General features: G+C 30.9%; 2 protein-coding genes across 2 annotated transcripts; one reads left to right on the top strand and one right to left on the bottom strand.

Annotated features, from left to right (window-relative positions):
- Nucleotides 1-46,761: 46,761 nt before the first annotated feature.
- On the bottom strand, nt 46,762-76,751 carry LOC142319758 (uncharacterized). The gene is made up of 9 exons (XM_075357393.1): nt 76,601-76,751; nt 75,202-75,293; nt 71,668-71,873; nt 70,346-70,441; nt 63,528-63,679; nt 59,094-59,237; nt 54,304-54,530; nt 51,270-51,417; nt 46,762-47,302 (listed from the first exon to the last, which is right to left on the bottom strand). The coding sequence occupies exons 1-9, from the start codon at nt 76,639-76,641 to the stop codon at nt 46,870-46,872; spliced, it is 1,539 nt and encodes a 512-aa protein (XP_075213508.1). The 5' UTR covers nt 76,642-76,751; the 3' UTR covers nt 46,762-46,869.
- A 455-nt stretch (nt 76,752-77,206) lies between these two features.
- Nucleotides 77,207-242,059, top strand: nrv3 (sodium/potassium-transporting ATPase subunit nervana 3). Its single transcript, XM_075357394.1, has 7 exons — nt 77,207-77,406; nt 209,582-209,722; nt 214,470-214,586; nt 217,409-217,584; nt 224,615-224,725; nt 230,043-230,211; nt 237,362-242,059. Exons 1-7 carry the CDS (start codon nt 77,280-77,282, stop codon nt 237,463-237,465), a joined length of 945 nt encoding a protein of 314 aa, XP_075213509.1. The 5' UTR covers nt 77,207-77,279; the 3' UTR covers nt 237,466-242,059.
- Nucleotides 242,060-277,208: the final 35,149 nt, after the last annotated feature.

The following is a 277,208-nucleotide window of genomic DNA, read 5'->3' on the forward strand; positions in this document are numbered from 1 at the left end:
AAATCTGACGGTTAGAATCGCATTGGAGTAATTATATGTTAATGATGATCACCAGCCGATTAGCACTGATTATTTTGTAAACATAACGCGAATTTTCGCCGTATGCGTGTTCGTTCCTGCTTCTAGTTCTAGTAAATCAGCATACATACCGAATGGACCCATTTGTTATGGGCACCATTTTGTCCGGAATGACGGTTGCAAAAAAATAACCTGCGCGTCGTACATTTAAAGTTTCACATTGATTATAATGTAAATAATTTGCCGATCGCCGTGGCGGAGTGGTAGCGTATCGGTCGTTCATCCGGAGGTCCACCAGGTTCGAATCCCTGTCATGTATGGCATTTTTCATAGCTATAAAATTCCATTTCCATATTCCATTTACAAGCTCCAAGCTCATGTGACTATATCATCGAGCCAAAAAAGATTAAAAAAATAAAAAAATTATTTCAATCGAGTTTTTAGAAAGAACATTTTTATTAATAAATATTTTCGAAATTAACAGTACTTAACACAAGTTACATTTTCGCAAGCTTTTAGAAGGAATCGTTTTTTATGTGTCATAAAACTGTTTCTTGAGAAGTTAGATATTTTCTTTCTACAAAGCCTTATTTCTATATAAAGAAGCGATTCTTATAAAAAGAATATTTAATTTTTTAAATATTATTGATTAATTTAATAATCTTTTCACAGATTATGCGTATTTACTAAGCCTTTGATCCAAATCAATTAATACTATTTGGATAATGGATATTAATAAAAATGGTTTCCATAAAAAAATTTTCTTTCCGTTAAAAGAAATACATCTCCATATAAAATCATTAAACTTATATACAGTATACTAATCAGTCCAGCCAGAAATGTTACACAACTTCGTTTTTACGAACCTACATCCAGTGAAATAAAATGATTTATACAAAACAGAACTCTTAGCTATCAGTAATTACCGGTATTAGAAACTTCTCTTTCTTACTGAAATTCAGAGATGGGTGAATGTTGCCTGAAGATTTGTTGAAAAGTGAAAAAAAGTCACATTGAATAAATAAACCGTTTTAAGCCAGAGCAATTTGCGTCTTTAATTGTTAACTGATCCGCATATCTGTAAACATTCAGCATGTATCCTGTCATCATGAAATAAAATGCGATATTCGTTTATAAACTTTATGCATTTACTTAGAAAAGATGTTCAGGTTAACAATTTATAAAAAAATAAATTATAGACGTATTTGTGTTTTTTTATTTTACCCGTTGTTAATAATTAAGCAATAATTAATTCCATTAAACAGTAAAACTGAATTTAAACGATTTAATCTTCTAGTTAATCCAGGTTTCGGTTGACAAGGGTCCAGTTAATAAGATTTTAATGTATTGGATACTTATTATCATGACTGCTAAATAAATAATATTTTGACGTGAAATTATTTAAATTAAAATACGAGTTCTACTTTCCCTTTTAAATTTAAGCTAAGTAGTATTTTATTTATTTATTTTTTTTTGCAATTTTATTGATATTCCATTTATGGATTGGTTTATTACAAGAATTATCTTTAAATTGCACGATGTCAGTCATACTTATTAAGGAACATGACTTCATAATGAAATCCATCTAAATTAAGATTATGTAAATTTCTACAATCAGTTGTGTTTATATTTCGTGCACGATGTCCAGTTAAATAAATCGTATTTTATTTTAATTGGAAAATCATTATATTATTTGACAATAAACCAATTTTGACCTTCATTCAGATGAGACAGTGATATAAATTTTAATTTTTAATGTTTAATTGAAATAAACACTTAATGAATAAATAATTAATATTTATGAAATTATTACGTAAGCATTTTTTGATTAAAAAATTTCTGAATAAAAAAATTGTAATCGGGGAAATGTAATTTTTGTTAACCTCAATCTTCCAAGTATTTGTAGGGTTAAATTAAAAGGATTTGGCACGAATTGTAAGTATAGAATGTGACCTTCCTGACGCCAGTCTACTAAAAGATTTTAACTTTATTTTATGTAAATGAATTAACTATTAATAATATATGATATTAATGTAATTAGTAATTTAATTATTTATTTTACTTTCCCGTCTAGATAGCGCTATAACAAAGCTATAGCTCTAGAAAAGAAAGTAGTGTAATCGGTCCAATTTGGAAGGTTGCGGTTTTTCACCGGATCTTGACGTTTTGACACCTAAGGAACCCAAAAAACCGGACGGGAATTTTCAGGATGGTAATGCTCGTATGTACTTGTCTGTGTTCGGTGTTGGCCTCTAAATCTCCTTATATGTCCAGAACTAGTAAACCTATGTTGACCAAACTTTGTCATATTTCTTCTATGTATGGGACATTGATGACATTAAATTTTCAATTTAAAAGATCAAGGGAATGAGGCTGTAGAGCAATTTTACCCTCAGTATCTCGAAATTTAGCTTAATTAAGATCGTATTTTTCTTAGGCCCATTTTTTAACGATTAAAAAATAGCAATATTTGCAAAAAAATTGACAAAATCGCACCCCCACCCCAAAAAATGTTGTTGAAGTCGTCTGCTATGTTGTGACGTCACATGTAAGCGGTAGACTTAAATAAATAAATAATATTTAAAGTTTAAAAAATTAACGCGGTCTTGCTGGGTCTCCAAATCGATCGCCTGAATGATTCGGTAGCTGGTGCGTTAAACCTCGCGGCTACACCAGCTGCCAAGCGTACAGGCGAAATTTATTTATCTAAGTTGTGAAATTACATTAGTTTAGTTTTTGCCGACTGTTGCCGCTAGTACCGCCACACCCGCGCGAATTAAATATGGTATGCGCGCGGGCATTAGTTAGAATCATTGAATTAAATAAACCAAAGAATATTATATTTAAATAAAATGATAAATATTTTAAACCGAGTTGTGTATGTATATATGTGTGTAAGCCGTGCGTCAGAAACAACCCGCAGTCGTAGGACTTGCCTGTCACACTGCTAAAGCCGCGTTCCTGGAAATTCCTACAACTGTTTGTCAACTGTTTTTTTTTAATTATAGACTAAAAAAAAGACACGGTTCAACATTTGACTCGCATGTATTTGTTTTTTACACGTATATTTAAGCCTTGTTCTTAATCAAATGGATCGATTTTTTTTTAATTTCTTAATGGAGATTTTTCTGGTGATAACAGTCAGCTTTTTTCTGATAACATAAATGGAAAATCTTTTAAACAAAAAAATATGTTATTTATAATTGTTATATTAATGTTATTTGTATAATGTTAATTATTATAAATATAATTATTTTATGTCACAGAGCTGAAAACGTAGCCGCCGGTTCGTGGAATAAATCACAGGCGATGAAGTATTGCTGATTGTTTATTCAGCAATGTAACAACGTTGTCTTTCTTTACAGTAATAAAATGTGAGTAATTTATCAAGATTAATAAACCACAGTCACATTTATCATTACAGATTTATTTACTCAGACAAGAAAGAATATCATATATTACTTATTGCAATTCTTAGTCGATAAATTTAAGTAATAACTTATATAAAACTAAAAATAATGGATCAACGAATAAACCGAGGCATGGAGTCCAAAGGCGAATGATCGTGAGGCCAGCCACTGGGGAAGGGTGGCGGAGGACTCCCCGGAGTCACTGTCCGTCAATCGACCCCAAGAGACGCCACGGGGCCGTTTCGAATCCGATAGAAGAGAGCCCAGGTGATCACGCGGGGGCTGACTAAATGCCATAAGGATTAGGTCCGGTCCCTGCGTGACTGATGGGGAAGGTTTTTAGCGGCTGACAGCCCCGCACTGCCGTCAGAGCGGGCCTGGTGACGGCTGGCAGAGCCAGCCTACCTCTAAGCAAAACAAAAAAAAAAATCACTAAAAATATTATTTTTGATAACGAAAACATGTCACAAAACTAAAATCATACTTAAAAATAAACACTACCGTATATATATTATCACGCGGACGCATGTAATATGCACACCCAGATTTGGAAAATTGAAAAAAGTAAAAAATATTGTTACTTTGTACATTTTGTTAACAAAATCACCGTAGAAGATTAATGAATAATAATGTAGTTGTTTGCATAGTCAGTAAATCAATTTAAACTAAATATTTAATTAAAAGCATAAAAATAATAATAGATAAATAATACCTTTATTCCTATCATCAGTACTCGAGTTTCCGTCATCCGTAAAATTACTACCTTACCTTCGTAATAATTTAACCACCAATAATCATCTCTTCACTTCAATCAAGAACGATCGAAATACAATATTTCTTGTAAGAAATATTAATCAAATCCTCCATTATTTCTGACCAAACTTCAGTAATTCACTCGCAAATTTGTATCAAAGACGTTCTTAATTTTACCATATGATGTGTTGTGTTACGTATACGATTTTTTTTGTATATGTTTACCTTAATTTGGTTTTAAAATGGTCGGTTTACGCAGATCTACAGGTTGAAGAATAGATATCATTCTATCAGGAATAATAATAACCTGATAATACTTTCCAGCAATTAGCCTTTGCTTTAAATCATTGATTCTTAAACTTTTTCGCTAACCGCCTACATTGAGAATCAAAAGTTTTCTAGCGCCCCCCAAAATTTTTAAACTTACCATCTCTTAAAAATAATAATTGCAATTCCTGTTTTTAAGATGCATTCTTAAAAACAGCAATTAAAGGGTTTTGATCTACCTTTAATAACAAATTGTGAGGTATTAATGTAGTTTTTTGATTTTGTTCATTTTGTACAGAGATATTGAAATCTTTAATTATTGAGACTGTAACACGATCTTGGGTTAAGCTGAGAACGGGTGATACATGTTGCAGTCTCAATTTTTAAAGAATTCAGTACCTCGGCACAAAATGAACAAAAGCCAAAAAACTGCAACGTTACATTAAAGACCTCACAATTTGTCATTAAAGCTAGATCAAAACCCTTTAATTTCCATATATATTTATATCACGTTGCTTAGATCGGGAGATATGCAGCATTCATGACAAAAGTGGCATTTTCTATTTAAAGTGAAATATTTAGTTTCAGAAAAATCTTAGTGACAAAAAAAAGAAGAAATTAAAACTAAAGTCTTAAGCTTTTAAACTATGCAGTTTTCTGAAAAAAATTCGTTCCCCCCCCCACCACCACAACGCTTGATCATACACGAAGAAACACTATCAAATTTTTACAATTTTTCTTCTCAATAATTTTTTTAAAATTTTATTATTTTTTAAATCTGAAGTATACTGTCAAAAAGTAGAGTATTCAAGCTTTAATTTTTTTTTATTTGTCTCTCTAAGCCTCTTAGTTGCGAAGTTAAGGTAGTTTGAAAACAATCACTTAAATCACTATATATCACAATCACTATAGTTTATCGTAAAATATAGGTGTCCCTTTAATTTTTTATAATAATGTAGTAGGTATATAATTTTAGTTTGAAATATCAGGAAAATATAATTTTTGCCTTGTGTTTTAATTAGCCGTCGCCTTCATAGACCGCTTGAACGCCCCCAATTTTCTATCGGCCTTCTACCGCCCCCCTGAAAGCCTTCAGCGCCTGGGCGTTGTCGCCCACTTTGAGAACTTTGATTTAAAGCATTCGCTTTAAATCATCAATGATTCCTAAAACTTCAAGAGATTCTCTTAAATTTGGTTCGAAAATCTCCAAAACTATAAGATCAATTTCATTGAAATTTAGGTATGCTGTAGTAGAGTATGTGAAGGTTTGCATGTGAAAATTTGACAAAGATTGGTTGAATCGTTCTTTAGTTATGCTCAATTTGAGATTGAAAACACTTGAGCGAGACAAGTTAGAAGCTTGGTTCGTTATGATGCTGAAGGTTGAGACGTTGACGTTTTTTTATATGTGGAAGCTACTGTTAGCAATATTAAACCAAATTTAAAAAAGGATTACTCATACTAATAGTTTCTGGTTTTTGTATGACCTCTAAAACTATATATTGCATGTGTGGAAGGTTTTTTTTTAATAGAGCGCCTGTGGAAGGTTTTTTTTTAATAGAACAGATGCATTTAATCCGGCCCGTATTAATTTATTGTTCATCAATCATTCCATTTCTTATGCTCTTACGACAATATCGGGTAAATATTTTTCTTTTAAAAATTACATATGCGGGTAATTTTTTCCCCTTCCTAAGGTATTATCAGCGTCACCAACAAATATTGTTTTTCATAACCGGCAGTTCGTATCTAAACACTCTTTACATCTACACTTTCGATGTAAAGTCGAAAATTTTTGTTTTGTCGATGATATTTCGAAAATCATCGGTGTCTGGTCCGCGTTTCCAATTTGATCTAGGGAATAATTGTTCCTTTTTCATAAATTTATGACGTATGTTTGAAACTTTGTTAGTTTATTTTCGTATGCCTGTGGTAGACGCTGGGCTATTGTTCGTTCATCGAACAGGAAACCTATGTCGGAAGAGAAACAAAGAAATTGGCGTACCCAGTAATATCATTAGAAAAGATTATTTTGGTAAAGCAGAAATCTATATATACTAAAACTGGAAGAAAAATGAAAATCGGTAAAAAATTTATTTTTAAATAATATTACATTTTTTATTGTATTATCATAGGTAATTGGAAAATAACTTTACTTTCAAAAAACTATTCACAAAAAATTTTATTTAAAATCTTAATCTAGATGATAGTTTTGATTGTTAAGTAATCATCATCAGTGGGCATTATTAAAAAAAAAAAAAATTAAAAAATAAAATAAGGTAAAAGATATTTAAGTAAAAGAAAAAAAAAATAGTAAATAGTATTAATTAACAATTAGTACTATTGAAATTACAAACAGTAATTTCAAAAAATAATTTTCAGTCGAGATTTTATAATAAAAATAAATAGATAACTGTTGTCCTCTAAGCAATCTTAATTTTTTTTTGTCTTCAATGATTTGACTGGTTTGATGCAGGTCTCCAAGATTCCCTATCTGGTGCTAGTCGTTTCATTTCGGTATACCCCCTACGTCCTACATTCCTAACAATTTGTTTTACATCCTCTTCCCAGCGAACCTCACGAATCCCTACTACATCTACATCTATCCTATTCATCTCCCTCTTTAAATTTTTTAACCTACCAACCTTTTTTAAACTTCTAACATTCCACGCTCCGACTCGTAGAATGTTATTTTTTAATTTTGTGGTGACCCCTTCCTTAGTAGTCCCCACCGGAAGATCCGAACGGGGGACTAGTTTACATCCAGAATATTTTACCAAGGAAGGCGCCTCCATCATTTCTATATGAAAATGCAGAGAGCTACATTTTCTTGGAAAAAAAGCAGCTGTAGTTTTCCATTGCTTTCAGCTGCGCAGTACTCAGAGGACTGAGTGATGTTGATATAGACGTTTAAGCGTCCTGACTTGCGCCCTTAACAACTACTGAAAGAGCTGCTGCCCTCTTTCAGGAATCATTCATTAGTCTGGCTCTCAACAGATACTTCTCCGATATGGTTGCACCTTCGGTCCAGCTGCTCTGTATCGATGAGCACTCAAGCCCCCTCACCAACGGCAAGGTCTCATGATTCATACAGGGAGGGGATCTTAATAGAGAACGTTAATTTAGTTTTTAAATATTTACACCATTTAATCTCCAATCCAGACTGCTTACCTCAACTTAGTGCACGCCTCTTTTATAGTATTAGCAAATAAAACTTATCTGAAGAAAGATAAAGACAGTACGAATCTTAAACCTATCTAAAATGTAGTCCCACCCAGTGAACAAAATTTAAATGATAGAGCAAGGTTGCATTTGTTGTGCCATACAAAAAATGTGCCTAAAATTCTGATGAATGTAAAATTATCTTTGTAGGAAATTTTCACGTAACCGACTAATAGTTGCATAACGATTGTTATAACTATGCTACACAGTTTATATTTATTTACCGACTTTTCAAAGAAAAGTTCTTTACTACTTTCGGTGAAATGGTGGGAACGAGGAATAAAATGAGTTTTCTTTACGTTTTCAGGTATGAGGAACACGAAAATACTATTCACTTAAATTGGGATTTCCTTACATATTTGTAGATCTATGTATTCATTGTTTTTTTGACTGAAAAATTTCCACAACTACAAGATCAATTTTATTGAAATTTAGATTTGCTGTAGTAATTTATCTGAAATTGCGCGTGTGAAAATTTTATGAAAATCGGTCAAGTCGTTCTTCACTTACGCTCAATTTACGGTCAAAAAAATTTGAGCATTGTGTGTTAGAAGCGTGGTTCGCTATGACGCTGCAAATTGGAACGTTGACGTTTCTTTTTTATTTATAGTATCGATTGTTAGCAATATTAAACCAGATTAAAAAGATATTAAAATCAAATTACATTAACGAAAAGTCGGTTAATTTAATTAAAAAACACCAATGTTTTGAAGGATTTGCACATCCATTCATACAAAACCCTAGTTTTGTAGGCATTAATTACCCCAGTCGAGTTAATCTCGATCTTTGAATCGTATAAACATTAACGAAGATATTATTTACAGCAAAAATTTTGTGACTGTGATCACACATCAGATAGAATGTGATGAATCATATTTCTACTTATTTAGATACATGAATAATCAAAACTTCCGATATCGGGAACAAAAGACTAACGATACGGATTAAAAATTACTGCACAGTATATAATTCCCATCTGACGGGCAGTAATGTCAAATCGTTAATGGGAACGCTTTTGACATCACGCCAGAACGCTATCTCCGAGATAGCGTTCAGATAGCGCAGATAATTGACGAGACAATTTTTGTCTCGTCAAATAGACGGGCTGTCAAATAGACAGGGTCTCCACCATTATGTCTGCTTGTCTAATGGCAAGACATGCATTTTCAACAGGGTAGGACAACTAATTACATAAATAAGCGATTACTGAATTCAGACCGCAATATAACCGATTCAACGATACTCCTCGGCCCGCCAGATTAGTGCTCACATCTTGCATTTTTTTTATTGAGAATCTGTTTTAAAAGTACGGTGTTCAATTACCCACTTTCACAACACGTTGAAAACCCCAAAGAAAAAATTATTTTTTGAAGTTACCACAACTTCTTAAGATATTTTATATTTGTGATGGAAAACATAAAATTATAAATGTGTTGAAAAAAAATCTGATGTGGACACCACATAGACCTCCTTTACGTCTATTAAATTACATATACACATTTTATTTTTAAATGATGAGTAAATAAAATTTTATTTCATTAATAACTTCCGTATTTTTTTTATTTTTATTATTGAATTATTATTATCGTAAATTTTTTTTATAATCAAAGGTTAATAATTATTAATAAATCAATACATTTAAACTAAAAAAAAAAAAAAGTTAAAAACAGGGATATAAATTGTGCCTTCCCTTCATAAGATCCAAATATTTCATTACTAAGAATTTTATCTGATTATAACTCTGGAATGAATGAAAATAAGTACCACTTATGATACATAGTTGAAAAGCTCTCGATGAGAGATTACTCGAGTTAAGAAGTCCAAATTCATTCTTTTGGATATTGGGCTTTTTTGGACAATTTTGGATCAATCAATTACAATCAAAAGGGTAGGTGGACAATTAGATGTTACAACGGTCCAAATCCAAAATTTCAACAGCCTACGGCTAATCGTTTTTGAGTTATGCGACATACGTTCGTACATACATACATACGTACAGACGTTACGCCGAAACTAGTCAAAATGGATTCAGGAATGGTCAAAGTGGGTATTTCCATTTCAGATTTCAACGGAAATATCCATTTTGACCATCCCTGAATCCATTTTGACTAGTTTCGGCGTGACATCTGTACGTATGTATGTATGTACGAACGTATGTCGCATAACTCAAAAACGATTAGCCGTAGGATGTTGAAATTTTGCATTTAGGACTGCTTTAACATCTAGTTGTGCACCTCCCTTTTTGATTGCAATCAACTGAACCAAAAGTGTCCAAAAAAGCCCAAAATCCAAACAATTTGGATTTTGAACTTTTTCTTAACTGTAATAAGCCCTGATTGAGAGCTTTTCAACGTTATATCATAAATGGTACTTAGTTTCATTGGTTCCAGAGTTATAGCCAAATGAAATTTTAATTAATGAAATATTTGAATCTTAGAAAGGGAAGACACAACGGTTCAAATCAGACTTCATGTATTTTTTATTTGTTTTTTTTTTTTAATTTAAATATGTTGATTTATTAAAAATTATTAACCTCTGATTGTAAAAATATTTTTATGATAAATAATAATACAATGTAGTAATAAAAAAACAAAAAACAAAAGAAAATTGAAAAAGTATCAGTAGTTATTAATGAAATAAAATTTGATGTACTTTTTATTTAAAAAAAAAAAAAAAGTGTATATAGTCATGTAGCACACATATCAGATTTTTTTAAAATTATATACCCCGGACCTAAGATATAGAAAATTTTTTGAAAATCTTCTTTTTTGCCATTACTGGAGGTGTTTGATTTTGTGAAAACTTTATTAAGCAAATTTGTTAAGTCAACTTATATATGAATATTTTTTAGAAATTTTTTCTTAAAAATTATTCTCAATCTCTAAAATATAAATTATATATTCTGTTTTTTAGTTTTAACTCTTTTATTTTTTATTTTTTTTGTATTTCTCTTCGTCAATTAAAGATCTGTTAAAATTACAGTAGCCTTGGCACATATATTATATTCCGGACCCAAAATGAAAAACAATTTTTTTAATTTTTATACATTATTTTTCAATATTTTTAAACAATTCTCTTTTTATTAGCGATTACTCCTTTAAAAATAAATTTTTCCTCAATTTTCTTCACAGAGTAAGGAAGCCCTTAAAATAAAAAAAAAAACTTTTCCGAAATTTGGGAATTTTGATACTTTTTCTTTAGTTGTATTATTATTATTATTATTATCTCTCTATTATCCTTCTTTAATTTTTAGATATGTATTGAAATTAACGTGTTTTCATTTTTTTAAGTTTATTTTTATCTTTAAATTTATGATTATTTTTTTTTATATATATATTTTTTAAATTTATTTCAATATTCACAATAGTAATAACAAAGAAATTTATCAAAACTAAATAATAATAAATATAATAGAGAGAAAATGTACGAAATTTTTATCTTTTTTTTTTTCTTCCCTGTAATCTTTCTTTATGTTTTACTTCAACCGAATACAGCTATTGAATAAAATAAAAAAAAGTTAATCTCTTTTCAGTACTGTTATTCTATTTTTAAAAAATACAAACGTCATTTGTTTTTTAACTTTCTGACAAACTGTTATCACTTTAGTACCGGTATTTTTTGCAGATTTATTTAATTTATGGGAATTCAGTTTAAAATCGGTTTTATTTCTCCTGTTTTGCTCATGAATTTTTGAAGCTACGATGGAAAATTTATAAAAAAAAAATTTTATTATTATTATTTGCAGCTATATCAATCGATTGTGGATGCAGCCTCTTTCTTTCATTCCGTTAACAATTCTCGAACCCTCCGCTTTCAGTTAATTCCAGAAGTTCCCTTGATTTCCTTAATCCCATTGATCTGCGGGTCTTGCTATCGGGGGAATCGTGTATGTCGAAGACCAGACTAGCACCAAAGCTATTCAGCGGCCATCCTCTCTCCTTGTAACGTGATTTGTTCACTGCTACTTTAGATGTTTTATATATTTCAGCATGTCTGTGTTTTTTTTTAATAAATCTAATAGTAACTGCCGTCTCTCTATCCAGTTAACTAATGCTATTGCTTTTTCCGACGATCATATGCCTTTTTAAAAAGCCCCATCTTCCTATATATACTGCTCGTAAATGAAGAGTTGAAGGAAGAGAAGAAAGAAGCTAGAATATGATTACGGGAAATATTTTAACATCTGAACAAAGAACGGCACTTAAGTCACGTCACGGTAATGAACGAGATAGGAGAGGATGTGACCGAATTAAGGCAGTTTTGCTGTATGATAAAGGTCGGAGCTATGAAGAAATAGCAGAAGCATTGTTGATAAGTGAAGAAGCTATAAAAAAGCATGTAAGAGATTATCAAAAATTTTGTAAATTAGAGACATAGTGCAAGTAAGCTAAGTGAGTTAGGAGAGAAAGAGTTAATAGAGCATTTAGAAGTACGTAATTATGTTTATGCCAAAGATATTAGCAATTAAATAGAAAGAAAATACGGTGTTGCCTATACAATAGCAGGAGTAACAAAGCTATTAAGGAGATTTGGCTTTGTATATAAAAAGCCAAAGATCGTACCCGGCAAGCTTGATGTAGATAAGCAAGAACTATTTAAGCTAGAATATAGTTTGTTAAAAGGTAATCTCAAGGCTAAAGAAGCTATATATTTTATGGATAGCGTTCATTCTCAGTATCAAACAAAAGCCCGTTACGGTCGGATCAGAAAGAATCAAAATAAAACTTTACCGACATTTAGCGGCTGGAAAAGGAAGCATTTAATAGGAGAAATTAATTTATCTGATTTGCAATTAGTTAGCACAGATAATCCCAAAGTAAACGGTGAAATCTCAGCAGACCTCTTTCCGTTCCTCGCTGTTCGGATCTTAATTTTCTCTTTATTGTATTGTTAATGTCCACGTTTGACAGCCATAAGTAAGTACTGACAGGACGCGATGATCAAAAACTTGTTTTTTTAGAGCCACAGTATTCTGAATTTCAACACCGTCGAGTTACGTCCAAATGCTTTTCAGCCAAGCTTTATAAGTCGTAAGACTTCTGGGAGTAGTAAGCTATTCTTGATGAGTTGGCCTACGTAAGCGTATCGTTCAACACTTTTCAATTCATCGTCCTCCATTGTAATTCTTTCATGTGATGCCCATTGAATACACATTATTTTTAAAGAGTTAATCTGGAAACCAGCCTCTTTACAGACTACAACAAGATCGTTTATAAATATTTGCAATTCCGTCAAATCCTCAGCAAACAGAAAAATATCATCGGCGAATTTTAAGTTCGTCAGTTGTTCTCCATTAGTTATGATTCCTGCACCCTTCCCGTCCCAGTTAAGCTTTGTAAATGACATTTCTAGGACCGTTGAAAATATCTTTGTGGATATTAAGTCACATTTTTTCACTCCTCTTACAATCTTAAACTCATCGATATTTTCTTCAACGCTAATGAGTGCTGACGACTGTTTTTATTATTATACAGCGCGTTCGGAAAATCACTGTGCAGTATGTTTTAGAATTATGTGGTGCATTCTATTCTTTCGGCGTTAGATTAGTTGCCCAGTTGCGGGTTCGTTAGGCGTTGCTCAGTAACAAACCGTCAGTTGTTGAACTGTGATTGGACATACTTCGTTTCGTTTCGATTTATTTCTTTTATCGGAATCAATAGTTGCAAGACGTAATGGTTCTTTTGGTAGAGGAACGCATTTTTCTTGCTGAACACGTATTTCGTGAAGGTTTCAGTTCTAAATAATACTCATTAGTGAAGCACAAGCTTTCAGAAAAGTTTTCAAATATTCCTGTTCCTCATCGTAAAACAGTTAGAACTCTGATCGAAAAATTGCTATCAACAGGATTTGTTTAAGACGCTGATCGAAGTGGAAGACCACCTAAACTAAACGAACAGAAGCTGCTTGATAATTCGGATGGTATAGCCGAAAGTCCATCAACGTCAATGCGTAAGTTAGCGTAGCAGCTAGATATCGGACTCTTTATTGTATTGTTAATGTCCACGTTTGACAGCCATAAGTAAATACTGAATGGACGCAATGATCAAAAACTTGTTTCTTTAGAGCCACAATATTCTGAATTTCAAAGCGTTGAGTTACGTCCAAATGTTCTTCATCCCGGCACATAAACCTGCAAGTAAAGAACTGAAACCGGGTGATGATAACCAGAACCAGTTTTGCGTTTTACGTCCAGAAAAAACCAAAAAAAGAAATCTGACGTTAACAGCACATGACTTCCTTGTACGCCTATTAAATTCCATTTACATATTTTTTTTAAATGAAATGTAGCTAAAATTTTATTTCATTAAAAACTTCTGATATTTTCTCTTTTTTTTGTTATCGATTTATTATTCATCGTAAAACATTTTTTACAATCAGAGGTTAATAATTCTTAATAAATCAATATACTCGTATTTAAATTAAAAAAAAAGGAGATGAAGTCTAATTCGAACCGATATGCCTTCCCCTAAGATCCAAATATTTCATTACCAAAAACTTTTATTTGGCTGTAACTGTGTAACGAATGAAAATAAGTACCGCTTATGATACATCGTTGAAAAGCTCTCAATGAGGACTTATTACTGCAGTTAAGAAAAAGTCCAAAATCCAATTTATTTTTTATTTTAGGCTTTTTTGGACACTTTTGGTTCAGTTAATTGCAATGAAAAAGGGAGGTGCACAACTGGATGTTAAAGCAGTCCTAAGTGCAAAATTTCAACATTCTACGGCTAACCGTTTTTGAGTTATGCGAGATACATACATACGATGGTCAAAGTGTATATTTCGGTTTTCAGATTTTTAATGGAAATATTCACTTTGACCACTCCTGAATCCATTTTGACTAGTTTCGGCGTGACGTTTGTACGTACATATGTATCTTGAATAACTCAAAAATGATTAGCCGTAGGATGTTGATATTTTGGATTAGGACTGTTGTAACATCTAGTTGTTCATCTCCTCTTTTGATTGTAATCGATTGATCCAAAAGTGTCCAGAAAAGCCCAATATCAAAAAAAAAAAAAAATGGATTTTGTTGCAGTTAAGAAAAAGTCCAGAATCCTATTTTTTTGGATATTGGACTTTTTTTTGGACACTTTTGGTTCAGTCGATTGCAATCAAAAGAAGAAGTGCACATCTAGATGTTACAATAGTCCTAAATCCAAAATTTGAACATCATACGGCTAATCGTTTTTGAGTTATGCGAGATACATACATACGCACAGACGTCACGCCGAGACTAATAAAAATGGTTTCAGGGATGGTCAAAATGGATATTTCCGTTGAAATTTAGAAACCGAAATTTTTCGCGATCACAATACTTCCTTTACTTCGTATAAGGAAGTAAGATCTGAAACCTACAGATCATTCCAAAATACTAAATTATTGTCGACGGTTTAAGCGTTTTATTGACCAAAATTCCTTAGGTATCGTCGACATTAAGTTTTTTACAGATTTAAACTGTGGTCGACAACTAACTCCCCATGAATTTCTCGAACCGAAAATTGGAATCTCGGTCGGTGAGAATAAATAGCGTGAGTCCAAGCTTTTTGAAAACGGTTTATATTGATCGTAATTGTATTGTTTTAACAAACATCATTAATCGGTTAACAGAAGCGGAAATCAATCAAGATTTGCTTCTAACAAGATGGCGCCACAGCGCACAAAGCTAACAGGTAAATGATTTTTTTACGAAATGTCTTTGGTGAAAGAGTCATTTCGAAGTGTTTGTGGCCTTCAGGATCTGACTCCACCAGATTACTTTCGATAGGGGGTAGCGAAACAAGCAGTGTATGGCAACAGATTAGTACAATTAATAAATTAAAATTGCAATAACGGCATACGTGCAAGACATTCGAGTACATCAGTTGGTTAAAGTGTTTTAAAATAGATTGAAACGTGTGCAGTGTTGTATTGATGTTAGAGGAAGTAATTTTTAACACCTTCTATAAACAATTCCAGTTATTGCAATGTCCGTTTCTATAAATAAAAATGCAAAGTAATAATTAAGAAAGTTTCGTCATTACACTTCCATAATTCCAGTGCACAGCAACTTTCCAAACGTACTGTGTTATTAGTATATTATTATGTGATTAATCAAATTGATTCCTTTTTTTTAAATAAAGGACATTAACCACGTATCGTTTGCATTAGAATCACTAAGAGCTTAACGCACATTCATTTATATCATATTAAACTGTTTATGATTAATAATACATGGCAGAATCGTTTTTAAAATTTTAATAAAAATTATTTTATAAGCTTTTAAATATTAATATAATATAATAATAATAATTATAATTTGTGATTTTAAATAATTTCTAACAGATGATATATGTACAGAGAAAGTTTAGCCCTGTAACCAAGCACTGATAAATAATATGTATGCTGTCCTATTTTTTTTTAAAATGAGTATAGAATTAAAATTTTTCTTTAAATAAATATACAGCAAAATTCATTAATTACATAGATAATAATATTCAATGGCCTTATAATTTTAACAGACGGAAGAACTGGGTAATTCTAAAATAAATATTTATTTCTCAATAAATATCTTAAAGAATAACCAACACATATATATATATATATATATATATATATATATATATATATATATATGTTGGTTATTCTTGTTGTGTTGGTATATATATATATATATATATATATATATATATATAGCGTGTATATACAGGCTCATGCGCATACACACACACAGAGGCAATGTTTATAAAACTACTATCAAAAATTAATTAAAACGAAACGTTTTAAGGTCATGCCGTGTAAGGTATTTCGTTTTTATATTATTTTGCTGCAGGACATCTTAGCGAACAAGGTTATTTAGCATCTTCATATGTTTATGCGTAAAGTCTCATGATATACGTACAAAGGTCGTCGACACATTCTGTAGGCTGCAACCTTTTATTACTTATAGTAAAAGTTGTTATAATAGCTCATTATAAAATGTCCTTTCTTCTTACATGGAATAATTGTTTTAAACAATAAATCACACTAAAAACAAAGGAATATCATACAGAGAAATCAGACATTTATATAGAATATTATAGGTAAAAATTATTTTTACTCTTTACCTATTGTTAATTAAAAGATTATATTAAAAGCTATTACGATATATTAAAAGCTATTAGAATAGAAGTACTCTCTCTCTCTCTCTCTCTCTCTCTTCTTCTAAATTATACACACTATCTCTTAATTACACGCGCGCACACACACACACACACACACACGGGGAGAAAGAGTGAGAGAGCGGTAGTGAGAGAGGGAGAGTGTGTGTGTGTATGTGTGTGTGTGTGTGTGTGTGTGTGTGTGTGTGTGTTGTAATTAATATATAATATTTATAATTAGAATTTAGTTTATCCTCCTCCTTGAAACCATATTGAAAATATTGAAATCTGAAAAAATATTTCTTCGAAAATTTCTCAAGGTGTTTTAATCGGATTTTTAAACTCCTCTATAAAAAAGGGCTTATGTCATGTTTTCACTTAGTTATTCTAATACATAGAAAAAGCTCCAAAGTATTAAATCACTTTCCCGGCTATCAGTAAGAATTAGAGCCAAAAAACAAAAATAGAAAATACATTTTTTTTTGAGGTGAGGAATAAATTTTAAGAAAAAAAAATTTATTTTAAATATTCATATAAAGGTTAAACTTAACAAAATTGCATAATTCGATTTCTCTGAATTTAACACAATTTTCAATAGAGGCTAAAATAAGGAAAAGAAAAAAATGGAAAAACCTTTTCTGCATTTTAGGTCCGGATTCATTTTGTCCGGATCTTCATAGCTCTATGTATGAAGTATTAACTTAAATTTTTTTTGAAAAATATTTAAACCGAAGGATATAGAACAAAAAACACGTATTTAAATTTTAAGAAATTATTTTTTGAAAAAACTTTATTTATTTATTTATTATACTTTGTAGATAAATTTTTTTTAATATTAATTAAAAATTATTTTTTTTATAATAAGCTATTCTAGGTACGTTTGCTGACATAGTAAAAATCATAATTTAATTGAAAATATAGCTGACATTTTTTAACCCCAAGTACGCAAGTCCGTTTAAGTAAAACAATTTAACAATTATAATCAAAAAAATACATGAAAAATATTATAATTATATTCTTTTTTTGTCGTTTTAAATAAAATAAAATTTTCTGTAAGTAGGTTAGTGTGCTTTTTCTGATAAAGATGAATATAAGCATTTTGTAATAAAGTATTGGAATCCTTAAATACTCGTAATTTTTCAACCGTTCAACATAGTAATCTGAAATTAGCAGATGGTTCGACTTCAAAACGGTCTATTTCACTAAATTATCTCATTACTTTCACAAAATGTTGATTTAAAATAAAATGTTGATCAAAGAAAAGATTATTTTCCAAGTTGCCATCATTTTTATTGATATTTTACTTTTGCCAAGGAAAACATGAAAACTAAGAATACTTGTGAATCAAAATGGCGGTAAACTTTAGAATATAGTAAATATTATAGTAGAATATAGTTCCTTCAGAACTAGGAATACTTTAAGGTAAAATATACAATTACAATTAAATGTCATTAAAGTTGTCAATTTGTAGTAAACTTTATTTTACTTTATCAGTTACATAGGTTATACTACCAGTTACCAGTATAGCAGCTATAAAATACACCGGGTGTTTCAAAAAGGACTACAAAATTTTAAAAGCATATAGAAATTTATTGAAATAATTTACAGATTCTGTTGAGGTCTTATTTCATAGAAAAACACATAACATTTGTCAATCAACATTCACTTTGGTTCGATATGGCTTCCATTTGTAATACGATATATATTCCACCTGAAGTCGGTTTCATTCCAGATTGTAGCCTGTAAGTCGGGTATTACCTCTGCAGTTGTGACGTTAATTCGAAGTCTTTTTCTTTTCTTTTTTTTATAAGAGGTGGAGGAACCCCATTTACAGACGCCGAAGCAGTATCGGACTCGCTAACAGGTTCCGCAAGATAGTAAAAAAAGGCGTATGTATTCCTGCGAACTACCGACTAAACCTCCACCCCTGGCGACCCATTCCTCCTGGGAATAGCTGGTAAAGCATTACCAGCTGAAGTGAGGATAAGCGACCACACACGCATTCAGACAACAAAGCAAATAGCAAGGTACATACACAAACAAAAACAGATCCACACATAACTAAAAAAAAACAGCACAAAACAACACCAAACGCACTTGAACCAAACATACAAACATGTATATACCATCCGCACACAGACAACGCACACCAACAACTCTCGAAATACTCATACTTACCAAACACACACTTATGTGCCATCAGCTTTAGCTTAGAAATGGGGGAAGTCCCCGGGACCTTAGCCGGTGGAGAGACCGCGGCTTTATTGACCACCAACAAGATCGGGGGACCCTCTAGACACTCGCCCGAAATTCGAAGTCTTAGCGCAAGATCAGCAGGCAAAGGTGTTACATAAACCAGATCTTTATGAAACCCCACAAGAAAAAATCTAGCGGGGTCAAATCTGAGGAGCGAGGTGGCCATGCGATTGAACTTTCACGACCAATCTACCAACCTGGAAATCGAGTATCAAGAAAATCTCGGACTTCTAGGCGATAGTAAGGTGGTGCCCCGTGTTGCTGTTAATAGTGGTGTCTATCTAGGTCATCAACTGAGGAATTAGAAAATCTTGAAGCATGTCCAGTTAGACGACACCATCTCCGGTTGCTTCCTGGAAGAAGAACTGACCGTACAGTTTTTGTTTGCTTAGGGCACAAAAAACATTGACCTTAACAATACTACAAATGTGCCGCAAAGTTTCATGAGCGTTTTCACTACACCATGTTTGACAGTTATAGGTGTTCACCTTGCCAAGGATATGAAACGTTGACACACCACGAAAAATTACATCGACTAAAATTGTATCGTTGTCTCCAATTCTATCCATCATTTCCACACAAAACTGCAGCCGAACCAATTTGTCGTCATCTGTAATGTGTTAAACAGCGGTTAATTTGTATGGCTTCAAGTGCAGTCGTTTGTGTAATAAGCGCCAAATAGTGGTTTATGAAACGTCAGTCTCACGTGACACAAGTCGAGTTGATTTCTTCGGACTACGTGCAGAGCTTTCACAGAGTTGCTGTACAGCAGCTTCAGGGATCGTGGGCGTCCTGGTGATTTTGTATGTTTAACAGAACAACCTGTCTCAACGAAGGTTTGGTGCCAAAAGTAAACTGTATGCTTACTAGGAGGCTTCCTACCGTACTTTCTACGAAAATTACGTAGTTGCAGACTCCAAATCGTGAATCCTATACACAAGCGAGCACGTCTCGTACTAGTAAATGTATCCATTTTTAATAATACTGCTGTCACCGCTGGTGGCCAAATTCGGTACTAATGAACTACGAGAGTCAAAACTTGATGTGTTTTGCTATGAAATGAGACCTCGACCGAATCTGTAAGTTATCTAAAAAATCTGATGTAGACACCACACGACATCCTTTTTTTCTGTTTAACCTCCGCAACTACCGTAAGGTATTACTTCAGAGGATGATATGTATGAATGTAAATGAAGTGTAGTCTTGTACAATCTCAGGTCGATCGTTCCTGAGATGCGTGTGGTTAATTGAAACCCAACAACCATAGAACATCGGTATCCACTTTCTAGTATTCAAATACGAATAAAAGTAACTGCCTTTACTAGAATTTGTACTTTAGATCTCTCGAATTCGAAATCAGCTGATTTACAATGACGAGTTTAACCACTAGACCAACCAGGTGGGTTACATGACATCTTTGCACGCCTATTAAATTATATAATCAAATCAAATTTTAATTAACGAAATATTTGGATCTTAGGGGAAGGTACATTTGGTCGAATCAGACTTCATCTCCTTTTTTTAACTTTTTTTTTTATTTAAATATATGATTTATTAATAATTTATTAACCTGTTATTGTAAAAAAAATTTACGATGAATAATAATTCAATAATAACAACAAAAAAAAAAATATGGAAAAAAATATGTAATAAAAAATTTAAATATATAAAAAATATACGTAATTTAAATAGGCGTACAAGGAAGCTATGTGGTGTACACCTCAGATTTTTTTTAAATTGGAAGATGGTTATGTGATATATGATTTTAATATAATCTTTTATGGAAAAAACGATTGTCGAATTATAAGCAATCAAATTTGTAAAAACGCAAAGAATGCGGTAGTAATAAAACATGTTAAAACTTTTTTATTTAATAATGTAAATCAATAACGTCCATTGATTTAACGTAATAGAAATTACATTGTTGTAAAGTAGCAACTGATTTACTAGAATTTTTTTAAATTTTGACGTGAAACGTCTTTAAAAATACACTGAAACATACGGATATCAGAACAGAAACTTGTAGCGTAACGAAAAGATCTATATCTTCCTGCCTTAATAACTCCCTAACTACTAGTCTCAAAGATATAACTGCGGAGTCATTTTATAACTTACGTGGTCGGTTCGGAGATACGACTTTGAGTTTTCGTCATTGATGAGTGTGTTGTGGGGAGGAAGTACAGCGCAGATCGGCCGAAATTGGCGCTCTCGCTCGTTTCCATTCAGTGTAGCTCATAACTTAGATGTGATAGCGCGGTGATTCGTGTATTTGTTTTTAGACTTTGTCGAGATAGATCGATTTAAGTACTAATGAGTATATTTTTGACAATATATATGTGTAAAAAATTAAAGTAAACATGTAAAAAAGTAGAAAAATTCAATATGTCAGCCTCAGCCCGCGCAAAAGCCAGCCGGAAATATAAATTACGCATATCGTTGAAAAGGGGAGGTTATGCCACGCACAGGTACCCCAATATTCGGTGCCGAGCGAGCGAAACTGTCTCGGGACAGTTAAATAAATTTATTAAATTTTTCGTAAAGTCTACGTAATTTTTTAAATGAGGACGACCACCGAGTTTGAAAATTTACACGAAATTGTCTTTGTGTAAACATCACGCTTTGAATTTCATTAAAAAACAACACAGTCTTTACGCGCTGTTCAACGGTCAATCTTCCTTTGTCAGTCGCCTTGAAACGGTACATAAGCAGCGCACTCGAAAAGAGAAGAAACTAATGTTCATGAACTGCTGTCGCTTCTACCAACATAAAACGCAAATTATTAACCTAAACAATTATTGCCAAAACAAATGTTGAATCATTTCGTGCGCCATTCTGTACGTTATTAACTTTTATAAATATATTATTTACAAAAATTAATTTGTCCATCTTTGGTTTGTTTTTTTCTCTAAACTTAACACCTTTGTAGAGATCTAAGCATTATCGAGCCCATCGTCCATAGACCGAGGTCCTAGCCTCTTTTGAGGTGAAGTAGTCAAATAAAAATATTCATTAAAGAAAAAAAAATTATCTTTTTACTTCGTTGTTATATTTGTGACACAAAGGCAATAGAAAGAAGTTGTGAAGTTTTCCTCGTCAAAGATCTGTTTACTTTAGTTACCATAATACTTGTAATTTATTTTCTTTTTCAGGTTTCTATAAAGCCTGAATACTTTAATTGTTATTTATCACTATTATTTAAACCGCCATCAGGGTAACGAATATTACGGGGGTCCAGGAGGCGGAGCCCTCCTGGACCCTCATAAAAAATAGATACTCATACATTTTTTGATGCTTTGCAGTACCCGTTAATTTTCAGTAAAGGTGAGCCGGGATATCGTTTCAATATTCCAGTCATTAATCCAATAACAAGACAGCCAGTTCCCGATAAAATAGTTTCCTGCATGGATTTTTACGCGTATCACATGATGCTTCGAGAGCAGTTCAATCTCCGTTCGCGGTCAAGGCAACTCTTTCATCAATTCTTGGTAGATATGTTTTTTAAAGTGGAGAGCGAACGCCTTCGTTACATTTCTATAAACCAGACGAAATTACGAGCTGAAAATTACATTCATCTACAAGATGCGATTAGCGCAGATGGTAATATTAGACCTAACGACGTAGGCAAGATGGTTATTCTGCCTTCTACTTTTATGAACAGTCCCCGTTATCTGCGTGAATACACTCAAGACGCTTTCGCTTATGTACGAACTTACGGCAGGCCTGACGTTTTTGTAACTTTTACCTGTAATTCTTCGTGACAGGATGTAACTAAAGAGCTAATGCCCGGGCAAAAAGCCACTGATCGATATTACATAGTTGCTCGCGTATTTCGTTTAAAGGTTCACCGCGAGCGAAGCTCGGGTAAAAGCTAGTATATTTATATATTCTGTTTTTTAGTTTTAACTCTTAATTTTTTTTTTTTTTTTTATTTCTCTTCATCAATTAAAGATCTGTTAAAATTACAGTAGCTTTGGCACATATATTATTTTCCCGACCCAAAATGAGAAACAATTTTTTTAATTACTTTCATAAATGTTTTCAATATTATTAAAAAATTCTCTTTTTTGTTACTGATTACTCCTTTAAAAATAAATTTTTCCTAAATTTCCCTTACAGAGTAAGGAAGCCCTTAAAATAAAAAAAGCTTTCCCGAAATTTGGGAATTTTGTTACTTTTTCTTTAGTTGTATTATTATTTCTCTATTATCCGTTTCCTTAATTTTTAGATATGTATTGAAATTAACATGTTTTCATTTTTTAAGTTTATTTTTATCTTGAAATTTATGATTATTTTTATTTATATATATTTTTTTTAAATTTATTTCAATATTCACAATAGTAATAACAAAGAAATTTATCAAAACAAAATAATAATAATAAATATAATAGAGAGAAAATGTACTAAATTTTTATCTTTCTTTTCTTCCCTGTAATCTTTATTTATGTTTTACTTGAACCGAATACAGCTATTGAATAAAATAAAAAAAAACGTTAATCTCTTTTCAGTACTGTTATTCTACAGTCCAGTAGTATCAGTCTGGGAAGGCAGAGCCCTCTGCCTAGACTAGTATATTTCAAAATCTAAATTTGAATCATTTAAATTAAATATATTATTTTTCTAATCCAATCATAATTATTGTCCAAGTAATATTTTTTTATTAATTATAATCTATTATTGTCTTTTTTTACTTATTATTTCTCGAGGCGTTTATAGACCTAGAAAAGACTTTCGATAACGAAGACTGGAATAAAATGTTCAGCATTTTAAAAAAGTTAGGGTTCAAATACAGAGATAGCAGAACAATTGCTAACATGTACAGGAACCAAACAGCAACAATAACAATTGAAGAACATAAGAAAGAAGCCCTAATAAGAAAGGGAGTCCGACAAGGATGTTCCCTATCTCCGTTACTTTTTAATCTTTACGTGGATCTAGCAGTTAATGATGTTAAAGAACAATTTAGATTCGGAGTAACAGTACAAGGTGAAAAGATAAAGATGCTACGATTTGCTGATGATATAGTAATTCTAGCCGAGAGTAAAAAGGATTTAGAAGAAACAATGAACGGCATAGATGAAATCCTACGCAAGAACTATCGCGTGAAAATAAACAAGAACAAAACAAAAGTAATGAAATGTAGTAGAAATAACAAAGATGGACCACTGAATGTGAAAATAGGAGGAGAAAAGATTACGGAGGTAGAAGAATTTTGTTATTTGGGAAGTAGAATTACTAAAGATGGACGAAGCAAGAGCGATATAAAATGCCGAATAGCACAAGCGAAACGAGCCTTCAGTAAGAAATATAATATGTTTACATCAAAAATTAATTTAAACGTCAGGAAAAGATTTTTGAAAGTATATGTTTGGAGTGTCGCTTTAGATGGAAGTGAAACTCGGACGATCGGAGTATCTGAGAAGAAAAGATTAGAAGCTTTTGAAATGCGGTGCTATAGGAGAATGTTAAAAATCAGACGGGTGGAATGTGACAAATGAATAGGTATTGCGACAAACAGATGAAGAAAGAAGCATTTGGAAAAATATAGTTAAAAGAAGAGACAGACTTATAGGCCACATACTAAGGCATCATGGAATAGTCGCTTTAATATTGGAAGGACAGGTAGAAGGAAAAAATTGTGTAGGCAGGCCACGTTTGGAATATGTAAAACAAATTGTTAGGGATGTAGGATGTAGAGGGTATACTGAAATGAAACGACTAGCACTAGATAGGGAATCTTGGAGAGCTGCATCAAACCAGTCAAATGACTGAAGACAAAAAAAAAAAAATTTCTCGAGATTTAGGAATTAATTTTTTTTATTTATTTATAAAATATTTGCATGTTTTGCTTATTCTTGAAAATATACGATTAATTACGATGATTAAAAGAAAAAAAGTAATAAGTACTAACTCTTTATTAATAATAACGAGTAATATAAGGGTCATTTTAAAAGTAGATTTACATACATTAAAAAACAAGTTGATGCTTTAGATTATAACTAGTCGGAAACTTGTTACCTGCCTGCAACAATTTCAGTTAGCTTTTAGTTGTTGAGTGCATTAGACGTTATTTTTCAATAGAATTTTATTAACCAGTTTTACTGTTAATCTTGCCAGTTGCGAGCTGTGATTGATTTAATTTTTAAATAAATAAAAACTTATAAATATTAGTTGCGGTATTTGGAGAAGATGTAGTAAACGTGAGGAAATGGTATCGGTTAAGAAGCATGTCAGTTATTCAACGTATGAGATGAAATAAGATCTGGACGCCCATCTATCATTACCAACAGATTTTTGGACTGAAAAGGTACTCTTTTGATCGATTATCTACAGGAAATAGAGAAGAAACCATTAATTTTGGATAAAATTGTTACAACATAATACGTTACGCTATACTTAACCTTCGGTTTACCGTGCTCATTAAGTGATTGTTTCTGCTTTATTATAACGCGAGTCTTCATGTTGTTCAAACCGCAACAGAACAGTTGTAAAACAAGTGTGTATACGCTTTATATTTGTAAGTCAAGCGTAAAAAATTTTGTTTTGCGACACCAGTTTTTTTAATTTATATTCTATAATAATTTTATCAAAACTTTATAGAATTCTGAGACTTCTAAGTTTTTCAAATCAAAAACCGTAAAATTTACTCCTTAAATTTAAAGTTTCAAGAATTTCAGTACGGTCTTATTTTACCCTTGCGGCAGAACACAGAACGAATTTTTTCGCAAGGTATAATTTGAAAACGAAACGTTTCCGGACCTATGCATTTTAAAAACCTTTTTTCTTTATTTTCACTTGTAGAATATGTTCTGAAATTCTATTTGTTTCTTCGTGAGGTACTCCGTATAGTTAAAAAAAATTACAAATTAAAACAATTAAGATAGTTATTATATAGTCAAATTACGAAGTTCATGGTTTCAATACAACTAGCTGCAGGGTGTGATTACGGCACGGCTCTGCAGCTACGCCTTCCGGGCAGGCAGCGACTCAGAATGGTATTTATTAGGTATCCAAAACTGATTACCTCTTGTGTAAAAATATTTTTCTTTGAATGATGATACGAAAAACGATTTGATATAACGAAAGTTAAATAAGAAATTTATCTGTAGAAAATGATACTAAGGAATCGGGATTTTCCGCTAGTAATCGGTACATTCCGGTGCCTACTTTTTAGTAACAGTTCATTATTTTAAGAAGAAAAACAATCGCATAAATAAATAAAAAATATGTAAAAAAATTTTAAAACACCATTCTTAAATTAAACGCAATAAAATGTAAAACATTATTTTAGGATAGTATCTCTGAATGGATTTGACAACAAGGTTTGTCGGTGACATGTGAAAGTGACATGTGACATATGTGAAAGTCATAGCTTCAAATTAAAAATTTGATGTTTTTGCCAGCTTTTTCAAACGCGTTATGAAAAGCCTAAAGACTGGGGTGCCGCTGCACCCCACTCTTTAAGCCATATGAAAAAATTGCCAAAAACATCAAATTTTTAATTTAAAACTATGACTTTCCCATAGTTTTAGATATCACCAACAAAGCTTGTTGTAAAATCCGTTCTGAGATAGCGTTCTAAAATTATTTTTTACATTTTATTGCGTTTAATTTAAGTGTGGTGTTTTAAAATCTTTTTTTACATATTTTTACTTTTTAGTAGATTTAATATAAGAGTGGTTTTTAAAACTTTTTTTTTTTATATATTTTTTTATTTTATACTTTTTAGTGTTCATAAGTTTATACTTTACAGCTGCGCTAGCGCACAGGTTTTAGTGTATTTAGCGAAATATTGGATCAATACGTTTTACGGTGGGTAAATGCAATCAAAACATAGGGCTAAACGATTTAATTTCCGGAAAACCAAGATCTGGTCGATCAAGAGTATACCCGATGCGTTTAACAGTTAGCGCTTAACCTTGTGATACATAGACCGTTTGAATCGTGAAAATCTGACGAGGATTGCCGAGATATTACGATGGCACCCCATCTCACGCCCTACCCTAATTTCCGAACGACGCCCCGGGGGCACTTGAAAATATATCATCCGACGGGTACCACTGTAGTCTAGGAGAATCTAAAAAAATTTTCAGAACGCTAGGACCGACAGTTTTTGAGATATTTGCGATTTTCGTCGTCGAAAATTCGGATCGGTTAAAAAGTACTAAATTTTCCCAAAACGTCAGTGTATATATATATATATATATATATATATATATATATATATATATATATATACACCGTTATCATAAAAGAATGGTGTGCATTTTTGAACATGGTTTAAATTAAAACAGAATTACTTACAGTTTATGTTTTTTATTTTTCAAATTTGTCGTCTCAAACATTTTTTTACATAATTAATAAATTTCAATATGTGCGCCCTTATTCGCTCGACAAATGTCCAAACGATATTCAACTTTCTCCAAACATTACTTAACATTTCTTCGTTAGCGGTTGTCATCGCTTCATTAATCCTGTTTTTTTAAGCGGTTTAGGTCGCGAATTTTTTGTGTATAAACCAAAAATCTTTTGATGTACCCTCACAAGAAAAAATCGCAAGGTTTCAGGTCTGGACTCCTTGGAGGTCAAAGTACGGGTCCTTGCCGGCCTATCCATCGATCTCCAAATTTTTCGTTCAAAGCGTCCGTGACCGATGCATTGAAGTGCGGGGGAGCACTATCTTGTTGGAAATGAAGTCGATGTATGTTTTCGAGTTCATCCGGCTGAGGAAAGCAATAATCGGTTAACATGTCAAGATACACAACTCCATTAGTTGTTTTTTCAGCGAAGAAGAAAGGCCCTATTACACGATTTTTAATCGCACCACACCAAACATTAACTTTAGGCGAATCGCGTTGTTTCTCGATAATTGCGTGTGGGTTTTCAGAGCCCCATATTGGTGAATTGTGTCTGTTAACACATCCATTCACATGGAATGTAGCTTCGTCTGTAAAAATTATATCATCTAAAAACGATTGGTTTTCACTTATTCTGTCCGACATTTCAATAGCGAAATTGTAACGTTTTACACCACCATCGGGTTTCAATTCCTGCAGTATCTGAATTTTATAAGCGTGTAATTTCAGTTTTTTATGTAAAATTTTGTGGACTGTTGATTTTGGAATACCTAATTCGACGCTTCGACGGGGGATGGACTTCCCAGGACTTCTAATTGCCGATTGTCTAATTAGTTCAACCGTTTCGTCTGATGCACTTGGTCTGCCGGTTGATTTTTGTTTCTTAACCGATCCGGTTTCTTCGAATCGTTTGAACCGACGTGTTATGTTATTTTTGTGTGGCGGATCTCTTCCGAATTCACGTCGAAACGCACGTTGAACTAAAATTACGGATTTTAATTCGGCCATCAATAAAACACACTTTGCTTTGTCTTTATCCGAGAACATAGTAACTCACTAAACTCACCGCAACAACAATACAAGAACTGACGTTGTGGTTACAACTTCTGGATAAACAAATTTTTGGGTTGGAGGCTTTCAGGGATACCAATATAACATCTAGAAATTTCCCTACAATCTTCCTATGAATTACTGGAACCGCACTAGTCTTTTATGATAATCCTATATATATATATATATATATATATATATACACACGGTATATCGATATATAATAATATAAAAAGTATACATACACCTGACCACCACGATAAATGTACTAACGAATCGGGATTTTCCGCTAATGATCGGTACATTCCGGTGCTAAGTAAATGAGGACAGACCCACAGACAAATGCCGTTTAGTAGGGTAGGATTAGAAGCAGTCTCATCTTATGTAATTATTCATAGTTTTTATGTGAAGGAACTACTTTTAAATAGCATTTAGTTTTAAGCATATTGTATGTAAATTTAATTAATATAGATAATGTGTGTGAAATAGATAATTATACTCGTACCTAATACTGTAACGTAATAATTGCATCTACCGTCTAACAACGACGATAGTATCCTAACACTCTATATAAGAGCTTTCTCCTCCATTAATCAAATTAACGAATAAATCGGCATACCTCCTTATTTTACAAGTAATAATTAGGATCTCATATCAATAAATCGTGCGAACTTATGACATTTTTAACACACTTTAAAAGAGGAAAAGGTTCTAAACTGGATTCTTATACAATTTTTTAAATATGTTCAAATCTTAACTCGTCATCACATGAACCTATATATATTATTCTTCTTTTATTTATAAAGGAGATTCTCTTTTAATATAATTTTTTCCCTGAGAAGATTTTATTTGACGAAAAATGACATTGTTCAGACAATAGAAGATTTTCCTTATTGTCATCGTCCCTACTGCCTAATACTTAATTATTTTAAAGTTATAATAGATACCCCGTTAAACCGATAAAACTGATATCATTCTAATATTCATTCGGGCCAAAATTTAACAAAAGTTATTTGGCAAGTAAAGGGTAAAAATGTATTAAGTCTATTCGTCAGCAGTATACGACTTTCCAGTGAGACTGGAAGCTTGGTTTCACAAACTAGAAATCATCTAAAGATTTATTTTAGCGACGAGACTCTGGAACGTGTATGCGACGCAGTCACTGCCAGTCCAGGAAAGTCAATTAGGTGAGCTAGTTACGAACTGAAAATTCCTCATTCCTGAGTTCACGATATTATTCAGAAGCGGCTCCGTTAGCGAATGTAACTTACACAACTCCTTTATCTATCACATTCAGGGCCAGCACTAGCGTTTTTGCCGCTGTAGGAAAACCCAAAAAATTTCGCCCCCATGCTTCAAAAAACTTTAAAATTTAAAAAAATCCAGAATTACAAAAGAACCAAGTTAAATAAATAAAAAAAAAACGTATAATTGAATTAAGGCAATAATATTAATAGAGACTGACGGAAAATTGTTTTGTTGAAAAACAAATTAAAATTTTTAACGAGCTCAGGACTACGTACTTACATACTAAAACTACTACCTACTATTTTCAGAGATAATTTAAATATACCATTAAAACAATAAACAAAACTAGTACGATAATAATATTATTGTACTAATAAATAGTAAATAATATTATTTTCTAGATTTAAGTAATCGAAATATATTTTTGTGGGTTGTGTTAATTTTTTTTGCGCTCTAGTTCAGGTGGTTTTACTGCTCCTAAATTTTGCCGCCGTAGGCAGTTGCCTACCTTGCCTACCACCTAGGACCGGCCCTGTCACATTAAACCAAATGATCGCCGCCGATCATTTATCAGTTTTGTTGCAGAGTACCGTGTCGAAAACAATCCTGATTATCTTGATACGTTATTATTTAGTGATGAGGCAACCTTTCGTACGCGGTGGAAAGTTAACAGACACAATTGTCGAATTTGGGGTACTGAAAACCCCCATAAAATAATCGAAAATGAAAGGGACACACCAAAAATCAATGTCTGGTTAAGACCGCATAAAATTGGCGACATCGGTTTATTTTTTTTTCATGGAGACACTGTAACAGAACACACGTACTTCAACATGCTTAAGAACTTTGTTGTTCCTTTAATTCCTGCAGACTTCAGTTTCTAGCAATGTGGTACTCCATCACACTTTCATAGAAATGTTACCATTTTCTTGAACAACATTTTCCCCGGATGTTGGATCGGACGAGGAAGTCCAACTGTACGGCCACCTAGATTTCCAGATATCATTCCTTTGGACGTTTTTGCTTGGGATTTTATTAAAAAATTGTATGTACCAAAAAAATGTTCCGAGATTTGAACGATCTAAAACAGATAATTGTTGAAGCTGTTGGTCTAAAATCGTCAAAGATGCTCCTAAACACCTGGTAAGAGTTAGATTATGTCTAGGCGTCTGTCGAGCTACATAAGCTCTGTCGAGCATTGAATTTGATTAACCTACATTAAAACTTGGTGAGTTGTTCTGTTTATTAAAAAAAAATTCTAATTATATTATGTGGTTTTGTTAATATAAGCTGTTAATTTTGGATACCTTTAACCCGGACACGTTATTGCCCTGGCAAATTAATTAATTTTTAGTTCATTAATAACATTATCCAAATGCGCTTAGCCATTAATCACATTGTCCGGGCATTATTCGTAATGCCCAATTTATTACGTTGCCCGTGTCATATAAATACAGAGGGTTTGTAAAATGGTGAACTGGCCATACTTTTTCGGATTCTACTTGTAAAACTAAACAAAAAATATCTTTAGGAAAAATGACAATTTCTCCTTCGTTCTTCCCCTGCCCGCCATTTTGTTATTTTTATATACAAATTTATATCTCAAGTTCGGATAGAGGAATCACATTAATATTTGGTAAGCGTCTTGATAATAAAGTTTTAAAGTTTTGATAAATTAGCAAAAAATCAGGACTTAAATACCTTCGCAAGTTACAAAATGGCGGCCATGTTTATTTTTCAATCCGTTATTGCTCCATAAATATTAGTTTTATCAAAATTTATGTTATTTGCTAAAATATTAAGCCTTTTATTTTGAGCAAAATGACATTTTATATTTTTTAAATCGGTTAAAAAATATACCTGTTATGAGAGAAAATTGATGTTGTAATTTTGAGTCATAATTATTATATCTATTATTGTGAGAAAATTATTACTTAATTTGATACTAATTTACAATACTAGAATTAACAGTAAATAAAAACAATTAATATTTAATCGAATTGAACGTAAAGTGGAGGACAAGAAAACAGACACAAAATTACATCAATTTTTGGAGACCTAGGACAGTTTCAACGTCACAGGTAAAAGGTTTTTAAACAAGTTTGCGCAGAATCTAGAATTATCGTACAGAAGAGTTGCTATTCATGAAAACATATCCCGTAGTACAGTATGGAATATTTCACACTCGCAATTATTATATCCGTACCATCTGCAACCGGTACAAGCTCTTCTACCAGGAGATAACCAATGAAGGATTGCATTCAGTTGACGATTAATTAACAACTATGCCCGTAACCCGCAGTGGTATCTAACATTCTTTTTACAGACCAGGCGTCTTTCACTAAGGATGGTATAACAACTTCCACAACAGACGTATTTGGTGTGAGGAAAATCCTCATATAGTATTTCAAGCAGAAAGTCAACACAGGTTTTCTCTGAATTTTTGGGTAGTAATCAACGTGAAGAAACAATAGAAGATTGAAACAATAAATGAAATATAGAAGAAACAATGAACGGCATAGATGAAGTCCTACGCAAGAACTATCGCATGAAAATAAACAAGAACAAAACAAAAGTAATGAAATGTAGTAGAAATAACAAAGATGGACCACCGAATGTGAAAATAGGAGGAGAAAAGATTATGGAGGTAGAAGAATTTTGTTATTTGGGAAGTAGAATTACTGAAGATGGACGAAGCAGGAGCGATATAAAATGCCGAATAGCACAAGCTAAACGAGCCTTCAGTAAGAAATATAAGTTGTTTACATCAAAAATTAATTTAAATGTCAGGAAAAGATTTTTGAAAGTGTATGTTTGGAGTGTCGCTTTATATGGAAGTAAAACTTGGACGATCGGAGTATCTGAGAAGAAAAGATTAGAAGCTTTTGAAATGCGGTGCTATAGGAGAATGTTAAAAATCAGACGGGTGGATAAAGTGACAAATGAAGAGGTATTGCGGCAAATAGATGAAGAAAGAGCGTTTGGAAAAATGTAGTTAAAAGAAGAGACGGACTTATAGGCCACATACTAAAGCATCCTGGAATAGTCGCTTTAATATTGGAAGGACAGGTAGAAGGGAAAAATTGTGTAGGCAGGCCACGTTTGGAATATGTAAAACAAATTGTTAGGAATGTAGGATGTAGAGGATATACTGAAATGAAACGACTAGCAGTAGATAGGGTATCTTGGAGAGCTGCATCAAACCAGTCAAATGACTGAAGACAAAAAAAAAATCAACGTGAATAGGCTAAGCGGGCCTTTCTTTTTGCCACATAGATGACTCTTATTTGGAATTCATAACAAATAATCTACCTGAACTTCTAGAGGGCGTTCCTTTGCAAAGCACAACGAACATGTGGTTCATGCATGATAGTATGCAGTTGGTATCAGAGAAAAATTAACTGATCGTTTTCAAGGAAGGTAGATTAGTCGTAGGGGTCCCATTCTTTGGCCTGCATTCTACACAGATCTGAACCCATTAGACTATAATCTACGGGGACATGTAAAGTCTCTTGTTTATTTAAGACCAATTATCGATGTCCATCAGTTGGATAGAATTGTCCGTTTTTTTCAAACATTCAGAGAGCAACCAGGAATTTTTGAGCATGTACGTCAGTCACTAAAAGTGTGGATTGTTGTGTTGAATGGAGGTCACATTGAACATTTCTTGTGATTATCATCAGAAAACAAACAAAATTTCACATGCTCTTACAATAATAATTATTATTAAATAATCATAATATTGGATTTTCAGTAATTTTAATCAAAATATTTTAATTAGATATCAAGTTAGACACGAAAATAAAAAATCAACATGGCCGCCATATCGGTTGAAACCTACTTTTTGCAATAACTTTGTTATTTGTCGTCGGATTTTTACGACTAAGGTGTCGTTTTTTTCACAAAAAAATGCTTCATAATTTTTATAATACGACAAAATTATAATTTGATAAATCTAATAATTCCTAAGATATTTAAAATTGAAAAATGTAAACGACCGCCATTTTAAAATTTATTAACAAAGAGTATCGTTTTTTTCCTATTAAGAATATTAGTTTAAAGTTCAAAATTTTATTACGTTATCTCCAGCCGTTCTTGAAAATAATGTTTTTCTTAAAAACCACAAAATGGACAGACAGAAAAATATCCGTTTTCGGGCCTATATTCACAGGACATTTTTTCTTCAGTATGTTAAGTATAATCACTTCCTAGTGTTTGGCCTTACCTTTTCAGGACGCTCTGTACATCCATGATACTTTTATTCATTAGAAACAAAGTAGTTAAAAATTAATTATACCTACAATAGTTGCTTTTTTATCGGCTTTTTATTATTTTAGTTCATTCAATTATAATACAAATTAACAAGTCGACCTTTTTAAAAAATAAAAAAATGCACATAAAACCATTATAATTAAAAATTAAAACTATTAAATTTAAAAAAAAAAATCCCTTAAAAAATGTTCCATCATGTATTTTTAATACGTTCATATTTGTTACTTTCAAACAATATTATTCATGGAATACAGCTTTTAATAAAAAGGCCATTTAAGAAGGATTAAATAGGTATGTAATAAAAAGAAGCGTGATCATTCCGGCAGTTATCTAGTCTGTTACAAAAAGACCTTGAGCCAAAAGACTATAATTTTAGACCGTATAAGAGGTTTTCATTTTCTATTAAAAGATGAGATAAATTCAGAGAGTAATTCTTTATCTATCTTATTGGTTTACGTGAGTGTAAAGTATACAAAACTGAAATAAACAGTTCACTTACAACTTTCGATTACACACAACACACACACAAAAGGTCAAGATAATACACTTTTAAACATCACAGTTTTTTTTTTTTTTTTAATTTTAGTAATCATTTAAATATTATATTAATAATGTATATTTTATTAAAAATTTAAATTGAGATTTAATTTTTTATCCGTGATAATACAGATATGATTCAAGGTTATAATGAAGAAATTTACCTTACTTTTACTTTAAAATAACAGTATTTTTTCTACAATCTAATCTTTCATAAATTATTGACTAATACACTTTTAGCGGGCATGTGATTTAATTTTAATACATACTGGAGAGTACTGCAGTAAAATTCTCTATCAGTTTATCTTCTACATTTTATTTGCTCGATTATGAAATTATACTACAATATTTATGTTGTATATATATATATAAAACCATCAACTTTACTTCTTAATTTGGGTCCAAAAAATTTCAGTAGGATTTATTTTTATTAGAACTGAAATTCACGTGAAATCTTTCGCTAGAGCCGTAACTCGAAAACAAAGCGATTCTAGACCTATGTTTATATGAACTTTTTTCATTATTTTTACCAGTAAATCATGTCCTGAACGTTTCTTCGAGGGACATTCTGTATACAGAGTGTTCCGGGACGTATTAGCCGAACTTCAGCAACTGATTCAGGACACCAAAATGAGAAAAAAAGTTCATATCGACATAAGTCCTATTTTTCTTTGTTTTCCTTCTGGACGCCATTTTGTGATTTTCAACAAAAACGTTATTTCTCAGGAACGGGTAAACCTACTTTAATTAAATTTGGAAAATCTAAGGCTAGTGTCTTCTTCTACAAAATAAAAAAATTTGAAAACGTCACTTTAAAAAATTTCAAAATGGTAACCATCTTAATTTTTTAATCTTCATTATCTTTGTAATTATTTGTTTGACCAGATTTTTACTTATTACAAAATTTATTAAGTATTCTCTTTTGAACTAAATGACACTTCATTTGTAAAAATCGTTGGCAAAAAAATCAAGTTATTGTAGAAAATTAATCCTTTCTTTTTCTTGTTTTAGCCTCCGGTAACTACCGTTCAGATAATACTTCAGAGGATGATATGTATGAGTGTAAATGAAGTATAGTCTTGTACAGTCTCAGTTCGACCGTTCCTGAGATGTGTGGTTAATTGAAACCCGACCGTCAAAGAACACCGGTATCCACGATCTAGTATTCAAATCCGTGTAAAAATAACTGGCTTTACTGGGACTTGAACGCTGGAACTCTCGACTTCCAAATCAGCTGAATTTGGGAAGACGCGTTCACCACTAGATCAACCCGGTGGGTAGAAAATTAATCCGGCAGTACGCTTGCGCACCGTAATGCAAGCTGATAATTTTTATTAATTTACTATTATTATTTATTATTAATAATTTTTTATTACAATTAGTGGTGGAAATAAAAACAGGCAAAAAATTATCAGCTTCCATTAAGATACGCAAGCGTACTGCCAGGTTAATTGTCTGTCATAACTCGATTGTTTGTCAATGGATTTTTACAAATGGGATGTCATTTTGTTCGTAATAAAATGCTTAATAAATTTTGTAAAAGTAATAATTTGATAAATAAATAATTACAAAGATATTACAGATTATGAAATTAAGATAGTCGCCATTTTGAAATCTTTGAAGGTGATGTTTTCAAAATTTTTTATTTTTTAGAACAAAACACTATTCTTAGATTTGCCAGATTTAATTAAAGTTGATTAACCTGTTCCTGAGAAATATATTTTTTTGTTGAAAATCACAAAATGGCATCTAGAAGGAAAACAAAGCAAAAGAGGACTTATGTCGATTTGATTTTTTTTGCTTATTTTAGTGTCCTGAATCGGTTGCTGAAGTTCAGCTAATAACATCCCAGAACACTCTGTATAAGAAAAAGTAGATGCTAATCAGGTCAAATTTCTGCAATTCATGCAACTTTGTCCATGATGTTTGATTATATGAGAATACATGTTAATTACTCACCTTCAGAAAACAAAAAACAGATAACTGCTAGCTGCTCCAACTAATTCACGTACTTCATGAGGATTCACCATCATAAAATGAGATTTTAAGGTTATAGACAAAACAATTTTACTGTAACAGGGGATCCAAATTCATTACAGGGTTAGCAACTTATTGTTGTGAAAGTATCATAATCCTCTTGCCAACTGTTTTATCTTCAGCTATTTATCTTAATTATTGAATGACCCTTGTAGAAATGATCTCATAATCATCTGTGTTTACACATAAAACACATGAAACTAAAGAAAGGTATATAAATATGAATATAGAACTGGAAAGTATTATAAAAGAGAAATAATAGAGGGAAATACAAGATGGGGATCTATGATGTCATCCAACTTTGATTATTGAATAACAGAAAGATAAAGATTAAAAACTATCAATGGCATTTTAAAAAATTATATAGAAATTTTAGTTTTTAAAATCTTTTAGGTACAAGTATACAGTTCCTTCTTCAGTGTAGCTTATTAATGTCATTTTATTAACAGAATCCTTCTTAAAGCATGATTAAGGGTTCCATTTGCATTCTTTTTTTTCTGTAAAAAAGACCACTAAAATAACATAATCTCTTATTTTTTTAATATTATCATAGTTTTGGTTTATGTTTTGTAGTAATTATTATATTGGAGAGGAACAGAAGTAAGGATATAGATAATAGATAAACAGACAAAATGTTTTTTTAGATTCATGATTCTGAGCAACTGCCAGATTGTCTAAAGAAAATTTTAGAAAATTCAAAATTCACAACGTTGAAATAAATCTTTGAAAATATGCCATATGATAAATATAATATGCCTTTTACTTTGTCATCTAGATAGCGCTATAGCACTAGAAGGGAAAGTATTGTAATTGGTCATATTTGGGCTTATGTAGTTTTTGTCGATATCTTGATGTTTTGACACCTAATGAACCCAAAAAACCGGATGGAAATTTTTCTGGACGTAAATGTTCATATGTGCACGTGTGTTTGATATTGCCTCTAAATCACCTTATAACTCCAGTTATATTTTTTTAGGTACATTTGTTAACAATTAAAAAATAACAATATTTGCAAAATTGCACCCCATCCAAAAATGCTCTAAATTAGTGTGGCTGAATGGACAAACAGTGTCAATAGTATCCCCTGTCAGCACAAGGAATGCTAGTGTCACGTCCTCCATCTTGGAACTTCCCTTTTTTCCTGTGAGAAATTCCACAGGGTTGCCAACCAAATTATTTGTTACACTTTAAATATTAATTATTTAAGTAGGTAGGTTCCAGCACGTGCTGGAGGCCTTCAGGGGGGGACGGTTGAAGGCCCATAGAAAATTGGGCGCATTCAGGTGGTCTAGGAAGGTAATGGCTGATTAAAAAAAAGGCAAAAATTATGTTTTCCTGATACTTCAAACTAAAATTAAATACCTACTACACAAGTACAAAAAATTAAAGGGACACCTAAATTTTATGTTAAAAAATGATAGTATTCAAACTACTTTACTTTTGCAACCAAAATCTTAGAAAGATATATGTAAAAAAATTAAAGCATGAATACTCTACTTTTTTGACAGTATACTTCAGATTTCAAAAATCATCAAATTAAAAAAAAAAAATCAGTGAGAAATTGATCTCTTTTAAAATGTAAGTTTCAACTCAGAAATACAATATGCCGTATTTAAAACCATAATTGAAAAAGCTGTTTTTAAGAGCATATCTTAAAAATAGTAATTGCAATTATTATTTTTAACAGATGGTAAGTTTAAACATTTTGGGGGCGTTAGAAAATTTTGGATTCTCAATGTGGGCGGTGGGTGAAAAAGTTTGAGAAACAATGCTATAGAGTTATTTATTATACATTCTGATTGATTTACATTTGAGTGACTAATTATGCAAAAAAGAATATTTAAATAACTGTAGAACAGTCTTTACTAATGAATAAATAGTACATGATATCTTCAACAAACTAAGACAGTATACTATTCAATGATTCACTTGAATACGACCTTGTTCAAGAAAGAATATTATCAAATCTTTAATTACTTTGATGTTCCTGACGGGTTAAAAAACATAAAATAAATTCTTATATTACGTTAAACATACATAATTTTTTTTAAATTTATTTATACAATAGAACTTTCTAAATAATTATTAATTCCATGTAAATAATATGCTGAATGATTTTACTCACAAATAAGTTGGCTGCATGCCATATAAATACTACAAATTATTTATTTGCAGAATTTTTAATTAATCATATTAGAGGTTAAAGAGGTTTTTAAAAATCATAGCTATTCAGTTTGCTCATTTACTTGCTATGATTGTACACATCATAATTTATATGCAAATGACATGAAGACACATCATAGAACAATTGCATGTATCTAAAATAAAAAAATTAGTCAAACCTAACACTGGCATGTCCTAAAAAAAAAATATTAATAAATTTTTAAAAAGTCAGATGCAATCAACAAATAATTGCATTATTTATATGACTAATAATTAATAAAAGAAAACTGATTGAAAAATCGGAAGAAACTAAAGATAATAATAAAGTTCAGAATTCAGTTTTAAATTTTAATAATAGAGGCACAGTAAAAACATAAATCATAATAAGATTAAAAATACTATTATGACCTTATAGAACTAATCACCTAGAATAAAAAAAAAATCCAATTAACATTTTTGTGACACTATGAGTAATTGAAGTTTTTGAACAAAATTTTTTAAAGTTAACAACGTGATGATTAATAACCACACTGTATTCAAATTGAGAAACTAATCACCTCCCTTAAGAAAAAAAACTCGAGCAGTTTAAGAAAAATCTAGCAAGATCTTTACTGGTTCTTCAATGAAAAGTCTATAAAATTATTGCTGGGATACAATCTTCATATGATTACAATATGAAGGGAAATGTTGATAAGTACATATGTGATATCATAAAAGATAGTCATAATTTTATTAGTGGCACATACACAGCACCTAAATTGGTCATCTAGTTATCATATTTAGTCAGATTAATAGCAGCTACTTATACAAAACCAGCTATAGTATAATCCTTAAGAGCCAATAATACAAACCCACTCTGTCACACTGAAATAACTCAATGCATTTCTTCCAACTTAATAGCTTGGAACAGATTAGAGACATATTAAAGAAAACCTTTTAAAATGTTCAAGGAACAATTTAACTCACAGCACCACCTTCTTATCCAATAATTACTGGTTGGAATTTTGTTATCTCCTACTCCTTTAAAAATGTCAATAGATATTGAAAATTCTAGAAACTGACTATTTCACTAAACAACTTATTATTTAATAGTATTTTATACATACTTATCAGCTTTTAATAGATAAATTAATTTAGAGAACTGCTACAGTTATTGATTGATTGTGTGACCTTCTACACCTCACAATAATTATGTCAAATAATTAACTACAAGAAAAGAAATAAATAAAAAAATCTGATGTGGACACCACGTGACCTCCTTGTACGCCTATTAAATTATATGCACATTTTTATACTTTAAAATGCGCATATAATTTAATAGGCGTACATTTTATATACTTTTAAATGAAAAGTATATAAAATTTTATTTCATTAACAACTTCTGATATGTTTTCATTTTTTTTTTTTTTTTTAATTGTTATTATTGAATTATTACTTATCGTAATTTTTTTTTACAATAGATGTTAATAATTATTAATAAATGGTTCAGTTGAGTGCAGTAAAATGAGGGAGGTGCTTAACTAAATGCTATAAAAATCCTAAATCCAAAATTTCAACATCCTCTGGCTAATTGTTTTTAAGATATGCAAGATATGCTAACAGCACCTCCTCCTTGATATGACGCCCAGGTCAGCTTGACCCTCCTCCCTACTGGATGGCACTGCTTCCAAACAAATGTTCAAGAATTTGTTATTATCAAAAGAATTGCACACATACCATTCGCCGCGACATGACCTTTATAATGTTCAATTATGTACTGACCTGAATACATTGTTTATTTTTCAGATAAATAATGAAAATAATTTATACAGATTTAAAATTACATTCTTTCAAGGCTTAAAAATATAGGCAAAGAGTTTCCTAACTTTCCTGGCCTAATCCTTAACACATGTTCTATTCAAATAAGCCATACTTTTTTTAAAAATATTAATGACTTAAAATATTATACAGTAGAGTATGATTGCGAAAGAGATCAAAATGTTCAGTAAAACAACTGATTTGAATTTGACTCTATTGATCTAATTATGTTTTTACTTAAAAAGAAGTATAATTAAGTATAACAATTTAAGTATACTGGTTGAGATGATTTCTGTAACATTAATTAAAACACTCTTTTTGTATTTCATTTTACTAGTTATTAAAATATCTATTCACAAAAATGTCCTACCACTCACTCCCATTTCCTTTTATCTTGTTAACCTGTTTTGAATTACCTGAAATTGATTACACTTGGCTTTACTGGGTATTCCCACCACACTCTGCGAGCCTTTAAAGACTGTTAGGTTTCTTTAAAGTTTAGTTTGATTCTGTCATGCACACATCATGTGTCTTTTAGTGATTTTGTTATATTTTATATAAAATTATACTTCTAGCCGATGATGTTGCAAATATCCAGCTGATAAGTTTTGTTATATATGTGAAAGATTGATTTTAAAGTCACAAAATACGAGGGCTGTCTGAAAAGTCTTGAGCCTTAACATGAAGATGGCAGCACTCGTCAACAGAAGTTAGGGAATGTATTTGCACATGCGTTGAAAAGTACTAACTAAAATTTTAGCAAATTTTGGACGCTAAGTTGTTGTTTGATAATCGTTTGAGTCAGTCAGTGTTTCATCTAAATACAGCCTAAAAGCAGTCTTGCTTCATAATCGAAATGAAAAACCTTTAGCGTATGGTCAGCTTAACTCCTTTACTTCATTCAGTGACAATGAAAGAAAACTGCGATAACTTGGCTACCATAAATAAAGTTAAATATGAGTAAATATCACTACTATATTTGTGGAGATTTAAAAGTGATAGATATATTGCAAGGGCTTCAGGGGGTTTTACAAAAGTATTGTTTTTTTATGCCTTTAGAACAGTTGGGCATCACAAGAGCATTTCATTAAGAAAGATCGGCCTCATAGAACTTCTTTTGAACCAAGTACTTCAAATACAAAGAACGGTCCCCTTTTGATCCAAAAAAGTTGCTTCTTCTGCCTTTCCATATTAAGCTTGGACTAATGAAAGACTTTGTTGAAGCTACGGATAAAGAAGGTAATGGTTTCAAGTACTTAAAAGAACTATTTTTTTTCCTAGTTAAGTGATGCAAAACTAAAAGAAGGCATCTTTATTGGACCTCAAATAAAGAATTTTCTAAGTGATCTCCTTTTTAAAGAAAAATTAAATGACAAAGAATTGGCTGCTTGAAACTCCTTTATAAGCATAGTGAAGGGATTTCTGGGTAATGAGAAAGATGAGAACTATAAAATCTTCATAGATGAACTATTAAAAGCATACGAATTACTACAATGTCCCATATCCTTAAAAATGCATTTCTTGGACTCTCATTTGGATTTTATATGAAAAGTTTGGGTGCAGTAAGTGACAAACAAGGAAAGAGATTTCACCAGGACATCAGGGCTATAGAAACACGATAACAGGTATGTTGAGACCCATCTATGATGGGCGACTACTGCTGGTTTTTAAAAAGAGATTTTACGGAACTAAACAGAAAAAAATTGAAATATTTTCTCACTGTATTCTACTTTTTTGCAACATTTTATATTTTTTATTGCATATGGTCCTTAATGTTTAATTAGATTTAACATGTTCTAGATGTAATTTTTTTTTTTTAATTATACATTGCATTGCAAAAATATATCATATTGTCTTCTGTTTTCACGTGACAACGTCTTATAAATCGATGAACGCCGGCAGCATGCACAAAAAATTGTCTCGTTCCGCCTGAACCGAACCGTCGTGCAATGGAATATACTATCATGTCAAGCCGGTTTTGGCGGGCTTTTCAAAAACAGCAATTTCATGAATTTGATTTATGATTTCAATTTCATCGTTTTAAATTGACACTTTATCAACACTGATTTGATTAAAGTTTATTTCTATAACAAATTGTTCATAATTATTTTTGAATAAATCATTCAATTTAAACTTGCAAAAATTATTAATATTAATTATTATTATTATTAAATGAAATGAAAAATGGAATATTAATGTGTTTCATTAGCTAATTAAACAATCACTTCGATTCAATTTGTTTGTTTAAACAAGTAATTTTTTAAAACATCCAAATCATGAATGAATTTAATTAATTGGTATTTTCATCTAGCCCAACGCCAGTTTCTCAAAAAACATGTGCTTACTTCATAAGGATAACGAAGTTTTTTTTTTGCGACATTACAGTTTATAAACAATAAGTAAGAAGAAGCAACACCAGCAAATATGAGAAAAAAGAAAGAACATATTTACATGGTTGAACATACTGCCTGTCAAAAAATCATAAAAGTTTTTCTTAAATATTTATAAACAATAAATAACAACAGTAATAAAATTGCAAAATAAATTAATAAATTTAACTATCGTAATTCATTCATTCAATATCGTAGCAGATCTTAAAACAACTATTCTCGATATAAATAAATCGATACTGAAAATACGATGGATTCACTAATACCCTAATAATAATAAATAAAACACAATAGAAAATAACAAAAGTATAAATAATGAGGGTTAAAATCCTCATTATTTATACTTTTCATTATTCAATTACTTTACTTTTATATTTTTTCATTATTTATTCTTTTGAAGGATAAAAATAATGAGGGCTTGCTTTCATTTAGATTCGTAAACATGATTTTTTTTCGGCCTTGTAATTACAACTAAACATACATATAGGCAAAACACGTGAGTCAAATCAAATGGTAAACAATAAAGGTCAAAATTAGAAGAAACGATAATGGTCAAAATTAGAAGAATTTTGAATCCTATATTTCCTCCTTAGCGATTTATTGATTTTGAATATAACTTCTCTTTTGTTATTGTGTCAAGGAAGGTTAGTTTCATATTACGATAATTTGTTTCGTAAACTGGATATAATATATAACTAATAAATAAATAAATTTAATTTATATTTAAGCTTCCAGCTCTCGTATTGAGTGAATTTACGTATGGATATATAGATCCAAATGAAAATATTGAGTGTGCAATCTTTAAAAGATGCCTAAACCGATCTAAACCAAATTTAATTGGAAAGATTTGCTGCTATTTTTTCACTTTTCCTTGATCAATTTTTCACCCCTGAATTCACTTGTGAATACTAAAAGGAGACAGTGGGAGTCGGTGGTAAAGTTAACTACGTGGATTCTTAAGACAAAATATCAGGATGCAAGGGAGTGGGACGGCATTTGATAGGTAGGGACTTCGAGGGTAGCCTTGCTCGGGAGAAGGCAGCTTTCTGAGGTGGGCCGTCTTTTATGAGCGACCGAGGACCCCCCTTGCTGAGAAACAAAAGACCGTAGTCTTGGCTGGATCCCTCCCTCACGAGAGGGAACCGGTTGTTCAATAACGTCACACTCAAATCTCGTGCGAAACGTAATTCCACACAAACCAATGTTTTTTTTTTTTTAATTAAACCCCAATCCCTGCAACCAAAAAACTGTACATGTTACAGTATTTTGCATATAATTTTCAAATTTAGGTTCACAAAATACTTTAAATACAGCTACTTTTATCAATATTACTTAAGTTTTAATTTATTGACTAGTATGATTGAGAAAAATCAAATCTATTTAATAAAAGATTTTCGGACTTAATTGATTACCTTGATCAAATGATGTTTTTATCATCAATAATTTACTATATTTAGAGAATGCTTGATAAAAACTAAAATTTCTAGTAAAAAAAAAATTGGGTCTCATTTAAAATTATCAGAGATTTTATAAAATTACAAAATTGTTTTAAACCAGATCCAATGGAATCCCTTTTTTTATAAGTTCCCATGTTGCCTACATTAATACTAAATACAATTGGATTTTAATTTTAAAAATCATTGATATTTTAAACATGGGTCCCATTTAGCCCCTGATTTTTTTTAGGCTTAAAAATTTATTGGAGAAATTATTTAATTCCATAAGCTGGCTCAATTTGCTCCATTATTATTTAACAAGATTAACAAAAATTATATTTACTAAAGAAAAACAAACATGACTACTGTCAATACCCCTAGTTCAATGTGGAGAAAAATCAGGCTAAGGATGAGATATATTTTTATACCCAGCCAAATATCAACCTTTTTGGACTACAGGTTTTCAAAATATGAGGCTAAAACTATTTAGAAATAATGTTGAATATAATTATACCATTGAATTAGATTGACCTAAAATGCTGGAATTTTAAATAACTTAATATGTACTTTCTGCGTATCAAAGCTCAATTTCTATTACTACTATATAAAAAGTCAAAAATTAAAAATGGTAGGAATTTTCCCTTCCCCTTTTTTAATTAGGTTGAATGTTTACAGCCCAACACACACATTTGCATGTATATGTACATATATTGCTGTACGATTATGTAATCTGTAGGCAGAAAAAGTACAAATAATTGTTTCATTTTATTTTATACGGCATAAAATGAAAAAAAGAAGCAAGTAAAAATGAAGACTTTTCATTAATCTCAAATCCTACTTAATTGGGTTTAGCAATTTCATAATTCTGAAAAAATTTGTAAATAATGGTATTGGCTAACTGCACATTATGAGTCTCTATTTTTACATCGGTTTTGTTAGATTTCTAACTTCATAAAGACAGTATTTAAAGTATACTTTATTGTTTAATTACACTTTCCAGTTTATTTTTTTAATTTTAGTTTTTTATACTTAAAATTAAAATCTGTTGAGATGCTTTTTAATGAAAAAAAATTTTAACTAATTTATAAAAGCTTTTTATCTTTTCTCATAAACTAACTCCTTTCACAAGAGGTCTATAACATAATAAATTTACTAAAAATAATTACAAAAGAATGTTAATTTCAATTTTATTAAACAAATACCAAGAAGAAAGAAAAATAACACTAAAATTCTCAACGCCCATTAAAAGTACTTTTACACTAACTAAAGGTGAGATATAAAAAAAATTAACATTTTTAAGACAATAATAAATAAATATTTTCTTGAAAACAATATAATCCTTAAGATAAAATTTACGTTTGCTTATTCTATGTTTGTATTTTATTACATTTACATATAACAAGTGAAAGTATCATAATATTTGTTTAGTTAGAAATCTTTTCAATAGAGTTTTTAAACTTGTTAATGAAACAAAACTTGTGCTTGTTAGTAAATAATTCTAGCCACCTCACTCTTTGAACTTCTAGGACATGCTAATTGATCATTATTATTAGGTAACTTACATTCTTTTAAAAAAAAATCTGATGTGGACTCTACATGACTTCCTTATACGCCTATTAAATTACATATACACATTTTTTTAAATTGAAAAGTAAATAAAATTTTATTTCATTAATAACTTCTGATATTTATTCATATTTTTTAATTTTTTTGTTATTATTTAATTATTATTTATCGTGACAATTTTTTTACAATCAGAAGTTAATAATTTATTAATAAATCAATTTATTTATTATTCAAATCAATGTGCCTTCGCCTAAGATTCAAATAGTTCATTAATAAAAAATTTTATTTGCCTATAACTCTCAAACCAATGAAAATCAGTACCACTTATGATACAATAATACATCGTTGAAAAATACTCGCTGAAAATGAGGGCTTACTACTGCAGTTAAGAAAAAGTCCAAAAGCTTTTTTGAACACTTTTGGTCCAGTCGATTGCAATCAAAAGGGGAAGTGCACAATTAGATATTACAACAATCCTCAATCCAAAATTTCAACATCCTATGACTAATTTTTTTTTCAGTTATGCGAGATACATATGCACATATGTACGTACAGACGTCTTGCTGAAACTAGTAAAAATGGATTCAGGGATGGTCAAAATGGATATTACCGTTGAAATCTGAAAACCGAAATTTTTCATGATTACAATACTTCCTTTACTTCATAAGAGGAAATAAAAACATACTCAAGTATATTTTTTCACATAAAAGTATATCTATTTAATCTGAAGTGTTTCTATTAACTATTTGAATTATATTTATTATTAAATGCCAAAGTAAATAAGTCATTTAATTATTAAAGAATTCATCTCAATATTAAACAACATCAGAAGTTTTAAAAAGTAAAAAAAATCATTTATATTTTCATTAAAAAGTCATTTATTTACATATTATACATTCTATTAATAAAGATAAATTTTTAATACTTCAAACACAAAATAGATTCTGAAGGGGAAAAATCTATCACAACAATAGCTAACCACTTTCTGGTGTTCTTTCTTCTTTTTCTGACTTTTTATGAAAAGAAGGAGGAGTGGTCGAACAATTTTTACTATTTTCAGATTCTTTTCTCCTACTACTTTTACTTTCTCGCATTTTCTCACAATAGTTATCTGATTTTGATCTAACGGTAACGTCTGAATGTTTAGACCTCCTTCTCTTATCGATATCATCATGTCGATGTAACCTATGAGATGACTCTGTATCAGCTCTAGTTTTACTTTTTCGTCTTCTTCTTTTCCGTGAAGCTGAATCTCTTTTATTTTCGGCTGAAATATTTCTTTCACGACTTCTTTCTCTATGTCTTCTTTTACTTTTATTCTCTGAACTGCTTTTTGACTGCTTCTTTTCTGACCGTTCACTATCATTTCTCTCAGGTGATTCTGACCATCTCCAATTATCAGGACTCCTGTATAAAAAAAATAAATGCATTACCCTTTTTTAAAAATAAATGTTACAAATAACACATGCTATTAATCTTAAACTGCTTTGTTATTCAGAAATAACTTTTCAGTGTATATACGACTATTTAAAATAATTCTAACAATATTTAATTAAAATATTTTAATGTTTTTTTCTTTAGAAATTTTTAACAAATTTCTATTAAAGTTCAATTAATACTATGTTTAAAAACAAAAATAATCTCAATCTTTACATTTCACATTTATAAATATCAAATTACTTCTAGGTAACATGCTACATTACCAACAGAGATAATATGTTAATAAAAACTACTGCTGGAGATAAGGTACATATAAAGTAACCATTCAGTTTAAAGGGTAGCACTTTATAGTCAGAATTTCTAAACAAAGACAAATAAAAAAAAAAAAATAACAATAACAAACGCTAATAATGAATTATTACAAGCCACTCTCTGCGGTAGATTTGTAGCATCTCAGCCTATCATGCAGAAGATCCTGGGTTCAAATACCAATATAAAATAGTATCTTATGCAGTACAAAATTTCCCATATTAAATTCCTATTACAAGCTATGAGCTTATGTGGTGAATAATTCATAAAAAAAAAAGAAAAGAAAGTAAGGAATAGAATGCAAGGTTAAACTAAATGCAGTTTCAATGTATTTGGTATTAGCATCACTACACTTAGAATAATTTAAATAAATGCAGTGTTTATGTTTAAACCTTGAAAAGCAAAGAACTAAATGTTAGATATTACACTTAAGGCAATCAGAATTTAACTGATCAGGTAATGTAAAAAATAACAAACAGTAAATACAATATAGTAACAGAAAAATCTCATGTAAACAACACATGACATCTTTGTACACCTTTTAAATTACATTTACAGATATTTTTAAAATGAAAAGTACGTGAAATTTTATTTCATTAAAAACTTCTGATATTTTTTCATTTTTTTTTATTATTGAATTATTATTCATCATACATTTTTTTTACAATGAGAAGTTAATAATTATTAATAAACCAAATATATTAAATTAAAAAAAAAAAAAAAGAGATGAAGTCTGTCTGATTCAAACTGATGTGACTTCGCCTAAGATCCAAATTTTTTCAATAATTAAAAATTTATTTGGCTATAACTCTGGAACCAATGAAAGTACCAATAAGTAAACAATAAGTACCACTTATGATATATCATTAAAAAGATCTCAATGAGGACATTAGAACAGATCTATATATTAAAAAATGTATGAGTGTGGTAGCCACAGTAGTGTACACTAGAGTACAGTATTATTAGATTACAAAATAAGTAGAAGGATTTTATATATATAGAAAATTATGTTTATTATAAGAAATTCTTCGTGTTTGAGAATGGAGATTACTAGAATTCATACAAGGTTAGCAGAAGTATCAATAAGATGCAAAGCATTATAATCCTACACTCGCATTCAATATTGCTTGTCATGCAAAGGTTAAAAAAACTGTTTTTAAATAAACTTTATTTTAACCTTATTAAATATATTTTATTTAAAAATAAATAAAATATAATAAAAATAATTTTATTTAACATATTTAATTGTTTTATACTTATGTTTTTACATTGTAAATTAAGTGGCTGAAGCACACAAAATATTTCTACCAAAATGAGATGTGAACAGTACAGATAACAAAGAACATTGTATGTATAAAAATTAATACAAAACAAATATAAAAATGAAAAAATACAGAATATAATTGATATAATTTAATATATCAAAGAAATGAAAACATCTGATAATTTTTCCAGTTTGTTAACAATTTGTCTAACAATCATGCAGCTCAATGTTACTATAATAGCAACTCTACATTTAAATAAACAGACAAAATATTAAAGTTTGTCTACAAACAAAACCCTCTTTTGCATCAAATATCCCAACTTTATATATACTTTACATCTTTTTCTGTTTGCTAGTATATTATTTTCTATCAGCCTTAAGTATGTTGCTTTACAAATCTTTCAAATAATTTGTTTTCTTTATCTCTAATATATTTTATTTATATGCCAGATCTGTTTTAACCAATATCTGACACAATTATTTTTTTTATCTACTTTGACTTTTCTTATTAACGTATGTGTATGTATGTGTGTGTGTATGTATATATATATATATATTATATTATTTTTTGCTTTTCTAAAAAATAAAAATTAAATTTGCTTTTCTGAACTTTAAAAATGAAAAGCAAAAAATAATATTAAATTACTTACATTTACTGATTTGCAATTACAGTGTTTTTGAATAAAGGAATGTTTACATTGTTGCAATACAATTTTAAAGTGTCTGTTCAAATGCTCACCACCAGCCATTATAGAAAGTTCATCACAGTGAATCATGTTCAGAAAAACTTCCTGGAATCCTGGCAATCTCTTGATGTATGTTTTCTTCCAACTCTTCCAACGTCCATGGATAGTTTTTGTAGACTATCCTTTTCAGATAGACCCAGAGGTAATCACATGCCAATAAGTCTGGCAATCAAGGTGGCTACAAGTCCTTACCGATTGCTCTATCCTTCGTGAAATCTTGGTGGATTCGAGTGAGAAACTAATCAGAAGTGTGACAAGTCACTCCATCTTGTTGGACGTATCCATAAGAATATTCTTCTGGTGTCAAGTTATGCATAAATTCTTTGTAAAGTCTTTGGTATTAACAGTCTCCTCAAAGAATATAGGTCAAATGATCCGACTTACAGAAACTGAACACCAAACAATAATTTTTAAATCATGGAGTGGTTTCTGGTTGGTTTCATTTGGTTTCTGTGTAGTCTAGTGCTGCATAGTCAGAATTAATGTAGCCTGATAAATGGAACCGTGCTTTATGTGTTGAAATAGAGAGAAAAGGATCAAGGAATTCTTTACTAATATTCTGTAAGAGCCACTGGCACTAATTTACACATTTACTCTTGTTATTTTAATTCATACACAACACTCACACAATAGGCTTTCAATTGTAAACTGTGAAGTATACGTCAACACAATGTCTAAGAAACTCCTTTTTCTTGGGCTTGACTCAAATATTTTCTTGGACTTGAGTGAGGACTCCTTCAAATATGATTCGCTATATGACAACTTCCGGAGTTCGAACAGTTGATTGTTTCACTCTCTTTGCATTAGTAACACAGAGCCAGTTGTTTGCCACTTTTTCACTATATCTTAAATTTTTGATTTTGCAAGACTTTAGTTCTAGGATAAGTCCCTTGAAACCTTTCACAAACCAAATTTTTTGAATTTGTACAAAAATATTCCTTCACAATAACACGCTGAGCCCAATTGAATACACAATGATGTACAAACACTACAGGAGGGGAAAGCTGAAGGCTTATGAGTGAGTCAATGACCTTCAACTAATACGCATGCTTGATAAACATACCATCTTCTGACATATATATATCAGAAGATAATGTGTCAGACAGCTGAGATTGGTATGGCCCACCCGATGTATATATATAAACATCATGTATATATATTTGAAAATTCAAATAATTCATCAACATATCGTCCACTGTGCTAATTAAATTCAATATTAACTGAAAAAAAACTTCACCAAACACAGTAACAGATAAGTAAAAATAAAAAACTAACTCCAGTAATTGAATTTTGCGGGAACCCGCATCATCATCGTCAGTTGGCACACAATTTTATAATTACATCAATCAATTATTAAAAAACTTAAATTATCACTATTATAATCCTAAAATTTGTTATGAACATATAACTCTACTGACTGGAATCGATTCCAGTAAATTATATGATTTATTTATTGAATACACAATCACAAACATGCTTCTAGAAAGAAATATTATACATAGAAATACATTCAAAGTTATTTATATACTATTCTTTTTTTAAAAAATGATATTTAAACAAGAACACATCAGACTGTAAATAAATAACTGATTTACGTAAAGTAGTACAAATATACCTTAATCGTTTTCTATTTGATGGGCTATCTCTTAAATGCCTTGGAGACCTATCAAAATCTGCATCTCTAAAGGCATTATGAGGATTTTTGAAGACGTGCAAAAAGTTACAAGTCCGTCCCTTAGGACATCGCTGCTTATGAAACAAACCTATAAAAAAAATTCAAATATTTCATAATCATAATATACAACATAAATCCACATAACATATGAAACAATATAATATTATGTAATTTGGACTATAGTGTGAAATAATTGTTTATATTTACATATTTATGTGTATTACATCATAATATTTATTTTGGTGTTCTAATACTTGGATTCAAGTTAAATAGCTACGCTGTCAAATGGAATGAAAGATTTAACTGCAAAGAAAAGATGTTGTTAAATGTTATAAAAATATTAGGTAATTTTTAACATCATGTAAGATTTGTTTAATCTATAAACTGGATGTTTATACATTTTACTATTTACACTATTTTATAATGATTTCAAAAATGAAATATTACAATATTTTTAATGTTCTTTTCCTTTTGCAAAGATATTACAGTTTGCAAACTATATTGTAATTTGAATTGCTGAATTTTAACATTGCAGACTAGATTTGATCATTAGTTTGCATAATTGATGTTTTACTGAATTTAGTTTGAAATTAATTGTTCATAGTATTTAACCATTCTCATAAATTGAATAAAAATTTTTTTATTCTGACTGGTACATTTTAATCATGAAGTTCATTATAATTTCATCGGTAAGAGATGATGAAGTTAACAAACTATGTTTACAGTTCTAAACATGACCTAACCTAACAGTGAAATGAAAATGTGGAAAAATAAATAAGCGTGAAAACATTATATTTCAGTTCAATTAGATTAGTAATAAAGAATACTTTCAAAAAATACCTAGAATTTTGTTAGACAATGTTTATTATTTCCTTTGATGAAACGCGGGAGTCCACTATGCCATTTTATTGATTTTTTTAATGTACCTTTACGAATCACACCGCTAGATAGCAGTACTTGATAGTAATAGGTAGCATACAAAAACTTGAAAATGTATTTGAAATAATAAAATTTAAAAAAAAATATACTACAACTTGTTTTAATAGTAAATGCTGTTATGTAAATGAAAGTACTGAAGATGAAACAATTATTTTAATTCCCATAACTTCTTTAAACAAAAATAAAAGTATTAGTTTACAAGAGATTAAACTAGTTTTATTGAAAAAGGAAAAAATAAAATAGAAATAAATTCGATTAATAAAGTCGAATTACACGAGGGTTAGACTTACAAAGTAATAAGTGGAATATTACATCATGGATTTCCAATTCGTAAAGGTCGAAATATTATACTACTTTTATTAAAAAAAGAAAAATATGGTATGAAGTGAAAAATTTGACTATCATAAAAAAAATTGGCCATAAAATTCAATTTGTTTGTTCTAAGGTAATAAATTTAAATAATAAATCCAAATGATAGCAATCCGTAATTCATAAAAATATAAAAAGTAATCTTAACAAAACGCAGTGATATCCAAAAAAATTATAATGAAATTGCAAACCGTACGGTAAGAATCTCACAGATATCATTTCTTCCGCTCAAAAAACAAAAATTTCTGTAATATAAATACAACTCTTTTTAACAAACTGATATCAAAAAAGGTAAGACAATGCATTTCTATTATCAAAATCTGTTATTAATTTAGAATTTTCTTTTAAAAAAAAATATACATGTTAAATATATCTAATAGACAATAGATATAAAATATATCTAATAGACAATAGATATACAATTACAGATAATAAACAATGTTTAAGCGTTCCATATAAGAAAAAAATAAAAAATTTGTTATAAAACTCTTACTGGCCCGATTTCATTCATTAATAAATAATACTTTAACAGAAATAATACAATTCTTATGATTATTCATTGTTTAATAAATGAAATCGGGCCAGTAAGAGTTTTGTAACAAATTTTTTCTTTTTTTTGCTTATTATATGGAACGCTTAAATATTGTTTGTTATCTATTACTGTATTTCTATTGTCTATTATATATATTTAATATATATTTATTTTTAAAGAAAATTTGGTACTTACGTATTAATGCCACCGCAGCAACAGCTTTATTTAAAAAGAAAGTAGTCAATAAGATTTCGAAGGAAAATGGGGCGATATAGTGTAACAGATTCAAAACAGTCTCTTTATTAATTTTAATAAATGGTTATTTATTTATTTTATAATAATTTAACCAAACTTAACCTACGCTTGCTTCGCTCGCTAACCTTGACTAATTAACAGGAGTGTTTTGATTATTTAAATAATAAATAATTGCAATAATTACTGAATTTATTAAATAAATACTCAAAAGATTACAGTGTTAATTAGTCAAGGTTAACAAGCGAAGCGAGCGTAGGTTAAGTTTGGTTAAATTATATTTATAAAATAAATAAATATAAATAACCATTTATTAAAATTAATAAAGAGACTGTTCATTTTCCACCGAAATCGGATTGATTACTTTGTTTTTAAATAAAGCTGTAGCTGTAGTGGTGTTAATATGGAAGTACCAAAATTCTAAATTAATAACAGATTTTGATAATAGAAATGTAGTAGTCTCTTACCTTTTTTGAAATCAGTATTGTTTTGTTAAAAACAGTTTTATTTATATTACAGAAATGTTTTATTTTTGAGATGAAGAAATGATATCTGCGAGACTCTTACCATGCGGTTTATAATTTCATTGTCAATTTTTTGGATATATTATACAGATCACATCAATATAAGATATATTATAAACATAAAAAAGAACAAACTTTATTCACTAAAAATGGCATAGCAACTACTTTATTAAGATAAAAATTACTCAATATAAATTAATTATTAATTTGTTTTTTTAATTATAAACAGAAAAAAGAAATAAATAGATTCATTTTATCAAATAATTCACAAATATACAAAATAAAAAAAATAAAATACTTTGAAAAATAAATTTAAAAAATTCAATAAAAAAACTAGTTTTAATTTTCATTTACTCACCACATAATGCATTTTTCCAAGACGGAATGTAAGTAAATGATACAGAAAGTTGACGTCCAGCATAATAACGACCTTGAAATAACTGATATGCCTTTAATGCATGTCGTTCGCTAAAAAATTCCACATAAACATTTCCTCTTAGATGAGGTTCATGATTACAACATACTTTAAGTTGTCTAATCGGGCCACATGATTCAAATTCTGGAAGAATATCATTGTAAAATTCCCTAGAAAAATATTCAAAAACAAAAAATTAAATTATTACACAAAACGTAAACATTATATTATACAGCAAACAATAATATTAATTCAAATTTAGCTTCTAAATTAGAACAAGAACTTAACTGCATCAGTATAACTAGAAATTATTATACCTGGTAAATGTTTCACCCATTCTTCCAAACATTTTACTTTATTTTAAACATGGGTGTAAGTCAAATTAATTACTTTTTAATTTATTAGAATATCTATGCCATACTAAGATTTTTTTATTATAAAGTTCTCTACTTTTTTATTTATATATATATATATATATATATATATATATATATAGCATTCTTGAAATTCAAATAATTCATCAGCATACTGACCACTGCATCAATTAAACTCAAAAACAACAACTTAACCACCAAATACAGTAACAGAAAAACCTAAAAAAAACTAATGCCAATAGTGACTTTCACAGGATCCCACATCATCAGTCGGTAGATAATTCTACAACTACATCAACAAAAACAAAAAAGAAAAAAACTTAAAAATGTAGAAAACATACATCTTAATAGCTATAAATTATTCAGTTATTTAGTTTGTATGAATCTACATAGATTATGATATGAAGTCTACAGACATTAGAACTGATTTTAATTGCCTAAAATGCATTTCATTAGTTAGTTAAATTGCATGACGTAGATAAAAGTTACAAATATTTAATTATATGAAGAAAATATGTTTCAAAATGCATTTTAGCAATTGAAACCAGCAAGAATGCCAACAACAGGCATCATATTTAACTTGAAAGTTTTTATAAATTACTGAAGGTATTATTAACTGATTTATAAAGGATAATATTAATATAATATATTCTCAATAACTCTTCTCTAAGCTGAACACTACAATAAATCTAAAAGAAAATTCAGAAATAGATTTTCATTTAAATAATTTAGAGTGACAAAAAAGTCTTATACTAAAATACCAATAATATACAATATCAACCACAGTTATCATCAGTTTCAAAGAGGGTGACGCCTTATGCAAGGGTAAATTTTATGTCATCCTATATGTCAAATGATATTACTTCACTTAAAGTTATCTGCACAAAATAACGTTGTAATTCGGCTTGTGTAATTTCAGTATTCATTTCAATTTCAGTAATTTCAGTATTCAATTTCAGTAATTCATGTGTAATTTTATTGTTGTTTTTCAAGGCTTGTTTTATTATAGGGAACTGATTTTGGAATATGTTGTTCATATGTGTGAAAGATAGATTTTTGTTGAAAATTTACTAGTTGCGGTTTGAAAGAAATCAACAATAACATGAGACTGGGATTGAGATTGTATGTAGTCAAAAAATTACCATTACCTGTAAATGTTTTTGAAAAGGTGACGAGCATTTTATTTCCTCACCTAGAAAAGCTATTAGAAAGTTATTCTCACATACTGGACAATCAAAATTTTCCAAGCTACAGAAACATTAAAAGAACAAGGTTACTGCATCAATACTGTTCATGAATTTAACAAACCAGTGCATTAGAAAAATGTTCAATACATAATTGGTCGTGATTTTTAATAAATCAAAATGGAATTGATATACTGAATTAGGTTTAGATACATGACTTGATTTTACCTGGCAGGCTAAGTGGAAAGTCAAAAAAAGCTGAATATGGAGGAGTGAAATTCCTCAAACATTTTAAAAAGATTATTTTTGAAGTTTTTTGGGACTAAGTTTATTGCTCTTTAAGAAAGAAAAAATGAGAACATTTATGTCAACAAGTGTTGCATCCTATCGTATTGCTAATTAGACAATAATAACTATTTTATAAAAACCAATTGGGCATTTTAAAAGAATTGTGGCCCAAGATCTTACATTACCAAATCATTCATTTCAGGACATTTAAAAATAAAGGTTTTTCAAAGAAATTCTTGCATATATGATAAACTAGAACTAACTTAAAAAATGAGAGTTAATAAAATTATGAGAATTGGTTGCAAATGTTATGAAACAGGAAAGAACTTGCATGAAGGTTGATGAAATTAGCTTTATCATCTATTGTGAAATTAATGGTACGTATGTCCTGAATGTTTTTATGACTTCAGTCTAATGTTGTGAAATACACTGTACCAAAATGCAGGTTGCATTCTTTTTTAAAACAATCTATAAATCAAAAACCCTGAATGTATGTATTTCATCACTTGTGACTGTAATTGTGGCTGAATGGTTTACAGTTGTCGGATACTTCCACAATCTACATTAATCCAGGAATGGATAAGAGTTTTCCTTACTGAAATTTGAATCTAGTTTTGAGTGCCTCTTTATTATATTCAATATAATTTGTTGAGCGTATATTTTTGAGCAGATCAATCCAGATTCATTGATCAGTAATACCGGGTAAAGATACCTCTATCTCTTGGAACTGCTGGTGGTTGACAGGATAAATTTGATGTCTTCTGTCATGATCCTTCCATGGGGAAATTGTTCCTTCTCAATATCAATCGCCAGAGAATTTTCCCTTAATCCATTCCCTGAGTATTTTATGGATTACAGTTAACCACTGAATATATGCTAAGGATGGGAGAACTGTTGCTTTGCTGCAACCTTTATTTGGTTTGGGCAGCTCTGCCAATAGGGACACAACCTATCCAAGAATTCACCTGCTGGCTATCAAGAACTGATCTGTAAATAGGTATATGCTTTTTAAAATTAGAAAAATATGGAACTTCAATATTGTAAAATCCAACCAATTAGCTTTTCAAATTCCATTATTTTTAATTCCATACCAGAGATGAGATTTTAAAACTATAATTTAAATTAACAAACAAATTTACTCAGTAAATACAACATTATAATAGATGTTTTAATAATTTTTTTTTATCCTCTAAGCACTATATAATCACACATATACAAGGTCTGTTCAGAAAATAATTGAACTTTATTTTATTGAAGCAGCTTTATTCATTAATTTTACAGATGTTTGATCCTTGTCCCCTTCAAAGTACTCCCTTCTCCTAATCACACACTTTTTTCAGCAGTGTTTCCACTTCACAAAGCAGTCCTGTATAGTTTCATTTGAAATGGCCTTTAAGATTTGTAATGAATTTGCTTTAATGTTATCAATAGTCTCAAAACACCTTTCAACACAGATTCTAATTTCAGAAATAATAAAAAATCGCAAGGAACCAGGTCTGGCGAGTAGGGAGGCTGAGGATGAAAAGTAATCTGATTTTTGGCACAAAACTGACAAATTGACAAAGCTGAGTGTGCATCGTCATGGTGAAGGAACCATGAGTTATCTCATCACAACTCTGGTCTCTTTAGTGAATTTTTTCACATAACCATTGTAAAACACCTTGATAGTACACATGGTTTACTGTTTTACCTTGAGACAACAAATCAAAATGCAGAATTTCATTAAAATAAAAAAAAATGGAAAGCATTAATTTGAAATTGGATTGAGACTGATGTGCTTTCTTGGGGCATGGAGTTTCTTTGCCAATCCATTGTGATGATTGAACTTTTCCCGATGTTGTAGTCGTAAACCCAGCTTTTATCTCCCATTCTGAGCCTTTGCATGAATGTTTCATCGTCATCAACTTGTTAAAGGAGTTGCTGAAAAATGTCCTCTCGATGTTCTTTCTGCTGTTTAGTCATCAAACGAGGAAAAAACTTTGCTGCAACTCAATGCATGTTTAATTTTTTCAGTCAAAATGTCATGGTATAATCCAATTGAAGTGCTAACCTCTTCTACAAGTTTTATAAGTCAATCAATGATTTGTATGCACCAGATTGTTGATTTTCTGAATGCAGGTGTCATCAGTTGATGTCAAAGGCCTTCCTGGTCAAGGGTCATCTTTAATTGATTGACGAACACTTTTAGGTCAAGAAAACCATTTGTAACATTGCATATGACCCAGAGCATCATCTCTATAAGCTTGTTTTAAAAGTTGAAACATTCCTGTGAAAGTTTTCCCCAGTTTCACACAAAATTTTTTGTTATATCATTGATCCCCAAAAACGCACATTACAAAAATCACTACTAACACTTAAACAAGTTGCACTCAAATATAACAATTACATGAAAACTAAATGAGATATTAACAATCGAAGAATATGTGGTTACAGAGGAAGTTGATGAATAAAACACAGTGGTTGATGGAAGTTACAGAATACAATACTACCAACTGCGCAACACTAAATATCTTCGTGGCGCATAATTACAGATGTTCAGTTATTTTCTGAACAGATATCATATATGTTTAAGGAGATATAATGAGAAAGATCACAAATAAAAATACAATTAATTTAAATTACTGGTAGTAATAAATCACGTTAACAGATCACATTAACAACTGCCAGAATACTTCACCAGTTTATTCTTGTATTTATATCAATAAACAGAAATTCTGAAGCGAATCAAATTTTTAATCCCTACTATTTATTTATAACACACGATGTATTTACTAGATTTTGTTTTTCTATATAACCGATACATGGTTAGAATGGAAAAAAAGGAATCTATCAACATTTTTTAAATTAAATTACATATCAAAACAAAGACTATTAAGAATATACTTACAAAAAGTCATAATATGTTTCAGAATCATCATATTCAAGGCCTACATCCGTATCATATTCATGCTGCAAAGAAGACTGTATACCAAAGTGCTCATAGAAGTTTGAAAACAATAAAACTCTGCTTATACCAGGTCTGATGTGATTTCTAGACAAAGAAAAAAAATTATACACACAATCTTATGTAATTAGTAATTTAATAATATAAATCTATAAAAAAATATACCCTATTAAACAATAAAAAATATTTTACTAAATGTGAAGTAGGAAAAACTATAAATAATTATCATTTCTTTGCAAGTGGATGATTTTTTTATGTAGTAACTACAGTGAATTTCCTCTTAACCAGCCATTGATCTAACCAGCTAATTGTGGCTTCATAAATGTTTTTTTAATTTTGTTGCTATATTGCAGTCTAATCATAAATTTCAATATGTTGTAATGTTATAATTTTGTATAGAAAATAATGTTACAGAAATCGAATTGCTTTATGACAGAAACTCTCTTGAATCACATTCAAAAAACAATTAAAACAAGAATTTTTAACAGATGATTATTTTATAATTTCTTTTACAGAACTTCATAAAATGCTAATTTATTGAGAAAGTTTACTTTTCTTATTTGATTATATTTTGTGCTCAGACGCTAGTCAGTGACATGTTTCTGTTTCTTGAATGACAGTCGTTAGGTTTTTTATTTCTTTAATATTACACTGTTTGACTGTGATTTATTTAGTCAGTTATGCATCTTATACTTTATTATTTCTTATCTTTGTTAAAGTCATTATTATTAAAGTCATATTATTATTGTAAAAGTCACAATATTTCTGAATGTTTACCTTAATACTTTTGATTACCAGTACGACTGATACAAAGCATAACTGTGACATCCTTACCCCGGAACAGGGACTAAAAGAAACTTTGGAACAATATACTGGTATAGGCAAACGAGTAAAATGTGTGGTAATGATTTAGGTGTTGATAGCTCTATAATACATTATAAAGTATAACAACTAAATAAATTATATACTACAGTGTTTTGTTTTATTGGCCATGTTTATTAAATTAATGTTACAAATTAGATAATCTAAAGTCAAAATTTTAAAAGTAGTGCTTATTAAAATTCCCTTTACAATGTCTTATATATTTTATAATGAACTTTCAGATAACCAGCTGAGGGTTTGGTCCTGGGTGGGCTTGTAAGAGGAAGCCCACAGTACTGATTCACCACCATCATCTAGTGTTCTGCATGGCAAAAGATTCCTTATGCCACCGCTTTCTTCATCAATTTTTGTCCCAAGCCTTCTCCTTCATCTCCACATTGATACACAACATATGAAGAATTGCAAAACAGTATGGAGGAAGCCTTTCAAAGTATAATTCCGAAGATGCATTGCAACATGTCACAGAGGATGTAAAGCCACATAACTCTGCGCACACACAATGTGGCCACCATCATACCAAGTGTCATTGCCACATTAGCACAATGGTACACACACAAATCCACTGGGTAAGTTTTTAAGTACATATTTATATAAAGGTTCAAACATGTACTAAGTCCATAACTTATATTTCTTTAAGAATATGGGGACTTCTTGATCATACTGTACTTCACATTTTGTATAAAAAATAAATCTCCCATTTCTGTATAAATCTCTTATTATTAAGTGATAAAGGTAACATAGAACTAAGTTCTTCATTAACTAGAAAACAATAACAAACTGTTTTATCTACATCTTCTTTAAACAACCACTCCAAATAACATAGAGTATCAGGTTCCCCAATACTGTATGCTTTTAAAAGGTTTCACTGTATTTCTTTAAAACTGAAAGTTTCTGCACCTAATGATGAGGATACTATAAATTTCATAGTGTAATTCTCTTTAGAATTAAATTATTTTCCTCCTCATGAGTTATTCTTTAGTTGCAGGCTCTACTATTTAATAACCATACATTATATGTAATAACTATTCGCACATTATTCAAAGCAGAAGGCAAATAGGACTTTTACTTTCCTGGTGAAGGGAAAATATGATGATCATGTCAAAAATGGAGTACAGGGTTTTTTTGCAAATTTTTACATTTTAGGACCCAACTAGTTCATCTAGATCAAAAAACCTGGCATGTATACATATGTGTGTACATATGTATGTATGTGTGTCACAGTGCTTTTGGCATTATTTCAGGATTGACCAAACTGATTTTCTTCAAATTTGGCTCTTTGTACTTCTACTCCCAAATTTTAAAAAAATCTGAAAAAGTTTTTTTTAATTTTTTTCAATCTCAACGTTTATAATACTTAATCTTTTAATTATAGCTTTTTTTTATAAAAAAATCTTTTGCGAAATTGTGCAAGGGCTATTTAGGGCTATTTTATTTTACAATTCCATAGAATTTTTTTACAATTAATTTGTAGAGTTTTATATTTTACAAATGTTGACAATTTTACAATACTACTTTTAAAAGTAGTATTGCTACTTAAAATGCTTAAAATTCATGCAATACTTCATGCCAGCTTTTTTAAAATCTTTTGTAAGTAATAATTTTTATAATGTACACCCAACAATTCTTATTATTTATTAGAAATATTCAATAAATTTACTTTTGTAGTTAAAAATACTAGTAAAAAATTACAAACCATTACAGTTCATGTGTTTTGAAAAAATTCAAAGTCCAGTTTTGAAACTTGATTTTAGAAATATTATATATATTTCTGAAAATACAAACATTTAAAATTACTTTTGTAAACAATAGCAACTATTTATTTTTAGAATTTAAAGTTATCAAGTGATTATCCACACATGGAGCATTTTTAATGCTGATAAAATTACTGGGCAAATACTAAAACTAGATACCAGAATCAAAATTTTTATTGAAATTAATAGACTAAACAATACATTTTTTAATGATTCCACATACACATGATTAGTATTCAAATAAGCAGACATAAGTGATTACAAAATATAAAGCTAAGTAGACTGATAACAACATTCTCTTAAAGTAATTTGGTGCGAATGTCATTACCGTCACCAGTTACCAATATGCATCATTCTCATGACCTCTAATGTATACTTGTACAATTGCAATCAAACACAATTTCCTTTCAGAGGTTAGTGCATAAAAGAATTAAATATATTTCAATTTTTTAAACGGATCTGCAGTAACTCTAAAACTGAAATAAAATCTATATATATTTGTTTTTACCGAGAAAACAAAAAAGGAGAAATCCAGCACTAAATGTTCATATTACAAATACACCATTCACTTTATAATTTCACAATAGTAGTGGGAAATTAATGATTGACTTATTATAACCAATTAACAACCAACCTTACCCAATCTTAATTTTAATCATCTCTGATAAGCATTAGTACACATAAAATTTATATAAATCAAGCACTGCTTAAAAAAATAACACATTTATATAACCTCAACAATGAAGAACTGAAACTTACCTTTGCAGTGTTATTATATTATTTTAAATTCTTAAAAGATAAAAACATAATAGCCCAGTGTAAAGTGAAACTATTTACATTAAAGTTATCAAGTAACTGAAATAAACCAAGAGGAAAATGAGTACATGTTGATATGACATGCACAAGCGTATGGTTATTAAAAGTTCTTGAGTTGTAAAAGTCTAACTCCTAAAATATCCAAATTACTAAAAATTGTAATGCAACATTAAGGCACATACATTAAGAGTCTCGGGAGTATCACAAAATCCTTAATGGGGCTTCACAATCAGAAGGAAGTTTCACCTAGATAAATTTTGAGACAATTTGACAGAAACGAGCACAATTCAATTTAAGTGGACAACTCAAAAGGGGTATGTTCAGTACAGTGGAGTGGTATAATTGAGGACACAGATGAATTGGAAATGTGTAGAGTTTTATCAGAACAATAGGAACAGACACAGATAAGAAAACTTGTAAGTGTTAAGTTTGAGAAAGATTAGTTTCTTTTGTGTTCTTTAAGAATTGGCTGCTATAGACATTGGTCACTGAAAAAATGCCTACAGCATGAAGTGAAAATACATCTAGAGTTCTTGCCAACTGTTCTTGAATTCTTGTCAAATGGAGACTAGTTTATATTAAAATGGCTTCAGCGATTCGCATTTTATTCATAACTTATACCTTTAAATTTCCAGCATGTTACTTCCAGTGACAATCCAGGTATCAGGGAACTATCAGCTTGTAAGAGATTCAATTTATCACTATACCAGGATCAAGATATAAGGAACTATGATAAATGGCATATCTTATATCAGCAATTGCTGTAATTCAATACCACAATTAGGTAAAACAATGTTGCCCAAATAACATATGTCAGCATTTATGAATTAGAATAAACCTTCAACAGAGACCAAAGCCATTTTATCTTCTGAATCTAGATTACCTCCATAGTCTAAGGTTTATCAGGACAGGGCAAAAATTATTTTACCTCGAACAATTATCTCTAAATCTGCAGGCACCAGTCTTGGAGAAAAATGGGCATTCAGGATGTCCTGGTTGTGTCTCAGTATTTATAATTGTAGATGCAGGCAGATCAGCTTTCCCTGATATAAATGCATCAATCTGTGCCAACAATTCTTCCTAAATATAAACAAAATAATAATAGTAAAAATAAAAAATTACAATAAAAATAAAACCAAACCATATTATATTAATTCAAGAACAATAGTAGTTATTCCCAACAACAAATATTGTCTAACTCTTCAAGAAGGGAAATATTCAGAAATAATTTTTTTTCATAGTTTCATTATCATTTTCAGAATTCTTACTTTCATTGAAAATACTATCTGTGATAATAGGCATTTCTGTCAAACCAATAATTTTTTTTATTTATAATTTTGTTGTTAAGCACATTTCAGTTACATAATTACATAATTTTCCTGAAACAAATATTATAGTGTAAGATATTAATTACACTTCTCCACTCCATTTACTATTCCCTGTTTCATCTATACTAAATTTAGATCTGATGAATCGGAAATATCACAGTATGTCTTATTTTGACAAAACATCATTAAATGATATATTCTGAGTGTTGGATTTTGTTCTTATTGTTTTATATTGAAAAATAGCTCGAATTTGAAATTTTTTTAGATCTCACAGTAAATTATCTTCTTGCGTAAATATTTCACAATTTCCTTGTTATTTGAACTAAACAAACATTGGTGTTTTATTTTTAGTTGAACAATGTGGTACAGGATGTCAAGTAATCATGTAGTTTCAACTTATTTTATAAAATCATCAGATTCATTTGATTTTATAAAATCACCAAATTCATTTGATTTTGATAATCTCCACATGAAGTCGCATTCCATAACATTCTATGACCATTTTTATGTTTATATATATTATACTATTTATATATATATATATATATATACATAATTAGTATCTTCCTAAAATTTCTAATCTCTTACTATTTGTGTTCATATTTTATTTTTTAATTTCCAGTATTTTTAGTATTTTTAAATTTGTCCTAATAACAGATATTTATATACGAAATACCACTACATCATTTAAGGCTAGATTCTTGGAACATTTTAGAAATTATAAAAAAGTAAATCGGGTTTCTCTAATATATCTGAAAATCTGATTAAGAATAAAAAAAACAATATCTGATATTAGAGCAAATTTAAAAATACTGGAAATTAAAAAAATATAATATATAAATAGTGAGGGATTAGACATTTTAGAAAGAAACTGTATACATAAAAATAAATTTAATATGATCAACCCTCAGACAGAATATGAGGATGACAGTATTTTAAAAGCTGCAGTAGATGGCACCACTATCTATTTTGATAGTGATAGTACCGCCAACTTTGGTTGGAGGGTACTGGGGAAATAAAACATCCAGAGTGGACAAAAACCAATGAAAATAGCCAACAACCCTGAAGGCGAAGAGGAAGACATCCCAACAGTGGAAGGGGTGGATGAGCATAGGAAGATAACCTGAATAAAATCCAGGCTAGTTAGAGCTCTGTAAGCTACAGAAGAAGCAGTCTATCTGAGAGAAAATCCACTGGTACTTCAGACTGGGAGTTTAACATGATGTCAGCAACTCCACCTTAAAAAATAAAACTGCTACAAAACCAAACGATGAGCCTCGAATCAGGACTGGAATAACGGATAACGAAAATGGATATGTCAAAAACAAATGAGATCGGAAATGGAAACATCTTTAAATATTGCATCACACTATGTGCAAAAAATTCTGAAAAGCAGAGAAAATGATGAAGATAGGTGATGAAATAAAAAAAAATACAATGTTGGTGTATTAGCATTACAAGAGGTTAGATGGAAAGGAACGGGTAGGCTGGATAAAAAAGATTGTAGCCTGTATTACAGTGGAAATGAAGAAAGATCTGGCAGGTATGGAACAGGTTTCATGGTAAATGAAAAGGTAAGAAGATGTCTGTTGGCTTTTAAGCCAGATTGAAAGCGAATGAGTAAAATACAAATTACAGGGAGTTTCAAGAATATAACTAAGATTTATCCTAGGTACCAAAAGAAGAAGAGGAAAAAGGAATCTTCCATGAAAATCTGACCACGGTGTGCAATGAAGCCCCAAAATATGATATGCTACTGTTGTAGGGAAATTTTAATGCAAAAATAGCCTTTCCTAACAGAAGTAGCAGGAAAGCACACACTCCATGAAGAAAGCAATGAGAATGGAAGAATGCTTGCAGAGCTGGCAGAGAAGCAAGCACTGTTATTTGCCAACACAATGTTCGAACATAAAATAATCCACCTGGTTACCTGGAAAATACCAGGATAGGAAATACAGTTAATTAAACTGACCACAGGTATCCAAAATATATTCAAGCTCCATAGAAAATATTAGAAGAGCAGAAAGCCTCAACTGTGACTAATCATTTTATGGTTAGAACTACAATTTTACAAAAGATGTCAATGACTGATAGAGAACCAGCATGAAGAAGACTGAGGTGGGACATAAGAAACTGATGAACAAGGAAGGAGGGAAAAGTATCAGAATGCCCTGAAAAGAAAACTCAAAAAAACCCAGAGATGAATAGAGAGATAACAAGGTGAAGTGACAGGATGTAGGACAAGACGAAACTGGCAGTGTTGGAAGCAGCAGAGGAAACCAATGGAGAGAGAAGAGTGGGAAAGAATGGGGAATGGTTCATAGGAAAATGTAGAGATGGTGTAAAAAAAAATCTGCTTAGAATGACAATGATCAAGAGGAAAACAAGAGAGAGTAAAGAAAAATATAATGAAGCTGGAGCACTTAATAAAGCAATAAGAAGGAAAAGGAGAGAGTACATGAAAAGTAAGCTAGATAGCATAGAAGAGCTCAATAGAGCAAACAATTCAAGAAGTTTCTACGAAGCCATTAGAGTAATTAATACTGGGTGTCGGACTAGTCAGGAAATATAAGGACAAGGAGGGAAACATAATAGAAGAAGAAAGGAAAGTAACGGAAAGATGGGTCAACTTTGAAGAGCTATGCTCCCAGAATGAAAATACCCAGAAAGTAGAAGATTGGTCATCAGAGTACCAGACAACTGAAGAAAAAGTGCTACAGCCTGCCTTCAAAAGGGTTAATGAGGTGGTGAAGAGATTGAAAAACAGGAAGACAGCTACTAAGAATTAAGTGACAGTGGAAATGTGGAATACTTCCAATTGCGGTAAGGTTGACTAATTCTGATGATTTGGAGCTGCCAAAAGAAGATACCAAGAGAATAGAGGTAAGGTTGGTGTACCCTATACATAAGAAAGATGACAAATTGACTTGCAGAAATTACTGTGAGATTATTTTGTTGGATGACTTTGTCCTACAAAGTCTTCTCTGGAGTCCTGACAAATAAATTAAGCACTTTGGTGGGTTAAATTAAAGTATTAAATGCTCTAGAATGTTACGGTAATCCCCAAAAGTTGGTAAAGCTGGTGAGAATGACTATGTCCAATAGCGTAGGTGTGGTTCTTAGCAATGAAAGTAGGAAGTTTAACATAGCAAAGGGAGTCAGGCAGGAGGATGTGACCTCAGCTACACTCTTTATCCTGGCTCTTCAAAAGGCAGTGGAAAACATTGGTATGAGAGGAAGTATCATAAACAGAATGGCACAAGTAAAGGTGTATTTGGATGACACTGTTCTGGTAGCGAGAAACATAGGGGCCTTAAAGGAGTTATTTATACAACTAGAGAAAGACAAAAAAGGTTGGACTGGAAATAAATGAAGGGAAAATCAAATATCTGAAGATGAACAGTACAGGAGCAGGACATAAATGAAATGAAAATTTGCTAAGGTATGTACCTTCAAAAATGTCAGAAATTTCATATTCCTGGGAATGGATGACAATAAAGTGCCCATGAAAATTAAAATAACTATGCTTGACAACTGCACGTACTTCACCTATTCTAAGTTAATAAGATCTAAAATATTATATGAAGTACCAAAATGAAAAGCTAGAAAACATTAATTCGACCAATTGTAACCTATGGATGCGAAGCATGAACCTTAAACATGGGAGAGATGGCTTTCAAGGTGTTGGAACGGAAAATAATGAGAATATATGGATCCATTTTTGAAGAAAGAACATGGAGGATAAGAAGAAATGAGGAAATAGTGCAAGGGCAATAAAGTCATGAAAAATTGGTTGGTCAGATCATATGGAAAGAATGATAGAACAGAGACTGCAACGAAGAATAATAATGCATGGAGAAATAGACAGGACTAGAACAGGAGGCAGGCCAAGAATATTACAAGGTATCTGACAGTGATGGGAGTGAAATGATGGAGGAATGCATAAGAGACGAGAAAGATTGGAGACAAATTGTGGAGGAGGCCAAAGCCCATGCCTGCTGTAGCACCAGGATACATACATACATACACATTGAAAGGACTGAAGCTGCTTGCAGAAGTCTGAATAAAGGTTAAAAAAATATATGAATGTTGGTGAAGAAGAGTTTCTGATTCTGAAAAGATGTAATGGAGAAAAAGTAATAACCTCATTCAATGAATTTGATAAGTGCATAGTAAGAACAGCTAAATGTTTTCATATTAATGCAAAACTCCTACCAATTTATTTGACTTTACATTTTACATTCACATCAAAACTAATTTATCCTGTGACTAAAATCACCTGCTCTCTCTAATAAATACAATTTATTAATTAGTTTATATCCCCTGTTAATTTTTACCAGTATCAACCCATACATATTCATTCTTTTTTCAGCACGTAAAAAAAAAAAAAAATGGCTTAATATCTACTTTAAAATACATCTATATAAACTACAAGGCTCGGCTGATAAATTTTGCACACTAGTCTGCTACACAGAGACAAAAGGTACTATAGAGTTGGGAGTGGCAGCACATGATAGCTAAAATTCCCCTTTACAAACCTGCAATAATATGTTGAAATCCATTTACCGGTTTGTTTTCAGTAGCAGTTAAAGTGGAGTTGAGTATAGTCAATATATCAACACGGTTAAATCTGTGTACAGTGATAAAATTTTTAACAGCAGAAAATGTGAATCCTATGAATATTTTTTATTGTTTAAAAGCGATTTACGGTAGTGAAATTGTTGACATGATTACTGTGAATAGGTGGGCGTTGAAATTTTTTGAATGTGAAGCTGGTAAAGCGACAATTGAGAACACACATCGCAGAGGGCAACCAGTTTCTCTGACTTGACAAGAAACATCAAAAGGAGGTGGACGATTTGCTTGAAAGTGACCGGCGAATAATCCAGCGATGCATTGCTATTCAGTTAGGCATATCTAAAGAACAAGTAGGCCATATTATCAAGCGATTGGGTTACCGTAGAATCTGTGCACAGCGGGTACCAAGCAAACTCTCTGAAATTGGCTCTCCGCAAGCTGAAGTTTGAACCTATTCTGGTTCCGTCATACTTGCTAGATTTGGCTCCGTGTTACTTCCACTTCTTCCCTCATCTCAAAAGGGATCAAAGGTAATCATTACACCACTGACAATGAAGTGAAGGAAGCTGTGGCCACTTGGATCCGAGAAAGACCACCTGAATTTTTCAGTGACAAAATGCAAAAACTTGTCATACGATGGGAAAATTGTATCAGTGTAAAAGGTGATTATATTGAAAAACACTACCGCATTTTGCAGCTAAGATATTGTACTTTTATTCATTTTTGTTATTTCATTCCAATATCTCTTTTCATTCCCATGCTATGTATATATGTGCAAAATTTATCAGCCAAGCCTCATACATACACATAAATTAATATATCTACATAAATAGAGATTTCATTTTTATTTTCTCAGCTACAGCTTTATATGCTGCAGCAGCAGCGACAGCTATAACAGGAATGCATTGAGATCGATAAAATAAATCTAAAAAAAATGATCTTTTAAGTTTTATGCCTTAAGGAAACATTTTTAAAAAAATAGATTTAAATAACTGTAAGTAATCTGCAAGAAAAGGTTTTTATTCTAATGCTCCCATGTCAAAAAAAACTATTTTTTTATATGGATGTTTGTGTGTATGGATGTGCCTATGTATGTTGGACTGTATTTGTTCTTACAACTCTGCCAATTTTCTTTAAACTTGGTAGGCAGGTACTCTATCTTCAGGGTGAAAAAATGTATTAAATTTTTGCAAAAATTTCAAAAAAGTTGAGGCATGTCTTGGCTGAAATAAAATTTTTAACTTTTACTAGGGCATTCAGCCAAAACAAATTTTCTTACAAAAGCTGAAGTTTATTATTTATTAAGATTGCAAATTATCAAAAATTTTTATTTAATACGCCACTCTTCAAAAAATGATGGTTATATATTTTTTCTTTTTTTAGATATATCTTACTACGGAAACTGAGTTTGGGAGTTTTTTGCATCTATATTTGAATATGGGAACCCCCAAATAAAAAAACAAATTCTTTAAGCAATTTACATTTTTAATAGTCAAAACATATTTTGTTAAACAATAAAGTCACAAAAATAACCTAATACCCCTCCAGGAGGAGTAAATTATATATATATTTTTTTTTAATGAAAAAGTAATTTTTTTAAATTATGATTTTACTTTATTTAAAATCAATTTTAGTCAATATTTAATAATTTAAAAAAGCCCCTTGATGCATGAGCCTACAAGTAGATTAAAATGACTGAATTATGCAAGAAAAGTTTTTTTTTAAAAATGAATTGCATAACTTGACCGGTGTAGCTGTGAGAGTTATGGAATTCATTGCTGGCTTTTTATAATTGATTTACAATTCATTACATATAATAAAAACAAATAAGTACAAGTACCTGTCTTTTCCTTTTCTCTTCTTTTTCTTTTTCCTTCTTCTCTAATTCTTCCTTTATTTTCTTTTGTTCTCTTTCCCATTCTTCACGGATCAATAACTGAATTTTAAAAAAACTGTCTTATTATTCACCCATTTGATAATAATAAAAATATGAAATGCACAATACTGCGATACTATAAATGGCAATACAATTAAGACAAAAATAATAAACCAAACAAACATATATTTTATAACTTTATATATAGTATTCAAAATTCTGATTTGTTAAAGATATATTTTGAACAAAAAAAAAATATATGGTAACATTCATATGTAACTTTACATTTCTATGAAATAACTTTATATATGATATGTAACTTTACATACCTAGCAGAAATATAACACAGATTCAAATGTTATAGAGTAGAAAAAACTTAAGGAAGATATTTACGTTAATGATCATCATCATCTACTTCAAGTCTTACTTGGGCCTTTCAACCTGTTACGAATTTAAAGTCATTTTCTTCCCATCTCTTCTTGAGTCTTCCAATATTCCTGTATCCCACCAATCTGTACTGCATTATCTTCTTGGGAAAAAAACAATTACCCATTCGATTCACATTTTCCCCATTATTTCCATATTCTATATAATTATAGAAATTATTTCAATATATAATTTTGTCATTCAAGTTGAAAATATTCAGCTGTTGTCGAATATTCTTATTTTACATAGAACATTATTCTTCAATATACATAGAACATGTTCAATATACATTCTTATTTTATATAGAACATATTTTAGAGGCACCTTAAAATCATAAGCTAATACACAATTAACTGATCATCAGTTGACAAATACTTGAACTTCTTTGTCGAAGTTTACACATATTTGAACTACGTAAATTTATTAATACTTACAAACAGTGTAGCAAACAAGATATGTTCATTCATCAGCTAATTTAAGCAAGATATTCCTTCATACTATGCTTATGAAGCCATTAAATATTTTTTAAATCTATACGCAAAATTATTTCCTATATGTTCTTATCCATTAATTTATTTTTTACTTAAAAAATTTCCATATTCCCTTTTACATTATTTATGATGTATTTGTTGTTTATAAGATTATCAGTTTAAGTACCGTTTTAAAATTTTTATTTAAGTACTATTTTTTTTAATACTAACCATATTTATAGTTTTTCAAGAACCATGTAAGAAAAGGTATGATGAATACACAGAAGCATGGCATGAAATAATTGGAAGTAAAATCAGATTTATTATAATACTATTATGAATATAAATCGACAAAGACATTTTTCTATTTAATCTCTAAATAAACATTACCTCTTGTTTAGCCTTTTCAGCATGTGCTTTTACTAAACGAAGCTGTTGCTCACGCCAGCGTCTCTGTGCAGCAGCTTCTTCTGCTTCCCATAACCTCTGCCTCTCTTCTGCTAATCGCTGCTCTTCTTGTTGAGCAAACACTTCAAGGGCCTCTTGTTCTTTTAACCAAGCGATATGAGTTGGAGACTTTTCTCGTTCTTCTCGTTCTATAATTTTTACAGTAAACAAACTTTTATAATTATTTATAATACCTGCTTATATTTTATTTTGAGGTTATACTGACTCTCAACAGACTGTTAGCCAAATTATAATTTAGCTTTTGGTTTTGACAATCCATAGAATGACTGTTCCAAAAGCAATGTTGTTAATTGAATTTCGGTTATCTAATTATACCAGTAAGATATGAGTGTTCAAATCCAATGAAAAATGAAAGGTTTTCTTAGGTCATTAAAGCACCTGAATTCACCATAGTAAAAAAAAAGCAAAATAAAGGTATATCAAAATCAAACAACATATAAAATACTAAAAATTATCACTAAAATTTAAGATGTTTCTATTATGCACAAGCAGAATTTATTACGCAGCATAATTTTCACTTAGTTCTCAGGTTATTGAAACAAAATAAATTAAAACATATTGTCCAAACTAATAAAATATATACAAAAAATACTTCACACAATTAAATAAAAACATTTATATAAGGAATTTTTACCGAATGTCATAGCAGTCCTCATAAACCTGCTACTGACATTTATTAATGACTACTGACTTTAGACATCAGTTTCAGATAAAAAAAATTACTGATTTACTGAAGCTAAGTAAGTACAGAAAAATTTAATTTCGGTCCTGTTAGAAATTATTATTCTATTTAATTTACATGCTAAAAAAATCATATTTCCACTATATTAGTTCTACTTCTAAGAAAGGAACACTTAGTTAAATCCTCCCCCCCAAAAGCACTGTGTTCGGATTGCTGAAAATTTTATTTCCTTTAAATCTTGATGTCCTGAAATTTTGTACTAAATTACATTAAAAGAATTTTTTTAAATTAAATCAGCTTTAATTTTTCACTAAATGCAGATTACAAAACACAGTTTTTCAAAATGGGAGAACCTGTAATAAATTGAAAACGACATTTTTAGTAAATATTTATTTCAAATTTAATTTGTTTTTTTTTTAAATTCAATCCCATAAACATGAAAATTACAAAAATATTTCACCTAAGTGGAAGAGGATTTCAATTTTTCCCAACTAACTTTTTTTATGAAGTGTTTCTTATGTAAGTAAATGTGAAAAATCTACCTTTCAAAAAGAAAATGATGCACTACAAAATATTTCAAGTGAAGACATAGCAGACGCAACTGTAATTTCAATTATTTAAATTACTTTTATAATATCTGGTTAAATGCATTTATTCTGAAAGTTTTGTAAAAATACATTTGTCGTTTATGCGTAAACATGTAAAGTAGACAAAAATTAAAATAATTGGCTGGCTTTATAGGTTTAAGTTTTACATAAAACACAAATAAAACATTTCACAGACAAAATTTAGTTTTCATAAAGCTAAACAGTGTGATTTTTATAGTTTATAAAATTTGTTATAAAAAATTACATTTCACCTACATAAAAAAATGGTGAAATAATAATACTTTCAATTCAATCTTTCATATGTAAAGAACAGTTTACCGAATTTTTATAAATGAAACGCAAGTACAAAATTCGGTCTATTTCTAAAATTCACTTGTGAAAGCCAAGTCAGCGGCTCACAACATGAAAAAAATACACTACAGTCTCCACATTTAAGCTTTACTGTTCACCCAATGACTGAGCCATTTGGATAAATCTGTACCTAAAGTAGTTTTCAAAGTTCAGTAAAAGAAGTGGCAAAAGAATCATTCAGATTTGGCCAGCAGTTTCTGAGTTTTAAGCAAATATTGGTAACAAGCATACTTTTAAACAAACATACGCATAATTTTAGTGATTTATAAATAAAGGGTGCTACTTTATAAGCGATCTAACATCATCATGAGGTATAAAGTAGCACAATGACCTACTTGGTTAGTGTCCCAGCTAATTCATTTTAAATAGTAAGCTAACAATAATTATATTCAAATTGTATATAATATATTAGTTATAATATAATGAGGTTAGCAAGCAAGCGAGATTAGGTTAAATTTTGGTTGGTAGCATTGTTTTCATGAACTGAATTTCGTATGATACCAACATAACCTAAAAAAACTTAATGCTCGATTCGTTTGTTAACCTAATCTAACTAACATTAAACATACAAATTATATAACAGTAGACTGCATGTATTGTAGTGGCCTCATGATGATGGTAGATTGCATACTAAAATAGCATCAAATAAAGATTATCCTAGTTACATCATAATAATAAACAAATCAGCTTATTAAATATGGCTTTAGCTGCTATTATTTTATCCTGATATCATAAACATCAGTTTCTGTGCGCAGCAGCTTCTTCTGCTTCCCATATCCTCTGCTTACATAAAGTAATAAAAGTGCTTATTTTAAAATTTGGTTTGTATTCAGAAAGTAGCACCTTGAAATATTCTTGAACGATCAGGCTGTAAGGGTTTACAGCATATGGAATGTTTCAAATAATATTATTCAGATAACACAAATCTATGAAGCAAGGAGAAATTGCCAATAGTCAAGCCACATCTATAAACACTAATTTCTATAAATCACTCCAAAGCTAAAAAAATATTAGTTGCTGTTTCCAGCACTTTGACTTTTTTTTATAGCTAATAACCACAGCACCAGTGGTGGCTCGTAACTAAAATTATTGGGGGTGCTGCACCAGAATATTTTTTCTGGGCCTTTTCAAGGCCTTGGTTAAAGTTTTCTGTAAAATAAAAGAACCGAAAAAAATGAACCAAGTAGAATGGCTGGAAGTAGGAGAGTAATCTAATTCTACACTTATCACATTCAAGAATATGGTACATGGTTTTTAGGCATATTGTGCTTAAGATTTGACAATCAAAAAGCCCTTGCTTTCCGCCTCTTCTGATCACTACTGAAAAAACAACTAAACCACTTTCATATTACTTCCAACAACAAAACTAGAAAAGGAAACGAACAAGGAACATTCCGTACACACACGGAGTAAAAAAAAAACTACCTTCTATGCCAGGGTCAGCACTGCGAGAGCAACAGTGTTCTTGCTCTCTCACACTCGTGTGCAGCCTTCCTATGTGCACATACGCACAACAGCCAAACACACGCTGCTGAAACTGTGAGGTGTACAGTTCCACACAAAGATTTTTGTATTTTTTTCATAAACTGGGGTATGGCTACTGACATTAAGCTTAAGGATAATATATTTTATAAGTATAAAGAAAAAAGGGCTTATTATATATGTTAATAAATGTTATCAATAACATCAAGTGGAAATAGGGGACACTGCAGTTTCATAATGCCTATACGCTAGTCACCACTGCACAACAATATACATATTACTTTGTTAATTTTTTTTTAAGTGTATTACCAATAAGAATTTTTTCCAGTTTACCTTTTCTAATGATTTCATTTCTCTGTTCAGCTTTTAAACTTCTTATTCTTTTTCTTCTTAACTTTTTTGCTAATTTTCTCCACTCTTTATGCCTAAAAAAAGATGAAAATTTTACAGAAAAGAAAATCTTGGGGCAGTCATTAACAAGAATATATTTCCACAAAAGTGGAGAAAAAAAGCACAATGTTATCAATATCTTTTATTGCAACAGCTTCATTAAAATAACAAGGACATTCCATATAGAGCAGAAACATTCTAAAACTAAAAATTTGTCTTAAGATCCATATGTTATAAGTTCCACAATTTCTAAGTTCTCACACTTAATGCTAAATTTTATTACTTGCAAAATATTAATACAAATTCTAAATAATCTCACTGATGATCTTAACTAAAACATCAGATATTTATAACTCAATCAAGCATTATAAATACCTAACCTATTATGGATATCTAAACATAAGTCATAAGCTATTTATTTATAAGATTATAGGACAGATAAATCAACTTCATATCAATATCAGACAGGCTATATAAGCTAATGCCTAGTTAAAAAAAATCATTTTTCACATAAAAAATACCTGTCATTAATATCATATTTACTTTATTTTTATTATTTTTTTTTTGTAGGGATTGTTTAAAAAAGTACAATCCTGAAAAAATGGCACATTCTTAAGATGAGTGTAATTTGCAGTATAACTGAGAAAGTGACAGAGACATATTTATAAGAAGATGTAGCAATATTTTTAAGTAATAATATAAATAAATTTTTTCATCGTCATAATCATCTGGTGTTCTGCCATTTGGTAGATCCTTTATGCTACCGATGTCTCCATCAATTTTTGTCTTAAGTCTTCTCCTTCAACCCCTTGTAGTTTTTAATCTTCACATAATCTATTAACTTTACTTTTCTTCTTCCTCATTTCCTTTCTCCTTCTACAAGGTGAATGATTGATGATAATGGAAAAAATACGCAATAACTTTACCAGATTGTATGCCCTACCCATGCCCATGCCTATATTCATGATATACAACACAAAAAATATCTCCTTCTACCCAAACAAAAAATGTTCTGTTATTAATGGATAACATTGTTATACAGTTATACGAATAACCAATATTTTCCTTTAAATAATCTGGTAGATAACAAAAAGCAGAAGATTTGACCAATATAACCTCACTATATACTCACAATATTCAGAATTAACAAAGACGAGCAGTTATAAATAACAGTTGACGTTAAACAAATTTAAAACAAGAGAACAATTATTCTTACAATTTACCGAAATTGACTAACACATCTTATTTAAAGAAAATGCAACTTACATTTATGTAAACATAACCTATAAAACCAGAAATAGAATAATAGCAGAATAATAAAAGGCCACTCATAACAACTCACCAGCCCATTATGTAAGTAAAAGAAAAATTAATATAAGTCATCGCATTTCACTATTGAAAAAAGTTACATTTCGTTATGTACTGCGAATATAAAACACAATCGCTTTAATAAACACTACTTCCTTCTAAACATATTTGAAATGTCTGCCTTCCCAGATGATTTCTTCAGCCATCTTGATTTTTCATCACCATTACTGTTGAGAAGTCATGCCAAGCATTTTTAATTATCGTAAATTAAATGTAATGTCATGAGAAAGAATTAATATAACCTAATCCTTTAATAATTATGGTTTAGTATTTTTCAAGCATCATAAAGCTTGAATTTATATGTTACGAGTACGATATATATATATATATATATATATGACGCTTATGATTTAATATTTTTAGTAATTTCATTTGAATATAAATTCATTTAGAGTTTAATTCTTGGATAATAGAACTGTTATCAATTATTATAATAATAACAGATTAACTATTATAATTATAAAATGTCATATTAAAAGTAGTTTTGTGCTTTTGTTAAATTCCGATAGGTAGCATGGCAAGAAGGAACGAAAACGATCGATGACGTAGACTCGCATCGTCACAGGAGCCCTGGAGGCTCTCCAACCAGCTCAGTCCGCAGCCCCCTTTAGTCCGGCAACCCTCTTTGCAGGAGAGTCTTCACAGGGGTAGGAATGGCGGATAAACCAAAGGAACAATACTACACTCCACCGCCAAAATTAGGCAAATGGGAGGGTTTCAAAATATTTCTTTGGAACTCGGAGACCAACCAGTTCCTTGGCCGAACAGCAGGAAGCTGGGGTAAGTATTTATTTTAAACTTTTTCAGTTAGTTTGCGACTGATAATCGCTGTCATTATTGGCGATGGTAGTAGAAAGATATTACTCTTGCTAATGATTCTAATAATTTTTTTATAACAATATATACATTTAACAAAAAAAAGAATAATTTAGAAAAGCGTTTTTTTTAGTTTTGAGTATTTTAATAGTTTTCAGTGACTTTTTTTCTTTCATTACATTGATATAATATTATATAGAGTAATTGTAATATATTTTAGTTTTATTCATGTAATATTACTAATTATTTATAACTATCATGTCCTGTATTAGCAATCGAACGCACAACTGTGTTCCGCGCGCGTTTATTCGCCTTCTGTAGAAGACAGAAAAAGAAATATAGGAGAGAGTGGGAGAGTGTGTTTTAATAACGATACATTTATGAGATGATTGGTGGTGATTGAGCGGTAATATTTAAATTAAGACCATACTGTTGGAAAACGTAGGTCTTGAAAAACTATTAACTAAATTGTAATTTTTATAATTAATATAAAAATAATGAATACTTCCATCATAAGTTTATTTTATTAAATTTTAATTAATGTTACCAATTATTCATTATAAAGAATACGATAAAATAATTTTGAGTTATTATTTCTGAAAGATTTATATAGTCGAGGAATAGATTATTTATGATGGGGAAAATTTATTTAATGAAATAGTTAAATATATATTACTTTGTAATAATAATTTGCTTATAATAAGACTTGAATTCATAGAGTTCAAAAAATGGTGTATGATTTTTACTCGCTTTAAATAAATGGTCCAATAGTCCTTATCAAATTAATAGTAACATAATAACGTTGTCTTTTTAGCGATAAAAATTTATTAATTTAAAACTAAAAAATTTCTTTTTCAGGCGGATGTTGAGGCTTCATATTTTTTATTTCCTACCGCAAAAAGATTTTTTTTTTATTGAATCATTGCTCTGTAATTAACCATACATTTTTTTTACCACATAATATTATTTTGATTGAGTTATCTATATATAGAATATTAATTATCTTTTAATTATTATTTTCATTGGCGGTTATTGTACGTCAAGTCGAATTACTTTTATGAACTTTTAATATATAATACAATTCACTTCAATTGTAAATCATTCAAAAATAATTTACGTTGAATAGAAAGTTTTTGTTAAATAATAAATTTTTAAGTAGCTATTTTTAGCGTCTTTTTTTTGTGAAAAATAAAGTTATTTTAAAATTTATTATAAGCTTCAAGCTTATGAGGCGATAACATCATTCCCCCCCCAAAAAAAATTATTATCGATTGACGTCTATTCCCGCCTTTCAAACGTCGTTCTACATTGAGATCACCAGGAAACCAGTGGTGAAAAATCATTGATGAAGCTAGAAAAAACATTTTTTTTATAGTTATCCTATCTTATTATTATCAGGATACATTCGTTCATACAACTTCCTAGAAAAAATAAATATAACGTTTATCTGAGCGATTTTTTTTTTCTAGATTTCTTTTCAACACGTTTACATCCGATTAAGATATCTCATAAAACCTTTATTCTCGTATTTAGTTTTTTTTTTTTTTTTAATTTATAAACAAGTTTTTATTTTTAATTATTATATATATTTGTTTAAAAAAGCAGGTCATTTTTTGTGTTTAGTCCACATTATACAAGATAACCCTAATATTTTAAAAGATTAATTTACTGTAGAAAAATATTATTTTATCCAATTACGTACAGAAAATGAAAAAATTGGTAGTAAAATCAAACTTGGAAAAGTACTTTAAAATCAGATAGATTTAGAGTTCTTAATAAAATTAGTTTATTCTAGGAATAATTTTATTTTTAATGTTAAAAAAAATGGGTATTTTAAAAATAGAATTTATTAATAACATTTTATATTTAAATTTCCTTCATTTTTTAAACGGACAGTATTTTTAATTATTATTATTTAAATACGGGTAAATATTCTTAAATAATAATAATGTATACGTACGCCAAGAAATAATTTTATGTAAAAAAAAAGATCAAAGAGTTTACAAATTCCGTTTATTTCTAATACTATTTTTTAAACGCGTTAAATTAGAAGAGTAGATAAAAAAATTGATTTATTGGTATGTAAATCATTACATTGAAATATTCGTTTTTTATCGATACAACAATTTTTGTTATTAAAACTTTAATAAATACAACTTTTTATACGCATTAACCACTTCCGTCATCTTATTAAATTTAGTTCACAACGGCCATAAAAATATGCTTAGTTAAATATCTATAAATAGATGAATTAGTGTCACTCATTTTATATTGTGTGAAAGTTATTTATTACAGTTATTATTAGATAGATAATATTTACGTTAAAGAACTTTCGGATCGTAAAAATATATTCGTCGTATTTTAACCCAGAAGCATTTGTGTAATTCTTATCTATAAATATAATTCAAAAATTAAGAAATTCTTAATAAAATTAAAATAATTTTTTTCTTTTTACAAGTAGTTTACTATTTTACCGAATAAATCATCCGAAAATAAAAGAACAAATAAAACCTTTTTTAAATGAGATTTACGGAAAATATTTAATGAAATTCGACTATTATCTAAACAAGTTTTAATCGATTATTGAATAAATTTGGGCGGAGGCCAATATTATTACAGTTTTATGAACGGAAAATGTAGCAGACGAAGTATTATTTTTTTAAATTAAATATAACATAACAACTTGTCTATAACTTCTGTAATGGAGTGGTAACATTCCATCTTTTATCCGAGTTCCAAGTTCAAATCCCGGTTTGGTGAGAAATTTTTCTTACGATACTGCTTATATCCGTACTTCATTCGTTTTACTAAACTGACTATTAGGAAGGTAATTCTGACAAATCAAAACCATCTAACCTTAGAAAAAATTGAAAAAATGAGCGGAAAAGTTTTCAATAAAATTACAATTATATAATAAATAGAAAGGCAATTTTGAGAAAATTTTTTTTCCACATATTATTAATGAATGAACCGCTGATGAATATTGTATTCATTTACGAATTATTATCCCATCCCCCACAAAAAAAAAAACTTAAACGACAAACCAGAAATTTAAAAAACAAAAATCAAGTTTTTACTGATTAAATGAGGATTTTTTCCCAATATCTATAAATAAATGGAATAAATTATAATTTTTAAACAATATTTTACTACACCGTTTTTCTTTGTCTTGTGTAAATTTCACCTTTCCTTTCTTTTTTTTTAATATCCTTGCCATAATACAGTATATTTTCTACTCGACATAAATTTATTGGCTTATGTATTCTGATTTGATTCTTTCTTTTCTTTTTTTTTGTTACAAAAGAGCAGGCATCCACAGCTGTGAGGTAAATTAAATCGGTAGCATGTGAAAATATGCCATGTCTGACCGGTAGTCGAACCCAGGACCTTCGCAGGAAACCCCAAGACAGCTATTCAAACCCACCGGGTCGGTCTAATGATAAACTCGTCATCGTAAATCACCTGATTTCAAAGTCGAGAGTTGTAAGGTTCAAATCTTAGAACTCTCTAGGTTGTTGGGTTTCAATTAACTACACATCTCAGGAACGGTCGACCTGACGCTATACAAGATTACACTTCATTTACATTCATACATATCATCCTCTGAAGTAATACCTTACGGTGGTTCCGGAGGCTAAACAGAAAAAGAGAGAAATAGCTATCTACTCAGCCACGAAGGTTGGCAATTCTTGATACTTTTTTCTTTTCGATTTTGTTCACTGAAAGACCACATTCCAATTTTCACTATATTATCGCCGTAATTTTTTTTTTTTTTTTTTGATGAGTGAAAATATGAAAATTTATTTTATTAGTTTGAAATCTATAATTCTAAATTTATTTATAATATTTATCCACGTAAACATTTATGTTTATTTAAATTATTTTACAATACAAAGAATTAACTTTAAAAAAAAAGAAAAGAAATAAAGCTCAAAAAATATTAACCAAAAAATTAAAACTAAATGCGTATTTCGATTGTTAGTCATCATCAGTAAAAATTAAAGAATTAGAAAAATGAAAAAAAAATAAATAAAATTGAACTTTTGTTTTTACCTTTTGATTTAAAATGAGCTTTGCTAAAAATAAGATATCATTTTTTACTCGTTGATACTTTTTTCTTTGATTTTGTAATCGATTATATTTTTAAATATTACAATTAATAAAACTTATTATTACATTAATAATCTTCTGGTGAGATATATAAGGCGAATGTATATATAATTCATTGTTTCTCGACAGGGTAGCTTTGTAAAACCGATCTTTATTCTTCATATGTCTTTAACGCATATAAAATATTTGAGACGCAAAAGGATTTAGATTTGCTTTCCGTAGCATTAATGATGTCCGTAAATACAGCTTCTCGTTATATTTTTAACCATAATAAAGTTATAACTTGTAGAACAGATCATTTCCTACCTTTCGCCAAGCGTAGCTTACAGATATGCAATAGTATATTTTGTTCTATGAAGAAGATATTGGGAAACTACTAACTTCTCATTTTCCATCGTAGTCCTGGCATGACGTATTGTTATTTTTGAAAATGGATGTATCATATTCAATCACAACTTATATCCCTTTTCAGACCACATATAAAAATTACAGTTAATATAAATAATATATTAATAGGATTGTAAAACTATATATATATATATATTTACAATCGATTTATTTTCCAGATTTATATTATATCTCTTTAACTTCATGTATTAACAAGAATTCCTTATTTAAGAATTTCATTTATGAATAAAAAGAATAATAAACGAAATGTAGGTCTAATTAAGGGCGGGGCTCGACGATCAATTCAAAATATCTTTCCTTTATTGTTTCTGATTTTTGGAAAATGTTCGTACGTATAACGCAAAGGAATTTTTTTATTAATAATCTTATGTAAATTATATTTTTACTTAAGATTGTGCGTGCTTATTTTTAACTATTGAAACTTTAAGAAAGCTCTTCGTTATCAGTATTTACATGCTTTTGAAAAAGGAGTTAGTTCATTTTTATAACAAATCGGATAAAATTAACAAAAAAAAGAAGAAGTTCTGAATTGTAGTTAATCATTATTAAATTACCTTTGGGGGGGGCTTGATGATATCGCCGCTTAAGTTGAATAGCTTGTGTAGCGTGGGATATGGATGTAAAACGTTTTAGCGCATGAAAAAAAATGCGATACCTGACTAGGACTCGAACTCGGACCTTCAAAATAGCAAGGCCGAAACTCTACCACTCTGCCACGGAAATCTGCTGAAAATAAATCATTACAGTATTAGGAAAGAAAACTATAAGATTCCTGATTATGAGTTTTGTTAGCTTGAAAGTGACTGTAGGACTTCCGAAATACAGAAGTCGATAGTTTTTTAGAAGTTAATTTTTTTCAAATTTGAATGTTCTGAATTTCATTCAAACCTTTGGTACATCTTATTAATGAAAATTCAGATTTCTTTGTGTACGTTATAATTTTAAAGATAAAGATGCTACGATTTGCTGATGATATAGTAATTCTAGCCGAGAGTAAAAAGGATTTAGAAGAAACAATGAACGGCATAGATGAAGTCCTACGCAAGAACTATCGCGTGAAAATAAACAAGAACAAAACAAAAGTAATGAAATGTAGTAGAAATAACAAAGATGGACCGCTGAATGTGAAAACAGGAGGAGAAAAGATTATGGAGGTAGAAGAATTTTGTTATTTGGGAGGTAGAATTACTAAAGATGGACGAAGCAGGAGCGATATAAAATGCCGAATAGCACTAGCTAAACTAGCCTTCAGTAAGAAATATAATTTGTTTACATCAAAAATTAATTTAAACGTCAGGAAAAGATTTGTGAAATTGAATGTTTGGAGTGTCGCTTTTTATGGAAGTGAAACTTGGACGATCGGAGTATCTGAGAAGAAAAGATTAGAAGCTTTTGAAATGCGGTGCTATAGGAGAATGTTAAAAATCAGACGGGTGGATAAAGTGATAAATGAAGAGGTATTGCGGCAAATAGATGAAGAAAGAAGCGTTTGGAAAAATATAGTTAAAAGAAGAGACGGACTTATAGGCCACATACTAAGGCATCCTGGAATAGTCGCTTTAATATTGGAAGGACAGGTAGAAGGGAAAAATTGTGTAGGCAGGCCACGTTTGAAATATGTAAAACAAATTGTTAGGGATGTAGGATGTAGAGGGTATACTGAAATGAAACGACTAGCACTAGATAGGGAATCTTGGAGAGCTGCATCAAACCAGTCAAATGACTGAAGAAAAAAAATAATAATTTTAAAATTCTTTGAATTACGTAAAAATATTTTTTTCGATATTATATATTGATTATTTTATAATCAGCATTCATACCGCTTTTTATTTATTTAATTTAGTACATAATCTTTTTTTTTTTACAGTACCAATGTTAAGGTATTTAGCTGAAGAATTGGAAATTTAAATGATGCCTTTGTCTTATTAATTTTCATTTTACTTTCCCTGCTAGAACAGCTACACTAAATGGGGAAAATATGGTGAACACGTCAAAAACTGGGTAGCGGGTTTTACAAATTTTTACGGATAGTTCATCTAAACAAAAAAAGAACATATGTATCTGTGTGTCACACTGTATTTGATTTTATATCTCAGGATTGACCTAATCGATTTTCTTCTAATTTAGCTCAAATACATATACATAAATATGTGGAGCATTGAACATATTTTTTTCAAAATTCGTTAAGTGGTGAGGGGATATCGCTAAAAAACCAATTTCGTCTTTCTTCAGGGGGATTTTAGAGAAAACTTTATTAAAGTAATTTTGTACCTACAATGGTTATACAGAGTTCCCATGAAAAAAGGAAGAAACTTTCAGAACATGTTCTACTGGTGAAAATAATGAAAAACGTTCATATAAACATCGGTGTGGAAAAGTTTTGTTTTCGAATTACGGCTAGCGAAAGATTTCACCCGGATTTCAGCTCTTCTAATAAAAAGATCTACTGTAATTTTTAAGACCCAAATTAAGGAGTAAAGTTGTAGGTTCCTTATGTAATTTGAGCTGGGAATTAGGATAAAACAGGTCTCAGAAGTGTAACTCTAGTAGTTTTTAAGATATTCGACATAAAATTCAAAATTCGATGTCGAAAATTACGTTTTTTTTTAGGTTTTTAGTACAATAGCTTTGTTAAATGATTAATAAATGCGGAAGATTTAGTAACAAAACTTGTAGAGGATTTAATGCTGAGAAAATTAAATTAAATACAGACAATAAAAAGTAAATTACAACTTTTTTCGGTTATTTATTGAAGCAAAATAGATAGAAAATCGTATTATTCTTTCTGTACCTAATTAACATTCTTAAAATACGAACGAAATATAAAAATTCTTAAAACGAGCAAAGTAATAAAATATATGAAATGATAAATGGTGACAAACTTCAGTTACAGTTCATTCTTTCTTCTCCTTCTGGATCCCTTAAATTGTAAGATTTTCCTAAGCACTCTTCCGTCTTTTAAATCCGTCACTTTTATGTTTGCCCCCCTTAGGTCTCTTTAACTTGGTTGAACCATTAAACGTTCGTCTTGTCACCGTTATACTGTTTAGATCATAATTCTGTTTAGATCCATTCTTGTCAGATGTCCGTAAAATGCCGGTCTTCGCTTACGTATTGCTTCCGTATTTCTATCTAAATCCCGGTAAATTTCCTCATTTTTCCGTAATCTCCAATCACCGTTAGTTTTTCTGGGCCTTAGGTTTTTCCTTAGTACCCATCTTACAGTAAGATCCAGTTTATCTATTCCATCTTGGTTCAGAGCTACGCATTCTGTCACGTATAAAATTCCTGGTCGGATTACCGTTGTATATGCCTGACATTGCCCAATCTTGAAATCCTTTTTTTATTGTACATATCCGTTAGGCCGTAGAATTTTAGAATCTTATTGATCCTGACGCTGTTTACTTCCTTGTCAATTCCATTTGGTTGGATAACTTCATTCAAGTACCCTAAATTTGTTTGTTTTCTTAATTTTAGTTTATTTCATACAAAATAATAATTAAAATAAGTATAGTTTTATTAATCTCAGATTCAAATAAATAGTTGTAGTATAAAATAATCGTAAAGTTAAAAAAAAAAAAATTATTTGTTAAAATTTTGATTTAGATATATTTTTGTTAGGTTATAGGTTATAGGTTATCCACTTATTATGAAACTATTTTTTTTAATTCCAAGAATAGAAACAAAATAATCATTTGTTTACATAATTTCTCTAATGTATATATGTAGAACATATATACATGAACGTACAAGGCCAATATTGCGTTACTATATTTATTGTAATGACTGATGTTTATGCAAACTATATTAAATTGCGGTAAGTATAAAGATAAAATTGTACATATCCTGTTTCTCCATTCCATTGATAAAAATAAAGCCCAGTTATTAAATGTTGTAAATATGTTATAATCTAATAAATATGGTAGTATTTGAAGATATATATAATGGTCCGTTCCCGATATATATATATATATATATATCGGACCGCGTCAGGTTTTCATAATTTATACTATAAAATTATCACGCTAGATTTGTTTTTTATCGCCTGTCGAATATTTTCAGACACTTAATTATAGTTTTTTTTTTAAGGTAAAACCCAGTAGATAAAATTTTTAGAGTTCTAATTCCTAAGTTCTACTTTTATCGATTACTACAGCGTTGGAAAAAAAATGGATGTTTTCACGTAAATGCGTGTAACTGACTAGTAAGATGTGTCTTACAGTATTTTTCCTGCTTATTTCAAATCTGTAAACCAAAATTTAATTTAGGACAGGGTTTTCTAATAAGGAATTTAAAAAAAATAGATTTAAAAAATTTTTTAGTATCTATAGGTATGATATGTTATCTATTATCAGCTTTTCCTTAGTTTTCTCCTGAAATGTTCCTTTATTTATTTATTTTATTTTATTTATTTACAATTTAAAACTTACATGATCATTCGTCAGACCTAAGTCTGTCGACAGATATACTAAAGAATTATTATTACATTATTAAGTGGTTAATGCGATAACCAATTTTATGTAACAACTAAAGATATTATTAGTTTTTCTAATAGTTATAATTGTAGTACAATTATAAAAATTAATTTAACAAAATTAAACTATATATTTAAAAACTAATGAACAAATTATTTCTTTAATATTTGTTATGTATTAGATTCAGTAACTAAAACTATATTCAAGAAACAAAACTATACTTAATTACAACAACGAATTACACAATTAATATCTTGTTGCAACAATTACATAAAGAATATAAATAACTAAGCTTTAACCATTCAAAAATACATTATTTATTGATTTATAATAATTATCATCATTAAAATAATAACTATAATCATGTTATAATTGTCTGGACTGCCGTATAAATCCAACATGAATCCTGTTAGTACCTATTACGTTATAGTTAATGCCCACTCGATGAGAAGTTTTAATAAATCATTTTTTTTTTCATTTTTACCTTATTGAGGTGATTCGGTAAAGAATTAAGTAATGCAGGAACAACATACTTCTTTAATCGTTTACCATTAGCATATTATATTTATCTGTAATAAAGCTAATTGTTCTCAAATTGTATCCACTTTCTACATTTACCCTGTATTCACTGTTGTAAAAGTTCTTAAAAATAATTAAGAATTTAAATAGACCTCTAGCTGACAGAAACCTTGTAAGATTATTTAAATTGGTGTCATAAATGTTATCAGAATCATAACGAGCAATATCTTTGAGGACCCTATTTTGTATTAAATTTATTTTATTTATGAGATAATCTGCGGCTGTACCCATGCTGTCAAGCCGTATCGAAAATAGATTCAAACAAGAATGAATACTTTTCAGTCTTCAGCGGTAATCGGAAATCATTTTCGGGCTCAATTTTTACTGGTATCGTGTTTCTATCGTTGATATATCCTGATGAAAGCGTTCACCGTTTTCCACTTTACATTGTCAAGCTTAAGTGGAAAAAAAAGAGAGTGCATCGCATCCTCCAACTAGGGTCCCATCAGGCACATTCCTGCTAGGCCGAAAGGCAGTAGCACTTCAGTGGACGGACTGCAGAAGAATCCTGACGGAAGAAAGACGAAAATACATTGCTAGTTTCCCAAGGTCTTCCCAAGTAAAGTTTTTAGATTGATATGTAAGGAACGGAACGCGATCCAGAATTCCGTCTATAAATGAAACCAATATATAATCGATACTAAATAAACAAATACCCGCCTGATAAAAGAAAGATCCAATAACAGGGGATTGTTGTCCAGGTTCTGTGACGAATAGGGGATGCATAAATTTCCCATTATCCTTGCGTTCCGTTCCAAATGGAAAAAAGTTTAAATATGAATGCAATATATGTATTTATAGAATCATATTGCATCCCAGTTTTATTTAATATTTTTCAAGAAGTTCACTCTCCAAATTCTATATAGTTCTCAATTTTTTCCCCGAGGAGTGATTTAAAAATATTTTGAAAAGATGTTCCTCTTTCAGATTCATTCAAATTCTTCTCAAAGTCCGAATCCTTCCTTTAGTTACAAATATGTATGTGGTCAAATAAATATTACATCTTTGATTTTTGGCTGACTGACCTGGAAAACTTGCTCTTAAGGTGTAAGAATTCTTATGATCCACTGTTTTAAGCCACCGCATATGTGTCATGAAGACTTTTAATACTCTATCATCGTCAATGAAAATTTAATACTGTCATATATGTCCTTCATTTGTTCTGCATAAATAAGAGAAATTGATGATTTTTCTTTCCCATTATGAAAGAGGACAGCTTTGAAACTAGTTTTAAAGGAATCTATGAACAATATCCATTCTGAAGGATTGCGATGCTTGTCCTAGTAAATCCAATAAAGAATTTATATCATTGCCGTAAAAAAAACTATATTTATATATTTGTAAGGAGAAGAGATGCTGAAATTCTTGTTTCCTAACACAGAAAAAAAGATATTTTTACTTTCAAGTAAGTTCCAGGCTTTTAACTTCGAAACTATTAATTTTGACTTCAATTTAAAAAAATTAAGATCATGAACCAGATTATTAAGTTAAACCAGATTCATTAAGTTTCATTATTAATATAAACATTGACTCACAACAGATCTTTACGATGTTTAGGCTTAATATAGAAAAAAATTCTTTTAACAATTTTCAGTTTAACGCGTGACAATTAAAAAAAAAAATGAAGCCTTCAGTAGAAATTTTAAAGTTACATTTGGATTCCGCGTCAAAAGATACAATAAGCCAAAATGTAACAAAACTTTAGTAGACTAGTATTGTAACTTGGCGAAATACATAACCAGATTATTTCAAACGTTGTATCGATTGTGATCGTATATTTTTTAAAATGATTTCTACCAAATATATAATAATTAAATTTTATACTTACTTTTATCATGTAATAAATTAAAGTTATGATCTGATTTTTTTTTTAATTTTTACTACATTTTCTACCTTTCAGGGATAAAAGTATGTGTTTTTTTATGTGGTACCTTTTTCTGAATTCACAGAAAAATGAAAATATTTACAATCAGCTTCTATATTGAAGCTGTATATAAATCGTATAACCGACTGTCACTTGAAATAAGATCATCCATTGATAATCCTCAATGAGTACAAAAACAATATGAGTAAATACGAGATATATAATTAAATATAAATATTAGTAAGATAGATATATTTAGGTACATCTTAGATATATAGTTAAATATTTGAATGCAGTTAAATATCTTATCATTAATCAAGTCTGATACGTAAATAGAACAGAAATAAATGAACTTTAAGATAACCATAGATAAATAATAAAAGTAAGCATCCATAAATTTCAATAACCGAAAATTAAAAAAAAAAAAATTATAAAGAGAGTTGTCTCCAGCAAACTGGATCATCATAACGGTCACAAACCAGACCAAGCACATGCAGTTTTTTCAGCCTCCTAACGTCATCATTGTTGTCAAGTAAATTCAAAGCTAGACACTTATCTCGAAACTAGGTATTCAACTTCTCGAACGTATGGAATGCCTATGTAATCGTGGATCTCATTATTCCTCGCTGTTACTGGTTGTGCCCTAGAGTTCAATTCCATAAGTCCATACCGGCTCCGAGAAAGCCTTTTAAAGCAAAAACTTGTTGGATAAGAAAATAGAGATTCCTTACTTGATATCCAGTACATTTTTTTAAATTTAACGTCAACCAGCTTGCTTCTCTCCATTACACGATCTCTCCAAGTTAAACGGCGATCCAGGTAAAAGTCCAGTTACCTTACTTTACTGACTTAAGGTATTCTGACGCTGTTTAAATGAACCTCATGGTAATCTTTTCTTCTCATCTTGAAGGTTACGTCGCGGGAGTTTGTCGAATTTACCTTTATTCTACGTTTACGTAGCCAAACGCTGATGGTATCCAGTGCAGATTATAATTTCTCCGAGTCTTTATTCGGGCTATCGTCAACCGCCAAGATTGCCTTGTCATTTGCATATGACGCAACTGTAACAGTGTCTGGATTAGGTAGGTCGCAGTGTAGACCAGTAACAGAACCGGTCCCAGAACTGAGCTCTGAGAATTCCTGAGTTATTGATACTTGACTATGTCATCGTTGAGCTGCTTCCCCATTGTGTCTACTAGATAATAATGAATTTAAAACATTTTAACAAAAACATTTGCTCATCATAACTTTAATAAATTGTTTACATGAAAAAAAAAATAATAATAATATTGTGTGATACCAGTTATAATTACGAAAATATCATGTCTTCGTGAAATGCGTAAAAAATTAAAAAATGTACAATTTAGAATTAATAGATTGATTTAAAACAATATGATGAATAACTTCAATATTTTAAATTATCTGATTACACCTTTTGCAAGTACAATCAGCCAAAGGTCTTTGGAATTAAATCTCGATAATAAGCGCTTTGTTCAGTTTCATTTAAAAAGACCTCTTAAATTAAATATTACAACAAAAAAATATTGTAAGGGTACTTACAAATACAAAACTTTAACTAAAATTTTACGTATAATTTTTGAATCTGACTGTACATTTCAGATATTAATCCTCAGAATGGATTTAATAATAATAGTGTAAGTCGCTAATGACTTGAATTGTTGATGCGACTGTAAATAAAAATGTATTATTAAAATAATAACAACTTTAAAAGTTTAAAATAATATTTAAGCAGAGAAGATAAAAAAAGAAGGAAAAGGAAGGAAACAGGAAAGACAGTAAAGATATTTAACAGAGATACAATTAATTTAGTTTATAATTCGATTTGGAATTATAAATAATTTCTTGTGTAATATTTGCTTATCATTCATTTTTTCCTGACAAAGTTATAAACAATTTTTTTTTATCTTCTCCAAAAAAAATGAATTAACTAGTAGTTTTTTTTATGTATGTTCAGTCTTCAATGAAACAAGCCGATTATGATTATTTTTTTATTTATGTAGAAAGTTTCTTGGAAGTCTCATTGACTACTACAGAAACTTATTTTGGTGTATGTTTTTCGCATATTGATAGGAAATTTTTTAAATGAAATATTATGTAGATTAAAATTACTATTTTCTATATACAGACAGACGAAAAAGACGAAATATTTTTAATATTCGTTCACTGGGTAAAATATTTATACGATATTACTTAGAATATTTTTTTATTCTGTTCATTTGATCAATGAAGTGTGTTTAACATTTGTTCTAATTTATTGTCTCAATTGTTTTTATGAAGCTTAGAATGTATATTCTACTATTTGTAAATCAAAGCATTTTTAAAACTATTTTACGTATGTTTTACGAATAACCTTTAAAGAGTAAATAATTTGTTTCGATTAAAATCATGGTGTGACAGTGTTTTATTTACGTTATTTGTTTTAATAATGTTATATTAAACGCTTTAAAATATGAAGTGATAGCTGTAAAATATTGTTCATTGTTACTGTCGTATTAAAATCTATAAAAAATATTTTAATTGTTTATTTAAGCTATTTTTAAAATTAAAAAGTAATTAATTATTATATAATTTGTCGTCATTCTACTATATAATTTTTTTATTTTATGAAATTGGCCTAAATTCTTAAAAATTTAATGAGTTTTAATTTTTGTCTTCGCATATGAAATAGTTTAAATATAGGAAGATAAATAGTCCTTTTTACGCCGTTTATTTTTAAGCGATTTCAAAAAAGGACGAAATTCTCAAATTTAACTTATATAAATTGTCTTAGATTTGTCTAAAAATTACTCTTAATCAAATGGACCGATTTCAGTAAATCTGTCTTTTCATCAGTATGGAATTTCCATACTGGTCCTTTTTATGAATATTTTTACAGTTTAACTGGAAAGAAATATAGAATGATAATTTAAAATTTTTTTATCGTTATTTACTGCTGAATTATTATATCATAATGATATATATCCCATGATATTATTCAAAACACAGAGGGACCCCTGTTCTATTTACGATTTCAAGAAAATCTGATGTGAACACTACATGACTTCCTTTAACACCTATTAAATTACATATACACATATTTTTTTAAATGAAAAGTACATAAAATTTTATTTCATTAACAGCTTCTGATATTTTTGAAATTTTTTTAATTGTTTTTATTGAAGTATTATCCATCGTAAAAAGTTTTTTTTTTACAATCAGAGGTTAATAATTATTAATAAATCAATATATTTAAATTAAAAAAATGGAGATGAAGTCTGTACGTACGTATGTATGTATCTCGCATAACTCAAAAACGATTAGCCGTAGCATGTTAAAAGTTTGGATTTAGGACTGTTGTAACATCTAGTTATGCACCTCCCCTTTAAATTGTAATCGACTGGACCAAAAAAGTCCAAAATCAACAAAATAAATTGGATTTTGGAATTTTTTTAACTGCAGTAATCAGCCGATTGAGAGCTTTTCAGCGTTATATAATAAGTGGCACTTATAAGTGATTCCAGAGTTATAGCCAAATACAATTTTAATTAATGAAATATTTGGATCTTACAAGAGGAAAGCACATCGGTTCAAGTGCACTTGATTTCCTTTTTTCTTTACTTTTTTAAAATTTAAATATATTGATTGTAAAAAAATTTACAATAATAATAATAATTTAGTAACAATAAAAGAAATTATGGAAAAAAATCACATATTAGTGAAATAAAATTTTATGTATTTATAAAAATATGTATATATAATTTAATAGGCGTACAAGGAAGTCATATGGTATCCACATCAGATTTGGTGAAACATCTGATTATTTTATTTATGGATTTGTTTCAGTCTTTCTTTCTTTTCCTGTTTAGCCTCCGGTAACTACCGTTTAGATAATTCTTCAGAGGATAAATGAGGATGATATGTATGAGTGTACATGAAGTGTAGTCTTGTACATTCTCAGTTCGACCGTTCGTGACATGTGTGGTTAATTGAAAGTATTCAAATCCGTGTAAAACTAACTGGCTTTACTAGGACTTGAACGCTGTAACTCTCGACTTCCAGATCACCTGATTTGGGAAGACACGTTAACCGTTAATTTGTTTCAGTCTACTTGATAATAAATATCGGTATAACATTTTTTAGTAACCTTCTTTTGTTTCGTTTTAGTTTTCATTTTGTTGATGGTTACATCATAATAATTTAAAAAACATAATATTAGATAGATATAAGACATACATTTATTTAAAGACTAATAAAGGAGCTTTTACTGTAACCTAATATTTCAGGTAAGATTGTTGAATTAATAATTGTATAACTATTTGATGCTAATAAAAACTAATATTTTAGCAATTGTGTAAATGTCCACTATCATTAAAGAATTGGAAGATCGTATCTCACTTTCAAATGAAATAAGTTTAAATGAAGTGCAGTAAAAATCTGTCTATGTAATTTAATAGGCAGGCGTACAAGGTAGTCGTGTGGTGTCCACATCACATTGTTTTGATTTATAGCGTCCTGTTTCTGTTATGAATTGAATAAAATTTCTTTTAAATCAACAAAATTTTACCAATCTAAAAAAAAAATTATAAAAATTTTTTTTTCAAATATTTTTCCCCTCAAGTCGTCTTGTTCAAAAGAACAATTTAGATTCGGAGTAACAGTACAAGGTGAAAAGATAAAGATGCTACGATTTGCCGATGATATAGTAATTCTAGCCGAGAGTAAAAAGGATTTAGAAGAAAAAATGAACGGCATAGATGAAGTCCTACGCAAGAACTATCGCATGAAAATAAACAAGAACAAAACAAAAGTAATGAAATGTAGTAGAAATAACAACGATGGACCAATGAATGTGAAAATAGTAGGAGAGAAGATTATGGAGGTAGAAGAATTTTGTTATTTGGGAGGTAGAATTACTAAAGATGGACGAAGCAGGAGCGATATAAAATGCCGAATAGCACAAGCTAAACGAGCCTTCAGTAAGAAATATAATTTGTTTATATCATAAATTAATTTAAATGTCAGGAGAAGATTTTTGAAAGTGTATGTTTGGAGTGTCGCTTTATATGGAAGTGAAACTTGGACGATCGGAGTATCTGTGAAGAAAAGATTAGAAGCTTTTGAAATGCGGTGTTATAGGAGAATGTTAAAAATCAGATGGGTGGATAAAGTGACAAATGAAGAGGTATTGCGGCAAATAGATGAAGTAAGAAGCGTTTGGAAAAATATAGTTAAAAGAAGAGACAAACTTATAGGCCACCTACTAAGGCATCCTGGAATAGTCGCTTTAATATTGGAAGGACAGGTAGAAGGAAAAAATTGTGTAGGCAGGCCACGTTTGGAATATGTAAAACAAATTGTTAGTGATGTAGGATATAGAGGGTACACTGAAATGAAACGACTAGCACTAGATAGGGAATCTTGGAGAGCTGCATCAAACCAGTCAAATGACTGAAGACAAAAAAAACAAGTCGTCTTATCAATTTAACAATAGTATTTGTAAAGTAAAACAAATTGTTAGTGATGTAGGATGTAGAGGGTATACTGAAATGAAACGACTAGCACTAGATAGGGAATCTTGGAGAGCTGCATCAAACCAGTCAAATGACTGAAGACAAAAAAAAACAAGTCGTCTTATCAATTTAACAATAGTATTTGTAAAGTAAAACAAATTGTTAGTGATGTAGGATGTAGAGGGTATACTGAAATGAAACGACTAGCACTAGATAGGGAATCTTGGAGAGCTGCATCAAACCAGTCAAATGACTGAAGACAAAAAAAAAACAAGTCGTCTTATCAATTTAACAATAGTATTTGTAAAGTTCTATTTTATATAATGATTTTATTACAGTAATAATTAAGCGTAACCCTTTTTTATATTGTTGCGTTAATATTTATGACTATTTCTCTGTTTTACAATTATTTTTAAATATAATTTTTCACTGATTTTTTTCTTATTAAATTTTTCTAAGTTCGAAATTTTTTAAAAATTGCATGCATAAAGTTCATTTTTCATGATAAAATAAAATATATGACGGTCTTTATTTTCTTTATTGAAACTAGCATGCAATATTCATTGTCAATAGGTTTATTTTACTTCTTTTCTTATATGTATTCAATTTTTATAGCGTAAAACATCACGTGACATCTGTTACTATTATGTCCTTGCATCTACATACATAAACCACTTTCTTCATTATTATATTCTTAGTCGATATATGATATTTTCCATTTTGTCATCTATATAATCAGAATTTCCTAACTGTTATTTGTTTATTACTCATTGGAAAGTTAAGTATTCAATTTAAAATGTTTGGAATAAATTTATATATATTAAGAATTGTTATCGATTTTTAAATATTACTTTTGATTTTGCATTAATATTTTTATTTTTGATGACCATGTACAGTCCGTCCCACAAGAAATGTTACTGATTTTATATTCGCGTTACTACTAATGCGATTTGTGAACGGATGCGTGAATTAACTAGCGTGGTAATCCGACTATATGCGTTTTAAATTTAACAGCGCCGGCATCACAGACTTCTCGTAATAACGAAAATTTTAACAGTATGTTTTGAACTTCGTGAAAAGAGCGATGGAACAACTTGCAAACATTAAGTTTTGTTTTAAATCGGATAAAAGTGCCACAGACACTTTTAAAATGGCGCAAACTGTTTACGGTAGTGAAACAATGAGTCGTAAAAACGTTTTTAAGTCATGATTTTGTGATGGTAGAGAGAGCAATGAAGATGATCCACGTCTAGGATCATCATTGACAGTTCGAGTAGAAGATTTTTAAAAAATTCTTCGAAATGATCGTTGCGCATCTACCAGGTTAATCGAGGAGATCACCGGAATTCCTAAAACAACTGTGCATCGCATTCTAACTGAAAATTTGGGCAAAAAGAAAATTTATTGTCACTTTGTGTCTCACTCACTCACTGACGATCAAAAAGATTGCAGAGGGAACACTACAGAAGCATTAAAAGATAGGCCGCTAGGGATCCAGACTTCATGTCTTGCATCGTAACAGGTGAAGAAACATGGGGTTTTCATAGTTTCGACACGATTTCGGATATCCAGAGGGTTACGGTCATAGTACCGCAGGTAATTTCAAAGGTTGAGTATCAGAATTGTTTTGAACAACTTTTCCAACGCTTCCAGTATTGCACTGACACTCAGGGAGCCTATTTTGAATAAAAAGTCATATAAACGTCTTGTATTTAATTTCGCATGACTGATCTTTCCTGTGGGACGGACTGTATATGATAGATAGCGAAGTTGTACTGTAAATACCTTTTCTTTTTTTTTTTTTTTTTTTTTTTTTTCTCTCTCAGCTCCCCTGGGCCGGACCGACTTGTTGGTATTACGCCGCCCAGGGGAGTGTCTTTAAACTCAAATAGCCCTCCCCACCTACCGGCTATATACCGGCAAGGCAGGTCGGCCTACCGGTTAGCTCTTTTTGAGAGTTCTTTATGAATATTGGCCCCTTGGGGACCCAAAAGGGCAATACTAATACACCACGCCAGACCCAGTTCGCCGCGACGCGGTAGCGGGTCCCTTCAGTATTCAGTGTGCTCTTGCCTGACTGTTACCCGTGGAGTCCTTGGTGGCTCATCAGTGCCAACACACCGCAGCATGCTGGACCTCACCAGCAAGGCTGTCCACCCGGTCCTATTCTAGCCAACACCTTGTCTTCTCTCATCGGAGTATTTCTGTAGAACAACTTGTCTAACAAAACTAGCAAAATTATTCCAGTTTGACTCGCTTCTTAGCATGTAGTCTATTGTTGTCTCTGGAGTTATACCTGTGAGTGCCTTACTATGTCTAAGTGTGTCCCACCTATTGCACTCAAAAAAGGTGTGCTCAGCATCATCTATCTCGTTGCAGTAGTTGCAAATCGGTTCTTCTCTCTTGCCTATTTTGTGCAGGTAGTTATTGAAGGAACCATGTCCTGTAAAAAACTGCGATAGGTGATGATCAACCTCACCAAATCTTCTCGACAACCACGGCTTGATGTCGAGGATGAGGGTTCTCGTCCATCGACCCACAGCTTCCTGCGACCATCTTTCCTGCCAGATATTATAAACGGCATCCCTGACCTCTTGTTCTGGCTTGCCTTGTGCCCTCTCCACCCTCTTTTTTGCGATTAGGTCAATAGGAGGTGTACCCGATAACACGCACAGGGCGGCATAGGACACTGTCCTGTATGCGGACACAACACCTAGGAGCACACATCTGTGCGTCCTCGCCAGTCTCTCTTTGTTGCGCCTGATGGCGATAGAGCGCCACCAGGCCGGAACGGCATACATAAGCGAAGACACGACGGTGGTCGCCAGTAAACGGCGCTTTGAGGCCCGAGGGGCATTCTGCGATGACATAATGATGTTTAGACTTTTTATCATCCTTTCTCCCTTGTCGCATACATCGACTATGTGCTCGGTGTATCTACCGTTTTTCTGGAGGATAACTCCTAAGTACTTGATGTTATTCGCTTCTTCTATAGCACGACCGTCGATGGAAATATCGAACGGTTCTAGCACTCTTCTACCCGTAAAGGCAATACACCGGCATTTTTCCGTAGACAGTTGCAGACCCCTGGACCTCAACCACTCCTGTATAGTGTCGATGGCCGCATACACCCTCTCCCGCACCTCCAAGACCGTCCTTCCCTCTACGAGGACTGCAAGGTCATCTGCATAAGCCAGCACCTGAACGCCGACAGGAAACTCCTTCTGAAGGAGTTCATCTATAATCACCAGCCACAACAACGGCCCCAAAACAGAGCCCTGCGGAACTCCACCGTGCATTTGAAAATGTACTTACTACTGTAAATACCTAGAAGAATTTTAAGTGCACGAATTTTAATTTAGCTGTAGTCTTTGGCAATTGGACAAATTTCGGTTATTCTTTTTGGGTTTTGTTGTTTTTACGACCATTACTTCTAGTTCGTGAATTTTTCGACCGACCGACTTCAGTTTATCACTTATGTTTCAGCATTGCTATAAAAAAAAATTTATCTTTTCTAAGAATTACTTGAGTCACTATAGGTAGCCACTAAGCGTCACAGCAAGAAAGAAATCCGATACACCTAAAAAACCTTGAATTCTTGTATGCATTTTTATGATTACAGAAATATAAGAGGAAAGTCTGTTTTTACAAATTCTGCTAAAAGTATACTTTTTTTTGATCACCAAAATAGTAATTTTTTTTATCTCCGGGAATACCGTAAAGTATTGCTTCAGAGGATTTTTAGCGTGTGTGAAAATGCCGTTTCTGACCAGGATTCGAACCCAGGACCTCGGATGAAAGGCCGAGACGCTACTACTCGCGCCACGGAGGCTGTCGATCACTAGAATAATTAGTACTACTATGTCTAACCCAAAATTGTTACCGGGCCAATAAAATTCTAGGAATGTGAAGAGAGCCGCAGCTGCACAAACAAGAGGTAAAAAGGGACCGGCCGCTGTTATAAGTATATTGTTTACCTTATTTATAATTTTATTTTACATTTTTCAGTGTAATAAAACAATATTTTTCAAAGAAGCAGTTTTTAATTTGTTTTTTTTTATAATCGTGATTTTTATCAAATTCCCCAAATCTAACCGAACTTATTTATATTTTGTTTCTAACATAATTTTTTTCTTTTAATTTTTACCTAAAACATGTATTTTATTTTTAAATCATATTTTAAAAATTAAAATCTGTGAATGTTGTAAATAGTTTAATATAAAAAGGTGCCATGAAAACTGTATTACACTGTCTCAGCCAATATACGTAGAGATATTCAATTACTTATATAAAATACATATTATAATTTTTGTTAAATTTTTTAATGCACAATAAAAAATCCTTTTCAGCACGCCGGAAAGCGGAGGTAGATTTCACCGATGCTAAGTAGAGGATAAAAAATATTTCCATCCCGGTTAAGAAAGTTAGGAAAAACTTCAAATTTACTCATTATTACAACGGTTGCATGTGAAAAAAAGTTTCATTTGTTTCGAATACGACAAGACCCATCTTCTTTTCAATTCCACGAACATTTTTGTTATCCCTTGCTGTAAGGGTTGATGATATCAAAACTTGTTTCAGAAAAGGTATAAGATAATGTTTAGAGGACTAACGATCACTTTAAACCGATTCGATACTGTGCCTATTAAGAGAGGCATGATTTTTTTGTCTTCAAAACCCCATTTTTTCCACCCCGATATTTTACTTAATAAGAAAGTTATATCGATATTTTGTTTCTTCGAAAAAGCCTTCCCATTTCCACCCCCCATGGTCCGATTTTGGCCGTTAACAAACTCGACCGAGATTTTTGGACTAGTTATTTTTAAGGAGTCATCTGAAAGTGATTGGCGCAAAATTACGGCAGTTATCGTGTCCACAAGAAAGTGAAATATATATATAAATAAACTTTTGAGCTGATGGTGGTTTTGGAGTCTGGGGTGATGTGAAACGGGAAGATATGTCGAAATTTTCTGGAAGTCGAATCATGGTACCCATTACAATAGGTAGCTTTCTTATGAAATCTACCTGAAAGAATCAATATAAAATCCATAAGGGCCACACAAAAGGAACAATTGGGCCGTGGGTTGGACATAGTATAATCTATTTATTATTTTCATACACATTTACAAACAACAACATAATTACGTATTTTATTTTTAATAATAATAATAATAATAATAATAAAAAGAAAATTCAGTAAAACAATTTCTGTAATATAACATAAAATATGTAATTTGTATGAAAATTTAAGTATCCTCTGTGGACAAAGTATCCTCTGTGTCAAGGGTTACCATTACAATAACATTTTATTAAGTGAAACAGAAAATCTGAAATACACTGCCAGCAACTTAAAATAACAATACAGTCTATAAATATTGTAATCCTAAAATAGTAAGGTCTTTTAACAATTTCTTCAGTAATTAGATTAGAATAATAACTTTTAAATTTCATTGATTTCTAACAACCATATAAATAACAGAGCATTTTATTCTCTAAAGTTTCTTGATTCCTTTTTATTATTAGATAAAAAATTTTACACTTTCGGAGCCACAATGGATAAAAATGTCTATTCAGTTTCCAATTTTTGTAAAAATAACACAAATGTATTATTCCTATTTAATTTACTTTTGACATATGTGTGCATTTACTCTATTCATATTACACCTTATATAAAAAAAATTTAGGACTCTAAAAAAATACAAATATGAGTATCTTAAGGTCAATATTTTAAGTTTTTAAAAAATGGAAAAGATTCCTTAAATTTATTTTATTTGAAATCATTCTAATTACATCATTCTATGTTACCAATAATGGCTTTATTTTAGAGTGATACATACCTCCCCAACAATTTGTACCATACATTAGTCTCGATTCTATCAAGGAGTGATAGAACATCCTCAGACTGAACATCCTCAGTAAATTTGATGTGCAACAATACTTTAAGAAATAAAATTAATATATAATTACAAACCAACTTCATTTTTTTTTAAATTTTTATGTTCTCTCTATGATAGATTCACATAAAAAATTACTCCCAGTTACTTAATTTCATTTACCTTTTTTTTTGACCACTTGAGAACAACTGATAACCGCCTAGAAGACGTTACTTCAGTCGGTCCCAAGTGACATGCCTGAAGATTAGCTCCCCCTTAGTAGCTGATCTCCCGACGGGGTTCCTCTTGGATCATTGAGACATCACGACATCCCTCCATGATTACTCTCCCCAAGAGAGCTACCCTTCCCTTCCTTATCACCTAATCTGGATCCGGGTATGCACCCCACGCATACCCCCCCCCCTGAAACGCGCACCCACTTCACAAACCTCGAGGATCCTCAGTGCATCATCAGAACGTCCTGATCCAGCCATCTTCTGGACCCGAATGCTCACAGAAAAGAAACTGGCTCCCTGGCCCTGCACGTGACCACGATTCGACCCCCTGGCAACAAAATCTTTTTTGCAAGTTCCCCCCGAAATGTTTTTTTTCAAATTCATATTAGTGGAGTTTGACATCCACACAGTATAGTTTTATTAGCTTCAGTCAGCGGAAGATATATATCATTGCCCTTCAGTGAGATGAGGTATAGCACCTTACTTATATGTGTAGCAAGATTTATTTACCAATTCAGTTCAGTATGCATTCAACCAAGTATCACTTAACATTACAAAATGGATGACATACAATTATTAAATATATTAAATTTATTATACATATTTACAATAATGCAGCTCTATTAGTAGGTCATACTACAACACATAAGTGGTGTACACCAACATATGTAGCGCAATAAAACAATATAATAACGGTACAATGTAATGATACAAATAATAATAAAACAACAGCTACATTAAGAAACAGTGCTAGGTACCTAGACCAGCCCAGAGAGCAAATCCTAATTACTCGCCAACAAGCACAATACAACTTATAAGAAACATAATAATACATGATAAAAATCAATAAACAAGATACAATACATCTTGTTACATAACATCTTCATTACAAAGTATAAATGAAGATGGGAATGAAGTATGGGATGAGGGGCCCTCATCCCTGATTCATAAGTCTGCGCCTACTCGTGAAGCATTTCTGACAGTGAGCTTCATCTCATCAGAATGCAACAGCACATCATTTATCTATAATATATACAGCAACAAATTCCAATAAGCATATGACAAAGAGTAATTATACAAAACATCCGTAACAGAATAGATAGGATCCTTAAAACTAAAACAAATTGAAGAACGCATACATATATATATTACCCGATCTTACACTAAACATAACAATAACACAAGTAATATGATAGAAAGTGCCTAACAAGGTACGGCACAATATATGCATTTCATAACAAAGTATAGGGGTTCTTGTTCCCAGTTTAAACATTAGTTCATAGACACGATACATACTTTGTAGTGAGCTTCATTTCACCAAAATGCGATAGTACATTTTTATACACAATACAAACAGTAGTAGATCCAATAAATATACAACAAATTACAAGATACTAGAAGACATGTCGTGAGAATTAATATACAAAATTTAAATATACGAGGACGAAGTCAGTATTTATAAGTCAATCGACATATTTACAAATTTCCTTCTCCAAGAACCTGGCAGACTTGATGGTTGTCTTGCAGTCAGATGTTCTACTCGTCAATCTCCTCCCCATAGTTCTGTCTCTCTCACTTTCGTAGTCAAGATGCGAATCCCAGTTACTTAATAGTATTTACTTTCAGTATAGATTGGCATGTACAGTTTATGTTTGTATTAGTTTAAATTGTGATATTTTATACCGTATAACATTTCTGGTAGACATTTTAATTGAAAAATTATATAATTTGTATTTATTACGTTTAAATTTAAGCTGTATTTGATTAACTAAGCCTCATAAGTTCTTCAAAATAAGGTAAACAGCTAACGAGTGTGAGGTAAGCTATAAAATTCTGAAATACAGTTATATGTGTTATATTGGGGTATATGCAGCTATATATGTTGGGTATATTTTATCCCCTAGTAGTATTTTTCCTTATTTCTTTTCCTTATTTCATGTACACTTTTAGCCTCATAATGTAATGCTGTGTCATCCGCAATTGTTGTCACTCTACCATTAAGTTTTCCACTACATAAATCATTTATGTATACAACAATAAATAAAATATTTCCACGCATAGAATCCTGTGGAATACTGTACTTAACCTAATCTTGAGAACTCATTTCTTATCCGATTTGACCTGATTTCATCTTCTCAAATACATCTTGAACCGTTTATTATATTGACCTCTTATTCCAGCTTTCCATAGTTTGTCAAGCAAAATATCATGATCGACAACGTTGAATGCTTTTTTCAAATCCAAGATCAAATCAGTTACTTGCTGACCTTTGTTTTTACGTTTTATTATATTGAACGTAAAATTCAAAAGGGAATCTTCATTAGTTTTTCCTTTGCGAAAACTATACTTTGATTTTTATTGAAAAATTTAGTTTTTTCAAGAAAATCTATTGAACCTAGTTTTTATATTTTGTTCTAGAATTTTTAAGACAACAGGTCGGTAATTATTAATATTTTGTCTGTTTCTTTTATTTTTGTTAATTTCTTTATACATTTTTTTTGTTCATTTTCTTATTAATTTTTTACATTTAAATTTTGTAATAATTTTTTTTTATCACTTTTAAGGCTGCAAAGGAACACTTTAGTTAGAATAATTCAAGTCTTTTTTGCCGATCTTTTAGCTTTAAGTTCTTAGCTTTTACTTTCTCCCAATATTTAGTCGTTCTTAATGATCTTGCTTTACGATCCTATTCTGAATAAACCGTTTTTGTATAATTAAAAGTTCTTACTTTAAAGTCGGTATTCGGATCTTTAATAACAAATTTTAATTTTTCGGAATTATTAAGTAAATCTTCGTAAGTCAAATTTAATTCTTGCATGTCTTCTTTAATTTCTTTGATCCATAATGGCGGATTTTTTAAAGACCAAAATCGATCGATAATTCTCTTAGTAATCCTATCCTGCGGTAATCTTAACAAGTGTGCGCAGAAAGAAACTCGCTTCTTTTTCATAGTATCAATTAAGGATTCCAAGTTTTCGTACAGAAATTTATTAGGGCAATAATCTGTACTGATTTTATATTTTTATATAAAATTATATAAATTTTTATATGTTTATATTTTTTGTTATGCAGGTTCTAAGAATACTGCGTTCACCTTAATTTTTATATATTTAACATTTTTCTAATATTTTTTTCTATAAGCTTATAAGCTTCATTTATAAAAATTTCAGAGATGCATATACGTGGGATTATGAAAATAGAATTATATAAGCGGATGTAAAATGCCTGACCGGAAATCGTACCCGATACTCCAGATGAAAGGGCGAGTAATAAATTTTTTATCAAAACGAACAGTTTATTAAATTCAGTATGTATGTATATGTGAATACTTTTAGTGTCGGATTCGGATTAAGCATCGTTAGAGGATTACAGAAATATACCGCGATCGGCCGTCGGGTCCACCTCAAAATGGCCGACAAAATAAAACTTTTGTTATAATTATTACTCCGTAACCGTGTAAGCTACCAAGCTGGTTCAAACGTACTAATGTAAGGTTTACTAAAATATATAAATATAAATTTTGTAAATCAAGTTTTAAACCCCCAATATGGCGTAAAAACTTAACTTTTTAATAATTGAAAAAAAAAATTCCATAGCACGAGGTAATTAAATTATATTAACTTAGTGTATGTAGCTTAAGTAGAAATTAGGAATAATAACTTGTAAGAAGTCAATTAATAATTGAGAGGCAGTAATAATAATAAGAATGTTCCTTCGGGAAAGTCTTACTATAATTTTTATTGATAACTGGTTTTACTTTAAAAAATATAAATATCATTCTCCATTATATTCATGAAGTAACCAACTTCAGTAAGTGAAAAATTTAAGTCGCAGCAGAAGTGGTGGTCGTTTAAAAAACACGACCTTTCTTTTTACTTCCTTGTACGAAGTAAAGGTAGTATTGTGATCGCGAAAAATTTCGGTTTTCAGATTTCAACGGAAATATCCTTTTTGACCATCCCTGAAGCCATTTTGACTAGTTTCGGCGTGACGTATGTATGTGTCTCGCATAACTCAAAATGCCATTAGCCACTAGGATGTTGAAATTTTGGATTTAGGACTGTTGTAACATCTAATTGTGCGCCTCCCCTTTTGATTGCAATCAATTTGACCATAAATGTCCAAAAAAACACAAAATCGAAAAAATTTGTTTTTTGAATTTTTCTTAACTGCAATAATAGGTCGTTATCGAGAGCTTTTCAGTGATATATCGTATGACATAAGTGGTACTTATTTTCTCATTGCCTCCAGAGTTGTAACCTATACTTGTACACCTATTTAATCTACATTTACACATTTTTGCTGCACTTCATTTAAACTTATTTCATTTGAAAGTGAGATATGATCCTCCAATTATTTAATAAAAGAGGTGCAGAATTGCTAGTATATTAATTTTTATTAACGTCAAATATTTTTTTAAATTGTTAATTCAATAATCTTATCAGAAATTGGGGACACCACATAAACTTCCTTGTACGCCTATTAAACTATATATACACATTTTTAAAAGTACATAAATTTTATTTTGCTAATAACCCCTGATTTTTTAATATTTTTTTATTGCATTTTTTATTATTAAATTATTATTTATTGTAAAACTTTTTTACAATCAGAGGTTAATAATATATTTAAATTTAAAAAAATTCGGAAATGAAGTCTGATTCGAATCGATGAGCCTTCCTCTTGTAATCTCCAAATATTTCATTAATTAAAATTTTATTTCGCTATAACACTGGAACAAATGAAAATAAATAATGATATATCATTGAAAAGCTTTCAACGAGAACTTATTTCTGCAGTTAAGAAAAAGTCAAAAATCCAAACTTATTTAGAAATCTGACTTTATAAACGTTTTGGCCCAGTCGATTGTAATCAAAAGGAGAAGTGCATAACTAGATTTTTTGGATCCTAAATAAAAAATTTCAACATCCTATGGCTAATCGTTTTTGAGCTATGCGAGATACATACGTACGTACAGACGTCACGCCGAAACTAGTCAAAATGAATATTTCCGTTGAAATCTGAAATTTTTTGCGGTTTCGCGCTTCCTTTACTTCGTACAAGGAAGTAAAAATATTGCATGAGAATTAAATGTGTTGGGATACATGAGGTCCATAGATTGGATAAGTTATAAACCCTAAATGCAGTTACTTTTATACGGATTTGAATACTAGATCGTGGATACCGGTATTCTTTGGTGGTTGGGTTTTATTTAATTAAACACACATCTCAGGAATAGTCGAACTGAGATTGTACAAGACTACACCTCATTTACACTTATACATATTACCGTTATTCATTCTTTGAAAAAATACCTGAACAGTAATTTCCGGAGGCTAAACAGAAAAAACAATAAAGTTATAAAACCCAGTGATATAATGAGCGTTTATTGGATCTTAGTTGTAATATAAGTATGTTTATTAATATCAATTTATTAACAGAAATTTACTGTTATTACAATCAGTTAATATTTGTTTTCGCGAGGGGTCATCATCGAATGACCCTCTCTCATGTGATATTTTAACACAATACGTATGGTTTCGTCTGGAGAAAATGTAAATTTTTGTTCTTAACAAAACGAAGATTTTTTTTTTACAAAGAAATAAATCAAATGTATATTAAGTACTTAGCAATTAAGTAACAAGGTTTTTATTGTGCATTTATACAACAATATTATTCATACATAAATACAAATGACCGTGAAATGTATATTATTTAAACGATCAAAAGCTTGAGCACGTGCATGATAATAATGTATTAATATAAATAAATATGTTTGCTTGGATACTCCTTTTAATAACGTGATATGGTTAATGAAATAACCATTACGATTAATGTTTTTAAGTGTCTAGACCATATGTGTTTGATATGCAGAAATGACAGTAAGGTTATATTACGTAGGAATCATTATCGATAAGAAAAATCGTTTAGTTTTAACGATTAAATTATTCTGTAATTATATTGCAGTTGAAATTCATTAAATAAATTTAATATTGTTAATGTTTAATTAAGCTGTGCTTTATAAAATACAGTTTTATATGAGATTTTTTATGTCTTTTTTTAGCATCATTACTTTCATTCACTCATCTATTTATTTTTATTATTATTTTGTTTACTAATGAAATTTTATCTTTCTGTTAATTTTGTTTAATTTTTTTTTTGCATTTTAACATCTATTTTTACTTCCTTGTACGAAGTAAAGGAAGAATTGTAATCGCGAAAAATTTCAGTTTTCAGATTTCAACGGAAATATCCATTTTGACACTCCCTGAAAATAAAATTCGGCGTGACGTCTGCACGTACGTATGTATGTATCTCGCATAACGCAAAAACGATTAGCCGTAGAATATTGACGTTTTATATTTAGGACTGTTGTAACATCTAGTTGGGCACCTCTCCTTTTCATTGCAATCGACTAGGCCAAAAGTGTGTATACAATCAAGACTAAATAAATTTGGATTTTGGGCTTTTTTTAACTGCAATAAAGCTCTCGTTGACAGCTTTTCAACAATATATCATAAGTGGTACTTATTTACATTTGTTCTAGAGTTATAGCCAAATAAAATTTTAATTAATGAAATATTTGGATCTTACAACGAGAAGGTTGTCATCGGTTCGAATCAGACTTCATGTTTTTTTTTTGTTTTTTTTTTTAAATATATTAATTTATTGATAATTATTAACCTCTGATTGTAAAAAAAAAAATTACAATAAATAATAATTCAATAATAACAATAAAAAAAGACAATATAAAAAAATATCAGAAGTTATTAATGAAATAAAATTTTATGTAATTTTCATTTAAAAAAATGTGTATATGTAATTTAATAGGCGTACAAGGAAGTCATGTGATGTCCGCAACAGATTCTTTTATTACTATCGCTTCTCTTTTTTTTATTTGTAAATTTTATGTTTTTTATTGCTGTCATGATCGATGTTTTAATATGGTTTTCCTTTGCTTCCAAGCAAATGTGGAAGATGTTTTTTTTTATTACTTACCGACTTGCACATCCATCTTTCCTGGCACGTTCATTATGTAAAATATAATTTCAGTTTTACCGTATTTTTATAGGCTATGTAAAAATCGTTAAAGTTGCGATTACAGTTCATTAAATACTGCAATATAATACTGTATTGAAACGAAAATTTCCATAAAAGGTTCAGTAAGGGGTGTGTTTGGTTGCATAATCGCCTTCAAGGGGTCGGTAATCAAGGACTGCTCGCTAGCTAGAGCTCGGTACAACCATTTATAACGGCTTTCCCTCTGAAAAATAATCCCGCGCGCATGCGTAAAATACCTTTACCGTAGTCCTTGGCCTTTTCTCCTACCATATCTCTTGTAATTCTCCGCCCGGTGCATTCGCTCCCCTCTTTTTAAGTTAACCATTATTTTAAAATAGGATCCTGCAGAAATATTAAACAGGGAAACATACTTTTAACACGAAAGTTTATTCTCGTATTAGTAACAAATTTATATAAAAATTTGCTACTGAATTGAAATAATTTATTGAAGGTTGCGAGTTTGTATGAGTTATGAGTTAATTTCTGTGAAATCTTACTCAAAAATGGTAAAAAATCGTTACGAATGTTGTAATAATAATATTCTTAAAACAAAATACGCATTATAATGTTAAATAATGATCATCATCAGACACACGGGAATTAATATATTTAAAAAAATAATAAAGTAAATTTGCAAAAGAATAGATAAAAATATTACAAAGATATTAATAAAATAATAACTAATAGATTGGTTATTACGTTTATAAGATTAAAAATATAGTTATTTTCATTTTTTTATTCTTTTTATGATTATATATACAAACGTAAATGTATTTGTCGTGTTTTGGAAGCGTTAATTTTTATTTATTAATATTTTCACCTTCTCGTCTAGATAGTGCTATAGCAGAGCTGTAGCTCTAGAATAGAAAGTATTGTAATCGGTCCAATTTGGGCGTATGCGGTTGTCACCGGATCTTGAAGTTTTGAAACTAAGGAACCCAAAAAACCGGATGGAAATTTTCCGGATGTTAATGTTAGTATGTACGTGTGTGCGTTCGGTGTTGACCTCTAAATCTCCTTATATTTACAGAACTACTAAACCGATTCTGACCAAACTTTGTCAGATTACATCTACGTATGAGTCATTGATGCCATTAAATTTTTAACTTAAAATTTCAAAGGGATGAACCTGTAGAGCAAGTTCAACCTCAGTATCTCGAGATTTCGCCTAATTATGGCCGTATTTTTCTTAGGCACATTTGTTAATAATTAAAAAATAACAATATCTGCAGAAAAAAGTTTTGAAAAATTGCACTCCCACCTCAAAAAATGTTGTAGTCGTCTGCTACGTTGCGACGTCATAGGTGAGCGGTAGAATTAAATAAATGAATAAAGTGTAAAAAAAAAAAGAAAGTAACTCGGTCTGGTTGGATCACTAACTCGATTACCCGATTGATTCGGTACCTGGTACGTTTATCCTCGCTGATACACCAGTCTGCCAACCGTACCAGCAAAATTTGTTCTATTTAAGTTGTGAAATTACGTTATTTTGGTTAGTACCGCCTTTCCCGCGCGAATTAGATACGGTATACGCGCGCGCTTTAGTTAGAATAATTAAATTGATTTAACGAAAATATACTATATTTAAATAAAATTATAAATATTTTACATTAAGGTGTGTGTGTATATGTATGTAAGCCATGCATTAGAAACAAACCACAGTTGTAGAACTTTGTGATGCTAGGTGCAATCAATCTACACGTACCGTAGATAATTTACACATAATCTACCATTGGCAGTTGATTACTCTGGACAACGGATAGATTTTAACACATGAGGCTTCACAAACAACATTATCAAAGAAATCCTAGATCTTTACGGTGCTAGGCACAATCAATCTAGAGGTTTAGCCTACGCTAGATAATTTACACATAATTTCCATCACGAACAATATTATAAGAGATCCTTGATTGGTGTAATGCTAAGTATATACTGTTTCAGATAATCAGATTTTTATACGGTTATGCAGTTACTTATGATTATTACATAAACTAATCTATTTATGAGCATTATGATATATTCTATTTATTGTATAATAGTCGACGTCTTACCTCTGTGAAAAGTGTTTTTTTTTTGTCTATGGTTGAGCCAAAAACTATTTTAAGAATAGAAATCGTATTTTATCGCTTGAAAACAACTTACTTTTGTGCATTTCTAACATAGGTCCACGTATGGAGAAACTTTTAAATAAAAAACAAACGCAACAGTCTCATTATTTTCTTTACATGTGCATTTATAAATATAAGTAAAATGTTTATAATAAAAGACTTTTTTGTTATAAAATAATTTCGTTATTGTTTAAGTGTAAAGTTATAGCCTAATTTCGCGACCACCCCTGTCACATTCTTCGACCTCCAGATAGAGAAAACGGCTGATGTAATCCATTAAATTGATTTAACATGGTTTCTCTAGGTTTTCTTAAACCCGATTAAAGCATTTTAACCTACACTTATTATTTACTACCTATCTCATGGCTCATTAAATTTATCTCTTTCCTGACGTTACTCATTCGTCTGTATGTTTTATTTTTTATTTTTATATAATATTTTCCTTTTTTGTAATTGAACATTTTATTTTAGTCGAACTTGAAACACTTCAACTTAAAATAGTAACAACTAAACTCGATAGACACGAATGGATCGACAGCCAAACAAGTGCTGAATAAAAAAAATATGTAGTCAACCATACAATCAGTATAACGTGATGTCATCATTCGACACGTTAGAAAGTGCAATAAAGAAGAAAAAATAAATAAAATTATTTTATTACATTTTTTGAGGTCATCATTTCCCCCCCACCTTGAGCAGGACCCGCAACTAAGCATAAACACAGCTCCAGGTGGTGCCATCGCCTCGTCGAGAACCGTAGTTCACCCCAGATAGCCGGGACTCGGTCTTATTAAATTATGCGCCATGCCTCTAATGAGGGGATCCTTTTGGGATCCCCCACCGGGACTACGGTCCCGGTGGGGACCGTAATTTACCTCCCCCCCCGATATTAAGTTCCAAGAGAATCCTAGGGGAGTCCCCGTCCAATTATCGGCATTGGGACACCTAAACGGCCCACCTCTCCTGGACGGGGCTGTTCCAACGCAGGTCTTCTCCAAGGCACAGGCGACGGGTCTCATTTTCTGGAATTGGCCCTGCAGAGCCACGTTCTTCCAAATAGTGACCCCGAACATTACACAGGAAAAACTTGGACAATCCGCTCGAAGATGTCCCGCAACCGCACAGTTGAAACAACGACCTGTTTATCGGTACCACTGCAGAACCCAGCCCGGTGCCCGATCTCCCGGCATCGATAACAATGTTCCTCCGCGAACTTCCTCAGAACTCAGCAAGATACCCACGTGTCCTCCCGGGCGGGAGGACACGTTTTCTTTTATGCTTGGAAATAAAAACCAGCATATACATAACTATTTTCATTAGAACAAGTTACCTTCATTTCTAGTGCGCAATTTTTTTTAACGAAAATTTCTTTAAATTTAAATCTTAAATTTTTTTTAAATTAGACAGCCCATTTATTCCTAATCCATAATACTCATTTAAAAGGTCGTGGATAATATGTAAATGTGGTAGCATTAGCTGGATTTCGGAAAATCCCCGTTATCAAATGTATCCATTAAATATTAATTAAAATTGTATATATACATGAAATGTATATCAACATGTATAATGTATATTAATATCATAAATGCGCGTTCGCGTAGATACAGATATTTATTTACTAGTTTACATCGTATTAGGATGTAATAATTATTTTACTCAATTTATCAAAACCAAACTTTTTTTTCAATTTTTAAAAATAAACAATATTTTTATCTTAAACGATATTACTGAAACAATTGTCGGTAATTGGAAAATATCGTTGATCGGAAAAGCTTAAATTTGGATTAACAATGAGAAAATGTTAATTAATAGATAGTAGATCATATTTTAAAAAAAAGAAGATTTACATGTAAGAGGATAAGGTCGAGTTAAATAAAAATAATCAATAAAGGATTACCTTCATTAGTTTTTTCATCTCTACTTATAAAACAAGATGTCCTTACTTTTTTTTCGGTAGGGGAGGAAAAATCTGCAACCAGACGCACTACTGGGTGTGTGGGACTTCCCGCATAGACCCACTAAAAACAACTCCCCCTTTTGTACAACAGCCTTACGCCATAACTCACGGGCTGTCGTATCGCCTGAGGGTCTTCTCGAGTTCGGTCGGGAAGTCCTGGGCATGTCAGTAGCAGTGACGACCCCGAGAGGCCCCGACTGCCTCCTTACCCAGACTGTCTTCTCACCATCCACACTAGCGACTGCCTCCCCCCCTCCAAGAAGTCTCGTTGGGCAGCACGAACTCTAGTAGATTGCCTACATCCAGCTGACCATCTTCCGCACAGCATCGGGCTCTCTCCTTCTGCACTCGAAGAAGGTGTGTCCTACTGTATCCTCTTTTTTACAGTAGGAACATGTCGGTGCGTTTCTCTTCTTCCGATGAAACAGATAATTGTTGAACGCACCGTGGCTCGTTAGGAGTTGGATCAACCAAAAATTAGTTTCCCTATGCTCCCGACGGACCCACCTTCTTATGTTTGGGACAGTGCGAAAGATCCTTCCAACTGTTGACGTTTCCTTACTGACTCCTAATCAATGCCCGATAAAAACTACTGAAGTTAAATTAATGAAAATTTGTAAACACGTTCTTCTTACCGTATAAGTGCAAACTAAGAAATTTTTTTGTTGAAATTCCGAGTTTAAAGGATTAAAATAGGGTAACATTAAATTTTATTATTTTTTTAATTCCTCGATAACAGATAAAGATATCAACTTGATTTTTGGTATGTGTAATCTTCATGTGAATATCTAAAAACCAATTTATGGATTTTTTTCTAAATTCGACCATGAAAGAGGAGGTAAAAAGAATTTTAAAAACGATTGCAAATTTTTCCAGTTTCCGACTATTCTAAACGAGATATTCAGTAGATTAGGCATTGCAAATACTCTTCAGATAAATATCTAAAAACCATTTTCAGGTTTTTTGTTTTCGTTTTTTTAACTGATGCGACAATGTACGGCGTGAAAGTTCAACCATATATATCAACCAGTGCCCCATTGTTACTCTATGTGCGGTGCGATTGGCTGCACCTGCCTGCGGTTACTTGACTGAAAAACATAAAATTAAAAAAATTTTAAAAATTAGAAACGAAGTTCGGTCACCTCTTAGTGGTGTTTGCGAGTAACGTTACGAACCGGGAAAAATACATTTTTACCCGTACGATGGACGGGTAACCAACCAGCTATAACCACTATTTTTAAGATGTAGACTGACTACTTTGAAACCCGCATTCTTCAGAACACTCAAAATTTTGAATTCTGAAATGACCGCACAACAGTGTGGTCGTTTCAGAACAGAACACAACAGTTCTCTGAAGTAATTACAATACACTGATAGTTTAAATAAATTGAACGGGCTTCAATTTTTATTTATCATTATTCTCACAAGCATGAATCTACATGAACATAGGAGGATCCAGGGGCATAGTCCCCTTGGTTAGACGGGAGGACGAAAGAAGCGAACCCTGTCCGGCTAGTGTTATATATATATATATATATATATATATATATGTATAACAAAGTGTCTTGATTGACTCAATTCAAACCTAGGTAAATGAATTTTGGAGGATGCATTGTTTTTATAATGTAGACATCCGCTGGAATACCGGTGTTCTTTGGTGGTTGGGATGAGATGGTGGTTCCTGAGATGTGTCCGGAGACACATCTCAGGAACGGTCGAACTGAGAATGTACAAGACTACACTTCATTTACACTCATACATATCATCCTCATTCATCCTCTGAAGAATTATCTAAACGGTAGTTACCGGAGGCTAAACAGGAAAAGAAAGAAAGGAAGAAAGACATCCGCTGAGGATGACTTTTTGATAAGTGATAAAGGGAGGTAAATGTTTTAATGAAAACTCTGTATCTCAGGACCAAAGGTGTAATAGTTGTAAAAATTAGTATTTAGACCTTTAAAAACAAATTGATTTGTGTTTCACCATTTTTAAAAAATCAAATTTAGGGAGTGGTAAAGGGGGAAAATCTTTTTGTTATAAAAATTTTATATATCAGGAATCAAAGGTGATAATCTTCTTTTTTTAAAAAAAGAAATTGAGACGTTTTACCGTTTTTTAAAAATCCAAATTTTGGGTATAAAGGGGAGACAAATTTTTGAACGAGAACTCTATATCTCAGAACCCGAGTGTTATAGTCATCAAAATTGGTATTTATCCTTTGAAAATAAAATTATACATATTTTACCATTTTTCAAAAATCCAATTTGAGGAGTGGCAAAGGGGGAAATTTTGAATGAAAATTATAAATGTGAACAATATGTAAAAAAATAATAACGATTGTATTTTAGGAGACGACTCTGGCCCACTTCCTTCATTGTTTTATCATTCAAATTTCAAATTCGATATAACAAAATAAGAAGAAAAGTACCTTAAATGTGTGTTTCGTCGTGACTATCAACAAGTTCCAGGGGCAAACTCAAAAGGAAGGTGGCGGTAATTGAGCTACGGTAAGATGCCCTCTTTTATGGACAGTTCACCTCACTCTGTCGTCATTCTCGCACATGAAGAGAAAACCGCTAATGAATAAACAAGTATTCAAATAGATTTTTTTTTAATGTTTTCTAATCGCCTATCGTTTAAGAACGCTAAACATATGTGATTAACAAATTCTACAATTCACGAATATTCATAGGTTAAAGACAGCCAAATTCCTCACTAAAGTAAATATATGCCGACTAAAACATCAACATGTAAATAATGGAAGAATTTTAACAAATTTTTTAGTTTCTTTTGAAAGCTTATTCTGGTTACAAAACAAAACCCACGCTAGCGAAGCTGTAGGCAACAGCTAATATATATTATGGATGTATTAAGAACAATTTGAGTAAAGAAATGAGTACGACTAAATAAACAAAATAATAAGTGATTAAAAGGATACTATTATCGATTTTTTCTCTTATTACTGAATACTTATTTACTTAAAAAACTAATTCGGCAAAGAAATAAAACTTCTAGAATACACGATAATAGTTTTACACGACTACCCAGAAAGGAGTGTAATCTAATAGGTTAGTTGACTGTTTTTGAGAAACCGGTTTATATTGTCCCTCTCGGTCTATTTTATTAAAATATAAACATAAACGATCATTTACACGATGTATTTTCCATTTTTATAAACCAATTAAAATTTTCCCGCCAAAACGCTCCAAACTGTCATAGCCTCTCGTATGACGTCACACCTTACAAAACAATTTAATGTTTAGCGGGGAGTATTTCAGGTGTTTCGAAATTACCAAGTCCAAAATGAATTCCAAGTTTTACAAGTACTGTGTAGTGTCTCAGTGTTAAAGCAGTACCATTAGAACTGCAAAAAAATTGTTTATTTAACTGTATACATGCTCATTTAACAAACTGTATACAATTTAGCACGAACTTTATGTTCCGGGCATATTTTACATTTGACTGCACATGTTTTGCCATCATGCCATCATCTCCATACGATGCTCTTGAGGACCTAAAATCAAATTTAGCCATTAATATAACTATTTAATTATGAGATACGTTTTATTTCTACAACTAACATCAAAAACAGTACGGTCAAAATCCGTTATATGCCCAGTTAATAGCCGTCCTCTTAATAGCCCATTGACCATGTAGTTAATCAATTCTTAGATAGCGCCACTGAAACGCTATATTGAAATTAGAAAATAAATAAATAAAATCTGATGAGGACAACTTGTACGTCCGTCTATTAAATTACATTTACATTTTTTTTTTAATGAAAAATACTTAAAATTTTATTTCATTAAAAACTGATATATATATATATATATATATATTTTTTTTTTTTTTTTTTTTTTTTTTTTTAATTATTCATCGCACATTTGTTTTTATATGAAAGGTTAATAATTAATAATAGATCAATATATTTAAATTAAAAAAAAAAAGTTAAAAAACAAAGGAAATGAAATGTGATTCGAACCGATGTGCCTTCCCCTAAGATCCAAACTTTTTATTGATTAAAATTTTATTTGGCTATAACGAACCAATGAAAATAAGTACCGCTTATGATATATCATTAAAAGCTCTTAATGAGGACTTATTACTGCGGTTAAGAAAAAGTCTAAAATCCAGATTTTAGTTTCATTTTGGGCTTTTTTTGGACACTTTTGGTTCGGTCAATTGTAATCAAAAGGGAAGTGAGAACTAGATGTTACAACAGTACTAAATTTAAAATTTCAACATCCTACGGCTAATCGTTTTTGAGTTATGCGTACAGATGTCATGCCCAAACTAGTCAAAAAAAATTATTTCCGTTGAAATCTGGAAACCGAAATTTTTCGCGTTCACAATACTCTCATTACTTCGTACAAGGAAGTAGAAGTTATAAATATAATCTAACCAAACTTAACCTTGACTAGCAAGCGTAGGTTAAGTTTAGAACTACATCGTAGCCGACGGGATTTTAAGCGTTGTGGGCTTGTAACAAATTTCGGCCGACAATACTTATATAACAGACCGTAATATGATGAAAAACTAATATACGGCAATGTTTATAGTCGTGTACTTACGTAGAAGTTTTGACATTTTGGAATTCGGCTGAGTAGAAATTTGATGCGAAAAACAGTCCCAGCATAACCACATTAATTTTGGGCAAGTTACTTTTGTTGGCTTTTGCGAACCCTGCTTCCATTGCTAAGACTTGTGGTCGTACTATTACAGAAAATCGTATGACACGCGAAAAAATGTGTTTTAGAGCACAAAATCAACAAAGTACATAGACCGCCGTAAACAACAATTTGACAGTTTGCTAGACATGACGTCATGCGCTCTGATTGTTGTTTTATGTCACGTGGCTTTATTTTTACTTATTTATTTCTTGAAAATACTTAAATAAATCTTAAAACAATCTTAAATAAATTAACAAATTAGGTTCATTTTCAATATTTTTTGATTAAGACCAACTGTAGAAAATAGAATTCCATACTGTCATCTAGCCTATTAGGGTGTAGGTATGTACACCCTAATAGTAAGTATGTATGTTTGTGCCACCGCAGCAGTTCAACGATTGAACCCATTTAGATGTATGACCCCCGCGTTGGAATTCTTACGTTACCGGAAGTGTCATAGGCTGTATAATTTTATATATATATATATATATGTGTGTGTGTGTGTGTGTGTGTGTGTGTGTGTGTGTGTGCATCTGAATAAATTGAAAGAAATTATAAATACTATACAGAAAATTGTCACCCGCACGCTCTGTAATTAACCTATATTAAAGAGTCATATACCTATATATACCTATATTAAAGAGTGGCAGTCGTGTTTTTAACTTTTAATTAAAACAGTTATCACTCTTGTGATAACTGTATAAAATGTATTAAATCTAATAGTAATGCAATAACCAATGGGTCGGCATTATAGCCCTCGATTACGTTACTCTCTGTTGTTTATCGACTTTATCGGTTAACAGTAATAATAGTTTTAATTGATTCGATACCAATCGTTTTAAAGCTTAAAATAGAATTTAAATGTAGCGTTATTAAACGTCATAATATAAATCTGATTTGATAAATTCTTAAAGATTCAGAAATTTTCCATTCGCTAGTGAACGTATAATATTGTGTAGATTACAGAGATGCCTTTGAACAGACGTAGTTCTAATATTAGCCAGCTTAAAAGCTTTTGTAGGTCACGCTGAATGCTGGACGATCTGACTGGTTAGATTATGGCAGATGGGTGGTAACTACAAACAATCTGAGTTTTCTTTCAACAGTACCGCACTTTATAAAATAATTTAAATTTATTTAAAAGAAAAAAAAATATATATATATATATATATATAATATCTGTCTTCTTTATGTAATTATTATCAGCTGACACTGTTTTTAACTATCTTTAATTGAGTAGGATCTCAATTTGTACTGCATTTACTTTTTTTTTATTTGTATTTAAGCCTTAATCTTCAGTAAACTGAAGGATTTTATAATTTTTTGAAAAACGTTTTAATGAAAATTTTATTTACTTTTATTTTATTTTATTAACTTTTTTTTTCAAATAATTACACCGTCTATACTCGATTCACTTTTAAGAGCTTTTTTTTTGCCTTCAGTCATTTGACTGGTTTGATGCAGCTCTCCAAGATTCCCTATCTAGTGCTAGTCGTTTCATTTCAGTATACCCTCTACATCCTACATCCCCCAACAATTTGTTTTACATATTCCAAACGTGGCCTGCCTACACAATTTTTTCCTTCTACCTGTCCTTCCAATATTAAAGCGACTATTCCAGGATGCCTTAGTATGTGGCCTATAAGTCTGTCTCTTCTTTTAACTATATTTTTCCAAACGCTTCTTTCTTCATCTATTTGCCTCTTCATTTGTCATTTTATCCACCCGTCTGATTTTTAACATTCTACTATAGCACCGCATTTCAAAAGCTTCTAATCTTTTCTTCTCAGATACTCCGATCGTCCAAGTTTCACTTCCATATAAAGCGACACTCCAAACATACACTTTCAAAAATCTTTTCCTGACATTTAAATTAATTTTTGATGAAAGAAAATTATATTTCTGACTGAAACCTTGTTTCGCCTGTGCATTTTATATCGCTCCAGATTCGTCCATCTTTAGTAATTCTACTTCCCAAATAACAAAATTCTTCTACCTCCATAATCTTTTCTCCTCCTATTTTCACATTCAGTGGTCCATGTTTATTATTTCTACTACATTTCATTACTTTTGTTTTCTTCTTGTTTAGAGCTATCCTGTTGTAAACAAACCGCGTGGCTTGTAATAGATTGTCTTAGAAGAGGTTTTGTTGGACGTTTTCATTTAGCGCGGACTGAATCGAGTTATTTACGAATTAATTACACGGTAACTGTATTTAAAGTTATATCAACCACTGTTTACAAAAGCACGATATATTATAAAATACTGTGTAGCGGGCAGCGTATTGCTGAACACATACGCTGACGGCTGGCTTCCCACGCTATTAACTATCCTGAAAATATCTCAAATCTGACAATGTACTGCATACTATGTAAGAATACAGAACTGTACGAGATGTTTTCGAAAAGGAATGACTAACTGTTCCATCCGTCCTACCAATCTCTCTCGCACGCAGTGTAAATACTGGTGAGGACTATCAAACTGAGTCACCGGCATATTACCGCACTAACACAATGGCACATCGTGAGATTTTACTGCAGTAAAATCTCACGTTGTATGTTTTTTTTGAGATTAACAACTTTTCTAAATGCAATACAGTTTTTCCGGCTAAAAACCGAAAAAACACGTTTTTTACAACTTCAGCGCCACCTAGTATTTCAATTTCAAATTATACGGCATAACTTCAACGATATTAATTGTAGAGGAGAATATCCTCTACATTTTTTGTTTGAAAAACTTTTCTCTAAAATGCATAGATTCAGAGAAAAACGCATTTCAAAAACTTTTCGAGTTTTTCAAAAATCTATGGCAGGGGGATGTTAAAAATCTGGAGTTAAGCTTACTTCTCTGATCACCTCTAACGCATGGACAAAATATCAATCGGTAGGTAAGGATTTTCAAATACAGCCTATTTTAATGACAAATTGCCTGTACTATTGGAAGTTGCATAAGTTGTTACTTAAAAATAGCCGTTATCCAGCTTATATCCAACTCGTGATTCAGTAGTCATTTTTTTATGTTTAGCCTCCGGGAATCACCATCAGGTATTACTTCAGAGGATGAATGAGGATGATATGTATAAGTAAAGGTGAAGTCTTGTACAGACTCAGATCGACCATTACTGAGATGTGTGGTTAATTGAAACCTAACCACCAAAAAACACCGGTATCCACGATCTAGTATTCAAATCCGTATAAAAGTAGCTGCCTTTATTAGGATTTGAACGTTGGAATTCTCGACTTCGAAATCAGCTGATTCCCGAAAATCGTTGAAAAGCCCTCAACAAAAACTTATTACTGCAGTTAAGAAAAAATCCAAATTTTGTTTGAATTTTGGGCTTTTTAGACACTTTTCGTTCAGTCGATTGCAGTCAAAAGAGGAGGTGCACAATTAGATGTTACAACAGTTCTAAATCCAAAATTTCAACATCAACGGCTAATTGTTTCTCAGTTATCCGAGATATATACGTACGTATGTACAAACGTCACGCCGAATCTTGTCAAAATAGTTATTTACGTAGAAATCTAAAATCGAAATTTTTCGCGATCACAATTTTTTTACTTCGTACAAGGAAAAAACATTCACACCAGATTTTATTAAAATATCTCGATCAGTTTTTAAGGTAGAATTTTTATTAAAAAACAAAGAAATATTTAAATAACACCAAAAAGAAATTGAAGCTTTTCGAAAATATATTTATTAGAAAATGTTTTCACTTATTTTTATATGTGAGAAAATAAACTCCTTAAGTTTTTTTGTTTTTTTTTTAGCGATAAGCTATAAATGTAGTTTAATCAAAATTCAATGTGAAAAAGCTTTAATCAATGTTAAATTAATAATATTTATTAATTTAAGAAATGCCAGCTTATTTTATTCTACTACTTTAAAACAAGACATGTGTAATATGGAAAGTAACGAATTTCTGGTTAGCTGGATAAAAATAGAGCATTTAAGAATAAAAAAGATGAATTATTAAATGGTATGCTGTTCAAAATTCCTGTATAAAATATTCAACTCTGTATTGAAACACCTAGTTTACAAGACATAGCCTAACCATTGTCTTATTAATTTATCATTCAATCTACCACGGCATCTCCATTGCAATTGATAAAAAATTAGGTTTTTTTTTCATATTCCATAAAATTTTACCTTTTTAATATAATTTGGATAGAAAGAATAATTGTAATGTAAATTAGAAACTAGAAAACATTTTGAAGTACGTCTACAAAAAGAAATTTAATTCAAGAAGTATGAATTTTTATTGTTGAATTAGTAAATATAAGTAAATACCGAGTAATTGGTATTTGAAAGAAAGAAAAAATTAAAAAAGTAAAATAATAATAGCGAAATAAAGTATGGCAATGAGACGTTATAAAAATTTATATTTTATCTATGTTTTTAAAATAAAAATGAAATAAATATAATTTGGGGATTCTGTGTTGAAGTTGCAATTTTTTGAGTTGCTTTTAAGCTATGTTTACTTTTTCTACTTGTATTGCCTAAAACGATCATTTTTATTCAATAATTACTTTTTCTGTGTTACAATAAACGCAAATAAAAAGCCTTTTTTTTAGATATTTGCAAGTATTATTTATTTAATTATTATGTTAAGTCTTTTTGGATTTTTTTTTTATTTTTATTAACTCGTGATTGTATAATATGCGAAATAGCAATCAGTTTTAAATTTAAAATAATTATATTTTAAGAAGTTTTCGTACATTTTCTGTTTTTGACTTTATTTCAGTGTTCATTTTATATAATTTTCTTGTAATGTTAATATCAGCCATTATTTTTTTTGATTGTGATTAAAAAAAAGAAATACCTTATCGAATATCGAATCCTACTAAATTACTTCTGGTACGTTTATTTCAACTGATGAACTCACAACTATTGCAGTCTTTAATTATGAAATTATTAGCATGAAGTAACAAATCTGATGTATAAATACTTCCTCTTGATTATATTCAGTTTAATAGGCTTGCATAGTCCATTAAACTGATTAAACGACATGTAACTGTTTTAAAGTGCAAGGCGTTTACTGTTAATTACTTACTACTAACTTACTAAATTTGTGTGTCAGTGTTATTCCTCTTAACCGAACAAATTCATCCCTGACATATATGTATGTGTTTTTTATTTGTAACAAATCTCACAAAATAAATAACAGGTATTTATTGTTTTTTTTTATCTTAATAATTATGAGGTACATATAAATATATAATAAACAATGTTACAAAAAATGTAATTTTTGAGTTTATGTATCAGCTGCGATCACACAACCTTTGCTATAAATAACGTAAAATATTTATTTTTAAAGAAGTAAATAAATAAAATTATTCATTTTAATCAAAACAGGTTTATAGAATTTATAATTATAAAGTAATACTTCAGATTTTGAGAAAGATCATATAAGCTTAAGATTTTTACTTTTGATAAAATATTTAACGACGTGAACGTGCTATTTTTTGCCGATATATTTAATTTACAATGGGCTTCCAATTTAGCGGAACCATAAGTAAATTTGAACACAAAGAAAAATGATAGGCATCGAGAGGTTTCCGTTGAAATCCCTCAAAGAACGGTATATGTATGCATATCTTAAACAGTATACGTAGATTTACGAGGGTTATTTTTTTCAAGGTCCGATCGGTCGCGAAATAAAAACCCGCGCAAAAATCGGATGAACCTTTGCGGATATGTGTTGCGCAGCGTCTCTAGGATGGCCTTCAATCACGCCGCGTCACATCGTTTAGTTCTGAACACGCAGCCAACACGTAAACATGTCTACAACAATAGCATCTCCCGCCAAGTGTGAAGTGCGTGCGGTAATTCGATTTCTTCAGGCTGAGGGGTGTATTGCGGCTGAAATTCATCGACGAATAAGTAATGTGTACGGTGAAACTTCAATGAGTGACAGCAAAGTGCGACAACGGTGCAGGAACTTTAAAGCAGGACGTACAGATATTCATGAAGCAGGCGGTCAGGGAAGGAAGCGCGTGTCAACCGATGATCTCGTTCAGCGAGTGGATGAGGCGATTCGAGAAAATCATCGGTTAACAATTTCTGTTTTGAGTGATTCGTTTCCCGAAATTTTAAGGTCGGCTCTCTACACCGTTGTGAGTGAGAGACTTCAGTACCGCAAACTGTGTGCGAGATCGGTTCCCAAGATGCTGTCCGACCATGAAAAAAACAATGAGAATGGACGCCTCCCTTACGTTTCTCCAGCGCTACCACAATGAAGGAGAAGACTTTTTGAATAAAATTGTCACAGGGTCCATTTCGAAACTGAAGAACAATGCAAACAGTGGATGCATTCTCATTCTCCCAGTAAACCAAAGAAGTTCAAGCGAACCTTCTCCAACAGAAAGTGAACGGCTACTTTGTTCTGGGACCGGAATGGAGTTCTCTTGGTGGAATTCATGGAACGTGGCACGACCATCACTGCAGCCTCGTACTGCGTGACTCTTCAACGTCTACGAAGGGCGATTCAGAATAAACGGAGAGGAATTTTGTCATCAGGTATTGTCTTTCTCCATGACGATGCTCGGCCGCACACTGCAGCTGTAACAAAGAAGCTCCTGTAGCGTTTTTGTTGGGAAGTGTTTGATCACCCACCGTACAGTCCGAACTTGGCTCCATCCGATTTTCACCTCTTTGCTCACATGAAACGCCGGCTAGGAGGACAAAATTTTGGCACAAACATCGAGCTGCAGACCGGCGTAGAAGCATTGCTGAAAACACAGGCGGCTCCGTTCTATGACGAGGGTATTGGAAAGTTGGTACCGCGCTACGACAAATGTCTAAATCGGAGTGGCGACTATGTATAGAAATAGTGTAACTACGTAAGTAAGTACTTGTTACAAATAAAAATTTTTTTATTTTCACTGTGGTTTTAATTTCGTAACCGATCGGACCTTAAAAAAAATAACCCTCGTACAATAAACATAAGTAAGTGCATAGAAAGATGAGTCCAAAGAACTTTGATCAAATTCATATCGTAAAAAAAGTGACGAAAACACCAAAAAAAAAAGTCGTATAAATCACATAAAGAATAATAATAAAACAAAGAAACAGTGAAGTAAATCAAAGAACCAACAAAAGTAAGTGGCGAAACGAAATGAAGGATTTTAACGATGCACAAATCCTAGGGTTGCTGATTCACTTCAAATCTTGGAGAACTTACAGATCTAATATATGTAGTCGATTTAGGCGCCTAATATCCTCCCTGTTATCCAGGACATTAACCGCGAGCCATTTCACACATTTATTCAGTCTCATCTTGTATCGAATCGCCAAATCTCCTTTCGAACAATTCCAGATAATCGTGTAGCTCAATGTTTTTCGCAAACCGTGGCGTTTCTGTTATATTTCTCAATAATTTGTTACAGAATCGCTGTACGACTTCGATGTTTTCTCGGTTGTCGTACCCCACAGTTGGATTCCGTAGGTTCAAATCTGTTACAGGGCTGCTGAGCACATGCTTGTTAGTAATAGTTACGACCCCCTGCCTAGTAAACATCACATCTCCCTGGACTTAATGTTAAGCTGCGTTCTTTTCTCCCTGACGTGGATCCTCCATGTCAGAAAGCGATCCAAACACAGTTCTAAAGAGTTTTCAAGAAGTGACGCAACCAAATGGAAGAATGTTTCCTTCTTTTGCTGCATGTTTAATCGAAGAAAAACGGGTTACACAATGCAGCAGAGAATATTCATTGTCACCCGATACATTAGATGTGCCATTTATACCCAGAATGCATTCACAGAAAATTATGGTTTGGATGCAACAAACAGGTCCCTCATCAAGCGGATGCACGACAAGTTCCAAGAGATAGGGAATGTGGCAGATGCAGAAAAAAGTGGTCGACCAAAAGGGCTAATACAGAAAAGTTGATCGACGTGCAAATTGCAAAACTCCCAAGAAGCCTGTGCGCAAGGGGTCTATCTAGGCAGTCTGATTTCTCCTTTGGAAGTGCTCACACGGCATTGCGGAAGTGTTTAAAGATGCATCCGTACAGAATTCGTGTTGTTTACGAGTTTTTACATGCAGACACTGAAAAACGTGTAGATTTCTGTCGGTGGTTCATGTTATCTCTAACGCCAGATGAGGAAGAACTTGATGACTGATTTTAGTCTGAGACATGTTTCCATCTTGATGGATACACGAATTCACGCATTTGGTAAATTTGGAACGGAAAATCCACGTCAGCTGCAGACCGGCTAGAGCACACGTAGTTTCAGCAGGACAATACCACGGCTCATTCAGCCAACAACACTATGACTTTCTTGGATCGGTATTTTCATGGACACGTAATTTTGAAGGGGTTGTGGTCCCTCGGCCTCCTGATTTATCTCTTCCTGAATTTTCTTGTGGGGCTACCTTTAAGGATGCTGCTTACAAAACTTATCCTGTTACCGTTCCCGAATTCAGAACGTAATTGAACAATGTTTCGCTACATCTCTCAACAAGCATTACAACATGTATTTAAGAGCATGCAACGTCGTACTCAATTATGTGAATCGCATAATGGAGGCCCCTTTCAACTACTATTGTAACTTACTTATTTTCCCATAAGTTTGCGTCACTTTTTGAACACTCTGTAGGTATCGTACTCTATTAGCATGCGGGATAAAAACGCCGTTAAGTTGAACTCCTGGGCAGTTATTCCTCCACATAGCAAATGTAGCATGTGTAGACTTAGCCGGATTAACCTTCATCTTCAATCTAGCTAACCACTCGATAATTATATCCGATACAGTTTGTAGTTTTTGCAGAAGCTACGTTAGGTTTACCATCGTGGTTTGCCACGATTGTTGTGTCATATGCAAACGATGCAACTATGATGTCTTCTGGACTCAAAAGGTCACAGTAAAGACCGAGTATACAACTCTCTTAGGCTCTCCTATTTAGTGCCGGCTTTTAAACTTACTTTTGATTAATTTATTTAAAATTATGAAAAAATTAAAATCCTGTGAAAGGAAGTCTTTTACAGAAATAATACTACACTGTTAATGAGATTTTACGTAATAGTTATTAATTAGACAAACCTGTTTTGTTTTCGCATTGTTCTTTTAATCTAAATTTAAATTCATAATCAAATATTTCTTCTTGTAACTCAGCTGTTCAGCAAACATTGGCTGTCAAGCTGGCGATCATAATTTTATTTGTCACTGTCCTAAAAAGAGACATATACTCGACATTCTAAACCATTGTCTCATTTTTTTTTTTTTTTTTTTTTTTTGTGGATGTCCACCTGCCTGGATCACTATGTTCTGTTATCTTTCCCTGGATAACCTGGAAGTAAGCCTACCGGGCTGGTCTAATGGTTAACTCGTCATCGGAAATCAGCTGATTTTAAAGTCGAGAGTTCTAAGGTTCAAATCCTAGTAAAGGCAGTTACTTTTATGTAGATTTGAATACTAGATCGTGTTCTTTGGTGGTTGAGTTTCAATTAACCACACATCTCAGGAATGGTAGACCTCTTTCTTTCTTTTTCCTGTTTAGCCTCCGGTAACTACCGTTTAGATAATACTTCAGAGGATGAATGAGGATGATATGTATGAGTGTAAATGAAGTGTAGTCTTGTACATTCTCAGTTCGACCAATCCTGAGATGTGTGGTTAATTGAAACCCAACCACCAAGGAACACCGGTATCCACGATCTAGCATTCAAATCCATGTAAAAATAACTGGCTTTACAAGGACTTGAACGCTGGAACTCTCGGCTTCCAAATCAGCTGATTTGGGAAGACGCGTTCACCCCTAGACCAACCCGGTGGGTTAGGAATGGTAGACCTGAGATTGTAGAAGACTAGACTTCATTTACATTCATACATATCATCTTCATTCATCTTCTGAAGTAATACCTTACGGTAGTTCCGGAGGCTAAACAGAAAAGAAAGAAAAGGATAACTTGAATTAATATGGATTATTTATCTAGATATTTCATGATGTAATCAGATTAGGATAATTTCCGGATTTTGACTGTTCACACAATCTCAATTCTTTTGTCATCCCGTTTAGAATAGTTTCATTTGTTACCTTGTTCGTCCAACCCGCTTTTAGAAGACACCTGTAAAACCATATATTGAAGGCTTGAAGTTTTTTTTTTTAATTAATAGATTCCTCTGTGAATGCCCTCCAGGATTTCACCCCATACAACAGAGAACACGTCATATCTATGCATTTTTGTACGCAGGTCCGATGAAAGGTCCGGTGGTGACATGAGCACGTTCTTATGTCGTCTTAAGATTTTTTAATCTAATATTTAGCAATTAAAATTAATTTTATTGTGTTTTCTTTGTCTTTAAAATTTCTGAACCGATTGTATTTATTTATTATCTTTGCATAAATTTTCCGTAGAGGTAAAACAGGTAAACATTTTTTGTAACTTCATACTTTTATTGTATTAGTAATATTCGGACATCTGATTATTATTTACCGATAAGAAATATTTTTCACTGGTTTTTTTTTGTCACACTTCTATTCCCATTGAATTCTTTTGTACACTTCTGCTATTTTCTCCTGAACATATTTCTTTTATTCAATATTTTACGCCTCCCTAAAAATTTCTATGTAACGTCAGATCAGATAGCTTCAAATTCTTGTGACATCTGATCTTTTAAAGGCGTATTCACTTCTTTTGTGTTTCCTTCTGTTGTTATATTATCTCGCTAAAAAAAAAAAATCGTTTAAATTTTTGTTCTCTCATACCTAGTACTTTGAACTGCTTTTTAGTTTGTCATTTATAAATTTTCATTCTAAAATCATATGAAAGATTACATTTTGTAAAAAAAAAAAAGATAACAATAATGTATTATTGTAGCAGTTATTTTTAATAAAATTAAATATTGATGAGTAGAAATTCGTAGTTTTCTAATATTTAATCAATGTTGATACAATTTAAAAATCACTGAAATTAACTTTTACACAAAATAAAAACCAAATTTTAGAAAAAAAAATACTCCAAAAGTTAAATTTTTTTTTTTGATTTTTATTAAATTTTGACTTATAAACGTGGGCGAATATTAGAAACTGCTATCAATTTATTAACCATTAATTTAAGTCCTACTTAAAACAAACCGAATTTAAAGAATGATTTTTTTTTACTTTTAAATACGGGTTTTTTAATTGGTTTTATTTAAATTTTTATTAACTTTATTTAATACTAGCCAGTCAGGGTTCGCTTGCCCTTCCCGTCTAGCTAGTGAGCTCCGCCCCCTTGACCACTACTGTGTTCGTTATCCTCATGGTTGTGAGAATAATACTGATAAAGTCGAAGTTATTTGACTTTCATTATCAGTATTATTGATAAAGTTGTTGTAGGTTACATAGAAATTTTTAGGGAGGCGTAAAATATTATATAAAAGAAGTATATTGTTTAAAAATTCTTTGGGTTTAGGGTGGTCTCTTATCAGCAGTGGTTCTTGAATTGGAGATAAATGAACCTTTCCTGACGCATAACACAACCCTTTGGTTCCTCTTTCATTTCCAAACGTAACAATTTGAACACACTTTTGTCATGGCGCCAATATGACCAAAATCGGCAATACTTAATTTGTACATTGTAGCTAAAGTCATTTCTATTCTTTTGTGACCATGGTAGCTCTACAATGACATCATTATGAAGGGAAGTGAGGAATTTAGCCGCAACTCGCGTTACAAATTTATTGTAGCTCGATTCTGGGCTCTCGGTCAACAGAAAATCGAGAATTACGCACTTCTGCTGTTTAAGAGGACAGATTCTTTTAGTAGACTTTGTCTTTCTTGAAGGCATATTTTTTAGCTGTCGACAATCCAATATCAACCGCCAAAACAAACAGTCAAAACCCATATACGTTCGCTAGGTGTGCTAATGTAAAAGTAACTTATTTAGGGATGAAATTTCATATTGTGTGTCGTCGAAATTTCAGGGAGAAATTTAAAAAGGAAGCACCAGTGTTGTTCAGAAGTTAGTTAAAAGGTTTCGTGAAACAGGTTTGGTGTTAGACCAGAAACGTGTCCACAACACAGGTCAGTTTTAACGACCAGATTGTACAGAGCATTAAAGCGGCAGTTACAAGATCTCCTCATAAATCTTTGTGGAGACTAAGCCAGAAAGAAAAATTTCACTAGGTTCAGCACGCACCGTAGTGATGGAGTGCTGAAATTTTAGCCGTATCGAATGTAGGTTTTCCGTGAGCTAGCTAATGCCGATTACACTAAAAGAGTTCACTACTATCAACGGTTCAAGAACTTCATTAGAGACAACATTAGCATTTTAGATCAACCGTTTATCACAGATGACGCGTCGTTTCACCTTGGTGGGTAAGTTATTTGTCAGAACTACTGAACTTGGGATAATGAAAACCTGCACATTTTCTTTGAATCTCCCCTATACCCACGAAAAATAGGCGTATGGTGTGCGGTTTCAAGGCCACGAATAATAGGATCCTTGTTTTTTGAAAACGAACTGTGGATGGTGCCGCCTACCTAGAAATTATCCAACAGTTCATAGCCTTACTGCAAGAGGATGAGCGTGAACGGTGGTTGCAACAGGACTGCGCCACTTAGTCGGTTACTTTTGCACGGATTTGAATACTAAATCGTGGATACCGGTGTTCTTTGGTGGTTGGGTTTCAATTAACCACTCATCTCAATAATGTTCGAACTCAGACTGTACAAGACTTACCCTTTATTTACACTCGTACATATCATCCTCATTCATCCTGTGAAGTATTATCTGAAGGGTAATTACCGGAGGCTAAACAGGAAGAAGAAAGAGGAAGGCACTGTATTCGAAAATTAGCTGCTTTTACATTATACAAAATTTTAAACAATTTCATTTAAATATGACTGAAAAGTAATAAATAAAATATCTGATGTGGACACCACACGACTCCCTTGTACGCCTACGTAAAATTTTATTAATTTAACAATTTTATTAACTTTTATTAATTTATTAATAACTTCTGATAATATTTTTTCTTATTTTTTTGTTGAATTATTATTTATCGTAATTTTTTTTAGAATCAGAGGTTAATAATTATTAAAATAACAATATATTTAAATTTAAAAAAAATAAATAAATGTATGCGAAGTCGGATTCGAACTGACGTGTCTCTCCCCTTATAAAGTCGAAATATTTCATTAATTAAACTTTCATTTGGCTATAATTCTGGAACCAATGAAAATAAGTACAGTACCACTTAATAGGTTTCAACGATAATATATCGTTGAAAAGTTCTCAATGAGGGCTTATTAATGCAGTTAAGAAAAAGTTCAAAATCCAATTTTGTTTGGATGATGGCTTTTTTTGGACACTTTTGATTCAGTTGATTACGATCAAAAGGGGAGGTGCACAACTAAATGTTACAACAATCCTAAATTCAAAATTCAACATCCTACGGCTAATCGTTTTTTGAATTATGCGAGGTATATATATATGTACCTATAGACATCACGCCGAAACTATTTAAAATGGATTCCGGGAAGGACAAAATGGATATTTCCGTTAAAAACAGAAAGTTTTCACGATTTAAATATTTCCTTTACTTCGCACAAAAAAGTAAATCAGATTAATTATTTTTTAAAGTTGTTTTTCTTCAAAAAAATAAATTAGTTTAAAAAAATTTTACACATAAAAAGTAAACAATAATTGTGTTTTCAAGAAAATTACTTTTAAAAAATCACTTATGCGTGCATGACTAAAAATAAAAGCGTGCACTAAAAGTGGGGCGTGCTCTCATATTCAATCACTTTATAATTAGAACACATAAATCTTTTTTTTAGTACGCATAAATAGAAAATCTTTGTAAAAGTAACTTTCTTGAAAACAGAATTATTTTTTCTTTTTATACAAATTGTTCTTTACTTATTTATTTATTTATTATTTTTTTTTTTTTTACTAATTTGATCTTGATCACATTGACCTTTCAGTGCAATCTTAGGAATTTTAAATATTTTTAATGTTTTAATTATCAAAATCTTATCGCCTTATTCTTAAAAGCAGATATGTTTTAACGTATACCGGTTGTTATTTCCTTCTCAATGTCCTACTCTTTTGAAGGGCTTCTTCGAGTATTATATTAAAAAGAATAGGGGGATACCATTCCTCATTGCCTACTCTTGTTTTGATCGTAAAAGCCTCCGACTATTCACTTCATTTTTAATCTTATATTATTTGAAGCGTTTAAAAGAAAAAATGACAAAATTTATTCCAAAATTTTTCATAAATATGGTAATATTCGCTGTTGTTTCTTCCTATATAGATATATATTATCGTTTTTTTATTCTTAAGGTAAATAAAGATCCTTGTTGAACTTAAAATACTTTAAGATTGCTAGAATGAAAAACTATTATATAGATCAGTGGTTCCCAAACTTTTACGAGTCGCAGCGCCCTTTTTCAATTAAAATTTTTCCATGGCGCCCTACCCTAAGTAAAAGTATGACTGCTTGTAAGTGAAAGATAAAAATAAATAAAACTCGCGTATCTTCATTATTTATTTACTTTATTAAGATTAAATTAATAATTATAAATGTTTTGGTTCCATTAATTATGAAGCTTTTACAATATTTCGCGGGCACAGTTTGGGAATAATCACTGCTGTAGATATAACATTTCAGTAGGTTAACTTTAAATAAATTTTTCACATATCACAAATATAATTTTAGATAAATTGTACGCAGATTTATTTTAAATAATAAACACGGTCTAATATTGAAAAAAATCTTCGAAGTTAAAAACCGTTTAACACCATTGAAAATGTATTTGTGTAAGACAGCATATGATATCACTTTAATTTTTTTTTACTAGTTTGTCAATTATTTTAAATCATTATTAATCAGTCTACTACTTAGATGAGATGTATTAAATGCAATAAATACTACTTAAATGAAGAAACTAATAATTTTCTTATCAATTAAATTAATTTTCGTAGATCATTCGTTTTCAAAGTTGACTCTCGATTTCGAAATCAGCTGATTTGCAATGAGAGTTCACCACTAGACTAACCCCATAGGTTCTCTATCACTGTGTTAGCTGGTTTTGAACTGAATGATTCAAATCAGTGGTATAATTAATTTTACAAAAATAATAGAATTAAATTCACGATAAATAAAATAATACTAAAAAAAAAATCTCTGTATTTTTTTTATAAATATTTATCTAAAATTATATTTGTGTTATGGAGATAAAAAAGGAAAATATTCCGATTAGAGCTGTGTTAAAAAATCACAACTCAAAAAAAAAAAAAGCTAAAAATGTCAGGATTTTGAAGCTTTCGTTGTAAATGTTTTTGTTGTTTACTAAAATCATGTACGTTGTTTAGTTACAATTGTCACAAACGTATAACGAAATCATGTGTAATGAAACATAAACCATGTAACATTTTCGGGGAGGGCCATAGGGGCCCGACTTATTACTTCCTTTTTCGAATTAAAGTATTGTAATAGAGAAAAATTTCGGTTTTCTGATTTCAACGGAAATATCCATTTTGGCTATCCCTGAATCTATTTTAACTAGTTTCGGGATGACGTCTGTACATACGTATTTATTGCATAACTCAAAACGATTAGCCGTAGAAGGTTGAAATTTTGGATTTAGGACTGTTGTAACATCTAGTTGTGCACCTCCCCTTTTGATTGCAATCGACTAGACCAAAACCCAAAAATTTTGGATTTTGGGTTTTCTCTTTAACTGCAGTAATAAGTCCTCATTGAGAGCTTTTCAATGATATCATAAGTGGTACTTATTTTCATTGGTTTCAGAGTTATAGCCAAACAAAAGGTTAATTAATGAAATATTGGGAACTTACAAGGGGAAGGCACATCGGTTCGAATCCGACTTCATTTGCTTTTATTAACTTTTTTTTAAACTTAAATATATTGATTTATTATAATTATTATCCTCTGATTGTAAAAAACAAATGTACAATGAATAATAATAATAATTCAATAACAACAATTAAAAAAAAAAATATGAAAAAAATCAGAAGTTATAAGTGAAATAAAATTTTATTTACTTTTAAAAATGTGTATATGTTATTTAATAGGTGTACAAGTAAGTCATGTGGTGTCCACATCAGATTTCTTTTTAATTATAAAAAACAAAACTTAAGAGAAAAATGTTATGAATGCGTAAAAATTAAAAAGAGTTATTTTGATTTCAATAAATTTACACATTTGAAAAATTAAAATACTGTTAATTTACTTAAAAAAAAAAAAAAAATACTCAGTGGTTTATACAGTATTAATGTACAATAAATGTTCGAAAATTCCGACATAGACATCGATAAAATTTTCAACTCGTTTCTTTTCATTTTTTGTCGCCAAATTGATGATATCTTCGGCGTTCTTTGATGATGGTAGCATCATTGAGAATGCGAGCGATCAGTTCATCGATGGTGTCAACGATTTGCTTATATTATAGATAAAGTATAATTCATACTTTACACGTAGTACAAAAATGAAATGATTCAGTCATTTAACTATTACTTTTCCCTTTTATCATAAATAATTAATAAATATTATAAAAAAAATAAAAAAATAAAAAAAAATATGATAACAAAAAGTAATAAAAGTTAAAACAATATTATATAAGTAAACAGAATAACTAAAATAATGGAATGAATATTTATCAAAAATTTGACCTTCCTAAGTAGTCGTACTGTAGGAACATTGCCTGACTGTTTCCCTAGTTAAATATAACCAGCATAAAGTTCTTTAGTGAAAAATGCCGGATAATTATTATTCGCAATGTCAGGTCAAATGCATTACCTATAATAGCGTCTGTAAAATATGAGTATAACTGTAAATGAAATAAATCAAACACCGTATTTATATTATATTTCATCTAAAATTAGTACACGTGTATTAAATTAATTTATACTTTCAAACTATTATAAGTTCTATTTAGATTATTGTATCGTATATCGAGGTAACTATAAAAAGATTATTTAAGAAAAAAATTATAAAACTTCTCACGCGAATTTAAAAAAAAAACCTTCAAATCACATAAGTAGGAATGCAAATGCAAGTTTTCATTTTAAAAAGTCTTTGACTTAAAACATCTGGAAAAATAATCATAGTCAATAGTCATAGCAAATTCGTTAACCTATACATGAATATTTTTAGAAAAAGTTTTCTTAAAATTTATTCCCCACCTCTAAAAAAATATATGTTTTCATTTTTTTTTCTGTAATTCTTTTAATTTTTATTTTTAAAACCTTTTTTTATAGCTGTAAAAAGATTATTTTAAAAAAAAATTGATATAATGTCTCACGCGATTTTTTATGAAACCTTCAAATCACATAAGTACGAATGCTATTTTTCATTTAAAAAACTTCGACTTCTGGAAAAATATTATAACGAAACAACCAGAGGCGCTTTCTTTACAGTATAAAAGGAACTATCTCCATCGGTCCATTTTATTAAGAGCAAGGTGTGTGTGTACAAGAATAGAATTGAAAATCACTCCTTTTACTTTCACGACGAATTTAGCTAGAATAGCTAAATTAAAGGGAAAGTTTGAAGATCATGCCAAAAATGGAGTATCGGGTTTTTTAAATTTATACGTTTTAGGATCCAACTAGTTCATCTAGACCATTCGTTCTCAAAGTGGGCGATAACGCCTCCTTGTGGGCGCTGGAGGCCTTCAGGAGGGGCAGTAGAAGGCCAACAGAAAATAGGAGGCGTTCAGGCGGTTTAGGAAGAGAATGGCTGATTAAAAAAAAAACTGATGTGGACACCACATGACTTCCTTGAACGCCTATTAAATTACATATACATATTTTAGTGTATATGCAATTCAAATGTTACCTATTCACGCAAGATAACTTTCAAACTCAACGAGGTTTGTTTTTAAAAAAAATATGAACTTTATTTATACAGTTAACATTATTACAGTTAGTATTTCATTAACTGTAAATAATTAATTGTTAACAACATTTTGCGTATATGTTAATGATAATTTAAGTAGGACGATGAAGTGCATCGAACGATTACTGCAATAGAACTTTACTCGACGAGAGTCTATTCAGAACTGATAATTATTCGGTACACTCGATAATGAATGCAGCTGCATTGCATCCCATTGCACGGTAGATTTCTAACTATTAAGTGATATGAAGCACACGTGGCTTATGAAATGCAATGCGTCAGGATTTTACTGTAACATAACTCCCCCATCCCTAATTAAAAACACCGTGGGGTTGATTATCAGGCACAGGTGAGTTTTCCTATAAATATTCCAATATACGATATAATAATAACAATTACAATTAATATACAATATTATTACCCAAATCGATATATCACCTGCGACCATATTATTTTTCCTGACCATCGACAAATTGTTTAAGTTAATATTTTTAATTCTAACGTCATAAGGTCCATTGGTAATTCAGAGTGTTTCACTTCGTCCATATTCAATTCATTTACATCAATAAATTTAGGATACCCGTAACTTTAATCATATCTTTATACAATATTTGACTATTATTTGAATTTATCCCGTGTACCACTTTTAGTTACACTTTCTTTTTCATTTACAATCGTTAACCATTCTTTATGTGGAATTATTGCCAAAAAATATTGTAATTCTGATATCCATTTTGTCATATTTTCTTTTACATGTAATGTTATATATTTACAATTATTTATTTTTATATATAATAATTTTCAGTTAATATTAAATAATCAGATGTTTCACCACATCTGATGTAGACACCATATACTTCCGTTACGCCTTTAAATTACATATACACGTTTTTAAAAGTACATAAAATTTTATTTCACTATTAACTTTTTTTTTTTTTTACTGTTATTGAATTATTATTTATTGTAATTTTTTTACAATCGGAGGTTAATAATTATTATTAAACCAATAATGTAAATTAAAAAAAAAGATAAACAAAAAGAAAATGAAGTTGCATTCGAACCGATATGCCTTCCCCTTAAAAGATCCAAATATTTCATTAATTAAAATTTTATTTGGCTATAACTCTAGAACTAATAAAAAAAGTGTCACTTATGATATATCGTTGAAAAGCTCTCAATGAGAACTGTTTATTGCAGTTAAGAAAAATTCAAAAATCCAAACTTTTTTGGATTTTGGGCTTTTTTTAGACACTTTTGGTCCAGTCGATTGCAAGCAAAAGGGGAGGTGCACAACTAGATGTTACATCAGTTCTAAATCCAAAATTTCAACATTCTGCGGCTAATCGTTTTTGAGTTATGCGAGATACATACGTACGTACAGACGTCACACCGAAACTAGTCTCAATGGATGCAAAAATGGTCAAAATGGATATTTCCGTTGAAATCTGAAAATCGAAATTTTTCGCGATCACAATACTTGCTTTACTTCGTACAAGGAAGTAAAAAAGGCAAATGTTATGTTTTTTTTAAACTAAAATGGAAGTTTCAACACAAAAATAGGATTGCCACGTTTAAAAACAATAATTGCAATTGCTTTTTTTAAAAGCGCATCTTAAAAACTGCAATTGCATTTATTATTTTTACCAAATTTATACATTTTGGGGGCGCTAGAAAATTTTTGATTTTCAATGTGGGCGATGGGCGAAAAAGTTTAAGAATCAATGGCCTTCAACACATACATGTTTAAAGACGTAAATTGATTTAAATCCCATTCAGTATTTTTTTACATGCTTAAAAATTCGTTTCTTATAATAAATAACGTTTTTAATTGGGCATAAACCTAGCCTGTAGTTAACGAACAAAGAACAATGTAATGAAAAATTTATTTTTACATCTGTATTATTTATTTATTTTTTACAGTCGTTTTGTATGTGTAACTTCTTTTTAGTAAGTAGCGTTTTTCATTACTCTACATATTTATATATATGTAATTTTATGTTTGTATTATTTATTTTAAAAACACTGTGTGTCACATACGTAAAACAAGTCGTATTATTTAGGTAGTACAAAATATTAAGAAAATAGCTTAACACACAGAATTGTTGATTAGATTAGAATAAGTTATTTTTTAAATTATATATCTAATATAGCCTATAAAAGTAAACCAAATATTTCTAAAGTAAAGTAGTTTTAACACTCGAAAAAATTATTTAAATATTTTTTTACAGCATCGGAAACATTAATTAAAAATATTATTTATTAAGGTCAGTATTATTTATGTATTGCGAAAAATGGATGTTAATACGGAAACGGTAATAAAGTAGACTTAATTTACCCTTATCAAATAGTAGTCCCGACAATCAGCAATGCGTATATACAGAGTGTATCACAAAGTTCTCCCGGGACTTCCATAACCTATTCCACTTGAGAAAATAATGGAAAAATGTTATATAAAAGTACGTCCTAAAATGTTTTATTTGCGAGTTACGGATAGTCAAAGATTGAGTTCGTATTTCAGCTACCTCGGTGAAATGAGGTACTGAAATTTTTAGGACGTTGATTAAGGGACAGAATTAGTGATTTCTTACGGTTTTTGATCTGAAATCGAAAAAAATAGGTCCAAGAACAGTATTTGCAAGGTTTTTTTTTAGAAATAATGGGTGAAAATCATTAAATTGGGTTAAAAAAACCCTGTTTCTTTTTATGTTTGACTTACAATAACTTTGTTAAACGGGCAATAAACTCATAATATTTTTAAAAATTGTAGAGAATTTAATTCTAAACAAAATGTGTTTTAACAAATTTTTAACAACCACAGAAAAAAAGAATTAGGGTTTTTCCCTGATAAATGTAGTAATGTACTGTTTTTGAATAAAATTCGAATTTTTCTAACTTTTCTTTGTTCTATTCAACTTATCTTGCACAGTCCAAGCGGTATCTGTTTAAAAATGGGTATTTTTAGATTTTTCCTGTACGATCGCTAATTTTTGCTTTAATGCCTCTCTGGAATTTCATTTCAAATGATTATTTCGTTATGCGCCAGTTGAGAAAGGTATGCTAAAAGTTTTATTAAACAAAATGTAAAAAAAATCGCCAAAAGTTTCAATTTTTTTTTTCTCCTATTTCCGTAGATAACTCGATATCGATTTGAATACTAGATCGCGGATATCTGTGTACTTTGGTGGTTGGGTTTCAATTAACCACACATCTTATGAACGGTCGACCTGAGACTGCACAAAACTACATTTCAGTCACATTCATATATATCCTCATTCATCCTCTGAAGTAAAGTAGGCATTTTACACCGCATAACTACTTGAGCGACGTGAAACAAAATTAATATATAAAATGCTGATACGACACCACTACAAAAAAATGTAATGCAATGTGTTGTCCACCACAATGAAATTATGTATCTCTCCACTTTATTAAAGAGTTGGAGGATCGTATCTCACTTTCAAATGAATAAGTTTAAATGAATTGCCGCAAAAAATGCGTATATGTAATTTAATAGACGTAAAAGGAAGTCATGTGGTGTCCATATCAGAATTTTTCAGTCAGGTATGATTATTTAAAAAACAAAAAAAAAATAATGCATATTTGATAAGATGATTAAGAAAACTATGTAAATTTATTAAAAGTTAATATTATTTCATTATTAATACAAGGAGAAATTGTTTTTTAATAAGACAAGGAAAACGTATTATAACTGTTAAGTAATGAAGTGGCTAGTAAACAAGTTTCTTTTGCACACAGCTACTCGAGAAGAGGCAAACATTTTTAAGTGTTTTAAAATTTATTATTTATTAAAAAAGTAAATATTTTTTTTAAATGTTGGTATTTTAAAACATGTTTAATGTTTTCCCTTCAATTTCGGTAAAGATCAAATGAGTTTTTTTAAACAGTGTTCCGTCTACATTATTTAACATGTGTAATTAAGTAAAAAGATTGTACTAATCGTTTGATTTACAAAAAAGTAAAAAAATAAAAATAAATAAAACGGGATATGAGGTTTTTTTGATTTCTCTACTCCTCATCATCCACGGACCCCAAAAAACGCAAAAAAGGGGTGAGGGGATAATGTTCGTACGTATGTGCGTTGGCGCGTTTGAAGCTTAATACATTTTAACAATAAACCGATTTTAATGAAATTTTGTACAGATACTCTTGTGTACATGAGGTAATTTGTTCTAAAATTTTGGATCGGTATCTCCAGAGGAGTAGATAGTACTTTGGAATAATTTTTTTTTTAAAATTGCCAACATAACCCCGCTTTATATTAAGTTCAGTATATGTGTGCATGCTAATTTTACCATATAAAAGAAAATTGTCCGGAAATTCCTCTTCCCAAAAATCAAAAAACCATCTTTTTTTATTGCATATTTTTTAAACGATTTCTTCATATTTTCCTCGGCATAATTGTAGTGCAAGTGACCTCCCCCCCCCCCAAAAAAAAAAAAAAAATACTTTGAGGGTAATATTAAGGGTGGGAGAACCGATCATATTTTTAAAATATTAGTTTTTTTTTTTAATCTTTTAAAACGTTTATTGATTTATTTAAAACTTTTAATATTATTAAAAATTTAATAATAAACTTTTAGTAATAATATTTCACTAAAATTTCATCATTATTCACCCTCCACTACCAATAAAGAAATCTTAGGTAAGTTTTTTCTAGTTGGATATTTTTTAGTGGAGTTTTTTTTTTAGTTTTTTCCATTTAACATAGTGACCGTAGAAAAGTAAAAAAAAAAGTTTCCTGGGAAATAATTTTGTAGATGAGTGAGCAGAAAAAAGTTTTAAAATGCCATTTTTTTTAATTGTTTAACCTTTTTTTGCTTTATTTAAACATATAATGGTAATTTTGCAATAAACCTTTATCATAAATTACGCCCGCCCATAAAAAGAAATCTTGGGTAACTTTTATCGTGCATCATTATTTTTCTACTATGTAACAATAAATAATCAAGAAAGTATTGCCAGGAAAGAATTACAACTTTGTTGTCAGATTTTTTTAGAATATTCTCAACAAACAAAAATGTTTCAGTGAACAGTTCTAAAATGAGATTTTTACGACATGTTTTGTTTTAAAGTGTAAACCAGCTGGTAAAATAATTTTTTTTTGTTAAAATTACACTACATCGATCGGACTATTAATCGTTTATTTTTATATACAGAGTGTTCCGGGATATATTCGCCGAAAATCAGGAACTGATTCAGGACACCAAAATGAGCAGAAAGATTCATATCGACAAAGTCCTATTTGCTTTATTTTCTTTCTGGACGTCATTTTGTGATTTTCAACAAAAATTTATTTCTTAAGTAAACTTACTTTAATTAAATTTGGCAAATATAAGACGTGTCTTGTTCTACAAAATAAAATAAAAAATTGAAAACGTAAGCTTCAAAAATTTAAAAATGGCGATCGTCTTTTATCTTCAATATATTTATAATTATTTCTTTGATCAAATTTTTACTTATTATAACATTTATTAAGCATTTTATTTTGAACAAAATGACACCTCATTTGTAAAACTCCGTTGATAAACAATCGAGTTATTGCAGAGAATTAACCCGGCAGTACGCTTGCGCACCGTTTAGCAAGTTGATAATTTTTTGCCTGTTTTTATTTCTTCCACTAAATGTTAATAAAAATTATTAATCTATTTATATATAATAATGAATGTTTGTCTGTCTATGTCTCTTATACCTTCCTAAACCGTTCATCCGATAGCGATTAAACTTTAGTGAGTTGTTTTGCGCACCCTCGCGAAGGTTTCTTAATTTGTTTGGACCCGCTAGGTAGCCCTGGCGTCGAGATATTTCGAAAAATTGTATTTATGGTCCGATTTGCCTCGTATTCAGAATACGGGTTTCTTACACGGAAAGAATTAGCTCTGCAAAAAATTGACCCGCTAGATGTTGCTGGGGTTGAGATATTTCGAAAAAATATATTTACGGTTCATATTCAGAATATGAATATTAGTTACGTGAAAATAAATATTTTTGCAAAAACTATACCCGCTAGGTGGGGCCGGTGTCGAGATATCGTATTTACGAAACAAACAGACTTTTTTATTCTATATATACATATATATATATATATATAAAAGGCATGTTCGTATGTGTGTCCGCTAAAGACCAAAAAAACTAATGGACCGATTTACGCGCGGGCAAAAGAGAAAAAGGGGAAAACGGAAAAGAGGAAAACGGAAAAGGGGAAAACGGAAAAGGGTAAAAAGGAAACTGGGAGAGGGAGAGGGAGAAGTTGGAAAGGGAAAAGGGGAAGGAGAATAAATCAAAGGTAAAATTTGTAAAGATCCGTAATGTTCAGTTTTTTAATTTTTTTATCAAATTTTGAATTGTGTTCATTTAAACACTCTCTCGCTCCCTCTCCCTCTCTCTCTCTCTCTCTCTCTCTCTCTCTCTCTCTCTCTCTCTATGTATATATATATAATTATATATATATTAGATCTATATATATATAATTATATATATATTAGATCTATATATATATATATATATATATATATAGAGAGAGAGAGAGAGAGAGAGAGAATTTGAGTGTATGTATATATATATATATATATATAAAATCTAGCAATAGAGAAGTATTGCCGGGTCTGCTAGTAATAAATAGTAATAGTAAATTAATAAAAATTGTTACCTTGATCAGCTAGTAAATTATTTTAAAAAATTAACCCTCCAAAACTGTTTCCAAATATTTTAACTTAGAAATTAAACATAGACAATTAATTCGATCGTTAAACAATCATTAACAGTACTCATAAAGAAAACATAAATGTATTAAAAATTATGTAAAAAAGTGAATGAGAAAAAAAATATGAATAAAAATAATAATAAATAATAATAATAATAAAATATTATAGTAGTTTATTTTTAGCCATAAGTTTAGAAAAAAAAAAAATTATTGTCGTTGTAGATAATCCCAATGGAAAGCGTAAATTTGATTTAAAAACATCTAAGCCAATTAAACCTTAATTACGTCCGCCTACCACGAGTTACTGCATGTATTTTTTATAGATTATCCAAATAAAACTTATCTGAAGAAAAGTAAAGATACCGTGAACTTTAAACCAATTAACAAGAAGACTTGTCCACCCATGAATAAAATTTTTAACGGAGAGAATAATAATCAACGTTATGATAGGAAACTTTCATAAAAGGATTTTTAACAGATTTAAAATTCAACAGGTCCCCCTATTGTTGTTCAGCTGTGAAGTTTCTGCTTCGCTATTGATAAAATAAGAATCTATATCTAATTTCTGGTTATTACGTCAATCTTTTATAACTATAGTTTCTAATAAAGTAATATTATGACCGATTTCCAGTCAATTCTGGGCTAGAGCCGATTTTTTTTGATTTTCTATATTTATAATCGGACAAATGCTCATTTTTATTACAGTTTCAATTAAAATATTTTACGTTAAAGAAAATTTTAAACAGGATTTGTTATTTAATCTTGTTTCCAAATTAATTTTAGCAACCGTTTATGTTGTATCAAGTAATATTATATCTATTATACGAGGCAAGGATATTATAAAGGCAGCTGTCAATAATCATAACAGCAATTGATATATACCTTGAACTTATCGATATATAACTATTGTTTTATAGCGTTCAATGACCAAGTTATTTATCCTCATACAATACAAAATATGTATAAATGAGTAATGTCATCTCGTAAATTTACATATGATGTTATCGGTCGCAGTATGAATGTGTGTGTATTTTAATCATTAATTAACTGAATAAAATTTGTATTATATTTTATATACAGAGTGATTCAGAAGGAAACAAAAATAATTTGGGATATGATTCTAGACCTTGAAATAAGGAAAATAGTTTATACAAACATATATCCGAAAACGTTTTGTTATCGGGTTGCGTCTAGCGAAAAATTTCGCCCAGATTTCAGTTCCCCCGATGTAATGAGGTCATAGTAAAATTTTTAAGGCGTTATATAAGGGGTAAATTTGATGGTTTCTTATGTTTCTAACCTGAAATGTTGAATAAAACAGCTCCCAAGACTGTATATTCCGTAGTTTTCATGATATCCAACTTAAAATTAATAAATTCGGTAACGAAAAACACGCTTTTTTAGGTTTGAAGTACAATAACTTTGTTAAAAGGTTAATAAATGCGTAAATTTTAATATAAAAACTTGTAGAGAATTTAATTTTGAGAAAGTTTATGTAATAAAGTCTGTGAAAAACAAAAAAATAACTATAAACTTTTTTTTTAAAAACTACAAAAACAGAACAGAACTTTAACAGAAAGCTGTTTTGAATTTGTAAAAATTAAACAGCTGTTTTTAGTACAATGAATTTAGACCTTTGAAAAATTAGGTTGGCAACGCTAACTGTATGCTACAAAATTAATTTGATTACTTACTACTCATTGTCGTAAAATTGTGGTTACAAGTTAATAAAGTTTAGGCGATTTAGTTGTTTTGACGTAATTTTGCATTTAATTATTTTTGAGAATCAATTTATGTAGTGTTTTTGTGTTTGTTTCTGATCTGAACTATTTCTACATTTTGACGTGGAACGTCTTTAAAATCACACCGAAAGATTGACGGGTATCAGAACAAAAACTTGTAGCATAACGAAAAGGTCTATATCGTCCTGCGTAATAATTCCCTAACAATTGATCTCATGGACGTAAATCCAGTGTCATTTTATAACTTACAAGGTCAGTTACAATAACTATATATATACTTTAAAAAAAACTAAAAAAAAATACTAGTTATAAACATCATTAAACAATTTATTAACTATACATGAAACTCAGTAACGCGCTTATTATGCCTTACGTCTCTTACTTCTCATACCACAGAACAATGTTGAACAAATATCGTCGAATATTAATCGAAATAAATATAATGTACCATTTAATGTCTGTTTTATATTAAAATTAAATTTACTACGCAGTCAATTCGTCTTTTTATTTCAATGCAATACACTATTGGTCGCTGACATACAGACCGACCAATTTATCTGTAGAGTTGGCCAAATGAAGGAACTAAAGTTTTCCATTGAAATCTTATAGTTTTGTTCAAAAAAAAAAAATGATGGTGGCGCTTCCATTTAACTGTACAGATAAGTTAGTCGGTCTGTAGCTCGGACAAACTTCATCCAAGATCACGTTAAACCAACCGCCATGCGCCCCGACACAGCCCCACCCGATTTTTTCAATTTAAAAATGTGAATTCCATTTTGAATCCTTTGTTTTGAAAAATGCCGCGTCTCTTCACTTACGCAGAATATGCAGTTATAATTTTTATGCGTGGATTTTGCGATGGAAGTGTTCCAGCTGCGATGAAAGAATACCTACATTGATATCCTTTTTTTTCTTTTTCCTGTTTAGCCTCCGGTAACTACCGTTTTAGATAATACTTCAGAGGATGAATGAGGATGATATGTATGAGTGTAAATGAAGTGTATTCTTGTATTCTCAGTTTGACCATTCCTGAGATGTGTGGTTAATTGAAACCCAACCGCCAAAGAACACCGGTATCCACGATCTAGTATTCAAATCCGTGTAAAAATAAGTGACTTTACTAGGACTTGAACACTGTAACTCCCGACTTCCAAATCAGTTGATTTCGGAAGACGCGTTAACCACTAGACCAACTCGGTGGGTTTACATTGATATCCTGGACGAGTAGTTCCAAACCGTAAAGTGTTTTGTATAATTTTATTTAATCTTGGTGAGAATGGTATACTTCCTCGCGCTCATGTTTCATCTGAACGTCAACCGATGCATGTTGATGAAAGAGAAAACATTCTTCAAGGTGGTACAGTTTAGTCCTACAACGATCACGCGAAGAATTTCTACACGATTCAACATTACATAAAGTACAGTATGGACATCATATGCTCACGGACTGTGCTTTTATCTTGTTCGAAAATTCAATACCTCCAGCTTGGTGGCCGCTTTGTCGATAGACGACTGCAGCTTTGTCTATGGGTTAACAATAATTGCCAGTTAATTCCGTTCATACTAATTTCTTTCTTTTCCTGTTTAGCCTCCGGTAACTACCGTTTTAGATAATACTTCAGAGGATGAATGAGGATGATATGTATGAGTGTGAATGAAGTGTAGTCTTGTACATTCTCAGTTCGACCGTACCTGAGATGTGTGGTTAATTGAAACCCAACCACCAAAGAACCCCGGTATCCACGGATCTAGTATTCAAGTCCGTGTAAAAATAGCTGGCTTTACTAGGACTTGAACGCTGGAACTCTCGACTTCCAAATCAGCTGATTTGAGAAGACGTGTTCACCACTAGACCAACCCGGTGGGTTAATTCCGTTCATACTACTTTGGGCGAAGTTACTTTTACCAGTAATGGCTTAAACAGTACTTGGAATTCATATCGGTGGTCTGAAGAAAACCTACATGTTTTAGTAAAATCAAATTTCCAGCTATAATTTTCGGTAATTGTATGGTGTGGAATGATCGACAACCAATTAATAGGCCGTTTCATATTAGAACAATTTTTCACAGGGATAAATTATTAGACATTTTAAAAAGCTGAATATCTTACAGTTCTTAAAAGTTTCTCATTGGCGAAACGAATTCAAATGGACTATCAACTTGATGGAGCACCAACGCATTTCACGAATGAAGTATGACAATTTTAGACGAAACATTTACTGGTTAATTGATTGCACGTAGAAGGCCGATAAATTGGCCACCTAGATCATCAGACCATTCCCCCTTAGAATACTGTTTATGGGCACAGATTAAATGCGAGCTAGACAAGCAAAACGTAGCTACACATGATGAACTGATCGCCCGCATTCTCAATGCTGCTGCCCTCATCAAGAAACGTGAAGATATCATTAGGTTGGCGACAGAAAATTTTTTTTGTGCGATTACGAGCTCAATTACTATGCCGATTAGCCCAAATAGAAATTTGTTGCGTATAAAAAATGTCATACCTAACCGGGATTTGAACTCCGGATCTCCGGAAGAAATGCCGAAACGTTACCACTCCGCCACAGAGAACAGCGACAGAAAATGTAAAGAAATGAGTTGAAAAGTGCATCGATGTCGATGGTGGAAATTTTCGAATATTTACTGTAAATCAATACAGTATCAACCACAGTGAGTATTTTTTTAAAAGTAAAAGTATCTTAATTTTTCATAGATCTAAATTTATTTTTCTAAAAACAGCTGTTTTTAATTTTTACACATTCATCAAGAAGTTTGTTCGAACTTCGCCGGTAAGAGTCCGCACGGCACGGCGGACTTAACGAACTATGTTTACAGTGAAATGAAAATCTGAAAAAAAAATTAAGCATGAAAACATTTTATTTCAGTTCAGTTAAATTTGTAATAACGAATACTTTCCAAAAATACCTAGAATTTTGTTAGACAACGTTTTCTTCTTCCATTTGATGATCCGCGGGACTCGAATATGTCATTTTTCCTCAAAAAGGTGACTTTACGAATCGCGCTACTAAGTAGCAGTACTTGATAGTACTAGCGAGCGAACAAAAACTTGAATGATAATGTACTTGAAATAACAAAATTTAAAAGAAAAAGTACTACAGCTTGCTTTAATAGTAAATGCTCTTATGTAAATGAAAGTACTGAAGATGAAACAATTTTTTTTAACCCCATCACTTCATTAAAAAAATAAATAAATAAAAGTATTAGTTTACAAAGCTGCTAAATTGCTGCGACAGTAGAAAGTGTTGCAAAACTGTGGTACGATTAGCGCCGCTAGGTAGCAGTACTTGATAGTACTAGGCAGCGTACAAAAAATGTTTATTTTACAATTAACTATTTGACCTAATTGAGGGGGAAATGAAAAAAAGGTCTTTAATAATAATAATACAAAATCTGTGTTCTCGGATACGATAAAAATCCAGGGTTACACTTTTTTTCTTGCCCAATTATTGTATTTTTTTTTACCCCCAATTATTGCGTTTTACGTCAGATATCTTCAAAACTAATGGAAGTACAATTCTGGTACCCATTTTTTAAAAATATTTTCAGATCAAAAACCATAAGAAACAACAAAACTTGCTCGTTTTAACCTAACCTTTCCAGAGATTAAGGAAGTCTTCATTTCCACGGGGCAACTGAAATCCGGGCGAAATGTTTCGCTAGCGTAACTCGCTAAAGAAGCGTTTTCGGACCTATGTTTGTGTGACTTTTTCCCCCTATTTTTAGTAATAGAATCAGCTCCCAAGACATTACCGTATAGTTTTGAATCACTCTGTTTATCAACTTTTATTTCTTTTGTTTAAAAAAGACTATCGTAGTTTTAACAAATTGAAAGAATATATATATATATATTTTTTAACTTAACGTTTTAATACATCATTAGTAAAATATAAATGAAAAAGTGCCAAGTATAATCGAACATTTGGCAACCGGAAAACTAATTATTCCAGTTATAAAACTGATATCAATAGACCTATAGGTATAGATTCGTTAATTACTATATCAAACAAAAAAGCGTGAAGCAGTCAGAAAAGAAAATATCGTTTGAAAACTTTTCTGAATAGATAAGAGAAGAAAAAGATACATTAGTAGAAGGAAATTAAATTTAAACCAGAATATAAACGATAAATTAATATAAAGAAAATCAGTAATAATATTTTTTTTCAATTCATTTTTAACTTTTCACTTTCAGAAATCGGTGACAATTAAAGAAAATTAGAAAAAATTAAAATTAGAAAATTAGCTACGCTTTGAGTAAAAGTTTGAGATACGGACTCATAAGCATCTCGTTGCTTCCTTGATTAATTGTGACTAAAATTAATTAGCAGAAGTATTCCGTATACAAAAATTACCGTGCAAAATTTCATCCAAATCGGTCCATTCAGCTGGTTTTATGAAAAAAATTAACAGATCAACATATGCGTTACATATACACCACGGTCCCACAAAGAGGTATGCGCTTTTGAATCGGCAGTTGCCGATTCCACCACCGATTCTATTAAAGACCTTTTAATGAAGGTACTAAAAATGTACTTTGAAATTTTCAACCTTCTAGAATGTACAGAAACAAAATGGAAGCTTACAAATAAAAATATCAATTTCACGTAAAATACATTTTTTATTCATTTCACAGCATCTGGGAAAAATTATTCAAAACAGATAATGTATTGTTAAATAACTGTTCAAATTGTATAAGACAAGTTAATAATTAGTAATAACCGTGACTAATTATCTAATTGTTTTAATAATTATCTGTTTTAATCATTTTTACCCGCTATTTTGTAATGAATAAAAAATGTGATTTATCTGAAATTCATGTTTTTTAAGCGGTTTAGGTCGCGAATTTTTTGTGTATAAACAACGCGTTTGATGTGCCCCCACAAGAAAAAATCGCAAGGTGTCAGGCCTGGACTCCTTGGAGGCCAAAGTACGGGTCCTTGCCGGCCTATCCATCGATCTCCAAATTTTTCGTTCAAAGCGTCCGTCACCGATGCATTGAAGTGCGGGGGAGCACCATCTTGTTGGAAATGAAGTCGATGAATGTTTTCGAGATCATCCGGCTGAGGAAAGCAGTAATCGGTTAACATGTCAAGATGCACAACTCCATTAATTGATTTTTTAGCAAAGAAGAAAGGCCCTATTACACGATTTTTCATCACACCACACCAAACATTAACTTTAGGCGAATCGCGTTGTTTCTCAATAATTGCGTGTGGGTTTGCAGAGCCCCATATTCGTGAATTGTGTCTGTTAACGCATCCATTCACACGGAATGTAGCTTCGTCTGTAAAAACTATATCGTCTAAAAATGATTCGTTTTTACTTATTCTGTCCGACATTTCAACAGCGAAATTGTAACGTTTTACACCATCATCGGGTTTCAATTCCTGCAGTATCTGAATTTTATAAGCGTGTAATTTCAGTTTTTTACGTAAAACTTTGTGAACTGTTGATTTTGGAATACCTAATTCGAAGCTTCGACGGGGGTTGGACTTCCCAGGACTTCTAATTGCCGATCGTGTAATTAGTTCAACCGTTTCGTCTGGTACACTCGGTCTGCCGGTTGATTTCTGTTTGTTAACCGATCCAGTTTCTTCGAATCGTTTGAACCGAGGTGTTATGTTATTTCTGTGTGGCGGATCTCTTCCGAATTCACGTCGAAACGCACGTTGAACTAAAATTACGGATTTTAATTCAGCTATCAATAAAACACACTAGGCTTTGTATTTATCCGAGAACATAAACCAGCTGATAAACAAACTTTTGGGTTGGAGGCTTTCAGGGATACCAATATAACATTTAGAAATTTCCTTACAATCTTCCTATGAATTACTGAAACCGCACCATTCTTTTATGATAATTCTGTATTTTATTTTTTTGTTTTGCTATATTAAGAATAATGATTATTAGTACAGAATAATACGATTTTCTCTCTATTTTTCATCTGTTTTGTTTCAATAAAAAATCGATTTTTAAACGTTTTTATCTCTTATTGGCTGTATTCACATTACTTTTCTCACAATTAAATTCTGTACAGATTTTTTTTATTAATCTTCCGCATTTATTAGTCATTTAACAAAGCTATTGTACTACAAATCTAAAAAAACTTGTTTTTCGACATCTAATTTTATGTTTTACGTCGCATATCTTAAAAATCTATTTGGAGTTAGTTCTGAGGCCTGTTTTATCCTATTTCACAGTTCAAATTGCATAAGAAACCACCAACTTTATTCCTTAATTTCGGTTCCAAAAATTACAGAGGGCTTCTTTTTACTAGACGAGCTGAAATTCGGGCGAAATCTTTCGCTAGCCTTAACTCGAAAACAAAGCGTTTCCAGACCTATGTTTATATGAACTTTTTTTCATTATTTTTACTAGTAGAACATATCCTGAAAATTCTCTCTTCCTTTGTAGGATAGACTGTATATAGAAATTACATTTTAACTGAATGGTATTTTCTTACTCCTCATAGCTCAAAACGTAAATCAAATTCAATTCCACCCTTGAATCCCTTCTTGCGACCGAAAATAATACTGTACTTTTGTTCGAAAAGTAACAAAAACCATTCGGCTTAAATTAAGAAATCATTCAGTTTGTATTTTTTCTTTTTTGGAAGTCAGTTGAAAACTTTTAACTATAAAATTGCTGGAAATTAACGCCAAAGATCCTTAAAACATTTAGCCTCTCCTTCTCAAGCTAGGATAATTAATATTTTCTTATATTTCTATTCATGATGTATATGTTAATTATTTATTTATTTTTTTTTTTATATCCATTTTGACCATCCCTAATCCATTTTGACTACTTTCAGCGTGACCTCTGTATGTACGTACGTATGTATCTCGCGTAACTCAATAACTATCAGCCGTAGGATATTGAAAGTTTGGATTTAGGACTGCTGTAATATGTAGTTGTGCACCTCCCCTTTTGATTGCGATCGACTGAACCAAAAAAGCCCAAAATCAAAAACAAATCTGGATTTTGAATTTTTTCTTAACTGCAGTAGTAAGCCCTTTTTAACGATATATCATAAGCGGTACTTATTTTCATTTGTTCCAGAGTTATAGCCAAATAAAATTTTCATTAATGAAATATTTGAATCTTAGAAGGGGGCACATCGGTTCGAATCGGACCTCATTTCCTTTTTTTTAACTTTTTTTATTTAAATATGTTGATTTTTATTAATCTCTGATTGTAAAAAAATTTCTACAAAGAAATTAATAATTCAATAACAACAATAAAAAAATTATAAATGTGTATAAATTATAATGTGTATTTATAAATGTGTATATGTAATTTAATCGGCGTACAAGGAAGTCATGTAGTGTCCACATCAGAGTTTTTTTTAAATTATTTTTATAAACTCATCTTATGATAAATATTTTTAATAAATTGCATATTAATTTCATATTAATCTATTTTCTGTACTACATACAAAATTTATAATAATCCTCATTATTTTTTTATCATTAAGGTGTAACAAGAATTTGAAGGAAATACGTAAATTATTACTTATGTATTGTGAATATTTAATTTATAACAACTACATTTTATTTGTAATCTATACATTTACATAGCTAATAAATTAAATGAAAAGCTAAATAAAACTAAATTTAAATTGAATAATTATTTACCGAGTGGGATGGAATCATTTTATTTGTACCGACAGAATTACAGTATGGGGAAAAATATTTTTAAATCGATTCCGCTGTTACATTACTGCGCATGTTAAATGCATACCTCAGAATAGGGTTTTAGGACTCTGGTTCATACGTAATGCCTGAACTTGTCGTTCCCCTAATTTAAAAATGAACTGGTCGATTCCCACACTCTCTCTCTTTCTCTCTCTCTCTCTCTCTCTCTCTTTCTTTCTGTGTGTGTGCGCGCGCGCCTTTATGTATGTATTATGAGAAATGATTTCGCAAACGTCTTATGGCATGAATAGAAAGGGGTAAAGATTGTTTAGCATAGAACCGCTTCTGCAACCTATTTACACCTAGTATATATAAAGCTTGTTTGAATTTGAAAGGAAATGAATGACTGACTATACAACAACTTGTGTCTGGTAGCGATAGCAGTTATCGTTCTCTCAACTAAAATTTCATAATACTGTTCTGAGTTAAGGAAATAAGTAGCTTTTCTATAAGAGAATTTCTATGTTGATTTTATATAAGTAATAACAGTAAAGTTTGCTTTAAAATTTAACTGAATATTTTAGTTTATAAAAATGATGTTTTTCTCAATAAATACCCTGTTGAAAATAATTAACCGATGGTAAATATTTTACTTTACCGTTTTTTATTTAAATAAATTTATCCCACTGGTAATCATTTTTATAATGGTTTTTAAAAATAAATCATTTGTTAACAAAATACTTACAGATGATAGATAAATTGGATATCTTCTGATAAATTATATATATATATATATTAATAATAAGTTAGATAATGTTCACCTAACCAAACTTATCCGGTTTTAGAGTCATCGAAAAACTTTAAACAAATTTAAAAAAATTAATAAATCTGGCTAAAAAATAAGAATTGATGCGTTTAATAATTCTATTTTTCATTTTTAACTTATAGAAGTCGGTGGTGAAAATAACTTCCTACTAATCCTTAATTTATATATTACTAATCCAAAATTAAGAATTCTAAATTATAGAGTACTTGAGAAAACCTTTCTTCTATTGCTAATGTGTACGTTACAATCTGTTCAACTTTGAATGATAAGCAACCCCCATGACTCAGTGAAATGAGGGTGTTATGTAAGGGGTCTTTCAAATTGAGCACAAAAACTGACAGATTGTGCTAGAGATATTGATTTTTTCTTTAAATTTTCTATCTTTTCAAGCATTTGTTTTCAGTAGTTTATGACAAATCATTGTGGAACTCTACACGCCTTAACGACGTTTACAAATCGTAAACATTTATTATCGAAATATGGAATCGATTACAGCTACAAGTTGTACACGCTTCGCGATAATTATGTTGTGCATAAACGACCAAACAAAAGCACAGTTCATCGTTTGGTTAAAAAATTCGAATTGAATCTTTCTCTACTTGATCTTGAAACACCAATTCACAAAAGAATTTCTAGGTTTCAAGAAAATAGTACTGCTGGAGATGTTAGTGAAAATCGAAATTTACTGATTTCACATCGTTCACAAGAATAATTGGGCCTCTCTTTCATAACAACAAAAACATGGCAAATTTTACGTAAAGATCTTGGTCTAAAGCATTGGTTCTCAAAGTGGGCGATAACGCCCCCTTGTGGGTGCTGGAGTCCTTCAGGAAGGGCGGTAGAAGGCCCACAAAAAATTGGGGGCGTTCAGGCAGTCTAGGAAGGCTTTGGCTGATTAAAAAAAAGCAAAAGATATGTTTATTATGTGAATATTATTGTATATCCCAATTTTTTTTCAGTCTCACTAGTATTCCTTTGAAATTCCTAAATCGCGCCAAATATAATACTTGGTATTCTAAATGATTTACGGAGAAACTTTCTCAAATTAACAAGTTTAGATAAGTGCTGAAAAATTAATTTGAATTGGACATTACTTCTCTTTAAGTAAGCTACTTGAATAGTAGAGTTGGGACTTTTCCATAATAATATCATTATTCAAGTTCATCTGGGATAAAAACGATATTTTATACATTAACTTTTCGTTCTTCTCCAAAAAACTAACATAAAATAGTTTTTAGCTAGTTATTTTCAGTTTTAAAAAAAAATGATTATTTTTTCTAGGTTTTTTAACCTTTCTTTTACCTTATAAAACCCCTAATACAATTATTATGGGTTCATTTTATCCTAATAATAGTCAACCAATAATAAAAAATTTACTAAGTAACGCTAAGTACGAAAAGTTATTTCTTCTCTTATATTTTATATTCGGAATGTAAAAAATTAAGTAAAATTTTGTTACATTTCTAGCACAGTTCACTCACAGTTCTTGCAAAAATAGCATTTTGATTATTTTTTTAACACTCACCTTTTGATATTTGAATATCCACGACGGAACGGAGATCGTATATGCGTTTGGGGTAAGAGAGAGAGAGAGAATGTGTGTGTGTGTGTGTGTGTGTGTGTGTGTGTGTATGTGTGTGTGTGTGTGTGTGTGTGTGTGTGTGTATGTATGTTACCATTTTCCTCAAAAACTACTGGACTGTTTTCGATGTGGTTTTTTGCATTACATACGTATCACTTTATTGAATTACAAAGTATCAACTCAGAATAAGTTCTTTTTTTTCTGTTTAACCTCCGAGAATCATCACCAGGTATTACTTCAGAGGATGAATGAGGGTGATATGCATGAATGTAAGTGAAGTGTAGTCTTGCACATCTCAGGTCGACCATTTCTGACCATTTCTATGTGGTTAATTGAAACACAACCACCAAAGAACACCGGTATCCACGATCTAGTATTCAAATCCGTTTAAAAGTAACTGCCTTTACTAGGACTAGAACGTTGAAAATCTTGACTTCGAAATCAGCTGATTTGCGAAGACGCGTTCACCACTAGACCAACCCGGGGTTATTAGATTAGTTTTACGGTTATAAGCCGCCAGGGGGCTCTGCGGTAGATATGTTTCTTCAAAACGGCTTCATGGGTTTTTTAAAATTTTTAATTTTATCACTTGTACTAAATAGAATAAAATAAAATACCTCGATCGATCGATTACACTTTTTTTTATAAGTATTGTTTAAAAAAAAAGCAAAAAGAGAGAGAGACATTGCTGACAAACGTTGCTGTTTAATATCGGATAATTAAAGAGCGTGCGGGTGACAATTTTGTATATAATATAATCTTATTTTCAAGTTTTTTAAATTAATTAAACAAATATATAGTAAAGTTTTACATTCATACACCCTAAATACATTGCACTCCTTTTTGGACAGTCGTGTAATTAATTATTATAAACCACAGTGAGTATTTTATAAAATAAATTTAAAATATTTTAATTTTTCAAAGGTCTAAAATTTATTGTACTAAAAACAGCTGTTTTTAATTTTTACAAATTCATAAGATTTTTTTGTTAATTTTATTATTAATGAAAGTTGATCTTTTTTGTTCTTCATAGACTCTATTAAATCAGCTTTCTCACAATAAAATTTTCTACACGTTTTGATAATAAATTTTACGCATTTATCAGTGATTTAACAAAGTTATTCTACTAAAAAAGTGTTTTGCGTCACCGAATTTTTCTGTTTTACGTTGGATATCATGAAAACTACGGAAAATACAGTTCTTCGACCTGTTTTATTCGATTTTCCAGATCAAAAAACGTAAGAGCAATCGAGGTTACCCCTAATATACTGAAATTTTACTGAGAGAACTACAATCCGGAAATCTCTCGTTAGCTGTAACTCTATAATAAAGCGTTTTCTGACATTTGTAAGAACGTTCTTCCTTATTTCAAGCTCTGGAATCAGTTTCCATATTATTTCCCTTTCCTTTTCAACCATTCGCATATATATATATATATATATATATATATATATATATATATATATATATATGTATGTATACATTTTATATAGCCTATGAAACTTCCGGTAACGTAAGGATTACAACACGGGGTTATATATCTAAGTCGGTTGACAGTTCGATAAAAGATTAAAAAACTGAACATTACGGAACTTCACAAAATTTAACCCTTCACCTTATAAAAGACAGAATCTAAATAAATCCAATTAAAGTGCAAACTACTCTCTAAACACAGTAGTCGAATCAAAATATCCCTAACTTTCTTTCTACTGGTCAGATCGAGCATTTCAATAGCTTTAAACCTTCTCCGGACAACGCGGACCATTTTGAAAAAACCAGCGCGTAAATCGGTCCAGTAGTTATTTAATTTATACATTGCCTTTCATATATATATAGAAAAAGAAAGTCTGTTTGTATATTTGTTTATTTTTTTCGTAAATATCTTGACACCTGCGCCACCTAGCGGATATAGTTTTTGCAAAAGTTTTTCTTTTCACGTAAGTAATTTATATTCTGAATATGAGCCAAATGCAATTTTTCCAAATATCTCAAATCCAGTGCCATCTAGTCGGTTCATCTTTTTCAGAGGTATTTATTTTCATTTAACACATACTCATATTCTGAATATGGGCAAAATCGTACCTTAAATACAATTTTTCGAAATATCTCTACCCCCAGCGCCACCTAGCGGGTCCAAACTAATTCAGAAACGTTCGCGAACGTGTGCAGAAGTCACCAAAGGTTCAATTTTCTTAATATCGATAGAAATATATCTACCTGTATATAGAAAAACCAAACAAGACACTGTAACACATCTTAACTCTTTTCATCAGTAGAATCAGAAAATAGCATCTCTTAATTCACCGATTTACAGAGCAATAAAATACTTTAAAGACAATAATATTAAACCAAAGAATGAAATAAATAACATTAAACATATCGCATTAAATAACGATTACGATGCAAATTTAATAGATAAATTATATACTAAAATAAAAAATAAAATACACATAAAGGATAAAATAAAACTAACAGAGAATAATACTACAGAAGAATACGATAAAATAGAATATAATACAAATTATAATATGTTTAATAAAATATTTAAAACATTTAAGTTAAAAACAACTAGTAATATTAATATACAACTAGTAATAAATTATAAGGATGCTTCCAAAACAATATCATAATAAATGCAATCTAGAAAAACAAGGAGTATATAGTTATAGTCATAAATGTGAAAATTCTGATTTGAAATATATTGATATGGCAAATCGTTCATTCTCAATTAGATTTGAAGAACATATCAACTGCATAAATAAAAATAATAAAGATCGATCTAACTTTGCTAAACAGATTATAGAGAATGGATATAATTTACAATCCAAACTAATTTTTTTGAAATATTGGATTACACTAATAACATTTATAAAACAAGTATACTAGAGAAATTTCATATATATATGAATATAATAAACTTATAAATGAGCAAATCAGATTTGATAATGATATTTTATTCAAGCAAATTATACAATAATTATTAATTATTAGGTTGGTTAACCGATCCAATTTATACTTTCAACGTTGACTTATTTTGACTATTGACATTCAACTGTTTATGAACATTTTTTTTTTTTTTTGTCTTCAGTCATTTGACTGGTTTGATGCAGCTCTTCAAGATTCCCTATCAAGTGCTAGTCGAATTTTTAATAAGAATTTTTAATAATAAATAATATAGGGAAAACAAATAAAATGAACGAGCTTAAAATCAAGTACTTGCTTATGTGAGTAACATACTTCAGTAACTGATAATTTTATATAGAGAATACAGTAGTATTATAATTTTTTTTGTCTTCGGTCATTTGACTGGTTTGATGCAGCTCTCCAAGATTCCCTATCTAGTGCTAGTCGTTTCATTTCGGTATACCTCCTACATCCTACATCCCTAACAATTTGTTTTACATATTCCAAACGTGGCCTGCCTACACAATTTTTTCCTTCTACCTGTCCTTCCAATATTAAAGCGACTATTCCAGGATGCCTTAGTATGTGGCCTATAAGTCTGTCTCTTCTTCTAACTATATTTTTCCAAACGCTTCTTTCTTCATCTATTTGCCGCAATACCTCTTCATTTGTCACTTTATCTACCCATCTGATTTTTAACATTCTCCTATAGCACCGCATTTCAAAAGCTTCTAATCTTTTCTTCTCAGATACTCCGATCGTCCAAGTTTCACTTACATATAAAGCGACACTCCAAACATACACTTTCAAAAATCTTTTCCTGACATTTAAATTAATTTTTCATGTAAACAAATTATATTTCTTACTGAAGGCTCGTTTAGCTTGTGCTATTCGGCATTTTATATCGCTCCTGCTTCGTCCATCTTTAGTAATTCTACTTCCCAAATAACAAAATTCTTCTACCTCCATAATCTTTTCTCCTCCTATTTTCACATTCAGTGGTCCATCTTTGTTATTTCTACTACATTTCATTACTTTTGTTTATGAACATAATAATTACATTTTTTTTCATTTTAATTTTCGGTTATAAAAATTTATATGTACAAATATAAAATTCATAATTAATCAATAATCCCTGATGATGGAGGAATAATTCGAAAGCGCTTGGATAGTCAATATTCAAACTTATTGTTAAGTGGATACCTTATTTTTATATAAATTCACCAAAGTTTCATCCGCAGTTAAATGAATGGTACAGGAAACTCATACAAACAAACATTCATTTATATATATATGTAAAAATTCATGTTATAAAAAAACTTAGGATTTTTATATGATCTGTAAACCCGTACAACTACATCTATTTAGCAAACCAAGGTTAAAAGAGGCATTGGCATTATTTGTTTTTTTTTTCCTTAAAGGAATCTAAGAAACTCGAGTGCATATAATCTTATTAGTGGTTTATGTACAAGTGTTATAATGCATCCATTCTACTTTACATCATCTTATGTCCCCTGTCTATTTAAATTAAAATATAGGCTTACTTGATTGTATCTTAAAATAAAACGATATAATCAACAACCTTGTCAAAACATTTTGTTTTTACAAGATTTAAGGAGCGAGTTAAAATCAGTTAAATATTTTAAAAACAAACAGTGTCTTGCCATTAAAGTAACTGAATATATGCCCTATCGAAATAGTTTTATTAGATTATATTTAAATTTATTTTTAAATATAAAATACATTCAGTATTATGAAATTCTACGGTTTAATCATTTATACTTATATTATAATTAGATGTAGATAAAAGTTTTTTTTTTTTTTTTTAATGGAGATGTTTCGCGATAGTTATAATGATGCTTGAACGATTTAGATGGTATCAAAATAATACAATAAAAAATAAATAAAATAATTTATAGATCCATTACTAATGGAAGAGATGTAGGCAGACCGCGAACTCGATGGGCGCCGAAATAGGCTGATCAAGCCTAAAACGTGGAGTAAGAGATTATTAATGGAACTCAACTATAAGCCCAATTAATAACTACTAGCTACTCGGGCAAACGAAGCGAGCCCTGACCAGTCCACCCCTTGGACACGTTCATATCCTCATGTTTGTGAGAATAAAAATATTTTACAGGAATTCAATAAAGAAACAAAGATTAGTAATTTTACTTAATTATATTTCTGTTACTATAGTGACATAAAAATCAAAATCTGACAACACATGACTTCCTTATACGCCTATTAAATTACATTTACACATTTTTTTTTCGAAATGAAAAGTACAAAAAATTTTATTTCATAAAAACCTAGTTTCGGCGTGACGTCTGTACATAAGTATGTATCTCACATAACTCAAAAACGATTAGCCGTAGGGTGTTTTTTTTTTATTTAGGACTGTTGTAACATCTAGTTGTACACCTTCCCTCTTGATTGCATTCGACTGAACCAAAAGTGACCAAAAAAGCCCAAAATCAAAAAACATTTTGATTTTTGACTTTTTCTTAACTGCAGTAATAAGCCTTCATTGAGAACTTTTCAGAGGTGTATCAAAGTGATACTTATTTTCATTGGTTCCAGAGTTATAGACAAATTAAATTTTAATTAATGAAATATTTTGATCTTAGAAGGGAAGGCACATCGGTTCGAATCAGACTTAATCTCCTTTTCCTTTTTTTAATTTAAATATATTAATTTATTAATAAATATTAACCTCTGATTGTAAAAAAATGTGTATATGTAATTTAATAGGCGTGCTAGGAAGTCATGTGGTGCTATACATCAAGATTTTTACTTCGTTATATTACTGTTGCCATAGTAACTGAAATATAATAAAGTAACAGGATTAATTTTTTTCCTTTAATGAATATCTTTAATATCTTAACCCAAGGAAGCTATAGCCTCGATCTATGGTTTTAAACTTCCCCTGGGATAACACGAATACACCCTGAAAGCAATCGGTCGGTTAGTTCTCGCTTGATGCTGTTGCAAACAAACAAAACAGACAAATTTCGTATTTATAAAAAAGATATATATAACGTAGGTTTTCTTATAAGTAAATTTATAAGTTGTTTCTGCGTATTACATTTACTATTAAATGTTGTATCATTAAATTGTATTAAATTAGAGGTTTCTTTAGTACCCAATATTGTTTCTGTTTCCTGTATGATGTAATACCAGATTTTATTTTTATGTTCGTTTAGAACAATTTCTTACCAAATTATAAAAATTACGTTTCTTTGCAGCTTTTCTAAAGAAAGATATTTTACCGATCATAGATTACGAATATTAATATCCAATCCGGTCGCTGGCTCTTCAGAAGAAAAAAAACAAGAGATATAGCTGCTCTATACGAGTAAATCCTTTTTTTTCTTTAACCTCCGGGACCACGGTTAGATATTGCTTCAGAGGATGAGATAAATGAGTTTTATCGTGTGAAAATGCCATGCCAGACCGGGATTCGAGCCCGGCCCCTCCGGATGAAAGGCCAAGACGCTACCACTCGCCCTACGGAGGCCTGCACGAGTAAATCCTACCCTACTAAACGGTATTTGTATGTGTGTCTGTGTGTGCGTTCCCCTTAGCTTAGCACCGAAATTTACCGATCATTAGCGGAAAATCCCGATTCGTTAGTACGTGTCTCGTGGTGGTCAGGTTTATAATTGTTGTATTATTATATATCGTTTAATTTAAGAGTGGTGTTTTAAAAATTTTTTTACATCTTTTTATTCATTTATATGATTATTTTCTTCATAAAATAATGAACTATAACCGTAGGGCGCCGGAATTTACCGATTACTAGTAAAAAATCCCGATTAGTTAGTATCAATTTTTAGATTTAACTTTTTAATTTAAGTTTTACACTAGAAAACCAATTTTTAACATCTAATAGTCCCATTCCGAGACGCCTCCCGCCTGGGCAACCTGCACAAAGGGCCTAGCTGCGGAGGCGTGCCCTAGGCACGCCCTGCAGCTAGTATAAATAATAAAGATATGGATGCAGTATGGTGGCTTCGTTATAAATTAATTTTTATACAAAACAGTAAATTGAATTTATGATGAGAAGGTATTTTATTTTTATTATTAATTTTTTAAATTTATTATTACGATACGTGGTGGAGTAGAGTTCAGCGTTGATAGTTATTTCGGATCACCCACCGGGTTGGTCTAGTGGTGAACGCGTCTTCCCAAATCAGCTGATTTGGAAGTCGAGAGTTCCAGCGTTCATGTCCGAGTAAAGTCAGTTATTTTTACAAGGATTTGAATACTAGATCGTGAATACCGGTGTTCTTTGGTGGTTGGGTTTCAATTAACCACACATCTCAGGAACGGTCGAACAGAGACTATACAAGACTACACTTCATTTACACTCATACATATCATCCTCATTCATCCTCTGACATCTGAAAGGTAATTACCGGAGGCTAAGCAGGAAAAAGAAGTTATTTCGGATAGCCAAATGTTCTGTAAGTACAAATGTTATCTGTACTTACTTCTACCTCTTAGCTATACAGCTAAGAAGTAGAAGAGGTAGTACAGAGATACCTCTGTACTTACTTTAATACGTTAACCCTTTCTTTCTTTTTTCTGTTTAGCCTCCGGGAATTACCGTTCAGGTATTACTTCAGAGGATAAATGAGGATGATATGTATGAGTGTAAATGAAGTGTACGTCTTGTACAGTCTCAGTTGGACCATTCCTGAGTTGTATGTGGTTAATTGAAACCCAACCACCAAAGAACACCGGTATCCACTATCTAGTATTCAAATCCTTGTAAAAATAACTGACTTTACTCGGACATGAACGCTGGAACTCTTAGACTTCGAAATCAGCTGATTTGGGAAGATGCGTTCTCCACTAGACCAACCCGGTTGGTTTAATACATAAACCCATATTAAATATATATTTATTTATTTATTTGTTCTTAAATTCACCCGTAATAAAACATCACTTTTTGTAATTTAGTATAGTTATGTTTTTTCAACCAGTTTTTCAACTACTGTGTGTGTGTGTGTGTGTGTGTGTGTGTGTGTGTGTGTGTGTGTGTGTGTGTGTGTGTGTGTGTGTGTGTGTGTGTGTGTGTGTGTGTGTGTGTGTGTGTGTGTGTGTGTGTGTGTGTGTGTGTGTGTGTGTGTGTGTGTGTGTGTGTGTGTTGAGTAATTATATGTGTGTATGTATAGAGTACCCATTAGAGTAATCAGACACTCCTGCGGGTGGTGCTATACTTATCAGTTGGACCGACCCGGGGGAATAGAGAAAGAGAAAAAAAAATCACTGCTACCGGTTTGCCAGGCCGCACGCTGCTGCAGTATAAATTTAAAACGTACAGGTAAACATGTATTTTTGCACAGGCTCACGGCAAACGTTCTTGAAACATGTGGTTAGTTAATTGAAACACAACCACATGTGGTTAATTTAAACACATCCACTAAAGAACACCAGAATCCACATTAAAATCAATATAAAAGCAACTGGTTTTAAAAGGACTCGAATCTTAGAGCTCTCGACTTCGAAAATCAGCTGATTTTGCGATGACGAGTTTAACCACTTGACTGGTCCGGCGGGTTTTATATAATTTAGTACAGTAATTTACATAATAATAAATTTAATACGTAAAAAAAGGAAAATTTAGTTTAGTTTTAGTAATACTTTAATATCAAGGATTTTGTTTTACTATTAAGTAGAAAATTCTATTACTAAGATGAATTTTTTATGATCAATAACAGCTTTAAAAAGAATTTACCTTGGGTTTTACCCTGTCGTTGTTTACGAGTGTATAAGCATTGTGAAATCATTGTTTTTATTTTTTTAAAACATCTGAGAATAAAAAAATACTTATGTGGACCGTAACTAGCAAAACATCAATGAAAATAACTCGTAACTCTTGTAATTTAAGACGGAAGAATGTCGATATAATACATCAATATAAAGACGGCTTGGTTTTATAGTAGCCCGTTTACTTTTTCAGTTATAAACCGGCTTTCCTTCTGACCAGTCTCTTAAAGTATCGATTAGTTTTTTTCTACCAACCCTTATGTTGTTGGCAATCCCCTTTAGACCTACTTTATAAAAGGGGAAAAAAGAAGTTTCCAGGTAAAATTCATTACTTCTCTAGGGATATGATCGTACCGCAAATAAACATATAAAAGGAACCACGTCTATTTATAAACTGTGCTTTATTTTCCCCTTTTTAATAATGAAAATCCCTTTTCAATTTACTATGTGGATAAACCTATTGTTTTACCAGCTAATAACTTTATTATACTCATTGTTCGTTTTATATCTGTTGCTATTCTCTAGTAAAACAATAGAAATTGTTATTTTCAGTTATCGTTGTATTTTATTATTAATAGACTTAAGTAATAATATAAATTTTTCCCCTCATTTCTGTGAAGGGTATATGAGGATTGATTTTTTAATTAGTGAAAGAACGAACATTTTTAATCCGAAATTTACAGATTACAATTTTGAATAGCCTTTTTAAAATTTATCAGTAAATAAATATCTTTCCAGTTTATTGATATTTAATAGATATCAATCTTCCACGCCGAAAAATATTTGTATTTTTATACAGAGTGTATCATGAAATTCTCCCGGGACTTTGATAACCTATTCTACACGTGAAAATAATGGATAATATTCTAATAAATATATATCCTAAAATGTTTTTTTTGTTTTGCGAATTACAGCTAGTGAAAGATTTTGCTGGGATTTCAGCTACTCTGGTGAAATGAGATCGTACTGAAATTTTAAGGAAGTTAATTAAGGATCAGAATTAGTGATTTCTTATAGTTTATTACCTGAAAAATCAAATAAAAGTGGTCCCAGAACTGTATCTGCAGTATTTTTTGAGAAATCTGGGATAGAAACCAATAAGTTGGGATAAATACCCTTTTTTTAAGTTTGACGTACAATAATTTTGTTAAATGGGTAATAAACACATAAAACATTTAAACAAACCTTGAAAACTTGAAAATAATATTACAAAAATGTTTAAAGCTTTTTAAAAACTTGCCTTATACTGGTTAGTCATATATTTGGATTTTAAACCCGCATAGCCGTTTTGAAGATTTTGCAATTTTTTTATGTTGTTTACCCTTAATTTACCTCTGTACAGGGCGATGTTTGCAAAAGTAACGGTGGAATATTGTATTGTCACCCGACCTTAGAAACTGTGTAAAATTTCATCAATTGGCAATATCAGGAAGTATGTTAAATTAAGGATGCAAGATTTGAGGACAAACATAAAAAAATAATTGGAAATTAAAAAAAAAACATTGAGTTAAAATAAAGCAAGTAAAAACATTATTCACGAGTCTCGATCAAGTTAAACCAGAAAAAAATATTTTTATCGTCCCTTTGTACCAAAGTGAGATTAATAAAAAGATTCATAAAAGCTATGAAGCTATGGAGGAAATTAATGTTTCTTCCATTCCTGCATTTCCTACAAAGATTCTTAAACATAAAGCAGAAATTCCTTAAAGTAAGTGAACCAAAAATTACGAAGTGGTTTTTGTCGGCCCACAAATAAGGAAACCGATCAGAAATGAAATGTTTCACTCTGTATTTGGTGATATAGAATTCACTACTTGAACAGCTTTTAAGGACATTTGTTTTTAAACCCAGAAAATTTTCTGGGTGTCCACGAATTACAAAATTACCAGGATTTTGTAGATAAACTGATAAATTTGTATACCATTCTGAGTACATTTCTTGCATTCACATAAGGATTTCTTCCGGTCAAACTTTCAGGCAGTATTGATGAATGAACACAACAGAACATTTTCACCAAAATATTTCATTTTCACACATACACACACACACACACACACACACACACACATACATATATATATACATGTATATTTGTGTAAGCATACAAAACATTTACCTTTGTTAAGTTAAAAATGCAAATGGCATATTAATATGCTAGCCGATTACTGTTTGAATTTAATTTGAGGTGTATCTGAGGCTGCCTACAAAAGGAGAGCATCTGCTAAAATGTTTTAATGAAAGCATACGACATCCAAAAAGTCCTTTAGTTCATCTTGTACTAGCATGTGTTAAAGCTTATTTTATGTAATTACCTGCAAACAGTGAGATCTCCTCCTTTCTCCATAAATTACAGTAATTACACTCATAAATTGTCAAAAGAATGAAATTTTGTTTATTGTGTACAATTATTAAATCATATCTATCATACGTTATTGGGGCGAGTAATTTATTAATTTTTTTTTTCTCTGCTTGATTATATAAAAATATTTTATAGATAATACTCTACTACCTGTTTTGGTAATTATACATTTTGATATTAAATTAATATTATGATTTTTTGAGATGTGCCAGAAGACATTTATGAATAATGTTTGAATATGAAACGGTTTTATGCAAAATTTTCATTAAATATTTTTATTTGGTCTAAATTTATGGTCACATTGTAGTTAATGAAAGTGTATGATATCCTGTAATATTAATTGTACTAACTGATTGTAATAAAAAAAATTTATTTACAAATCTGTTATCTACGTAAAAAAACAATGCAAAGAGAGATATCATATTTTAGAGTAAGTGGTTTTTATCAAACTAGAATTTTTATGTGTGTAAGTGCATAGTCATAGTGAATGACATATGTGCTGACTTTGTGATTCTTGGGTGTAACAAATGATAGATTTATTCACTACATGAACAAAAGAGCATTTTTCTATGGATTCCAGATCAAGAAAGACAGATATTAAGTATTTTCGTTGATTTCATATTGTGATTCTTCATTATACAATATTAAACCGGGTGAAGTTGAATTAGAATATTCATATTTATTTGACTAAACCTTGGTTACTGGGGTTTAATTAACAGTACTGAATTAGACAGTACTGAATTAACAGTACTGGTCCTAGCTGGTAAATGGACAAGACCAATACAATCAAACTATTATTGGGTTGAGATAATAAAGTTACACCGCTATAAATATTTCATTTTTTCTAAGGTAAAGGATGTGCACTTAGTAATTGGCAGACTTCATTATTAAACCCACCGGGTTGGTCTAGTGGTTAACGCGTCTTCCCAAATCAGCTGATTTGGAAGTCGAGAGTTCCAGCGTTCAAGTCCTAGTAAAACCAGTTATTTTTACACGGATTTGAATACTAGATCGTGGATACCGGTGTTCTTTGGTGGTTGGGTTTCAATTAACCACACATCTCAGGAACGGTCGAACTGAGAATGTACAAGACTACACTTCATTTACACTCATACATATCATCCTCATTCATCCCCTGAAGAATTATCTAAACGGTAGTTACCGGAGGCTAAACAGGAAAAGAAAGAAAAGACTTCATTATTAAAAAGAATTATGTTAAGCATTTATAAAGACTCGCTAATACAAAAGCAAACATATATTTTTATGATTTAATTTCAATTTTGGTTTAATATTTTGTTAGTTTTTAGCATTCAGATTCAATTTATCATTCAACAATGAAGAAATACTTTGAAAGAATCAACGTCAAGTGACTGGAAAGCCTCAACTTGGCAGAATTCCAAACAGAGAAAACATAAATCAGTGAGGAGTAAATGGCAATACCCATTACTAAAAAAGGAACAGAAAATGTTTACTTCACTATAAATTTTTCACTGATCTACTTTTTTATTGAGTCGATAATCTATGATCCCATACAATTTATCATCAATTTTTTTATTTATTTACACACCAATGGCTGTAAATAATGCAAAATTGTTTCCTACCGGTCTAGTTGACTGGATATAATTTTGTCACAAATAAATTCTATAAACCATTCTAATACTTTTCATTCATACTGTAGAATATAGGTTGTAGACCCAAATAATTTTGGTATTTTCTTGAAGGCTAACTTCATGTATAAAATGTAACCTTGACGTCAAGGTTTTTTTAATCTGCATCTTTCTTCAGGGATTTAGCCTTGGGTGAGCCTAAAGAAAAAAGAAGACCCTTGGTCTCCTTAGCTATGAGCCTCCAGGGAGCTGTATCTTTCATTCTTTCTCCCAACGCATAATTTCCATCACTCTCAAGTAAGCTGACATCCCATTTATTCATTTCCATCTTGATCTTCCTCTTCATTTTAACTATTGCCTACATTTTCTATCTTAGAATAATTATTTCATTCCATTTTTGTTTATTCCTTCTTAATCAATACCATCTGCAGTCCATTATTTGAGTGTACAACAATTAACACTTCATCTAGTTCAAAGCAATTTACACTAACCAAATCCCATACTTGGAATGTGAAAACCAAAAGGATTCCATTTTAAGATGCCATTTCCTGCTTTCCACCCTTCCCCATATGAGAGAAGTTAGCTAGTTGTACAAAGCATATCTTGACATTTGTTGACTGAACGAATCTTCTTGTTTCTGATTCTGCCATCAAATCTGAATAACCATCATTTTACACCATCGTTCACTTCCATAATTATTAGAGGTCACTACACCATGAGCTGTTCCAGATATAATTAATGAATCCATCAGATTATTTGAAATGCAGGTTTCCTGCATCCAATTTCTAGTAAAGTGTTACATACAGGACAAACATATATCTCTGTACATACTTCTTTATTGATTTAGAACGTGGAAAAACATTTCATTGTTAATTCTGAATTTTTATTCTAATTTATGTGAAAAAATTAAATTCTCAAATTATGTGAATTTATGTTACATTTTCTTTTGTTTGGACCATCTAAGGATCATGATTAATAGCATTCAATCTCCTGTCCTTCTAGTATTTAATCATTCATTCTTCTTTCTACTAAGCTAGACTTTTTAACATATTTTTTCCTCTGGAATCTTAACTTTTGAAAAGAGATCTGTTCAGTATATGTTCTTTTGATATCTTAAGCAATTTAAGATCGTTCTCGACTTTTTGAAACCATTTGGTTTTAGTTTTCTTGTTTTCAATAAAATCATCAAAAGATGATTAATTCCCTTCCAATATTTGTAAGGATCTTTTCTAGGTTTATCCATTCTTTTCCCTAGAACGACCATCAATTTTTCTTAGTACCTTTCTTTCCATTTTTCCAATTCTTCTTTTTTTTAATAAAGAAATTTAAGCATTCAGATGCACATAAAGCTGCAGCCAAAATTACTGTATAGTGAATACATTTAGGACTTCTCGATATTGATTTTTTATTATAAATTTGTGTCGTTACATGATAGACCTTTTCCATTTTTTGTACTATTGTTTTTATGTTTTCTACTTCTAGAACATTAGGAATGAAGACATTTCTAGAACATTAGGAATGAGTCTTATCTAAGATATTTAAATATAGACTTTTTTTAACCTTTTTATTAGGAAATATTATTACTTACACTGATTGAGGTTTCTGTGTTGGAGATTCATTCTTTTTTTTGGATGATATTAGTAACCCTATTTTATTTGCACATTTTTCTAACTCTACAAGTTTAAGACTCCTTCAAAATTTTTTTGCAAAGATTACTAAATCATCCACAAAAGCAAAATGATTGGTCGACAGAGATTTATTTATAGTACCAAATTTGACAGAATCGTAGAATTTGACTCTCTAAGCCTCTTTATCCATTCTCTTATAACCTTTTCCAAACAAAATTACAGTATTGGAAAGAGACCATCTACTTGTCATATACAAGTTTTAATTTCAAAAGGATCAAAAATTCATTCTGAAACACTTTCTCTGTATTATTTTATTTATATATTGATTGATAATTTAATTAGTTCAAATTTTGGAAAGTTTTGCACAGACTGAGATAAATAAGAAAAGAAATTTTAATAAATACTTGGAATTTACTTTTAAATAAATGCTGTTACAAAAATTGTATATCATTTTTATATTTAAAAGTAATATATATTTAAAAGCACATGTATACTAAATATATATGTCTAATATATTAATGTATGTGTGTGTGTGTATAATATATATATATATATATATATATATATATATATATATATATATATATATATATATATATGACTTATTGCTACATTATAATACCAATTTAGTTATGTAAAGCTACACAAATTTTTCTGTTGATTTTTTTTGTTCATTTTAATTGTGATCAAAAGATTTTAGTCAGAATTTCAATCACATAAATCTGAATAATAGATTTTAGAAAGATTACACTTTTTATTTTGTAGATTAGACTGCTGTGTTAAAATAATTTCAGCTAAAAATACAATAGTGTCAAATTTGTCTCCACGATTTATTTGTTTTAAAATTTTAAACTAGGGAGTGAATTTTGACTAATGACAAAAAATACTACATATATAAGAATTTATGTATACACAATGCATTACTACCACTATGTATTAGTTGTAAAATTATTTTCAAGAAAAATATCTGTAAAAGCATCAAATCTTTTTTGAAATAATTTTACAGCTATGAGAGGATTCTAGTATAGTTATTTGTATAGATCAATGGATACTGAAACATTTTCAGTAAATAGTTTTTTTTTTATTCTTATACCTAATTTTATGATATGCAAATGAGTAATTTTTAAGCTGTTAGAGACAGTTTGTTGTATGTTTTAACTTATAAGAAATGTTTTGATACAAAATCATTCATTAACTATTGTTTTCATTCGCCTCTCGTTATTGTTATAAAAATGTATCAACGATCACGTGCATATTTTATCTCTATTAAAATGTATTTTAATTAAAAAAATAAAGAAACCATTTGTTTATTTGGTTTGTATGATCAATTGCGTTTGTTTTAAAATTACCAAGTCGGAATCAGAAAAAAAGAAATTAGAAAATGTCATTTTACTGGCGTTAAAAAGTTTAAAACTTACATTTGCAAGAATTCATAGTTACGGTTACTTTGTGCTTTCTGTATATAAAAAAGGGACTTTTTTTAAAATTATTCCAAGATTATATTAAATAATATATCTCGTACATTTTATATAATACACAATAATATTATATTATAATAATATGTGTATTATATATTATAATAATATAATATTTTATCTACATTTTAATAATATATCTAAATGATACATATATATGTTTTATTTTAGATAAGTGTACAAAATTTCAGATCTCTAGATTCATTGCTATTTCGGTTAGCTACAAAAATAAAAGACAATCTTGTTTTGTGTGGTGCTCTAATAACTCAAATACTATTCAACCGATTTCACTGAAAATTTCACAATTTATTAGGTGGAGTGATTACATGTTATTACTTCCATATATTTGTTAGCCTGACATGAGATGCTTGTTATATTATGTTTGTTAGGAAGACAATACACTCAAATTTAGCAATAGCAAAGCATTTCCATGTCCATTAATAAGTAATAAAAAAATACAAAATGTAATATTCGTTTTAATAACAGAGGACGCCTGGTTAATCCATCTCTCAGTTTACTTCTTTTCAGTACAATGGACAACCCACCGGGTTGGTCTAGCGGTGACTTCTTCATCGAAAATCATTGATTTTGTAGTTGAGAGTTCTAAGGTTCAAATCCTAGTAAAGGCATTTACTTTTATACAAATTGGAATACTAGATCGTAGATACCGGTGTTCTTTGGTGTTTGGGTTTCGATTAACCACACATCTCAGGAATGGTTGACCTGAGACTGTACAAGACTACACTTCATTTACATTCATACAAATCACCCTCATTCATTCTCTGAAGTAATACCTTATGGTGGTACTGGAGGCTAGACAGAAAAAGAAAAGTACAAAGGACACAAAATATACTAAACTATATTTTGGATTTCATTTTGTGAATTCCAAAATCAGACATATTCTTATTTTGAATAGAGTGCATTATGTATATAATGCATTGTTATACAGAAGGATGGAGTATATTAATTTTTAATTGTCAAAGTCATTTTTAGTTGTGAGGCATGTAAACCACTTGCTGTATATAAGGCACTAATCAAGCTGCTTTCTCTGAGATTAATTATTTTTACTACAAATCCAGTTCCTGTGATTATAAGTGAAGTTATTAGTTATCCAACTTAATGTCAAATTAATTTAGCTGGTGGTCTTATTATTAATTATGTATTACAGGTCATCCTCAATTGTTAAAATGATGGCATCAGTCATACAAATATATGTCTTGTTACAAAATTTTGTAATTAATATTTAGTATCACTTATTACAAATAAATTCACTATTAAAAAGTATTTTATTTGGGTTCGCAATGTTTCAATGAATACAAACTTGCCAACATGCTAAAGTATTTAGAGTTTGTAACGAATATTCTGTTCTGTTGCTTTTATCTTGATTTGTTGGATTGTCAGATAGGCAGATAAAAAATAAAAACACATTTTTTTTTTAATATTGTCAGATGAATTTTCTTGTATTCATAGACTGAACAGTATTTTGATTATTAATTTTTAATAACATCTTATAAGAGTTTTTGTTAACGGAGATGAATATATTAACATAGAAGCATTTATTTTCATATTAGCATAATTTCTTTGTATTAGGGTCACTGAATAACTTACTGGTACGTGCTTTCTACATTATGCTAATTAATTTCTTCTAAATTAATTTTCTTTAACTTTTTTTTCCAGAAAACTATATACATACAATATATATATGTATATATATATACGTACTCTTTCATTTTTCCATCTACTCACATATTCCTTCAACAACTTTTGAAAGATCTCCTGCTTATTTTATTTTTTTTGTGTTTCTTTGTCTGTGTTGATTTTTTACTCTGCTTTCTTCCTCCTATCTTAAAGTAAGATCTAGCTTTTGTCCAGTTCAATAACTTCATTCATTTGGTAACGTCAGCTACAATTAGGTTAGCTCTCATACACTCAAATATCACTATTTATATGCAATAATACAATATTATAAATAACAGATCGTATTTTTCTTTTTCATTGTACAATTTAATTTTAATTCTTTAAAACATAACCACAAAATCATCAGAAATATTTTTTATAATATTTATTATAATTATTGTTGTTTGGCATTCAATATTATATCTTATAACTACACAATAGTATGCAACTTGTTATGAGATACAGATATGGACAATCAAAAATGATGTAGTTATGGTAAAGAAAAACAAACCTGCCACATGAAACACTTTAGGGTAAATGAGCATTGATCTGATGATATTATATGACTATGCCATATACTAGTTTCACCTTCACCAATTCATTTAAACGATCAAGATTTTTCTATAAATTTTACTCAGATTTTAAATTTTGATTGCAACCAAATCTGAATCTGTTGTATGCACAAAACTTAAACTTTTTCATCTAGCAGTTTACAGTCTTGATAATGTATTTAAATATACTATATACTCTAAAAAGTAATAATGAGCCGTTTTTGGCATCTCAGAAATGGTCTACCTGAGACTGTACAAGACTACACTTCACTTACACTCATATATATCATCATCAGAAGTAATACCTGATGGTGATTCCTGGAGGCTGAACAGAAAAAAAAAGAAGAAAGTATTAAGAAGAAAGATTGTATGTATATAGTTGTGATTGAGTTTTCCTTATAATATAATTTTATAAGGAATATTATATATTCCTTATAATATTAGGTTGGTTTTTTTTTTAAATTCCTACTCCCCTAGGCCGGACCTACAATCAAGTATAACTCAGTCCAGGGGAGTGTCCTTGAAACTCTAATGGGCCTTCCCTCCTACCGGCAGTACATCCGGCATGGTGGATTGGCCCACCGGTTGGATCTTTCTTGCTTACCTGCCTCTAACCACCAGAGCGGGATAGCCAAGTCTAGCTATGCCGTTCCTGGGTCCCATCCCGGCTCCCCGGACTCAGTCTTGATGCCCATTCCTCAATCAGGGACACCACCGCGGGGATGATGAGGTCCCCGTACCTCATCGCCACCGCCCATCCGTGCGAGCATGGTCGAATGGCAGCTTCACTGGGGGCTGTCCCTCACCCCTACGTCCCCCAGGACCCCCACTCACATTAATCGATCTCCTTCCGTTTTAAGACATCGCTGCCAGATCCTCCATTCACCCGACTGGTGAATGGTTTTCACCCGGTGATCCTCGATCACCCTCCATTCGACTACGCCCCGCAGCATATAGTCTATTGCGGCCTCCGGCGCGATCCATTGTAGATGAGATCTCACCTTCATTCCTTCCTACCGAGGGCAATCATAGAATCTGTTCTCCGTGATATCCAACTGGTCGCAGTATATGCAGTTAGGAAACTCCCGTCTCCCAAGCTTGTGCAGGTGCCTACCTGCACAAATCCCCGTGGCCAGAGAAGAGCTGAAAAACAAAGAAACCTACGTCCCCGTTCCTCCTTTCTAGCCACGGCCCCAATCTGGGAATCAACCTCCGGGTCCATACTCCTGTACGTGATACGTCTCAGTCCTCTTTTCATTCCCGAAGAAGAAGGAATGCAGAAAGCTGACTCTGCATCCCATCGTACATCCTCTTCAGCTGTAGGGCCCGGAGACGGATCGGCGGGAATCCGCCAGCAACCCTACCGCCCCCGTGGACACCACAGTTTTCAAAGCTGCATTAGGGAGCCACAATTTTCAAAGCTGCCCGACGCTGGAGGAAAGCCAGACCTTTTTTCCGGTTAACCTCCGGGAATCACCGTCAGATATTACTTCAGATGATGATATGTATAAGCGAAGTGTAGTCTTCTACAGTCTCAGGTCGACCATTTCTGAGGTGTATGGTTAATTGAAATCAAACCACAAAAGAACACCGGTATCCACGATGTAGTATTCAAATCCGTATAAAAGTAGATACTTTTATCTTTTACTTAGTAGATACTTTTACTTTTATACTTTTTTTTAAAGGCAGATGCCTTTACTAGGATATTAACGTTGGAACTCTCGCCTTCACAGTGAGGCCAGACCTACTCTAACCTAACCTAACCTTATAATATTCTCGCATTTTATAAACTGGGTAAATCTAAAGAAAGCTGAATTAAATTATTTCAAAGTCTTAATATTTTGCCGAAAGAGAAACAGTGTAAAAAGAGTCACGACATATTTTAAGTAGACAGTCGAGAAAGATTGGTATTACTCTTAAAAGTGAATGTACGAGTAGAAAAGATGTTCAGTTACTTTTTAATAAATGTTTGGTCAATTTAAAATCGAATTAAGATAAAGTTTTATTTTTTATAAATTTGTGGAGTTAACCTCACAAGAGTTTTTCAAATGAAAATTTAGGACTGTACTGTTATCGGGACAATTATTTACGAGAAGTTTGTCCAGCAAAATTAGTGACAAAATGTTAGTTTCTCCTCAAGTCACGGGAGAACCAGAGCTCACACTGGAAATTAACGAGTTCATAGACGAAAGTATAACATTATTCCTTATAACATTATCATTGTCGACAATATTGTTCCTAAATTTTTTAAATTCAGAATCTGGACAAAGTCCCTTGCTGCTGTGTCTTTCGTTTATCGGGCGGGTCATTATTTATTTACTGGCAGTTATATATTTTTATGTGTTTTTATTTACGGATTTTGTATTTCCGTTCCGATCTTTTATACCAATGAGAAATAATTGACCGGGGCTGATCGTGGGAGACTAGGCGTATATGAGGGTCGTACTCCCGGCATACTTCCCCTTCAGACCGTCAACTGAAGTCCTTTCGGTGTTAATGCCTTTCAGCCTAATAGAAATTTGCCTTCCAGGAGTGTCCTAGTGTTTGGAGGAAGCAATACGCTCCCCTTTCCGAAGGAATATTGATAACTACTTCATAGTTATCAATATTCCTTCACTATTACTTCCAAGTTTTATAATAAAGTTTATCTATGGGAAAATTAAAGTTTTGTAAACAGTTAACAGGTTCTAATCTACACTCGTATGAATTTCAGTTTTTATATTATTTATTTCTTTTACACGATATTATAACGGATTATAATTTTATGAATTTTCACTGTAACCGAACTAGTTTTAGACGATCTGAAATTCCATTCTCAAGAATAACCTTTGCTATATTTACCGAAAAAAATGAGGACAGGAAGTTTCGTGTACAAGCAAAATTCGTTACATACAAGCATGTGAAGCTGATTGAAATACAAGTAATAACAGTAAATATATTCGCTGTTGTAATATATTTCTAGTAAAGACCATTTCTCACAGATTACTGATGAAAATCGTTAAGTTACCGTGACTGTTACTCTCGAATCGATGCTTTACATTTATTACAGTTATGTAAAAGACTGGGAGTGATAATATAAAGCAACAAATTATTGCGCACTTAATCAATGAGTGGCAAAACTACGCGCTTTATAAACTATTTTTATTCAATAATTAATAAACTATTTACTACTTACGTAAAATAATTTATTTATATTAAATTAAAACATTAGAACTGTTATGCTGGTTACAGTAGAAACTAGGATAAAAATGCTGCGGGCCAAATTTCTTCATGTGAATAGTGACTAAGATAATTTTACTGCAATTAATTACTATGCCGACAATTTTATAATGCGTTGATCAACCGTCGCGTAAGTGTAAATAAATGTGATGGAATTATTGCTCTACAATCAATCTAAGCGAATAATATAGCATAATACATAATGAAATAATTTTTAATAATAAATAATATAGGGAAAACAAATAAAATGAACGAGCTTAAAATCAAGTACTTGCTTATGTGAGTAACATACTTCAGTAACTGATAATTTTATATAGAGAATACAGTAGTATTATAATTTTTTTTGTCTTCGGTCATTTGACTGGTTTGATGCAGCTCTCCAAGATTCGCTATCTAGTGCTAGTCGTTTCATTTCGGTATACCCCCTACATCCTACATCCCTAACAATTTGTTTAGCATATTCCAAACGTTGCCTCCCTGCACAATTTTTTCCTTCTACCTGTCCCTCCAATATTAAAGTGACTATTCCATGATGCCTTAATATGCGACCTATAAGTCTGTCTCTTCTTTTAACTATATTTTTCCAAACGCTTCTTTCTTCATCAATTTGCCGCAACACCTTTTCAATTGTCACTTTATCCACCCACCTGATTTTTAACATTTTCCTATAGCACCACATTTCAAAAGCTTCTAATCTTTTCTTCTCACGTAGTCCGATCGTCCAAGTTTCACTTCCATACAAAGCGACGCTCCAAACATATACTTTCAAAAATCTTTTCCTGATATTTAAATTAAATTTTGATGTAAAAAAATTATATTTCTGACTGAAGGCTCGTTTCGCCTGTGCTATTCGGCATTTTATATCGCTCCTGCTTCGTCCATCTTTAGTAATTTTACTTCCCAAATAATAAACTTCTTCTACCTCCATAATCTTCTCCTCCTATTTTCATATTCAGTGGTCCATCTTCGTTATTTCTACTACATTTCATTACTTTTGTTTTTTCTTGTTTATTTTCACGCGATAGTTCTTGCGTAGGACTTCATCTATGCCGTTCATTGTTTCTTATTAATCCTTTTTACTCTCGGCTAGAATTACTATATCATCAGCAAATCGTAGCATCTTTATCTTTTCACCTTGTACTGTTACTCCGAATCTAAATTATTCTTTAACATCATTAACTGCTAGATCCATGTAAAGATTAAAAAGTAACAGGGATAGGGAACATCCTTGTCGGACTCCCTTTCTTATTAGGGCTTCTTTCTTATGTTCTTCAATTGTTATTGTTGCTGTTTGGTTCCTGTACATGTTAGCAATTGTTCTTCTATCTCTGTATTTGAACCCTAATTTTTTTAAAATGCTGAACATTTTATTCCAGTCTACGTTATCGAATGCCTTTTCTAGGTCTATAAATGCCAAGTATCTTGGTTTATTTATCTTTAATTTTCCTTCTACTATTAATCTAAGGCCTAAAATTGCTTCCCTTTTCCCTATACGTTTCCTGAAACCAAATTGGTCTTCTCCTAACACTTCTTCCACTCTCTTCTCAATTCTTCTGTATAGAATCCTAGTTAAGACTTTTTATGCATGACTAGTTAAACTAATTGTTCTGTATTCTTCACATTTATCTGCCTCTGCTTTCTTTGGTATCATGACTATAACACACTTTTTGAAGTCTGACGGAACTTCCCCTTTTTCATAAATATTACACACCAGTTTGTATAATCTATCACTCGCTTCCTCACCTGCACTGCGCAGTAATTCTACAGGTATTCCGTCTATTCCAGGAGCCTTTCTGCCATTCAAATCTTTTAATGCTCTCTTAAATTCAGATCTCAGTATTGTTTGTCCCCTTTCATTCTCTTCAACTTCCTCTTCTTCCTCTATAATACCATATCTAATTCATTTCCTTTATATATATATATTCAACCCACGTATCGACTATGCCTTTTGTATTGTATTATAATTTTATAATTTATAATTGCCTTTTGTATTGTATTATAATTACATAACCTAATATGAGACACCAACAAAATTTTAATATTTTTTTTTTACTCTTGTTCTAAATTATAAGTTATTATTTTTAATTATTTATTACCTCCAATACTGAAATTAAATAAATACTGAATATACAGAATTTTAATAAAAAAAAATAATAAATTAAAAAAATACAATAATTTAATTTTTATAGAAAAAAAGTAAAATAAATGAAAAATTAGATAACAAAAAGAACTTCATTATAAAAATGGAAATGTTGGAATATCTTTGAAAGAATCCATCATGGGCTCCATTTAATATAATTGATTTTATTACAGATTTTGAAACAAATATATATATATTTTTGATGGAATGCATTTAACAACAATAATTCATATCCCATTATTGTATCAGTTAAAAATTTCTTTTAGTAATATTTTCAGAATAGAGACTCTTTTTTTAAATGAAAATTCTAAATATAAATTTTTTATAAATAAATATTATTATAACTTTTAAACAATTAAATTTATCTTAACCCACCGGGTTGGTCTAGTGGTAAATCAGCTGATTTTGAAGTCTAGAGTTCTAAGGTTCAAATCCTAATAAAGGTATTTGCTTTTATTCAGGTTTGAATACTAGATCGACCTTACCGGTGTTCTTTGGTGGTTGGGCTTGAATTAACCACACGTCTCAGGAATGGTGGACCTGAGCTTATTCAAGACTGTATATTTACCGGTACAGTTACATTACACTGATAAGTCGCTAATGACACTATTGATGCGACTTTAAATATAAGTATAAGAAAAGAATTAGCTTTAAATTACGAAAGGCTTTAATATGAGATTATTTTGTAAATAGTTTCGGGTAAAAACTACTTGTAATTAATAATTTGGGTTATTTAATAAAAATGTATATTTTGAAAAATTTGTAAAAATAAACTTACGCCAAACATTAAAAATCAAAATCTTTTCGGATAAAAAATTACAATAAATGAAAATGTAAAGCTCGTACTCCAATCATTTATCAGAGATATTTTGTAATTGTTTATTAATTATAATTATAAAGATTGTTTCATGCAAATTTTAAAATACTTAGAATTACATTAGTTATGGTAGGGAACTTAACATATATATATCGTATATTCAAACTGCATTTTATCTGGGTTGGTTTGGACGGAGGGAAATTCAAAAGAGGTCAATGTGTATGTAAGGCGACGTCGCATTGGTTAGGCGTCACAGCGGTCGATAGGCGGTGCTAAGACGTCACGGCTATTCTACGTATTGATCCCTCCCACTATATATAAATTTTATCACGCGCGTGCGCGCATACCAACAGAGTTTCTATCATTTCTGTTTATCATATATATCTATATATATTTTTTTCTTTAAATTAATTAATTTGTTCCACATATTTGTATTTTTCTTCTCGTAGGCTATAAATTTCTAATTTCCGTTTTTTTTTTGTTTTTTTTTTATACACCCTATTTGTATACTTGTAAACCAATTCTTTTTATGCATTCATTTAAAATATTTATTTTTTTATAGTACATTTTCATTAATTTTTGGGGAATTATGGAAATTTTCATGAACCTTTTGTGATAGGATTATGTGATTAGTTATAAAAAAAGAAAAGATTATATGTGATTGTTCGGCCATTTCTAAACGCGACCTTACGTTACCGTAACACTTTTAAATAGTTGTAACTTATTTTAGCAAGGATTTCGGATAATTGCGATGGTAATTATCATTAATCTCAACCTTCATCCGTAATATTGATTTACACGAAACGAACAAATGTTTTAAAAAATTAGCACGGAAGAAAGTGTTGAATAAATAAAAATTCAGAACACTACTATAAGCAGAACATTAGTGACAAATTGTAACCTAACTTTTTTATCGCTAATAATTACAAAACCTTTCATTACTTCACCGTTTTAACCTAGATACAGATTTATCGTAACATATATATTGCGATCTAACTATCCTGTCATGTCATTCTCTTCCCCGATGTATTTTATTCTGCCATTTTATTTTACATAATCCCATACCCATTCAATATGCCCATTTTATATGGTTTGGATCGTTAGCAGTACCCAAAAAAATTATACCAATTATTTGTGGTGATGTATACGAAACGCACTTATGCATATCATCAATAATAATTAATAATTAAGTGATTCCCAGGGTCAGTACTTATTTTTAATGATTACAAAAAAGGCGGACTGCTATGGCCCGCCGCGAAAATTTAATATGATTTATGTTTCATACACATGATTTTTTTAAAATGTTTTTGCCAAGTACAACTAAATAACCTTCATGAATTTAGCGTACCAGTAACAAAAAACCTTGTAAAAACCTAGTATTCAAAAAAGCTTCAAAATTCTGAACATTTTTAGCTGTTTCTTGAGTTGTGATTTTTTAACACAGCTCTCACCCCAATGCTTTCCTTTCTTATCCTCAAAACACAAATATAATTTTAGATAAATCGTTCGTATCAACAAATATAAATCGTTAGTGCGCTTCATTTAAAATAAAAACTGTGAGCACCTACAGCAAACAAACCAAAGCACCATGATTTTTTTATTGGAGAGATGTCTTGAAGGGTGGATAATGAGCAGTTTGGAATTTTAGCCACAGATATATGATGACGTACCTTAAGAACACTGCCAAAAATTCTCTTGTTACGAAAGTATCGACCTCTGCTTGTTTTTCCGTCATAAAAATAAACCTTCGTCAATTTTTACAATTAGTTCCTACCTTCAATTTTTTGTTTAATCTGTTTTGTAATTGCAAAAATACTCGCCTTGCGCTAGTAGGTATTTCATTCTGTGACTCACAAAGCAATGGGGTTAATTTGTTCTCTTCGTACCGGTAATATATGAACTGTATGATGATAGCAAACGGCAGTCGGGTTCTTTGGGTACCTACTCTTATATCCGCTTGTTGGTCTGAGAGCTATACGTTAAATTTCTAAAAAACAGGTTTAATCAAAATATGATTTTATATCGTGTCCATTTACGTGTGACTGAAGAGAGGTGTCAGGGTTTCATTTTAAGATAAATCAAAATTAAAAACATCGATATAAACAAATAAGATTAAAATGTTACTATAAACTAAGAGAAATTAGGTTTTAATCTTTTTTTTGCCTCTATCCTAATCAAGATTAGATTATTATTCAATGGCAAAAATAATAGAATTAAATAAAACAAAATAATTAACAAATGGATAAATGTGATGAATTAATAGAACGTATATGTTACGGTAAATTTGATTAATCCGGTGATTATACGTAATTACCGGTTAATATGTATGATCGCCTCTAGTGTTAGATAATAACGTACATAATTTGTATATTTAACTGTAATTAGACAAGGTTAGCGAGCGTAGGTTATGTTTGGTTAGGTTGTGTCGACATAACCCACCGGGTTGGTCTAGTGGTGAACACGTCTTCCCAAATCAGCTGATTTGGAACTCGAGAGTTACAGCGTTCAAGTCCTAGTAAAGCCGGTTATTTTTACACGGATTTGAATACTAGATCGTGGATACCGGTGTTCTTTGGTGGTTGGCTTTCAATTAACCGCACATCTCAGGAACGGTCGAACTGAGAATGTTCAAGACTACACTTCATTTACACTCATTACATATCATCCTCATTCATCCTCTTAAGAATTACCGAAACGGTAGTTACCGGAGGCTAAACAGGAAAAAGAGAGGCGTACAAGGAAGTTATATGGTACCCACATGAGATTTTTTATGTGGTACTTTTAAAAAAGCTTTAATTGAAATTTAAAACATCTTGAATGAGGCGTTATTTTTATTAATATCAAATTTTTCAATCAATCGCGAATAAGATTCTATCAATACCGTAATTAGTTTTCGCAAAACAGTAATATTTTTCAAAATAAATCACATTTAACTTTTATGAAAATCTGTTTTCAAATGGTTTTATACCGTTCATTGTTAAAATATTAGAAAAATAATTGTAAAAACCAAATACCAGAATAAATATTTTATAATAAAATACTGATTTACGAAGCACAGCAAACAATAAACTTCTAGAATATTATAGTATATTTATTGCTTTTAAATATGAGTTGAATTTGTTTCTATTAGTATGTCTGGGCTATAATTGTTAGCAAAATGTCTCAATAATTCAAGTTTATTTTATGGGACGGATTTTTTTTTATCCTCTTTAATGCCATTGAAATAAAGAGCAACTTACATGCCAAGTCGACTAATACGCCGGGATTTACAATGATATCTCTTCCTCGCACAAGAGAACTTATTGTATTTTGAAAATAATAGAGGGCCTACATTATGACTGATATATATTTTTAACATTTTTTATGTTTTGTGTATTATGTGTATACGTTTAATTAATGAATTATTAAATCTTTTAATTTTAATATACCCAATCTACATGAATTTTTATTATGCATAAAATAAAGTTAAAAATCAATCGTATTTATTTATTTATCGAGAAAATTTTGTTCTAATAATAATCATTATCATTGGTTATATAGGGAACCAAAACAGAAATTTGTTTTTAAAAAAAGATCTTACCGATTTACCGAAATGTTATTTCATACCATGTCAATTTCCGCATTTACGTATTGCTACGATATACCACGTAGTTGCAATAACGTAATGAAAACTTCATCAATAAAAAGCAGATCTCAATGTGCATTTTTGTACGAATAGAATGTGAACAAAAAAGGAAACTACGCGTACAGCTAACCCTATGACAGAGTTTTAAACGTATATGTATATATACTGTAACATATACATATATGTTACGGTAAATTTGATTAATGGTAATTATGCATAATTCGGTTAATATGTACGTACAATCGCCTCCAATGTTGGAGAATTTAATAAATAAATAGCAATTTATTAAATATACCGGTAATTTTACATATTCTCCATATCAACATATTTTACATATTAAAATAACTAGACTATATTGGTAAGCATTAATTTCTGAATTTATTATTTATATAATCGAAACATTACTGTTAATTAGTTGAGTTTAGCGAGCTAAGCAAGTAGTTATGTTTGGCTAGATTATGTCGATTCAGCGTACTGACGAATCGTACGTATGTCTTTTTTTCCTGTTTACCCTCCGGGAATCACCGTGAGGTATTACTTAAGAGCAAGAATGAGGTTGATATGTATGAGTGTAAACGAAGTGTAGTCTTGTACATTCTCAGTTCGACCGTTCCTGAGATGTATGATTAATTGAAACCCAACCAACAAAGAACACCGGTGTCCACGATCTAGTATTATACTAGGACTAGTACGCCTAATTAATTATATATACAATTTTTTTTTCTAAATGGAAACTACATAAATCTTACTTCATTAATAACTTCTGATATTTTTTCATATTTTTATTATTATTATTACTGAATTATTATTTATCGTAAAACTTTATTAATAAAACTATATATTTAAATTTAAAAAAAAGTTAAAAAAAGCAGATGAAGTCTCTAATTCGAACCGATGTGCTTTTCCTGTGTAAGATACAAATATTTCATTAATTAAAATTTTATTTGGATATAATTCAGTAACTAATGATATTAAGTACCACTTATCATCGTTGAAAATAACTTATGGTAGATATGTAGTTGAAAAGCTATCAATGAGGGCTTGTTACTGCAGTTAAGAAAAAGTCCAAAATTCAGATTGTTTTGGATTTTGGATACTTTTGGTTCAGTCGGTTGCAATCAAAAGAGGAGGTGCACAACTAGATGTTACAACAGTCCTAAATCCAAAATTTCAACATCCTACGGTTAATAGTTTTTGAGTTATACGAAATACATACGTACGTACGTGCAGACGTCACGCCGAAACTAGTGAAAATTGATATTTCCATTGAAATCTGAAAATCGAAATTTTCTGCGATCACAAAACTTCCTTTACTCCGTACAAAAAAGTAAAAATCACGGTCGGTACAGTAGTAAGAATATATTTATTCCAATTACTCTAATCATCAGTGCCCCAATATTAAAACAAACAGCAAAGACATCAACGGGTACAGAATTTTTTTTTTGTTTTATTATTATTAAAAGAATAAAGTTTCAATTCAAAGCAATCACTGAGCTGACCAAGCAGCAGATGGTGAAAATGTAATATACTTAGTTTTACTGAGTTTTAATCTTGAAGAGATTTCCATTCAATTGTTGTTTGATGTGTGTAACACCCTTCTCTGCTGCAGCAAAACATTTTCCCAATCCGTGTGAGAGAATAAAACCGCTTTATCTTGTGTTAAGCTGATTATTCTGCAATAATATATATGTGGATATATACTTACACTATCGGAGAATATAAGAGTGCGTAAAAGAATAGAGTATATAACACACACCAACCCGCGCGCGCGCACACACACACACTACTGGAGAATAGATTTACAGTGGTTCCCAAACTTTTCCGAGTCGCGGCGCCTTTTTTCAATTAAACTTTTTCCATTGCGCTCTACCCTAAGTAAAAGTATGACTACTCGTAAGTAAGAGATAAAAATAAATAAAACTCGTGTATCTACATTGTTTCTTTTTTTTACTTTATTAACATTAAATTAATAATTATAAAAGTCTTGGTTAAATTAATTATAAAGCTTTTACAATATTTCGCGACGCCCTTGCGAGGCCGCAGCTCAAAGTTTGGGAATCACTGAATTAGTATATAAAATAATTTAGTATAGGCTTATACAGAGTGTCCCACGAAAACGGAAAAACCTTTAGGACATGTTCTACTGGTGAAAATAATGAAAAAAAGTTCATATAAAATTAGGTCTGGAAATCCTTTGTTTTCGAGTTACGGCTAGCGAAACATTTCGTCGGGATTTCAACTTTTCTAATAAAAAGAAGTCCTATGTAATTTTTGGAATCTAAGTCAAGGATTAAAGTCGATGGTTTTTATGTAATTTGTTTAGGGGAAATAAAATACAGGTCCCAGAACTGGTAATACGAGTAGTTCTGAAGATATCCGATGTAAAACATTAAATTTGGTGTCGAAAAACAATTTTTTTTTGTAGGTTTGTAGTACAATAGCTTTGTTAAATGATTAATAAATGCGGAAGATATAGTAACAAAACTTGTAAAGAATTTAATTCTGAGAAAATTAATGTAAATACAGACAATAAAAAGGAGACAAAAACTTTTAAAAATCGGTTTTTACTTTCCTGTACTTGTACATGGAAGTTTTGTAATCGCGAAAAATTTCAGTTTTCAGATTTCAACGGAAATATCCATTTTGACCATCCCTGAATCCATTTTGACTAGTTTCGGCGTGACATATGTTCTTATGTATCTCGCATAACTCAAAAACGATTAGCAGTAGGATGTTCAAATTTTGGATTTAGGACTGTTAACATCCAGTTGTGAACCTCCCCTTTTGACTGCAAACAACTGCATCAAAAGTGTCCAAAAAAAGCCCAAAATCCAAACAAATATAGACTTTGAACTTTTACACAGGAATCTTACACAGGAAAAGGTTCGAATCAGACTTCATCTCCTTTTTTTAACTTTTTTTTAAATTTAAATATACTGATTTATTAATCTCTGATTGTAAAAACATTTTTACTAGAAATAATAATTCAATATTATATATTATTATGCTTTTACGGCCAACATGGGACCACTTAAGTCAATTTTAGTTGGATCTTTTCTGAGAAAAGCGTGTTATTTTACTCTTCCGAGCTGCCCAGTATTTCTTCATCCGTTCAGATCTTGCTTTCTTTTCTTCATCCGTAAACACCCTCTTCGTTGTATTTTGTCGTTTGTCTGTCTTTTGTTTAAATATAATGCTTTTATCTTTTAGCTTTGTAATTTTTCCAGTTTTATTCTGTAGGTCGGTCAGGGAAATTCCCAATTCTTTCATATCTTCTCTAATTTCTTTGATCCATCCTACTTCTAGCTTTTGGAACCAGAGCTTTTCAATGATATTTCTTGACGGTCTTGTTTCCGGTGTCCTTATGAGATGACCGAAGAAAGAGATTCTTTTTTTCCGCATAGTATCAGTAACAGGCTCTATTTCTCGATACACCACCTCATTTGACACAATCGACCATCGGCCTTCTTTTTGGTGTTTTTTATTGATACACGCTCTGACAATTCTCCTCCCTATTTTCAGAATTTTTTCAATTCGGTTTTTCTGAGTGATTTTGAAAAGGGTCTCGCTTCCGTAGGTGACTTCTGGCTGTACTACAGTTTTATAATGTTTAAGTTTTGTTTTAGCAGAAAGGCATTTTTTGTTATATGTTGACCGAGTTAATTTTTGGGATTTAATCATTTTATTTGTCCTGTTTTGCCATGTCACTTTTTCATTTAAATTATAAGTTATTATTTCCCCTAGATATTTAAATTGTTTTACTATTTTAATTTTCTGATTGTTTACCGTAATGTGCTCTATTACCAGAGGATCTATGGCCATCAGTTCAGTTTTTTCGAAAGAGATATGAAGCCCTATCTTTTGTGCTAGGTTTTGAAGGCTCATGATTTGTGTTTTGGCTTCTTGAATATTATTTGCTAAAAGAGCGAGGTCATCTGCAAATCCTAGGCGATTTAGTGTGATGGAGTTTTTCTTAGTACCCATTTTTATATTTTTGGGATTTATTTCATACCATTTTCTCATGACAAATTCGAGGGCGCAGTTAAAAAGGAGTGGTGAGAGGCCGTCTCCTTGCCTCAATCCAGTTTTTATGTAGAAGGGTTGAGAGAGTTCAGCTCTGAATTTCACTCTGGACTGGGTATTGGTTGAAGTTAATTTTATCATGTTTACGAGTTTAGGGTGAAGGCCCAGGTTTCTCAGAATATTCAGCATGGATGGTCGGTGTATACAATCATAGGCCCTTTTAAAGTCGACGAAGGTGATTATTAGTTGTTTTTTCCGTCTTTTATATAAGTCCATCATAAGTTTTAGGGATATTATTTGCTCCGGGCAACCTCTCCATGGCCTAAATCCCCCTTGGTATTCCCCAAGTTCCAGTTCAAGTTGGTCTTTGCATCGGTTGTATATGATTCTCGACAGGATTTTGTATGTGCAATCCAGGAGAGATATGCCTCTGTAGTTTTCCGGATTAGTTTTATCCCCTTTTTTATGTAATGGATGAATGAGGGCTGTGGTCCAGTGTTCTGGAAGTTTTTCTTCGTTCCATATTTTCACGAGGCATAGATGTAGGGAAGTTTTGACTGAATAAACTGATGAGTGTTTCCAGAGTTCTGCGAAAAGCTGGTCTTCTCCGCTTGCTTTGTAGTTTTTTATTTCATTTAAGGCTGCGAGAACTTCTTGAATTGTTGGCGGGTTGATATTTACCGGTGAAGTTTTAACTGGAGTTTCAGTGTCAATCTCAAAAAGCTCTGGGGGGTCGTCACAGTTGAGGAGTCTATTGAAGGTTTCTGCCAAAATTCCAGCATTTTCTTTATTGGTGTGGGCCATATTTCCTTTTTTTCCTCTCAGCATAAGGGTGGGTGGTTCATATCTTTGAAGAGCCTGACCAAAAATTTTATAATAGTCTCGGAAGTTAGTTTTCTTGGAACTTTCTTCTATTTGCTTAATCAAGTTTTTTTGGGCTTGTCGTTTGGTTCCTCTTATAATTTTCTGAGTTATTTTCCTTTGTTTGGTGAATTCACGGTTAGATTCTTCAGTTTTCTGGGTTTGGTGGTTGATCCAAGCCCGGTGTCGGTCTTTGACTGCTTTGTCACATTCTTCATTCCACCATTGGTGTTTTTTTCTTGGGTTTATAGGGGCTAGTTCTTCAGCTATTTCTTTCAGTCGGGATGTCAGTTCTTTTAAATTATTAGTTAATTTGATTTTTTTTGTCGTTTCTTCAAATATGGCATTGTTTATTAGTTTATGTGGATCATAAGCTCTTTTGTTTTTAGGTTGGGATTTTTTCTTTTTATGCGGGGTGAATTTTATTTTAAATTTAATTAAGTAATGGTCCGATCCAGTATCTGTTCCTCTCAAGACTTTTACATTATAAATCTCCTTGTGATAATTCCGGTCCATGCAAACATGATCGAGTTGCCATTCCCCTTTTTTCCAATCTGGGTGTTTCCAAGTCTTCAATTTGTTTGGTTTTCTCATAAAATAGGTGGATTTTGAGATCATATTATGGTTTCTGCAAAATTCTACAAGTCTTTGGCCGTTCTTGTTAGTTTTCTTTTGGGCAGGCCATTTTCCGATAATATCACGATATCTTCGTTCTTTACCAAGTTGGGCATTAAAGTCCCCTATTAAAATCTTGGTGTGGGTCTTGTTTATGTTGTTTGCAGTTTGGTCAAGAAGTTCCCAGAATTTGTCCATCTCTTCTCTATCTTTTTTAAGATTGTTTTTGTCATCGGTGGGAGCATGGACATTTATTATGGTGTAGAATTTATCGGCTGATTTTAGGGTTAAGGTTGAAATCCTGGGGGAGTAAGACTTAAATTCTACGACCGAGTCAATTATTTTAAGATGGATTGCAAATCCTGTTCCGAACTGTGGGCAATTCTTCATCACACGTTTCCCGGGGATTCCTTTGTAAATTCTGTAACCCTGAGATTCAAACGGCTCTCGATCGGTGTTTCTCATTTCTTGAAGTCCTGCGATTAGGATATTTTGTTTGTCCATTATGTCTGTTAGAGTTTTCAGTTTGCCGGGTTGAGTTAGAGAATTAATGTTGCGAGTGGCAATGTAGTTTATTTGCTTGTGTCTTATCCTCAATTTTGAAGTTGTGTTGTTTTTGGGTGTTTCCAAACGCTCCGATTCATTGTTATCTTTTAAGCAGCTGCCCACCGGATCCGAGTGCAGCCTTCTCTGGTATTTACCAGACGGTGGATTTTTTCTTAAAAGACCTTCCATATTTGACTTTCAAAGGCAAGTCAGCCTTGGGTGGGAATAAATTCCCGAGTTACAACTCTGGATGTGATCCAGAGAGGTGATTCCGATTTAGTTCACCAGTAGAAATCTCCACGTTTCTAACTGGTTATCCAGACGAACCAACGTGGAGGCGCAAACCGATTTTTTTTTAATTGAGATTTTAAGTATGGAGAAAGTTTAAATCGGTTCCGGAATCATTTCGTCCAATAATTCAATAATAACAATAAAAAAAAAATATGAAAAAATCAGAAGTTATTAGTGAAATAAAATTTTACGTACTTTTAAAAAAACGTGTATATGTAATTTAATAGCCGTACTAGTAAGTCATGTGGTATCTACATCAGAGTTTTTTATTGAAGCAAAACGATGAAAAATAGAAAATCATATTAATCTTTTTGTTCCTAATAAACATTATTCTTAATACAGTAAAACTAAAATAATAAAAGCAAAAAATGTAAATAAATTGTAACAGAATAACTGAACTCAGTTCCAGTAATTGTTCGCAATTCCCTCTTTTAGTATTTTTAATTTTGGAAACAGAAAGACATTAGAGTTAGGTAAATCGGATGAATAAGTTGAGTAGTAATAAGTTCAGTAGTAGGTATTTTGGACAGGAACTTTCTTACGATGAAAGTACCGTAACTTGTCTTGTCGTGATGGATGATCAACTTGTCTGTCTACAATTCATTAAACAGAATATTTTCAGCATCATTAATCTCTTATCAACCATTAAATGGTACATTAATTTATCTCTCGGACCATACAAAATCTTAAATTGTGTTCACATTTGCATCTGTCATTTTTTTTTATCAATTCTTTAATCGTCATTCATATATTCTCGCTCGTCTTTTTATTTATACTGATATACTGTTGTTATTTTAATGTTTTTATTTATCTACTAGCTGCAGGGCGTACGTACGACACACCTCCGCAGCTAGGCCCTCCGAGCGGGTTGCCCTGGCGGGCAGCGTCTCGGAATGCTATTATTAGGTGTCAAAAATAGATTACCTCGTGTAAAGATCCTTTTTTTTTTGAATGATGAAAATTGATCAAGGAAAAAAACATCAGCAAATCTCAATTAAATTTGGTTTAGATCGGTTTAGACATCTTTTAAGACAGCATAGTCAACATTTTCATCAAGATTGGTAATATCCATATGCAGATTCACTTAATACGAGAGCTGGAAGCTTAAATATAAATTTATTTATTTATTTTTTATATATTATATTCAATTAATGAAACAAATTATCGTAATACGAACTAACCTTCCTTCACACAGCAACAAAAGAGATGTTGACTTCAAAATCAGTAAATCGCTAAGGAGGATGTATAGCATTCTAAATTATTCTAATTTTGACCTTTACCATTTGATTTGATCCACGTATTTTGCCTATATGTATGTTTAATTGTAACTACAAGGTCAAAAAAAATATATATATACTATTCTAAATGAATAATCGATAGTTTTTTCAATATCGATTTATTTGTATTGAAAATAGTTGTTTTAACATCTGTTACGATTTTGAATGAATGAAATACGGTAGTAAAATTTATATGGAAGTGAAACTTGGACGATCGGAGTACCTGAGAAGAAAAGATTAGAAGCTTTTGAAATGCGGTGCTACAGGAGATTTTTAAAAATCAGATGGGTGGATAAATTGACAAATGAAGAGGTATTGCGGTAAATTGATGAAGAGAGAAGCATTTGGAAAAATATACTTAAAAGAAGAGACAAAATTATAGGCCACGTATTAAGCCATCCTAGAATAGTCGCTTTAATATTGGAGGGACAGGTAGAAGAAAATATTGTGCAGGCAGGCGACGTTTGGAATATGTAAAACAAATTGTTAGGGATGTAGGATGTAGGGGGTATACTGAAATGAAATGACTAGCACTAGTTAGGGAATCTTGGAGAGCTGCATCAAACCACTCAAATGACTGAAGACAAAAAAAAATTATTAATTTATTTTATAATTATTACAATAGACTAACAATAGACCGTTAGACAAATTCATTTAATAAGAGTAACAGAAATAGTGAGAATTTATAAAAAGTAAGAAAAACACTGAAAAATTGTTATTTTTACAAATAATAAAGGAGGAAATGAAACCTGAATCTTAACATAAATAATCGATTTTATGAAGAAAAATAATCATATAAATAAAAAAGAATATATTATTAATATATATTTCCCGTATACATCAATATAATAATATAACTACACCTCACCACCGCAAGACATGTACTAAGGAATCGGGATTTTCCGTAAGTAATCGGTACATTCCGGTTCTAAGCTAAGGAACGCACACAGAGGCAGACACACATACAAATGCCGTTTAGTAGGACAGGTACTAGTTATACAATTCAAACACGATTTTTTTCAGAGCATCAGTACCAAATCGCCCTTTAAGCAGCTTCAACGACTCCGTAACTGTTTTGCCGATATTCAAATAAAATTTAATGTTAACATACTATTATACTCTACAATTATTCAATTTTATATCAAAATTTACAAGAAGAATTTTATTGTTTTTTGCGAAGACTATCTAAACAATTTGGCTGCAATTTTTATGTATTTTATCAGTTACAACATGTACAAAACACGATGCAGAGGTGATATTTTACAAAGCAGCTGTTCCAGGAATCATATTATCATAGCTTGTATTATAGATTAGATTCAATTAATATATATTAAAAAAAAACTGAAATTTGCAAATCGATTACTGGGCTTTTGTTAGAAAACCAGTTAAGTAACGGAACGGAACGCAAATATATTTATGTATAGCTGAGCAGTTACAGCAAGGCGCTTGCGGAGATAATATATCTCCCTACAATCGCAGAACCTGGACAAAATTCCCCTTGTTGCTATATCTTTCTTCTATCGGGCGGGTAATTATTTATTTAATGGCGGTTATATTTACTTTGTTTTATTTATGGACGGATTTATTTGCTGCGTACCGCTCCTGTAGACCGGGAAGAGATTATTTGACCTTGAGAGACGAGCCGCATATGAGCTTTATTCTCCCGGCGTGATTCCCCTTCAGTCCGTCTCTAAAGTCCTTTCGGGAGCCCTAATGTTTGAAGGATCAATGCGCTCCCTTTCCGGGAGTCGGGAGTCGCATGTGTTGGCGTTGACATAATTGTAAAATTTAGGGAGGGGGATGGTTGGCTGGTGAGAAAACCGGTTCTGTAATAAAATTACGGCTACATACTGTTATGATTGATTATACTTAGATTATTTAATAACTTTAAGCATCAACAGTTAACTTTAATTTTAAGGATCAACAGTTCAGTCGATATCCGCGGTACAGTAGTAGCGTCGCGACCTTTCATCCGGAGATCCAGGGTCGAATCCCGTTCAGGCATGGTATTTTTTCATACGCTACAAATTTTCATCGGGTTAATGACCATAACAGTTACCCGTAAAACTCAACAAAAATAGTACAGTCGTTTAAAACTATGTCCAAGTTGAAATGAAATCAATTTTGTACTAAAATATTTTTACAAATAGATCTGCATAATACGAGGGCGGTTCAGAAAGTAACTTACGTTTGTGCCTAGCATGAAAATGGGTGGGGATAGAGCCGCCATCTTGGCTCAAAACGTTTCTACACTCAGCATCAAGCTGTTTTAGCATGTGGACTATGATTTTTTTTTACTTTTTTCGTTGTGAATTATTGAAATGTACGCTTCAATAGAAAACACCGTGAGTTGTGAGGTGCGTTCAGTGATTAGGTTTTTAGTGCCAAAAACCTCAAACCGATTGAAATTCAACGGCAACTTTGTGAAGTGAACGAAGATGGAATAATAAATGAAGGTGGAGTGAGGCAGTGGTGTATTCAGTTTAAAAATGGCCGCACCAGTGTTCATGATGAGGACCGCAGTGGTCGGCTTAGCCTTGAGACTGATGAACTGACGATAAAAGTTAACGATTAAATTCGTGAAAATTGCCGCATTACGATTACGAAACTCTCGCTTCATTTCCCCAAATTTCACGAAGTTTACTGCATGAGATTTTGTATCGGGGAAGCTTGGTTATCACGACTTTTGTCCAATATGGGTGCCAAAAATCTTAAACAAAAGGCCACAAAAAAAAACGCTGAATTTCCTCAAAGCCTACGATAAGAATGGTAACGCACTACTCGATCGCGTCGTAAAGGGAGATAAGCATGTCAAATGTGAGACAAAAAGACAATCCATAGAATGGGGACACACGAGTTAACCCAGAAAACCAGTAAAATGTTTGCAAACGTTGTCAGCCAGAAAGATTATGGCAACTGTGTTTTGGGTTGAGGGAGTGCTTCCGATTGATTTCCTTCAACGTGGCAAAGAATTAACTCACAAAGGTATTGTGAATCATTGACAAAACTAAAGCGAGCGATACAAAACAAGCGTCGGGGAAAACTGAACTCAAAAGTGTTGTTTTTCCACGACAACGCACGTCCGCACATCGTACATCGTCCGCTAATCGTACCCGAGAGCTTTTGGATGGTTTTGAATGGGAAGTGTTTGATCACCCACCGTACAGTCCGGATCTGGCGCCGAGCGATTACCATCTCTCCAACGATGAAGACCTGGCTCGTAATACAGGGCTTTGACAGTGACGCAGAACTTCATGCTGGTATACACCAGCGGTTGAAATTTAAGGCGGTAGATTTCTAGAGAAGGAATTGAAAAGTTTCTGCATCGTTATGATAAGTGCCTCAATTTAAATGACGGCTGTGTAAAAAAATAGTTTAAGATTGTATATAATAATTTTTTTTATTTGGTTGGTATTTTATTTCAAAACGTAAGTTACTTTCTCTACAGCCCTCGTATATTGTGGATTTTTCTTTCATAATGATTAAAATTGGCAAATATAATAATTTTTTTTTTTGAATTCCATCTTTAAATAAGGAATTATCAATTTTTGCTCGGTGGTATTTTCAAAACTGTTAGATTCAAGCAGAAAACACGGGATTTTTGTTCCCCGAAAAATCCTACAATTTATTTTTTACCAAAAAATATCGTAACATCTGATATTAGAACTATATATATTTCATATAAATTCTGAAACTTACAGCATATGAAAAATTGTAATGTCTTTATGTTAACACAGGTCTACTTAGAACCTCAAAATTTCAGATGGATGCAAAAATAAAAACTGTGTTATTTTATAACTACATCTACTAGTGGCCGTGTAAGTTAGGCCAAACGTGTAACAAAACTTTTATTTTTAGTTTAAAAGCTCGTTTTTAGTGACGTCTATAAAGAACACACATATAGAGCAACGTAACGGCTAAAATAAATTTACGTTAGTTCTATCTTAATTATTAACTTATTTTATTTTATAAAATAATTATATATGTACATTATTTTTATTTTAAGATATACTTGATCATTTATTTACATACATATATATTTATTTATTTATTATAATTAACCTTAACTTCTCGATATATTTCTATTGGTATATTTTATTTAATTAATCCAAATACTATAAAATATAAAAATAAATTTTTATTACGTCCCGAGGTCTAATCCCGGTCAGCATGGCATTTTTCATACGTAACAATTTTCCATTTTCATAAGACAAAATGACCAAAGCAGTCGATGCCCGTCATCTCAAAAAAAAATTAATAAATAAATAAAATAATGTAAAAAAAGATGCAAATACTCCATCGAATTAAATTAATATATTTGGTACTTTTCAAGAAGATGCCCACAGTCAATCTATAGTTAAGACAGTTAGTTGTTAGATGGTACCACTGAAAGGAGAAAGTAAATAGAACATATTTTTTCTTTTTAAATACATACATTGTACTGTAATATCGTTAAAACAATACGATACTGTAATAATAAAGTACAGTATTTTTTGAGTACAGTAATTTACTTATGTCATCTTCTGTATAACTAACAAGAACCTAACCTGTATTTCTGCATTAAATGTGACTCTCAATTTACGCGATTTCATTATACGCGGAAATTTTCCGGAACGTAACATAACTTTATATATACTAATGTTAAGTTCGTTTGTGTACGCTTCAAAAACTCAAAATATTCTGCACCGATTGAGCTCAAATTTTAGCACGATATATAACCCGCATCAAAGATTGTTTTTATCTATTTTTCGCATCAGTCACATACCCGAGACCGCGAGAAAACAGTTTTTTTAACGGTCAACTGTGTACCAGTGACCGCGCCATCTGCCGGAAGCGAGGGAAACACTCGCCATACTAGCTAACGACAACCGCAGTCGCATGTGAAACAATACCTGTTCCCAATTACATTGTTTATTAACAAACAAACAAAAATGTATCCACTTGCATCTGATTCAGATTATTATACAATCTGAATTAAATATTCACTTTAATCGAGGTACTTTTGTGTGATCGTGTCGTGATTGAGCTGCACCTTTCACCAAGTTCTGAATTTATTAGAAAACGACCAACAGTGGGATATATGTATTAATGACGCGTGCAACACTGCACATCCAAACCAAATTCGCGCATTATTCGCAATTATATTGACCGCTTGCTTCCCTTCATCTCCCACAGAGTTATGGGAAAGATATCGATCGCATATGGCTGAGGATATTTTGCATAGAGTACGCCTAAAAAATACCAATATGACCGTGGAATTTACAGAAGGTATTTACAATGAAGCATTGATAAATATTGAAGACAAGTGCTTAGCTATTGCAAATAAAGTTCTTAGTCAATTGGGAATGCCAGCACCCACCCGAGCTGCAATTGCTTCATTTGATGTGGATTTACGCCGTGAACAGTTACAACATCGGTGATCTTGTCATATGTCCAATCAAACATTCCCAAATTAACGCGTGAACAGAAAGGCATTTATGATCGCATAATGCAAATGATAAATGACGGAGTAGGGGGACCTTCTTCTTGGATGCGCCAGGAGGAACTGGGAAAACATTCCTCATTAGATTGATTCTAGCAACGGTTCGATCAAAAAATGACAATTATCCTGTTGCGGAATATTAATCAGCCAAAACTCTGCAACGGCACGTGACTTGCAGTTAAGAAATTGATGAATAACGTAGTGGAAGCAACGATTTTAACGGGGCCTTTCAAAGGTGAAGATGTCCTCATTCCTCGAATACCCATAATCCTGACCGACACACCATTTTAATTTAAAAGATTTCAATTCCAATTCGATTAACTTTTGCAATCACAATCAATAAAGCTCAAGGTCAATCTTTAGAATTGTGTGGTTTAGATTTAGATGCGGATTGCTTCTCACATGGGCAACTGTATGTTGCGTGTTCCCGAGTCGGCAAACCAGATAGCCTTTATATCTACCCAGACAGTGGAAAAACAAAAAAAAATATTGTATATCCACAAGTATTGCAAAATTAAACTTCTATGAAACGTATGCTTTGTTTATTTCTCATTTCTCATCCATGCAACCATAATGTGCCACAGCGAAGCTTGGCGGGTAGAGCTAGTATATATATATATAATAAATAAATTTAAAAGTATAAATAGAGTCTAAACAAATTTAATCTACGCTCGCTAACCTTGACTAGCGAGCGTAGGTTAAGTTTGATTAGATTATATTTATTTATTATATAAAGTTAGATTATAATTTTAATTATTTATTCTCTCCTTTCAGTGGCGCCATTTAACCACTAATCGACTAACTACAGCGACTAACTGACTAATTACAGATCGGCTGTGGGGCATCTTCTTGTGAAGTACCATATATTTTTACTCCCCTCCCGTTTTAATAAAATATTTTCTTAAATTTAAACTTTTTTAAATCAACGTAAAGTTAAAAACAAAAACACTTAATTTGGTGTAAAACTTAAAAACTCGAATTTAAAGAATAACTATATAAAAGTTATTAATTTTTACCTTTTAGTGTAATACTTTTTAAATTCGGGTTTACTTTTTTTTGTTTTTTTTTTTATTCCCTTTTCCAAATAATTTTCGTGAATTTTGGATGAAAAATATTGTTAATATCAGAATGAAAGTCGGGCATATATAATTAAGTAATAATAATCCAATATTAAACAATAAAGATGTCAAAAAGTGAAAAAATAATCTCATATATAATGTAATTTTTCTTTTAAAGAAATTTAAATTGATTTGGAAAACTTACAACGGGATGACCAGTTTCTGGTGATAGTTAGGAAAAAACCGATGTAGAAGAGACATATTGTATAGAAATAAAGAAAAAAAATCGTTGAAATCGGTCCTTTGGAGAAGTGTGAGGCTTGAGAATCCATTTAAAAAATTCATTCGAAATCCTCTTTTTTTTAAAGTTTAAGATTAATTAGTATTGTTAATGATTACAGATTAATTAGGTTTCTATATGATTATTTTATGTAATTAAAATTTCAGTTGACGTCAGTAATATTCATCAAAAAATATCTTATTCTGATATTTTCTTGCTGACATATTTATTAAAAATAAAAATGTATTTTAGTGATAAAATTATAATAATGTTTAATATACCGATTTCAGTACGTCCTTCGATTGAAAATAAAATGGTTTAATTTTAAAATATTTCTTTCGACCTGATTTTCCAAGACTTATCCGTCATGTATGCATCGGTCGCGCGCCTATTGGCGCCACACTGATCGATTTCTCGCCTCTTGCAGAGAAAGCACTCGTACCAACCCTTTCGTACGTGAAACTAACCACGCTATTCAAATATATTTTATATTTTCGTGCAAATTATATCTAAATTTTACATCGTTAAAGAAAATTTAATATTAACATTAAATTGAAAGTTAAGGTTTTTCATAAATATCAGTATTTAATTCAAACGATCAAAGTAAATTGTAACAGGCATTTAAACGCATCTGCTTGTACCTGAACTCAAATACCGCATTCATAAAAATTCAAGGATTTTACGCTTCATTTAATTATTACATGCATATATACTTGCAAATTACCCGAATTTCCAGGTCGAGAAATTTAATTTAAATTTATAATAGTTTAATATAACAGTATCATTTAATGAAATAAATTCTATTTAAGAAAAATAATAAAATAATTTTTAAAAAATTAAGTCTATTACCGACTTCAATGATTCTTTTTCTATATTTCTATTGAAGGTTTTTCTCTCTCTCTACATCAATTTTCTATTAGATGATCTCATTGTAATTTTTCCAAATTAACTTAATTTTTTTAAACGAATAAATTACATTGGTTGTATGAAAATATTTTTTTTCACTTTTTACCGTTTTTTGGCGAATTGGTGGATTATTATTTACGTAAAGATATTTTTTACAAGAGATAAATATTAAAAATTAAAAACACGACTGCTAAAAAAAATATATTGCTCTTTAATATAGGATAATAATCTATACTAATATAAAGAAGAAGAGGGATTTTTGTTCGGTTTAAACAAAAACAAACACGTTTGGAATATGTAAAACAAATTTTTAGGGATGTAGGATGTAGAGGGTATACTGAAATGAAACGACTAGCACTAGATAGGGAATCTTGGAGAGCTGCATCAAACCAGTCAAATGACTGAAGACAAAAAAAAAATTAAACAAAAAACTACCCGATTATCGCTACTAAATTTATACCCACGTTTCTTGGCATAACTGAGAAGTGTCGAAAAAAAAATATATATATATGGAGTAGTGGAATTTTGCCGGTTGAAGCAAAAACTTTAATCAATTGAATTAATCAAATGTGAACAGGGTTTGAACTGAATTAATTTGAAACAATCGAATGGATAATACTGCTTAATAATAGAATTAAATTTACATTAAATAATCTACAATACTCGTATTATATAAAGAGGAACAGGGTTTTTGTTAGCTCGGGATAAAAGAAATCTGATGTGGACATCACATGATTTCCTTGTACGCCTATTAAATTACTTATACACATTTTCTGCTGCACTTCATTTAAACTTATTTCATTTGAAAATGAGATGTAATCCTCCAGTTGTTTAATAAAAGTAGACATTACACACTACTGAAATATTAGCTTTTATTAACATAAAATATTTATACAATTATTAATTCAACAATCTTACCTGAAATATTAGGATGGTAAAAGTCTCTTTATTACTCTTTAAATAAATTTATGTATTATATTTATCTAATACCAAGTTTTTTTTTTTTAATTATTATATGTAACCATCAACAAAATGTAAACAAAAACGAATAATCAAATGTTTCATCAAATCTGACATAGACACCATATGACATACTTGTACGCCTATTAAATTACATAAACCCATTTTTTTTTTTTTTTTTTTTTTTTTTATAAATAGTACATCAAATTTTATTTCATTAATAACTTCTGATATATTTTTATTTTTTTTATAGTTAAAAGATTAATAATTATTAATAAATCAATATATTTAAATTAAAAAAAAACCTTAAAAAAAAGAAGATGAAGTCTGATTCGAGCCTATGTGCGACCTTATAAGATCCAAATATTTCATTAATTAAAATTTAAATATAACTATTTAACTACTTTTTTTTCGGATTTTTCGAGATGACATATTAGGTGCGACAATAAAGTAATGAGACTGATGTGAAAAAAAATGTTGCTTACCGTTTTAGTCATGTTTAGTGTTGTCTCCTTCAAAGTAGTTCCCCTCTGACTGCACACACTTATTCCAGCGCTTCTGCCATTGATGGTAACATTTCTGGAACTCATCTTCTGTAATATCCTGCAGGACCCTCGTCACAGCTTTTTGGGCATCTTGTTGTTTCAAAATGGTGTCCCTTGACCGCCGTTTTGACTCTTGGAAATATAAAAAAGTCGCACGGAGCGATATCTGGTGAATAAGGTGGCTGTGGTAGTACTGAAATTTGTTTTGAAGTTAAAAATTGCTGTACTGACAGAGCAGTATGAGATGGCGCATTATCGCGATGAGAATCCAATTATCAGCTATGTTGGCACGGACACGAAGAACTCGTTTACGAAGTCTTTCTAAAATTTCTTTGTAGAAATATCGGTTAACTGTTTGTCCAAGAGGCACCCATTCTTTATGAACAATTCCCTTGGAATCGAAGAAGCATACAAGCATGCATTTCACTTTTGACTTTGACATGCGAGCTTTTTTTGGTCTGGGTGATCCCTTTGAGCACCATTACGAACGTTGGCGTTTTGTCTCTGGATCGTATTGAAAAAACCAACCTTCATCGCCAGTGATAACACGGCTCAACAAATCTGGATTGATTTCCGTTTGCTCTAACAGATCGGCTGCCACATTTTTCCGTGTTTCTCGCAGTTGTGTGAGATTTTTGGGGACCATTTTTGCACAAATCTTTCTCGTACCAAGATCTTCAGTTAATATTAAACGAACCGTTTCTCGATCGATGTTGAGTTCTTCTGCGATCATTTTCACTGATAATCTTCGATCAAATCGTACGATTTCACGCACCCTGGTCAAGTTGACATCTGTCCGTGAGATTGATGGTCGTCCACTGCGGTCTTCATCTTCAACATTCGTTCTGCCTTCACTAAAAATTTTATGCCGCCGAAAAACTTGAGCTCTTGACATAATCTCCTCTCCAAAAGCCTTCTGAAGCTTACCGTAAATTGTCGTCGCGTTTTCACCCGATTTAACGCAAAAAGAAATGGCATACCGTTACGCAATACTTCGCGGTTTCATTTCTGTGACGAGAGACACAAACACGTGTTCACTTATTACGGCACAACTCACGACTGAGCAGTTGCATCAATGTGCCGCTTGGACTAGAAGTAGCTTATAGACCAAGGTCAAAGATGGTGTGCCTACGCAAGCTGCAGGGTTGCCACATCTTGCAAAGAAAAATCAGCCTCATTACTTTATTGTCGCACCTCGTATATCCAAAAACATTCCCAGTTATGCCAAGAAACACGGGTTAAAATTTAGTAACGATAAATCGGCTAGTTTTTACTTCCTTGTATGAAATAAAGGAAGTATTGTGATCGCGAAAAATTTCGGTTTTTAGATTTCAACGGAAATATTCATTTTGACCATCCGTGAATCCATTTTAACTAGTTTCGGCGTGACATTTGTATGTACGTATATGTGTATCTTGCATAACTCCAAACGATTAGTCGTACAATGTTGAAATTTTGGATTTAGGACTGTTGTAACATCTAGTTGTACACTTTTCTTAACTGCAATAATAAACCCTCATTGAGAGCTTTTCAACAATATATCGTAAGTGGTACCTATTTTCGTTAGTTCCAGAGTTATAGCCCAATAAAATTTTGGATCTAACAAGGGGAAGGCACATCGGTTTGAATACGACTTGGTTTTTAACTTTTTTTTTCTTTTTTTTTTAATTTACATATATTGATTTATTAATAATTATTAACCTCTGATAACAATAAAAAAAAATATGAAAAATACCAGAAGTTGTTAATGAAATGAAGTTTTATGCACTTTTAATTTTAAAAAAAAATTTGTAAGAAAATTATCTACACGTTTTGATAATATTTTTTCATTTGTTAGCCATTTAACAAATTGATTGTACTTCAAACCTAAAAAAATATTCTGCGTCACCGAATTATTCTGTTTTACGTTGAATATCATGAAAACTACGGGAAATACAGTTCTGGGATCTGTTTTATTCGATTTTTCATGTCAAAAAAACATAAAACGTTCACGTTTACCCGTAATATACTGAAATTTTACCGGCGGAAGTGAAATCCACGCGAAACCACAAGCTGCTCCGCTCTTTCACTAGCCGTGACTCGATAAGAAAGCGTTTTCGGACATATATTTGTATGAACGTTTTTCCTTATTTCAAGCTGTAGAATCAGTTTCTTCAGATTATTTCCCTTTCCTTTTGAATCACCTGCATATGCATATAGCCTATGACACTCCCGTAAGGCAAAATGGTTCCATAAGGCAACAAATAATTTTGAAAAACTATTCCTTTGAAATAATTTGCCTTATTAAAAATGTTTTGATTTAAAAATTAAATTCCAAATAAAACCGAGTAAAGCTGTTTAAAAAATAAAACGTAATCATAGAAAACTTCTAGAGATTAAAACGCATATAACTTCTCATTTTAACAGATTTTTTACAAAAATTATAAACATTTATTTTTTCAATAAAAGTAGAAAAAAAAATTTGTCCAGATATATTTTTATCAGCGATCGCAGTTTTGTGTATTATTATTTTTTTTTTTTTTTAGAAAAATTGAATCTTAAAGAAAAAAATAAGAAATATTCGAAGAGCTTAAAGAATAGCAAAATTATAAATCGAAATTTTGCACGAAAGTCTTGGGTTCGAATCCCGGTCAGGCTTGGAATTTTTTATAAGCTACCAATTATCACCGAGCTAATGATCATAGCTGTTCATAACAAAAAAAAATTACAAATAATAAAAATTATTATTATTATCAATATTATAAAAAGTGTTATCGATCTACGATCTACGTAGTATATTTTAAATTAGATTGGTAGAACTGTAAAATTATTCTTTTTTTCTCTATTTTTTAATACATCTTTAAATAAAATTCTCCGACTAAAATTAGATACAACCTTAAATAAAGCATTATATTTATTATTACTAATTATTAACTTTTACAAATTATTGTAAATGAAACATTCAATAGATTCGTATTTAGAAATAATGGTAACATAGAAAGGAAACTTTTTTTTACTAATTAATTCATTTAAATTTAGTCAAACAGTGTAATCATTTTCATCAGTAAAATCAAACTTCAAAATAAATCCGTTAGATGCTTGCATTTCAGTCTTCTCCGTTACCTAACAAATTTATTAAAATGATTTTTGTTAGCTTCAAGTCTTTTGTTCGTATTTATTACGGGAATTTAAAATTTCTTCTTCGGTGATAGAAATGTTTATATCTGTATGAATCATTTTTATTTATAATGTATTATGGAGTTGAATAATTGTTTAGTAGAAATTTTAACAGAGTATCTTATTTATTTCTATATTTGTATTTGAAGAAATATCCCACGATTGGAAACTGTATCTAAATATCGGTTTTAGGAATGATTTACATTATAAGATTTTATTAGGTAGGGGATAATTTACAATTTTATCCAAAAAAATCCCAAAATAATTGCTTGAATTTTGTGCTTAGTTCTTACTTAGATGTCCAACTAAAATATTTAGCGTTGTCTACGTATGAAATTTGTACATTATAGAAAAGATATATTAGGACAGTTATCGTGAAGAAGAATAAATGTAAGATTCAGTTCACACGATACGTAGTTTTAACGTATCGGTTTTTTCCCCGTCTTTAGCAGTAGTGCATGCAGTGAGGCTCGCGTATAGGCACTGTGGAATTGCAGCACCCCCTATTTCCACTTGATATTATCGATAACATTTAATGTAACGAGTCCTTTTTTCTTTATACTTGTATAATATATAATCCTTAAGTTTAATGTCAGTAGCCATCCCCCAGTTCATGAAAAATATACAAAAATCTTTCAGCGGCGTTGTGTTTGGCTGGTATGCGCATGCGCACAAAAGAAGCTACCCGCGAGTGAGATAAAACTGTCGCTCCTGCAGTGTCGACCTTAGCGTGCTGGTGGAAGGTAGTTTTTTTACTTCGTGTGTGAACGGAAGGTTCCTTGTTCGTTCCCTTTTCTAGTTTAGTCGGTGGAAGGAATATGAAAGCGGTTTAGTTGTTTTTTCAGTAGTGATCTGAAGATGGCGAAAAGAAAAGGCTCCTTGATTGCCAAGTCTGTCCAAAACACGCTGGAAGGGCGAAAGACAAGCTAATTAGTAAAAACTGTTTATGTGTATATAGAAATTTAAATTAAGCACCGTTGAACTATAGTGTTTTTAAGCGGACATTTTATTAAGTTATTATCTAAAAATACTAAAAAATATTATTTATATTGACATTTTATTATTTATTCGGTTAAACCAAAAACGGTTTTTAAGTACAATGTGCTTAAAAACTGTGTATCATATTCGTGAACATGATAAAGTGTAGAATTAGATTATTATCCTGCTTCCAGCTATTCTATTTCATTCATTTTTTTCGGTTCTTATATTTTAAAGAAAGCTTTAACCATGGCCTTGAAAAAGCCTAGAAAAAATTTCCTGGAGCAGCATCCCGACTAATTTTAGCTACGAGCCGCCATTGGATGCATGTATGTGCACGTTCACATCCGGTTGTTAACTGTATGCAATAAAATCAACGTATACGGTAAAATTAACACTCGGTTTTGCCAACAGAAACTGTAATCATCGATTCGGTGAAAAATCCGAAACAGTTGATAGTAGCGCTTGTATCGTAATGGAGCCGTTGTCGGACCGGTGTAAGCAACAGCAGATCAGTCTGTGTATACGAGTACATTGCATTCATACAGTATCGAACATTTCTGTCATTGTGTTGATCGAATGCAGTTTTGAATAAAATCCATTATACGTTACGGCAAATATTAGTAATATAAAAACATAACTTTTGATCGATCTGGTACGAGAACGATCTGCAATATGGGATAAGTGTTTAGAATCCTGTAAAGACAAGCATATTAAAGAATCAGCGTGGAGGGAAATATGCAATACGTTAAATGAAGGATTCCAGGCCCTACAGCATTGATTTTAAAACTTTTTTGCTTACCGCTCACATTGAGAATCAAAAATTCTCTAGCGCCCCCAAAATTTGTAAACTTACGTTTTGTTAAAAATAATAATTGCAATTGCCGATTTTAAGATACGCTCTTGAAAACAGAGCTTGCAATTATTGTTTTTAAACGTGGCATATGCTATTTCTGAGTTGAAACTTGCATTTTAAATGAGAGCAATTAAAACTCATATTTAATCATATTTGAAAGTATTTTTATTAAAATTTCTTTCAAAAAAATTACAATCGCATCTATATAATTATATAACAACAATAGTGATAGCATATTCAATATAACTATACAATAATTAAAACAAAGTTTTCAGTGGAAAAATTACACTTACATTAATGTGAATGATGAATCTGATTTGCTTTAACGATTTTATTAATATCAAGCTCGAATTTACTTAAAAACAGCCGTAAGTCGCCGCGTTCGATAATGATCTTGGGTTAAGCTGAGAGCGGGGATACATGTTGCAGTCTCAGTCTTTAAAGGTTTCAATACCTCGGCACAAAATGAACAAAAACCAAAAACTGCAACGCTACAATAAAGACCTCACAATTTGTCATTAAAGCTAGGCTAAAACCCTTTAATTTCCATATCTATTTGTAACGTTGCTTAGATCGGGATATATGCAGCGTTAAAGATAAAGCTGACCTTTCCTCTTTAAAGTGGAATATTTCGGTTCAGAAAAGGTGTAGAGACATAAAAAAAAATAAATTAAAGCTAAAGTCTTAAACTTTTAAACGATTTTAATGCAGATTACTGAAAAGATTTCGTTTTCTCCATGCGCTTGATTAAACACGAAGAAAAACTTTCAAATTTTAAAACTTTTCTTCTCACTGATTCTTTTTTTTAATTTGATGATTTTTGAAATCTTTAGTATACTGTCAAAAAGTAGAGTATTCATACTTTTTTATTCATCTCTTTTTTATTCAATTTTTTTTATTCATCTCTAAGCCTCTTGGTTGCAAAGTTAAGTAGTTTTAATACGATCATTTTTTATCATAAAATATAGGTGTCCCTTTAATTTTTTGTACTAGTGTAGTAGGTATTTAATTTTATTTGAATTATCAGGAAAACATCATTTTCGCCTTTTTTTTAATCACCCATCGCCTTTCTAGACCGCCTGAACATCCCAAATTATCTGCGGGCCTTCTACCGCCCCTTCCTAAAGGCCAGCGTTCACAAGTGTGCGTTATCGGCCACTTTGAGAACGAATGCTCTAGAGTAACAACAATTTACTTAACAGGTAATCAAATGAAGCCATCATTTGGAAGGAAATAGTTAAAACATTCGGACTCCTCGTTTTTAAATCTACACATTAATGTTGGATAAGCGCTTAAAAATTATTTATTTCTTAATTTTTTTTTGACGGCAGCGATATCAGTACAAAAGAAAAAAAAACATGTTTATATTATTAACCTCCATCTTCCACGAGTGAAAGAAGACCGATCTATGCGTGAACACAACATTCGATTCGGTAAAATAAACATTACGGCAAAAAACCGAATCGAAACCGTATCGTGTGAACTGGCCCTTCTTACTTCATTGGTTCTTAAAAGCCATTTTTTCCTGGTAGTCGTGAATAAAAGTTAATTGGTTTTTAAGTGTCATGCTGTGATTAGGTCTTCGTGTACTGAACGACAATATTATCTACAAAAGTCGCTGTTGTTTCGTGTGGTTGTGGTATATCAGACGTAAATGAGTAAAATGTAGGTGCTAATAAAATGCCTTTAAGGACTCTTGGCTATTATTGGATGTAACATTGAATGTCTGGTCTCAAATTTTAGAAAGAAAACCAAGAATTGTTCAAATACCTGTAAAATATTCAGCAAATCTGAGGATCTAAGTTATTTATTGCTATTTAAAATGTTTTTAATATCTTTGCTAGTATTTTATTAATAAGTCTGTTTAAAAGATTGCTTTTTCTTTGTAATAGAAAACGGATCTTGGATTGAAAGTATATCTAAATTATTAATAGACTCAAGGTTTGATTCAACAAATTTAATTAATCCAGTATTTTTATTAAATCAATAGTTTTTATTATATAAAACGTTGTAATAGATGCAGAGCGCCACGATTTAGTGATTACTAATAATTTTATTATCGGTGAAATCATGACTTAAAATGGAATCACTTTGGCATAATTCCATTTTCTAGACGGATAAATGAATTGGGAGTAGACTTAAGAAGATTACAACATAATAGACTCTTTATGCATGTATTATTATAATTCTACAATTACTTGTTTGTCAACATAATTTTACTTCCGGATTTTGGGATAGAACATCATGATATGATTCTTTGATTGATGTCGGGTACAAATAATCTATTAAAATACTTTCCATTTTGGTAGTTTAAATCCTTCTCTAGATTTGAAGTAATTGTAGTTTGAATGAATTTGTCAGAAGATAAAAAGGGTACGTTGAGTTAGTGAAAGGAACTATTTTAATCTGTTATCTACTAGAATGAATTATTTTTTTTAATATTATAATTTTATTTTAACAACAATATTCTTGAATTATGTAAGTAGATAATTAGTTCTTCATTCGGAATTACAATTAAGCTTAATTTTACCGAAGACATAGAAAGCAGGGCGAAATCTTTCTCCGTCCGATATTCGCTAACGAAATGTTTCCGAAACAATGTTTACATGAACTTTTGTTTTTATTTTCACCAGTAGAAGTTTATAACATTTTTCATTAGTAATTCTGTATAATACAATTTAAAAAAAAAACCCCTTTCGGCACGCCGGAAGGCGGAGGTAGATTTCACCGGTGCTAAGTAGGGGATAAAAAAGATTTCCACCTTAAAGTTAAGAAAAAATTCAAATTTACTCAATACGACAACGGTTGCATGTGAAAAAAGTTTCACATGTTTAGCATACGACAAGCCCCATCTTCTTACAATTCCAGCAACATTTTTGTCATCCCTTACCGTAAGCGTTGGTCATATCAAAACATTTTACAGACAAAAGTTTTAGGTAATGTTTAGAGAAATAACGACCACTTTAAACAGATTTTATACTGTGCCTATTAAGAGAAGCATGACTTTTTTGACTTCGAGACTCCATTTTTTCCACCCCCTGGGCCAATGGTTGGTAATATCAAAAATCTTTACTTATATAAGTTTTAGGCCCTTATCCAAAGAACAGTAGGAACTTTAAACTAATTCGATATTTTACTTAATAAGAAAGTTATAGTGATATTTTGTTTTTTCGATAAAGTCCCCCCATTTCCACCCCCATGGTCCGATTTTTCCCGTTAACGAACCCGACCGAGATTTTGGCTCGTTATATTTTATATGTCAATTTGAAAGTGATTGCGCAAAATTACGGCAGTTATCGTGTCCACAAGAAAGTGATTATATACATATATATATATATATATATATACGTTTGAACAGACGGTGGTCTGGGGATGTGAAACGCGCAGATATGTCGAAATTTTCCGAAATCGAATCATAGTACCCTCCATTTTAATTGGTACCTTTCTTATGAAATCTACCTTAAAAAACATACAAATAAAACGGTCTTTTTTTTAGCCAGTTAAAAATTGATGAAGATGCTCTATTTTTAAATTTGTGGCCTAAGAAAATTTACGAAAAATCTTTATTTCAGTTCGTATATAAAAAGTTACATTTTCATACAACTAAAATGTTCAAAGCATATTTATAAGATTCTGTACAGTTGCGTTTAGTGGTCGTAAAATATAATTAATTATCTTAGTGGAATAAATAGATGTTACACGAGTTTAGTACTGTTTACATAACTAAACGGTTCAGAGTAATTATCATGAAGCAACGCTGGTATACTAATCTATAAATACAACACCGCCGCTAAATTCTCTGCTGTGGTTCATAGTTTTTGACTTTGGCATCACAGATAGTAATGTAGATGAGAATGAATGCCTTATGCACCGAAAGAAAAAAATTCAGTTCAAATTTTATTAACTAAATAAGTAATGATTACAATTTACGCTTAGGTTGGATTAATTATCGTGAAATAAAATAACAATAATTTTTAACTTTAACAATCAATCCCTCCATCAGTTTCTCCTAAATCCATATAGCACAGACCAACAGATGGTATCTGTTTTTATGTTTTGAGAAAATATCTTCGTAATTATTTGAGAAATTTCAACATTTTTAAAATTGTAAATTTAGAATCAAACAATTTATAACCATAACAAAATAAATACAAATAAACCAAAGATTTTTTCATCGTGTCCGATGTAAGATGGAAGTTTTAATATGATGATTTATACAGCAAACTGATGGCGTATCCTGTATGTTTATCGTAGAGAAATGAATTTTTTTTGACACAGCTATACTTCAGTAGTTTTACTAGAGAAACCATTCATTGCATACAGAAAAGAATTGAATTCATCTTGACCTCCGTGGCTGAGTAGGTAGCGTCTCAGCATTTCATGCGAAAGTTCCTGGTTCAAATCTCGGGTCAGGTGTGATGTGTAGTGTCTTTTGATACGCTACTGATACTCGTTCTTTCATGAAACAAAAATTAAAAAAAAAATTATTTCATCAATACTTTTACTTAAAATTCTGAAGTAAAAAATGTATTAATTGCAACAAAACAAATTTACTTAAGAATAATAGAAAAGAAGGATCTGAAGAGAATTAACAATAATTACATTTCAATAGTACAGTAATTACACTGGGGAACAAAAAAATAATTTTTTTTTTCTCTTGACTGATTCATATTTAGGCCTTCTTTTCTAATGAAATGTTTTTTTTTGTCCCTACTAACCCACTCGCACAAAAAACAACAGTACTTTGTGTAACCAAGAATAACTGCAATTACTTTCAAATCACTACAAACATTCCATTCATATATTATCATATATATATATATTATTCATATCATTCCATTCATTATATTGAAGCATATTGAAGCTTTTCCAATATAAATTTGAAGTTTTCATTTGTTTCTTTCATACTGGCAGAGTGAGCCAACGGTACTGCTGGGAATTTATTGCCATTATACAGAAGCACAGCTTTTAAACTAACTTTAGAGGAATCGATGAACAAGCAACATTCTGTTAGGTTGTGTTCATTACAAAGTTTCTCCATAAATAAGAAATGCCATTACAAAACTCTAGGTCATTTTCTTCAGAAAAATAGTAGATTGATGATTACAATAACTACATATCTTTGTATTCTTTTGAAGAAGATTCCATGCTTTTAGCCAGGAAGCAAGCATTTCAGACTGTTTTTTTGGAGAACTTTAAATCTCGTATGAGATTGTTAAGATTTTCTTGAGTCGGTAAATGAGACTCAAATGTACTGCTTTGTTCAAACGTTGTATCACCAGACTGTTTCTTTTTCTTTCTTACTTCCATCATACTCTGAGCTCTCTTCATCTAATGTCACATGTCCTGAAGGCTTTGGTATAAGAAATTCTTCACAGTGTGGAACTGGTCTCTTTGCAGATTTCAAGTTAAGATACACCACTGTATATTTTGATTTTGACGTAATACCTTCAATGTTCGTTAAGCAGAAATAACAGTCAGAAGAGTGATATTTATAGAAAATGGCATGTGGTGTGTGCCATTTTTCCATGCAGTGAGAAGCCTAGAACTCAATAAACAACAGATATGTGGGCCCCAGGTCCTTCTTTGGTCCCCGACTTTACACCCAAAATAAAGTTCATAACACTTTTTTACTAATGCAGTAAAGTTTCGCCTTTGGGACTTGAGCGTCACTTCACTATATACATAACAAAAATTGTTAGGATGATTTAAACAACAAACTAGGCATTTTGTAACTAAGGACTAATTAAAAGAAATAAAGTTTTAAATATGCTATACACAGTAATTCGACACACAAAGCCTCACAATGACATGTTGGTTCACTACTATCTCACAACTGGCATCATTCTGATGAATGTGTGCTGCACTAGATAACGTTTGTACATGTCTATACACATGTGAACCTGCACAACAGTAGCAACATTACCCTTTGAGTTAGCTCATTTGGTTCCATCATATTTACAGCGCTCTAGGAGGTTTTACCTGACAATGGACAAATGGACAAAAAACGTTTTAAAATATTTAAAAAAATTAAAATAACAAAAAAACTATGGGTGATAGAGAAATTCCAAATACATATTTGAAAACAGGATAAAAACTGCATTAAGTACACCTATTGGTACTCGTAAGACAAAAATCATGTTGACCAGTGTTATTTTCTCTATTAAGTAAGACATATTTTTAAAAATTACAACTTAATATGTAGAAAATTGGAGTCTGTCCCATGAAACGCTAAAGATAAAACTAAATTTTTTGAAAGAATTTATAAATTGATTTGTGAAGACAATAATTGCTACGTACAATACTTAGAAAAAATAAATATTATAGAAGTGTTAATTTGTAATAAATATAGAAGACCAGTAAAATCAGCAGTTGTCACCATTGCTTGGAAACTGGTCACAAAATTAGTTTATTGCAAATGAAAGTTTTTTTTTAAAAATATACGTAATGAATAGTTTTAGGTTTGCAATTTACTTTAAGTTTCATGATGTCTCTCTAAGGCACAAAACTTAAATTTTATTAGATTATTTTTTTACCGATCTTCATACTTTCCCGTTATAGCTATGGCTGGGAAAATAACAACCATTTATTTTCACACCAGATTTTGTGCAATTTGAAATTTATTTTTAATAAACATCAATTTTCATTTCATTTTCCTTCTGTGTATTTGTTCTAAATATTTTAATATAATGACATACATGTTTGATTCAGCTGTTTCTAAAAAAAATCATTTTTTATCTTAACAAGTATGATTTAAATCATGTAAAAATTATTTTTTGAAGAGGAATTATAAATTGCATTCCTTTCTCTTTATACAACATTTCATTATGTATAAATTCCTGCTGTATAAAGGTGAACATATTTCATTCAACAATCCTGTCACCAAAATTCATAATTAAGAAACTTTTTAGGTCATCAAGTTGGGGAAGGAAAAACTGTGTATGCTATTTTTTGTTTGTGCAAACAGATGGTATATTATACTTTTTCAGCCCTCCATATCCATTACATGTATTAATTGATATTTTTTTTTTTTTTAATTTACTGGTTTAATAATTAAAATAAAGATGCTAGTGGTTTAGTATCAGAGAAATATATTTTACTTTCATAGTTCAGAACAACAAAAGAAATAATGAAAAAAAAATTGATGAATAATATAAACTAATGTAATACCAAAACACAAATTTAGCTATAGTGTATTAATCATTATGTATAATCTTTTCCTAAGATCATTTATTTACTCTGGGTACAATATAAAACTAAATAAAATATTTGTTTATTTTTTTTGTTACAGCCAAAATCCTCCTGTTCTACTGCTGTTTTTATGCAGGTCTGGTAGGATTTTTTGCAGCCATGATGGCTATTTTTTACACAACACTGGACATGAAAGTCCCAAAATGGCAACTAGATAGTTCGTTGATAGGAAATAATCCAGGTATGTCAAATATTATTATTAATATTATTATAAATAACTTTACTTACTGAAAGAATCGCTGATAAATTGTATGCATCCTGATATACATTTCTGTTATATAAAATGTTAGCAGTTATATAAGAAATTATGAATCAAAATTTTTAAACTAATTATCATATCTCTTTAAGCAGTGATTCCTGAACTGTGCGCTGGGGAGCCATGGCCTCTTCACAGGAGCGCTGTGAAAAATTGTAAAAGCCTCAGAATTAATTGAACCAAAACATTTATAATTATTAATTTAAGGTTAATAAAGTAAAAAAATAATGAAGATACATGAGTTTTATTTATTTTTATCTTTTACTTACAAGTAGTCATACTTTTATTTTGGGTAGGGCGCCGTAGAAAAATTTTAATTAAAACAGGCATGATGACTCGGAAAAGTTTGGGAACCACTGTCTTTAAGCACTACTTAAATTGCAACATTACGTTATATTATAAAACTATAATTCCTTAACATTAAACCAGATTTAAACACAATAATGTATCAGAAGAACACCCTCAGAAGTAATAAAAATATTAATATTACAAAAAAAAAAAAAAAAAATATTTTATATACTACAAATATTGCAAACAATCTGGTGGCGTTCCTATGTGATCTTTTTTCTAGTATACGAACAGATATCTTTCTACTACAAGTAAAACTAACAAACAACTTCCCAACAACAAACGTACCCATAAAATAACATAGACACAAGTATGTCTTAGCAAGATGATATCTTGTATTAAATTAAAACAAGATAATATGAGCAATTATCAGCATACAGTAATAAAATACATCACTGATTAAAATTTACACCTGAATATGAGCACATTAAACAATTCAATTTTCTTGAACTCATTATCATAAAAAACATTTTTGAAATATTCAGGAAACCAGCAATAAAAGACATGCATTCATTCATCCTCAAACATCCACACTAACAAAACTATATGTTGTTTTTAAAAGTATAATCCACAGACAACTCAACAAACTCATTTCACATGCAGACCACATACTACAAAATACCTAGCACACACAAGAGAATGTGACAGAATACTCAGTAAATCACTTTTACACAAAATACTCATAAATACTACAAATAAAATAAAGATAAAACAAAAAATTCATTCCACAAACATATATAAACAAAGACTCATAGAAAATAGCCCATATCAACAAATTTAAAGCAGCTGGAAACAGCTTGTTGTATACAACAAACCAAAACTTAAATAAATCAAAACCACCAAACAAACACAGAACCTTGGAATATACAAATTGAACTGGTTCTGATTGCAATAAACAAAACTGGATACAGCTTCAAAAAAAGCCTTATGTAGCAACAAAGGGTCAACATTTGTCAATCATGTAATAGATCCAAATCATAAATCCACCGTGAACAATAATGTTAATATTCTACCCATGTACTAAAGCAAAGATCACATACCTTGAGTATGTGATACATACTGTATTAGGGAACTAATACACTTGAGTATTAGGGAACATACAAACATATTAAAGACACAACAATACAATATACTAAACAGACCCAATTCAAACCTAATACACTTTTCACCAGTATTCTAAACAAACACATATAAGTATCTTTATAACTCAAAAAAAAATCATGCTAGCTATAACATCAGCTGATACTATATAGAAAACAGCAAAAACCAATCAACGAAAATGACTACAGAAATCATCTGAAAACATTTGTATTTATTAATGTTGTATTTAAAAATTTAGTTTGCTTTTTTTATTAAAATAACTGTTAGTTTTTATTTCATTTTCACTGTCAATTATCAAGAACAAAACTTAGCTTAAATTGAAATGTTATATTAATTGTTAATTAGGTGCTGTAACTAAATAATTATAGGCAATATGACATGATGTCACTCAGAACAAAAATCACTCGTAACTAAGTAAAAATATCACTTTCACTCAGTTCATTTGAAGTAGGCTCAACTACTTTCATATTATTGGTTTGTATTTCATTCTAGTGATTATTAGCAATTAAAATGTTTGGTAAAAATTAGCAGTTATAGTGTACTTTATTTCATTAATTTAAATAACCATTTCTATATTTCATGGTTAATTTACCCTGAAATTATCTCCTGAAAATTTATAAAAAATTAGAGTTTTCAGTTTTAACATGACCCCTCTTATAAATAAACTACCAAAGTTCATCACAACTGCAGGAACTGAGAAAAGCAATCTTTAATTGCTAAGTTGCTCAGCAACAAATAACTTAATAAGCAGAAAAATATTGCACAAGTTAAAGTATGTTATTGATGTTATTCCTTGGCAGTTTCCATTTTGAAATCTAAAATAGTTTATATGGAACTGGACACATGGTTATGATAAAGTTGTGACAAGTAAAACAAAAAAATATATAATAATATATACATAAATATATAATATATATATTTTATGTTTTATATAATATATAAAACATAAAAATATTGTAGTCACATTTTACCATTACATTAAAATATTATAGTTGAGACAACTGCTCTATGAGAAACTCCAAAAACTACTTTGACAAGTTGGGACTGGTAATTTTCATCTATTTCTTTTAATTTATTTTCACATATTGTTTTGTACCTGTAAGAAATTATCTATTAAGTTATTATCTTCACCTATTTTTTCCTCCTCTATCTCATGCTGTTCTAATATATTATACTTATTCTGTACTAATATATTATTTTCATTTATGCAAGATTCGAATGTACCAAGCGCTAATCAGAAAATTCAGTCCTAATGTACTGAAAAAGTAGCAAACAAACTTTCAGAATGTAATCTTCAGGGATTCTTACACCTTTATATGTATGTAATGGTTTAATTTTTGGTTATTTTTAATTTTTCAGTCACTACTGCTTTAACCAAGGCATTTATTAAGGCATTTATTAAACCTTCTAATTATCCTACTAGTTTACCCTATAAAATTTTAGGACTGACACATGATCATTTCCCATTATAAGATTTATTATTTTTAGAGATCTAATTGAATCTATCTTTTCTTTTGGGTTCAATATAATTCATATTATTTTCATTACAAATTCACAAGTTTTGACAGTTGCTGTATCCTGAATTATCATTACTTCTTTCTTTTATTACTTTACAGAGAATTAAATTAAGAATTAATGAAGCTTTTAAACCTTTTGCAATTTTCAAGCTTTTTAGCAGTTTGTATTTCCTATTAATAATTTTTTTATAACTTGTTATGTCTTTATTTATCTAAAGTGGTTGCTAATTTTTTCCCAACAAATATTTTTTCCTTATCTGTTCTCACAAGTTCACTTAATCTTTAAGTGAACTTAAAGATTATCTGTACATTTCTTAATGGATTTCTACTTTTAAGTTGTTTTTTCTTAACAGGGCAAGTCACCTTAAAGTTATATATAAATAAATTAATTAAATTTTGAATTAGACTTATTTTCTTTCATTGATCAAATTAGAGCTTAGTCAACCTCATTTTTAATTTTATTTGTTTGCTGGAATGTAGCTCTCAAAATTCTGTTATTTTATTCAGTCATCTATCATTTACCTGGTACTTTATAACTTGAGATCCATGATCTAATAATGGTTACTTTCTGTACGTACATTATTGTCAGTTAAATTTATTAAAATATTTTATATTGCGCTAGGTATGTTTGTAACAAACAAAATCATGAACTATAATTTTAGGATTCAACATGATTACAACATTATGAAATTCCTTCGTGTACAAAAATTTTACTAATATCATCATTCAGACTTCTTAAAACTATTATTATGTTACGTCTTTCAGTGAATCTGTTTAGACATTGTGGGAGGTTTTCAGAAAACTTATGCCAGTTTTCATTTGGAGAATGATAATATATTTTTAATAATGCTACATTTTTCCCATTTTCCTAATTGAATTCTATCAAACTCAGTGGCCATTTCTGATGAAAATTTACTTACATAATTAACTCAGTATGATTCTCCCAATCTGCATAACACTGTGGTATCACCCCCTTTCACCCATTAAGTCCTGAGTCACATCTCAATCCGGCTTGGCATTTTTCACACTATAAAAATTCATCTGTTATCAATGAATGCAACTGGGCAGTAAGCTTGCAGATGCTAAAAAAAGGAAATAAATAAATATTAAATATAAATGGCTGCACCTCCACTTTTATGCGAATAATATGGCATAAATATCATTTGCATGATATTTAACATTATTTTTAAGAATATTATTCTTGAAAATGGCTGTGCAGTTTTGTGGGTGATTTGAAACTCATATCAGATTGCCTACAGCTAATAGTTGTGGCACTTAACATACATTTATTTGATTGAGACTACAAGTGTTATAAAAATCCTAAAAAAACAATTTAGCATTTTTTTTTTTGTAATATTATTAACTTCATATTAAATTATTAAGTTCATATTTTATTTAAGTTTTGGCAAAAAATGGAATATAAAACTTATTTTTATTCCGTCAGTTGTTTCAATAGATTGAAAAGAACTAGGAACAGAATGATGTAAAAATTAATTACAAAAATAATATTCAATATAATTTCCGTATTAAAATAAAAAAAAAACTTATAATTTCTTATGGCATAATATACTTTTTGTCCGTTAATTGGTAACTACATTATTTTTTAGGTGATGTAAGAAAACTTAGATTTCCTATTTCTTATATTTTTTTATAAAGATAATTTTTAAATTATATAAATGAAACTAATTTTTTATTTTTGTCACTAGGTCTAGGTTTTCGACCAATGCCACCTGAATCACATGTTGATAGTACATTAATTTGGTTCAAAAAGACTCATGGAAACTCAGATCTCTGGACTGATAAGCTTGATAGTTTCTTGGAGCGTAAGTAAAGGCAGTTTTATTCTGTATTATTTCAACTATTAAAAACAAAATTGAATAATTTTAGTTTTAAATAATTATAAAATCTACAACTGATTAATCTGATCATTCTTTATTATTTAAAAAAAAATACTATATCATGTATTGCATTGTACATATGCTACATTATATTTATGTATTATTAATTAAAACTTTGTAATACATCAACATATCTCATCAAGAAACTGGGAAAGCTTATGAACACGGTAGATATGGTGTTAGAAGAAGTGATTGCGTGACTACAAGTTATAACTTTATATCATACTCCATTGAATTTCTTCAACGTTCTCTAAAAGAAGTAAATCTAATTTTAAAAACAAAATTTAAGTGCAGAAACACAAATTTGCTGAGTTGGATGGATGATTAGCATGCACACAGCTGAAGAGGCATGGTTGCTTCTTTAAGTACTCTAGTGCTGAGAGTACTTGGGTTGGACATAATAAATCTTCCTTTACAAGCTTTCCAGAACACTAAAATAAAAATCCAAAAAACATTTTGTTCCTCGGAGAAAAATGTATGATGAATAAATATTTTTGCTGTCATAAGAACACAAAGACATTTTCTTTATCCTTAACTTTTGAATACGATTTTTTTTCTTTTCTGTGATCCAATGACATTCAACACTTTGATGTTTAATTAACAAAAACACCAAAGAAGCATCTTCTCTCTCGCTGAAATTTTTCTCTTTGTTGGCAAATTGCCTTCCCTTTAACATCTAAATCTTTCTTAGTTGCCCAAAGATTTTTTTGATTCAGTTCTGTTACTTTGATAATAAATTGCTCAAATAGAAGTTGCAGATTCACCCCTCTCAAATCTTCCCACTTCTGAATTGTGCGAGACTATTTATATGCAAAATATCACAAGAATATTCTGTGCCAGAAATCTAGGTACAAGACAATCATACGATGTCATCTTATAATTATTTCAAGTTGGAAACTTGAAAAGATGCATTTTTCACTGGCTTGAAATAGATTCTGTAGTATTAACATACCAATAGTTTTTTGTTCCTTGCAGAGTATGAGGCAATGAAATGTTGCTAAATTTCACATGTAACAGCTCTATGGATTGCAAGTATTGCTTACTAACTGACATTTGTGGCATCCCCTATATATAAAATATAATATATGGTCTATATATAAAATTTGTTTCATTATTTGATTAATGTAAATGCTTTAGAGATGTGAAAGAATAATGAAACCTCCAAATAATATACAGAATTGAAAAAATCAAAAATATTATTAGAGAAATTTTTATATATTGAATTAATGAATTTGTATCTTCACTAACTGAATTTTTTCCTTATATTACTAAGTTTTAGTAACATATTTCAAAAATATATAAAATGTAATTTTTTCATGACTACTTTTAAAGATTTTTAACTTTTTGTAGCATTTGAATGCTAGGATTTCTTTAAAAAAAAACCATTGTTAAGTTTCTATAATTATTCCTTTTACATTTTAAAATATAAGTGCTGGTTAATAATCGATATATTATTGTTTAGTGTTTAGAAATTGGAACAATCAGCCTACCACAATAATCGTACAGAAATAAGAATAATCTGCCTAAATTTATTACTTTTATCAAGCAACTGCACAATTTACTAGATTAAAACATTTATTTCATAGCAACTTGTATAGTTGTCACAACAACCACTGGTAGAATCATTTATAATCACCTATTTACCCAGTAAATTTAAGAAGAGTGAATTTTAGGAGATTTTTCTATCCAATAAGTAGGTCTTGATGTCCATAAAAAATTGCCTTTAAATAACAGTACTTCTCAGATTTTCTTATTCTTATAATCTGAAAACCGAAAAGAAAACTGTTACTAAAATATGACATTACAATATGTTACTGTTACAATATGACACGTGCTCTTAAGCACATAAGCTTCACTTTTCATTCAAAGAGAATTGCTGCTTGAAAATTATACATCACTACAACTGATTTTTACTTCCTTGTATGAAGTAGAAGGAAGTATTGTAATCGTGAAAAATATCGGTTTTCAGATTTCAACGGAAATATTTGTTTTGACCATCCCTGAATCCATTTTGACTAGTTGCAGGTTTACGGTGTGTACATACGTATGTACATATGTAGTATGTATGTATGTATGTATCTCACCTAACTTAAAAACAATTAGCCGTAGAATGTTGAAATTTTGGATTTAGGAGTGTTGTAACATCTAGTTGTGCACCTCCCCTTTTGATTGCAATCAACTGAACCAAAACAGCTCAAAATCCAAAAAAAGTTGGATTTTGGACTTTTTCTTAACTGCAGTAATAAACCCTCATTGAGAGCTTTTCAATAATATATCATAAGTGGTACTTATTTTCATTGGTTCCTGAGTTATAGCCAAAAAAAAATTGAATTAATGAAATATTTGGATCTTACAAGGGGAAGGCACATTGGTTGGAATCAGACTTCATCTCCTTTGTTTTTAATTTAAATATATTGAATTATTAATAGTTACTAACCTCTAATTGTAAAAAAAATTACAATAAATAATAATTCAATAATAACAATATAAAAAAATATCGGAAGTTATTAATGAAATAAAATTTTATGTACATTTCATTTTAAAAAAATGTGTATATGTAAGTTAATAGGTGTACAAGGAAGACATTTGGTGTCCACATCAATTATTTCTATTTTGGTTTGATCTTTGACTGATTTACCATCAGAATACTAGTTTCAATTTACTGGTAGTTAACCATAATATTAAAATTGTTCAGATTTATGAAATATTGTGTTCTGTAAGATTTATTGAGTGTGTTATGATTACAGCTTACAGATCACCTAATCCTGAGTATGAGAAAAACACATTTGTATGTGATTATGATATTCCTCCACCAGAAGGCAAAGTATGTAAAGTTGACATTAGCAAATGGAGTCCTTGCACACAGAGTGAGAAATACAGCTATCCAAATGGGCATCCTTGTATTTTCCTCAAACTAAATAAGGTTAATTTCATATATTTTAATAAGTATCCTTATTTTATTTTTTTGTTTGAGTTATGATACTTTTATAATTAATTTATTACGTTTTTTGTTCCCTAATTTAACATTTTAAGTAATTTTCTACAAAAGGTCATTTTAAATAATTAAAATATAATCATTTACAAAATCTTAATATTTTATTGTTTGGAAGGCTCAAGAGAAAAGGGATTTAGTAACATCTCAATTTTACAGGATAATTGTTTTTCTTGTAAAATTGTTTTTAACAGTTGAATAATTTATTATTTAAATTTATATAGTGGTAATCTCTTAAGAAAAATGTATTACTTGCTTAACATAAATGTAAATTAAACAGAAAACTATACATATTTTATTCACACATACAGTCTTTGTTTTAAAACGCAACCCAATTTCAAGAAATATAATGTGCTATGTTTAATGCAATTAATTATAAATATTACAATTATTTGTGCAAATAATATTGATATCAAATGTTTTTGATATTAATGTTGAAAGTGTCCACCATTTTCATCAATGCAAGCCTTTACTCTTTTTTTCATATTCTGTGCAACTTTTCAAAGTGTACCTCTTCCAGTTTCTCTTAATTCTTGAGTTATGTTGGCTTTCAGTTCTTCAATGTTGTGTATTATTTTGGAATACACAACCTTTTAGATATCCCCAGAGAAAAAAAGCTGCAGAAGAAAGATCAGGTGACCTAGCTGGCTGTAAGTCAGTCAATATTACTCTTTCACCAAAGAAATTTCTCAAAAGGTCCATTGTTGCTCTTGCCATATGATATGTGGCCCCATTTTGTTGAAACCATGAGTCTCTCTCATTTAATTCTAAATTTTCAATAAATTGCATTACAATTTCTTGGTAGAAGTCTGCATTAAGAGTGTTTTCAAAGAATATTGGACCAATTATTCTTCACCTGGAAATTGTACTTCACACATACCAATTTTTTATGAGTGTAGAGGTAATGAATGGATGATGTGAGGATTATTGGAGTTCCAGTAGTAGTGACATTCCAACAATTAACATAACCACTCAAATGAAACCAAGCCTCATCTGTAAAAAATATATTATCCAACACTTCAATGCTCTCTTAAACAAACTGATCAAACCATTGACACTAGTGGTGCCTAGCAGCATAATCAACTGGTTGTAATTCATGTGATACATGAATTTTGTATAGCTTTAAGTTAAATAGCCAGGTAGCTTTAAAGGTATTATACAGAGATATTCCTTTTTGTTACACAAGTTTTTGTAATGATTTGTTAGGTGACTATAAAAAGCTTACTCTAACATTTTTATTGTTTTTTCATTAAGTACTGAATGTTTCTGGCTACATCTCTGATTGCAAATAGAACCAGTCCATCCATATTTCTTTATCAAACAATGAATTGAATTTTTATTTGGTTCTTTCTTATCTGGAATTGAAAAGCTTCTTCGCACAAAACAAAAGATTTAGTTTAATAATTTTTTCACAATAAAAATCCTTTCTTCCGTGTTCAGAACTATTTCTTCTTCATAAAAAATCACAGATGACCAAAGATAACTTACTGTTCACAAAAAGAAATAAAAAATTATATCAGCTAATTATAAAACAACAATTGGTAGTACTCTTCTTCTGAAATTATTGTATTAACTTTTCTAAAAACTATTTTGCTTGAGTTGAATTTTAAACCAAGCACCCAGTGTATATATATATATAAGTACACATATACATTTTTTTTTCTTTATTTTAGTCAAATTTTAAAGGCAAAAAAGGGATTGAATTTCAGACTAAACATCTTTTTTCCTTGTACAAATTATAGTAGATGAAACATTTTTTTCATGAAAAAATTGCTGAGGTAATTTTAATATTATTATAAAAATTCAGTAACAGATTTTGATTTTATGTTGGAATATTTTAGTAATAAAAGATTTCAATATTTATTACAAATTATAATATAAAAAATTATTGAAGAATTCAAAAACAGACATTACTGTCATAATATAAAATTCTTTTTTTTGTTCTCAGTGAAAAAACAATGTGATTGGAAATAAATCTTTGACACAAAACTTTGACAGATATATAATGTAATTGTGGAATACTCATTGTGAATTACCTATAGTGCTAACACACTTGAAAGTTAAATAAATGTTGTTTCTTAGTAATACAACTTATTCCCAAATTATACAACCAGCGTTTAAATGAAATGTGGAATTGGTGGAAATGTAGAAGGTGTATAATTACACCTAGTAATAAGTGTAATATGCTACTACAAGTAGTATTTATGGTGTATCACAGCATTAGCTGTGATATTCACAATAATCTAATCCCCGTTTTTGCTTGTACAAGGTTTTATAATTCTTCTCTTTATTTTCGACTGAGCTCGTGTTTCTTTTTCATAAATGAATAGTTGTGCAGATTGTCATGATGCAATAAAACAAAAAATGGATTGAATTCCTTTATCCCTGAGGCCTTTTGTTTGCAATTTATTTGTAATCTTGTATCAAATTCTTTTCTATTGGTTGCCGTAGCACATTTCTAACGTCATAAAAATTAGATTATAACAGACAGGGCTTAAATTTTTAGTAATACACTATTTATTTATTTTTGCTCACTAATTTGTCCATTTTATAATTAAATTAGAAATTTTATTAGCTTACAGACATGGAGTTTATTAAACTGCCATATTTATTCATATTCATTCATTTAAAATTTGGGTAATGTTTTTCTACAAAAGCTTTCATTATTATCAACAATATGACATTTTTATTGGAATTACTTTACATGTGCCACATAAAAACTCTGAGAGGACCTAACAACAAAAATCTGACGATGCGAGATTGAAACTGTAAAGTGAATGTGGCAACATGGCAACACCTTCCAACCTAATTATTGAATGATGTGTAGGTTTTAAATTTTTTTCTTGGCAGGCAAACTCAGCTGTTTTCATTCCATACTCTGAAGTTCCAAACTTCAGAGGATTCCGGCTCATAATGATGATTTTAAGTTATATCACAAGTCATTTTGGTATAAAAAACCATTTACTTTCTGCTAAAAATCATAGATTGTTTAAGTTCCGTACAAATGTGAATTCGGGTGTCTTTGTGATTTTGAGTCGACCTTCTCATCTTGAACCCACATACAGTGGAACAGTTGAACCCACCTTAAATGGGTTTCGTGGTAATTCAGCTTATGGATAATGGAATAGTCAGTGCTAATATGAGTACTACTAATTTTTTTGTACTTCTGTCCTTGCAAATAAGATCATTAATGTGATTTTGCAGTCGGATCTTCCACCTGTATTCTGCTATGATGAAATCAGTGACACCTTGTTTTACCAATTTATAGTGTTCTATCCACTTATAAACATCTACAAATTAGTTTCAGAGGCTTTTTACATCTTCAGAAAAAAAATCTTATTACAGCTGTTCTTCCATGTTGCATATTTGAAGTAGAGCTGATATTTTTAAATTAAAGAAGTTACAATAATGGAAATTCTTTTTGAACAGCTGATATTTTGTTTGCCAAGGATACCAATTTCAACATCAGACAATTTAAATGAACTATGTTAGATAAATGTGCATTGATAATGTTTTAGCTTGATTTTGATTTTTCTGAAGCCTTCTGGGAGTTGTCCACAGACTTGAAATTAATTATGTTCAGTTGAAGTGTTTAGTTTTAAATAAATATTGTAAAGATAAGCATAAGACAAAGAATGATAAAAGACAATTAATATTAGTATTTCTACTAGTTATCTGATAAATATGTAGTATATAAAAATAACCAAGAAATCATCCTTCACTCGCATAATGAACTTCTAGAATACAAATTAAAATTTTCCTGCCAGTGCAAATATAAAATCACAGGTTGTCATTTTATTTAAAAGTATCCTTCAATATCTAGGCATGATAACTGTGAAGATGGCTATTTTCTGACAATTGAAAATACTATATCTCCTTCCAGTAAACTAGTTTAATTAATATTAAATATTAGCAAGGTGTGTGGCTGGTTGGATAAATCTGGTCTCTTTTACAATAGAAATAAGCCATTTTTCTGCTAGAAAACAACCTATTTACTAATTTAATCATCAGAAAAATATTTGCATCAAATTCATGTGGTCCAATGGCATCACTTGTTTCTGCTAGAGAATGAAGCATTGGCAATAAATGGAAGGAAACTAACTAAAAGTTCTTTGTAGATTTATTACATGTTTTAATTCTAAAGTAGAAAGTTTAACAATTAATGGCTGAATGTCTACTACTATTTTGTTCATTTTATAATTGAAATTAATATAGATTATGTTAGATTACAGACATGGAATTAAAGTGTATTTCATTGCCATATTTATTCATTTAAATTAGTATATGATTTTTCTACAATAGCTTTTATTATTAACAACCACATGAAATTTTTAGTGGCATTGCAACAAATGTTCTTGGAGCAAGAAATGAGTTAAGGAGGCACCATCATAAAACTTATATCAACTAACTTATTTAATATTTTCAAATGATCAAGCAAGAATAAACTATATTAAATGGAATTTCATTCTGATATTCTTTCCTTATTTTAGAAGTCTCTGAGAAGCAAGAGTTAAATCTGTAACATTTTATGTACTTACATTAGTAACTAAAGCATCCTTAATGTAAAATAATTAATTGATTATGAGTTAGAAAAAGTGTTGTCTTAATTCCAAACCCTGAACTCCTATCTTTTCAGATCCTTCTGTTATTTTATTCCATACTTCAGAACAATTTCTGAGCCAGTTACAACAATTTCAGAAAATATGCCAACATCAATCCTAGTCGACTCAACATGCGGAGACAAATGAATTGACTAATTCAACTTTTGTGATCTTGCTAGATAAAGGGACATTATATTTGAATAGGTCAAGAATGAAATTGCAGAAAATGTTGAAATAAGAACAGTACTTTTGATCCTTGAAGGCAATATTCCACCATTGTCATCAACTGTGTGTTGTGTTGTAATAAAAGTTATTCCTGGGAACATATCACAGAAAAGATGGTGGTAACATTAATAGATTCAAACACTTATGAGTTCATTAACAATTAATTAATAACAAAGTTTCCACTTCCAATATATTCAAAAAATAACACTTTTTTTTAATTGTTATCATTTCCTTTTTTAAGGTTAAAAGTCATAATAAAGGGTTACTTGTTTGTAAAACAGTTATTTACTTGCATATTATCTTAAATAACCTACTTTACACAAATAATACATAATGTTTTTATATTTGTAATTTTTCTTATTTTTAGGTATAATAATTTATTTTATTGTTTAATTGTGATTTTTATTTGCAATATATTTATTTATTATTTAATTTCTATTTCTTAATAGTAGAAAACTAGTATTATCAGAATGTACAAAATGTTATGTTTTGACCAATTTAGGGTTTTCCAGTCGCTTGGTGGTGGCTGCCTGCAAGAGTTCAGCAGGCAATTCAAATCTAGTTTTAAAAACTGTATAGTAGCATTAAGATAATGGCATTAGCAATATTCAGCATTTCATCAGTAAAAAATACTTTAGAAAACTAAACTTTACCAACCAACTTTAAACAAACTAACTTTTACTTTAGAAAATTTCCCATCAAATGTTATGAGTTGTCTCATATTATTTTTTATATTCATGTATTCAATACTGAATGTAATCTCAATGAAAAAATGTTTAATAAAGTTGTATAACTATTAATAAAATTGTTCTAATTTTATAAATATTTTTTCTGTTTTCTTATATTTTGTTGCCGCACTAATTATTTATTACATTTGCATAAAAGTATGATTTCTTGAATGTATGTAACAGGCATGATATAAACAAACAGTGAGTCATCTAAGTTGCTCAAATGTGTTATTTGAAAAGAAGAATAATGTTAAAACAGTTGTTTGTGGCTATTATTTAGTTATACGTTTTTGTATTAGTCATCATAAATAGATCATTTTCTTTAAACCTGTTCATTTTCTAATTAACAAATTTTTTTAACTGGTTCTATAAACTTATTAATTAACATAAATTTTTTACCCTACCATCTAACACATAATTCAACTCTGAATTTTAGTGAAAACAGAAATGAGAAAGAAGCAGTTAATAAAATAGAAACTATTATTTGCTACTCCCAGGCTAAGTAGAATTATGTGATGAAACACAACAAACAAAAAACAATGATGAATGAAATAAATGAATATTTTCCCTTTAAAAATTATTCACATTTAAGATTAATCAAACTGAAAATATCTGGTTGTTAATGAAACATCACATTATCAATAATACCATAGAAAATACTGCAGGTTCCATAAAAAAAAACTTCAACAGAATGACATCTTTTGATTACAAACAATAGGTGAATATACAGCAAAGCTGTGAGAAGAATACATAATAAATGTTATTATTAATTATCAAAAGTAGATTACAGCTGTATTTATAACTGCTTTCATCTAAAACAATGGTAAGTCAAAGAATTTTCAGTTTAAATAATAATGGAAGTAATAAATTTAATTATTAAAAATTGCATTAATCGTGCTAGAAACTGTATGTATAATGGCTAACAGTTAAAACAGCTAACAAAAGATGGTGTTCTACATTGTGACAGTATTGGTAAAATTTGCTGCAATGCTGGTGCAGAAAGCCTGTCTTCAGCATTAACTGTTATATATAGAATAATATTAATACATATATATATATATATATATATATGAAATAACTGTTGCATGTAGAATAGTATTATAGCTTTAATTATAAATTCAGACAAATTATGGTTAGTATTATAATTTCATTATTAGTAAGACAGTATTCGTATTTGTAAGATATTCACTGGTAAAAATTCAAAACTATAAATTGGTTTCTATTTAATTATTGTATTAATGTTACTCAATAAGTTTACACCTCATTTAAAATGAACACTACTGCATTTGAAATACTGGAGTATTATACTTTTAACATTATATTATCAACCACAACATTATGTTAAACATAAGTAAACTTGTTAACTATTTTTTAATTGACTTTTTCCAATTGCTAAAAAAATTTCAGATTTATGGTTGGAAACCTCAGTGTTACAATGATACAGAAAACTTACCGGAGAAGATGCCTCAAGAGTTAAAGAATCATATACTCAGTGAAAAAACTCTTAATCCTAAAGTAGTAAGTGAAATTTATTGATTCTATTATTTCTTAATGCTCTCTTTCTTGATAATTTTTTGAGGCTGTTAGTTACCTTTAAAAAAAAATAAATAAATAAAAGATACGAAATTGGGAACAGTATTGAATTATCTAGTTCATGTATGAATATTAATTTTACATTAACTTTTCAAACTCTGTTGTAGAAAAAGGTTTTTACTTAATAATTTTTTTTTCATTTTTATATAAGATGATTTTCAATTTCATTTGCATAAACTTTCTTTTTAACTTATTAAAGTAGACATTATTTATATTTACTGTCACCATTTTTTAAATCTAAATTTCTTAACAAATGTGATTATCAGTTTCAGTACAATTCCCTTCTCTTTGTCTTTTATTTTTAGACAAATGTATTAAAAAAAGATTTGTTGGCATGAAATTTATTAATTAGTAACTTTGGGAATAATTGTTTAATGTTTCAATTCCATTGCAAATTAATGGTGCTTTTATACAGTAGATTAAAAAACATTTTATTTTTATTACTTCAATTGCTTGAAATTCTTAAATCTAAAATTAAAAGAACTTCAAATTCTTAAAATAAAAATTTTGTTCTATTCTCTCTCTTAACTTTACAATGGCATGTTATAATCTCTACATAAAACTAAAATGTATTTCACCTTAACATGAAATATTTTGAAAAATTAAGCTAATTTCAAAAACAGGTATTTAATATTAATAAACAAATAAATGTTGATGTGTATGACATCACAAAGAAAGCCATCTTAGTTATAAGTAGTACTCTTAGTTATTTTTTGATAACATTATTCAAAAATAGTTTTCATTTTATTTTATATATTACTTTTTTAATTTTCTGTATCACTTGCATAATCATTTTAAGCGCTGCACATGTAATAAAAGCATAAAACAATGGACAATCAAAACAAATTTTGAAACACAGTAGCTCTTAATTTATCAGGATAAAAGAGTTTTACTTAAGAAAAATAATTATTTTATACTGGTAAAACAATGCGTAAATGAAAACAAAGTAAACCAAGGATTAATATAAAATTTGGGGCTAGATTATGGCTAAAAGATTGCCACTTATTTATCATAACTATATGTATAACATCTGTTAATTGTAAATAAAATAAATTTTACTTTGTAAAGAAAGTTTTAAACAATATTTTATAGTGAATTAAAATTGCAAAGTACACTTCCTTCAAAATTATCATTTCAAAAAGAAAATTGATTATTGCTTGTCTGTAAGAATCTTCTTTATATAGCATTAAAGCAGTCCCATTTCCCTTCTAAATTTTTTCTGCTGTCACTTTTCTTGTTTTCCTTTGAAATCATTTTGAAAACTTTAACTAATGACCTTAAATACAATTGTTTAGATAAAATTGCATCACTTTCTTCATTTTACTGTCATTTTTATAACAAACTTTCTTTTCATTAATTCTAAACTTCTCTCACCATCAAGATCAAGTCATCTAGTGTCAGTTGTTTCCTCTGCTTGTAAATAACAAAAACCTTTTTCTGATAATGGTTTTCCTACTTCACCTATTTCTGCACAGTAAAATTTCAACACAGTTTCTTCATTTTTTCAACAGTTTTTTTCCTCTACTATTTTTAACCAAAAATCATGGTTTTTTCCAAATGCATTTAATGTTTTTGGCTTATTTGTCTAGCAATGTTTGACGTTCATAATGCTATCAGCAATTAAAAAATTCTTCCAACATTCACATAATGTAAACCTTTCATCATTTTTTGTACCAGCAAACAACCTGTGTTGTTAATACAAAAATTAAATATATTATAAAGAAGAAAAATACCAGTAAGACTCTTCTGCTTTCAATGTTAATATATAAAAATAAAAAATTAAATTAAAAAGACATCATTTACAGTAAATCCTTTCAATTGCAAATAAACAATTGTATTTATGTGCACTGATACTAAAGTAATTAGAAATGTTATTACATATATTAGTTATAAAAAAGAGGTTTCCTTAACCATGTAAAACCAAAATCATGTAAAATAAAGCCATTTAGATATAGGATCTACTGTGTAGTAACTAGTGAACATTCCATCATGAAGTGGAAATGGGAAAATAAATAATTCAATAAATATATCAACTACAGCCAAGAGAAAATCAAGCTGTCTCGAAAAGATGAACATTTTCTCTACATAGATGTGTACATACATTGTATTCTGTCAGAAAAGACAGTACTTCGGGAAGTGATTCTAGAGGTAACAATAAGAAAAAGGCATTTAAACTAGGTCTGAAAAAATTAAACTAAACTAACTTTTAGTTTATTTGTAACTTTTTTCAAGTTACAACTTCCCCAGATTTCACTCTCATTTTTGCCCATACATAATTTAATAAAGCTCTAGAACTTTTTGGACAGTAATTATAGTAAACAAATATTGTATTTTATGTTATTTGATATGAAAATTATTAAAAAATATAAATGGTTGCCAGAACTGTACCTCTAATATTTTTTTTTTGAGAAAAGTCATGTAAGCACAAAGATATTCAAATCAAAAAGCTTCTTTTTTTTTAAAAAGTTAAAAAAACATTTTTTAGGCTTTAGCTCTAACCCACCGGGTTGGTCTAGTGGTTAACACGTCTTCCCAAATCAGCTGATTTGAAATCGAGAGTTACAGCGTTCAAGTACTAGTAAAGCCAGTTATTTTTACATGGATTTGAATACTAGATCGTGTATACCGGTGTTCTTTGGTGGTTGGGTTTCAATTAACTACACATCTTAGGAATGGTCGAACTGAGAATGTACAAGACTATACTTCATTTACACTCATACTTATCATTCTCATTCATCCTCTGAAGAATTATCTAAACGGTAGTTACCGGAGGCTAAACAGGAAAAAGAAAGAAAAGGCTTTACCTCTAGAATCACCTCCCAAAATAGTGTCCTTTCCTGGTGGAACAATCTGTATATATTGTACTTTCTTGTATTGTATACAAGATTTTTTCTTTTTTTTTAATTGAATTAATTCAAACAAGCTTACAAAGAAGCTTGTATGTAGGAATATCAAAATAGAAATTTGTAGCGTATGAAAAATGCCATGCCTGACCGGGATTCGAACCCAAGACCTCTGGATGAAAGGCCAAGATACTACCACTCCACCATGGAGATCTGCACATATATATATATATATATATATATATAATAAATCTAACCAATAGTGATCCCTCTTAGCAAAATTAGTATTCTAAAAACATACATTTCTTATGTAGAAGATTGGATTGATTTGTATGGTGTATTAGTTATTTCGTGGTGTAGAATAGAAATTTCATTATACTTCAAGTAATTTGGTATGATAATTATTTATTAATTTTATTTAATGTATACATAAGTACTACAAGTATGATTAGAATTCATGTCATTTAAAAAGTTGCTATATGTATGTTTGAATTCAGTAGAAGGCCTTATTTGTGGAATCCAGTTGAAAATATCTAGGTATGTATTTTTATTTGAAATTATTAAAAATTATAAATGGCTTGCTTTCAAATACATAAAAATTGTTTTCATAAGAGCACCTTGTAGCTAATTTATAAAATTTTCTGCAATGCATTTACCAGTAGTGCACTGTAATTAAAACAATATCTGTCTTAAAATTTTAAAAAACTCTTAACTGAATAATGTTGTATGTTGTGCTTGTTCATTTAATATATTGTTTTTGTCAAATTTTGTGTGTTTAAATGTCATGCTGTTCAAGCCTGTTGTGGAAGTGCATGAGGATCTCAAAATTTCCTGAGACAGATATGATGAAAGGAACCTACCTCAGGGAAAATAATTTATGATTTTGATATGTATGTTGAGACTGTAAAAATCAAGATTTATACATTTCAGAAACGTGAAATCTTATTTTTTATGATTTCAACAGATATGAATAGTATGAAATTTAAAAATTTAATATATTTGACAAAAATATCATATTACACAAACATGCCTACACCAAATATATTATTTGATTACATGCTATGTTAGGTAGAATTAGGAGTTGGTTTACTTCCCAACTTTTTTAAGACAAGGATTATAAACAACAATTCTGCCAACAAATACTCTGATGGAGATGCTGTGCTAATTAGTTCTATAATTTCTATTTGAAAAATAATTTCCATGTAATTTAAAAGCAAGCCATTAATTATTTTTAATAATTTAAAAATGTTACATATTTTCTCAAGCTCTTCAAAATAATTTTATATTTTTATTTATTGTTTCTTTCATTAAATGTTATTTTTTACACAATTTTTCATGCAGCTATTTCAAGAGTAGAATAATCTCTGATTACATCAGTGTAAAACAATTTTATTTTCCATTCTCTGTACAAACTTATCATTATTCTAATTATTTATTACTATCTGTTTCAATTTATTAATATTTTTAATAATAATTAAAATTAACATTTAAGAAATAAATATTTTATTAAAGGATATTTTTTTAATTAAATAAAAACGATTCATTACACAAACTCAACCCCACCACTTATCAACTTTCTTGCCGGTATATTCATAAATCTTCTTTTTTTTTAAATTATTTCACGGTGAATGTCCTGACAAGAGAGGTGTATAATACTTAATCTATCTAATGAATTATCTGTAACCTCAAAAATGTATTTTATGTTTTCCATATAGATGTACTTAGATAAGCTCTTTATTCCACACATAATTCAGTTAGCAAAATCACCATACATTGTAGTTAACAGTCAGAAATGTGTTTTCCTTTTAATAAGTCTTTTATGTAGATATTTGATTTTATGATAAACAAAAAAATAATCTAAAATAAAAATATTTGTCTTTAAAAGGCCATGATGTACAAAGATTTAAAGATACAACTACAAAAAAAATTTTAACTAAAAATTCTGCACTATATTTTATCAAAAAAATATGAACACAAACTTACATAGTTAACAATTCTGAACATAAATAAGTTAGACTTTTGTCTAGAGAAGTTGTAAGCTAAAATATGTAATAGTTTTCACATTGCATATTGGTCATTCAATAATATCATTCAGAATAATAGTGTAGAGCCTTTCTTGTCATTCTATAACAGTCATTGGATTAATGAAATTTTTAATAAACCACAGATAAGTTCTGTACTTTTTATAAAAGAGGGATGTTAACACCAACAACAAGGAAAAAGAATAACAAAATTTATTTGATCATCATTTTTCTTTAATATATTGTTTTATAAGGAAAGACTAACTTAATCAGATGTTTTATTGAATATTTGTTAATTAAACACTGTAAAACTCGGTTAATATTTTTAAAAATCATTTTTTATTTTTCTATATTAAGTTCTTAATTTATTTCTTGTAGCTGAATACAGTCTGGGTAAGTTGTGAAGGTGAAAATCCTGCTGATGTTGAAAACATTGGTTCAATTCAATACATTCCTCGACGAGGTTTTCCAGCATATTACTTCCCTTACACTAACATTGAAGGCTACCTCAGTCCGATCATCGCTATATGGTTTGAGAAACCAACATGTAAGTATAGTTTTATTAGATCTGTGCTATTAATAAATAGTATTTTGTATCATTAAAAAGTTTACGTATATAAAATTATTTATTGTGTAAAATTCAACACTGCAAATTACCAGCTTGAGTTATTAATTTTCTTCATTTTATTTATTTACTTTTTTAATTTCCTTTATATCTTTTCTTTTATTTCAGTAATATTTTCTTTTTAGATTTATTTCACCCTACTTTTTTTTAACATTTTATTATTTACATGATTTTACTTGGGTGAATAATTTTTTAGAATCTGATTCATTGCAGTGCACTAATATAATTTTATATAATAAAAAAAATTTAAGGTCATGAATGCATCAGATCAGGTGAATGAGTGTAGTAGGATGCAGTTTGTGCTGGCAATTATATTGGTTGACCAAGTGTGTTTAAACCTTATTTGTAGTTTTAGAAGTACTGTGTTGAAACAGAAATGTCAGTTTTTTTTTGTTTTTTTTTTAAATAAAATAACGGTCATTTAAATAAAAGTTTGTTTTATATATATGATATTTTTTTAATATTTTTGAATAGTTTGTCTTTATCAACAGTGACTTTTCCAACATGCTAAAACTGCTACAAATTCCATCATCACACAGAAAAGTATGTTATAACTATAACGGTAAACTTTTAATTTCTATAGTGAATAAATAAATTTAAAGTATATGTTGTTTTATATATATATATATATATATATATACAGGGTCCGGCATATAAATCTGACGATTTTGTAGTAATTGTTCTGTTGGCACTGTCAATGAGAAGACAGGAGTGTTGTACATCGACAGGTCTATTCATGCTATTTCAGTAGCCAGTATGTTGGGTGTCTGGTGAACAACGAGCGTTTGTGATTGAAGCCTATTTTAAAAATAATGACTCGGTTATTGTAACACAGCGTTTATTTCGCAGACATTTCAATTTAAATCGACACGCGTCTGTTCCTAGTAGGAATACGATATTGTTGTGGGTGGAGAATTTTAGGAACACATCGTCTGCTTTAAAAATGTAACCGACAGGACGAAAACGGACTGTGAGAGAACGCCTAAAAACATTAACGCTGTAAGTTTAGCTGTTACGCGGTCTCCACGACGTTCAGCAGCGCTAGCCATTTCTGATCGAAGTGTACGACGAATTCCATCCGTATAAGATGATGTTAGTGCAGCAACTTGATGCAAGTGATTGGGCGTCTCGCAAAGTAGCTTGCGAGGTCATCCTCGAAAATGTTCACCAGGATGCCATTATTCTTTTAAGTGACGAGGCGGATTTTCATCTGTCAGGATCTGTGAATAAACAAAATTACCGTTATTGGGCTTCGCATAATCCACGGAAAATTCTTGAAAAACCACTTCACAGTCAATATGTTACAGTGTGGTGTGCGGTTTCAAAGTTCGGCATAATTGCCCATATTTTTTTGAGGAGTTAAATCCCAGAGTAACAGTAACATCTCATCGATACGTAAACATGTCGAATGAATTTCTGCGACCGAAACCGAATGACTTTCAAGGACATGAAATTTGGTTTCCACAGGATGGTGCCATCCCCCATACGGCGAGAATCGCAATGGATGTTCTGCGAGAAACCTTTCCTGGACGTTTGATTTCCCGATTTGGCGACATTCGTTTGCCTGCGCGTTTACCTGATCTGGTTGTTTGTGATTTTTTTCTGTGGGGGTATCTCAAACATAAAGTCTTCAGTAGTCGACCACAGTCAATTGCAGAACTCAAGGAGGCCATTCAACCAAAAATTGAAGCAGTTCCACAAGTGATGATTGAGCGAGCAATGTCAAATTTTAGAATGCGGTTAAGCGAGTGTGTGAGGAGTAATGGAAAACATTTGGACGACATAATATTCAAATTAAAAAAAAATCTATCTAAGTAATTCACTATAAATTGTAAAAATTGATCTTTAATTTGATATATTAAATGTTTTAATAGTACGAAACACCATTTAATTATTATCCCTCAAAAATCATCAGGTTTATATGCCGGATCCTGTATATATATATATATATATATATAATATATTATAACAAAATGTTGTTAAGTGATGCATAATCAATGCCCAGCAAAAACAATTGAAGACAAATTGTTACATATAAATACACATACTTCTTAAGATATAAAAGAACACTAAGATTTTTTTAAATTCCGAGTTTAAAAGATTAAATGGTGTACCAATGAAAATTACTAGTTTTTTAATTCTCGGTAACAAATGAACATAGCTTGATTTTTGGTGTGTGTAATTTTCATGTAGATATCTAAAAAGTATTTCTAGACTTTTTTAAATCGACCTTGAAAGTAGTGAAAAAAGGTAAAAAATATTTGAACAATAATTGCAAATTTTCCGTACTTCCGACTATACTAAATGACATATTAAGTAGTTTTGGTTTTGGAAATACTCTTCAAATAAATATTTAAAAACAATTTTCAGGTTTTTTTAATTTTGATTTTTAAGGAATGTGATAGGGTCAAGTATGGAGTGGCTCAACTGCCATTGCCACTGTTACTGTAAGTGTGATGTGGCTGCACCTGCCCCCAGTTACTTGACTAAAAAACATAAAATAAAATAAAATTTGACACAATGGGAAATCCAAGTAACCATATAGCAGGCAAAGCTGCAATGCAATGGGAATGCTGGTTTACTATAAAATCTACATAAGGTATAATTGCATAGGACTATGGATTGTTATCTTTTGACACTTATCTGTTTGTAAGACAGCCTTATACTTAAGAAAGGAATATTGTACAAATTTCTTCTCCAGAATATTACTGCGCAGCATTGATTATCAACAGTGGAAAACCTTTATTACTTTCTATAGCTTTGAAAACTATTTGAAAATCATGTACTGAAAAAAACAACTAATCTTTATGAATGCACATGAAAAAATGATTCCTAAAAATTTGTTAAGAGCTATTATGTTGGTTCAGCATCATTCAAAGGATTTACTGGAACAATGTTACATGTATTTGCAAAATAAGTTAGTTTTTTAACTGAAGTTCCATATACTGATAAATTTGTATTTTCTCTCTATAAAGAACCTCTCACCAATTTTAAATAGATTTTATGTAAAATTTAAAAAAAATATTTATTTGTTAAGTTACTATGATAAAATGAGGTTTAACACTTCTAAATTAATAAGTTAATTATGATTTCTCACTTTTTACTTCCTTGTACGAAGTAAAGGATGTACTGTGATCGCAAATAATTTCGGTTTTCAGATTTCAATGGAAATATCCATTTTAACCATTCCTGAATACAGTTTGACTAGTTTTGGTGTGACATCTGTATGTACATATGTTTCTCGCATAATTCAAAAACAATTAGCCGTAGGATGTTGAAATTTTGGATTTAAGACTGTTGTAACATCTAGTTGCGCACCTCCCCTTTTGATTGCAATCGACTGATCCAAAAGTGTCCAAAAAAGCACAAAATCCAAAACATTTGGATTTTTGACTTTTTTTTAACTGCAGTAATTAGCCTTCATTAAGAGCTTTTTTTGTTGTATCATAAGTGGTACTTATTTTCATTGGTTCCAAATAAAAATTATTATATCCAAATAAAAGAGTTATATCCAAATAAAATTTTAATTTATGAAATATTTAGATCTTACAAAGGGAAGGGACATTGGTTCTAATCCAACTTCATTTCCTTTTTTTTTAAATTTAAATATATTGATTTATTAATAATTATTAACCTCTCATTGTAAAAGCATTTTTACGATGAATAATAATTCAATAATAATAATAAAAACTTACAAAAAATATCAGAAGTTATTAATGAAATAAAATTTTATGTACTTTTCATTTTAAAAAAATGTGTATATGTAATTTAATAGGCATACAAGGAAGTTATGTGGTGTCCACATCATTTTTAATTACTGGAAATATGCTTGTAGAAGGTACTTAAAAAATTATAATACGGTTCCTTTCTTGCATGCAGATTTTCTTTGTAATACCAGTAAGGAAGGAACTGCATTATAGTTCTAAATAATTTTTTTTGATTCATTTTCCAGGAATTCAAGACGTTTTCATAATTAACTTATTTTAAAAAAATAAGTCATTATTATTAACCTTATATACAAACAACTTAGATAATTGCACCCAGTAATCCTAACTTTAATTATCTATGGAAAATTGCTTCATTTAACACTACTTGGTTGTTGGCATTTTATCTTTCTGTAGCCTTCAGTTTCTGATACATTCTTCAAAAAAAAATTTTGTTAAAGTATAAGATTGTAAAATGGATAATCATATGAACTTTCATTGAGAAGACACACAATTTATACTTGTAAAGCTTGTATGCATAGTAAACAAGTGATTCATTTAATTTCATTATTTAGTTGATGATATTGATTTAGATATTTTACTCATAAAAATTATTGTTCATAATTTCATAGAAAGACAATCAACACAGATTTTTAATTGTTTTTGCATGAATAAATTTAAAAAAACAGTTCAGTAATATTAATTAATATATAAAATACTCTAAAACCTCAGAATTATATGAACCAGAAGAAAATAAAAGAACTTTCTCTTAACCTTTTTCTTCCTTTCACCTAATTATGCATGGGCACACACACACACACACACACACACACACACAAATTTATTCTGTATTTGTAATAAACAGACATTATTACAAGAATGATAGTTGTTGGGTAAAGTTAACAAAAATAAAAGAAAACACAGCTCGTATTTGCCAAAAGAAATTGGACTTTAATTGGAAAGAAAACAAATGAACTTTAAAGTTAAATTAAAGTTAAATCATAACCTTAAAAAATAAAAATAAATCATGAAATTAACAAAACTTAATGATACTTAATAATTATCAGCTGAATCAACATATGAATAATGATATTAAATGAGAAAATACATGAATAAACATTTTTTAAATACACGTTTTGAAAATATACAATTTAACAAAGCCTGAAAACAAGAGAACATAAATCATCATATTTACAATTATATACTTAGAAAAACATAACATCAATAAACATAGCGAGACTGGAAAACTATTGCATTACTGACATGTGCTGTAATACTGAAAAATTAGCAATGAACAGATGTCATTAGCTTAGACAAATAAACTACAGTAAATCTTAATTATTGGCACTGGCCTTTCCTGATTTATGAACAACAAACTTATCATTAAATAATTAAAACATGTAATTCTAGTTTAGTATAGAGAAAAGGACACAATAATATTCTAGTACAAAAGGAATTAATTACAATAATCAAATTGAAATAAGTAAACATATAAATAGTGTTCATTTTAGTAGTAAGGTTTCTTGAAAATATAAAATTACAAAGAAGTCCTAAAACATAACTTCACATCAGGAGTAATTTTCTTTAGATTAATTTAAGAGAAGAGATAATGAACAATTAACTAAATGTTCCACAAATTTTAATGATAAAATAACTGTTTAACGTAATAAATAATGAAAATTGAACTTACCTGTAGCACACAAATATTAGCAAGAGACGAACTCGTGAATGAAGGTAAATGAATACATACAGTAATCCTGGGCGTTGTCTGCAGTGGTGTATCAGGAATGCAGGGGTTAGACGTGGTTTAGAGGTTGAGCAGGACGTGGCGTCTCAAATATGTAGCAACCAGTTTGGAGATTCAGCATCGATGAAAATATAATCAGCAGCTAGAGAAGATTTGGCGTCGATAGAATTGGCAGTTTCTAGTAATTGAAGCACTTTCAACATAGACGAAATATACAGAATTTGCAGATTAAACTTGACATGGATGCTGAGGACACTCTGGCTCCTTCATATGGAAGAATGAGGGTTAGTCGGGGTGCTCCGATGACGCATTTGGGACCCCCCTAAGGTATGAAAAGGGGACGCGGGGTTTGTTGGCTACACGAAAGGCGTAGCCAGCAACCTAGAGTAGGGATGGGAAGGGTAGCCTCCCAACGGAGGGGTACTTTTCTTTAAGTAACATTGGTTGTTACAGTTTTTAACTGTTAAAAAATTCCAACTGTACATGCAATGCACCCAGTATTTTTAACTTCAATGATCTATGGAATAGATTTATTGGACATGGTTTTGGCTATTAGTATTTTTCACATACTTAAATTTCCAGAATTCTATTCCTTAAGTGTCTAAGGCATTATAGTTATACAACCAGTATGTTGTTGTAACCGATGCAGTTAGACATCTTTCCTGAGGATTCTTTTTTACTTTTGCTCAGAAATGCATAAGCATACTTTTGATTCAAAAGTTTTTTTAATTCTTTACAGTTCTTTTATTTACTGAAGTTCCCCATTGAAAAATAAAATTTGATTATCCAGTTTCCCAGTAATAAAACAAGATAAAAATCAGACTGTATGTTTACACAATTAAGTAATATACCAGCTGGTTAGTCATATATTTTCACATTAATTATTGTTTTGTGGAAAACAGCATCATCAGTTTGTAGATTTTTTCAATTCATATAATTATGTTTAACTGATAGCGTTTTCATTTGTTTAATTTCTTATTTTCCTATTTATCATGCCATTCTTTTTTATTCATTTTTTCTCTTCATTTACTCTTTTTTTTATCTCCTTCACCAACTTTTATTATTAAGACTACACAACTGTTATTTAAAAACATATTGAAAGTATTAGATCCACTCTCTGACCATCCTCTAATCCAACAATTGATACCATTATTAATATTATTATTATCCTCAAAGAATTTTCTAATTTGATTTTCCTACTGCATCTGTAGTCTACTTTTATACTTATTCTGCAATATTACTCTTATTAATTCTCATCTCATCATATACTTTTCAAAGTTTTTTTGTATGAGCAGATTTCTCCCTGTTTTATTTGATATCCAGTTACTAAATAGATACTTTATTCTGATCCATGCATAAATAATATATTGCACAGATCATGTCACTAATCTTACACTCATTAAAAAAAATTTCACAACATTCAAATGGTATGCAAGAATTTGAACTAAAAAATTTATAAATGTGCAAAGAGAATCCACCAGATAAAAGATAAAAGGCATCTTATTTCGGTTAATAATATCATTCAAAAAGACAAACAGATCTATGAGATTGTGTTAATGGAAGCTAAACTTATTTCATTTGAATCGATTAAAATTTTTAACCTGTTTTCTTTTCTTTTCAGCTGGTGTACTGATCAACATTGAGTGCAAAGCATGGGCACATAACATAGTTCATGATCGTACAGAGCGACGAGGCTCAGTTCATTTTGAGCTTATGGTCGACTAAACTGCTTGTAGTCTGTTGCTGTGTCAAAACACTAGATATTGTACTTATGTAACACTTCCTTTCGGGTTAATATCAGCTTTTCAAAGCTCAAAATTCATCTCAAAAAATTTCAGAGAACACCATTTATTTGAAGATAGGAAATTATTCTGGAAAAAATAAAAATACTTTACACTTTTTTTTTATTTTATTTGCTGTAACAGACATAAACCGAAAGTAATGGGTTGAACCAAATTACGTACCAATTTCAATTTATTTACTTTTCAATCTATTTTAAAGAAACTGTTTTTTGTTTTATTATTATAAATAGAAAACATATTGAATTAAAATTAAAAAAAACAACTTTATTAACTAAAACCATGAAAAATTAAATACTTTTAACTAAGTGAAAGATAGTTCAGTTTAATAGTATTTAATTATATCTGTTAAAAATGTATAACATCAAAATGAGAAGTTCATTAAATTCCATTTTATATGATTTAAGTAGTATTTTCAAACTGATGAACACAAGTTTTTCAAACTTCTCACATTAAAAAAAAAAAAATAAAGTTTTAATTTTCTTTCAAGTAATTTTACACTTTTCTTTAAAATATTATTTGTACTTAATAGCAAAGGATCATTGTTATAATTATTTTATGAAATATTAAAGTGCACATAAACGATGATATTTGCTTTTAATAATGTATTTATAGAATACAGAGTATTATTTTGTAAGTATAACAATAATTACAGAATTCTTAGTAGGCTATCATGAACTTGCATTTATTAGTACAGTAAAACTTACTGTATTATTTTTTTAAACTAATAAATAATCTTGGTAAGGTTGATGAGAAAGAAATAAGAGCTAAATTATTTCTATATTAATGTTGGCACACATCTAGTAATGCGCTTTTATTGACTGCCATTGAATATAATACTTAAAATATATATATATAATTAACAATTTTTTTTTTTTGTAAAAACTGTACATTCCATCAAAGGCTGTTGTTGGAATTAAATTTAAAAAATCATATTGTATATGGCTTGTGTTTAAAAAAAAATCAGTAAGGTAATGTAAAGAAAGATTTAATATACATTGTACATAGCTTTGCAATGTGTTTCACATTAATTTAAATTATAACACGTAGAATACTACACGATTAAATATGATAGATGATTTAACTGCTACCCTGTTTTCATTCAGATACATGTATAAAATTATTTTTTATCTGTGTAATGTAATTTAATATTTAAAATAATAATTTAACTCTTTAAGTTCTTTTTTTCAGAGTTGTAGTGTAATGAATGTTAATAGCAGTAATTATTGAATACTCAGCTATCAATTTCAGCTAATTTAAGAATTATTTATTTAGATCTAGTCATAAATTAATTATAATATAGCTGAGTAGATGATAAAGGCTACGAATGTAAAATAATTATTAAGTAATATTGCTTTGACTTGTCAAGACATGATCTGGAAGTAAAAATTATTGACGGTAATAAACTATAGTGTCATCAGTCTATTAGGTTTTCGTACCAATATAGATATTATTATTATTATTATATATAATATATTTGTTAACGTTTATATCAGCGCTGTAAAACAGTGTTGTATTAGTGCTCTTTTTAACTGTTACCTGTGATTTGTTTTTTTTTTTTTTAAATTTATTTAAGCAGCAAGATACTTAATTTTTTGTTTTTATAGATTCTATACTATTAAATTTTAAAAAAATTATCAAAAATAATTGTTGTGAGTTCATTATATTAAAATTTCATAACCAATTCACATTTCCTTTTCTTTTTACATTATTATTATTACATTATCAAACAAATCATACGATATAAGTCATAAATTGAATTTACTTATCCATGCACAACGTATGAAATGACTAATTTTTTTTAGAATAAGTTGTAGATAAATCCAGTTCAAAAGTTTATAATTTTAATAAAAAAATAAATGAAAAATAATTTTCTGTTAGTTAATAATAGAATAAAGTGGTGTTTTTTTTTAATCTTAAATTTAAAATTTACTAATTAAACAAAAACCCTTTAAATAAGAATAATCACAATAATAATACATAAATATTTCAGGATATTAATAAATATGAAAACATATAAGTAAATTAAAGTCTATTGCTTTTTAAAATAAAACAAATTTACTTTTTTTGTCAACAAAAATTATTGTATACTTAGTATACAACTCTAAATAAGTGTCTTACAACTGAGAACATTGACTATACTGTAGTTACTTGAAAAATTTTATATTAGAGATGAATTTCATAATTGAATAAATAACTTAAATGGGAAGATGTAGCATGCAAGTGGTAATAGCAGATTCAGATAGTAGTGACCTTTGAACAGTGATAGTTTTGGTTAATTTTTATTTATCTATGAAATAAATTACATGGTATATATTCAGGAAAGCTACTGAAACAGTACAAGCTATTGAATATTAAAAAAAAGTTGCAAAATTTTGTCAATAGTTCCTTCGCTTAATATTGTAGAGACATTAAGACAATACAATACTAATCTTGCTTATTCTTTAATGCATTATTAATTATAGTGCACTAAATCAATGCAGTTTATAGCTTTCAGGGTACATAATAATTAAATCAAATGAAAGGTTTCTATTTAAATTTATATTTAATAAAGGAAGAGTAATTTAAAAAATTATAAAAAATGAAAATCACAAATTTTTAATGATATTTTTACCACACTGCTGCTGTATTTATAACCATCCAAATTTTATAACTTTTAACAGAGATTTTGGGGGCCAGAAAAACTCCACATTATATTTCTAACGTAGTTCTTAATTTGAAAAAACTTTAAAAGCAAAAATAATTAACAGACTTTTTAAAAATGTATTCATAATGGATTCAATTTTATATATAAATGACCAATATCACATCATTTTCATGGTCTTAAGACTTAGAATTACATTCTCATTTTCTATTTTGTCAATCCTCCATTTTTTCAGTCATATTAAATTCATATCGCAAAAAAAATGTGTTATTGGTGAAATAATTAAATTACAATAAAAAGTTTCTAAAAATATAAATTTAATAATTGAATTTTATATCTATGTGTATAATTAAAATATGTAATTTAAATAATATGTAATTAAAATTACTTTTAAATTATAATACATCATAACATAGTGAACAACTTCAATGAAATGCATGTCGCATTTGTTTTATGTTAAATGCATAAATAAATTATGAAGTGCATTTATTTGTTTTATAAATTAACTACCATTGGATTTATCTGGTTATTTTTCACTAAAAAATTCTATCTCATATTAAACATATTTAGCGTTATATCTTTTTGAAAGGTATGAACAGAATTTTATTTATTATTTATTAAATTATTAATATTTTTCACTTGCTGTATTATTGTTAAACAATTATATAAAAATTATTAAATTAATAAATTACAATAAAAATTCATAGATATATATATATATATAATATATATTTTAAAATTATTTTGTTATATTATTATGATTACTATTATTATAATACAGTTCAGTGTTGATATAATAAATTATATATATTATATATAAAAAAATATTATAAGATAAAATTTAAATTCGTGATAATAAAATATAGAGCAAGTTGTTTTAATCTCAATATAGTAATGTTAGTGTAAGTTTTATGTTAAATAAATTTTACAATTAATGTATGTTATTGTAATTATTATTTTTACAAATAACATTAATTCTTTTTATTAATATAATTTTTTTTATAATTACATTATCTATATATTTCGTTGCATGTAAGTTTGATGTATGTTTTTCATTTATTTATCTTTACTTTTAATAAATTAAGAATTTTTTAAAATTTTTGTGTTTATGTAGACATAAATCGCTCTAGAAATTAATAATTGAAATAACGTTGTGGTTAAAATGGTTAAAATCTTTGTGGATAATTTAAGGTATTATACTGTTTAATATTACAGAAATATCAAAATGTATTATAGACAGCTTAATATCATGTTGTAAGGATGAAATACAATATATACTTAATTATTTATGTAGATATCTTATACGCTTGGTAAGTATTACATAAATATAATCTTCCAAAAATTTTAATATGAATATTAATTTTCTATTTTTTCCTGTTTTCTCATTAATAATAATTATTAAAAAAATATTCTTAACGCAGACTTATTTCTTATTTAAAAAAGAGAATGTTAATTGTTTATTCCTATACTCATATGAAACATTTTATTTTAATTAAACAATCATTGGAAAAAAATAATAAAAGAAACATATATAAGTTATAAAACTATATTTTTTATATAATATATTGAAACAAAATTGGACTCATAGTTATATATTAAGGTATTTTAAATTGAACTTGTACGAAAAAAAAGTCCTTCAGTTTCAATCTTAAAACTGAAATCTCTGATTAAAACTATTTATTGATTAACTAGAAGGGCTAACTGTAAATTCCACATTGCTTTGGTATGTTCAAAAGAAGTCTGACATACTACAAGGTGTAACATACATAATTATAGCTGTTTAGTGCTGCCACAATTGTATTTCATTGTTGTTTTCACAAGTATTGTTTGTAATATTATGTTTAAAATAAAATTGTATAATTGTTTATTCTTTCAATTTATTACCTTTATTTAACAACACAAGATCTGAAAATTACATCTAAGTAAAATTCCAACAACTTCTTTTAAGTAATCTTTACATCTATAAGTCTGATTAAGAAAGAAAGACATCTGAGATTGAGCTGTTATGATTACTGTTATTACTGCTCCTTGACCAACCTTAAATTTTTCTGTTTACTTCCTTATTTATTCCATCTACATATAAATTAATAGCAATAGACTCAATAAATCACAGACTCTTCTTTATATTCTATTTCTCTTCTTTCGTGTTTTATTTTTCTTAAAATCTTAAATTTTATTCCATTTTACATTGCTTTTAATGAAATTAAATGGGTAATCACCTGATACACCTTATATCTCTTATTCTATTTTTTTGTAACATATTAGTTACTTGTTTCCATGAAATAAACTTAAGTTTGGTACTTTAAGATTTTTCTTTTCACCTTTAAAGAAATGCTTCTCTTGAAAGGTGAAGGTACATACATAGATTTTGCTCACTAAAGTGGAAGCTTATTTTAGTTCTTTGTCTGAATAGCACTTATTCATTTTATGTATCAATTCCAACATCTTATTTTACTTTAGATCTTTTAGGGCACAAGTGCAAATTGTAGATATTTTTTTCTCTTTTAGGAGAAATTTATCTATCAGAAATAATTTTACTTTTTTGCATAGTTCCTGCCATCCTTTTTAATATAGCATGGATGAATCATCTTCTGTTTTATTTTAATAACATTTAACATTGCATGTAACTACTATTTTTAACCACCAGAAACCAGCCAAGACATTTATAAATGGCATGTGCATTTTGCTGTTAAAAAAAAATTAGACCCAAATCATCAAATTTAATGTTTTCTAAATAATAATTATAATATTTAAATCTTTGTAATAAAAAGTAAATTCCAGTTTTATTAGTTTAGAGCAGTGATTCTCAACCTTTTTACCCCATGACCCCAAAAAATAAAAAATAAATATAATGAATATTTTCATGATCCCTAACCACAACCCAATGAGACCTAGTTAAATTTATTTAGCTGAATTGATAGGAACAGTTATGAACATGTATGTATGAAGTGTAAAAACATGAGTAATTTACAGGTTCTTGTGTATAACGCACCAGGTTGGTCTAGTGGTGAACATGTCTTCCCAGAGTCAGTTATTTTTACACGTATTTGAATACTAGATCATGGATACCAGTGTTCTTTGGTGATTGGGTTTCAATTAACCACACATCTCAGGAATGGTTGAACTGAGACTGTACAAGACTACTCATACATATCATCCTCATTCATCCTCTGAAGTATTATCTGAAAGGTAATTACAGGAGGCTAAATAGGAAAAAGAAAAGGTTCTTGTGTATGGAGTGGGCAGGAAGTCCCTTTCCACTAGTTATGAAATTATTAGGACTGGTGCAGCTTACCTATCTATTGATCTAAAACATCTGTGTGGGTTCCACAATGTTCAAAGCATTACTGCATGCACCTTCATACCCATTTCATCCGTAGCAGCATATCAGGAGTGATTACTTCAAATGCTGACTGTGTGGACATTCAAAGCAAAATGTGCTGGAGCACTGTCTTGCTGAAACATCATGAAGTCAGCGATCCCTTTTGCTGTTAATTCTGGAAACAACCAGATCATTCTCAGATAAATGTGTTGATTAACTGAGCTGTAGAAAAAATAAGGACCAGGGAGATTATCAGCTGTCATTCCAACCCAAATCATAACACGAGGCAGATTGTATTCTATTTCCTCAAAAAATGAGTATTGTCTTTCACCCAGAAAAAAAAATTTTGGCTACAACAGATTCGATAAATTGCACACTCGTCTGAGAACATGTTGTTCTGCAAAACATTTGTGCGTTGATTTCATCGGTGGTCATTGAATCGATGCCTCCACAGCAGCATATGTCTCAAGCTCAAGTGCTTGGACTCCCACTGCGTGGTGCATCAAGAACACTTCCCATTGTAAAAGCTTTCTTCTCCCATGTCAGTAACTTTTGCCATGATGGTGATAATTTCCCAAAACACTCAAACTCAAAGAAGTCATTCATAATATTCTCCAATGTTTTTACCAGTGTGTGGGGGGTTAAAGCTGTCTGCGTCTAACAGAATTTTACACATGCTCCCTAGTTAAAGAATCACCAGACTGTCTTTTCATTCTTTTGATCTCCTGGCGAAAACACTGCAATAAAAACAAGACAAACCAAACTTTGTAACGGTCCACAGGACTTTCTGACAAATGGCTCCAGAATACGAGTATGCCAAATTAACATAAAAGACATCAGCCACAGTAAAAGTGAATACATTAGTAAGTTAGCAATTAAATTAAAATTTGACGTTATCACAATCCAGGAAACACACACAGCTTACAATTGTCAAATTTAATCACAAGGCTATACACCAGGGTATAATCTCGCTGCAGCAATAAATTATCCAAGTATGGAATTGCTACATATGTTAGAATAGGTATTGATAATGTTTTGATCACTCATCTTCCTCGCAAGATCTTTTTGTACTAGCTGAAAAGGTCGAAGAAATAACAATTGTCAATATTTATAAACCTCCAAATGCACAGTGGCCTAACAGAGTAATCCCCATTTTTAATCATCCTTCTACATATATATATATATATATACAGAATATTTTAACCCACACCACCAATTTTGGGGATATAATGACAATAATACACAAGGCGTAAACCTAGTAGACTGGGTAGAGAGAAGCAACCTTAAATTACTCTAAACAGAAACCCACATTTTACTCTGCAAAATGGAGGATGGGCTACAATCCTGACCTAAATTTTATAACCATGGGCACACAACTATGCCACGCTGTTAGAGAAGTACTTCACAACTTTCCAAATTCTCAACACAGACCAATAGTCACTACTTCAGGCACAACAATTCCCATCAACTGTTCTCTTCCCTTACCTAGATGGAATTTTAGGAACTGAAATAAATTCAACAAGCAACTAGAGGATGAAATCAGATGGATCCCATCAAAAATCTAGAACTACGAAAGATTTGCTGCTCTGGTGGTCAGCTAAGCCAAAAAATATATTTCCTGATGAGTAATAAAATCCTAGATTCCCTGTTGGAATTAAGAGTGCCAAGAACTGTACAATGCTTACGAATGTACAAGAGACCAGGCATTGGGTGAGCAATTACTAAAAGCCCTAGACAACGCTAAAACAGTTAGATGGAAAGAAACGGAGAGCCTCAACTTAAGCATAGCAGCAGGACAGCATGGAATTTATTGCACAAGCTGGAAACCAGACAAAAACACCTGTTGCTACTACTAACACCCCTAGGTCAAAAGCCATAGTCAAAAGAATTAAAAACCTAATATTTATATCTCAGATATACCACCAACTACATCTCAAAAATTCATATATGCAGACGACATTGTCATTGGTACCCAAAGCTCAAACTTAGCCCAAACTAAGGTTGTACTGACAGAAGACCTTCATATAATCAGTAAATATTTGAAAAAATTGGGACTTCAGCCAAATCCAAATAAAATTGAAGTCACAGCTTTACATCTTAATAACAGGGAAGCTCAGCAAACTCTTGCCGTTAAATATGAAAGAGTCGCACCAAAACATAACCCACACCTGAAATACCTCAGTGTCACGGTTGACAGAACACTTACCTTTAAACAACACCTTGAAAAATTATTGGCTAAAGTTAAAACTAGAGCCAGCCTGATTCAGAAGCTGGCCAATTTGTCTTGGGGAGCTACCACCGAAACTCTAAGAATCAGTGTACTAACCCTTATATATCCAACCACAGAATATTGTGCTCCTGTTTGGTTTAATAGCTGCCACATCAATCTCATCGACACACATCTGAACCAGGCTATGATAACCATAACTGAAACCATTAGAACAACTTTGCTCCAGTGCCTGCCATTGCTGAGTAATATCGCCTTAAACCTTTGGAATTTTTCAAAAGAAAATTACATAATTTGAGAAATCAACAAGCTTCTATTTGTAAAACAAGCCATACTGATAAAAGTACACTGAAGCAACTTATTTCATGGCATTAAGTTGTCCGAACGCCATACAATCACAGAAAAACTCATATTGCCTGCAGCAATTAATATGGTCAGCGTTTTAATAGGTGTGGAAAAAACAAGAAAATTGAAAAAATTTCTGCTTTCTAATGACACTGTATCAAGGCAAATCGTTGACATGGTTGCTGTTGTTCACGATCAGATAATTCAAGTGAGTTAAAGTAGATTTTTTAGTATTATGTTTGATGAATCAACAGATATGACAAACATTTCTCAATTCTTATGTTTTGTGAGATATCTGTGCTGTAGGGATAGATCAATCAAAGAAAATATGTTGTTTTGTAATTCAATACCTGGTCATGCAACAAGACATATCTTTTTGATTTTTTTATGAAGCTAATAAAATTGTAACTAGATTGGACAAAATGTATTGCAGTATGTAGGATGGTGCAAAGGCAATAACAGGAAAGAAAAGTGAATTTCTGAAAAAATTAAAAGATCGTCTTATACAAAGGAAGGAATGGATGCACTGTTTCCTTCACAGACCTGTTCTTGCTACAAAAAATGTGCTGGAAAATTTCAAATTCTTTGTAAATCTGAAAAAATTATTAATTTTATTAATTGATCTGTATAATTGATAATTTTAGTTGACCATTACAGAATAGGATGTTAGAGATGATATGGGCAAAAAGAAAAAAATTTCTTCTTTTTATTGGAATAGCGAGATGAATTAATATTTTTCCAGGTTAAGCAAATACCATTCTCATTGCTTTTTACAGAATAATGAGTTTATGTTGGTGTTGGTTTACTTAGCTGATGTATTTCGCATTTAAACGACTTGAATGTGAGTATACAAGGATGTGATAAAAACATTTTATTGATAAAATAAATAATAAAAGCATAGTTTTTATTAATGACAGACAAGTCATGAACTAACAAAGTTCATGCTTTCATTAAGAAGCTTGCTATCTGGATTCTTTGCTTTCAAAGCAAAAATTTTCATATTTTTCCACTCGCTTCTGATTATATTGAGAAAAATTTGAATGAAAACACTGTTATTCACCACAGTTTGGATACCATGAAAATGCATTTGTGTGAGCTAAAAATTCAGTTGGTGGAATATTTCCTGGAAGATAAAATTGATTTCCCAATGACATGAGTACTGAATCCATTTAGTGAAAACATTGTTGCAGCTACTAATTACCGGTTGAAATTCACGATCAGTTCATAGAAATGTCTGCTGATAAAATGTTACAACTACAATTCATATCTTAAGAATTTGATACATTTTGGCTTGCTAGTCATAGTGAATATGGAAATTTAGTCACAGAAACATTGAAAATATTAATCCCTTTCACAACTTCTTACCTCTGTGAAAAAGGTTTATTGTGTATGGTTGTGCTAAAAACTAAATATAGGATCATCTTTTATCACTTGAAAACAATTTGCTTTTGTGTTTCTAACATAGAACCACATATAGAGAAACTTTTAGATGAAAACAATTGCAACCATCATTAATTTTTCTTCTTTAAATGTGTTATGTTTATAATAACTGATTTTTTCTCATAAAATGATTTCATTATTGTTTATGTGTAAAGTTGTAGACTAATTTCACAGCCCCCATGTCTATCACCATGATCCCCAGGTTGAGAAATGATGGTTTAGAACATTTATAATGGCAAATTGATACTGTAAATATAATTTTTATAGTAATTGCTGAAGATGTTCTAGGAACTTCTTAGAATAGTACTAAATTTTACAGTCATATTACAAAGCTTTAAGTACAAAACACTGTCCTCACCAGCAACCATTGCCTGCCCAGCAACAACACATTCTTTCTCATTTTCTAATAACCACCTTTCAAATCCACCATCACAGCTACAATTTTTAAAAATATATGTATTTTCTTTCTAACATACCAGCAGATATTGACCTACTAAGTTTTTGATTTGCTAATAAATTCTTTGAAATTGTAATTAATGAAATCAATACAAGTAACACAATATGAATCATCTATGAAGTACATAATGTATAATAGTCACAAATGAGTTTTCTTAATATTCTTAAAGAAAAATATTCTTAAAAATATTCAGTTCTTAAAAAGGAAAATTTACAATAAGTTTCATTTGTAAATATTTTTTTTTTTATGCAGAATGTTTAAAACATACATTCATAATTACCATGCTGGCACATATGTAACTTTCTGTATTAGCTTAAAAATATCTTATACATACACAATTAGAAAATTATTAAACAATTTTCCCCAAAAAACATGATTTTTTATTTTCACTATATGCTACAGAAGAGACTCAGTAGTGTACATTCATACTATGCCACTTTTGCATGTCTTACAAAATTTCAGTTTGTTGCACTTGCAAGAACACGAGGTCTGTAAATAAAGTAATGAGATTGGTTCAGAAAAGCATTTTATTTACAATCCAATTACACATGGAATCTATCACCTTTGAAATAGTTCCCTTGGGAAGCTACACAATGCTTCAAACAGTTTTCCCACTCTCATAACAATGTTGTAACTCAGAAACTGGAATTTCCTTCAGATGGTCGATTACATTTTTTTAATGTTTTCTACTGTTCCAAAATGGTGTCTATTGAAATGTTTTTTTTTAAGTCGGAAACAGGAAAAAGTTGCAGGGACTCAAGTCACGTGAATAAGGTGGTTGAGGAACTACAGGAATGTTTTTCTTTGCCAAAAACTCACTAATTGAGAGTGCAGTATGACAAGGTGCATTTTCATGATGCAGCATCCAGTTGTCTTTAATGGCCTGTCTCACACGGGCAACTGTTTTCTGCAGTCTTTCAAGAATTTCTCGGTAAACATTGATTTACAGTCTGACTCCTTGTGGACAATGCCATTACTATCAAAGAAACAAATTAGCATGGTTTTGATTTTTGATTTCCTCATTTTTGCATTTTTGGGATGTGGTGAGTTTGAAGTGTACCATTCCTTGCTCTGACCTTTTATTTCTGGGTCGTACTCAAATATCAAAGATTCATCACCAGTAGTAACATTTTTTTAGAAAATCAGAATCAGTTTCAATTCGCCCTACAAGATCGCGGTACACTTCACCTATTGTTTTTCTGTTCAGCAGTGAGGTTTTTTGGGACCAATTTTGCACAAACTTTTTTCATGTCAAATTCGTTTGTCAAAATTTGATGGACTGTGGTACAGTTCAAATTCAATTGTTAAGCAATCATTCTGACAGTCGCCAGTTGCCAATGTCAGTTATCAAGTATCGGATTCGCTCAACATTGTTGTCGCTTTTTGACGTTAATGGTCTTTACCCAGAGCGTGGATCATCCGCAACTGATTTCCAGCCATCTGAAAATGTTTTAAACCACCTAAAAACTTGGGCTCTTGACAGAGCGTCATCTCCATACGCCCTTTTCAATTTTAAAAAATGTTATAGTAGCATTCTCATAGAGTTTTAACACAAAACTTGACTGCACAACGTTGCTCATAATTTTTATCACTCATTTTTGCACAACAAAAACTCGTTTCACGAAAAGTTTATTTACGTCTCACATAGCAACAATAGACTAAAAATATTAATACTTAATTATACATGTAAAAAAAAGCTGGCACTGAATTGCTTAACTTGACCTGAGTAGCCAGGAAAATTTTAATATCTTTGTATCTTTACGATAAAATAATTCCTCTTTATTGAAAAACAATAACAAAATATGAATTTTTTTGCATTTTACATAAAAATGTTTATAATTTTATGATACATAGTTATTTTTATATTTTTGTTGGAACTATTAAATGATGGAACTATTGTTTTGTATTCTTGTTCTTTTCCAAATATATACAATAACTAAAAGTACAGAAGGACTTTTGTTGATGTCAAGTATTTGAGTCTATAACATATGGTCATATTAACAAGTATATGGTCTATAACATTAATATATCACAATTTTGAAAAGTATGTTTTAGACTGAAAATTTGGGATTTTAGCAACAGGGGACTTTTTAATGATTAAAATTGATTTTAAATAATTTTAAAAAAAAAATGTTTTCAATCTTTTTCAAATTTGGGAGTTCCCCATTAAGGAAAGGGTATTAAGTTATTTTAGAGACTTCATTGTTTAACAAAATGTATTTTTGGCATTAAAAATTTGACATTTTTTTTCAGTTTGAAGGCTCCCATACTCAAGTGGAAAAGCAGTTTGGTAAAATTAATTATTCAGAAAATAATTTCTAAGTGGTGATAATAAATTTAAAAAAGAACTTTTTAAAATTGTTTAAAAAAATATAAAGATACAGTCATAGTTGTAAATTTCTGTTAAGAGGGTGAAAATCTTTACCTAATTTTTTTTTTTTCAAGAAATACTTAAGACTAAGGACTATTAAATTACACTAAGGACTATTTAAATTTACACTAATTTTTTTAAAAATTAAAAAAAATTTCAAGTTCTAACTTGAAAAAGGACTTTCAGGCTGCCCTTCATGACAGCCAGAAGGGCCTGCATATTAGGGATATAAAAGAGACCAGCAAGGGTTTAGTTGTGGTAGCCGACAAGGAGATGGTCCAGGTCATAAAGGACTCTCCTGCTGTGCACAAGCTTGAGGTCAAGGTAGATCCCAAGCAAGATCGTAGGCCCTGTGTCATAATCTATGACATTGACCGTGGTCTCTCCAATGAGGAGCTTCTGACCCTGATGAGGAAGCAGAACACTGGTCATAAGTGGAAAAAAGACATTCTTCTGTCAGCTCTCTCGACCCAGGATGGAGTTGTTAGACAAAGATTGTGTCCTCACTCTTCTATAAAAAATATTTATCATTAAATTTAGATTAATTAAACCAAAGTTAATTTATTTTTGTTTTCAGAAGGCACAGAAATTGTAACTTTCTGCTTGGTGAAACTGGTTCTTACAATATCATACCTTTTTCTTGTTCATGGCGTGTTCAAAATTATTGTAGATAAAAACAATCAGAATTTTAATAACACAGAAAATTTAATTGCTTTATTTACTAATCCATAACTCAAATCCTTTTCTTTTTTCAGTTTTTCTTTTCTTATATATTATTTAAAGTGAAGTTTAACTTTGCATTAGGTGAAATAAATCTCTGTATCCTGGAGGTAAAGGACACCATCTCCTTTTTTAAATTTTATAATAGAGCAGCAGTCAGAAACCCCCACAGAAAAAAATCACCAACTACTCAAGTCGGGGGACCGAGGTGGCCAAGGGATGTCGCCGAATCTGGAAACGATCCGTCCCGGAAACAAGTTACGGAGAACAGCCATCGTTGCCCTCGCTGTGTGCGCTGTAGCTCCATCCTGCTGGAATAACACATTTTGAAAATCGATTCCCCGGTTTCGTAACTCAGGGATGAAAAACATATTCAACATCGCAATGTAACGATCAGCTGTTACAGTTAGGGCAGCGTCATTTTCTTCAAAAAAATATGGTCCAATAACACCGACCTTTCCTATTGCACACCAGACAATCACCTTTGGGCTATGAAGTGGTCTCTCGTGAAGCTGATGTGGGTTTCTTTCTGCCTAATACCGGCAATTCTGTTTGTTGACGAAGCCATTCAGATGAAACTGGGCTTCGTCACTCATTAACAATAACAAATTTTCATTTTCTTCAAAAACAGTAAGCATTTGTCTACAAAATTGTAATTGCTGCGTGAAATCTTGCTAGTTTCTCAACGACTAAAATGTAAATGCTATGAACGAAGGAAACGTCAGACACCAGCCACGTGCCCCTCCCACCACGAACGCCCGAGTAGAACCCACTTAAAAAACATCCGGTTCCCGTGAATGACTCTGTATTTAAAAAAAATGGACAAGTCATATCTCTACTTAACTTTTTTTTTTCTTTAATGAATTCTGTCATGTCCAGAACTGTCATGTCCAGAAATTTGTAAAAAAGAATGTCCATAACTTCCTGCAGTAGAAATTTTATATATTTGTTAACAGTGGTGTTGGTAAACATTTTTGTAAATCAGCTGTCAACAGATTTACTGTTCTTTGCATCTTGAGTATCTTTACTGTTTGGTTATACAACTTCTATGATTCCTTAAGGTGCAATCATAATCACTTTAAATAAATTTTTTACCATCTGAAGTTAATTCACCGTTTAATTTTGCTAGATACGAATCTCAGGCCATGTAGCCTGATGTTGCCATGTTTAACCATGAATAATGACTCATATTTTGGAATAACATTTATGTAAACATTTTGAATTATTTCCTCGGGTGTTTTCATAGCAGGTGTATGCCGTCCTCTTTTGTCTATTTCTACAATTCCTCCAGGTTCTTGTTTTTTAATTACATTAACTATGACTGTATTAGATATAGCTAGTACGTTTAGAAACATTACTTTATACACCCTTATTTTTACATCATTTATGTTTAAACTATAATAAAAAGAATTTTCTTTTGGTTTTGTACCATTAGTACCTTTAAATCTTTCTTATAGTCTTACTTCAATGTAGGACGTAATGAATTGTCTTTTTTAAATGTTTTTAAATTTTTAAGTAATTTTTGGTAACATTTCATTTTACACATATATGGAGGCTTAATTTCTTCTGCAGCCAATTCTTTGCCCTTTTTATTTGTATTGCTCTCACCAGCTAAGTACTTCTGTTTGCTAAAATTACAAGTCTACTGTTCAATGTTCTCTGTCCTCTGTCGTTTTCGACTTTGCTTTTCAATACTGTTTTACTTAATATACCTTCCTCTTAGGTTTATGTGTTTCATTCTCTGATTCAGACCTTACATCTGAAGATGGTATGTAATCTTCAACCTCTGAAGTATTTTCAAAGTCACTTAAATATAAGTCTTTTTTAACAAACGTGATTCTAATTCGATCATTTTGAGAGCAATTGGGAGAAGCTGAGGTTCCCTCATGGGCTTGTTCATTTGAAAATAAAGGATATGATTCATTTAGATTAATTTTCTACAGCAACATTTTTTTACATGTTTTTGCACAATTACAGTTTCAATAAACCGAAATCTTGGTAACTGTGCTACTTTCAAAATACAAAATATTGAAAGCCTTCAGAAAACAAAAAAAACTAACATAAGATCGATACAAAGCATTTACAGCAAGATTTTTCCCAAATGTCAGCATAAAATTACCCAATTAAAGCATGAATATATATTATTGTTATTATAACCAGCTGTGACCCACAGTTTGGATAATGTGAATCTTGTAGATAATGTAATTTCTATAAAAAGAATTCCCCTGAATTCTTTACGTATTAATGATACTGAACATATATTTAATCTTTTGTCTAAAAGCTGATTTTTGATTTCAATTACTCAACAATCAATTTCATGATAAACTGCATATTACTGGCCTTGTAATTAGCTATATTACTTTGGCCCTGTAACTGGCCGTATTATTTTGGCCCTGTAAAAGGTCAAAGCCGGAATAGGGGACTTAAAGAAAGTGGCACTAAGATTTTCATAATCTTTGAGTAATGTATAATCTTTAAGTAATCTTTAAGTCTGTAATGTATAAAACAGATAACTGAGGATGTAATTTGCTAAATTTTCTAAAAAAGCAACATACTTAAGTTACAGTTTTAAAATCAGCTAAAACAAAATGAAAGAGAAGATTGTAGCAAAAAAACTGTCTACGCTGTTTTTGGTTTTTTAACTTCTTTTCTATAATTTAGAATATTGTGGGGTTTGTTGCTAAATGACAGAGGAATAATTTCAAAGGAAGTATCCAAGTTAATAACTGAATTCAGAGATATTCCTAGTCCAGTTAGCCATTTCATACTAATGTTTCTAAATGTTCTCCACAAATATTTGATTTAAATGATTGCTGTTTATCCTAGATTATTCTAGATAGAACAACAGAATTGTTTAATATTTCAGTACACAATTAAATTGTATTGTAAAGTTTTTTTTTCAATATTTCAGGACAGGCTTGCCCTATTTAGTTTTATCTGACAGTAGTAAAAGGTCCTGGTATGATTCCAAGTACACTTAAATTTACAATTCCTCTCTACAACAATAATTCAGGAGTCTCATTGTGTCATGTGTGGGGGATTGCTTATTGTTCCCTAGTTGAAACATACACCTTTTGAAACAAAAGATCAGTATTATAAACTTATTTAACATTTTCATTACCCTGAAGTTTCTGGTTCAAATCTGGCTACTGCCTTTTCACTATATTATATTATATAATATCTTTGTAGGATACTGAAATATATATAATATCAGAAAATTTTGTTTTGTGACTGTACTTTTTTATCTGATTAATGATTTAGAAAAATGAAAAAATGTTTTGGTAATGAAATAATGTCTGGACCTTCTATAATACATATTCTAGACAATCATTTCCAATTTTTATTTTATTTTCTTTATTTTTATTTTTTTGAGCTTATTTATCAAGGCTGAATAAAAAACATGATCTCTTTTTTGTGGTCTGTTCAAAATTTTATTTTCCTACAATTTCATTTTATGAATATTTATTTAGGTAGATGGTATTTCTCAGCCCCCATAGTTACTAAAAGGAATAAATAAGCAAAATAACATTTCTGTTAATCATGAAATTGACATGATTTAAAGTTTCTCTTGCAATTTAGTTGTGTTCTTTTCATAAGTGAGGAGATCAAAAAATTACATCATATGTGATAAAATAAATTTTTAAGTGAGATCATACTTAAAAAGAAGGCTTTTAAATGAGTGAACTAGGGAATGATTGTTCTGCCAAATAAGTAATGGGCATCAAGAAAAAAAGATTTAGTCGTTCTTTAGTTGTACAGTGATAAGCATGTATGCATACACCTTTTTAGAGTAAAAATAAACTTTAAACCATATTCTATGAATAGTATTTGTAGAAAAATTTTCAGTAAAACTAAAAATGGAAAGACAATATTTATCATGAAATAAAAAAAATTTTTTAATTTGACAAGTTTTTTTTTCTTATATCTGTAGGCCGATAGTATTTTTGTTTGTCCACATATTTTTTATATATTTTATTAATTGTGTTGAGGGTTTATACATAATAAATTAATTTGCTTAAACACTTATTCAGAGAAATTTCTTCCAATAAAGTAATGTATATACATTATAAATGTTAGAATACCATCAAAATTTAAATACAACTACATATTTTTTTTATTTTAATTTTCTAATACAAGAATAATAATAACAACACAATAATATTAACCTTAGATTACAATCAAATTTTAAAAATAATATTAACCTTAGACCTCTTGTCTGCGGGATCGGATCCTCTGGACGCTTGATCTGAAGTTCATCGTGTCCAAAGTTAGCTGAGTCAAGTTAGGCGAGTCAATTCAGTATGTCAATTCGGTGGTTCAGTACGCCTGTTTGTCGGTCTAGTTCGGTAGGACAAATTCGGTGGGTCATGTCTGGTGGGTCACGTCTGGTGGGTCACGTCCAGTACACATTCAGTCCATACTCCAGTCCAGGGCCAAGTCCGGTAGTCACGTCCGGTCGGTCACTTCCGGTGGGTCACGTCCGGTGGGTCCAGTCCAGTACCCAGTACACATTCAGTCGTCCAGGGGCATGTCCGGTCGGTCAGGTCAGGTCAGATCACGTCCGGTCGGTCAGGTCACGTCCGGTCAGTCAGGTCACGTCTGGTGCTGGGGCAAGTCCGGTCGGGTCAGGTCACTTCCGGTGGGTCACGTCCGTTAAGTCACTTTCTGCATGTCACTTACAGGATCTGTACGGCTAATTGGGTCTTCTATCTTCCATCTGTACGGCTGATTGGGTCTTCTATCTTCCATCTGTACACCTGATTGGGTCTTCTATCTTCCATCTGTACACCTGATTGGGTCTTCTATCTTCCATCTGTACACCTGATTGGGTCTTCTAACTTCTATCGGGTGGGTCGAGTCCTCTCCAAAAGACAAAACCGTCTGAAAATAAAACATAAAAGGTCAGTATTCCGTTATCAGTTAATTTTTATTTCATATTACGTTAACTTAAAAGAAACTTTCAGTTGTTTCGATGGTATTTTAACATTTCATACTGCTTATGTATTAGATTTAAAAACACATGCAATTATTAATTTATTATGTACGTCCCCAACACATTTAATAAAATATTATATGAACTTGGTTTGATAAAATTTAAATGTAATTGATAGGATTTACGGGAACAAACATAAGTTAACAACATTACCAGTTCTCGGGCGAACCTAGTCGGTTAAAAAATAGGGATTACCTTTATATATACCTTTACATTTATACCTTTATATATTACCTTTATATACACATATATAAAGGTATATATATATATATACCGTTATGAATATTATCAAAGAAATTGATAATAAGACGTCTTTTTTTTTAATTGGTCATCAGTTACACATCTTTCATCTGCAAAAAAATTATAAACATTAAAATAATACAGATTATTTTTAAAAAATACTATTATATAAAAGACAAATAAATATTAAATATTACCTAGATACATTTTTTACAATATAGACAAAATGAAAATATTTTAAAATGTTAGGTCTGCAATTTATTATTCAGTTGCCTTTTTTTTAAGTAGGACTAAATAGTATACATTTCATAGTAGTAAGAGCTCTTATTACTATGAGCGCTAAGATTCGGTATAGCGGATCAGATAGTACCTGACTTCTCGGCTCGGATTAAATCTGTAGGAGGTGGTTGACTGGGAGAACTCAGGCAGGATCAATGGTTCTGGGCATATCCAACCGCCAGCACCTTGCGACATATTGAATGGCGTCACTTTATTCATGGAAACTTCACTTTCACGATTTTTGTGGCCATGAATCCATTTAAAAACACCCGTCCAGGAGAGAGCCGTTTGCTTCGCAAGCGCAGCGAAGGAGCGTTGAGTTTGATGATATAATATTTGGTGATAAAGAGGAAAGAAGATTCTAAAATCTGGATCACAGAAGCTGCAGGAGGACCTGTTAAGGAGACAAAGAAATTTGCTATGAGTCTGTTCGTTGAAACTGTTCAAGATGATGGGACGTATAAACATTGAGGTTTTACCGCATGGTACGCAAAATAACTTCAAGAGATTAGTTGTGTGAAGGGATTTGTTGAACACCACATTAGACGATATTGTAGAGGAACTCTTATGGACAAGGAATTGTTGCATGTCGTCGACTAAACACACGACGCAACGGAGAAGTATGAGAAAAATAAAGGCTGGTTTTCATTAATAGATATTTGCCCATTCATCACTATTGCAGTATTTTGGATACCAGAAATTTGAACATACAGCGGCATGATACACTAGAAAACGGATCTGTCCTTGTGGTGACATATTATATCCGGATGACCCGTGCAGGGATCCACCGGTTTGTGTCAACTGCCATGGGCATCACTCTGCGAGATCGTTTAACTGTACAATTTGTAAGGAGGAATTAGCAATCCAAGAGATAAAGACTATTTAAAACGTCGTCAACTACTTCGAAGCTAGAAAAGTCACCGAATGTTGCGTCTTATGCTCAAGTTGCTGCAGCTCCTGCAGATTCCTTTAAATTAAAAGTCGCAATCTCTGAACCGGCATCAGATCTAGCGAACATGGAGAAACGTATCATCAATGACAAGTAGAAAAATTGTTCTTTACAGAATCTACTCAAAAAAACCAACACAGAAAAAAATTAGAAGTCTCCAAACAAAGTTGTTCCAGACCTGAGAATGAGTTCTTGACCGGTAAAAATGGAAGGAAAGTAAACTAAACAGCATAAGTCGTAAACTAAACATAATGGTCCGACGGTATGATGATTGTTGGAAGTGAAAGTGATGGACAAACATCAATGGAGACTCGGAATGCTCGGAGGCCTCTAAAAGAAACAGCGAGCTTTTTAGCCGCCCCATGCAATGCTCACACACCATCTGGCTCACTGGCTCAGTACCATCTAATGCCGACAGTAAAGTATCCTCCGATATCTATTACGAAGATGGATTTGAATGATTCCATTTCAGAAGGCTCAGACAGCCTGGAACACTCTTTTTCAAATTTGGCAAACTATTCTCTGTGAAAATATGTATATATTAAAATAGATTTTTACCATTACTTAAAATTATAATGATATATTATAATTTATATCTAAGATATATTTTAATAATGATTAATATATATATATATATATATAGTTACAAAACCACTTTGATCCAAAATTTTCAGTTTTTACATTTTTGCACTTTCTAACAGTTTACCATCTTGTACATGCACCGTAAATATCATACGATTTAAAACCAGACAGATTCGTAAAAAATCATGTATAAAATCGCCGGTTTGTTGCAAAACCAGATAACTTTCCAGTTAACTTTGAATCACAGATGATATCGCATGGCTCGAACTCTTGTTGAGGTTGTGTAATTAATTGAGCTGAGAGTTGCAAGCTGTATTCTTAGTGTCCACCAGGGGCTCGTAGCTAAAATTAGTGGGGGTACTGTTCCAGAAAATTTTTTTCTGGGCCTTTTCAAGGTCATGGTTAAAGTTTTCTGTAAAATAAAAGAACCGAAAAAATGAATCAAACAGAATAACTGGAAGCAGGATAATAATCTAATTCAACATTTTTATCGCATTCAAGTACGGTGCACTGTTTTTAAGCACGATGTGCTTAAATAGTCTTTAGCTGAATAAATAATAAAATGTTAAATAAAACGATAACTTAAAATATTAAAAACACTATTAACGCATAAAATCACTATATTTCAGTGGTGATTAATTTAAATTTCTATGTACACAGAAACAAATGCATAATTAGTTTTTACTAATTACCTTCTCTTTGCCCTTCCGACGTGTATTTGGACAGATTTGGCAATCAAAGAGCCCTTGCTCTCATCTTCTGATCGCTACCGAAAAAATTAAACGACTTTCATATTTCTTCCGCCGACTAAACTAGAAAAGGAAACGAACAAAGAAGTTCCATACACCCGCGGATTAAAAAAAATTAACTTCCACCAGCACGCCTAGGTCGGCATTGCGGGAGAGACAGTGCTCTCTCTCTTTCCCTTGTAGCCTCGCATGAAGCTTCCTACGTGCGCATGCGCACAACAGCCACTCCACTGTAACTGTGAAGGGCACAGTCCCGTACAAAAATCTTTGTATCTTTTTCATAGACTGGGGGATGCTACTGCCATTAAGCTTCCACAGTGACATTAGATTTAAAAGTAATTGCGAATTTGGGAAAGTCATTAAAGGTGTTTCTCAGCCAAATATGATCGAAAAAGGAAGATGCTAATTTCTAAAAATAAAACATTAAATTACTATCAAAGCATTTCGGGGAAACATGGAAAAATCTAATCTGTTTAACATTTTATAAGGAATTATTTGACTTAAAAGAAACGGCAATAGAAAATAATTCATCAAACTGAACTGTGTGAAAAAGCAGAAGAAATTCCAAATATACTTATATAAAATTTTATTACATTGGACATTTTTATTTAAATTTTATTTTATTTGATTTTTTAAATAAAATCTATTACACACGAACCAAAATTTGTCTTTAGTTTTACTATAACTAGAGACCAGATTATATGCAACATAAAAAGCTTTAAATATGCATGAAAAATGCTTAAAATATGCAACTTTAAATAATAAAAATAGTAATTTCTAAATTTTTTATTTCAAAATCACCTTATAGTTAGTTAACAATCAGCTACTGTTCCAAATGTTTGGTAGTAAGATTGTGCCTTCGATCAATCAAAATATTTTTATAAGTGGAAAAGGATCGCTCCACATCCACTGAGGTAACTGGGCAGTATTTGAATTTGGGAGCTATGTTAGCACTTATTGTTTCCGGCAAAAGTTCACCCGTCCCATTAATAAAACTATCAATTTGACACAAAGATTCAAAGCCTGGGTTATTGTTTAAAATGTTTTCAAATTTTTCTTTACGATTACACGGGAGTACTTCTGGCAATGCGGAGTTCATCTGGCGGATTTTATTCATTAACTGAATAGATTCAATCGACGCCAAACCTTGAGTTTCAAGCTTTTTAATACTCGCAGGTATGATGGAAAAATAAGTGCTAATCACAGCTACATTTTTTTTTATACTAGAATCGTTAAATGCTTCCTTGGAGTGACAAACTGCCGTAACCTCTGCTCTATCGAAGTCGTTTACTACACCTTTGATGGCCTCGAAATGTTCATTGTGAAACAGCACAGCTTCAGTCTACATTCCCCATCGAGTTACCACTGGTTCAGGAGGTAAAGGCGCATTTGACAGTTTTTCTTTATAGGCCTTATTGCGAGTAGGTGCCTTAAGAAACACTTTCTTTGTTGATGAAACCGGTTTATTTACATCTCCAAACGTGGATTGTACTTCTTCAGCAAGTCTATGTACTCCGTGAGCAAAGCACGTTACATGAATCAAATACGGATAAAACACTTGGAGAGCATATAAGGAGCAGCATCTGAGAGAAATATAAACAGTCTTTCGTCTGCAGAAGATTCAGGAAACATATTTTAATACCTTCATTCACGAATCTGGCGATCGTAGAATGATTTGTCTTTTACAGATGTTTGCAGGCCACCAAATAGGTAGAAGAGACCTCTAGTTTTAATGCACCGACAAATAAATTCGCAATGAAACGACCGCAAGTGTCGGTATTTTTGTCAGCTGAGATCTAAATAATGCTAACCTTTAGTTCATTTCTTCCAGAACATGCAGGTAAATTGTTTATATGTAATTTTTACGCAGTGTTGATTAATATGCAAATGTATATAATCCGGTGTCTAATTACAACTAGCAGAAATAAGCATACGTTTTATATAACTATTATGGCTTTAAATTTATTTCAAAACCAGATAATCCAGATTTGATTATTTCAAAAACAGATACATCTACATGAAGTTTGTCTCTTAATATATCTTAAACTGTTATCATAAAGAAGTTAAATTTCAGTATGAAAAATATTTTACCCTAACTATTTCTTAAATAAATCACGACGTCATATTTCATAACTTTGAACGAACAATTTTTCGGCTTTCTTGAAAAATTTACATTTTTCGATTTATCTGGTTTTGAAACTAGACGATAATTATATAATTTTTTTTTCCTATTTAACACAATATAAATATATATTACTAAAAACATATATAATTTCAATTATCTTACCGTACATTTGTCATAGGAATTTCCTGCATATTCCGCCGGATCAACGTATCAGCGTCATCAGGGAATTAAAATATCCACCGTTAAGTTTCGTCACTTACTGACAAAAAACACATAACATCACACCACAATATTATTTATTAAAGTATGTATTTACAAGAAGCAGGCAAGCAAATTTCTGAGTTACCCCGTCAAGTCTAGGCCTGAATTGATTAAATTCTATTAATTTATCTTTTATTGCCGATGCAGAAAACATGTTAACAGATGCAAAGTTTATTTGTTCATTAATGAGTTTTAAACTAAGCATTTTTAATTTTTGTACATTTTCCCACGCATTCATATTATAGCCTTTTTCGTATAACTAATGTGTGGTAAGAGGAGAATTATAATTAGACGTGTTTTTAGTAAAAAAATAAAAAATATATACATCATAAGATAAAAAATGATAAAAAGTTACATATATTGTAACAATACTGATATAACGGATCTGAGTAACGGATTCCTGCCAATTAAGAAGAAAGTAGTAGAAAATATAACGATGGGAGGAATCCAGAAAGGGACTAAAAATAACCTTTTTAGTAAACGTAACAGGTCCGTTTAACAATCGCCCTTTGTAATACTGCCTACTGATACGCTTAAAAAAATGTTCCGTGAGAAGAGTTACTGGACCGGTTTAAGAATGCATGGGAATGAAAGGGCTCGGTCGATCATTCTCACGCTCAACTGTGGTCTCCTACTGCCGGTAAAGAAGATAGGAGTATAAATATTCCGGGAAAGACCAATTGACAGTTAGTCTAAGCGAGACGTTATGATGTGAGTCTGCGAGGTGCCAGTCAGCGAGAGCCGCGAGGTCAGTGAAGGAGCAAATTTGTAGTGAATTAAGTTCGACGCTATTCGTGTGATGTTACAAGTAATTACAGTACATGAAAACAAGAAACGGTTCGGTGAGTACTATTAGACTACAAGAGGAAGAGATAATGAACGATCTCGCCTGAAGACAATTAACACGTTGCGGTAGATTTTAGAGCAAGGTTGGACTGTATATTCATAGATGATGAATTGAAACAACGTCTTGTTCCTTGTTGAATTATTTAATTTGTCGTTGTCTTGACATTTCGATAACATAGAATTGAACTTAATAAAGCATTTAATCTAACACATATGATTAAACCGGATAACATATGACTTAATAACATATATGAATAAGACTAATATAAGCGTTCATCCGAACATGTCCATCCAGACTGAATGAGCAACACGACCGCCCTGGGTCAGATTCGAGCGCCGAATGAGTAGAAAGGTCGCTACATCATAATGACCACTATTTTTGGTATGACGTAGGACATAGTGCGATCAGATCGCCTGACCAAGCTTGTCGGAGAGCCCTAGCTCTTGCTAGGTAGCAGCACCCGACGGCACAAGTGGAACAGAACATGTACAGAATGATTCTACGAAACGACAAATTTTGAGAGTTGTGTTGGTAGCCGTGGGCGATTGGTACCACTTGATAAGTGGCGCCAGCCTCTCTAACCTAATCTGCCATTTAGTTGTCATGGATTCTTGGAGTGGTGTGTAACGTGCATTTGCTATGAAAGCGTTTTACAAAAGCAATGACAGTGTGAAGGGAGCGCGTAGAGAATTTCGCCGTCATTTTAAACTGGGATGGCACGACCGTGTTCCATTAGCACCTGCAATTAAAACATGGATATCTAATTTTGAGCAAACCGGTTCGGCAATGAAAAAGAAACCTCCAGGCCGTGAGCGAATCGTCCGTACACCACAGAATGTTCAAGCTTAAATAGATGCTGTCACACGAAGTCCACATCGGTCAATCCGTCGTCTCTCAGCAACTTTAGAATTGCATAGTTCAAGTGTTCGAAAATGTTAGTGAAGGACTTGCAATTCCATCCGTACAAGTAGCAGATCGTTCAGGAACTGAAACCGAACGATGCAGTTGTGCGAGCACAATTCTGTAATGTAATGCTTCAGAAGATAAATGATAACTTAGAGTTTGTTCACGAACTGTGGATGTCAGACGAAGCGCATTTCCACCTCAGTGGATCTGTTAACAAGCAAAATGTCGGATACCGGGTACAAGAAAATCCTACGCAGCTACACCAGCGTCCGTTGCACAGCCAGAAAGTACACCGTGACATAGCACACCGTGTGGTGTGCTATGTCATCTTACGGTGTTATAGGCATTTATTTTTTTTAAGGATGACAACGGTCTTGCGATTACAGTGACGTCGGCTCGTTACGTAGCCGTGCTTGAAACCTTTGTTGTGGAACAACAAAAGAGATTTCCACCGATTCTTAACACAGCCTGGTTTCAACAAGACGGAGCAACGTCACATACTGCACGAATATCGATGGCAGCTGTACGCCGATTGTTTGGACAACATGTCATTTTACGAAACGGTGACATTAGATGACCTCCCAGATCGCCTGATCTCTCAGCTTGCGATTACTTTTTGTGGGGTCACCTTAAAAGCAAAGTGTTCCACAGTAGACCTGCTACAACGGAAGAACTGAAGGCAAAGATCCGAGAAGCAATTGCGGAAATTCCAGTTGAGATGTTACGTCAAACCGTGAACAATTTAACCAGGAGACTTCGTGAGTGTTTACGTAGAAGAGGAGGTCACCCTCCTCTAATATTGTACTATTGTTGTTAATTCAAGACTATTGGTGAAAAGTATTAATACTAGCGGTCATGCTAATGTATTTTGTCAATAGGACTGAATTATATAACTAAAATAAATTCTGACGATTTTTTAAATTCTGTTTTGTATGTAATCAATGTTTATTATTATTATTACTGACATTTATTATTATTATTCTGATTATTATTGTGGTTGTGATTACTATTTTTATTAATTTGTATTATTGATTTGTCTTCTTTAACCTATGTTTTTAAACCAATAAATTTTAATTATATAAACATTTAAATTGTTCATCTCTCAATATCCTGATCGAGCCGCGTACACGCGACAATATATATATATAATAGATTTATAATTATTAAACTAGATTTTCAACTTACCTTATTTTAATCTAATCTCCAAAATATAAAATGTCGAAAAAATATAAAATAATTTATATTATCCACTACTTATTCATCTATCCCCTACTATTGTTCATTGTGTTTGTAACATCTTTTGAGTTTATATTCAGTATCTCTATAAATTGTGTACTCATGCCTTCTAGTTTCAAGATTTAATAATGAATGTGAATTTTTACTTTTTATCATAATTTCTGTATGATTGCTATGAAACGGAATTTATAATAATTTTATTGTTACTTTAATTTTTAACCTATTTTTATTTTTAACCTTTTTTACACCTATTATTTCAAACACCTTATTTTTCTTCTTAGAATATACGAATTACCTGTCATAAATCGCAATACTAAAATAAATGAAAATACAGTAGCCTTTGGGGATTATTATTTAAATAGCCAAGAATGTAACGTCTATACACCCATTTTTGCTTTTATAGTTTTAAAATATATTAATACGTATTACACAAAATACGTGCTTGTCGGATAACTTATATGCCAGTTTTAGCCTTTGTTTCTTTTAAATTCACCAAATATTTCTATACATTTATTATTATTATTATTATTATTAATTAAATAAAGGAAATTCTTCCCTAAACAAGTAAGATCTGTCTGATAAAAACTGAATTTTCAGAATTGGGAATATTGGGAAAAAACTTTTTTTCACAGATTATTTGAGGTTATCTTTTTTTTTAATTTCTCCTTAAGCCATGAAACGTAAAAAAAAACAAAAAAAAAACAGTTTTTTAGATTTTTTTGACCGATCTATATACTTTTGTGTTATTGCTAAAACAGCATATATCACTATAGCCAGAAAAGTAAAAATCAGTTGACATAGGAAATGTCATATTTTGTGAAATGATGGCTATGAAAGGAGTAGCATTTCTTCTTTCCTTTCATTAACATTGATCCTCCATCTGGACCTTTGATATTTCTTTTGGTTTCATTTTCCCAGAATTTTCACTTGTTAATGAAAAAAGTATGTTTCTGTATGCTAAACCTATGTTTTACTTACATCTGTTTTTCTATATTGCTACATACCTATTTCAAACAAACTTCCTTTGCTGTGCTGCACTTTAGTATTTTTTTTTTTTTATACTAATAAAGTTGTCTAATAAAAAAAGTTATACCAAAAAAAAATCTCTACCATATAACTCCAAATTGAGGCACTATAAAACTGTATGTAGTCTTACCAGAAGTGTTATATAAGGAGAATGTCTGCAGTTTTTTTTCAGAACAAGAAATAGCAAAAGTAGAAAAAAGAATTCTAAAGAAGATTTATGGACCAAAATATGAAGATAGAATTTACAAATTGAAAAGAGAAAAAGAAACAAATATAAAGAAAAAATAGGCGACAATCTGGAAAAGAAGATTACAGTTTTACGTACATTTATGCAGAATGAACAACCAAAGATTGACAAAACAAATATTTAACTTCTACATAAACAGAGCCACAAAGACCAAATGGTTTAAAAAAATAGAAACAGTTCTAAAAACACTACTAAACATTACTAAAGATATATGTAAAGACAGAGATAAATTTAGAAAAGTGATTCGAGAATCTAAGTTTCCAGAGAAAAAAAAAAGGACATAAACCTAAATAGATGGATGGAAGAAAGGTGACAACAACAGAGCAAAAGAATAAAAACCCTTTGGGAAAAGAAAAAGAAGTCAAAAATATGCAAATGTGATCTGTAGTGGTCAGAACAAAAATAATAAAATGTTCTTCACTGTCATTTACATTTTCTGTATTCAACCATTAGTGTTATATTTTTCATTATTTTTTATTCTGGTAGCAGCCATCTACTCTTTTGCTTTAATTACTTCCCTTTTTAAGTTTATTCATTCATTTTCTGCTGAATCTATGTTTGTTAATGTCTAGACTTGTATGTATGATTTGTTCAAATTTTATTTTTTCTTTATTTGGTCTATTGTGCCCCATTTATTTTTTGTTAGCGCTTTTCATTTCTCAAATTTCAACCTAGATTTCATCAATTCTAAATTGTTATTAGAATCAATTTTTGTTGTGAATAAGTTTTATAATAATTTGATCTTAAAATCACTATGATTTGACACTTTCCTCATCTCCTGGTCGCAACATATGTAGGTTAATCTGCTATGATTTTTATAAATTTTTGCTATTTGTAGTTTATAGTTACTGTTACATATACAATTTTGCAGCCTAATTCCAGTTCTTTGTTGTAGATCACAAGAATTCTTGACTATTTTTCTTTCTTCTCCATCCCTCCCTAAGTTATTCATCCATGTACCTCATCATTGCCAATAATAATTTTCATAAATTTTTATATACTTGACTGAATTATCAATTTCATTGAACATCTTTTCTTTCTTTACTTCTCACTATCTTCTGCTAAAGAGGTTGTTGTATAAACTTGAAGTATTGTTGTTTATTTAGGATTTGAATCTTTACTAACTAAAATAATTCTATTGAGCGTTTTATAAAAGCATTCCTGTAGTCTGATCTTCTAATTATTATTATTTTATCGTCATTCCCATTTTCTGATTCAGTTTAGAAAATTGAACCCAAAATTTCCTTAAAAAAAAACACCAATTATTTTCCATTGCTTTCATTCACATATATATATATATATATATATATATATATATATATACAGATTTGAATACTAGATTGTGGATACTGGGTGTTCTTTGGTAGTTGGGTTTTCAATTATAATCACACATCTCAGGAATGGTCAACCTGAGACTGTACAAAACTACTTCATTTATATTCATATATATCATCTTTTGAAGTAATACCTTACGGTGATTTTGAAGGCTAAACAGAAAAAACAGAGGTACTTCAAGAAAGGCACTATTAATTATAGTGCATTATAAAAAAAATTTTTAAGAACTGATGGTTTGTTTCTAACATCTTTTAGCGCTCTTTACTTTATTAGGGAACACCATTTTATGTTGTGCTTGTTAACTGCCACAGCCAAAAAGATTGTAAGCAATCTGAAATGAACTACAAGTCATCTTTGAAACTTGCTTACCCATTTTCAAGATGAGTATCCTGCGCCACTCTTTCTATGAAAAATGAAGATGATCTGATTTCCTATTGCTTTCCTTACAGAGTAAAATGTAGTCACATATTTGATGCCAATATTTTAATCTACTTTATACTCACATTAAACAATTTACTGCAACGCACACATTAATCTCAACACAGATGTTATTTAATAAAATGTAACTTTATTTAGAAAAAAAAACATATCTGTACAATTAATTAGTAGCATATTTTAATTAGTAATTAATATGTCCTTATTTAATCTTAATCACTTCATGTACATGAATTGACATTAATTCAACAAGAGTACTGCACTTTTTTTTTATTTCTTCATCATGAAACCATCCTGATGTTATTGCTTCAATGAGATCAATTTTTGTGTTACAATTAATTTTTGAGAATAGTTTTTTGATTATTGCCCAAAGACTTTCAATCAGGTTTAAGTCTGGGAGTTGCCTGGCTGCAAAAGCACTTTAATGTTTTGTTCTTTAAAAAGCTTTTCCACTTTTTTGACAATATGGCATGGTGCCAAATCTTGTTAGAACATTCTGTTGCCTTGTGAGAATTTGTTTTGAAGTTCTACCATAATACTTTCCTTTAGAATCTTGACATATCCATCACCTTTCAACGTACCACCTATTGGAAGTAATGAACAAGGGATTGAGCCTTGTTTGGATTGACCCAGTAATGTATTTTCATCTGATGCTTTTCTAATGCTAGGAATCCTTTGCTCCTGAACATAAAAATGTGACTTATCAGAAAACATAACATTTTCCAGTTTTTTTTTGGTTCAGTTAGCATGTGATTTGGCCCGTAAGAGTCTTTTTTTGCACATTGCTAGCATTAAAAGCTGCTTATTAGCTGGCCAATGAGCTTTCTGTCCAGCTGCAAGGAGTCGTCATCTAACAGCTGTCACATGTAAATCTGTTCCACGAGCTGCTAATTCTAGATTTAAGTCCACAGCTGATAATTTTGGATAAGTTTATTTTTTTTCACTTATAACCAATCCTGTATTGTAATAGTTTTCCTTTTATGGCCACATTTGCCTTTCCTTTGAGGTGAAAATGAATAGGTTTCATTAAACTGTTTTAAAATAGCATTCACTTTCACTAGTCTAACACCACACACAGGCGCTATTTGTCATGTCATACTGACTGACATGCTTAGAAAGAGAAACAATTGTTGAACACTTTCTAGGGGTTATGTCCATTATTACATCATATGGAGAACAAAAATATGAAAATATAATTTTGTAATAAAGAATGAAATAAATTTAAACAAAACATGAAAATGCCTAATCTCACATTACACAGGCAACTTAAAGAATGTGTGTGGTCAAGCAGTATAGCTACAGCAGAGAAATAAACAAAAAATTACCTGTGTTCAGATTAATTTTCACACTGCTGTAGAATAGGAAAGACATGGAAGGTATTTTTTAACTTTCTATTTATGATTTGTCTGTAAGATTTAAGAACATTTATTTTGAAGAGACAATTTTGAAATTTACACGTTTATTTTTACAGATTAAAGTTGGGTACTAAATTTGTATAAATTATTTATATAGCAACAATTACCTGATTCTCAGTAACAGTTACTGATGGAAAACAATAAATTTTGTAGTATATGAAAAATGCTATGCCTAATCTTGACTCAAATCTGGTACTTCTGGATGAACATTTTCTGCCTTGGTTTATTTATCACGATATTTTTGAAAAGGTTTAAGTTATGCAATTTAAATGTTAGGAGTAATATATAGTGGTCTTGTAGTAAAAAAATAATCTTTACTGCAAAAATGTGTGTATGTTTTCTTTCATTGTGTAGTTTTATTCATAGTTATTAATAAAAGAATCTCATAATTAGCAATGACTTGCTAAGTATTATTGATTGTTAGTTTTATCCAATACTAGTTTACAGATAGTTATTTGATTTGTTCAGTTATTTCTTTAAGAAACCATCAAATAAATACAAAGAGATTATACATTTAGCCCTTAAAACCTTTCTTTTCTATTGATTTATTTTTATATTTTTCTTACTTCAAATTTTTATATACTGGCCATTATATTTTAACAAAGCTAATCTAACATTTATTGAGTAGCATGACAAAACATATCACTTTAAAATGATTAAATGCTAAACAAAATTCCACTAAAAATTAATGGAACTTTTCCCCAAAGGCTAATTATCAGGTCCTCCTTTAGTGGATTATCCGAAAGTACATTAATCGGAAACAATAAGCCACAGTCCTACTGGCAACACCACTGAAGAAGAAACTATCAATTAGCTTTAAAAGGTAAATGGAAGAAAATACTTAAATCATTTAATATCAATAATTCTACAAGAAATAAAAGATATAATTTTTAAAAGGTTTTGGTGACCTCAAAACTTAGAACATTAGCTATAATTTAAAATAGGAACAAAATTTATTATAAAATAGATTAATTTTGTTCAAAAAAGAATTTTCCTCTTTTAATTCTTGTCATCCACCAGGGAGAACAGCAAGATCAGAAAATTATTTTAAGATAGTTAACTAATCTTTTAGAACACTTGAGTTTAAATTCTGCATCCAAAAGTGAGAATCCATTAGAAGATATTAGTTAGAAGGATAGTTTAGACAGAAGACAGAATCTGTTTTGTACAAATTTTATTTACCATATAATTTGATTTTTTCACAACTCGTCAAAGTTTCAAAAGCAAAAAAATTTAAATCCACAGCAGTTTAACAAGGTAGTGTTTACACTGCTAATAGTACAGTGAAGGGGGGATAGTGTATTATAACAGGCTGTTGTAGGTAGCAAGGAGCCAGTGACCAGTCCAACAATCTATTTCCACTTTGCAAGTCAACTGTTCTCTCTATTCAATATAGCCCCCTAAACATCAATGCATTTGTTTTGTTAGGGTCTGCACACATGAGAGCAGTTGATCACACATGAGGCCAATGCACAATAGTGAAGTACTAGTGAACAAATGGCAGCAAACACATGGAGTCACGCGCTTTTACTCAATGCTGCGTCCAACACGCTTCTCGAGTTTCCCCCTGGAACATGATTGCAGCACGCCTCAAGTTACTAGTTATTGAATTAAACTAAACACATGGATCAGTTGAATACATGTTTTCAACAAGTACAGTCATGGAGTAGGGTAATTCTGACAGTGTGATGTTTATTGAAGAAGTAGAACAGCGACAAACTTAATGGGATATGGAGTGTTCTGATTACAGGAACAGTTATAAAAAGATTACCTTGAGAAGAATTAGTGGATACTTTTTCTGAAGATTGTTCAGTAGAACAGAAGAAGTACACGATGAATTTTTGAATACAGCTGGGCCAAGCACAAGCACTCCAAGCCACATAAAAAATCAAGCTAAACACAGTAGACAAGTGCTTTTCTGCCATATTAACCAAAGGTCTTTTGCTAAGAGTACAAAGAGAAACTAAGAAAATCAACCAGGATGAGGACAAATTGGTTTGTTTATCTTTGTATAAAGAATTAAAAAAAGTTCCTGATCAAAGTAGAATATGGAAAAAATTTCAGTCGCTTGAGGTCATTCAAACAGCACAAGATTCCTATAATCCGACTTATACATATGAAGCACCAAGGAGTATGTTATACCAACAGGGTTATAATAACCAAAACAACTGACACTTTTTCAGAATCACAACCCTCGTAAGGTGTGATGATTCTGATCATCACACCCCCACCCTATTCCTAGCCTTGATGGGCTTTAACGGGAGTCGTCTTCAGACCCTCTAACTGATTACACCTCACAGTAATAAGCCAGGCCTTGGTTGGGATGCCACCAATGTAAATTCCTCGGTAGACATTTACATCAATGATTTTTAACTCAGCTTATGCCTTCGCTAAAGGCCTCTTCCAGACATTTTGACTGTCCTACATCATTGCCCCCTGAACTAGCTAACCGAGTTCGCAGAAGCACGAACCCCACGCCTAGTTCTATATTTAAATAAGCTACTTGTGATTGTAAATGTCTTATATCGTATGAGTCTATTTGATAAATATAATGCATACCACCAGCAATGTTGATTGCAACAACGGAATTTATTCAGATTTCCCTTAATGTTTTCTTCACTTTCTGATCTAAGCCTTCAATTAGATTACAACTACGGAGACTGTAGACTTCTACAGTCTCAGTTCGACCATTCCTGAGATGTGTGGTTAATTGAAACCCAACCACCAAAGAACACCGGTATCCACTATCTAGTATTCAAATCCATGTAAAAATATCTGGCTTTACTAGGACTTGAACGCTGTAACTCTCGACTTCCAAATCAGCTGATTTGGGAAGACGCGTTAACCATAGACCAACACGGTGGGGGTTGATGTCAATGCACCTACCTCTGGCCAATCTAACTGTCCAGGCGGTACCCTAGACACCCGAGGTACCACTCTATTCATATCCCCTCAGCTAATCTGCTCAGTGCGAGATACTTCAGGAAGCCAGCCACTCTTGTCCATTCTCTACGGGTCTTCCAATTGACTCGCAGATCTAAAAAGGAATTTACTCGCTCGAGTTCCCTAGCGACTCTGGTACGTTTAGCCTCGTACCGGGGACAAACATAAAAGACATGGTCCGCAGTGTCATCAACTCCACAATTCGGGCAAAAGCCCGAATCGACCAAACCAAACCTAAGCAAACTATCCCTAAATGCACCATGTCCCGATAGAAATTATGTTATGTTCAGATTGGGGAAGCCCACTTAACCGCTCTCAATTCTCTAACATCCGGAAATATACCATGCCTATATCGACCACCTAACTTCGTTCCACCTAGGTGGATTCGTTCTACCTAACTTGCCAAAAATCAAAACCTTGGTCTTCAACTTCTTGCATACGCCCTGGGAGTAGAAGGCCTTTCTTCCTCAACACACACCTCTTGCTACGTTCCGCAGCCAGAATATCTATGGGTTTATTGCCAGCGATTACAGAGACTACTTCTGGCGAGACAGTTCTGTAGCCCCCGACAACAGCTAGCAATAGAAGACGGTGGGCTCGCAATAAAATATCCCTATAACACTGAAATTACGTACAATAAGCCAAAATCAGCGTTGCGTACAGACGGACGCAACGTACAACATTATGGACTCACAGACACCTTTATAAAGAATCCGCATAGTACGGAAATTCAACCCTCAACCAGGGTGAACTATGCTACGAACACCAAGGAAAGCATCTATTGCCTTTCTTGCGACATACTGTAGGTGCTCCTTGAATTGAAGTTTCTTATCAAGGATTACACCCAAATATTTCTGAATGGTAACATACCTTATGGGAAGCCGCCCATTACGACTCGTGGATGACGAATCGCGGCTAGGCGATCTTTCAGAATCATCATAATGGTCTTTTCTGGGCTAAAGACCATCTTATGCTGAAGACTCCATGACCTTAGTACCTTGCATGCCTGTGTTACTCGGCATTCTATTTCATTCCTCAAGTTTCCTTCGACCAACAACAATTCATCATCGGCATAAGCGATAATGCGGCAGCCATTGGGCAATCTCAACCGCATCAGAGTCGAATTCGACAATCCAGACGATGGGACCTAAATCACTGCCTTATGGACATCCTTTTTACAGGGTCTTTCCTATTTCCGAATCGCCGTCGCGAAGAACGACGGTTCGGTTGCTGAAGTAGCTCGAGAGAGTTTCTATCTCATTTTGCGTGCAACCACGCCTGTGCAATTGAAACAACGCAGAGGGCCACCACAGATTATTGAAGGCCCGGGATATATCCAAGAAGACACCAATAACATATTTGCAATCACTAGACGATGCTATGTCTAATACCTTGAGAATTGCGTCTGTGCCCTTGCCAGGGCGAAAACCATACTGGTCATCCGTTAACAAATGATCGGAAGTTAACCTACTATTTATTCGGAGGTACAAGACCTTCTCTAAGACCTTACCTATTACAGGCAAGAGTGTCAGAGGCCGGTATCATGAGCTTATGGTGGGATCCTTGTCGCCCCGTTGAAAAGTAACTTCAATACACCACGTTTCCAACAAACTGGAAAATATCCAGCGAAGAGCATACTATTGAAAACCTTAGTAAGGGGACCAATGATTATGGGCAATGTGCGAACAAGGAGCTCCACTGTGATACAATCATATTCAGGGGCCTTATTCCTAGCTAGACTGTAGATTACCTGATGGACCTCCGCCTCGGTGATCTCAGAAGACTGAATCTCAGAACCAAAACTTGCGACTTCCCTTCGTACTCGGCGATGACACGAGGTTTCACCAACTTCAGTATCATCTGGAAGTAGATCGTTCATCAGAAAACTAAGAAAACGATCCTTATCTATTACAACGCCGTCCTGTGTCGAAAGAGACGACAGAAGAACGTCTTTTTTATCCTTATGCCCGAGAACTCTATAAACTACATCCCATGGATCCATATTTCCCTGCTCTTTCACAAAAGAGCGCCAGGGATCTCGCTTAGAAGACCTAATCTTATGAAAGTACTCGGTCCTTGTTCGGCGATAGTCCGCAAGTAGAGCTGCATGCCGTTCAGGGTCGCCCTCGCGTTGTGCGGCTCTCCTGAGCCGGCCCACAGTTTACTTCATCGCAGTCAAGTTCCGAGTCCACCAACCAACTACTATCTCTTGACCTGCACCTCGGGGAATGGATTGATCAGCGGCTTCAATAACCGCAGAAGAAGACCCTCTGCCAGATCCTTTAACGGGAGCTCGTCCAAGCTCCGAGTAAACATCCGAAGCTTGACCGCAAGAAGATTAGAAAATTTAGATCGCTCGCGCAATCATCAACTACAGACCAGTTCTGAATCATACCAGGGATATCCTTGCCAATGATAATATCAATGTCGGTACCATGGAAGGCCCTCTGTCTATTAACAATGCCGGCGTTAGTAGCCAACTCGCCCGCTATATTGAAAACTTCGAAATTGTGCAGCGCGATGAAACCTGCGACCAATTCACCGCCTTCATCCGTGATTCCACTGTACCAAAGAGGCGATTTGGCATTTTGCATCAACACCTATCAGAATCGGATAACCTCGTACCAACCTAAGCAGCCTATCCCATTTTTCCGAATGCTGTTCAGAGGGATCCCTGTACTGAAAGTACAAACTAACAACTACTAGGTCCAAACCATTCACGGCAAGTTTGACAACGACATGATGCGAATCAGAGGCCTGCCATACGAAAACACTATCGAAAGACTTCCTGCACAGAATTGCGACCTTACTGTCTTGTCCAACAAAAATTTTTTCCATCCTTGGAAACCTGGCAGATCACCCTTGATCATGTTTGGGTGCTGTAGAAGTACGATATCGAGACACTATTGTTCGACAACCTCACCTAACTCTACTTGGACAACATAGGCACCACCAGCTTTTAATTGACCGAATCTAACCATCCAGAGAGTTGAAATACATCTCAACTGCTCTTAGACAGCAATCACACTCCCTACTATTGATGGAGTGCCTATGATTTTTGCGCAACCTTTTACAGTTCACACAAAACAGAATCTCTTTCTTCTGCATATAGTCGTCACACTTGTGGCTTTCCTCACCACAATGCATGCATACCGATGCATATTTGCAGAATTTGGCCCTATGACCGAACCTGCAGCACTTAAATCATCGTTGCATGTCAAGGTATTCCTTGACGGGGCAAGATGTGAAATCGACATAAATCCTTTTCTCAGCCAAGAATTTCTGGAAGACCTACTTCAAAAACTCTGTGATACTGCTGGGCATCACGTTTACTGGTCTTGAAAACCATCCTACATTCCTTCTCAAAAACAGCCTTGTTCAAATCGGTGTTCTCCTCTCGTATGACAGTCAGCACCTCCTCATCGACCAAACTGCCCCTTCCCCGACAGGCAGTTACACTTCTTGGCAACACAGATCTGATTTGATGGAGCTTTACAATTAACTTTTTACATTGAATCTTACTTGGTGTGAATTTTGTGTTTAGTGTTTTGAGTTTATGTGTTATAAGTTTGAAAGTGAATATTTTATCAATATAATGAGATTAATGTTGAATACTTTTCATTTTGTAATTTAATTTTTATACCATTGAATACTTTCTGTTTTGTAATTTTATAAGATATAAATATATATAAACTTACCTAAATGTGATCGCGAGTTTTTCTTCAAGTGAAATAATGTCCCTCACAAAGTTTGCACAAGCTGTTTCATCCTCAATTATTTTCAGGAACACTTAAGAGTTCAATAGAGATTCTAAAGTAGTTAACAAACTTAGGCTTGTATTTTCTCAAATTTGGATATAGTGTTACAAAGGACTGTTAGTACTGCAAAATAAAATAATTGCATAAATAAAATTATATCGTGTAAAATTGGATGCATCCAATTAAGTCTTTGTCTAGTCTTTCATGTTTTGAAATGACAGTATAAAATAGCTAGACTATAACATACAATATGCATAATGTGAGCACAACACTGCATGTGTACGCTCTTCTTTCCCTAACATGATCATGCTTGATCGTATACTTAAATGCACGATTAAGTGTTCTCATGTGTACATGTCCTTAGTGGGGAAGTTTCTCAATTTCAGTCTCAAAGAAGTTTTTTCAGTTACTTTTCAGACTAGTACAAAGCATCTTAAATGGCATCATCATTGTTGTTAAATTTTTTCCCAAAAATAATTTCTTTCATAATTAAAATAAGCGATAATTAGATACAGTTAAGATAGGGCTACATAGTGTTTGAGAGAGAACATCTGTTTGAGTTGTCATTATTGAAGCTTATTAAGGACAAATATAGTTTTAAAGGAATAAAACTGGATCTGACTTGTCCTTAATACAGGACTGGTTTGCTGGTTTCATTTTCTTATTTAATAGAGTGAATAATACTTCATTTTTTCTTTTTTTTTAGCAGAAAGGAAGTTGGTTGTTAATAATGTCCTGTGGGACTAGAACATAATAACCATAATCTTGCCTGGTGAAGAATTATTATTTTTGTTTCCCTTACAGGAAAGAAAAATGTTTTTATATTCCTTAGAAAAATAATACACCCAAATCTCACTAGATGCCATAATACAACTGAAAAACTATTACTCCTTCAAAGTACTAAAAAAGTTAAGTCAACACCAATAAATACTTTTTTATTTTTATTTAATGCAATTAAGCAAGAAACCCATCTCACACACACTTTTTTGGCTGTAACATTCAATATTTCCTTAATACACCTGACATTCATTCCTTACCTCTACTAGTTGTGCCGTGATTATTTGATGATTGGAAAACAATCTCATTAATCTCTAATTTATTGATAAGGATAGCAGATGTTTCAGCTACCAAGTGTGAGATTCATTTTCTACACAATATTACTTAATTAAATAATTTTAATGTCTCATGCTGTTTTGCTTGCAATATGTACTGCAAGTCTAGTAAAAAATACAGAAGGTACAACTCTTCATTAAAAAGTAGTATATGATACTTATTGTGCAGCACTAATTTATTGTACAACTTGCCACTTCTTGATCATACATAATAACGGTGACTAACAAAGCAGAAGGCTTTGGTCACTACACAATTTGTAAGTTTAAAGATGTCAGAAACTTTTCTAAACAAATATGAGACCACAGAAAATTATAATTTTCTGTGGTCTCATATTTGTATAATTTTCTGTGGTTTAAAACTAATACTTTTAAAATAAGTAAGAAAAAATACCCTTATAGGTATGAAGAGCAAGCAACTAAGACTGAGTAATAAATTCCCATTTGGAGTAGGTATTATCTATAATTTCATCATTACAAGGAAAATACTTGTATAACAATCACTTCATAAAAACAAATATGTTACGATGACCAACTTACATGAATAAAATACATAGTTTTCCAAGAGTAAAAATAATTATTAAAAAAAAGTAAATAAAATATAGCCTATGCTGTGAACAGTAATTAGTTTAACTGGTACTGCATTTCTATTTTTCAACTTTAAAGGATTAAAAAATATAAAAACCTACAGTGTTTAACATTTTAAAT

Source organism: Lycorma delicatula, chromosome 2 (genome assembly GCF_047948215.1).
Source record: "Lycorma delicatula isolate Av1 chromosome 2, ASM4794821v1, whole genome shotgun sequence".
In the NCBI taxonomy this organism is placed as follows: Eukaryota; Metazoa; Arthropoda; class Insecta; order Hemiptera; family Fulgoridae; genus Lycorma; species Lycorma delicatula.

What these genes read in the sequence shown, in the direction of transcription:
- LOC142319758 (XM_075357393.1), bottom strand. Translation starts at nt 76,641, where the DNA reads ATGACTTATATTAATTTTTCTTTTACTTACATAATGGGCTG. An exon ending in AAATGAAATCATTAGAAAAG is followed by an intron (nt 71,874 to 75,201) that starts GTAAACTGGAAA and finishes TAAAAATTATAG; the next exon opens with AACGAGAAGAACGAGAAAAG. An exon ending in TTTAGAGATAATTGTTCGAG is followed by an intron (nt 59,238 to 63,527) that starts GTAAAATAATTT and finishes TTCTTTGTCTAG; the next exon opens with AAATCACATCAGACCTGGTA.
- nrv3 (XM_075357394.1), top strand. Translation starts at nt 77,280, where the DNA reads ATGGCGGATAAACCAAAGGAACAATACTACACTCCACCGCCAAAATTA. An exon ending in TTTTCCTCAAACTAAATAAG is followed by an intron (nt 217,585 to 224,614) that starts GTTAATTTCATA and finishes AAAAAATTTCAG; the next exon opens with ATTTATGGTTGGAAACCTCA. An exon ending in ATGGTTTGAGAAACCAACAT is followed by an intron (nt 230,212 to 237,361) that starts GTAAGTATAGTT and finishes TTTTCTTTTCAG; the next exon opens with CTGGTGTACTGATCAACATT.